This window comes from Centruroides vittatus, unplaced genomic scaffold (assembly GCF_030686945.1).
Source record: "Centruroides vittatus isolate TY-2023 unplaced genomic scaffold, ASM3068694v2 scaffold_899, whole genome shotgun sequence".
NCBI lineage: Eukaryota > Metazoa > Arthropoda > Arachnida > Scorpiones > Buthidae > Centruroides > Centruroides vittatus.
The window spans coordinates 1-288,358 of record NW_027122719.1 but is presented as its reverse complement, the minus strand read 5'-3'; the positions used below and the strand labels follow the sequence as shown (position 1 = coordinate 288,358).

General features: G+C 29.3%; 14 protein-coding genes across 15 annotated transcripts; 8 read left to right on the top strand and 6 right to left on the bottom strand.

Annotated features, from left to right (window-relative positions):
* Positions 1-1,605: 1,605 nt before the first annotated feature.
* On the top strand, positions 1,606-14,285 carry LOC136990326 (succinate dehydrogenase [ubiquinone] iron-sulfur subunit, mitochondrial-like). Its single transcript, XM_067288719.1, has 9 exons — positions 1,606-1,799; positions 6,128-6,205; positions 6,285-6,343; positions 7,740-7,825; positions 8,495-8,552; positions 8,879-8,957; positions 13,343-13,459; positions 13,701-13,925; positions 14,009-14,285. Exons 1-9 carry the CDS (start codon positions 1,734-1,736, stop codon positions 14,099-14,101), a joined length of 861 nt encoding a protein of 286 aa, XP_067144820.1. The 5' UTR covers positions 1,606-1,733; the 3' UTR covers positions 14,102-14,285.
* Positions 14,286-18,016: 3,731 nt separating this feature from the next.
* Positions 18,017-21,706, bottom strand: LOC136990297 (amiloride-sensitive sodium channel subunit beta-like). The gene is made up of 12 exons (XM_067288684.1): positions 21,645-21,706; positions 21,439-21,550; positions 21,233-21,363; positions 21,050-21,171; positions 19,430-19,602; positions 19,264-19,362; positions 18,923-19,022; positions 18,787-18,853; positions 18,669-18,729; positions 18,556-18,596; positions 18,397-18,472; positions 18,017-18,331 (listed from the first exon to the last, which is right to left on the bottom strand). Exons 1-12 carry the CDS (start codon positions 21,704-21,706, stop codon positions 18,017-18,019), a joined length of 1,359 nt encoding a protein of 452 aa, XP_067144785.1.
* Positions 21,707-26,894: 5,188 nt separating this feature from the next.
* LOC136990320 (protein O-mannosyl-transferase Tmtc3-like) lies at positions 26,895-44,836 on the bottom strand. The gene is made up of 21 exons (XM_067288713.1): positions 44,683-44,836; positions 43,585-43,770; positions 36,120-36,256; positions 35,953-36,034; positions 35,768-35,876; positions 35,550-35,665; positions 35,317-35,477; positions 33,054-33,297; positions 30,516-30,664; positions 30,354-30,437; positions 30,145-30,282; positions 29,460-29,553; positions 29,193-29,327; positions 29,037-29,119; positions 28,881-28,953; positions 28,708-28,794; positions 28,560-28,633; positions 28,366-28,486; positions 28,198-28,299; positions 27,422-27,505; positions 26,895-27,338 (listed from the first exon to the last, which is right to left on the bottom strand). The coding sequence occupies exons 1-21, from the start codon at positions 44,719-44,721 to the stop codon at positions 27,090-27,092; spliced, it is 2,547 nt and encodes an 848-aa protein (XP_067144814.1). The 5' UTR covers positions 44,722-44,836; the 3' UTR covers positions 26,895-27,089.
* A 37,663-nt stretch (positions 44,837-82,499) lies between these two features.
* Gbs-76A (Glycogen binding subunit 76A) lies at positions 82,500-86,099 on the bottom strand. The gene has a single exon (XM_067288679.1). It carries the CDS (start codon positions 85,906-85,908, stop codon positions 84,316-84,318), a length of 1,593 nt encoding a protein of 530 aa, XP_067144780.1. The 5' UTR covers positions 85,909-86,099; the 3' UTR covers positions 82,500-84,315.
* Positions 86,100-101,770: 15,671 nt separating this feature from the next.
* LOC136990328 (LYR motif-containing protein 4B-like) lies at positions 101,771-117,094 on the bottom strand. The gene is made up of 3 exons (XM_067288721.1): positions 116,975-117,094; positions 109,599-109,719; positions 101,771-102,129 (listed from the first exon to the last, which is right to left on the bottom strand). Exons 1-3 carry the CDS (start codon positions 117,055-117,057, stop codon positions 102,049-102,051), a joined length of 285 nt encoding a protein of 94 aa, XP_067144822.1. The 5' UTR covers positions 117,058-117,094; the 3' UTR covers positions 101,771-102,048.
* A 369-nt stretch (positions 117,095-117,463) lies between these two features.
* On the top strand, positions 117,464-132,378 carry PheRS-m (Phenylalanyl-tRNA synthetase, mitochondrial). Its single transcript, XM_067288649.1, has 5 exons — positions 117,464-118,270; positions 118,365-118,524; positions 122,955-123,086; positions 127,462-127,619; positions 132,047-132,378. The coding sequence occupies exons 1-5, from the start codon at positions 117,686-117,688 to the stop codon at positions 132,329-132,331; spliced, it is 1,320 nt and encodes a 439-aa protein (XP_067144750.1). The 5' UTR covers positions 117,464-117,685; the 3' UTR covers positions 132,332-132,378.
* Positions 132,379-138,619: 6,241 nt separating this feature from the next.
* On the top strand, positions 138,620-143,652 carry LOC136990296 (uncharacterized). The gene is made up of 4 exons (XM_067288683.1): positions 138,620-139,582; positions 139,729-139,797; positions 143,246-143,335; positions 143,548-143,652. The coding sequence occupies exons 1-4, from the start codon at positions 138,620-138,622 to the stop codon at positions 143,650-143,652; spliced, it is 1,227 nt and encodes a 408-aa protein (XP_067144784.1).
* Positions 143,653-144,436: 784 nt separating this feature from the next.
* RpL13 (ribosomal protein L13) lies at positions 144,437-161,044 on the bottom strand. 2 transcript variants are annotated; one of them, XM_067288644.1, is made up of 4 exons: positions 160,970-161,044; positions 149,604-149,856; positions 144,777-144,950; positions 144,437-144,706 (listed from the first exon to the last, which is right to left on the bottom strand). In XM_067288644.1, the coding sequence occupies exons 2-4, from the start codon at positions 149,847-149,849 to the stop codon at positions 144,476-144,478; spliced, it is 651 nt and encodes a 216-aa protein (XP_067144745.1). In that variant the 5' UTR covers positions 149,850-149,856; positions 160,970-161,044; the 3' UTR covers positions 144,437-144,475. The 2 variants fall into 2 exon arrangements, with proteins under 2 accessions (XP_067144745.1, XP_067144746.1); XM_067288645.1 differs by having other exon boundaries at positions 160,908-160,987.
* Positions 161,045-167,524: 6,480 nt separating this feature from the next.
* On the top strand, positions 167,525-210,039 carry LeuRS-m (Leucyl-tRNA synthetase, mitochondrial). The gene is made up of 21 exons (XM_067288712.1): positions 167,525-167,661; positions 167,794-167,921; positions 170,874-171,005; positions 178,600-178,728; positions 182,426-182,517; positions 182,633-182,693; positions 184,096-184,185; positions 188,686-188,829; positions 188,908-189,271; positions 194,458-194,564; positions 197,753-197,917; positions 198,357-198,472; positions 199,141-199,307; positions 199,910-200,083; positions 200,157-200,248; positions 200,320-200,410; positions 202,952-203,109; positions 205,084-205,161; positions 207,837-207,986; positions 208,096-208,164; positions 209,573-210,039. The coding sequence occupies exons 2-21, from the start codon at positions 167,835-167,837 to the stop codon at positions 209,792-209,794; spliced, it is 2,688 nt and encodes an 895-aa protein (XP_067144813.1). The 5' UTR covers positions 167,525-167,661; positions 167,794-167,834; the 3' UTR covers positions 209,795-210,039.
* Positions 210,040-226,021: 15,982 nt separating this feature from the next.
* Positions 226,022-229,126, bottom strand: LOC136990268 (ileal sodium/bile acid cotransporter-like). The gene is made up of 3 exons (XM_067288652.1): positions 228,383-229,126; positions 227,022-227,193; positions 226,022-226,806 (listed from the first exon to the last, which is right to left on the bottom strand). Exons 1-3 carry the CDS (start codon positions 229,085-229,087, stop codon positions 226,175-226,177), a joined length of 1,509 nt encoding a protein of 502 aa, XP_067144753.1. The 5' UTR covers positions 229,088-229,126; the 3' UTR covers positions 226,022-226,174.
* A 12,541-nt stretch (positions 229,127-241,667) lies between these two features.
* LOC136990295 (piggyBac transposable element-derived protein 4-like) lies at positions 241,668-243,479 on the top strand. Its single transcript, XM_067288682.1, has one exon. The coding sequence runs from the start codon at positions 241,668-241,670 to the stop codon at positions 243,477-243,479; it is 1,812 nt and encodes a 603-aa protein (XP_067144783.1).
* A 1,818-nt stretch (positions 243,480-245,297) lies between these two features.
* Positions 245,298-247,863, top strand: LOC136990294 (zinc finger MYM-type protein 1-like). The gene is made up of 2 exons (XM_067288681.1): positions 245,298-246,082; positions 246,204-247,863. The coding sequence occupies exons 1-2, from the start codon at positions 245,298-245,300 to the stop codon at positions 247,861-247,863; spliced, it is 2,445 nt and encodes an 814-aa protein (XP_067144782.1).
* A 5,616-nt stretch (positions 247,864-253,479) lies between these two features.
* LOC136990273 (guanylate-binding protein 2-like) lies at positions 253,480-272,748 on the top strand. The gene is made up of 22 exons (XM_067288658.1): positions 253,480-253,585; positions 256,594-256,718; positions 256,816-256,977; positions 258,796-258,856; positions 259,381-259,529; positions 262,150-262,236; positions 265,035-265,149; positions 265,243-265,319; positions 265,391-265,484; positions 265,559-265,638; positions 265,775-265,912; positions 267,922-267,980; positions 268,065-268,194; positions 268,262-268,426; positions 268,529-268,619; positions 268,692-268,789; positions 271,407-271,475; positions 271,586-271,660; positions 271,890-271,975; positions 272,050-272,149; positions 272,226-272,372; positions 272,451-272,748. The coding sequence occupies exons 1-22, from the start codon at positions 253,489-253,491 to the stop codon at positions 272,643-272,645; spliced, it is 2,400 nt and encodes a 799-aa protein (XP_067144759.1). The 5' UTR covers positions 253,480-253,488; the 3' UTR covers positions 272,646-272,748.
* Positions 272,749-277,670: 4,922 nt separating this feature from the next.
* LOC136990293 (adult-specific rigid cuticular protein 15.7-like) lies at positions 277,671-278,307 on the top strand. The gene is made up of 3 exons (XM_067288680.1): positions 277,671-277,679; positions 277,748-277,834; positions 277,906-278,307. Exons 1-3 carry the CDS (start codon positions 277,671-277,673, stop codon positions 278,305-278,307), a joined length of 498 nt encoding a protein of 165 aa, XP_067144781.1.
* Positions 278,308-288,358: the final 10,051 nt, after the last annotated feature.

The window sequence follows — 288,358 nt, the reverse complement described above, 5'->3', positions numbered from 1 at the left end:
TTGTGCGAATAGGTGTATCCGTTCTGAATAGAAACAGGTACAATAATAAGTGTCGACTGTAAAGAACACTACTATTGCTCGGTTTCCATTTGTCACAGAGTATGGCTGTCAACCATCGACCGAAGTATTTCTTGTTTTTAGGAAACCTGTCAACAAAACATCCATCGTGTGATCGTTTAACGTATAAAAAAAGATACTACATCATCGGTCGGTGATCAAAACCTTAATATTTGCTCAACTTTGAATTAAAGCATTAGTGAATAACGAAACATATTTCCCGTAATCTACAAACCTCTCGTTCCGAGTCAAATAGTTCAATACGTAAATAAAAAAAATAAACATAGGGTAATAACGGACGTTTAATGTTTCTTCAGAAGGAGTACGAGCTTTTGATCGCCAACGGACGATATAGTATCAGAGCAACTAGACCTATATCTAACTTATCGGTGAAATTTGATACCAGATCCGATTTTTATACCTTGCCGTACAATTAACTGCACGGCAAATCAGTGTCATTCCTGTTATGTTCCTGTGACAATTCCCGCACATTCGAGTTTAAATAGAAGTGACTACCAAAAGTCAGCACACAGCAATCTGTCCACGACTAATGCATTTTTTGCCTTAGACCAGAGGTCGCCAAACTATGGTCCGCGAGGTCAGTTCATCCGGCTCCCGCCGCACTGTGCCACAAATGAGCTAAAATTTATTTAAATTGAAAAATCATAGTTTGTAGATAAACTTACTGTGTATAAAAAAATTAAAATAAGTATAAGTATAAATGCCAGGAGTGGTCCAATTTGATTTTTGTATCTGACAGTAATATAATTTTTAGGAAAATCAGTGAAATAAAAATTTCGGCAACTTTTTGTCACTTTGGCTATCGGAGCGCTTTTTATGTAAGTACCAGTATCTGAAATGAAGTTTCTAAGAAAAGCGATTACGAGCTTCTGCAGCGATGGTGTTTGTGTATTGGTAAATAAATGTTGGTCATTTTTATTTCTCGTGTATTCAATGTACTGTATTGAACAAATGGTTATGCGTCCCGCATTAGTCATTTTCTCAGTTATCTGGCCCGCTGTGAAAAAAGTTTGGCGACCCCTGCCTTAGACTGTTGTGGCGGTGCCTACTTTCTTTGGCTTCAGAAGGAGGCGCTAGTTTCTACGTTAACTTTTATTCCATTCGAGGTCCATATAACTATATGTCGTTGGCCGGAGCCAGCCTACAGTTTTAGAGGACCCGGGATTGAATCCGGTTCCTCCAAAACGGTAAGCTTGAGTCTTAACCGCTTTCCAGAAATTTCTCATGAGCCATCTTGTCGGGCCTCGTTTCTTACTATCCGGCTGCGCCCAAAGTGGGCCTGGCCGGACCCAAATCGGTTATGAAAAAAAGCCCTCTTAAGTTAATGCCGACAGGGCAAAAAAAAAGCCAAAAAAAATAATAAAGTTATTTTTATAAATTTATTAAATGTTATAATATTTGTCTTTATAAAATAATTATAATTTAAAACTACACCTTTATGAAATAAAAAAATGTAAATTAAGTACTATTTTAAAATTATTTTTATAAAAATGTACTGTACATTATTGATAAAATATCCTGTTAGAGGTCGCCACAAAGGCGAAATTGATGTGGATGTCGGTTGTCGGCTGTCGTCGCCAAGAGTTTTAAATAAATGTTAAAGTAAAATAAGTAAAATTCGAATAATTATTTATAAATTTGCTCTCTCACCGGTAATGGCGGTCACAATATACGTGAAATCGTCTAATTTACCGTTATCTTTGATAACTAAGGGAATATTCGTATGTATTGCTAAGCCTAAATTTTAATTTTTTAAATGCCTTTTTTTTTTTGCTAATTTTGTATTGAAAAATAATAAGTGTCAACGTCATATGTAACATTCTACAAGTTTTAATCGTTATATACAAATTGTTGCACAGGCGCAATTAGGTCAGAATGACATGTAATTTTAAAATACTAAGATTTGAAGAGACTTCGTTTATTAGCAATTTAACACGTAAATAATAAATTTTAAAAATGATTATCAATAGCGCTTTTTTATGATAAAACCCTTTATGCAGCTAAACTTCTCTAGTTTTATATATTCAATACAAATCTATACAGTATATATAATTTGTACAATATTCTTAATCTTCAATTCCAATTTGATCACTTAATACTTATTATAAGAGATTTTTGCTATTCTCTTTACTGTGTGGTCACTAAGAGGTTTTTATTATTTAGCAAATGGGGTGGCTGATTGGCAAGGGACGAGGCACGATGTATCCGGGATGGACTCTTCAAAAATTCCTAATGTTTCTTGACCCGTCCGGATTTGTTCCCACGTCCTTGGAGTGGTAGGCTGACACCTTAACCATTTGTTTGTCCTGTTATGAGAGTTGGAAGTGGATGTAAATAAAGTGTATTTCTTTTTGAATTATGTCAAAATGATTAGTATCATAGCTGACAGACTTCACTTTCCCAATACAATAATTCATATTTTGAACCTGTATTGCCTCATAAAATAACCCGTATTTTGAAGTATGGTTGTATAAACAAGAATATTTGGTAACATTAGGAAAACTTGTGAGATGTAAATCAAAATTACCTACTCATCTAAGTTATAAAAAATAACTATCAGTTGTTTTGAGAAATTCCAATATTCTGCCAGTCAAATATTCCAGAACTATTTAGTCAGATTATCATGGCTGACCAATTATTGGAATGGTTGAGATTGTCATTTGGCAATTTTCATAAGCAAATGAGAATAATTAAATGTTAAACATAATAATTTTTTCAAATCATCATCAAATCATCATCAAATCTTCCTAATAAAAAGCTTGTAACAACATGGCTTTCAAAGTTATCAATATATTTATGTTATTAACAAGAAAAATTTATAAATTAATTGGTTCACATATCAAATGCCATTTCTCTAATTTTTATAAACATTGCACAAAGATATGCACAACAAATGATAAATAATGACCTCATGCAATGCACCGCAAGCAATATCAAAAATATTAGGACTTATCTGTCCATCATCTGTCGCTTCTATATGTACTGCATATATAATAAATGTTATTGGTGAACATAAATGCATTATTGAAGTAACAAATTTGTTTCAGTATGTTCATATCCATTAATTGATTTATTTTTGCATTTGTCATTTGATTTCTCAGTTCGTACTTTATTGTTTTAACTGTTTTTTATTAGTTGTATAGATATGATACAATGATGTCATTTCATTTTGTTGTTGTGCTATATTTTTCTTTTTCTTTCAAGTTTGCATTATTTATAAAACTGTAGCCTAAGCCTTTTTTATTATTATTATTTTTTTTAAAACTTATTTATCAATAGTTATAGTAAATAATGGAATGTTTTATGTTGTATTATATATGATCAATGATAATTTAACTACTAAAGTAAGATATATTTTCGAGTAAAGCATAAAAATATCCTTTGGTTAAGTTGTTAAAAATTGTTTATTTTAAAGTTGGTTCTTCATTTACAGGGATAGTGAATTAAACATCTAAATGATCTATTTAACATCAGGAGTCAGGGAAGTGATTCCCCACCAAGTAAAAAAGTCACTGATTACACTGATACAGGAATCAGAGTTGCTGATTTTCAGGGGTTGATTTCTCTGTACCCCAAACATCAGAAGTAATTCCAAACATTTCATTCAAAAGAAAATTGTTTTCTTAGGTAGTGTGCAAAATTTCAGGATTTTCTATAAAGCAGTTGCCGAAATATAAGCAATTGAAAGGTGCAAAAATTGCCAAAAAAAGCTGTATTTTCTTCTTCTTTTTCTTCATCTGGCACTGCAGCTGCTTCTAGAGAAAAAACTACTGGGTCTAGAAAGCTCAAATTTTAAACTTAAGCTTTTCTTGTTATCAATGAGGAGCTCATGAAACTTCCAGGTCTATAGGTCAAAATTCATGGGGTTTCCAATAGAGCTAATTTAGTTTTACACCTTAATTTTATGCTTATGAATATAAAATTGCATCACAACAAATGAATTTTATTGAAAATGTTACTCAGAATAACAAAAGCTAAAATATATGCTGATTAAAACTTTTATAAGGATTTTTCTAAATGGTGTATCAAAAGTGTCATTTGGCACCGATCAAAATGAATATTGAAAGCATTTAGTTGGCAGTGCATTATAACTCTTCTATTAACAAAACTGTATAAAACTTTAGATAAATTTTCTTGAGAAGTAATGTGATTTTATTTGAATATTATCATATTGGTAATTGTTAGATAAACTGAAAACTATATTATTTTACAAAATAGCTCAACTGAATTTTTATAATATATGGATTCTTTATAAATTTTTTAAAAAGTTATTGAATGATTAAAAAAATTAGATTAATTTAGATTATAGATTATACATCATAATCTCTACATATCTTTCAACTATCATTTGAAAAGATTTAATAAGATGTTAAAATAAGTGTGAAGATAAAATAGGACCAATTGCATTGATTCTGATGATTGAGATTTACTATAAAAATGTGAGAATAACACTGATACTAGAGTTTATGATAAAGATGGCAGGTATCCAGGTACAGGTGATTTAATAGAAATTTCTAGTTTTGCATCTTTCCCTTTAAAGGGAAAGAAGAAAAAAGTTTGGTCCAAAGAAAAGGATGGAATCAAACTTCATCCAAACACTATATCTGGTTCCAGATGTCAATGGAGAATGATGGAGATAGAAAAACAGAACAATTTTGTCAGAAGAAATAAATCTTTAATATATCTTTTCTGAAGCTTAACATTAATATTATATTATTGTATTACAACAAAGGAAATGATAGTTTTTTTTATCTACATGTGCATATTCTCTCTTCTAAAAACTCAATATTTATTCCTCCTCCGTTTTATTTTGCTGGAGAAGGTAGTGTTAATTACTCTCAACTGAAAGAGCACTAAGAGGTCAAAATTTGCTATTGAAATGATGAACTTCAATACTATTAGTATTTTCTTTTTAAAATATTTAATTAGCTAGAAAAAAAATAATCATTAACTATGAAAAATAGCTATAACAAAAGTTAATTAAAATTATAATTTTAGATAAAACTTGGACAAAGTTTAACAAAGTCAGAATAAAGCATATTTAATTCATAATTCAAGTCATTAGTTGATTATTTCATGATAACATAAGAAAAAGTTTAAATAATAAAACAGAAAAATATAGGACCTATGCTAATATTGAGAATAATAACAGAAAGCAGTATGAAATTTGTTCTGGCTTCATATCACAATAGTTAAATAATAAAATAAAGAAATTTTGTGAGCATTTATTAACTAGAGTTATACTGAATGTTAATTAATTTGATTGATTGAATTTTAGAATAGATTTTGGAAATTTCATGAGCTTTTTATAAATTGTAGACAAATGTAGACATAAATTTTATTTTGTTGTATATTTTAATAGTCCACTTTTCAGGTATTTATAATAATTGTACTGTCAGTTAGAATTATTTTTAATAATAATTACTAATTTCTACATTTAAAAATCACTATTTCTCTTTGGTATTTTTTGAGAATAATCTCACTTACAATATAAATTATACTTGAGATTTGATAATTATATTAATTTTGCTAATCAGTATAATAGAATAACCTGAATTACAAAATTAAAATACATGGTTTTTTTTTAATAGTTTAATTCCTTCACTAAAACATTAATTCTATCCCATTCAATTTCTGCATTTTTGATGATGATTTCTTCTACTCACTCTTTAACCTCAACTTTTTAATTTTTCCTTGTACTGTAGATAAATGACATTTATGCCTTATTTTAAAATTAAGAAATATGTTTATTTTTTGTATTATGATTAAAATTAGAAGTCATAAAATATGTTTAGAGTATCCTAAGTATATTTTTGTAATTTGTTTAAAATTAATAATCTTAAAATATATTTAAAAATTATTTCAAAAGTTAAGTAGTTATAAATTAATGGAAATAATATGCTTGTAAGCCTGCTATTACATATTAAATGTGTTTATCATTCTGTTGTAAATTATAAACACATTTAATATATTAATAAGTTTATTTATTACAATTAGATTATTAGTAATTCTTAATTATTTTAAGTAGGTTTTATTATTTATTTTATAGATACGATCTGTACAGACTGCTGCAGCAGCAGAAGCTCAAACTCAGAAAAGAATTAAACAGTTTTCTATATATCGCTATGTAAATAAGTTTACTTGATTTGATAAGTTTTAAAAATATTTATTCTGTAAAATTTTAATTTCTTTCTGTTTGTCTACAGGATCCAGATAAACCACATGAGAAACCAAGAATGCAGTTATATGATGTTGACTTAAACAAGTAGGATATAATATTTAGAAGATAAATTTATGATATATTAAGATTTATAAAATGAATTATTTTAAAACATTCATTTCAACAAAACACAAATATTGATATAATTGAAATATACAGTCGAACCTGTCTATCTAACCACAGGAACAAGGAAAAAAATTGGAGATAGACAGGTTTTGAGATATAAAGTAGGTACAGTATTTTATTATTACAATAGCAAGTACAGTAAAAACCTGTAATAGGTATAAATAGAACATTTTTGATATACCTTAACTGAAATACGTTCTCTGATGCTTGACTTTCTTCAACAAATAGAGTTGTTTCTCCCAACTACAGTTTATGCTATAAAAATGTAGTTGCTGAGCTTTGATTTGTAATTGACACTTCAGTCCATAATTTGAGATAGAAGTTTTGGGAGAAAATTATTTGAGATAAACATGGAAAATATATTGAATTTAGGCTGAAAATGCAGGGGAGAAAATAAATTTTGAGATCAACATGTTTGAGATAGACAGTTTCAAATGTATTATTATATTAAATTATAAGTTATTAAATTTTTATACTTATTTAACCTGTAAATATCTTGTTGTTGTTCTACATAATTTTTGAAATAAGTGTAATTTTTAGAATATTTATTAGCAGAATTTAATCATAAAATATATCATATTTGTCACAAATAAGTTACTATTAACAGAAGTTTGTTAATAGAAGGTTTCAAATCCCTGTCAATGGTGGTATACTGCAATCAATCAATATTGTTTTTAAGGGTAAAGTAAATTTGTAATTTTAAAATAATAAATACAATGATTGAATAAAATTTTCTTACATTTTGATACATGTGAGTTAGTTTTATTTAAAGTGTTAAAATTTTTGAATAATTTCTGCTTTATAGGTGCTTGCTATTTTACTTTTCTTTAAGGAGTGCACAATTAAAAAAGTTTGCTAACCAGTGGTTTCTAGACCAATTATAACAAAATTTAAAGATTATATTGATATAAGTCAGTATTGAATTGCATGTGGTATTTTTTTAAATTTGACGTAGTAAATTTTTTTATATACATAATATATTCTTTAGTAAAATAGTAAGTTTATTTTCAAAAACAGCATATGTAAGTGTAGAATTTATAAGAAATAATACAATAGAGAAATGTTTAATTTATAAATTACCCAATAACTTTAATCTTTTTTTAAACAATTTTTCATTATAATATGAATTAGTTAATTTTTTTTTGAATCAATCTTATTCAAAAGTTATCTTATTAAAAATTTTGAAATTACATTTTTAATAAAATGTAATTTCAAAATTTTTAAAATATTAACAAACATATTTTAACATTATTAATTATATATATATATAAAATCACTATCAAATTTAAATTATTATTTATTAATTATATTATAGATGTGGTCCAATGGTTTTGGATGCTTTACTTAAAATAAAAAATGAAATTGATCCTACTTTGACATTTCGTCGCTCATGTAGAGAAGGCAAGCATTTTTTCAGAAATATTTTATACATTAACTATATTATAATTTTAAAATATAATTCTCTTGCAAATTTTAAAAACACTAGTAATATACATTAAAATTTGTAGGCTGAAATGCATATATAATGACTACAAGCAAATGATGTCTATTATGTCACACTTTTTAGGTGGGAGGGAATAAAAATATGACAATAGGTGCTGCAAAGAATTTGAAAATTATAATGTCACAAATGCTTATTAGAATAAGTTTCATATAGGAAATGCAAAATTAAGTCAATTATGAATAAAATTTTATAACTCTATGTTATCTAATCAATTATTACTGAATTTATTTCTGTACATAATTGTTTAATCCGGTCACCCTCAAACATCTTGTAACCTATTTCCCTTCATCCTGTAGTTACGTAGTAATATATTTTCATTTATAGCCATGTACAAATGATGAGAAATGGGTAACTGCTCTTATTAAGTTATTAACTAATATAGATTTAGTGCCAAAATTGATAGTAACGTTTTGTTCCCAACTGATATTATGAACTCTACTAAAATTAGTCTCAGTGCAACTAGAATTTGAAAAAAATAATTGTAAACTATAAGCTCTAAACAAATTTAGTATACAAATTTTTATAATTTTGCATTCAAAAATATTAAATTAATTTTTTTTTTCTAGGCATATGTGGATCTTGTGCAATGAATATAGGAGGTTCTAATACTTTAGCATGTATTTGGTAAGTTATTTTTAAAATGTAACTAATTTCATCAAATAATTATATTTGTAATATGCAAACTGTATTTTTATATTTAAATTAAATACTCATTTCCTATGAAATGTAAGTATTTAAATATTAAAATATAAACTGTTGCTTTAATAATTAAAATTGAATTATTTTTCTTAAGAAATAGTAAATAGTTAAAAGAAGTTTGTCTATGAATTTATAAATTTTACATAAATTTTTATAAATTTATAAAATTTTTTATAAATTTTACATTTAATAAAATATTTTATGCTATTATTTTTAATGATATTTTATAGTAATAGTTTTTATTATTTTAGTAATATTGATACAAATACAAGTAAACCAACCAAAATTTATCCTTTGCCTCATATGTATGTTATTAAAGATCTTGTTCCTGTAAGTATATTTTAAAATTTAAATTTTTGAATATATAATAACAATACAAAACATTAAATAAAACTTGTTACAAAAAATTATCATTTTCTTTTCATTCATTTTATGTTAAGAGTTAATATTCGTATGTCATTTTTAGCACATTAATTAAATATTTAATATATTTTAAAAATAATTTTACATGTGATTTATATGAATCAGAAAATAGTATAAACTTTATTAATAAATAATAATACTAATTTACATATGTAAACTTTATTCAAAAATAAATTGTATTTTATGAAATATTTCAATTTATTTATTCACTTTAAAAAAAAAAAAAAAAATATAAAATAGTTTATATGCTTTGTATCTCAGCATTAATTAAATATTTTATGAAAATTGTAAATATCAAAAATAAATTAATAAAAACAATAAACACAATTTTTATCAACATGACTGATATATAAAATTATTCATCAATATTATTCTATTTTATTTGAAATAAAAAATTTGTATATTATATTTATAAGATAAATGCATAAATAAAATGTTTTCTTATTTAAATAAACAATAAATATAGCAAAATTTGATTAATTTAGTTTCACTTATAACAACACAGTGTAAGTTTCTCATGTGTTTTTATTATTTATAATAAGATGGATATGATAACCAGTACAAGATAAATTATTAAACAACATTTTGTTTTATGAAATAATAATTTATCAGTATTAATAAAAATGAGTACTTGATAGACTTATTTAGTTTTGTAACTCTTATATTTATTTATTTAAGTTTGTTTCAAATTTTAATTTTTTTAAGATTCAGTATACCAGGGGTTGGTAATGCGGACCTGTGGCACATTTTAGATGTGCCCTCTAGAACCGTAGTCACACAAGCACATGTGTATATTCTTGTAATTTTATTTTGTATAAATATACATATTTCAAATTGTACATGCCAGGAAAATAATTTTGAACAAATTTACAAAATTTTGGGCAAACTCTGAGGGTTCCCTCCTTCCTTTAGTCCCTTCCTACACCAATAGGAAATAACACATCTTGCAGCAGAGTCGACTTTTATTTGGAGGATACTTTACTGTCTCATTATGCATGGCACACTGTAGTCTCATATTTCACACTTTCCTGTCATTCTTTTCTTTTCTTCATTCTTCTAACTTCTATAACTCTTCATATTTCTCTTTCCAAGGCTATACCTATTGGTGGAGGCCTTCTAATCCTTTGGTAAATGTAAATGTCTCATTATGCAAAACATTACAAATGATCTTCTGGTGGTGGAAAAAAACACTTATGAAATTTATACATCTATCTTCTATATATATAAAAACGAATGTATGTCTGTGTGTCTGTCCTTCATGCATTACCATACCATTTATCCGATTGCCATGAAACTTCGGGAAGTTGTTTAATACACTCCCGCGAAGGTTTATGGCATATGTGAAGACCACTATTTCCCCCCTTTCAAAAATATATTTATATATGGATTAAGGCTTTTATGTCCAACAGATGGCGCTAACTTCCGACGACCTAAGTTTGCTTTTCTGTGAGGCATTATGTTTTTCTGTGAGAATGGACTAAAGCAGATCATTTTCTATCTATCTATCTAAATAAAATATAACGTTTGTTTGTTCCTACCAATTCCTTTGAAATTTTGACACAATGTTGCATTTGAATACGCATGTGTTTTTATATAATATACATGTCGAAATTCCCCCCACTGGGGAGAGATGGACAGGATTATGGCTTACCGTGAAGAACTTGGCTGCTATTATACTATTTTAGATGCGGTTTTTTGCGTTTTTAATTGCGTTTTAGTAGGTTACGTCAACAGAATATACACTAAAAAGGGATTTTTTGATATTCCCCAGCGGGGAAAGAGAGAGGATTAAGGCTTACTGTGAAGAACTCGGCTTCTATTTATACTATTTTGCATGGGGTTTTGATTGCGTTTTAATAGGTACGTCAAGAGAATGTACACTAAGGGATTTTTGAAATTCCCCTCACGGGGGAAGTGTTATACATTTATAATAGATACATTTTGAGCCACAACAACGCGTGGCTGGGTCAGCTAGTTTAAAATAAAATTTATTGCTGGGACATTCGTGTTTGAAGGGACTAAAGAAAGGAGGACACTTGCATAGTTTGTCCAAAAAAAAATTTTGTAAATTTCTCTTTTATAATTATTTTATTACAATATTGTGATATTTTTTCAAAAATTAAACAATGTGCCCTTGATGATTTTTAAAATTTTTGGTAACAAAAAGGTTGCTGACCCCTACAGTGTACTTTTCTCTTCCGTTACTGCCACTTTCTTCGTAATAAAAACTTACTTTATGGAATTTTGAATTTACATACTATGCTAATTTTATTCATATTCTGTTTAACACTAAAATCATGTCATAGAGAAAAATTATTAATTTTTACATTTGATGACATTTGGGTGACTTACTCATTAGTAGAATCCACTTTGAATTTACTTTGTAAAAGAAATTAATTAGAAATATGAATTTCATTCAAACAAAGCTTTGCTAGACTGTAATTTATTAATAAAAATTTTAATTAAAAAAATGCTGCTTTAATAAAAGTTGTTACTCATCATTTTATTGATATTAGTATTGTTTACATTGATTTCATTTTGTTGGTTGGTTTCTTTGTAGATTAAATTTTGAAATAATAATATACAATATACCTTGTTATATTATAACAGATGATGAAAATAAAACAAATTAGAAGCCTTTTTTATTTACAAATGCAACTCCTTGCCAAAAAAAAATGGAATATTCCATTCAAGTATGTGTGTTGCACTATGAAGTGGATTTTATTTAAACTTTCTCATGTATGACAGTATGTATTTTAGTGTAAAATGTATAGTAAGGAAGCTAATTGTCAACAATCAACTATTTTTGTTATTTCATTTTGCTTTCTGCCTTTTTTACAAAGTCAAGAATAACTTTCTTCTTTTCTATAGTTGAATAAACTTTTTTATCATTGTATTTGCATAAGTAAGTGATGTGGAATAATTTATTTTCTGGAAGGGATAATGAGTATATGTCTCTTGTTTATGACAATTTTCAGGTTACATTTCAATATTCTAAGTTTTCACAGTATTCTAGTATTTCACAGTATTAAGACATATTCTAAGTCACAGTCAACATGTGATGTATCTAATAAAATAAGTTTTTCTTGTAAATTTATTCTGCATTCCTTATTAAGCCTGGAATTAATATTTTTTATTACATAGTCATAACACAAAATTTTAACTTACAATCTATTTCATTCCTCAAACCATATTTGGATGGAATACTCTAATTTTTTGTAGGGAGTTGTAGTGTTAGGATAAAAGTAGGATTCTGTAGAATTTTACCTAAGTAAATTTAAGATTTAAAAAACTTCAGCACATTGAATGGAGAATGATGAAAAAGAAGTTCAATGGAACAAATGTTTGATTTTGAAATATTGGAATTGAAGGATGTAGATAGTGTTGGTTTTGAGGAAAAAGAGAGGATAGTTTTCTTCTGATAGAAGTTTTCATCAAACATAGTGGAATAAACATAAACTTCTAATATGGTTGAAACATAGTTTGTATGCACAAGCCAAATTCTAATTGGCCAAAGTATTTGTCCAAGATGGAGACGTGGTGGTAGCCTTATATGTGTATTTTGAAACTTATATGTATTTTTGTACATATAATTGTTGTGGAACTAAAATGTTTCTTTTGTGTTTTTGTCACATTAGTGACTAAGTTCGTTTCACTGATGTTCATTGAAAACACAATAGTCATACAAATGTTACTAATTATTACAAAATTTTATTTTGTACTGATTGTATTTAGATGGCAATGTTTTTGGATCTGGGAATATGTTATATATTTTTTGTTGCCACCAGGCTATTGAGAACTTGTGTGGGATCCGAGGATAGAGGGCCTATTTAGCAGGCTCCTTAATAAAAAGTAATCTAAAATATTTTATTCTCTGTTTGTGAAAAAACCTATTTTTTATAGGTGTATGAATCACTGTAGGCATCTAAGTTGTCTTTGGGCCATGGAAAAATCCCCAGGTCTCTTGATGACCTTGTTACCACTAATTGTTATTCATCTAGTTATTCATAACAATTAATGGAGACAGAGATTTCAGTTTGCAAATTTAATTTAATGGAGAAATTTTGAGGAATGAATTTTATCTCATATTGTGTTAATTGTATTTCTCACTATTTTTATTCAATATTAAAATGTAAATATTAACTATTGATGTAAAATGTATAAATGCTTTACTAATTATTTCTTGAACCTTATATTTATAATTATATGTGTAAGTTGTCATCTAGTTACTTTATTATTAATTTATATTTAAATTTTTCAATTTTAATTGTAATATATACTAATATTTCCAGGATATGAATAATTTTTTTGAACAATATAGAAGTATACAACCTTGGTTGCAAAAGAAAGAAGAAGGTGTATTAGGACAGAAACAAAATCTTCAAAGCATTGAAGATAGGAAAAAATTGGTAAGTCTAGATAAATATTTTATGTAAATACATAAAATTTTTAAATTGATATCATAAATTCATATAAATCATATTTAGGAAAAAAATAGCATTATTGTTCAGTGCCAAGTATATTATTAAATATTATCTTAAAGTAGTGTTTGTCTAATGTAAATATGGTGTAGTATAAAACAGAAAAGAAGTTTGATATCATTTTGCTGGTTTTATATTAGATATTTTTAACTTATTTTGATTCCTTTAGGACGGACTATATGAATGCATTTTATGTGCATGCTGTTCCACTTCCTGTCCTAGCTATTGGTGGAATGGTGATAAATTTTTGGGTCCTGCCATTTTGATGCAAGCATATAGATGGGTTATTGATTCTAGAGATCAGGCTACAACTGAACGACTTGGTAAAATGAAGGATGCCTATTCAGTATTTCGATGCCATACTATTATGAATTGTACAAAAACTTGTCCAAAGGTATCTATTCTATTTAGTTTGTGGCTGAATATTTAATTTTCTAATAATAGTAAAGTTTTGACTCTTATTTTTTTTTATTTTAGGGGTTAAATCCTGGAAAATATGTTGCAGAATTAAAGAAACTTGTATCAGGTGTATCGAAGAAAGATAAGCCACAAATGACCGGAAATGCATAAATACTTATTTAATTTTAATCTTTTCATCTGAGCATGCACAAAATTATTTATAAAAACAGAGAAAAAAATTTTGTTTAAGGTCATTAGGTTTTGATCAATAATAATCCAGATTTTAGTCAAATAACTAACTACACTATGTAAGCAATAGATTTTTAAGAAATAAACATAACTCAGGAATTTTGAATCATTTGCAGTATATAAAGATTTAGTTATATCAATCAGATTTAAAAATTTGAAAGAATTAAAATTTCTGACTTTCATATCATGTAAAATAGTGTTTCTATTTGAGAGCTTCAAATGTTAATCATATTAAGACATGTTAGAATTTAACCATTTAATAATTGTGAATTAAAAATAAATTGAACAGTGTTAATTACATGAAAAGAAACACTTATTTTTATTTAATATCAAAGATACATTACTAGAACATTATATAACAGTGTTGATTTTTAGTAATAATTTCTAAAATTTTTTACCAGTAAAATCTTTTATCAGAGAATATTAGTATGGTGTTTATTTTTATATAAGTTCAATTTATGTTTAGAATTTTACACATACAAATATCTTTTAAAAGCTGGAATTTCTTGATAAATTGAGCCAAAAACGTTTGTTCTATGTGTAAAGTTAGTGCTGGAAAAGTAGGAAAGATGTTTTTCTGTGCTTTTATACAATTATGAGTAAAAAATAACAGTACATATAAAAAACAGAAAATTCAAATTTTCTGTTTTTTATATGTACTTTTATTTTTTACTCATAATTGAAAAATAAATAATAAAAGAAACAACTTCTTATCAATTATGAATAAAAACTAAAGGCATCATTTAATGAGAACTTTCCTCTCCAATATCTGAAATTTTTCACTTCAGATAAAAACTGTTACATTCTTGGTTTCTGGATAATAAAAGACACACACCAGTAATTAAAAAAAAATTAATCTAAAAAATTAGTCTAAAAAATTATCTCAAAATACACCAATCACTTTAAAACTAATTAATAAAGTGATTCATTGATACATCATTTTTAAAGCATAAATTACTCGTATATTGATAAATACATTCTTCAGTATTTTTAAGTATGATATCAATATTAGTTATTTGTTGTTTAAATTCACACAAAAATTACTATTTAAATTTATTTTTTGTATTTGAATTAACAAAACACTCAACTTTCAGAAAAATTTGAAATTAGTCGTTTTTGTACATGAAAATCTATCTGTTGAAATTAGGGATTGCAATTGCTGGATCCCTCATCCAGCAATCCAGCTGGATCCAGCGCATTCTTCGGCCTGCTGGATCCAGCGCTGCGGATCCGCAAATACTCAATTAACTTTCTAAATAATTGCGCAAAAATCTACGTCGTCGCGTTGCCGCTTTGCTAACTACTAGACTGCTACTAATTACTTACTCACTACTTTACTAACACTAATAATTAAATTACTTATAAATAAACTATACCTTAATCAATTCAACAAAATTTAATAAAATAATAACGTATTCAATCGCTTTTAACGATCTTCCTCAGTTACAAAAAAATACAACATTAACTATAGAACATAAAATGTGTTTGGAATAAATGTAAAAAGAATAGTGCTTAATTACATTCCATTTTTAAACAAGATACATAGATGTACTGCCAGGTCTAATAATTTTCGTATTGTATACCGACGTAATCCCACTGTTTTCAAACTTTTAAGAAACGATAAAAAGAAAGAGGATCGGAATTCAACAACGGGTATATATTCGGTGCCTTTACACGACCAACGTTTCAATTCCAAGCTTGTTTATGTGGGTGCAACGATGCGCAGTTTAAAACAAAGGCTCAAGAGCACAAATATACAATCAGTAAGAACCTTGACAACACTGCGCTGCCATCATACGCAAGAAAGAAGGATGTTAACGTTCAATGGGATCAAGCGGCAATTATAAAAACGACGACGAATAGGCAAACGGTCAAACATCTTGAGAGATTGGAAATCTGCAAGGCGCACATGACAACTGGTTATATAAACCATAGAGATGCGGACTCATTGTCTACCATGTGGAGATCCTTTTACATTAATTAATGTTATTAACGGACAATGCTGGTTTCATTGCATCTTATATACAGGGTGTTTTTTTTAAACTGACGGTACTCAGAGACATCTGTAGAGCAATCTAACAGCCGGACTGTCGCCAAATTTGGAAGAGTGACTAAGGACGACATGGGAAAGAGATTCCGCGAAGAAAAAAGTAGTACCTAAATTTTCCGGTAGGGGTGGATTTGGCGCTGTTGTAGCAAAACAGCTAAAAATCTGCATAAAATCCAGCTGCAATTAACAAACACACGAATGAATAATCAGACAGGTTTCAGTTTAATAACGAAAGTTTAATTAATCAGCAAATAACCTTCTCCCTTCTTCAATGTGATCACCGTCCTGCTGGACAACTCATTGCATCCTGAACACCGTGTTCTCTATGGCCGAACGTAACATGTCCGCAGGAATGTTCATCACAGTTCGAGAAATGTTGTCCTTCAAAGTCATCAAGTTTGGGACACTAACAAGATAGACCTTGGACTTTAAGTAACCCCACAGGAAAAAGTAACATGGGGTTATTTCCGGGGAGCGAGGCGGCTCATGCAAGTGGAAAAAAGCGACTGATGACCCTTTCTTCAGTGAAGTGCTGGTAGCTTTTTCGCTACAACAGCGCCAAATCCTCCTCTACCGGCGAATTTAGGTACTACTTTTTTCTTCGCGGAATCTCTTTTTCATGTCATCTTTAGTCACTCTACAAAATTTGGCGACAGTCCGGCTGCTAGATTGCTCTACAGATGTTTCTGAGTACCGTCAGTTTAAAAAAAACACCCTGTATATATTTTTTCCGCTATTTATTTTGTTTATTTATCTATATTTTGTCTGTTTGGGCGTTTTTCGTTAATTTTCATATTTATTCCGAACACATTTTATGTTCTATATTTAATGTTCTATTTTTTTTTTTTTTTTTTTTTTGTAACCGAGGAAGATCGTTAAAAACGATTGAAAACGTTATTATTTTATTAAATTTTGCTGGATTGATAAAGGTGTAGTTTATTTAACTTATTCTACTTCCAGTACATAGTTTTATATACCTATAAATAACTACAGACTAATATGTAGAGCCTATATATGAAAACTGGTAAGACTGATAGCCACTTAGCCACTGATTATCCGTCCTTACATTATTATAATATATTAATATAAATTAATCAGTAGAATTACCTTTGCTATTATTTAACTTAAAGATTACATTATAATTATAATCTAACTAAACATTTAAAGTTAATTATCTCTATCTCAAATGTTAAACCGAACCAAAGTTAAGTTTACTACCTAAATGTGTAAGAAGTTTTACTGATTTATACCAGTCTAAATAATAAAAGCTTTTTAAGTATTTTTAAAAAATGTTTTATTTCATTAAAAAACATAAATTGCAGGATAGATAGATAGACAGATAACACTTTATTGCACCAAAAATACATCCATGCTGGATCCAGCTGGAATGATTTCAATCCAGCAAAAATCCAGCTGGATTCAAAACACTGCTGGATTGCAATCCCTAGTTGAAATATCTTAATTTATATTAACCACTGTTTCTAGTTTATAACTTTCTATTATCGGAGGAATATTTAAAAATTGTGAAAACTATCATTTGTGATTATATAATTCAAGAGGAAGAAAGGAAAGAAGAAAGAAAATAACGTAGTAGAAACTTGTCTCACTTGTGATTAAAGATCGTTAGAAGAGGTATGTGAGAATAACCCATCTGTTTTGATATTTATCATTGTTACAAAACAATTACTTTTGTCATTTATTAACTCTTTTGCATTAAAATAACAATAAAAATTTCTTTACAAGTAGAAATTTTTCTAGAATAAAAATAACAATTTATACAACAATTTTTATTGGAATCTTTGTATTAAGTTCATTCTTTTATTTCGAAACACACGACACTTTTTCCTTCGAAGACGATTTTTGATGGACCTGTAAGAATTCGTATTGGGCGACATTGCCATATAATTGTCATTTCTTAAATTTTTCGAATCCGCTAATTCTGTTCTGATCCAAGCAGGCAAGACGTTTCTCCTGGTCCTCCAATTGTCTAACATTTCGTACAGGTTAACCACACACCTTTCCACAAAATCGAAAACGACGAAGAGTGATATACCCAGCCACATTCCCATATAACCTCCAATATAACTGAATACTTCGATCAACTACAGAAAATCTCAATTAATAATAATTAGGGAAGAAATAAAGCGGAAGCTTTGTATGCACTTACCTCATATTTGGGAACGTATTTGTAAACGAAAAATTCGGGTCTGTCTAAAGAAAATACAACCACCGCCGCTCGTTTCCTATATTCAAAGCCATCAATTATGAACATATAAAAAAATTGCTACAAAAGTATTCTTTATGAATAATTTATATTCATAATTACCTGATGGAACTTCTTGTTTGTTTCGGATATATACATTCGTACTAGAATAGATTATTCCGTGTAAATACACTTTAATAATACAATTACAACGTGTAGAAATAAGCTGTTCTTACAATTTCTATGATGTCATTAGAGAATTCCCTACTAGATATTATCGATCGGTAGTTGATTGAACTGAAAAAATCATTTGTAAATTCAATGGCGTATCTATCAAAATAAATACAAACATACTTGCATTCCGGTTTGCAAACGGAGTAACACTCTTCTAGGTTTTGTTTCTTGACACACGCTTCGTCGTCTACGCTTGACGTAATGATTCAATTACATCTACGATGGGTAAATTAAATGGAAAAGAAAGAGCACTTACCTCGTTGACAATATGGCGAGTCGTGAGGATAAACCGTTTGTTTCAGAGCGCATTTACAATTATTTACGGTTCTGTTTAACTTGCAGTGATGCACACACATCTGAAAATTAAGCCTGTTACCTGGGTTTTTTTTTTTTTTTTTAAATCTCGTGGGCACTAAGAGCACTTTTAAATAAGCCCATTATGGGTTCGATCGGGCTCAAAATGAGGCAGCCTGTGGGTGAGGAATCATCTCTCGAAAAATTCCTGGAGTTTTTCGATTGCAGATCCCCCAGAGCGGTACACTGCCACACTGCTCGGGCATCCGGCCGCCATATTATATATTAGGTCATAGTACCTACCTCCCATGTATATGGTCCTACTCTTCCTTCTTCCTTCCATCTTTGTAAATAGTTGATGCAGTTTGTAGAATAGGGTGATGGTAACAGAGTTTTTTGAAACTAAGAAAAAACAAAGTTACGAAGACATATTCGATAAAGGAATTTACAAATAGCTTAATTATCGTACCACATTTAAATTAACGTAATTAACGTAACCAGGTTTGGCTCTAAACCCTTTTATAAAAGGATTCACTATCTCGAATGGTGAATGAACGGCTATCTCCGCTTCAACTCTCTCTGTCGGATCAATATACTCTTCCGGTTCCAGATCCAGGAATAATTTCATAATTTGGCGCGTTTCTACAGAAAATGAAACTTGTTCGTTAAATATTTTACGATTGTTATATTTTCAATCAGATTGAAATTGAGAAAATTAAGGACGGGCCAATTTATTTCTGTACTTTCTATCACGTATGCTTAAATGATGTATTCCCGAAAAACCTTGGCATCGTTGGATCAGCGCCGTAACCCGGGCGCATAAAAGGCTAGCCTTTTATGCGCCCGGTGCGAGTTTCTGTAACTACGCCCCAAAACTTGGTACAGGTCATTTCTGCGCCCCAGTGTCTGCGCCCTGTGCCTGGGCACCGCTGGCACCGCCCTAGTTACGGTACTGCGTTGGATATATAGATATAGCAGGTATCGTCCCATCCGCCCTTATCCACAGTAAGTTATGAATGTTCTTTATAAGGCAGATTATATTCATATCGAATTTAATTCGTATAAAGGTTTTGTAATATACAACTTTGCATCGCTCGGATTAGATGAGGATTATTACAGTCTCCTTGAAGATAAGGACTAAACCACTAAACCCAATTTTATTTACTGGCAAAGGAGTGACTTAATGTGGTGGGGCAGCATAATATAGTACAGTAGAGCATCGATTATCCGACTTAATTGGGGACTGGAGTTGGTCGGATAACTGAAAAGTCGGACAACCGAAAAGTATGAAAAAATACATTATTAGTATAGTGTATTAGGCCTGGTTTAAATACTAGCCTCCCTTTTATGGTCGAGCCAGTGCTGCCAGCTAAAACATGCAAAAATTTAACAAAAATAATATTAAAGTAGCCAAGACATAACCAAATATTGTAGCGCCACATCACTAGCGGACATTTGAATTTGCCGACTAGAACGCGGTCGGTTAATCGGGGGTCGGATAATCGATGCTCTACTGTAATGTATTTTTCATACTTTTCGGTTATCCGACTTTCCAGTTATCCGACCAACTCCAGTCCCCAATTAAGTCGGATAATCGATGCTCTACTGTACTCCTATTACGTGGGGTAGTATTAATATTAGATTATAAATAACACTTTATATCGGGGCTTAGGAGCCGGGTGAAATTTACGTAACTGTGTGTCAAATTCAAACGCAGTTATTGAGAGAATTGAATCCTTTGGCGCATTCTAGGCAATTTCAATATTTTATATGTGATAATTTTACGTATATTATTTATTGTGACATCGTCGCAATACCGAGCTCAATTTTTAATTGTCTTTTAACTTAAAAATCACGTGACTTTCGAACCAGACCGGAAGTTCCTATATAGTTAATCGGGCTAAGATTTCCACATCTGCTCTCGACTTCCATCTATCTAACTCCGTTCTCGAGATGAACAGACAGCGAATGACAGTGGGAATGTATAGATCTGCAATTTAAAAATTGCAGCCCAAGTATGGAGACATTGTTTACCGTAAGGAACACAAATAAAAGAGAATTTTAATATTCAAAATTAAAATTTGCAAACCTGTTTGTACAGAAGCATTTTTTAACGTGAAGTTCATTTTATCTACTACGGAATTCAATACGTAGCAATTTCTTTGACAAGTAGAACCTTGAGAGAATGTAACGTGAAGAAAATCATCCATCCTGAAAAAGTTTAATTTGTTTTAAAATATTTATCGGGAAGATAATAAAATGCAAAACTTACAGTTCGTAAGAATGGTTATCGGCTTGTATTATCTCGAGTTTTCGAACCAAAGAGTGAAAACTGTGACCATAGAGTATCAATTGAGAACGGTTACAATAAGTACAAAATTTCAAAGCAGTGTGTGTCGAAAGCTGGAAATCAAAGGTTTTTAATACGATAATTTATTCATTTTTATGGTAATTTAAAGCAAGAAATGCTAATTTTACCCGATGAGAATCCAATTTCTTGCAAATATAAGAACATTGAGAAGAGAAACTTTCGTTGATGTTCATTTGACAATTTCGTATATTTTCCGGGCAATATTTGCTCCTCTTGTATCTGAATTAATGTAACATCTTTCTGTTATATATTTATAAATAAACTACACAACAAAATCGATAGTAATTCTGCAAATGATTTATGTAACGCTAACCTGTTGTTGTTGCAGACGGTTACGCTGGGAAGTATCATGTTAGCTTCGTGTTTCATTTCCATCACGACGGAGGTGGGATACGAAAAATAAATACTTAAAAAGGACTTTGTTTGCAGAATATAACCCAGTAGACAAATTAAAAACACGATTAATCTCATACTTCTTCTACATATTTGATGTCGATTGGCTTCCGACATTCTCTTCCAATTTTGCTTTTCTGAATGGAAATATTTTCGCATCGTTACTTTTGACAAGAAAATAATTTAGAGATGAAATCATTTATGGAAAGAAAGAAAGAAAAAATATAATTATTTTTACCGAATTTAAATATATTTTGTAGCCATGTATATAAATGTCATTATTTGAAATTCTTTTCGAGAGTAGTAGTAGTTAACCCAGTTTAATCGAGTAATTATAATACTGGCAATTGTCTTTAGTGCATATAAATGGCCTTGGGGAGCATTATAGGAATTCAATTAACTACTTTCCAAATCATTTACATCCGACCATCCACAGAAAATAATCAATGGAAATTTTTTGATGCGTAACTTCTCCAATCAATCTTTGCAATTTACATTCCAAATGAAAAATTGCTACTTTTAATGTGTTTTAGAAGTTTCGTTCTATCAGAAACCAGCGAAAAATTGTTATATGCATTTTTTTCTTTCTTCCTCCAAAATAATCTGATTAATAATTGGCAAGAAATGGAACAAGTACTCACCGTTATTTCTCCGTATATCCTGTAAAAATAACTCATTTCTGATGAACCTCGCCTTTGTGATAAATAAATCAATTTTTCAGATAGTATCGGCGCCGTTTCTACGTTGTAATTTATGCATTTCTGAAGACACAAAAGGCATTTCCCGGAATGTTGTACACATGACAATAAACGACAACTTCGCTTCATACAAATACTTTTTTTTTTTTTTTCATTATATTTTACTCAATAGATGAATATAGTTAATGATGCACTTTACTATTATAACGTTCTACAAAAGAATAATGTTTACATCATCTGATTACAATTATTGTAATTTATATAGATAATATGTTGTCGATGGTTATTTTTTCTTATTTTCGGGACTTAATTCATACCATTCTGTCCATTGTTTGACCTAAATTAATAGAAATTATGTAAGAATATTTTAATCATTCGTCGACAATTTTTATTGTTAAAACATTGTTAAATGTAATATTGAGCTCTCGTTACGGATTCGGATATATTAAGAAACAATACCCTGAAGGCTTATATGAAGGCAAATCCCACTAGGCATTTGCTTTGACAATAATGTCTAGCGGACAATCTGCACTGAGGGAGCTCCCGGACCCGGGCTCACGCGCCTAGGGACCGGATCTCGGAGGTCCCAAAATTGAAAAAACAAAGCAATTTTATATCACAATTAATGGTTGTAAGTATTTCTTCACTTGTATCTATTAATTTATTGATAATTTTCGTTTATTTTTAAATAAATAAATTTCTTCGAAAAAAGTAAGCATTCAGACATTGTTAATGCCCTTATGAATGATAGAAGTAAATGATAGAAGTTTGTATTGTTGAGGCAGAATGAAGTGTTTTATGTTAGTCGATAAATAGTAGAAAACAATTGAAGATAATGAAGAAAGAAAAGTTTCGTAAGAAAAATAAGAAAAATCTTTTGTTCGATATCTCATCAGATGATAATTGATTGGCACGTTTGATATCAGATGTCCACTTCTCATCTACTCATTCCTATAGATAAACCCAAGAAATAAATACCATATCAAATGGTTTTGTACATAAAAAAGTAAAAAATCAATTATAATTTAAATGTTTAAGAGTATTTCTTCTTCAACAATTAATTAAATCCTTCAATTTATTGTTTTAAAGTATATTTTTATAGATAATGGTGCTCACAAAAGGGAATAAGAAGTACGTGGCACGTGTCATACCCCATATTGAAGGCCTTTCTTATAAACCATTCTAAGACCAAACTCAAAATTAATTTATGATTGATGTACAGGAGAATTTAATTTTAAAAAATTGCTTGAAGCCAATCAATTATGACTTTTATAACAATTATCAATTGTTATAAAAGTTTAGTATGAAACGAAACGTTTTATTGGTCTTATTTTGCTTTGTAAAAAAATGAATATTGATAAGTAAAAAAAAATATATCATAATTTATAAATAATTTTTATAGCTACTATTAGACATTATTAGTTTGTGATGTAAAATTATGTACAAGGACCAGTGGCGTAGCGAGGGGGGCAAGGGGGTGCCAATAAAGTATCCGAGCGCCACTCGCAGAGGGGCACCCAAATGGTCTCCAAGACAAACTATGTGTTTCTGGAGGGGAGGAGGCGCCAATAAAGTGTCGTGTCCCGGGCGCCAGTTATGTTCGCTACGCCACTGGCAAGGACCCAATCTTCTGTGCCTAGATGCCCCACTGGCTAATGTGTGAACTGTGTGCGATGCAAAATTTGAATATTTCATCAGTTTTAAGTGCAATAAACTAGTGATACATTGGCATAATGATTCGACTAAAAAAATCGAGATTTTTTAAGTTAGTTTTTTATTGTAATTTTAAAATTAAATCCTCATTTTTGATATAATCAATGAAATGATTTTCATTGTAAATTTCAAACTCAATTTAATTTTTACTTAATTTTTAATGAAAACATTACTTTTCTTAACTAAATATATTATGAATATGCCATACTCTTGGCGTCTATAACTTATTAATTCTATATTCTTTCCCAGAATAAAAATGAAACCCGGTATTCATGTCTACATACAAAATAGTTCCGTGTTCATTACGAAGTAAAACCAGTGGCGTAGCGTAGTGGGAGCGGCAGGGGCGGCCCGCCCGGGCGGCACTTTAAGGGGGCGGCAAAATTTCACAATAAATAATAATAATACCTACATAAGGGGGCGGCGAAACTTTCCTCCGTCCCGGGCGGCTGACACCCACGCTACGCCACTGAGTAAAACATAATGTATATTTTAAAAAATATATTAGAAAATTATAAATATGCTTAAACTGTTATAACCTATTTGAAATATTCGACACTTTTACAAGAAATTCGATATTGTAAAAGAAACAAAAAACGTCACACGACGTCGTATGACGCATTTTGAATTTTCGAGTTTTTATTGGTTGCTTAGCTACGGCGCGGAGTGATATACGTTCAAAATCAAGTACATCGGTTATACTCTTATTCTGAGTAATACAGCAGATTAAAATACGAAAATTATGTTAAATTACGTTATTTTTCTGATATTTTTATATGTATTATTTTCAGAAATGTTCAAAATTGCCGAACTGAATGAAATGAATGTTATGAAATATCTATAATTATGTATGTCTAAATACAGTACAGGACGTTTAAGATCATTTTTACGACCTATTTAATTAAATTTTCTAAATATATAATTGAATTCGAGTTAATGATGTGTCTATATTAACACGAATATATAGTTTAAAAACATTAAAAATATTCATTAAATTATATTTTGCCTGGAGGAACTTTTTTGTGTAATTGACTCTAAATTTAGTGGGTTTTTGATAATAGGTTCGCAATTAAATTTAGTAGTAGACCTATCATCAAAAGGAAGAGCTTACACTAAAGGAAATCATTTCCTGTAAAGAGAGTTGACCCGTTAATAACTGGTGCTGTATAGAGAAAATAACTTAAAGGGATAATCTCACGAGATTCTTATTATGTAATTAGTGTGTATATAGGAAGAAATGTCTTCTGTCTTCTCCTATACATATATTTAGATAAAAATTTAAAATTGCCTTTAAACATAATTATATTGGTTATATAGCTTCTAAGAATTCAAATTAATTAGTAAATGAAAATTATTTATCAGTAATTATCGCAGGATTATGTCCTGAAACGTTACCATACAAATTTGGTTGCATTTTAATTACCGTTACCTAATATAAATGAAAAGTACTACAGTTTTGAATACTTCTATTGTACTATAATTGTAGAAATATCTGTAAGAAATAAATTCTGTGTTTGTTGTATTTGCTTAATAGACGAAACAGCTTACGTTAATTAATTCTGTATTTTTGAGTAATAATAATTAGAAAAATATTCCTTAACAGAGATATAAACGAATGAAATCGTTAAAGTGTATTAATATCCACCCCTAATTAGAACTTTCACTACATTTTTTCTCAAGCAATGAGATTGAAATTGTTATTGTCCACATAATATTCTCTAAGCTTGTTTCCTCTGTAAGATATTGATAAACACACAGAGAATAACTTGAATTTAGAAACATTTTATATACAATATTTTGTTTAAATTAAAATTTGATGGATAAATTTTTTAAACTGGAAAATTAATCTTGATATCAGTAGATTTGTGAAGTTTGATATTTGCAAATACGAATCAAAATATTACAAAAATGATCTCAGATTCCTATCATTAAAATTAATTGATGAAGTTTCTTCTATTGAACTTTGTGTTTGAAGGAAATTGAACAGCTGAAAGAAAAGAAAAGGAAGAGATAACATAGCTGCACACTTCGATCAGTCGAAGGATAATTGTCTTAAGCGAATTCATACTTACCATCATCAATTTCTTCCAAAAAAAATAAAGAAAAAGTCAGTCGGAAAGCTCTTGTAATGATTTTTTTAATTGAAAACAAATGTAATAAATCCCAAAAGGATATAAAAAAACGAATATTGATGAATAAATAATTTAAAAAATCTCAGAAACTTTTAGTGATTCTGCGTAATACAGTATAAACAACCGAAGAATTATAAAAAAATAAAATGGAGAAATGTATGTATTCTATACTTTATTTCCGTCTTTAACCCTTTTAAAATAGTAAAATGTAATTAATATTTAAAAATAAACTTGGTTAAATTCTTTTCTAATCGCGATATTTAGTTGCATCTGCTGTAGACTTTCATTAGTATTTATCGGTTTCTTACGTACGAATCGTGCAATATGATTCCCATCGATTGTCTTAAATAAGAGACGTTTTCATCTTAAATTTTTAAAAGAACATTAAGAGAGTTGAAAATTACGAGCAAATTTCTTAATGGGAAGAGAATCGCCTTCATTCTAAGATAATTTGATCATAATAATAATAATTTTTCGAATTATCGCTGATGCTTCTTATTAGAAACGAATATCGATTCGGTAAATTATTGATATTTCTTAATTTAGAATTTTTCGAAGGATTTTTTTAAAGTTAAATTAGTTTTGTGAGAGTTAAACGAAAGAATATAACGAAGCACTCGACGTGAGAGAGAACAAACATTATATTTAATTTGACATGTAATTCCTGAAATCACTGCAAATGACAGGTAGATCACTGGGTTTTTTTTTCCTCAAAATGCTCCAATATAGAAAAGAAAATTCCAATTTAGTGAAAGGTGTTATTTACATAATCACCGCAGTTCACTCTGAGGCACTTTTTATATATCAAAGAAAATCTTTCGATTAACGAAACACTTCAACTCTAGATCTCAAGATATCCGCTCGATAATCTGTACCGTTCTCTTCTTTCTCCAACAGTAATCCTGCCACGTACAAATGGCGCTGAATGTAAGAAACGTGTGGTGCCAAGCGAAGGGCCTCTTGAAAGCAGTCCACAGCCTGTCTCAATTCATTTCTTTGCAGATAGACCACGCACAAATTATGAAGTCCTTGATAATTTCTAGGATCCTGACGTAGGATCATTTGGTAACACTGTAATTAAGTTTTAAAATAATTAATTTCATATCATATAACCTCTCTTCTTATTAAAACATTAGAAAATATAGACGACTCACGATCTCTCCGGCCTCTAAGTCTCCTATGTGTGTTACGTAGATGTCACCAAGGAGAAGCAATCCTTTGACGTGCCCTTCTCCATGCTGGAAATGAAAAGAAGATCGATTTAAACACGACACACAACTAACTAAAATATAAAATTTTAAAAATTATAAAGTCTTTCAATATATTTTTTATGTCATTCTTTTGTAAATTATAAACAAAGAAAAAATATGTGGTGAATTCAATAAAATTTAATTTAAAAAAATTGTAATTTTTCGGATGAAAAATGAAGGAAAATAGCAGAAACAAAACGTTGACAATTTTTAAAATATTATTTCGTAGTTATAAATAAACAGAATAAAATTATAATAAAATTCAGAAAGAAACACGAGAATTTATTTTATTACGTTATAAAAGTTAAGTATTGTACGAAGAATTAATTTACGTTAATTATTATTAATTTATGATAAATTTTATTATTTTTAACTTTTATTTAATCAAAATTTTCCATTTTTGAAATTATTTACTTAATAAAAAAACTCTTGCATCATTAATTTTATTTGATATTTTCATTTTAACACCTTTCTAGCATTTAATTATACGCTCGTAATTATTTCCAGAACCAATAAAAGCTTAAAAATTTAAATTATACAAAGAAAAATCGATTAAATTTTTATTAAATTTAAATCATTTATTGTAAAACAAGATTTGAAAAGATAGTTTTAAAGGATGGAAACAACTGTTAAATACGTTTTCGTTGGAAAATCTCGAATGTAATGTATGAAAGTTTTACCTTTAATAGCATTTGTAGATAAGTTGCGGCTTCGTTTAATCTATTATTTTGATAAAGTAGAAGAGCCATATTGAACAAAGCTTCTGGAAAGTTGAAACGTAGCTGAAAGCATTCAACACTTAAAAAAGAATTCCAGAATTTTATTAAATAAGAGAAACGTTGACCTACCTCGAGTGCTTTATTCAACCATCCTTCTGCTTTATAATGATCTCCAGATTTAATAGCTAGCATAGCTAAATGGAAGTAAACTGTTTCATCTGCTCTTCCATTTTCCACAACCTTCTGCAATCTGCAATCGAAATAGTGTTAAGAGTTATCACGTAAATTTTCTATGACTAATTTATACTGATGCGCTTTTGTACCTGTTAAATGCAACTTGGTGCAAATGGGTGAAACCTTCTTCCACTATTATCCTGGCAGAAGCTATCAGAGACGGCTTGTGTAGATAATAAATGGTGTGTTAAGTGTAAAATCATATTATCAATTTATTAATTTGGAAGTTTGACTTACCACGTGAAGAGGATCTAGATGAACTGCCCTATCGAATCGTTGCAGTGCCGGATCGTGTTTACCTTGTTTACTTAGGATAATACCTAGCTAAGTGATAGATTTCATTATTATTCACCTTATTATCATTAATATAACTCAGAAAAGTACATTATATATCTTAATTTCATACGAACATTATAAAGCATATTGGGATCTTCGCTATCTTCTTCCATCGCCTTTTGTATGAATACTTCGGCTTCTCTAGTTCTTTATTTATTTATTTTTTAAATAATTAATGTTTATATCTAACTGTATAGATATATTTACGTAAAAAAATGTATAAAATATACCTGTTTTGTTTTAGCATTAAATCGCTCCAACTGACATACGCTTCGGTATAATCACTTCTCATATTAGTGACTTGAGCATACATCTAGATTAAATAGAGTTTATGCAAATAATGTTTTATTCATAAAAATTAAATATTCTTAAATTGTATACTATACTTTATCTGCTTCTTCGATGCGAGACGAATTTTGTGATATAAGTCCTGCTAAATGAACTAAAGCCTTTAAATGGTGTCTTGTTACTCGAAGCGGAAGACCGTTACCTTCTTTATGTTGAGGCAATAAGGATTTTGCCTATAAAAATATGTAATAATGACTATTTTTAATGTTTAAATATTAGTTATAATATTTAAAAAGTAATATTATAATGATTTTTCTTCTTTATACTACATTAAATAGGGTAGAAACTTAATGGTTTTAACTCACATGTTGATAAGCTTTTTCGGCTTCTTGATACCTTTTTAATTTTGTGTAAACGTTACCCAAATTTAAATAAGCCGTAACGTCTTCTGGGCAAGTGCTGAAATTAAAAAAGAACTAGAATTAAAACTACAAAGGATAGAATAAAATAAGAGAATAAAACTACAATAGAAATTTCTAAAGTATTCTAGTCACTTTGCTTCTTCTAAAGCTAAAAACTGACATATGTGATATCAATTCAAGCCTGCATAAGAGACGTAAAGATTCAGAAACCTTTTCCATGTATAAAATTAAGCTAGAAAGCTTCTTGAATAGAAGCATGACAAGACAGATAAGTCGACTGTGCTTTGTATATTCGATCAAGAAAACAATTCCTTCCATGTATTCCATTTTCTTATCTTATGACTTGAATACAATTTTTATTTAAATTTCATTTTTTTGTATTATTTTAATGTTTTAATTGCCAGTTTTATAAAATAATTTTAGAAGTCGTTATATAAACTTGCTTAAACTTCATAAGTATAAAGCCAGATTCTTACATTATCATCATTAGGCTCATCTTTTCCATTAGCCACATCTGCTTTCCATCACATTATATTTAAGATCACATTTAGAATTTTTATACTTAATGGATTTCGATATAAAAATAATAATAATAAAAGTCTTTTTATAATAAAGAGAATAAAATTACCTTATGGCCTTAATGTAATATCCTATAGCTTCTTTATATTTTCCTAATTTTTCAACCACTTGTCCAACGTTATTCAGTAATTTAACATTTCTGGGATTCACTTGAAGTCCGGATTTATATAAGGCATAATCTGTTTCCCTAAAATAATAAGCGTATTCTTAAGTTTATTAATGAAGATTATTAAATATTTTAAATACGAATAAAATTACCAGTCGTAACATCTTCTGGCTGTTCTGAAGCAGTAGGTGAGAAGAAGGAAACAAATGGCTCCATTAAGAGCTACCTTAAATTTACTGGAAAAAATTATGTTGTAATTTTAGTTAATCCGATATAAAATATGTAATTATATGCTTAAAATAATGGCTACGAACCCATAACTCCTCAATTTATTCACTCCTAGAGCAAATATCATTCCCATTCCCATACTGGGTAGATAAAGCACTCTTTCTGCTACCACAAATCCGACGTGAAACAACAGATTAGATGCAGGTAAATAAGGTACTATCAACATCACTAACGCCTGAAACGAACCATGAAACATTCAATAACAATGATACACAATATGCATCGATATTGATCCACTAAAATGCCTATACAATACAATACAGTTTGACGCGCTTTGTTACGTGTAGGCGCCATTGTGAAAAAAAAAATACTTAAAAAAAAAAGCTTATAAAGTTTTTCTCGATTTTAACAAGTAGTTTAGAATACTTTTCAACGTTGTATACAGTTATACGCTGTTTAAAACAATGTATTTTCGTAGAAACAACTAATCTGTTTTTAATTGTCACTGCAGATATTCTGGACAGAAAAGATTCGTGCTACCGGTCGATAATTACTCTCGATTTTCTCATCCCTTCCGCAATAACAGGTAACGTTGTACAATTTTCGATATCATTAGCATATTGTTCATTCTTTAACGAGGATAAATATTGAAAATAAATATTCCTGTCATATTTTTGTAAATAAAACAAACCGATAAAAAAACCCATTCGTCCATTCTCGCCATGCAAATTTATGTATCTTCATTTATATTTATGTTATTAATAAATATGTATCAACCAAATATTTTTATTTTGTAATTTTATATTAAAAGTTTAAAATTACATAATATTAAATTAAAATTCTTATTTTTGAATATAAACATTGAGAAATAAACTTCGCTTAAATTACTAGTAAAATATTTAAAGATGAATAAGTGTTTCGTGTTTTCTCAGCGATTTCTCTCTGTTTTTTTTTTTCCAAAAAAGAAAGAAAATTATTTAAAAATTTAAAAGTTTTAAATGGGAAATTTTAGTTATGAACTTAAACTTCTTATTTAAGTAATAAAAACATTATTTTTCATTAGAGAAAGCCGAGTGAAGCGCTACTAAAGGACATACATTTGTGCTGCCATTGATATTATGAATAATTAAAGAGATGCTAATGATATCACTCTGACATAAATAATAATAAATATATTAATATAGTTATATAAATTATATTTATATTAATCTAAAGATTAGTTTAGTTTGATATAAATTGACAAAATATAATAAGGGTGATGATATTATTAGGAAAATGAAGATTCATTGTAGAGAGGTTTAAGCGTGAAGTTGCATTTATGTTGGAGACAAGATTAAAATTCATTATGTTTGTCCTAATATCGGAATCAATTGTGTTGATGTTAGTTGAATCATACACATTACATTTATGGAGGATCGCATTCATAGTGTTTACATTCATCGCCAGATTAGATCTATAACTTAGAACTTTTAAGAGCAGAAATCCGCATTAATAACTCCTACTTACAGCCTAAATAGATCTTAATTATTCGAGCTTTATAATTAGAAAACTAAAACTGTTCGTCTAATTATTACACGGAATCTCTAATTATGTGATGTATCTCTAACTGTTCATCTAATTAGAGGCGTCAATAGACGAGCTGTTTAATTTAATAGGATTTAACAATTTATCTGTGGAGATCTCATTAAAAGTAGAAACTGCCCGAAACAAGTGTAAGAAAATAATATCTGATTCGAAATTCTAGTTTAATATAAAAAGAATACTCTTTTTAAATACCGATATAAGTTTAAAGACATTAAATATCTGGTAAACATTTCAGAAGCCGAGATCGCTGGTGATGATTACAATTTTCTTCTTTTAATAGCGATATTAATGTGAATAAAAACTAAATAAATGCCATTATATTTACGCCTTTAATAAGCAAAATTATTTTACAATGGTTTAACGAATCGGAATTAAATAGAATAATTAGTAATTTAGAATTAAATCAACTGAAATCTGTTTTATCTATACGAGTTTATCTGATGCTGTGCCAAATTGACTGGGAATTTCTAATCTTTTTAAATATGTTTGCAGTAAACATCTTTTCCTTCTCCAGCCAATAATGACATCAAAACAGACATATCTTTTCTGAGACCACCGAAACTGGATAGACAATTGCTTCTTGTTGACTTATACGATCTTTTTGCTACTATATTTTGACATATAATATAATTAATAACTTTTATATCAATTTCGGCAAAAAGAAGTAACCGAAACAATCTCCATTACGGCATCCATCTCCGGAAATATTTTCATTTAAGTCAAGTCATTTAGGAGAAGTAAATAGGTTAAATTTTTTTTATATATCCGGTCACACATCCCCACATTCGTCTTTTCAAAACTAAACTGCAAAATTGAAATTCTTCCGATTCAATATATATCCGTAAGCGTGTTCAATAGACAAGTCATTTAACTATTTTTGATATTCTTCTAACATTCCAAACATTCGATGCGGCAAATCTTGCATTCCGAAACGTTAAATTCTTTTTTCTTTTTTCTTATTTATACATTTAAGGAAATATTTACAAAGACAGTTATTCGATATATTATCTAAAAGATTAAAAACAAATTTTCATTCTTACCAGCTTTAATACTTTCGAATCGAAAGAAATTCCTTGGAAGACAAGAAGAGTGATGATGATGTAAATAAATATAGTGGCAATATTTCTGGAATCCACGTAAGAATCTACCAGTGGTATCGATTCTGTAGACCAGTCACAACTCAGACTATAAGGAAATGCCATAAGCCATGCATTAAAAGCCACTAGATAATTTTGAGTTAGAGTTCGAATGATGAAATTGCAGCCGACGGCTGGATTATCTAACCTGCGAGAAGAAAATATCATTTTCATTATGGCTTACAGTCTGTAGTTAACAACAATAATAGCATACAGTAAGCCGAAACACAAAGGAGGCTCTCTCAAAAAATATCGTTGACCAAAAACAAAATAATATGAGGTCGTGCTTGTTGAACATGAGATCACTAAATCCCTGGCTTATCTATCCTTCACGTAAATCCGTCACCGTCTATAATGCACCGTATCTTAAAGGTAATATATAGCAAATCATAAAGTATGAAACATAGGCCAAACACATTGCACTTAAAGACGTATCATTCAAATCAACAATTATTAATGATATCGGTATAACTTATTATACAATCTAGTATCCTAATATCATTAATAATTATACTCGTATATTATATAATTAATTCTAATAATTATTCGTGCTTATATTAAATACTGTATTAACTATATTAATAATTATATAACCGTCTAATAGGATTTTTCGGATTGTAAGCTATTATTGAACCATCGGAAACATTTTGTTTTTAAACCTGCTATATAAGTTAACGATTATTATTAGCTTATTTAGGGTATATGCTATGCCAAGTATTTGTAAATCGCAAGCTCTTTTCTAAACCAAAATTTTTCCTTGAGAATCAGAAATTTACAGAACCTATTTCAAAGAGGTTCGAACTAGAATTGCCACCTTTCGGTTTTCAAAAGACAATAATAATAATGCATGCACGGAATCATAATTGGAGGGCCCCCTTGAACATCCAGAAAAACTCTTTTTATATGCTTCTCTATGATATAGTTGAGAAACCTATGTAATATACACTCGTACGGTATAATGTTTGTAGTTAGACTAGTTGGAAGTAACCTAAAAAAGGAGCAGTTAACTTATCGAAAAAGTTCTAATATCATTTCTACAAGAATCTGCAAGATACAATCTGCTAGGTTGGTGGATGCGGCTCGGGTAACGCAATATGCCTAAGTAACACTAGAAACATTAACCGTCAATATTGGCTTCAACATGTTTTTTGTTTTTCCTATCCATTTTGCTGTTAGGAAAGACATTTTTTCACTAAATAAGGACTGAAGCAAGACTGTCCTTAACAAATAAGGACCTGTGGCAACCCTAATTCTAGCCCAAATTACTTAGTATCTAAATAATTAATTAGCCATTTTATAGTCCAATAAGAATCCGGCCGTATCATTCGATTAAAATTATTTCCTAATTCTACACATAGAAAATATTATTATTAATAAACATTTTAAATATATATATTTATCCATCTATATTATTAAGTATGTATTTAGATTATAAAATATTAAAATAATAATTATAATCTTCAAATTCTATTACTGTATTTTAAGTTCATTAATAAATCAAATGAAGACCATTAATGACAGACTCGGTCGATTTTAATAAAATGTTTTTATGTTTTAAAACATAAAACATTTATATTATAATTAAAGATTAATGTATATTGTATAGGCCTACTGTATTAATATACAGTATGTTATCGTTGAAGTGATACACAGTCGAGTTGACAATTCCACAATGCCTCACACTTCGACAATTCTACAGTAGATGCCAATTAAAATAATGAGAAGATAGATGAAATTTAATTAGGCTTTCGCTAGTGGAAAAGTTAAAATCTTGTATTTTTCGGTATAAATTATTCTTGGATTTTAATGTATTAATTCCTTAAATTTTCTATACAATATGCAATATTTATTGCTATAACCTGTTAAAATGGAATTGAATCTTAAATTTAATAATGGAAAATACGGTTTATCGGACCATCTGCAATACAATTATCCCTCTTTAGGTGCTGTACAGTACAGTACTTCAAGATCCGCCATTGATTGGGGTGGGTCTAAAAAATTCCTTTATCTTACGCTTATAATTTTATTTAAAAAAACATACATATCTAGATATAAAATAAAACATTTATATCTATAATTATGTTGTTTATTTTTGCAAGATACGTTATAATTATGACGTATTAACGATACATAGTGACCTAATATAAGATTATTAATAATTATTTACCTATTAAAATATGGAAAATGATAATCCATCAATTTAACTCTCAAGATTAAAATGATTATAAAAGATGCAGCGACGAGATTAATTCTAACGGGTAGTAAATTCCACCAAGGAGAACTTTTCCTTCTACACATGGAGTAGAAACATTTTCTGTTTATGTGAACCTGTAATATATGTTAGAAAAACTGTTACTTTATGCGAATATGTATATGAGAAGTTATATGTTTCTTACTGACCTGATTAAAGATAAATATATCAATAGCGATGCAGACAATGAGAGACGTTAGAGCCTGTTCTTTACATAATGTTCCTACGGTGGCGTAAATGATAGCAAAACAGACACCACATCTCCCTGAAGGTAATTAAATTTAGAAACATTAAGTTACTGCAAACATTTTCGAAAACACAGCTGCAAATTGAATTAGTTTTTAATCAATAAATTAAGTATCCTTACTTTCTTTTTTATTTTTTTGATCGGGATAAATTGAACTCATGTAAGAGAGTATAGCGGCTATATAAAATATAGCCGAAAGTAATTCCGTTCTTCCAACGATGCTGGCAACCTGATACGAGTTGAGTAATTATTTTTTCATCTAATGCTATTACAGTATTAATAAAAATCGTAATAAGAGAACTTACCGCATCACTGTGAATTGGATGTACGGCGAAATATAGAGCGGCTACTAACGCATCTTGAATAGGAAGGAAACGTTGACATAATCTTTAAAGAAAAGATAAGAAAAAAAAGTTAGTTAGATAAAAAAGAAATAACATTATCAGGCGATGCTTTAAGTAAATAAACTAACCTGAGATAAAGAAGAGAGACAAGAGCATGGAGCAATAAATTAACAGCGTGGTAACCCCATGGTTGAAGACCATGCAACCAATAATTCCATCGATAAGTCAATACTGTTAATGGTCTGTAGGATTTATGGCTTTGTTCCTATATTGTTATAGATTTTGATTAGGATATTAAAATTTACAGCATTTCGGAATTTTATCTAATAAAAAATGTATATTCTACACGAGAGAAATCAATTTTGTATGAAGGATATCCATTGTTTGTTTGAGGTGATTCAATAACTTTCTCCAACTTTATTGCTTTTGAAAGAGGATAAGCATCTTTCTATGTAAATAGTGGATGGAAGGTAAAGAAACAAAAGAGAAGATAGAAATTATTTACAAGATTTATAATTCTAACCAGACACTCTGATCAATAATTAAAAGATATTTTTAGATGCAGAATGACAGTGAAGTATTTTACAAAAATTAATTATTTTCCATATAATTTTTAATACGTTCAAGGATGCATTAGTTATCTATGATAAATAATTCTACGCTTACTGTTTGTATATTTATCAAATATAGTTCGTAACCTTATGAAAAGTTACGATTATATAGATTAACCCATCATTTGAAAATGGGGAAGGAAAAAGGGGAGACATTCAATAAGTTCAAGCTCACTCGTTGTTTTTGTTTATAATCTTTTAAGGGATTAAATTGCTAATGCAACATTAGAATTTTTTCAATCATAACCTCATTAAAATTGGATTAATTTTAGAAAATTATTTCTTACAAAGTAATGACTATCTAGCTGTTGAAATCGAATTTTTAAATATAATTTCTTTTTTATCTTTCGTGCAATCAGAAAACGGAAAAAAATGGTTTCAAATTATAGAAAAGAGTTCAGAAATCTTCCATTTTATCGCCTAACATACATCACGGGGGCAGATTTCGATCACTAAACGAACAAAGGGAGAATAATCGACGTTCGGTGCCAAGATGTGATTAAGAAACTTAATCATATAGTACATATGACCTGACAAACATCTAAACCGAACAAACAATTATCTTAGAAAAATACCATTTTTCAACTATAACTCGATTCTTTTTCTATAACAAGTCGCGAATTTTCTCTCTTGTGCGATTCTTTTGAATCGAAGGAAATTTCGAATCGTGACACGAAATCTTTATTAAAATTTCGATAGAAGTTTCATCGAAGAATAGAAACTGTGAAAGTGCGTACACCTAACTATATTACGGTGGCAAAATTTTGTATTAATGATGTCCCACCCGAGAGATGCACTACAAGAAACTCGAAGCGTGTTACACGAATACGAAGCGTGTACTGACTACTAATATGGCATGAATTTGATTCTTTCATGGCTAGACATTTCGAAATCGATACTTCAACAACCAACTGTAACCTATTTGAACCGAGAAAAAATAGAATACGAAACTCACAAATGTCTAGAATACAAATGATAACTACATTTCGTATAAATCGCGGAATAAAAGTAATTTTATGAAATTTTCTGCATTCCAAGTGTTATTTTTCACCCTGTGATATATTCAAAATTATGTTTATTTATTTATATTTTTGATTCCAAGTAAATTTACAAACAAGTTATATAAATTTCGGAACTATTTTTTGCACTTTCTCAAATTTAAACCCGATGCTAATGATGCGGATTTCTTTTTTCCTGAATAATTTTACACGGAAAAAATCTTAAAATTGTGAAGAAAATATGTAAATATTTAAATATTTATTTTAAGATTCATAAATTGAAAGCCTAACCCTTGTTTAAGTTTTAAAATTTGTCATTTTTAATACATTTTTTTATCGTTTTAAATAAAGCTTTAATTAAAACATAAGAGAGAAAATATAAATAAAGAACAAATTTAATGCATATACTTAACAAAAATTATATTCAAGCAGAAGTAATATATGAATGATTGTTGGTAAATGTAAAGTCAAAATGAATATTATAGAAAGAAGAATTTTATAGAAATTCGGAAGAAAAATGATTTGGTAAAGGAATAAAGAAAGGCACAAAAGATGCTCAGCCAAGTAAGAAAATTACAAAGAAGCTTGGAAAGTTTAGAGAAAGAAAGTGTGAAGGTTACTTTAATCGGTGTAAAAAGATCTAGAATTATGTTGGAAATAAGATAAAGAATTGGATAAAGAAGAATGGAATGGAATCAAATTGTCCAGATAACTATGAAGAAAGGAGAATAGAATGAAATTCTCTTAAATATTTTCTTAAAATGATAAAAGAAAGTTTGAAAGCGTTTAAAATTCAAATAACGATTGTTTTATTGCTGGAAAGCGCCAAGATATTTTAAAGTTAATTAAGTGTTTATCAACTAGTACAAAAGGTTAAAAGTTCAACCCGACCAACTACCATAAAAGCTTAGAACTTTTCATTAAATTATACGATAATTTTCGCCGTTATTTAAAAAAAAAATTCAACGAAGAAGAAGCGCATCAATAATAAGTATTAATTTTTATATAATTTATATATTAATATTTCATATGAGTATCAGAACACATGTGATTACAGTTAGATAATCTATCAAAGAATTTTTATCTATGTAAACTGTCTCGTAAATGGATGATTCTTAGAAAATAATGAATTATAAAAATGGAAATTTATATTGATAGATATTATAAATTTATTTTTTATATCTCTAACACTGTTTAGAATAAAAATATAAGAGTTATGCTTAGTCTTTCCCTCTCTTATGAATGATATGGACGAGCTTTCATATTGAAAAGAACGAATTGAGATTGATTTATTGCTTTACGTTGTATCTTATTATTTATGTATAATATTAAAATTAAATATTATTCGAGTTTTAAAAATATTAAAATTTCTGTTGACGTATCGCACTCCAGAGAATAAATATCTTCATTTTTTTACCAGTCGCTGAGTATAATTAAAATTTTAAATCTTCTTCTTTATTTTCACTTGTTTAATTAAAATAAATTAATTTATTCTTTTAGCAAAGAATTAAAAATGAAAAAAAAAATGTTGACTTTAATTATAAAGCGTGTTTTTTTAAGATTTATTCGTGAATAATTTAAATAAATTGCTTTAAGAATTATTATAATCTATCTGTTTCTTAAAATCTTTACATATTTATATTAATATTAAATATATAATCGACAGTACTGCATGAATTTAAGAGGCGAATTAGTTACTTGACGTGACTTTAATTATATAATAGAACATCGATTATCCCAAAATTATCCAAAATCAGTAATGGCACGCACATGAGCACTCGCAAACCATCCGTTCTTGAACTGATGGCTAAAGATAAAAGGGATGAGATATGACACATCTTCCCTTTCGACACTATTAACCTGCATTTTTAATGATTCCGAAGTTTTTAGATGTATTTTTCTAATAATATAACTTTATAAATATCGAAAAAAAAAATGTAGAAATTTATAAGCGAATGGAGGTGTAACTTATCATTTTCGAATGGGTAATTTTACTTAGAAAATCATTAAAAATATCGAGTCGAAATCTATTGGTTTCTCCGAAAAACTACACACTTAAAAGTGGTAGAGAATAGAAGGTAATCAATAAAATGCAATGAAGCAAATGTCATAAATTTGCTATTTGTGAACTGGCTTCTAGTTTTAAAATTCTGTTCACATTTTAAGAGTGTTCATGATTTTTATTTATACAAATTTTCTAGACAAGTTTTCGTCTTTACACTTCTTTTAAAGCCTGTTAAAACCGGAAGATAATACTTTTAAAACCACTTCACTTTTTTAAAACAAGGTAAGGAATTCTTTATAATTTAACAAAGCCAATAGAAAGTAGAAATTTTCTTTTATTTTACGCCAGTAAAAAGTGGAAAAATAGGTAAAGAACCTGAAGTAAAATCGAAATTCTGCAACATCCCGTGCAAATGACGTTTGTATTAAACGTAATTATTATCGTAACGTCGAAAGTTTGATTGGTTACGTCCCTATGTGACCCGTTTTGTACGGAATTTATGGATGAGAAATTCGAGTTTAATGAACTGCAGCTAAGAATATCTAACACAATGGCGTTAGACAATTTCCTGCTTTACTAAAAAATAGAAAATTTATGTCTGCAGAATATTCAATTTCATTTTTTTAAATCTAAAAAAAAATTTTGCTAATGCTTTAATGTTTCCTGAATAATAATAACAATAAAAATCAAATTGGAGTTAATTTCTTATAATTCAATTAATCGCCTGATAATAATCAAGTAAAATTTTCTCTCGCATATTATCTCCATTAAATCTTTATTTGATTAGAAAAGTTGATAATTTAATATAAAAAAAAAATTAACTTAAAAATCGTCGTTTAAAGTGGAAAAAATAATAATAATTTCGATATAAATTATAAAAATATGTCGTTATATAAGCAAAAATATTTGGCAAAAAGAAAAAAAAAACCAGAAAGCTTTCCTGAACATCATTCATTTTTTGATTTATTATTTAAGCAAACATCTTTTTTTCACTCCATTTCTGTTCTTTAACACATTAAATTATTTATATTTCTGAATTTTATGCATTTACGTAGCATCTTTTTTTTTCTCTTTCTTTCTTTTTTAATAATCAATATCTAAGATGCGTTACTCAAGTAAACTTTTTCATTTTTCAAACTAAAAAATTCGCGTATTAATAATGTAAGTGGTAAATTTTACGTTTATTTTTAAGGAAAAAAAACCTTAAAATTTCATAATTTATTAAAAATTATAAATATATAACTTAAATAAATTACATAAAATTTATTTTTTCCCTTTTACTCCCCTGTCTTATCCCACTGCGATTTGCTTAGCGTAGCGTGACTACTATTAGAAGTGGACACTCGTGTAATCAAAATAAACATGGAAGAGCTCTCATATTTTGACCAAAAAAAAAAAAAACAGAAAAATATATTAAATATGTTAAATTCTATATGACAAACGAATCTCTGCTAGGCCAAGAGCACGAATATCACAAAGAATCTCGACATATCGACACGTTTATATCTACATCTAGTGGCATGTGTTTGGTGATGAATCCAGGGATTTAGATAGGAAGTAATCCTGTTTAACAAACTACATCACCCACAAAGCTATTTAATTATATTAAACCAACGAAAATAGAGAAAAAAATAAATTCGTGGTACGAAAAATTCCATCCGTTTACTAGATTATCATATTTTAACAATCAAGCAATAAGGAGAAAAAACGGCGCACTTTCTTCACAAGAATGCGATCATTTCTTTAGTAAAAACGTTCAAAATTTTAATATTGAAAGAGAAATAAAGCTAGATAGTGTTTGGTTTCCTGCTTTGATTACATTTTCTGAGCTTCTTTATAGCCTTCTCCTATTGCTAACAAATAAAACTGAGCTGGAAGCAACTTATCTATTGTTTACTCCTCGATTATCTACAGAGAAACATCTTTTTTTGTGGTTATATTATCAATAAAACAGACGTATTAAATTTATAGGTATTACATTTATTTAATATATTATAGAAATCAAAAATATAATTAGCGATAAAAAGAAATTTGAATAATTTATTTCGTTGCAAAGTGAAATTGTTGCATATGCATCTTTTCTCCTTCCTCCTTGTCAGCCTAACCCGCTTTAGATATATTAATAAAGGAGTTTGATATCTACAACAACAATCTCATTTATTTTGATTGTATTGTGTCACAGGCTCGGAATTACAATGGATAGGAATTTATTTATTTATGATGGAGGGTAATTTATTAAAGCATCCTACAGCTAAATAAATAAGAGCTACAAGTCTATGTTGGTTGCGACTATAAAGAAACATATATTGAATATCACATTTTCCATAATTTAAAACGTTATCATTCTTCATAATTTTCTACTTTTCTGGAGAGACTTGTCATATAAAAGTGAATTATCTAGAGAATTTTTATGCTTATTTTTTCTGATTTTTTTTTACACTTCACGCCAAGAAGGAACGTTTAAGTCTTCGCTTTCGATCATTTTTTTAAAGTACGTAATTAATATTTTAAGAAAAAAAGATGATTAAAACCATTTTTTGAATTTATTCTTAACGATTATTATTTTTTTTTTCATTTATAAGATGAAAATAAACTCGCTTTCTGTGCATTTATATTCATCAGTACGGTAAAATTTTATTATTTTATTCCGAAAATACTTTTTAAAATTATCGTTATAAAATTTTAGAATATTTTTAAAGTATAAACATTTCTTTTGTCGATTTTTTTTTCTTTTTTTCCGCATTAAACAATTGTAAACGTTCCTTTAGTGAACGTACAGTACAGTGCGTTATCCGAGTGAAACTAGTTTCGCGAATTGCTTTTACTTTGTGATACATTCCTTGTTTATTACTTGTAAAACGTCTTTGTTTTGTGGCATTCTCTTTTATAACATTTAAAAAAAAATCGCGTTTTCTCCCCCTAAGAAACTTTCATAAAAATTAAATATCGACGAACAAAGGAAAGTTTAAAATTAGATTGTATACCGAGTTAGAAGACATAAAATAGCTCAATGCATAAATATTTATCCGATAGAAGTTGTAGAAATCATTCATTTCGATATGACAAGCCATCAAGATGTAATAACGGAAGAAAAATGATACTAGAGTTTCTAAACAAAACTACAAACTGATACATTCGTCTTTAATCTTCGAATTGCTAGTTTTTAATAATAAAAAAAGAAGAAGAAGGCAGTTTAGAAAGGTTTATTCGAATAAAAATCGTTTATAAAATTTTATTCTTCTCCCTTCTAGTTATAAGAGAATTATTAATTGTACAAAATGGATATGATTCACTGCTGTAATTCTACAAGGAAATAAGATTACATTACGCGTAATGGATAAAAATTCTATCTACTTGATGAGTGAAGTAGCCATTATAGTAAGTACTATCATTTTATGAAAGAGGTCTTTTGATTAGTGATAATACATGCTTACATTTTCCGAACTTGCAAAAATGCTTATAGAATTTTAATAGAAATGTCTTTTAGTTCTCGATTATTATCGCTTATTTAAAGAATTGTTGGAATTTATTGAGATTAATGTATTATTAATCCGTGCCGTGGCTTATTTTAATTGATTACCAAGAGAATTTTCTTCTGTATAAGTCTATTTTAAAAAGATATTGAAAAGTTGATGAAAAATTACAGTAGAAGATAGATTTATACGAAACTCTATTCGTTAATTTCAACGGCATCAATATTATCTGCGATTCAACATCTATGTATATAAACTAATACAAAGTTTACGAAATAATTTATATGCAGATTGTATTGATTTTAAACTTTCTTCCTCCGTACTGACTGTAGATATTTCTGGATTAGCGAAACGTAAACAAATTTGTGTGTCAAAGATACCACCCCGAACGTGATGCGGATGACAACGAAGATCAGAATTCTTTAATATTTAGAAGGGGGAAAAAAGGATCCATTTGCAAAATTATAAAAAGGCATAAGCATTTTATTATTTTTGAAATTTCTTACCTTGTGAATTGGTGTCCCCCAAAAATCATGTACGAATAAATTGGATATGGGAGTGTGGCTTCTCACGTCTCGATTATCCTTGATGGCCGCAATATCGTCAAAGACCAGATCTCCTTGAAGAGATGGATAATAACAGCTAATTGCTGCTATAGCCACCGCTATGCTATGCAGTGACAGTCTTCCATCCTAGAAAAAGAACTCATTTTATTAATAATATAAGAGAATGATAGCAATTAAAATGAAAATTAATAAAGATTTTATAGTAAATTTTATCGTACAGCCAGTCAAACGTTTTACGTCTAAAGATTTATACTTTATAGCAACGAAAAAATTGTATAAAGGATGATTAATTTTTGAAAGAATCATATATTATTTTCTTAAAAAAAAAAAAAAATACGGGAAGAAAAATGGTCCGCATTATATCCTTAACAGAAACAATATTTAATGGCAATGTTATATATTTTCTCTTCTTCCATTATAAATAAAATTCAAAATCAGTTCATGATGTTGTTTCACGGAGTAGTCACTTTCGCTTACAAGAACCATGATGTTTGCTCTTTGCCGACCACTTAAGTCGATTAAGAAATGTTTCTTTACTCTTACGAATATTTTACTTTATCTTTTGCATCAATATACATTCTACGAGAAGAGGAAGAAGGGGGAAAAAATTCGCAAGAAATACAAACAATGATAAAAAACAAACTGTGAGATTTCCCAGAATTTTTCTTTTAATGTATAAAAATACGACCATTCTCGTGATTCTTCCACTTACTCATTGAATTCAACACTATTTAATCGCTTTAAAAATCGCTCTTTTTGTCAAACCACAAAAGAAAAAGATACGGCACGGCATCATTTTTAGTAATTAGAAACAGAATTACAATCGGAAAGAACGGTTAAAAAATACACCCAGAAAAAAGAAAAATCTATCAAAAAATCCCATAGCACCTACAGATAATTATGATAAAACTAAGAGAATTTAAGAGAATATTAATTTGGAGAATTTCGGGAGCGATTGTGTATTACCATATGTTAGCATCTAGGAAAGGTTAAGAGTTCGTTTTGGCAATTAAAAACGTAATAAGAAAAAGGGCTTACATTAGGAGACCTGTTCATTTTTTCCGATGATCGTTTCATACTTTCGTTTATCTGTATATAAGTAGTATATCATCCAACTCCATCGTTTAACGATCTGTTGTTGTAGCAAAGAGAAGTGCTTTATATAGCAAAGATGCGTAGCAGCGGCCTCTAGCAACTATCGATTGAAAACTAGGCACGGCATAATTGTAGGTTTGCCCGAAATTCCCCCATTGAAAAAGTTAACAATAATTAAAATTCTTTTTTCTTCATTCGCTAAATAAAAACACGTTGTATTCTAATTAAAGCGCAAATGATAATTATGACTTTTAAATTATGACTTTTAAATATATATATATATATTTTATAATAAAAAATTAATTTTAATTAAATTTAAATCATTTAATAATACTTTTTAATTTATTATAACATTTTACATCGAATTTTTTCCCCTTAAAATATGTGATTTTTTTAAGGCATTCGATAATTATTTTTCGGTTTTATTTTAACATTTTTAACAGAAAAAGTTAAATAACTTTCTCTCTCTCTCTCTCTCTGTTTTTTCCCCTTGTTTTAATAGAAAAAAAAGGAGGAGGAAGTTTTAACAGAATTTTAAAAACCGAAAAACTTCAAGAGCAAGTCGCAATAATAATAATAATGAAGGTAATTTATCACTAGAGTAAGTTGCTACCTCTATATCTAGAAAAAGACAGAATAATTACAAAACAAGAAAAAAGAAGAAGAAGAAGCGACTTTGTTTCTTACAACATTTGAATGTCGATTATAAATTCCTATTACGGTCCATAGCGAGATTCACTTCCTTCGGTTTTTTGACAGTTTAGATTATCACTTTAGTCTTGCTATAAATAACACTCAGTCGAATATTAGTCGTTTTCAAATTATCCAACTGGAAAAAAAACCGAAAAAATGCAAGATATTAATAGTTTAAATGAAGAAAAAAGAAACTATAAATTCCTCTTCATATTTTTCTTACCAGTTAGAATTATATGTAGGCATATATATACGAGTATTATTAAAATTATCGATTTCTTTCATACGAAGCCAAAAATTTTATTGCATAATTATATATAATAATTCTTTTTTTTCATAACCGGAATCGATACGATATTAAAAAATCTTGGACGAATCCCATCATCATTCATTTTTCATTGTTTCGTTTGCTAGGCAACTTATTTTTCATTTATCTTGTGAGGGAAGTCATTGTAAATCCTTAAGCATAAAAATTTCTTTTAGAGAAATAAACTTATTTGCATAGCATTAAAAGTTGTTTACAAAAATATCTTTTATCTTCCCCCTTCTTATTTTTTTTTTCCTGTACGAAAAACTATTTCCTTCTATAAATTTGCTAAGTTATGTTAAAGCCAAGAGGGCAATTGATATTCGCAGCAGGTAGTTTGAGCTAGAGGCTTATACGACGTTTGTTATTAAGTAAACAGTACCCCTTTATATCGATATGTAATCTGCAGTTACGTGGCTGCTTGTTGTTCAAAGTTGGAAATGCTGCCTTTTCCTTAAAGGCAAAACTTTAAGTACTTTCTAGCTGGCGACTCTTCCTTTAAGAACAACGTGAGTAGAATCTATACTGTTGAAAAACGTTGAGAAACAAAAGCTTAGACCCCTTTTTTTAATCTAGAAATTGCGATTTATTCACTGCTTTACTAGTCACGTATTCTTTTTAAATGGATGATTTCTTACGGTTTATTTAATATCTCCTGTTTTATGTAAATTGTCTTGGATATTACGATGAATAAAACATACTTTATAACCCTGCCATTATCGGTATTAAATATATAAATATTTTTTTTATCCGTATATAACTCGTAGATACGCGATTTCTCCCTTCGATTAACGCAACCTCGTTATAACGACGTACCCGTTACAGCGAATATCCGGCTACGAGGCGTATGCAGGAGTATTAATAAAACTTCATTACCGCTACAAACGAATATGCAATTTAAAGCGAAACTAAGTATTAGCGAGGATAGATCTTACACAATGAAAGATGAAATTAATTTCGCTATAACGAGATAAACGAAATGAATCTAATCAATATCGTTATAACGAGAGCCGCGAATAGCAACTATGAATTTAACTAAGGCTGTAACTATTATTATTAACATATTAAAAGAGTTAAATGCGTGAGACATTAGAAAATGGCAACAGATCAGTGTGCTCAGTAAGTACTTTTTCTTTGATATAATAATTTATATGAAGGTTATATGCAAGTAGCAATTAGCGAGTTGAAACTAATTAAGGTAATTACCATTGCTTCATCAATCACAAGTCCATAGCGAAGTGTCAAAGCACCTGGCCACCCTTTTCGTCAGTAATTCCTGACCCTGGTATGTCAGTACAGTTTAAACAATCTGCTAGCAGGCAACAGCCTTAATGAAACTTGTTATATTTATAAGAGTTGATTCTATAACTAGTGAAGATAACAAGCTTTTAAGACACACGTGACAAATTACGTTACTGTTGTCTTGTTCACAGGACATTTGACATTCATTCTATATTCTTAATTACAGTACTATAATAGGATTTCAAGTGGTAGAGAGAAACTTTGCTAATTAATTCTGCTCCAACAAGGCGAAAAAGTTAACCATTTGTTTTGCCAGTTTGCATTTCTGCTTAATGACAATATGGATAGCCATGAATACTAAATATTGCCCTCCTAATTTAATACAATTAAACATATTTTTCAACTTTTTTATACAGCATAAAGCATTTATTAAACCCGCAATCTTCATTTCTACTTTGATTTTAATTATAAATTAACTCACACGTACGCTTTCATATTAAAATCGATACCTTAAACAACAGCAAAAAAACCTATAATTGATTATATATACTTATAAAACGTATAAATATTTAATTTTAATACATAAATAATGAATTAAAACAAATTTATTAACTTTAACTTTTTTAAGATTTTAAATATAAATATGTTTTTTACGGTTAAATTTCAATTTAAATCAATACATTTTCATTAAAAATATATAATCGAGACATTATATTTATAAATATTTAATCATATTTTTAAAAAGACTTATTTTAATTTAATTTTTAAACATTAAAAAAAAGGGAACTTGATTAAATTTAAAATTTAATTTTTAATAACGTTTAATTTAACAGTTTTTAAAATCTATTTAAATTAAAATAATATTATTTCAATTTAAATTAACTATTTATAAAATTAAAATGATAATGTTTTTAATGAATATTTAAAATATTTTGATTCATAAAGAATTTTCAAAAGAAGAATACTTGGACGTTTTCTGAGTATTCAGATTAAAATGTATACATAAATAAGTGTATGCATTATCAGAGTGAGAGGGAATAATTTTGTTATACTTAGCAATTTTCGATAGGTGCAGTAAGTGCTAGATTTAATTGCCATTAAAGCATAGAGTCCGTGCATTAAAATCAGCAATGAATTGTGAATTATTCTCTTCTTTCGAGTGTTTTTCACTCGCCTTTTTCCTCTATTCTAATGACAGGAAAATGCACTCCAGCTATTACATTCTCGTTTGATACTAGAAAATGGGATTTTTTTTTCTACGTCCCTCGATTAAAAAAATGTATCAATATTATTTAAAAAGCATACACTCCGTTTGTTTACTTAATGGATTATAATTAATGTCGATCAATTATTTGGCCATTTGACATCAAAGTTGCCATCGGGTTTTGGAGAAAATTCGCGTGACAAACCTTAGAACCATTTCTAAAGGAAAGCAGCTGCGGAAACTCAACACCCTGTCCAGTAATGTGCAAAACGATCCAGTTTCGTAACATGTGACAAGCTGTCATGGAGTATGAAACCTCCGGAAGACGAACGTGAAATCCATAGATCCTCATTGCTCCTGCATCTTATCGGAATCGGTAATAAGTAAACTTATTGTTTGCTTATCATAAGAGTTAATATAATTAATTTCTGGTTTATTACAACCATCAAAAGCTCTAAAAAATGCCATAAAGTTTAATTAAAAAGAGAAAATTTATCGTCAATTTTTCTTTATTAATAAAAGAGAAAAAAAATTAATTTAGTTATGCTTGAATGTTTATGATAACAATAGTACAGGGGATATGTCTCTTTCTGCTTGCAGAAGAATAGTAATCATGATATGTGTCAGTTCCAATGACATTTTCCAGCTTGTCATCGCTCTAGTCCTCGATGATAAATGGTTCCAGCAAATCCCGCATGGTATCCTATAGATTGTTTTTTCCTTATATCAAACCGGGATCCGAAGAAAAAAAGGATGTGGAAATCCACAACTTTGACATTACTAAAGGTGGATCAACATTACTGACACGTCCAACACAGTATCATAAACCACATAATTGTTTGGTACTTAAAAGAGATACAATCATCGCCATTATTACTAAGTTTTAATGGTCTCTTTTAGTAGTTTTGTTTCTCTCCTCGCCTTTATAAAACGTACCACTATAGATATATATCCTTATGAATTTACTAATCACGTTGGAATTTTTAAAAAATCCTTCTTAATCCTTCATCTATGTGTCTAGCTTTTCCATGAATTTTATTCGGTTTAATGTCTAAAATCAATACGAAAGAATTCGGAATAAAAAAAATGGCGATCTACAAAAATATTCGTATATAAAACTTTATAAAAGAGGGATTTTATTCGCTAAACTTTGCTTCTCCCATTACAATAAGCCGACATAAATCAACATAACTTCAAAACTTTTGATGATATGCTAACAGAGATAATGTTATGAATAAAACTATCATTCACCGAGATTGCATTTAATTTTTCTTCTAGTGTAATCATCCAGAATTTTCCCCCATTTTTATTTTATAATAATAAGCAAAAGAGAAAATTTTCTGCTCAAAAATCTATCGGAGTAATAATAACAGTGTTTTAACCGGAGGAAATTATACATCTAAGACTTTGAAAAAGTTTTGACTCCTTCATCTGTTTATGGATGATGATGATAATAAAATTGATTGATTGCTACTTAATTGACAATGGACAAGGTGGTGGTGCGGAATGGATCGACTCGATAACTTAACATTAAAACACAATAATTGAATAAATATTGATCGACTCCGCATGGCCGAATTGGACAACAAGCTGTCTTTTTAACAAAGAAAATGTCCGCACAAGCGTGAACATTTTTACAAAAATGCCCTCTGAGTGAAATAAAGAGTATGGAAAGCTACTCCACTGCATTAACTTCTACATTATTTTTATATCTTTTACCTTATTTTTAACTTAACTTTCAATGTTTTTAAAATTGATATCAATCTTATATTTGATTCGCTCTCTTTATTTTTAGCATCGTAATTAATAGTTTCGAATGAATCGATTGATTCTAATATATATCGAGTCATTCTTAGATTATTTAGTGATGTTGATTTTAAGGTTATCTTTAAAAATAACTTCTCATTTAACTGAATTATTCTCGATATCTTTCGATTTTTATTGACTTTATACCGTAATTTATTACTTTATCTTCAACAATTTTCTTACTACATATACTTTTTATTATTACAACTTTTTTCCTGTTAAGATTATTTTTAAGTTAGGCAAACATATCGGTATCAGGCTGGGCGTACTTATTGGGGCCTTCACAGGTTTTTAAGAATAAAGTTTAAACTAAAAAAGTTTTCGTCTTAAACAGTAATCATCATCCCAAAGCAAACTCTTAATTACGCTACTGCTATCCGGAATAATTAAGTTATTCATTTTCAATACATTAAAACATTTCAAAAATCGTTTTAAACAAAATTATTTTTAGTATAATTTTATAAATATAAAAAATTTTTATTAATTTTGAAATTAATTTAATTGCCGGAAGATTAATCAATCTGGTTTGTTACGCTAGAACGGGTAAAGAGAGGAAAGAAATCGCTGCCCCTAGAACCAGATGGATTCAGACAATAAAAACAATTCCAACATACAAATCTATTGTCAATTGACTAATTTAGATTTTTTTTTAAAAAAAAGAACGTGAACTTGGTCATAAAGGCATAGTTAGCCAACCTGTCCTTAATGGAAGAGGTTCATCTTTTAGATTTTTGAAAATATTTTCTTATATATTCAATATTTCTAATTAACTACCGTATATAGCAATAGTTTTGAGTGTTAAAAATATTTAAAACGACTCACGCGAATCGTTTCTAGCACTGATCAGATGCCTTTTTAAACTTTTTCTGGCCGGTAGGCACTAAAAGGGCCTTTTCTTTTAGCAAGCCCTTTATGAGTAAGGCCAGGGACACAATGGATAGACCGGATGGGGCCAGAATATCCGGACCACCAACGAAAAATTTCTGGACCCGTCGGATTTGATTTCGGCTCCCCAAAGCGGTAAGCTGCAGCTTGACCACTCGGCCATCCGGCCTTCTACTAAAGATTGTTTTTTAGGAATTAGGTTTAAAATATTTAAAAGTCTATTAAACAGGATAAAATATTATATCAAATGAATCGATTATTAAACGTACACAAAGTCTTAATCTACTATATACACTATATATTATAATTTGCATTCCTTCACATCTGGTCGCCAACATTGTGTCCTAGTCGAATCCATGATAAATAGGTATGGAAAAGGTATTCATAGAGCGAAAAGAGCCATAAATGGGAAACACAGATATAATTTTTTTATTTAGAATTATCTTCTTTATCAATGATCTTGGATATTCTTGACCGTTCGATGAAAATATAGATTCTCTACGTTCTCATTCTTTCAAAGAGTCTTCGGATCAATCGCTTCAAAGGACTGTCAGTAGTCTATGATGTTCCTTTTTATATCCTAATTAGGCTACGTAATTAATAGCATTCTTTGATATCAAAAGAATATGTACATTTGAACTTAATTCCTAAAAGAATATTTATATAACGTACATTTAAATTAGATTACATCGATTTAAAATTGTTATTATTTTATTTATTTGGAAAAGATTCTGTGAATCGTATGAGGTAGATAGAGAGAATGCCATATTATTATGTATCAAACTATATGTTATTTAACATTTTTAAGTATATTAGCAGATATGCCCGGGTGAAAAGTAATAAGGACAAACATTAAAATGGTATTAAGTTTTCTTATTTTAGTCTACCATTGTTATGTTTATCACGAAGTATCAAGAGGAGGAGCGGGATGGCCAAGTTTTATGGTATGGTATTCTATATTTTTCACTGGATCCTAGAGAACAAATATGAAAAATTTGGTGCAGATCGGTCAAAGGGTTTCGGAATTAACAGGAAGATAAAATCAGACGTAGGAAGTCGAAGTTTTATAATAGCTTGCAGGTCCAGAGAGTAACTACGAAAAATTTAGTGCAGATCAAAGGATTTAGAAGCACCGTAAGACTAGCAGACTTTCTATTTTATATAGGGTATATAGATAGATAAACAATAGTATTGATCGAAACGGTTATTAATTGTTTACTTTGCTAATTATAGCCATATTTAATTATAAAACGAACACAACTGGCTACAAAGGAAACAATTAATAACTACTCCAATTAAATATTTATTTAAATTTATATTCTTTTCTCCAACTAGTAATGCTAATTCCTTGGAGCGCTATTTTAAACATTAATTTGAATATTTTATTGCATATAATATTCTTCTAGATTATTTTTATATTAGATTATCACTATATACATTATCACACATGCAAGATAATGTAAAATATGATACGGTGTAGTGATAATGTAACTAGTTCAGTGTATAATAATGTAAATTATCATAGTTTAAAACTTTTTATATATCATTAAATTTTCGAACAGTTTATCTTCTAGACAGTTCCTAAAATAGCATACACGAAAAATTTAATATAGGCTATAATAATTAGTTTTTAAAAGTTAAAATATGAATAAGTAATCTAATTGTTTAACTTTAAAAAATGTAAATTTTATTCAGTTCCTATTTATTTAACTTTGTTAAAATTTGCACTTTTATAAAAATAAAAATAAAAAAGGCAAAACAAAAATAATGGACGAGATTTAACATCTGTTTACTTTAAATAATTATAATTCATTTTCTTAAGCATAATAGAAATATCAAGTCATGTTTACATACAACAATATTCTCCTTCTGATGATTTGTTTCTGTTTACTTCTCTTGGGAATTGTCCATCTTTTGATAATCACCAGAACTTAAATGCTCGAAAATTTCATTTGAAAACATTGAAATTAATATTTTAAAATGCAATAGAAAATCTTAAAATATGCAATAGAAAGCTTAAAATATGTCTTACATTTTTAATAAATTTAACTTGCTGCAAAAACTTTAAATTTAATAAGGCCTTTGACACTCTTCGGTTTAACTACTTTATTATCAGAATATATAGTCGTTTAGCTTTATAAATATAATTAAAAATTCGATAAAACGTTAACGAAAGTTAATAATTTATTAAAAATCTTAATTTAATTTTTCCTATAAATTCCTTGTCTTTACTTTATTAAGTATGAAAAAAATTTCAACGTGATTGATGCTAATTGTGTAGATTTTTATCTCCAGATTGATTTTAAGATATAAAATTTAAAATTTTTTTATTATTATAATTTCTAATAAAGTGTAAATTTTATTTACAGCACAATTTACTTAATAAAATCGATTGAAAGCATTTATGTAGATTAGAAACAGGCTGACTTTTCACTACAAATAAATCCAATAAATTAAAAATTTTAGAGTAAATTTCTTAATAAAACTTATAAATATATAATTAAACTAATAAAAAAAATATCACTACACAAATTTTGACGAGTTTTTCCAATTTTCATACATAATTTTCCATTGTCTTCATTAAATGAGATTTCTCTTTCTAGTAAATTTTAACGATTGAAACTAGGAACTTTAAAAAGATATTATAATTCGAGTTAATTCGATTATCTTACGTAATAAAATAAATGAATAATAATTTAATTTATGGATATTAGAATTATTTTTGAATTTGTTAACGCCGATGCCCATGAAAGCCTTAATGAAAACATGATGAAGCAGCTTGTATGATGCAAATATATAATAATACAAGCATGTATGATGAAGCATTTAAAGTATTATTAATGTAAATTTTAGTTTTGTTACCAATTTCATAAGCGTTTATTCATAATTTCTTCATTATCATCAGAACAGTTGTTATGAATGTTCGGACATTTTCGCCTTTCCATTAAGTTTGCAAGCTTAATTGTTTCTCTCGATTCGCTTTCAAATGTTTATAAATTGCAAAATAATCATTAAAACTCGCGTAGAGTTTTAATTATTAATTCATATAAAAGAAAAATAGTAATTTAAGATACGTAGCGGTGGATAAATTTTCCAGCAATGGAGTCGGATTAAGAAAGGAAAGGTTAAAGCTTTTCTCAGTTTGTAACTTTATCTGCTAACAAACTACATCATCAGGTAAGGATTAAATCCTATGTTTCTCACTTTAATCCCATTAGCCAGTTCTGGAAAGGGATTCGTTATCTGTAAGGTTCCGTTACCGTATCTAACTGGTTGAGCTATTTATCAAGTTTTAAGTTGTAAACTAATTAAACGAAAGGCGAAATTTAAATTGGCAGCAGGAAATTAACTGCTTATGCTAGTGAAGGATCGTGTTGCTTCTATGTCCTCGGGATATTCACCCAATCCGAACTGTCATAAGGTAACCAACTATACTGGCGAGTAAATGCTGGGAATTTTTTTTTTTTATATTATTTAATTAAAATAACATTTTTTCTTTAAAAAATCTTTTAATATATTTATGGACAGACGTAATAAATAACCTAGTATATACCTTAGAATATATCCTTAGAGACTAAGCTCATAAATAAAGCAAACAGTTTATAAGTAGAATAGATAAAGTCACTCTCTAGTTATCTCTGAATAAAACTTACTACAGTTTCAACAAAGATTGATTGCTTACTTTTTCACATCAACTACTGTAATATTTATAACGCATACCCAAGAAAAACTAAATAAATATATATATATATTATTTCCCCCCTTAAAAATCCGATAAAAAAAACATTAAAAATGATTTTAGAAGATGATAGAAACTTCTAAACATTCCAAAAATGAACTGACACTGACAGCTGTTTGCAGTTGCTTTAAGTTTTAACAGCAACTGCTAATGGAATTAAGTCATTTAATTAATATCTCATCTCAATTTTTTTTTTAAATCCCCCTTCCAGTTGAATGTAAGGCTAGAAAATTTGCATTTTTATGAGTGGCTCGATGTAATTAGAGAAAGTTCTTTATTCTGTTTGTGTGAGCTTAATGGTCACTTTTCTATCGCCTAATAGTAATTAGAATAATTGTGAACATACTGAATAACCATTTCGTTTAAAACAGGTTATAAAAGTTCAAGTAGTTTTAGATTAAATAAAGGTTAAAGGTAGAAAATGTTTGCACGTGTTTTTTTCTGTTTATTATCCTTTTTTTAAAGGTTCAAAGAATGGATATCTGGGAGAAAAAAAAACACACAGTTAATGTACGTAATATATCGTGGAATTAATTACTGTTGAATGCTTAATTGTTTACAGCCAGAATCTAGCAAAGAATGCTGAATATGAATATTTAAAGTGGCTGTTAAGGCAAGAAGGGAAATAATCGATAGTTTTGGGTCCCAGAGCATCTTGTTTGTCTCTTTTTATTTAAGTTTACAGTTTGATGTAATTACGTAAAAGAGCGTTTTAACATGCTCATTTCCTAGAGGCATTGATAGTGTAATGAGACAACTACTGCGGCTTTAGAAGTTAGAAAATTTAAAATTTTACAAAGTATAAACAAAGTAAAGTTACTTTTTTTTCTTTAATTTTTTTTGTCTCCTTCATTTCCTCGGGACTATTTTTTTCTCGTAAAAACAATTAGTTAAAAAAATACAATCCGAGTTTAGAAGTTCTTTCACTTTGTAATTGAATCTCCAGAGGTTAAAGATCGTAGAAAATTGCTTGTGAATATTTGAAAGTTTTTTCTTTCTCTTTCTTTCTTTCTTCAACGTAATTTTCTACTTTTACGTATTCTCTTCATTAAATTATTTATTTCCTTTCATATGTGAATAGGTCTATACATATATAATATATAATTTTTAATAAATACACTTAAATAATGAATTTTTTATAAATATATGGAAGAAACATTTATTAAAAAATGAATTTTATATAAGAAGCAGATTAAAAATTACGCAATTAAATATAAAATAATTTTATTATATTTTTATAACTTGTTATGTTTTTATAAAGCGAGACATTCTTATTTAGTTGCAGAATTGTTTTAGTTACATTTAGACAGTGGTAACTTGAGATAAGGCCCTAGGCATAGGAGATTGGGCCCCACTACATAATTTTATATCATAAAATAATAACAGCAACAGAATATTTATAAATTTTTATATACAATTACAATGGCAAAATTGTGTTATTTTTTCAAATTTCGAGGGCCCTAGGCATGTACCTCCGTGCCTAATAGGCAACCCGTCACTGAGTTGAGATATAAACGATTTTAATTGATTGGTAAACTGTAAAAAATGGTGGAAATATCAAAATTAGTCTTGTATAGAAGGATGTAATTTACGTGTTTAGATAGGAAATATTCCTTTAATATCAATAAATACACTGTTTACAAGAGGGAAATCAATTTTTATCGAGGGCAAAATCAATTTTGTTACAAATTTCGTAAAGGTCATTCAACCAATTTGGCCTATTTTCAAGAGAATAAATTTTAGAAAGTTCCATTACAGTAAAAGAATTGTTACTCGAGTCTGAAGTCAAATGTTTTTCGCAGAAACTGACTTTACTAATGTATAAACACATACCAGTTCTTTTCTTTTTTTCTTTCCCGTTGTAACGGACCTTAATAAACATATGAAAGGAACGGCGCTAATGCATAAATGTATTTAATTAGTACAAGTAGCACTAATTAACGCATGAAACGGATGGTAGTAAAGGCATTAATGCTTTCAATTACTGTAATGCACATTAATAAACATGCGAAATGGATAATTTCCTATTTCTTCCTTGTTTTTGATTAAGATTTTCTATAATCAACATTAATTAATTAATTAATATATGAAATAATGCATTCGGTTATTGTCGGAGAACGTTAATTAACGCATGAAACAGATTGCGTTAATGCTTTCGTGTTTCAATTACTATATGAATAAATAACTGAAACGAACGATATTTATTTATAATTGTTTAATAAACGATGTAATTTAATAAACAACTCTCAATTATAATAGCGAAGAAATACTTCGTAAAGTATGTATATTGAAGAGTAGTGTCTCCAACCAGTAGTTCGCGAACGAAAAGAATAATTATAATTATATTTATACATAAAATGAATTCTCTACATATATACATATAAATAGTGTTTAATTTGCTTATCTTTATTTAACTGTTAGAAAATCTTGCAAATAAATTATCATTAAAGTACAGTCCATCCTCGATATAAAGGATCGTCCATTAGTAGTGTCCATTACATCAAAAGACCTGCTAATATATATAATGCCAAGCATGATACTATGTGTCATTAAAGTAACGGAAAATTATATATATTTATATATTCATAAATATATATAATTAATATAATAGTAGTATATATTTGAGAATTTTTTTTATTTATTCTATTTGTGTTCAATCCCGGATATCCAAGACCGCTATATCGAGGTTAGACTGTATCACAAATTTTCCTTGTGTATTTATGGTTAATAGATCGTATGACCCTTATATTCCTTGAATACGTTTACGTCAGGAAATGTATTCAGGGGTAGAGTGGTTGGAATACATCTAGGGGCAAGGAAAAGGGGGCTTGTATACGTGTAGGGATAAGAGGCAAGGAGTTTGAATATGTCTAGGAATAAAAGGAGTTTGAATACACCTTGAGGCAAGAAGAAAGGGGCTTGAATACATCTTGAGGCAGTAAGAAAGGGGCTTGAATACACCTTGAGGCAAGAAGAAAGGGGCTTGAATACACCTAGAGGCAAGAAAATTAGGTAGAGGGCTTGAATACACCTAGAGGCAAGAAGAAAGGGGCTTGAATACACTTGAGGCAAGAAGAAAGGGGCTTGAATACACCTAGAGGCAATAAGAAAGGGGCTTGAATACACCTTGAGGCAAGAAGAAAGGGGCTTGAATACATCCTAGAGGCAGAAGAAAGGGGCTTGAATACACCTAGGGCAAGAAAAGGGGGCTTGAATACACCTAGAGGCAATAAGAAGGGTTTGAATACACCTTGAGGCAAGAGAAAGGGGCTTGAATACATCTGAGGCAATAAGAAAGGGGCTTGAATACACCTAGAGGCAAGAAAAAGGGGGCTTGAATACACCTACGTCACACGACGAATTCAAAGGGCATGTGTTTTAATCGTCTACACACATAACACGTGATAAACACTTAAAGACAGTAAAGAACATTAACAGAAATAACGATTATTGTCATTAAAAGATAATACATTCCTAGATAAACAATGTTACAAATTATTTTAAGTAAATGTTATTAAAAGTATAAAGAATTAAATTATTTAATTCGTGACTTAAAACTTTTATATAATAGAAGAATACAGTGAAGAAGGAAAATAATTTTGTTTTCCATTTTAAGAAATTTATTTTTAAAATCTTCATTTATTTTACTTTACGAGTTAATTAAATTAAATTAAATTTTAAGTATTTTTTTTTTTTTTCCTTTCTTTCTTTTTACAAACTTCTGATTTAATTTTATAAACTTAATACATGTTATATTTACTGTTTATACGGTTTTAAGATTTTATTAAAATAATAATTTTTTTTATTAATAGTTATTAATGGATCTTTAATATAGAATAATTTAAGAAATTTCTATTTAAGATGTTAATGAAGGCGCGAGTGATTATTAATTAATATAATTAATTTTTGTTTAATTAAATCATACAAATGATGTGAAAATATGATTTATTTTTAATTAATTAAGCCGAATTCTTGTTATTTGATTAAAAATAAACACAATTTAATAAGGAAAATCAAAGAGAAATTCACAAATATTAATAATAATTATATAAAATACTCATTTATATTATATAAACATTATTAATATTATTATTATTATTGGATAAATATAATTACACAATACAAATTGGTATAAGTCTTTCATTAAATATTATAATATTTAGTTAAGTAGATTGAGTTTTTAATTTTAATTTAACGCAATTTTGTTTTCATAAAAATAATTAATTAATTAATTAATTTAAAAAATTGTTTATAAAATTAAGAAATTTACCGTGGAAAATTTTAAAATGACGATATAAATTCTAATATAAATTTGAATAATGATATAAATATAAGTTTTGACTTTCTTACATTGATTTACATCCTGGTAAAGATTAAACTAGACAAATGATTAATTGAGGTTCTCTCAACAGATTTTGGAAGATAATTTCTGTTTAAGTACTCACTTTATCGATTTCTACCAAGTGTTTCTATAATTTGATTATAAGAAATGCTTTAAATAAATCTATTCCGCTTATTAAATAGTATTGATGAGATTATTCGTCTTAATTAAGAACTTAATACAATGCACTATAAGAAAATACTCTAAAAAACTAATTTTTCCCCCTATTTTACTAAACTTATCAATTAGGAAAAATGAAGAAAAATTTTTTTTTTATGAAATAGCGGTTTTAATTTTAATATTTTACTCATCAACCATAAAATATTCAACGTTTTATGATAATTTATGCCAGTCGGTTATTAATTAAGATACTTCAGGTGTTAAAATTAACATATTTAAAAAAATTTAATATATCGTGTTTACTTTATAATAAATAAATAAATAAATAAATAAAAATTCCTGATATTTACACATTTTTTTTTTTTTTTGCTATAAAATTTGATTAAAATATCATTAATATTTTTTATTTATTTTGCTTGTTTACAGAGCGAGATGAATGGCGATTTAATTTTATAAATCTCAACACATTTCAACCATTCTGATACCGAATTCAACACGCGAATCTCTTCTTTTCTCTTTTATTTTTCGTCTGTCTATCGATCGCCAGATCAAAAAGTGTACTTACAGATTCTGTCAGAACTATAAACTAGACAGTAAAGTGGTTGATCGTTGTTTTTCTGAATACTTAACCGCAATAAATCTTTATATAGTTTCTCGTTTTTAGTAGAGTTTTGTTTATTAATAAAGTTCAGACGTCCTTCTTCTTTGATTTCTTCTACTTCCATTCTAATATTTTATTAAAATATAAGGATAAGAAAGAGTGAAGTTTGTTTAGGAACAAATCTCTTATTTTTTTTTCTTTTCTATAAGGTTAAAACACAATTTGGTATCAAAGACTTTTGGTTTTTATTTGATCAAAAGCTGCTGCTACTTCAGACCATAGAATGTCAGATTGACAAAACGTCCAGCTATCAAAAATATTGGATATCTTTATTTCATGGTATGACGAATATAATCACATTTACTAGAACAGAAAACTTTTAACTTATAGATTGAACGTTTATAAATTATTTAGGAAGTTTTATCATAATAGTACGACTTAAATTGCGTAAATTTACAAAAGTTATAATGATGTACTTAAAGTTTTATATATAATATCACGTGAATAAGTTGTATTCAAACGGTGTACAAGAAGAAGAAAAGGAAAAAAAAAATCCAGATGAGTTTGGGTGGAGAAATTGAATTTGAAAATGTTGCTTTGCTTCAGTTGAATGGGTTATAAATCAGTTTAACTCCACCCAAGTTAACAGGTCGAAGATATCTCGTGATAGGTTTTATGACAATATGTTAATCGGATTATGGAGAGACGATGCATTCTTTGTAGAATTCTTACATCCATTTATTATTGGGAAGACAAAATAGGTTCCACCCAAATGGAGCTTGACGCCGATATGTGATATTTTCTAATTACTCAACATTCCATGTTAGCTTGTCATCTCCTCTTGAATCAACTTTGCAAGTTATAAATCTTGCCTACCTTCTTACAAAAACTACTACTTGTAGTCTAGTAGTTTTTTATGTATAAAAATTGAGTATTCCACTGTTTTTTTTTAATATTATTTTTATCTGTTTATCGATTGGATGAAGAATAGAGGATAATTTTCATCCAAATACAAAAAAAAGTAAATAGTTTTTGTATTGAATTTGGTGATTCTGTGGATCAAAATAGAGATGAAGATACAAAATTATATATATATATACTGTATATTTTATTGTTTATCGATTGGGATACGACGGAAAAGTAATTTTTTTTCCCTTTATCAAATTTTGTGATATGATAGTGATATGAAGAGTTTCTTGAGATTGAATTTAGGAAAGATGGATCAATGTGGTAAAAGATGTTTCTTGTGTTTTATTGATTTTAAAATATTCTAAAGATAAATTTTGTATTTTTAAATAATTTATAATATACTCACTTTTAATATTTATATATTTATTAAATATAATGATCAGTTGTTGCTCTGTTTTAGTATGAAAAAATGAAATGAAATTTTATAAAGTTTTTGTTTAATATTCATTCAAATTTTAATTTTAAAAAGAATATTCATGTTTCAACAGAATAATATTTTAAATATTGATATTGAATTCATATTTATTTATTTTTAACCATGTTTATGTTTGTTGAGAGAGGGTCGTGTTTTAAAATTACGATCAGAATCGAATGTTGTAGCCTTATAAACAAGACGCTAGCCGGAAGACAATTTTAACAACTAGCTATTTGTATGAGATGTAAAGAAAAAGAAAGAAAAAATACTAAAAGAAACCAACTTCGGAGTGGAATAGTTGAAACTCTCGAAGGAGAAGTAAAATTGTCAGTAATCGTAAATCTTAGGAATTTTCTACTCTTCGATGTTATCTGAAAAATAACCACACCCTCGTTGATGCTCCAACTCTTCAGATAATAAAATCTCATCCTAAGTGCTCCCGGTTAATGCTACAACGGTTATGTACCACGTGGGTCTTTATTTAGTAATTTTATTACTTCCCATCCATCCCATCAAATAACGAGAGTGATGATAATAAAATACAAAGCTAATGATTCTAGGTAGAAAGTCGGCGCATCGAAATATTTCTCTAAATTCTACAACTTATTTATCTTTCGGATATTTAAACAGGTAATTGATTTCGATGGTCCTTTTTTTTGTTTATTCCAGCCACTAAAAACGTTTGTATTTGGTTAAACGAGGATCATTTGGTGCCATGAATGAAGGCAAATCTCATCATGATTATTTTCTCGATCGATATTTGCACATCTGTGCGGGACAAGAGTTGTCTTCACCATATCTTGTCAATATCTTCAATATTCTCCTGTCCATTCATTGTACCGAGATATTGGATCGAAGATTCTTGCGAGCGTAAAATGAGACGGCAGCTGTACCGGTGTTTGCAACTCATTGATATTTAGACATTGATAAATATAATCGGTTTTAGATAAAATGATAAACACGTAAATAAATCACTCTAATTTTCTTGCTTGCGGTAGTTTAAAATTCGTCTCTTGTCCCCTTAACGCAAGAATGCGATATTAATGACTTTGTCCGGAGTTTAGAGAATGAATAAAGGTGGAGACGCTGTTTTCGTAATTAGGAACCATTAGAGAGTCGTTGTAAACGGTTTGCGTCTCTCTTATTACTGGCATGTCCTTGTCCGTATTGTTGTCTCCTAGTTAATGATGGTGGACGAACTCCTGCCAACTCGATACCCTCTTATACTGTCTACTAGATATGTATTTCTTATCAATCAGCGCTTTTGTACATCTCCTGACGTCAACGGAGACGAACAATGCTCTTTTATATCGAAGAGATATTGTCATTCTTTTCTCTAAACGAACACATCAGACCTCGGTTTATGATCGTGTCCTCATTGTTTCATAAAGAATACCTTTTATTAAATGATTTATTACTGATTAACATAACCTTGGCTTTTGATTTCTTTCTAAACATCCGAAAAAAAACATTAAAAAAATGACCTTAAAGCTGATAAAATATGTAAATTTGTCTACGAGTTTCTACTCCAGACAATAGATTTCATGCTTCGTAAAGTTTGCTCGACATCTTTAGCTTTGTTTTTAAATTAACATGTTTAACTTACATGATTTATAAGTAGACATTAAATAACTTTAACTAAAAAATTTAAAATACTTTATATAAATAAATAAAGATTAACATGGTACACGAATTCATTTACATGAAACAAAATTTGCCATTTGTTTTAACTGATAAAATTTATTATTTCAAACAATAAATGTATATAGTTAAGAATTACTTATCAATAATTTATGATTTTTGTAAATATATAAAAGAAACGTAAATCTGCACGACACAACTCTTACGTGATGCGATTTGATTTTCAATAAATATTTAAAGAAATTTATAAATAAAAAAAATTAAAAAAATAGGCAAAAAACATCTTCCATTAAATATTTTTATTTGAATAAAATACGCTAAAAAAACGGATAAGTGCATTTTATTTTAATATTAAGCATGATCGTGTATCCTTTTTTTTTCTAAAGTAATAGCATCAGTTGATCAATATAACGGAGAAACGTGTAAAGAATGAATTATTAAATGCATTGATACTAGAAATTGTCGTTGTTTATACTCATTTTACCGATTGATTATATTTATTAATAATATTAATTATTATCTTTTCGTATTATAACTTGGATTTTATCATTAGTTGGCTCCTTTTTTCAGTTATAAAGTAAAGAAAAATTGCTGTATTTAGATAATCGAAGGAGGATGGAAAATGATGAACACGTTGTCGTCTTCTATTTTAATATAAATATCAAAATAATAATAATAATAATAATGTTTGGTGTAGTGTTAGAGCGCCTTTCTCATCTCATAAAACATACCTCGAATAAAGTTTACTGATAAACATAGGAGGAAAAAAGAAGAAAAGAATTGATCTATATTAAAAAATCAAGATGGCTACCAATGTTTGATATATTGATTTTTCTTAATCTAAATTCTAATATCACTTTTTAATAAATTTGCAAATGTTTTCTAGTTAGTTTGATAGATGAAAATCTTTTCGGTATAAGATATTAAAAAATACAAAAATTTCATATTTAAAAGATCTGATTAAACTTTTAATAAAGTTAGTCTAATATATTTTTAAATTTGTCAGTTTTGAAAGACCAAACCGAAGTAAGAATATTTATATATGTATATAAATAAAAAGAAAGGATAATTTAATCAAATTTTTCATCTGATATTAATAAAAATTTCCTTTAAAAAAAAAAAAAGAAGAAGAAGAAAGTGCTTCCTGTTTACTAAGAGAAATGTTAATTTTAATTTTAGAATATTAAATTATTTTTTAAAAGTTAAACAAATATATTGTATTTTTTTTTACAGAATGGAGATGATAGAAAAGTGTATTTTCTTCGTTAAAAAGCGTTATTTTTAACATAAAATATATAATGAAATTATTTTATAAGGAAGAAATCGATGAGTAGTTTTCTGGTCGATTCTCTGTAATCAATGAGCTGCGGGTGTTTTTCCAACTTATAAAATAGCAATTGGACGTTTTGAATTGAACATCTTGCACAATATCATCAAAATAGATGAGGCTGCTGCTAAATAAATATCTATTGCAAAATCCGAGTTAGACTATCCATCAAGTTCTTTCTTCCAACTGGTCTGAAGACTAAATGAAATTTTGGTCTCTCTGGAAACAGAATCGTCCATTGTCCCAGTAAAAGAAAACTCAATAGACCAAATTGTATGTCTAGCTAAGATTTATATCTTGTACGGAAATAGAATGGTATAAATCTCGAAATCATTAAAGAACTACACCACTCTCTTTAGATGCTTATAATTTATCTAATAGATAAATCGTGTACTTTTAGCATATAATCGTTTTAGCACATTAGATATAAAATTGCTAACGTTGCTATTGTTATATACAGGTACTACTTATATACACGATAAAGGTTCTCTCCATTAGCTTATGGCATACAATTGAGATTGATTAACTAAGTTAATGTCGTGTATTTTCGCTTAGGTCATTCGATATATTTTCATCTTTAATGTCTTTTATTTATTTCTAAATTCGATGAGATTATCTTCGGGTTTAGACGAATCCGCGTGTAACATAATCTAGCTTATTTATATAACGTATAGAATATTGATAATATGAAACAAGAATAAACCATTAGCTATTAGCTAACGTTTTTCGTGATTATCGATCGTTTGATATAAATACTGCGCTTTTAGGTTAATTTCTCTCTCTTTTTTTTAAATATTAACTCCAGAAATATACATCCAGCCACACGAATTATGTGTAAAATTAACTCTTAAATATTAAAATACATTTTTTAATATGTAAATGCATCCGTGTATGGTGCAAAGATGCAGTAACTTAGACTAAATGCAATTGTACGTAATCGCCATTTTTCTTGTGTAAGTCGATAGGTAGAAAGCATAAAATTGTTTTGTTGTGGAGAGAACATATCTAGAAAGGAGTCAAACGGTCAGGTGAGAACTTCAGACAATAGAAACAGCCAAGAGTGACAAGAGACGACAGTGATATTAATTGCTCAACGCCTCGAGGGAAATGGTGCATCGCCCATTGTCGGTGAATTATGAGAAGTACGAAACTCTTATTCACCTGGGATTCTCGACAGGATAGTTTTTACTGATCTCAGATCCATTATCCTGGTCTTGTGCGCCATTTCTCATTTTACGCCAATTCGCTCAGGAGTCAACATTTTCACGTATGGCGTGTTTTATTGATAAACTGTTGACAAGTGCAAGAAACTCACTGAATTTTTTTCGTCAGAACTATTCCTTTATATATATATATATATATATATATATTTCTTATATATATATAAAAACTAAAAGCAAAAAAAAAAAAAAATTATTCAATAAGTTTCTTTTATTTTTTATTTTCTTCTTCGCCAAATTAAACCCATTACAGTTAATTAAAAGTATTTAGTAGATAAGTTAATCCGAACTAATAAATCTCTAATGTTAATTCTTACTTTTAAAGATAAGTTTGAATGATTACTTCATAATTGATTTTGTTTCTGTAACTTCTTACTTTAGGAAACTTTTGCGAGGGGGGAAAAAGTTTCTTTTAACAGGAAATGAGCCGTTTGTATTGTTATTTCAGATTGTTTCTTCGAAAAAGGACAAAAGAGAAATCCTTCATTCTTTAATGAGTCTTCAACGAGCTTTTAGAAATCCTCTATTCCGAGTGGTATTGTAGTCTTGATCCAAGATTTTCTCTACTTCTAGCCTTGTTTATTACAAACTATACAGTTTACTTATTACAACAAGCAAAAGAAAACTAGCAAAAATTATTCTTATCTGCAATTTTTAATCATATTCTTAATTTATTTCATTTAAAATATACACTCTCCATCTCAAGTTAGTAGTGGCTCGCCCCTGTACATCATACTTTTCCTGATAACAATGGAGTCGTGCCGGTCATCTATGTAACTCCGTTCGGAGGAAATTTTTGAATTCAAATTGCATCTCAAATATATGAAAATTAATAAAAAATACGTATATATATCATCTATTTTTTACACGCGGATTATATTTTATATCTGTTCATCTCTTAAAACAGTGATTATATTGAAAGTTTAACACCCTGGGATACAAATCAGCAGTTTTTGGAAAGTTAAAGCACCTTAAATAAAGATAAATTTTACTTGTTGGGCGATGTAGCAATGAAATTTCCACAGCGTGTCTTTTCTGTGCCGAAATACTTGTTTTGAACAGAAAACGCTCGGTTAGTCACTGACGCCAGCTGGATTGACTGTTAGCAAGAGCACAACTATAAATCTAAGTTGGTGTTAGTGAAATAAAAATGGGTTGTTATGGAAGACTTCGACGATAAACATGATTAAAACTTGTACGATATCGGAGTCTAGGTACTAAATTGGCTCTTGAGCCATTAAACAATAATTGGGTTTAGGTTCTCAAATTCTTAAAAAAAAAAAAAAATTATTATTGTTTGCAACTATTAGAGCTTCTATAATTATTTATAAAGAGATAATAAAGAATTACTTTAATAGGGAAGAAAAAAAGAGATGAAGTTTATGTTGTTTTTGGGATATTAGAATTTATAATTGACGATAATTGAAGAGATATAGTTAATCCTTCGATCAATCGAAATAAATTGAATGAACTAAAACCAGTTTACATCAAAATCTAATTAAAGGAAAATGTTTTCTCCAATCGACAAGATAGAAACACGGTTGATGTCTTTGCATACAACGATAATTAACTCTTAATTCAATTTTGTCTAACCAGACATTTTGATAGTCTATTCCACAATTGGAAATCTTCGAAAAATACTGAAAAATTTCAATTTGTACTCGTCATCTAATTGGTATGCAGAAGCGATGACTGCTTAAGAAAATCCGGCCATCAAATATTCTTACTAATTAGTTTTCTGATATAACTCATGCAAAAAGGGGGATACATCTGATCTCGAGAAAAAACTCATTTCATGCAAATTTCACTTCTGAAATTTTTTTCTTCTCCTTTCTTATAATTTTCCTACTTCAAATTGTCATTTCTTTATGCCGTTTCTTTACCTTTTTTTTCTTTTTCATCGAAAGAATCTTTTAAAATGCAACAGGATTTTCATTTCCCCTCTTACTCCGCATTTACACACAAACATGCTTTAGAGTTTAATTTGAGAAAAGGTTATTTTTGTTCGAAAACTTTCCGAGCGATTCTTTTCCTTATTTTTATATATAAAAAAAACCCTTTCGAATATTAAAAATAAAAAAAAATATTCCAAAAAGGTTTCTCTTATATTTATCCGCTTCTCTCCAAAGATTCCTTTTTTTTAATACTTGTATGATTACTAATACAGTAAAGTATAGATTAAAGTACGAAGAATGGTGAGGATATAAAATATGGACTAAGCAAAGGTCTATTAAGGTAGTGTGTTCGATTATTAATGTGTCCATTGCGGGAAAAGAAACGGTAAAGCAGAATGAGATGGATTTGTCCCATCAATCTTCTCTGTACTAGCTATTGAACCTAGACAGTACTTATAGTTCCCAGAAAAAAATAATAATAATAACTTTTTAATACGTGTAACGCAAACTTCTAATTAATGTAATCCCAAATTTCAATCTTAAACGTATTAATATACAGATAATCCAATATTTAACTTGAAAATATTGAAAAAATGTATCTAATATCTAAGAAAGTAATCTAGAAAAGCGGAAATATATACAGCATATACACACAAATTTATCTTCCTTTTTATTACATCATAAAATTCTTTCTTCCTGTTTATTTCAAATCAAATTTTCTTCGGTTAAAAATATTTATTTAATTATATTTAATCTTTCAGATTTTGGTTTTTTTTTATTGTTCTAATTAATCACGTTTAAAATGTCTTTTTTTTTCTTTTAAATCCATTATTGTTTGATGGAATATAATGTAAGAGTATATTACGTATATACTACAGTACCGTTTTATATCATTACTTCATTGCTCGTCAGTTTGTCTATCGTTTAAAGCGTTATAAAACTACACACTTCGGTATAATTTTACATGATATTAAGTGTATTCCTATATTCTTCAGTTTGTTTATCCTTTATATAAGTTAAATAAATCTATTTTTATTAACGTATTTATAGGAACGAAGTAAAAATAGAATATATATAAATAGTACGATTCGTATCGAGTCTTTTAGCTTTATCTCGTGCTTCCATATCAGTATTTTTTCCGTCATATCTGTAGATAAGAAAAAAAAAAAAATACAAACTATCGATAAATTAATTAAATAAATGGTAAATCATATTATCTTTTGACATTTTCTTATTTTTTATCTCAAGGTTAAAATGTCATTGAACAAGATAAAGTGCCTCCGGCTTCTTCCATTTCCTTTCTTGGCGTTTACAACCAACAGGAAATTCCTCTTTCGTCTTTCTTTCCACAAGAAAAAAGTGATTATTCGTTGTTTGGAGCCAAACTAAGTTTAGAAAGTGTGAAAGTTTAAAATTGAATCAGACTTAAAAATGATAAAGACAAACAAACGATTTTGTCATTTATCCTCTCCTGAGAGATTTTCAGAAAATTCTTAAAAATAAAGCATTAGAAAAAAGAAAAAAAAAAGAAAGAAATGTAGTCAAATACTTTTAAGTAAGTAGTGTATATCGATTTTTATTTATTTAAATTTATATCGACATATTTACATATTTATCAATTTTAAATTTAAATACAAGGAAGAAGAAAAAATAAATAAATAATATGCATGTTTGTAGATAGATGTTAGATATTTGAGACAACTGCAAATACTTCAATAAATATTTGTTCAGACAAAATGTACAGTATTTACTTGTCAGGAAATTTCGATTTTCCACACCAGTCAATATCTGAGATATAATCGAAGCTATTTTTTGGCAGGAACAGTTTTATTTTTTCGTATCTTTTGCTATTTCTATAGAAGCGCAAAGAAGAAGGAAGGAAAAAAAAAAAATATATTGCAACTTGTAATTTTTTTCCACTCAGTCAAAGAATTGCCGATGATGCAATATTACTCACCAGAAACCACTATATATATATTATATATATAGTTCTATAAAAGTTTGACAGTTATTCTCTATAAATATTTTTTGAAGTTTTGACACGGATCCGAAAGAAAAAACAAATTCATTCTCTTTCATAATTCACTTTTATAGATTGATTATTTATTTAGAATTTTTTCTTATTGATAAATTGCCATTTAAAATATAAAGAAAAAAAACAATAGCCTAAGAATTAATGATCTAAACGGTTTTTCATCTATTGTTCTACCTTCTGTATTGATGGAAGAAACAAAAAAAATCAAGTTTGCGGTTAAAAAAAGACGAGTTGTATTTTAAATCACCTTTCTAAATTGCCCAGGGCCTATAGTCCAATCGATGTTTCACTCTTTTTCCCCTTTCTTCTTTACTATTTTAGAATATTCCATGTCATGAAATATTGCTTAAGACATTTTCTTTTGAAATACAACAAGTGACGTTGCATCTATTGAGCCAATTGAACTTTCGTGTCAAATTTAAACTTCCTTTTCATACTAAAACACTAGAGCATATCCTTTGTCAAGGCGAGTGCAATGGATAACTTTTATAGCTCTCTCTCTCTCTATATATATATATATATATATATATGAGTTGAAAAAACAGCTTTAAATAAAAAAATAATGATAATAATTTAAAAAAAAGATTAATAATAATAAAAGAGATTAATCAGACAGAAATATTATTAATTTCTTTCTTTAATCTGTCGTTTCTCTCAGAGATTTAATTTCAAAATTATGAAACTAATGATATATTAATGAGATATTTCTATATAATTAATTTTTCATTACTTTTATTTATGACATTATATGTTATTTTTAATATTCTACTTTGAAATAATAAATCTTTCTAAATGTTTTAATTGAATAAAAATTACAAATGAATTTTTTTTTTATTTTAATAAAAATATTCTGGTTTTAGCAAATTAAATATGGACAAGCTAAACTATTTTTTATTTATAGTTTCTTGTTGCATATTATTTAACATGTTCAATTTTAATTATTTTTATTTAAAAGAAATAAATAATAATAAAAAAACTATTTAATGCCAAGTAAATAAAATTTTATCTCTTAATATAATTATTATTAAAATAAAAACAAATTTCATAATTAATAATCTATTTAAATTTGTAAATGTTAATTAATATCATCATTCATTATAGATTTATATATGTAATATTAATGAAGTGTAGAAGATAAATAAGTAATTATCTGATGAATTTTTCTTTTTTTTTTCTTTTGATCAATTAGTTATAGTTAATGAGTTTGAGGAGGATAATCATTTCTCAAAAGTATGATCATTTGTACATATGAATAATTAAATTATGTCTGTGTGTTTATAAACACTTATACATTTAACTAATATTTAAATGATGTAATCAAAATATTATTTAATGTAGAAAAAGAAAACAAATTTTTTCAGTGTGTAAGAAATTTAATTAAGTTGAAGGCTATTATTATCATTATTTTTAGAACGGTGATTTAATGGCATTCAAAAACAAGGGATTCAATATAAATAGATCGAAAATTAGACATGAAGAGCTTAATTTTACATAATTTTATCCTAATTATTACTGTGATAAAGTAAAAACAACTTTATTCTTTAATACTTTTCTCATAAAATCTTACAGAAAACACTATTCAGTGCTTGTCTAAATGAGAAATTAAACAATATAGGTTCTTTATCCATACGTTAACAGACCTTAAAGATGGAGTAAGTTTTGACCCTCAACTTACTTCAATTGATCGTGCCATTAGTTAAATTTCAACAACTACATTAGTCCAAATTAATAGTTTCAGTCACGAAAATTAAACTACTAAGATACATAAGCATACGGTAATTGTCTGAAAATTAACATTGATACATAATATAAAGATATATAATTAGAATTTACTTAGTTTAATAGATAATTAAAATATGTTTATGTAAGATAAACTTCAATAATTTATAACTAATCATTAATGATAATTGTTAAACACAACAACTCAGAATCATCGAGTTACTCGTATAAATTATGTTATTTGTGCTACTGTCATCAGTTCATTTAATATATCGTCTCCCTGTACGTAGTGATATATCACATATAAGTCGATGTACCTTTAGTAATACCTAAAATATATCAATTTGTGTGAAGAAAACCACAGATGAGTTCTGTACTCGAAGAAACAGCCACTTAAAAGATGTTCAAAGCTGACTGCAATTTTTCTTAGGACAAGTTTAATGGGGCAAAACCCCAATTTATCTTCATCGGAACCCTTTTTACAAGAGAAAGAGAGACACTTGTCAACACCTAATTATTTCCTAAGATGAGAAACAAGGACTTGTTTTTCTTCTTCTTCTGAAAATTTCCTTCTCTCTTTTTGTATATCTCTTAATATTAAATTGATATAAACGAGATAGTTGCTGGCTCGTTATTTATAATTAATTTTTTTTTTCATATTATTAATTAGAACCTAATTTAAATTAAGGTAAATGTTTTGTCATTACTCAATTTCCAAATCAACTTAAAAGATTATGTAAATTAAAAGCATTAGAACAACAAATATTAAAAATTCAAATAAAATTGAATTTTTAAAACTTTAATAAAACTTTTAATATTAATATTTGGTTTAAGTAATTACGAAAATATTAAATTTTTAATTATGTAAAATTAACAATTTCCAAAATGCTACTCTATACTTACACCAAAGGAAATATGATACATATTTCACATAGAAAATATCAAAGTTACATCATTTTCATTTAAAACTACTAATGAATAATAATTAAAATTAAAAGAAAACATTATTATTATTTGATTCAGTGTAAATTAACTAATTAGTTGTATTTTGTATCTAATTAAATTTACGAATATTCCACACATTAGAAACAATTTTAATTTTATTATTTTTTTTTTAAATTGAAAGAATAACTGAATTTTAATATAACCTTTTTAAAATCTATATAAATAAATGTATGATTTATTCCAAGTTACAAATTTTGGGATTCTTGCAGGCTGATTCGTCCTCTTCATTCTTCTGAGTCTCTCCATTTGCATATTGATTACTCTTGGGTGCCACTACTCTTTCTATTTAGATAACTTCAAGATGTTTACAATCAAAGCAAACTTTCTCGATTCCTTGCGAAGAAATCCACATAAAAATTAAAAATAAATTGAAAGAAACAAGCGACGTTTAAATATTATCGCATATCCGCATCGATCTAAACACAACGATAAATTAATACTCAACAGGAAAATATTCGCTGAAGTATCGTTTATCATTTATAATCTCTCAATCAAGATCTAATTAACTTATCCGAAAGTAAATGCAGAGTTTTAACTATGTATTTGATGGCTATTAAATTCTAAAATGAAGTTTTCAAGAGTATTTTAGTCTAACCGATCGCGATGTAAATTCAACATTAGTTCGCTCAAGGGTGATAATAATGCAATATACGATTCTCCTTGGCCGTGTTAATAGCAGAATTTTGTACAGTTTGATGTATATTTTCTCGATTAAAATATAGAAATCGGGACTAAATATCGATGACGTTTAAAATTCAGCAATATTTTGATACGTTTATGAATGCCTTTTGCATAAATTTGTATTGGAATGAACGTAAAGACCTATTGTATAATGTATAAAAATTTAAAATTGAAAGCTGAACTTAGTCTTGAATTTGACTTTTGTAATGTTTTTACTATTACGCGATTTTTCATCCTGAATTTTAAATTTTTACAATGTATAATGAAGTTTATATAATGTTTCAAATTAATTAAAAAAAAACTTAATTGTAGTTAGAAAATATTAATAAAAACATATTATTTAGTTAGATGTGTTTACAAATTTTAAATTTTATGATGAATTTTTCTTCAAATAAGAAATTATTGACCATTTCTACCGTCAGGAAAACTGATTAATTACTGATTCAAATACCAATAAACCTTATTTATTTTTAAATTTATTTTCTTTGTTTCCTTTTCATAGTCTGAATGTTCTCCGTCATACGGTTTCACACATTCTAAAGACTTCATTGTGTTATTATTAAGCTTGCAGGATCCTAACAATATCAAACAAAGCTTTTACCTATTCCTATATATAAAAAGCGTAGGTTGCTCCGAAGAATAAAACAACAAATCCTCTATTTTTATCACGTTTACCGTTCATTTTTGCTTATATAAAATTAATTAAAATCAGAAAAAATACGTTTAATATCATTCACGTTAAGTAATTTTAAAGATAATATGAATTCCAGTATCAAAAAGTAGTCTTTGCAGTGATGTGAAGTCCTGGTTCGAATCCATCTCAGATCACCTGTATCTTTAATGCCTGCATGATTTATACATTAAATCATGCAGCTTATGCTACTTTCCATCTTCATATAATTCAGCATCAACGAATTTCAATTTATCAATGGTCATATAAACATTTTATCTAAGAGGTAAGTAGTACCATTTCGTAATATCAGAATAGATACAGTTTAATAATTCAAAGATAAATAATTTTAAAAATATCAATATAATTGCTATATGAAGCCTTACGGTTGAATTTATTTAATTAAAGAGCATTTTTGCTGTTTTAAAATATGCTTTTAGGAAATTTTCCTCGTGATTTACGAGCGAATCATAAGAAAAAGTCAAGCAAAAGCGCACGGTTTTGCTGTAATGATATACAAAAACAATAATTCTATTCAAAAAAAATTACTGTCAAAACAAGTTCTTTAATCATTCTAGATTAAGAAGAAACAATTCAAACAAAGCTATGTGAAACGAAATAAATATAAAAGCAATTTTTTATAAGCAATGTACAGTACATGAGTGATATTCAGCGTCGTAACTAGTCTTTTATGCGCCCGGTGCAAGCTTCTGTAACTACGCCCCAAAACTACGATATAAAACTTGGTCCAGGTCATTTCTACGGTGCGCCCCCAGGGTCCGCGCCCTGTGCCTGGGCACCACTGGCACCGCTCTAGTTACGGCACTGGTAATATTGCTCCATTTATGAGACAAAATTGCTCAGAGAGAGAAAGAGTGCACAGTCAACAAATATCAAAGTGGAACTGTCCTGTTCTTCAAAAGACATCGTTCATGCCACCAATAAAGAGCAATTTGAACATTGAATCCATTCTTTAGTGGGTTTATTACATATTTATTACATAGAGGGCAAAAAAGTCTTGAGGTAGATTGTTTGGTAATAGAAGTTTTAGGTCGTAACTTAGTTTCCATTTCTTGATGGCCGGATTGCTTAGTGTCTACAGGTATAGGAGACCCGAAATCGAATCCGGAAGAGTTGAAAAAAACTATGAATTTTTCGGGGGTGATTCGTCCGGATATGTCGGGTCCAGTTCCCCAACATTGTGGGCCTACTACTGTAAGTATGATAGTAGGCCCACAGCGTTAGCAATGGAAACGTGACGGTCATCTACGTAACTTCTTTCAGAGGAAAATTTGTAATTAAAATAACGTGACTTCCGGTTAGCATCGGAAGTTAATAAACAGTTAATCGAGGCCTCTTGCCCATAAGGTTTCCATATCTGGTCTTGACTTTCATCTATCTAACTCCGTTGTCGAGATTAAGGAAAGACAGACGGACGGACGGATGGACTACAGTGGGAATTTTTAGATCTACAATTTTTTTTTTTTTCAAATTGCAACACAATAAATTTAATTGAACTGTACTGTGTGCTCTCAGAGCCAATGATAAACCGGAAACGTTAGGGTGATGTCCGGGATTCTGACTACTATCCTTTTTATCTGCCATCTTGGACTCATTTGGATTTCTTATCAAAACATATTGGAACAAAATTTTGAGGCGCCCACCAACGGCCAAGTGGATAAAACTACTGAACACTGGTATCGAATGGCACAAAAATTTTGTTGGTTCTCGTGTCCACGTGGAAATTTCCGGTATTTCTTTACGTTAGAAACACTTAAATAGGGGTTAGTTTCCCCGGAAGAATCGCCCGTATGTCGCGTTGCCATATACAAATAAAACCAAAACCAAACCGTATTTTGAGATTCCAGGAGGTGTCGATCACGAAAGTTAAAGAATACTGCTTTAAATAAATGGGTCACGCCATCTTACCCCACTTTCCCTTATTTGTAATAAGAATAATCGGATTCGAAAATCAATTATTAAAAGCAAGGGTACCAACATTAGACTGGATTGTGGATCTTTCTTTGAAAACACGAATCGAGCTAACTTCGTAACTAAAATAAGGAGGAAAGATCGAAATTTAATGAAATTTAACACGAATATTCTCGATCTAAATTTATCTTGGTTCACATCGTATAATTAGCATCATTACTATCAGTTTTAATTAGATAACATTACGATTTTAAAACAAGCATTATCAAATTTAAAATGCTCGAGTTCAGACCATTAGCAGAGTTGATTATCTTTGTGGATAATTAAATGCATTTTTATTTCGTATACTTTCGTCAATGCTGCCGACATGTGTGAGGTGGATGCGAGATAATAGAGAATGCTTTACTTTTCTATTGTTAGCGAAAACTCCAGATTTAATTAAATAAACAGTTTTGCTAATTAAAATCTTGCAAAACTTTTCAACTTGAATACGAAATACTGTTTTAAGATTTATTTTAGTTTAATTCTTTACGATTTTTCAATAATTATTTAAAAAAAAAAATGTAGAAAAATTACAGTTTGTATTTTTATAATATGTAAAAAATATATATTTATTAATGGAAACGAATATCACGTTCTTTTTTCCGTCGATATCTTTGTTTTAACCTCGTCTGCAGCTTAGATCACTTCATTAGTCTATCATAATCATCATTACTACTTTTTCTTTCTGATAGATCGTGAGATAATTGTGTTGCAGGAGATATCTTTCTGTTATTTATCTGTATTCGATGAAATACTTCTTCATACATCTTTCCCTTGATTCGTACCGCTTTCGCCAATATTCTTCAAGCTTTCGTTCCTATTTTACTTCAACTTTTCTCGGCGCAAAATGAAAATTATCTTTTACTTTTTAGTAGAAAATATATCAATATATAAAATTAAATTGTAACCTATTTGAAATTTTAAATGTAGGCTATATATATATATATATATATATTAGATATACTTAGAATACTTTGATTATCCTATTGTTGTTTCTAGTATGTATATCCCTTAATTATACAAAGCTCTTTACTATCTCTAAGCTTTTGTCTCCAGTCAATTGAATTCGGTTTCTTCCAGAAAAACTCCCCAGTTCATCCTCCATCTTCTCCTTAGTCTTTCCTTTTCTTTATTTTTTTGTTCTCCGGGGTACTATTTATAGTAAACGTGGTCCAACGTCCTTAAAGATGTCCAGCACATTTCCATTTCGGTTCTCTTGTAGACATCAGCATATTTTTTATCTTTGTTCTTTTTTTACTTCTCTTCGCACTGTCTTTAAATCTAACTTTTCTGAATTTTCTACATTATTTTCTAGACCGAAACTATTTTATATATAGCAGTTCACCGTACACAAACTCCTCTATTCAGTCTTTAAAAAAAAAAAAAATAAAATAAAATAAAATAAAAATTGGCCTTCTCCGTAAACAAAATTATAGAAATGATTCTTTATTAACGGCGATGAATTTCAAAATATATGCGAATAATATTTGCATTTGTTATTTGTTATTTGCAAATGTATATTTTGAATAAACAAAGCGAAAGTCGTTTTGATTAAAAATTATAAATTTACATACTTAATTTAATGTTAATTTTTTATAAGGTAAATATAAAGATGCTTTTTCTGTGAATAAAATTTCATATTTTTTAAAAATAAATGTGTAAAATTCTTATAAATTTTATAAGAACGTAATATTCTAATTTTTAATATTTTTTAATATTTTTTTTTTATTTAATCGGAAATTTTTCTAATTTGTTTTATACTCTTATTAAAGAAAACCAACAGTTATACGCACTTGATTGTATTTCATCCAAAATGCTCTCTTTCCTGGAGGATCCGGGTTCGAATCTGATCCGAATTCATGACTTTTCAGTAATTAAAGTGACGATTAGGCTCATCCTTAATGGAAAAAAAACTGAAAGATATCATCTAACACGCGTTAATTCTCTTTGGGACATTATGAAAAAGAAAATTTCTCAACTCCGCCTTTAAAACAGTCGAAGACTCTATCAAGAATTCTGCTAATGATTTCCAACCGTCAGCATAGATGTCCGGAAGAACGTGAGGAAAATACCCTTATGGATCTATGGCGAATACAAATTGATATTAAAATAGTGAATAACGAAACAAGGCTGAGTAATGTGATTTACTGGATGATGACAAAGTACCTCACGCTGTCCGGGGAAATATTTAGCAGTCTATATGCGACCGAATTTGGTATGGTGACATTTCGGGACATACAGAAGACATTTCCATAAAAAAAATTTAGTATCAAAATTTGTCACTGTGGCACTTTTGGTGCTGAAATCAACAAATGCTTTATTGTAAAAACACTAGTGCTATATAGACTTTAGTGATTCAGGGAATACTGCTCAATGTAGTCTCTATTCTAAAGGCAACGAATGCTGTCTTTTAAGTTTGCTAAATTTACAACATGCCCTGGATAAATCACACTTTTAAAATGTTCCCAAACCAAAACGTCATACGGATTAAAATTAAACGGCTTACAACGCCAAAAGTGTCAACGCGATGAGATTTGGTACTAATAATATTTTACGGAAATATCTTCTGCGTGTCCTGAAATGTCAACATATCAAATTTGATTGTATTTGAATTGCTAAATAACTCCTTAAATAAACAACCAGTATATTAATAACGACTAATTTACTTCTTATATAATATTTATTACAATAGAATACCATTACGTATTCACAACTATAAATCTTTCATGTTTGGAATAGTATAGGATTACTACTAAACAATATACACCCAAACACGCCTCTCATTATAATACACATTTAAATTCAAATTATATATTGTGGGATGGTTTCGATATCATTCAATTCGGTTCAAGAGATGTTGGAATTATACAGCAGAATCCCAACAAATGATTGATTAAGAACATCGTCATACATCCATAAACTAATTGCCTCTATTGTCAAAATATAAATATTTATACACGCATTTGTTATCAATTTAGATTTTATGTTTTTCGATTATTCTTAAGGAAAAAAAAACTGCAGGAAAATCTTTATTTTAACAAAAAGAAACAAATGGACAAGATCAGTGTTGAAAATTGCGAAAATTTCGAATTTTTATGGTCTTTGAAAACAGATCTTGACCATGAAATTAGCATAGAAATTAACATAGAAAGAGAAAAATTCGCAAACGATAAAGTAACTAGAACCTGAATTAGAGGGAGGGCCCGAATTACAACGTGCAAACCTACATTCACCCCTGTAGCCGCAGTGCTGTGGCTGAAGAGTAAACTCTTAGATACTGTATTTACATTGTGTATAAGTGCGTTTGTCACGTTGAAATATTTTTTTCCCGTACTTATTTGATTTATTCTTCGTTTATTTATTTACAAATACAAGTAGGCACCTCACTGGTTACACTAAGTACCGACCGATAGTTGATTTATAATTGTTAATCAGTAAAATATATATATATATATATATATATATATATATATATATATATAATGGATCATAAGATAGAATCGATTAAAAAAGCTTAATGTGATTTATTTATGAAGAAATAAAAGATGGAGGCGTTTTTAATATAAAATTCAAAATAAAATGAATTCCATGTCGATTAATTAAATATAATTTTCCGTACACAATCTGTATTACATGAAACTTCTTACATCACTAATTGAAATACATTTTAAAATAAATATTTGAAGTGTATATTTAAAATATTTGAATATATATATTTTAAATAAATATTTAATGTTAACGTTAAACACAGAAAATCCTGTCTTTATTCGCCCCTTACGCGAACAAACGGCTGTGCTGCCCTCTGATAGATAAAAAGGAAAGTAGACGATTTTATTATTAAACATATCTAAATTAAAATTTATATTTTTTTTTTGCTTATTTTTTTAGCCATTCATATCTTAAATAATTGTCGAAAACAAAATTATTATTATTAAAAAATTATATTATTTATACAGAATTAACAAACTAACATGTCGCAAAACAATTCATAAAATAAGCACGATGACATTTAGATATAAATATAATTATGCTTATTGTATTTATATACATATACTTATAAACAAACAATATTTAGTTTTATTGTAAAAAATAAAATTCATTTCAGTGATCATAAAAACTTTTAACTTTTACCAACAGATGTCGCCACCTTACAACGACTAATTCTTTTAAAAAAATCATTTTTACTACGCTTTAACCTTTTATATTTCAAGCGTGTTTAATAAAATCTCCGCAATTATCTCAATTAAAAAATCAGTTAATAATAGAACATATCAAATTTTGAGTCGCGAAATTTTCTGAAAACATTTTAATAAAGACCAAATTTGTATAAACAAGACCAAGACTCTTAATAATTTCTTCCATTAAAAATATACTTAAGAAGACGTCATATAAGTACAGTATAACGCTCATCACGTATCTACCATAAAGAAGCTGTTTATCTTTCTGTAAATTATGTCGAAATAATGCATTTAATGTTTGGTAAACGTATTCTACTATTTTATATAACTTCTTCCGGTACTAAAGTTACCTATTTTTCTTGAATATCATATTGAAACTTCCTAGCAGAGATGAAAAATGTAGGCTAATGTATGCTAACCACTTAAAATAATTGATTTTTCGGTATAATCTGCCGAGTTTAATTATAGAAATTCCTACTTCGACCCATAAATTTGATTCTATTCGCTTAACAATACATTAATATCATTCGTGTACCTGAGTTATTTCTCCGTATAACTCATGAATCATGCTACTCCAATTACATATTTTTTTATTTTATTTTTTTTTGCATAATTTTAAACGTGTAAAAATTTAACGAGGTCAAAAAATTACGTAAACATTCAATTAAATTAATTAGATATTGTGCCAATCGATCCTCCTCTTCTTCGAATTAATGTCTATTAAATTAAATTCTTCCTAAAATACGAGTAAGAATGCTGAATAGTTCGAAAGATGCTCCAAGTATTGATTGATCGATTTAGGAGTCGAGTAGATTCTTGTTAAATTTTGATCAATCGCTGTCTCCAGCGTGTCTTGTTAACCATGGGGATTATTCATATAAAATGACACTTCGTGATTGAGCATATATTGGAAATATCAATCGTACAAACGAGCTAAAATGATTCGTCACTTCATTCTTGGTAATGTTACTTAATAGAATTTCCGCCATTTTTTCTATCCTGTTCCTATTAAATACGTTGAAAATTGTGTATAAGTTGCGAGAATAAACAGATCCTCGTAAATAGCCATTTTTATAGAAATAATTCGTGTAGTTTACTTTCATTATCTGATTTTGTTACGCCGTCTAAGCAAATTTGAATTTAATGAGAAGAGAGTAAAAGTGGGAAGTTTTTGAAGTGATTTTTAATACAGTGACAAGTGTAGAAAGATCAATAATTCATTTGTCAAGAGAGCAGGAAGTAATTTAACCAATGATCAATCGAGAAATGGCAATTAAGTGTGTCCAAGTTCTCTTATCCACCAAGTACTGTACAGTACATATGGTAACTTTTTCATGATTAGTTAATAATTCTGCGTTTAGTTCGGTGAATTTTAGGCTGGAAGCCAAGTAACTAAACGTCATCAACAGGTCGGAAACAAAATTTATTTCTGGACTTGTAATATCGATGGTGATGCATATTAAAACGCTGAGGTTGCAGCGGTTAAATCTGTACTTTAAGTAGTGGAATTTATAACGGAATTTTCTAAACAAATTATTTCTCTACACATCAATTCATGAACAAAACGCGTTATATAAAACGCTAATTGTGGAATTAAATTTACACTAAGCGCTTAAATAATATAAATCTGTTATTAAAGATTGTAACATTTGAAAGTTTTTATAAAATCCTTTTCGTGTCACAATTTATATTTTCATCATCCGGTGAGAAATTTCAAGACACAACAACGCACATATATATATATAATGGAATGGAATATAAAAATGTGCTAAAAAATAAAACAGAATTGAAATTTCTTCACTCAGTTTCGCAAATTTTACGGATAACAACTTGCAGTAATAACAGTTCATCTTACACAAGATCGGATATAAAATATTTCTAAAGAAAGGAGTTTCCATTAACCTTGGCAAGAGGCTCGAGTAACTAGAAATGACGCAAACCAATGGATAAATGGATGCCAGACTAAATATTTTGGAAAAATAAACTATTCGAAACTCTCAATGGGTTAAAATATCAAATTTTCTCTCCAACGAGACTTAAATTGCAGCATTTGCTTTATTTATTAATATCTTACGGAGGCCACACTGAAGAAATAAACATTAAATTCAATCCATTTATTCCTTGATCAAAAAAACATTGTAACACTAAGATTCGTCGTAACGCAACAGGTAAAGTGCCGTAAACCAGCATTATTTATCGTTTGTAACGAACAAATTATTACATTTTTCTCTGTAATTTCTCTGTATTCTCGCAACTTAATTGAACCAGTTGCGGGCGGGTTCGATCGTATACAATAGATCGAAACTGATATCTGAACGGAAATAGGCGACCGTAAACAAAGACGTCTAGTCTGTAACATTATAGCAAAAGCTGAGTTTACAATTTAAATGGTCGATTCTTCATATCTAATAGAGTGATAATCACGTGATTCTTGACCTTTGTAACGCTTTTTCGTTAAAAATAGCTAATCGAACTACGATAATTTCTATTAATTTACAATTTACTGATTAGACTTTAAACGATTGACAATTCGCGTCATTGGAATAATCGGTTCTTCTAGCACGAATCATTGCCATTTTATACGAAAATTAGATAATTTTTTAACGTAAAATACACCTCTACTATGCACACAATGGCGTGAATGTGTTAAAAAAACAAAGGTTCCATTTACGTAGGGGAATAAATTTATTGCTAAAGGTGACACGTTCGTATTTTTGTCAATACACTGACTAGATTAAATCAGACTGTAATGAGATTTTATAGGGGAACTCCTAACCTACCTAATATTTAATGTTTTACGCTTTACTTACGGTATTTATAACATAACTAATCTATTAAATGTATCGTTTACTGCTCATCGAAGCGAGGAAGTTGCGTATTGTATACATTGTTGCTTTTATTGTACTTGAACACATTATCGATCGTTGAACGTCTATGCCCTCCTGTATCGATTAACTGCGCTAGACTACGTCATTTACTAACTATAAATAGTCTTTAGACTCCTTAATGTCACGTTTTTTTCATTCTAAATTAATATTCATATACCACACTAGTTACGTTTGAATATTTTATTGCTAAAACTCTCAACATCTTTCAACATTAAAGCTATTTTTTTCAAATTCCACAACAAAATAATTTTGTATATTTACATTTTGAAAGACTCTTTAAGAAGTAACAGATCTTTGTGATTTTTTTCATCATTTCTGTAACATATTTTCGACTTTTTTTCTTTTAATATAACAATTACGAGTCAACAACGGAGCGAATATTCTCAGAGTATTCTGGAATTAAAAAAATACCAAAATATTTTTCAAAACAAAGTGCCATACACCTTTAAAAACTCAGAAGCAACAATTCTTAACAAAACAGCTATGAAAATAACGCCTTACATCTACGTTCAGGAAGCTAAAAATACTTTGACCTTCAAAACGCTTTGGGATATCTTTAAACTGACAGTTGCTACTTTATAATTTTATTTAATGTACAGTACATACCAACTTTCTGAACTAAATTTAATACAAAAAAATATATATATGGGAAAACAGGGAATGTTTACTTTATGGAGAGAGAGAGAGAGAGAGAGAGAGATAGAGAAGGCATTTAAGAATCAATTGCGCATTATTCCCTATCAATTATGGAAGACAGAGGTTGGTATATCTTTATCTATACAAAAAAAAAAAATGGCCGTACCAAGTTCGTTTCTCTATCACCGTTCGTCTTTCAAGATACAGTATCAAAAAACATAATTATAACTCCATAGAAATTTAAACTTCGATAGATGAAATCAATCTTATCTCACGTCCGGGCGATAACATTAAGAAATAATCAGCAAATATTAAAAAGAGCAAATACAAAAGTCGGTGTCGTTTACGTTTAATCGCCATTTCTTTCCTCCTCCTTTTTTTTCTGTTAATTTATTGTTTGATTCTGTTAACATTTTGAGGTAGTTTATAATGATTTATTTTTTTTTTTACTCTCCAGTTTATTTTAGACGTAAAATGATTGTCTACGTGTTTAAAGCTACGTTTATATAAAGATAACATCGTACTTTTTTATCTGGATTCTATTTTTGTTTGTTCAGTTTGCAGTAGGCTGAAGATAAAATTAGAAATTTGTTACTTCGTTATAAAACTTTCCTTCTTTCTTATTTTTTTTAAAAAAAACTTAATATGGTTTTGTATTAGATTATAAACAATATATTTCGTTGATCGAAATATTTTATATACACGAAAACAACCCGAAAACACCCCTACATTTCACAATTTTTTTTTTTTTTTACAAAAACTGGTTATTAGCTGCTATTAAAAAATTAGATTAAAGCTTAGTTTACTTTAGAGGAATTCCTAAACTTTGCCAATTCGAACATAACCCGAAAGTGCAAAAGTTGGAAATAACCTGTTCCATTTTCTAGTCTAGGAGCAACCGAACTAATCCAAATAGGAATTTAAATATACAAATTTCTCATAGGAACAAAAACACCACGAGGTAAAACAGTATCTTTCAGTGATGTATAATTCACTATCAAGATGGAATGACATTTATCACATGTATACTGTCTGAAAAGAATTTTGATATTCTTTGTTAAATTCCAGACCAAAGAGAATATTCCCTAGGTATGGATTAGTCATCGTTATTATTAACAACAAGTGCGAATGGTGCTCATGATTATAGTACCATCATCATCGTAAAAGCCTATGCAAATCTGTATTCCACCATTCCTCATAACGCCCAAGCAACGCAACAAAAACGGTTCTCAAGGGGCAAAATAAAGCCGTGTTAGCCTCTGTAGGACAATTGACTAGTTCTAGTAGTCTTCTAAAACTAAAAAAAAAAAGTGCCTTACCACACACTACGCGCTTGTAAGCGTTTTCAGATAAAATGATGAAGCCAATTATGTCCATCTTGGGACAATGGAAGAATCTGACTGTTGCTACAACACCTCAATACATAATTACAAGAGCGATTGTTATCCCAATATTCGAGTCCTTTAGTTAAATATCTTAAGGCGAAAACTAGTCTCTGACCGGGGGTCAAGTGGGGCACGTAAATATTAAAAGAGAACCTGTCCGAAAATCCGTCGTGGGAACCGGGAACGTATGAAGCCAAGACGTCTTCGCACGTGGCCCATTCCGTAGTCGTGTATCTGGCGTAAACTATTTTTTCGAAATTAATATTCAAAACTCTGACAACACAATGAACTGCCATGTCGTCGACGACCACATTTTCCAGGCATATTTTCTGATCACGTACGCGATTCATAAAATCTGATGACATGGCCGGTTGTTGGAACTGAGGATATAAACTATAAGACGACGTTTGACTGATGTTCTGGGGCTGAAGAGTAATCGACCATGTCTTATCTGTCGAACTGTCCTGTTCTAAATTCGAAACTTTTAAGTCTATGTATGCCGACTGTGGAACTATAGGAACATCGTCGGTAACGATATGCTTTACCGCTTCCAGATCTAAACCCAAAACATCCGCAAATCGGACGATTTTCTTCCTCCGAGGAGTACCGGGAGGAGTCTTTCCAGTTTTTAAGGACGTGCTCCTTATTAAGGGCCTTCTAACGTCATCTACATTTAAATAAAGTTGTCCCTTTTCGTGCCTTTTACTTGTCCATTCTTCCTGGTTTTGTGTTTCCGTAGACAAATCCTTACTGTCACTATCTGACACGGTATCAACAGAGGACGGACTTTCCGCGATTTTCAGAGATTCCAAAGACTCTTTTAACGAGTCGCAGGGTACCACAGTAAATCTACTTTCGGGCTGAACATTACTTTCCTCTTCGCACGGCGATATGATAGTAATTTCCTCGAGCTTTATTTCCTTATCCGGAACGGCATCTATGTGATTGACATCGTTGGCTATAAACTGCTCTTCTGTCCATTTATCCGCGTATTTCTGAAGTTTTTCACACAATATCTGGCCGTATTTCAGGTCGTTTTCGTCTAATATACAATTATCTTGCGAGCGAAGAGATAAAATTGTACTTTTATTCCCACACGCTGCTATAGCTCCGCAGTCGAGAGGGCTCTCCACGGCTTCCTCCATCGGTGGGCTGGTTTCTATGGAAGCTGGTACGGGTGGCATGGCTATAGGAGGATTAACAACGATTTCTTCGTCGGCGGGACTGGGTGGTGAGGAACAATCACCCGGTTCGTAACCCTCGTCGTCGCTAGAAAACATGGCTTCTTCACTCTGCCAGCAACTGTGCGCGTTTAAATGATTAGCTCCATACTGTCTCCTCTTGGGCGGTCTATCGATGATGGGCTCGCTAGTAGAACTAGACGCATAACGTTTGAGACAAGCAGCAGCACAAGGCCTGTCCGATAATTCGAATCTTCCCAAAGGCCACAGTTTGCTGTGTAAGTGTCTGGCTAGTGCCTCGGCTCTGAGTCGGCAACTAGCCAAGTTTAAGCTGCATGAGATCTCCAGACTCTCCTTTTCGCTGTCAAGCATATTTAGATGCTACACTACCGCCACCATATACGCTCGTTGCTATTTATAACGGCATTTTACACCCACCGGGCGATGAGTACCGCCGAATATTCATGCCTCGAGATCCGGATCGGGTTTTAAGCCCGCCACAAACAACACTAATACGTAACCGTACGGATTGTCCCCTAAACGTCCTTCAATGTCCGTCAGCGACAACAGCGCCTCGCCTGACGTCACTCTGCGCCATCGCAATACTGACTTGACGGAGGATTGACCTGTGGACGCGGTAGGCGGCAACCGCGCTTCGCGCACTTAAAAACAATCAGGAAGTGTCACTGATACTCAACACCTTTGCAACTCTTATAAAGGGAAACGCAATGATATTTTAATTCTTTTTTAAATAGATACGCAGTTATTTTAATCTAGCTAACACAGTAATGCAAATAAACAACCGCTCAATCAATACACTTACACTTTTTGTCAATACAGAAGTACTACAGAAGTACGCGGTGCTACATTCGATGACATCACCAAACAACATTTAACTGGCATTTAATAGTGTTTAAGGCGCCCGTGAAATAAAATTGGTTATGTAAACTCGAAATTAAATTAATGTTTAGCATTTGGAGATTGGCAGAGATGCAGATACCTGTCAAAATAGAATCACGTGTTCGACTAGATTTAGACTTAAGGTCAAACAATGTCTAGCGGTTGTTTTGTTCTTTATTTTCTTTACTTTAATCGATAAAAAGTGCAGTTTAGAAATGATATTTATTTTTAGAACGTAAAGTGTTTCGGACATAACGGGGAATAGAAAACAAAGGAAAAAAATTGTTGTTTAGCTGCATATTATCTTAAGGGTTTTAATCCTATCGAAGAGTTGATTGACAGACCTATTTTACGGTATATAAGTAATACCTTCAAATTAAGTAATCGTGATAAATTTTGAACTTTGAAACACGTTGACATATTTATCAACTATAATTTGAATTTTTATCTGTCAAAATAGGGGATTTAGGTTTACTAGTGTGATAAAATTTTACCTTAATGGAAGACATTCATGTTTATAAAACACATTTATATCTAACCAGATTTACATCTTTTTAAAGTGTTACGAAGTTTAAATTTCTTTAAATAAGGATGTATTAGTTAAGGGTATTAAGAAAATGTCTGGATGAACATCGATAACACAAGAGACGAGAGCAGGTTGCTGTGGCAACACATCCTGTACGGTTGTAGGTGCTTTTAGTGAAAGGAAGGAACTTCTGAAAGCTTCAATAAAACAAACAATGTCTCTCTTTACTTAAAGAAGTATAGGATATTTCTTTACGGCCTTTTATCATTGTCAATTATTCTTACATTCAACTTTTTCTCATCTTTGCATAACACAAATCACCAATTAATATTTTATTCAGCTGATTAACCATCAATTACTTTTTTGATTTTTTTTCAAATAAGATTTTAATTCATTTGCAAATGGCCTTATCCCAAAGTCTATAAATTTTCACTACCTTTTGTGAAAATAAATTAAGTTTTGGAAATTGGACTCCTCCCTCATAATTATCTTCATCAGAAATTTTATGATTAACTTCTAAAATCTTCAGAGATTTTCATTTTGATTTAAGCAGATAAACTCTAATTATAATAGTTCAAGGATGTTGTGTTAAATTTCCTTTGTAAACTTGTTTCTAGATAATTTATTATACAATAGTTTAAAATTAACAAACAATTCCTTAAATTATGTTTGTTTTAATGATGTTAATATTAAAAAACTGCAATTTATCTTTCCGCCATATGAAATGTATGATAAATGAAATTATCTATTCTATAAAAATAGTATATATGATTACATTCTTTTTATCTACATATTTTTTATATATAAACATATCTGTATATACAATCTACACACAGTAATTCTAAATTTATAAGATAATATTATGTAATTAAATATCAAATTTTAAATAATACAAAATTATATTTGATTTATATATATTAATTTCTGATTTTAAATATATTTTTTTCATAATTAAGGCATACAAAAATTTACTAATATTATCTACAAAGAATCAATGAATTGTAAGCTACATATTGAAGAAATATATAAGTTCATATCAACATTCTATCTGCTGAAGGCAATAAACATAGATATGCAGACTATATATAATATATTTATTGCAGTGTGTTTACTATTTCTTTTCTAAGATAAAAAAAATAATAATACAGTAAGGACATGAAAAAGCTTTCATTTTTTTTTCATTAAGCTATCTAACTGTTTAGATCCCAAAGTAAACATTATGGAATTAAAAAATTCTATGATAAAATTATTTATATGAGAAAATATGACATGCCATTTTCAATATTTATTTTTAAAAAGTTAACATTAAAGAGAGTATTTTAAAATATTAAAAATCATTTCAAATTTGGCTCATTATTAATTTGTTATATACTGTTTATCACATTACAATAATAAAATAAATAACTTACTGGAATATAAAAAATGAAAACAAAACACCTTGGTATTTCCAGCAACAAAGTAAATTTAATAAAATAAAAACGTTTTCGACTATTTTTAATAGTCCTCTTCAGTTAGTCTCTTTAAATTGAAAATGGAACATAAAATAGAATGCTTCTTTAAAATGAATTAGAACAAAAATAGAATGCCAGCAATAACATCATTTAAATTTAAAATAATAAAATAAAAATAACATAAAATAAAAGTAACATAAAAATAGTACAAATTGAACAGTAAAATAAATTAAAACAAAGTATTAAGAGAATTAATTGTTGTAGTAAAAAGATTTCCATGCACTAGAAAGACTATCAGCATCTCTATGGTTTATGCAACCTTTGGTATTATGCGCCTTGTAAATCTCGAGCTTTTCAATGTATTTAATAACATGTTTGTTAGTGGCAGTCTTAATTATGGAAGCTTTATCCCAATAAATATTGATATCTTGTTCTTTTGCGAAGGCTGCCAGGACAGTACTGTCCAAGTATTTAGTAATCGAATATTTATGCTCCTGCAACCTCTGTTTTAAAGACCTCATAGTAGCACCAACCTAAACTAACTCTGAATTAAAACGGCAGTCAGTTAATGGGATTGAATATACTCCTGATGTATTGTTTCGATTTAGTTTCAACTTATCGTTCCGTAGAATTCTGTAGATCGTAGGATTACGTCGATAGATCATTTTAACATTGTTCTTGCAAACTATTTTCTTAAAGATTGAATGTACGAAAGGAATATAGTTGAGAACTACCTTTCGGTCTTGGTTGGTGGTAGTAGGTTGTTTATTTGTTGGATTACAAAACTTATCAATAAGAGCGTTAATATCCCGTAAATGATATCCCTGTTGTACAGCTATTGTGCATATGTGATTTAGTTCTCTATATGTGTCATAATAACACTAGAGAGTTCCTTAACAAAATGAATAACAACCCATATGGTTTGATGCTATCATTGGAACAAAAAAGTGACCTGAATGTAAACTTCCTGGATCTATCCATCACTTGTAAATTTGGTGAAATATGGACGAACATTTATCGAAAGCCTAACTATCTTCCTATTATTATTCCAAAGAATTCTTTCGATCCCAGCAACTTTAAACATGCAGTCTTTAGATCTTGGATAAAGCGGGCCTATACCCACTGTACAAGTATTTATGACACATATAGAGAACTAAATTACGTACGCACAATAGCTGTATAACAGGGATATCATTTACGGGATATTAACGCTCTTATTGATAAGTTTTGTAATCCAACAAATAAACAACCTACTACCACCAACCAAGACCGAAAGGTAGTTCTCAACTATATTCCTTTCGTACATTCAATCTTTAAGAAAATAGTTTGCAAGAACAATGTTAAAATGATCTATCGACGTAATCCTACGATCTACAGAATTCTACGGAACGATAAGTTGAAACTAAATCGAAACAATACATCAGGAGTATATTCAATCCCATTAACTGACTGCCGTTTTAATTCAGAGTTAGTTTAGGTTGGTGCTACTATGAGGTCTTTAAAACAGAGGTTGCAGGAGCATAAATATTCGATTACTAAATACTTGGACAGTACTGTCCTGGCAGCCTTCGCAAAAGAACAAGATATCAATATTTATTGGGATAAAGCTTCCATAATTAAGACTGCCACTAACAAACATGTTATTAAATACATTGAAAAGCTCGAGATTTACAAGGCGCATAATACCAAAGGTTGCATCAACCATAGAGATGCTGATAGTCTTTCTAGTGCATGGAAATCTTTTTACTACAACAATTAATTCTCTTAATACTTTGTTTTAATTTATTTTACTGTTCAATTTGTACTATTTTTATGTTACTTTTATTTTATGTTATTTTTATTTTATTATTTTAAATTTAAATGATGTTATTGCTGGCATTCTATTTTTGTTCTAATTCATTTTAAAGAAGCATTCTATTTTATGTTCCATTTTCAATTTAAAGAGACTAACTGAAGAGGACTATTAAAAATAGTCGAAAACGTTTTTATTTTATTAAATTTACTTTGTTGCTGGAAATACCAAGGTGTTTTGTTTTCATTATCACATTACTAATATATTAATAATTATCACTTGATTATGTATCAATACTTTGAAATTTCTTATTCTTTATCATGCAAGTGTAATTCAGAATAAATAATCTAAAAATAACTTATTAGATGTAATTCAATAAAACAATTTATGAAACTTTAGAAATAAATATTTATACATTTTTTACATAAATTTTTATTTCAAAAAGTTAATATTTCATAAATAATTAAAAATAATTCCTTATTATATCTTTATTTATTTATCAAATCGATCTACAGGAATCCCCGATTATAGGTCTTTAATTAATTTATTAATTTATTACTTTAATATAAAATATTAGAACATAATCACTAACAAAAATAAATATTAATTTGTATAATTTCAATTAGAAAATTCACAACAGAAAATTCATAAATATTAAATTATTTCAAGGAAATTTATAATGTTGATTTCCTTGAATATATCTTTCTAATTTTTTATCCATAGACAAATAAAACACAAAAACTATATTACTTCGCTATAAAATATTCAATATTACAGCATATTTACTCAACTCTTTAAAATATTTAATATAAGATTCTTCTTAAATTTTAAAACAAAAAAAAAAAACCTTAAACTTTAAAAAATATTTTCAAGAAAATTTCATAAATAATATTTATTTAAAAAGTTATTTAAATATATTATTTATCATTCATTATCTACAGCCATGTTATCACTCTCATTCAACATTAAACAAAATCTATAGATTTATCTATATTTAAAAATCTTATTAACATGTCATATGTTTAATAATTATTGTTTATAAGCCTATAAATATATATTGATTTATGATAATGATATAAATTTACTTTTTAAATTTAAGTGCATAATTGTTTTGAATAAATTAATGTTCAACCTAATACAATTATAACTGTAAACAAATTACTTACAACACATTTATTTTTGTAATTCATTTACCAAAATGAATACTTGATAACATTAAATTAACTGAGATTGATTACATTCCTAAATTCAATTACATATACAAAATATATATGTCACTCTAATATAGGATTAAACTAGATTTACTATGCCCTTAATTTATACTTTTACTCATTTAATACCTTGGCACTTAAATTTTAATGAATTAAGTGGGAAAAATAATAATCCTAATGAATTAATTTCAAATGTTAGTTGTATCCTCTCTACATGTACAATGACAGAAATAAGGATATTGCATAATAGGCGCACAAAATATATTCTGTGTTAACTTTCTATAATACTGATTTTGTTTCATTTTAATTGATTTAAAAATAAAATTCATTCACTAAAACAAACAATTTAACAAGCAGAGTATTATTTAAAATGATTTTAATCTATCTAAACTTTGAATTTAGTTTCTCTTGTTCGTCTTTAAATTTAGACATGTAAACATTGCCAATTTTAAAGATAAAATTTCCTTTTGCAAAATTAAAAAAGTTCTCTCTTCTGCACAAACATTTTTGTAAACTACTAAATACAGAAAGCTAAATATGAATGATTTTTTACTAATGAAACTCTACAATAGAACACAAATGATCTAAACTTGCCAACATTCCGCACTACTGGAATGAACTAAGGCAAAGGACATTTCTACTTGGCAGGTAAACTTGACAATAAATTTACTATGCCAGAATTTTTAAAGAAAAAACTAACAACATATTGATAAGTTCAGACAGAATGTAAATTACATCAGTTTATTATTAACACTTATCCAATTCAACTTCCTCTAAATAACTTAACCACTTGTGACCTTCTTGTCTCTACATTGAAATAACCTTCCTGACTCATCCTTTGTAAAGTTCAAACAACCACTGAATCCATCAGAACATGACTGAAACTATTTTGTTGATAAAGATAACCACTATTCAGATATTGCATCAGTTCCTTACTTTTCTTTTTTTTTCCGATATATTATTCCAAGTTTTGTTTATTAGTTTATTAATTATATGAAAATTTAATTGTTAAAAATACTTAAGTAATTTTTCATTTATTCTTTATGCACATAATATATAGAAGTCTGAAGCATATGATATATAAACAATTGTAGTTTATCAAAGAAAGAATAAATAACATTTTTAATTACTAAAAATAATATAACTGTATCTCATTACCTTAAGATTAAATTTATTATTATACTCCAACAGAGTTTTTTAAAATGAAAGATATAAATAAATTATTATTATTTAAAATTTCCATACATCTTTAAACTTCAGAGGAAAAAATTTAGTCTAGATTTATTCTTAAAAATTTAATAAATGTACATAAAATATTTTCACCAACTTTTTTGCCTGCTTCCAGATATACAGAAATTCAATTAGAAAAAATAAAATAATAATTGTATACTTCAAATATAACAAACAGAATGCAAAAATCACTCTCATTATGTTTTAATTTTGATCTAATTGGACTTGTTTAATTTTTGGTTTGTCCTAAATTAATGTACATTCCAAATTTTATCATATAACTTTAGATTTATTCTAAAGTTTCCCATAAAAATTTTAAACTCAGATTATTTTAAAAAGAAAGCATTTTGTCGAAAATATTTGTTGTAATGGATAGTAAATATATGATACAATCAAAACAAATTTTAAAAAAATTCATAATGCAAGAATTTTATATATATTTAAAAAATAATATATCATAGTGTTTTTCAATAAATCAACAATTAATACACAGTCCTGAAATTAGACAATTCTGATAGTTCAACTTTTTCTTTATAATATTTATGTAAAACACTCTGACAGGATTTAATAATTACAATTTATATGCCTTTCTGTTTCTTAGTTTTTGTTGCACTACATAACATTTGTATAGAATTATAATTTTTTTTATAACACTTTGTAACTGCTATTTCTTTACAAGAGTATCGTTCCACTTGACTGTTTCCAATTTACTACTGTACGAGTAAGATGAAACAAGCGTTGTTAACGATGGACTAATAGATAATGTGGCAAAAGTAACAAATAAAAATATTTTGAACTTAACTGCCTAAGTGCAAAAAGCTATAGCTTAGGACCTCATGCTTTAGGAAATAGCTTTAGGGACCTCAGTGGCTCAATATTCCTTTTCAGAAATTAATGAAAATATAAAATATTTTTACCAATAAAAGTTTATCAACTCATAAATATATTTTATTTTAAATATAACAATTAAGTCAAATTTATAATTACAGCATTACATTAGTTGATTCAAATACTGAAATAGATTTGTTTTTGTCAATGGTATTGTTAGACTAACAATGTTATTGTATTGAATGTTTGCTGTATTTCTGGGAATCTACTTGTTCCTTCCCAATTTGTTTGTTCTAAGAAAACACCACTATCAACATGTAAGTTACATATTGATTGCAAGACCATAAATGTGAAAAGATTGTTACATTATGTAACAGTTAATTCACATTTGCAAATTTTACTCAAAGAACTAGAAACAATTTCAATATATTTGAAGAAAAGGTGGAAAAAAAAAATGGCCAATGTAGACTACAATTATAGATTATCTGCAAAATAATTTACAGAAAACAGCTATAGTTTTTAATAATAATATCAAAAATTTCTCATTTATTTTAAACATTAATTGAACTGAAGATGATATAGGAAAATATATAAATAATTAAAAAGTATCCTAAAGATGTAGATACAACTTTAGATGACAAAATAATATGCTTTTATCAAAGCATACAAAGTTTCTTTTATTTTTTTTTTAACAAAAGTAAGTACAAAACTATGCCAACATTTGGGAAAAGTGGTTCTAATTTATTTTTAAGTACTTATGTTTTATATAAGCTTTGAAAATTGATATCTTTTAGGTCAAGAATATTTTTTTGACATATTGATAGAGAAAACATTCCAGACTTAAAAAATATTAATTTTCAAGACTTATATAACATAGTAGTTTGAACATAAATTACAACCACTTTTCTCAAATGTTGGCATAGTTTTGTACTTACTTTTGTTAAAAAAAAAAAAAATAAAAGAAACTTTGTATGCTTTGATAAAAGCATATTATTTTGTCATCTAAAGTTGCATCTACATCTTTGTGTATTTTTTTGAATTTAATAATAATAAACTGTTCAGGAGAAGATTTAGTAGACTCAAAAGAATAAAAAAAAAACTTTCATTGTAATGTGCTTCAAAACAAACTCTCTTCTTTGAGTTCTCTATATATAGAAAACAACATTCTTTTAAATTATTGTAACCAACTAATCATTTCAATAATATATATAACTCATCTTTATCAAATCAGTAAAATTTTGTGTTACCCATATATATATATATATATATATATATATATATATATTGTGTGTGTGTGTGTGTGTGTGTGTGTGTGTGTGTGTGTGTGTGTCTGGCTCTGGAAGAGGCCTCAAAAAATTTTTAGCTTTAGGGCCTCATCAATCTTAAATCTGGTCCCGTCTAATTCACACAAATAGTTATTTACACTATGGTAATAATTGGCATTGATGTTATATATAAAATAGGTGTTCTTAAACTGTCATATTAAGCAATATAGATAAATATGTGCCTTAGAAAAAATTAATTTCTTCAATAGAATTTTTAATGCTCTAAACAAGTTGTTTAAATGATGTCATCATAATAAATATCAGCTGTAAATCCACATATAGTTTAGTTTCTCCCTTCTTTTGAAATATTAATGTAATGAATAATTTATAACTGTAAATATCAAATAATGGTTTGGGCATGCATTTCAATCTAAAAAGATTCAATAAGTATTTTCACAAAAATATTCATTTGAGAGATTGATCTCTTTAAAAATATAAAAAGCTTCTATAGTTTTTTTAAAAAATATAACAGCTTTCTAAAGGAAAGTGCACAGACATCATTAGATATGAGAGATTTCAAAACATAATATTGCATACTCATAACACATTAATGTACATTGAAATTTCCCCAGCAAAAAGATAAAAGTGATACGGCTGAAAAAACAAAGCCAACATGAATAATCGTGCAAATATGAAAAGTGAATCGGTCTAACTTCTATTAAAACTGAGAAGGTCTTTGGTACTTGACAAAATATTTGCATATTTCTGACTATGAGTTTTCTCCAATGTTTTGAATGAAGCAAATCAACTTTATCACAGCTCTTGAAAAAACATAATTAGAGATGCTAGGAGTTTCACAATGTTCAGTAACACAAAATTCTTGCTGAGACTAGTATATTGCAATTCTAAATTCATTTTGAACCAATTCCTAACTCCAACCACTTCCAGAATATGAAATATCGATAATTCGGTATACTTTTTATTTGCTAAGACCTTTTGTCCTGTTATTACTGTTCACACTACACATTTGAAAGATGGTTGTATGTTTTGATATCAATATATATTTTTTGTAATGGTGATGAATTAGTTACAATGAATGAATATTCATTTTACCTCTTCTGCCATTTTAAGAATGAATGACTGTCTCACTGGCTTAGGATATCATCCGAAAACAGTCAGAACAATTCATCACTCTGCCTTCCTAGCCAGTTAGATTTCTTACTTTGCATCGTGAACATGGCACTGGATCAGACTCAAACTGATCAACAGTATCCTATTTAACAAAACAAACAACTCATGAATTATGTTATATGCCCACACACATCCTATAAGTGGAAAACAGTTGAATTGCCCATTCACAGAGGTATTGTACCTCACACACTGCAATTCTATACAAGCACTAAAATTGCAATAATAAAAGCAAAATTCTTTTGACATAGTTTAACTGCCAGAAATAATATGAATTATAGTATTTACAGTGTTCAATAGAATTTTTATTGATGAGTGTTGCTAAGTGATTCAACCAAAATATCTTTCAATGTTAACATATCAAGTAAATGAATTCTTGGTCAAATGTTTGTTATAACTTACATTAAAGAGAATCATTTGAAATGAAATAAATTAACATCAAAATAACTTTTGATTGATAAATATACTATAAATTTTGAATCTTCATCTTTATATATGAATATTTTTAATCATATATTTCAATTTGATCAAATTTTGCACTTAACATTAAGTAAAAACAAAAAATTTATAAAGTAACAAATCCAGTACAAAAAAGTTTTAATACCAAAAAGTAATCAAACTAGTTAAATCCTAATGGCTAGAAAGCAATAAAATTTAAAAAATCTGGATAACATTAACATTTATAACCAAATATTTTAAATATTGTTTTCTTTAATTAAATACTAAAATTTAAAGTGAAAATTAAAATTTAACATACTGACAATTGTCAAAAATAACAAAATAAACTTTACGAGGATACTGAAAGACTGCAAACAAAATTCTCATAATTTTCTAATATTTTTCTGTGACATCTAAGTAAAGCTATTAATTTCTAATATAATCTAATATTAATAGAAATTAATATTATTATTTTATACTTAATATTATATTATAATATTAATTATCATTTATTATTATTTAGAAATAATAATACACTGAGTGGTAAAAAAATTAGATACACCCTCTAGTAACGAGTTGCTCTGATCACAGCCGATATTCTTCTTGGCATGGACTCAACAAGTTGCTGATACCGTTGCTGAGGAATGTTGGCCCATGCTGACATAATGGCAGCTCTAAGTTGGGTCAGATTGGATGGTGGCGTTTCCAAGCTTTGAAGTGATCTTTCCACTTCATCCCACAAATGCTCCATAAGATTGAGGTCAGGGGACTGAGCTGGCCATGGAAGCAGGTTAAACTCTGATTGATGTTCCTCAAACCAATTTGAAATCAATCGAGCACAGTGGCAAGGTGCATTGTCCTGCTAAAAGTGACCATTACAGCTATAAACGAGTGTACTTGATCGACAACAATATTGAGGTAAGCTGTGGTATTCAGAGATGTGTCCACAAATATCAAGGGACCCAGTGTACTCCAGGAAAACATTCCCCACACCATAATTTCACCACCATCAGCCTGAAGAGTTGTCATTTGGCAGGAGGGGTCCATGAATTTGTGCTGTTTGCACCATATTCTGATCCTGCCATCTGCATGATGGAGCAGGAAACGAGATTCATTGGACCAGGCTACTTTTTCCAGTTCTCAAGTGACCAATTTTGTCATTCCTGGATGCCTTTTTCCTATTTTTCTGTCATACCAAAAGCACTCTTGATGGTCTCCTGCTGCCAAAGCCCATCCTTTGCAAAGTTCATCTTGTGTGTTGGAATATGCTTTGTGATGCACCTGCATTGAATTCAGCTGTAATTTGTCATGTTGTTGCCCTTCTGTTGCTGCGGACTAATGCGTGCTAATTACCTTTCACATCTCTTGTTCACCAGCCTTTTTCGACCAGAATTGTCCTTATTGCTTGAAGTTTTTTTTCTCAACTGCCTCTCTCTAAACACCCAAGATACTGTTGAGTGAGAAAATCCTAAAAGAATCGTCGTTTCCGAGATGCTGGCACCAGCTCTTCTTGCACTGATGATCATCCTTTGTTCAAAGTCACTTAAATCTTTCGTCTTATCCGTTTTGACATTAACTTCCGTGATAACTACATTGTCTGAAGCTGAGTGTTCCTTATATAAGTAACTCTGCATTGTTATGTCACTCTACTCCACTGTCGGACTGGTTTACTTTCAAATAAGGAGTGTCTTTAATTTTTTGGCCCCTCAGTGTATATATTTCTAAATATTTTTAATATTGTCAATATTAAAATTCTAAGTAAACTTAACACAGTTCATATAATTTTATTGTTGCAAATGCATATGTATCAGCAAATAAAAGTTTATAAATCACAGTTATCAAATTTTATCATCAGAATGGTCTTGAAAACCACTTAAGTAAAGATTTGTGCTAAATTATTTTTGTCATTTTTAATCTTTCAAGTTTAGATGTTGGCTTATTCATCAGAGATAAGAAAATTTTCTTCATCTTTTTATTCAGAAAGTGCATTATAACAACAATGAAACAGATTTTCATAAGCTAAGTTATAACAATGCAACCATTTTTGTATTCTAAAGAACTTTTATATGTAACTAAATATTCTGCATAAAATTCTGTGTTGACATTCAATTTTATGGAAAATAAAGATAGTGGTTGGTTCCAATACTAAAACAGCATTTGCATGACTATTATATGTTGAATACTTTTTGATAATTAATCTAAATTGTCTTACTTAGCATTTATTATTACAAAGAACATTCTTTTACCTTCTTAGTTTTTTTTTTGTTTAGTTCCATAGTTTTTTTCAAAGCTGATAAAAAATAAAAAAGATAGCTTTAAAACAGTGGTCCCCAAACATTTTATGTCAACCCTTCATCTTTTATCAATCCTTTCTTCTTTTTTTGTTAATATAGTTAATAATCATAATAAGTAAATCTGGTGAGCCAATATTAATCCACACACTATTTTCCAGAAAGATCTACTTACAGTGTGCAACTGTTATATACATAACCTATTGGACTAATAATTTTTAATGAACCATTTTCAATTGATCCCTGATTAATTTTTGATCTCCAAAAATGTCTTATTGACCCATTTTATCATTCTATAAAATCTTTGTCTTATAATTTATCAATGCTTAAATAAATTAAAATAAAAACAACTTATATGCAAATTTAATTATATCTGCTTCTCAGTGGATTTGTAGTGTAAGCTATTGTAATTTTGTATTTTAATAAATTTTTTAAATTAGAAATAAAGTTTAAATTTTGGAATTATGATTTTCTTTTGATTATTTGTTATAAAGTGATACATTTAAGACTATTTAAAACATCATTATTCAATAGAATTAAAATGTTGTTAGTTTTGTCTCATTGTGAACATATTGGACAACAAGCATTTTCCATTTCATAGATTCTTTCATGGCAGAATTTTCATCTTTCCACTTATACTATTAATATTTTTGAGATCATTTTTAAATGCACTTTCTCAAGTTTTGTTTGGCCTTCCTCTCTTTCTTTTTCCATCAGACACTATCTCTTGTAATGCTATTTTAGATTTCTATAATCTGGTAAATGTAATAAATGACTATCCAAGCACATTCTACATTCTGCAACAATGTCTTGTAATCTTTTTGATCTATATCTTTGTAAAAATGATTATTTATAATATGGTCATGGTAACTGATTTTAAAGATTTTGCATTTTAAGATTCTTATGGAACATGTTTGATTTTTGCACTATTCACTTGTGATCCAAATTTTGCTAGAATAAATTACCATTAGTAAGACAATGGTGTAATGGAACCAAGTTTTCATGGTATTGTCTGTTGATATTGAGATAGAAATTGGTCATATTCATTGGAATACTGTGTTACTTTTGCCAATCCTACAGTTAATATTTGTTTTGACTCTACCACCTTCGCTAAACACTACAGCGTCGTGTTAACTTAATTAGACCAATGAACCTTTTCAACATATTAATGTCCAATGGTTATCTATGTGTCACCTGGTTGTTCCAACTTGCATAATTTTGATCTTTTTTTCCAGTTATTTTTAAGTTGAATTTATTACTGAAACATAGAATTTGTCACATTAAATTTAAATATGGATATTTATTGTCTGTTTAAATCATTACTTTTAATGAATTATTTTTAATCAATTTTTACAATATATTTAAATTTTATTTTTTAATTTGCATTGTTACATAAAAATAATAAAATATATTTGCTTTTGTAACAAATAAATATAATTTCCTAAAATTTAGGCTTCAAATGTTACCTTAATCATATAAGATTCTTCTAATGGCTCAACTTAAAAAAGTGTCTATCAAATAAGAATTAAGAAAAAGAATACAATCATAAATGCATATACTCTTTCTTTAATTTTTGTTTATGTTCTCTTCTTTCTTGATTCTTTATTGCATGTTGAGCCACTAGAATAGCCTTAAACTTTGAGGCTACTTCAAATTCTCTGTCTTTCCTTTAAATCATTGAACAAGGTCATAAATTATTAACTGGTATTTTAAAAAATGTCTATTAAAATTACAGAAAACTTTTATTAATTTTATCTAAATGTTTTAAGTGAAGAAAGACAGCTAAAATACAGGCAATATGAAATGAATTTTCAGTAACACAAAAAACCTTTCACACTTTGTTTCTAGCAATTAAATCACAAAGTACAAACGTTTTCGGCCGTTTTGAATGGCCTTCTTCAGGTACAATAAGGTCGGTTGGAACGTCGGTTAGCAGATATTATGTGACGTCCACTTGTAAGAAGAAACCTTCATAAACACTGATGTCACGTAAATATCTGCTAACCGACGTTCCAACTGACCTTATTGTACCCGAAGAAGGCCATTCAAAACAGCGAAAACGTTTGTACTTTGTGATTTAATTGCTAGAAACAAAGTGTGAAAGGTTTTTTGTGTTACTGATTTTAAGTAGTTCTAGCTTCGAGTGCAAAAAAATGAATTTTCCTAAAAATCATTATTACTTTAATAAAAGTATTTTCAAAAATTCCAATGAATAATGTTTCATATCATTACATGAAGTTATGAATTTGCAAGTTCATATAATGATAAGGAAAAATAAGGATCAAGTTAAAATATTTCAAAATTTAAAGCTGATTCTGTATAATCTAATATATATATATATTGAATAAAATATATTATTAATTTTAAATTTTTTATAAAATTACTATAAATAATAAAACAAATAACAAATATTCAAAAGTGAAAATATAAAATAAATGCTTTTATATGTATAATTATGTAAGCAGAACTGTTATTTTGTTTTCATCAATAACAATCAGAATGCACTATAGTTTAATATCTTTGCTCAATTTATCATTTTAGTTTCCTATTATCACCTGTTAAGTATTGCCTAATGAACTTTTGATGCTTAGTTTAAAGATTTGATTATTATAATAAATAAAAATGTAGATACTACATAATTGGGTTAATACTTAAATAGTTTCAATAAAATATCAATAATAAATACCGTATTTTATGGACTATAAGACGCACTTTTTTCTTCGAAAAATTGCCTCCAAAATTCAGGTGCGTCTTATAGTCCGTAGCATCTTATAGGTTTTTTTTAAAAAATTGCTTAAAAATTAAGGTGCGTCTTATAGTCCGTAGCATCTTATAGTCTGTAGCGTCTTATAGTCCGTAAAATACAGTATTTGATGTTATACAAATAAAATGATAAAATAAAAAGACATCCTCATCTTAATATCAATACTGTTGTAATTCCAAGCAGTAAAATAATATTACTATAATAATTAAATAATAAGCATTAAATTTTTGTTAATGAAATTGTTAAAAGAATTTATTATACTTCTCAATATATATTTTCTGTTCATTTAATTTAATCTGTATTGTTTATAGATCTGTTACAGTTGTTTTAATGTAAATCATGTAAACAAATTCAATTAAATAAATAAGTATTTATTTTAATACATATGCATACATTTTTAACAACAATACTGACTAATATATATTATCAAAAATACGTTTTAATAAAGACATAAAAAAAATCCTTAACTTAAGTTTACACAGCATTCAGAATATCTAAAAATGAATTACACAAATGAAAATAAATACATGGAAATGCTTGTTGTTGTTCTGTGATTTCATAAACTCCATAGGAGCAAAGTTTAATAATTTCAATATCATTGAGTACATAGATTTATATTAGCAGTTATTCATTGTTCCATACCTTTCATACTTTTGGATTTAGATTCAATTACTAATTCTGGTGATTTATATAATTTTCCAATTACAACCTGATAAAATAAAAATATTTGAATAATTATAATTTTAAGTTTTAAACAACTAAGTAAGAATAAATAAATTATATAACATGTTTGAAATAAGCCACCTGTAAATCAAAAGAATTACTCAAAGTATTCATTCAATTTCATTTTTAAATATACTTAAATTATTTTATGTTACAAAAATAAACAACATAAAATACTCATTCTACTAGATCCAGCAATCAATTATATAATCTCTTAAATATTTTAAATTATTTTTACTCATCTTAAGGATGAAAATAACTCAAATATACAGGATCTAATAATAAATTTCTATTAGATAGTGACAACATAAACTAATAACTTATATAAGTAACAGATATGTAATATCAATGGTGTGGCATCATTATATAACTTACTTTTTCATAAATTTTAATATATCATTGTTAATCATTTTTTAAAAATATTTTATTTTTATTGTAGTTATTTTAAATTATTTAATCTTTAAGCAGTAGAATTTGCTTATATAATATTAAAATGCAAAATAAAACTCATAAAAAATTGGTTATTATTTAAACTTAAAATGAGAAAAACATTTTAACATTGTATTAGAAAATAATATACTAAAAAACTCAGATGGGAAATTGATATACAATATGTAAGAAGTAAACTTTTGAGTAAGAAATTGTTGAGAAAGAAGTAAAATTTTATTTATTTAGCTAATTTATGCAACAAAAAAAAAATCAGTTCTACATTAATGTATTTTCTGAAAAAGTAAAAAAATGGTAAACTGTAAATTAAATAGTTCTTAAACTGCTTTAAATTTTCCTATTGTAATTTGCTGTCTGAGAAAGATTAATGTTTCTGAAACAATAAAATACAATATGATTAAAAATTATTTACACAAGCAACTGAAGTGGAGTAAGCTTAAACACACTTGAAATCCATACCAAGCCAAAAGAAAAATAAACTAAAATAAAAATAAATATAATATAGTCATAGGAAAAACTTGCATAAAAATTGTTTCAATTCATGTACTTTGAGTATATAAAAATACAACACGATATTACAGTTTAAGAATTTCTTCCTATACTAATTTCGAAGCACTAAAAAAAAATGAATTCAATAATGGTAGACAAGGTATATAGAGATAAGGTAGCGCAACTCGGTGTAGCGAGAAAAATGCCACTGTGCATGACGTCACTGTCGAGAAACTTGATTCACTACCGCTCTGTAACATGTGCTGTTTATGTCAGAAATGCAATTTTAGAGAAACGAATGCACTGCAAAACTCAAACAACGGTTAATAAACATGTACGATTGTTAATATGGTGCTATTCAAAATCAAATTAATTAATTTAATTACGCTTGTAAACTTATTCTACATAACCACTCCACAATTCACTCGTATGAGAAAACTAATTAGAGAAAAAGTATTCTACAAGTAATTAAATCATTACTTTACTTCATGGCTACTCCTCAGGCAAATAAGCATGAAAAAATAAATAATAAATGTTTTTCCATGATATTTCCCGAGTAAAGAAAAAAAATTTTTTGTTATAAATATGTTTCTTATACAAAACCAAAGTTTAAAAAAATAATACTAATGCTTCACAAGTAACAAAATACATTTTTGCTTTTTTATTCAATACAAAATTAATGTAGATATTACAATAGACCTAGATATTAAATAACGTGTATATTTATACTGGTTTAAGCAAAACATTGCATCAAGAGAGCTATATATATAATTATAAATTTTTTAATTTCTGGATGTGCAAGCATATGAAGCTTGCCACTTTCTTGGTGTTGTTCGGCGGATCTTTGGATTTTGCTTTCTGTATTTATATAATGTATCCTTATAAAAAGTCTTGTTCTGGCATACAATTTTATTACTTGAGGATGCAGATGTGGAAACTTCTTTGATAAAATTTCACAGAGGCCCTTAACAACATTGCTCACTTTGGAAATATTGTTTCCAATAAACAGCAAAAATGTTATTTCTGTTTGCTTTACAGTGTTCAGCCAGCTATCTGTTGGCATTATCAAGCCACCTCGAGACAATTTTTCTATCCAGTCATTGTTCAATTGAGGTGAAGAGAGTTTCATTTCTTCACTATTATGACCAAGAGAAATATCAATTTGCTTGCAACGATAAGCAATATAACCTGCTAAGTAGCGCAGTCCCTGTTCAGAACATTCAGCTGTAGGTACTGACAGACAAGATGGAGACATTTCTAAAGTCATTTCTTGCACCTCTGAGTCCTCTTCAATCATCTTAAGTGCTTCTTCCATACTAAGAATTAATCCAGTGAAAAGATGCGATGTAAGGTATTCATCAGCATCTTTGTCAATTGCTACTGGACATGAAGAGCTTAATGTAATGTCAGTAACATTTCTACTCATGATCATAAGACGTAAACGATTCTTAAATTCAACAGGGAGGGGGTGGTCATATGTTCTTCCTAATGCACGAATCTGAGAAAAAAATTTTCTAAACAGTCTTGATTAAATCTTGCAGTTAAAATGTACTTAATATTGTAATTTTTACCAAGGTCTGTGTAGCAGCAGAGGAGTGAACGAATGGACATAAGGAAGCCTTTCTGAAATGGTAATAAATGTGTTCTTTTTCCCAACTTCATATTCTTACAAATAGAATAAAATTTGCGAAGTACTTGTTCTTGGCCTTCTGTATGCATTCCAAAGGCACTAGCAATTGGACGATCATCAATTTTAGGGATTCTTGAATTGAGGATGTCAAAAGTATCGTTTACAAGTTTTACAAAATCAGAAATTTCCTGGTCATCAGGTAGAAGGAAAGATATTGCTTGAGCGACACGATTAGAAAATAACTGGCAAGCTAGATTAACTTTTTGACGTTCTCTTCCACGCACATCCACATGAGCTTGTGTCAGTTTTGGACATAGCTTTATTTCCCCATTATCCAAGGATAATATTTTCAGAAAAACATCTTTATTCACATGTTTTCCTCCTGGTAAAATAATGCCTTCATCTAATACATGATTCCTCAAAAGTTTAATCAAATGTGGCACATCTGAATAGACCCATATGTGCTTTCCTGGATGTGTAGGATTTTCAAAGCATGTATTTTCATGGTCAACTTTGAGATAGTTCCATACCTTTGAATTTTTTCCTCCCCGATCACACACAACAGCAACAACTATAAATCCTGCACTCTGAACTTTAGTTATTATTTCTTTCAATAATTCACCTGTCATAGTGGTATCAAAGTCATAATAAACAGGCTGTTTCCAATTCCCACACAGGCACGAGCCATTACTACCTGTACCTGACTGTGAGGTCCAAAAACTTTGTCCATCTCTTGGTCATAACAGAGTCTGGAGTCAACATTCATTTCATCAAAGCTTAGAATGCAGAGAGATTCTATAACTGTGAGACTTTCAGATTTCATCTTCATTATTTGCAAAACATCATGCAGTACTCCTGGATAGCAATGAAAAGATGAAGAAACCCATCTCCTTAAAGTAGAAAGTGCAGGTAAAGGAATTTCAAGGCTTTTTCTCATATACACATAACACTTCCTAGACAAAGAACGCAGGGTCAGTGCTTTTGCTATATCTTCTTTTGTCCAATGTGGCTTCATTTTTTGTGTTATAAGACAATCTATTTGTGTTTTGATAAATATGTTTTTCAAAATATTATTTATTTTCTCATTCACTTCATGTTTTTTACTTTCTAATAATTTTAATTTTTGATTTTTCTCAGTAAGAGCCAAATGTAATAATTTATTTTTTCTTTTCCAAGTAAATATTTCCCTCTTCAAGTGATCAATTTTAGCATTTGCTAAATCCAGTTTTTTTGCTAATTTCACTTCCAGAGAAGACTCACTTATAGGTTCAGTTTCAGTACCTATGTCAATTTTATTCTTTTTTGGTGAAAGATAGGACGGTCTGTTCAGTGCACGTTTCCGATTCTCTTGCTGTGTATATCTTATTGTTCTGTCATGCATTTGCTCTACTATCTCTGATGTACATGGGACATCCGAAGATCTAACAGGAGCTAGATTTAAAGATGGCACAGCATCAGGCTTTAAGCGTCTCCTGGAAGGTATATTTAAGAGTTCTGCCTTTAGATCTCTCTCATAGTCATCTTTAAGCAAGTGTGCACTGCAAACTGTTGCATTTTCAACAGTGACTTTGTCCTCTCGTTTGCAGGCATGAATCCACTTACTTCTAAGAGTAGGATGCTTTGGGAAAGAATGATAAATTACATTACTTCCTTTAGTCTTTTGATTGTAATTTTCACACACTGCCATGCAACAGTTTGGCATTATTCAACTTGATCAATGAACAATAACTAAAAAATTCACACGTCAACACACTACTATTTAACAGATACTTTAAAAATATTAAATTTCACCTTATACTTGTATTCCGAACACCCATCAAAACTTAATTTCAAATGTAAACGAACAAAGATCACCACGGTATGTCGAAAGCTCACGTGTTTCTCAATGGTGACGTCATGTGCACAACGATTAAAAGAGAAACCTACTGCGCACACAAAACGAGCACCCCCTGAATGGTAGAAGCTAATTTAAAAATGAACTACAAATAAAATAAAATAAAATTAATTTGTTATAATTGGTTTATATTTGTTGAAAAGTCTTGAACTTTTTTACGTAACTCATTGACAGTTTAAAAATTCTATTCTGAAAATGAGAGATTTGAAGCCAAAATAGTGTAAGGATTCAAATCTAGATAATAATGTTTTAAAAGAATTATTTACAGTTAATTACTAAAATATGAAATTCTTATTGGATCTGGAAATAGGTCATTGAATTATTCTTAATTATCTAAATTCAATTAGGAAAATTGAAAAAGTTTCACACACAGTTATAGCATGTAAAAATTTTGCTTTTTGCTATTTGTACATTATAAATATGAAAATATCATGATCATATTTCAACATGTAGTGAAAAATAATCATGTATAATAATCAAACACAATTTATGTAATAATTAGATCACAATAAAACTTCAAAGTAAATGATGAAACATTCTTTATTCCAAGAAACTGAAAACTATAACTATAATTTTTATACTTGGAGAAATCATTATAATGTAATAGAAAACTATTGTTCCTAATTAAAGCCACAGAGAGAAGGAGCTAGGAATTTTTCCCTTGGTCAAAAAAAAATTAGGGGCTCATAGTGGTTCCTATTCCTATAAAATTAATGTTATTTTTACTAACAGAAAAGAAAATCATTAAGAATGCTTTTATTACTAAAGAAACATTCTACATACTTCACTTGTTCAAAAAAAAAAAAAAAGGGAAAAAGAGATCCACCCTACACCCGGGCCCCATACAAGCTCTTGACAGCCCTGTTCCTAATTGGACATAACTGATGAAAAACAATCTGGATCTTAGTTAATCAAGAGACTGCTTCACAGCACAGCACAGACTTACATGATCATTCTTAAACTTAACAAATCAAATACAAAATATTGACATATTTAATGAATTTATTACTTTCATTAAATTATCATTTTTTACACACTTATATTTTTACTATGAAATAAAAAGATTCATATCCTGATCCAAAGTTAGACGATGCTAAAAAGTTCCTGATAATTAGAAAACTTTGTTGAATATCACAATACTTATTTTTAAAATATTTATCTAAATCAAATAAAAACATTCAAAATTTCAAATATAAACTGATTATTTATTTTAAGATTGATTAGAAAATAACTGACATTTTTTAGAAGCCTGGATTCCATAAAGGGCTATTATTTTCCATTAGTCTAAATAATGATAAAGCCATTAAAGTTAATCAATCATTTAACTTATCTGAAATACATTGAAAATATCTTTAACTTTATTCATAGTATTTATAAAAAACCAAAACTAATTTATTTTCTTCATTAAAAATAATTTAAATTTTGATTCAGTTGAATTCATTTCTGATAAATAATTGAAACAAGTTTCAATTTGTATCATCTAAAATATATAAGATTAGTAATACATCTGAGAATCTAAATTCACTATATGCTTAAAAGGGGAATGATTAATTATAAAGAAATTTAATATTTTATAACTGGAAAAATATGACATTTTGTAATTTTTAAAAATATGAATAATATTTTTCAATGAAGAATACTCAATTATTAAAATTTTAAACAAAAAATGCTTTCTCAATAAATAAAATTAAATACAGTAGAGACTTGTTAATCGGAATCGCCGGTAAGCGGAACGATTTTCAGTCGGACTGTGTCGTGCTGAATCGAACGTTTTTGATACTAGATTTACTTCTAAAGTATAATTTTATGTTTTATATTCTTCAATATATTTATTTTGTTTGTACAAAATGAAGAAATAATTTTTAACGATACGATAGCCTAGATTATTATTATAAAAATTTTCGTTAGGCTTAAAATCGACGAAAATTCAACACGAAGCGACACGCAACGGAGAAAAATTCAACACGAAGCGACACGCAAGGGAGAAAAATTTGAACATCAGACAGGTTAATATATTTTTTCATACATAATTGGTAATTGGAACAAATCACTAATCTGAACAACCGCAGTCCCCAATTGATTCCGATTTTCGGTTCTCTACTGTAATATGAATAAATTGATATGCCACAAAACTTTTTCCACTTTTAAATTACAAAATCATTTAACTATTTCCAAATTTTTGGATCCAATAAATAAACACATTGGATTGAATGTGTACTGTACATATTTTTATCAGATTATATTTTATAAAGTATGCCTAATAATTAGATCAGATTTTAACATCATAATTTTTAGGTAAGTATTACATATTAATATGATAGATTAAGTATTGATTAGTGATATGAGGCCCACCAGTGGCCGAACAGTTCTGTCGCTAAACACTGGGAGTTAGGTCACGGGTCAGGCCACACTCGGACAGGCTGGCAACATGGAGTTTTCTGGGTTTTCTCCACGTTTGTAACACCTGAATAGGGGCCAGTTTCCCTTACAAGAACCTCCCGGAAGGCATTTCCCCTCATGTAACATCGCGCACCAGAGAAAGCAACAGGAAACCACTCTGGTTGTAACTTCCCTCAGGATACACCTTGGCACCTTAACTAACCACTTATTAACCTGTACCAGGTGCTTGCTGACATCAGGATTTCTGATATGGCATGCTGAGAGAGTGATATGAGCCATTCACAGGCCAAATTGATTAACTTCATTTGTAAATTCTTAATATGATCTTCAATACTTTCACATTTTATCATGTAACTAAATTTATATATCGTTATATTAAGGCACAGTTTAATGTACTGTAACAATATATAAAAATACATTCTACATTGTTTACATAAATTTAAAGTTTAAAAGGAATTTTAAAAAGTAATTTATATTATCAATTTTTATACTTTTTGTTTTGTGAAGTTAATAGATTTGGCGAGTGGCTCATATAGCAAATTACTGAATTAAATCATTTTAAATATAAGTTTTAACATATTAAATTCAACTTTACCTGTCTTTTGATAATTTCTAAATTTTCTTTTCCATAACTAATAAGGTCTTTTAGTTTTTCTGGATCTGTTTCATTTTTATTTTGCCTAAATGCATCTTTTATTCTTCTTAGGGCATAACTTCTGAAATTGCAGAAGAGTTAATAAATACTGCATATAAAAATTCATATTTATATACCAAATATGGTATAAAAGTAACTGAATAAATATAATAAGAATTCTAAGTTGATTATGTGAATAAATTTTGTTAATTTATTTCATAAATATTTAAATGATTTCTATAAAAATTTAAAAGTCTGATAACAGTACTAAAGTGTAGAAATGGTGACGATTCTAGATCATAATGTAGATCAAATTGTGACTACAATTATAAATTTTAACACTGAAATTTTAAATATCTATTTTATTTTTGAAATAAGTTAGTTAATTTTTATTTTAGTGAATTTATTACTTGCATAATGCTTAATCAAAATTAGTAGCAACAATTTAGGAAAAATTCAATTTTGTTAAAAATATTATGCATAATATGCTTTAAAATTTCAGAATTAAATTTAAGGTACTGAAACTTTGTCTAAAGAATGTAAGAAAAATGTTTACTTATGAACAGATTTAGCATGACAATAGTATAGATAGCTTTATATGAATCCAAAACTGCAACAGAGCTTTAAAAAGAGAAATAATTTATTAACAAAACTTTTAAAACAAATAATTTCTTGTAGACTGTCTACAAGAAATTATTTGTTTTAAAAGTTTTGTTAATAATATTTTAAAATGAAATTATTATATAATCAAATATAGTTCATTTTCTGATCTAAATAAATTTGAATATGCTTTTAAATTATAATATATAATCTTTGATTTATTAATTTTTCCTTTAATTTCTTAGCTATTTATAAAATATCTCTTTTCACTTCTTATATTTATAAAATAATAAAAAATTTAATAGAATGCACTGGTTTCCAATCAACATAATCATTACAAATAGCTACATTTAAAATTTCTAAATTTTGCATTTTACTTTTCCAATCATTAAATTAATTCAATTTCTCACACCTAAATGCAAAATTTCCAGCAAAGAAACACCCAAATTCAATATTCGAATGTTTTTGGCCACTACTTTATTGGCCCTCTTCAGAAAATGTAAAACGAAAAAACCATTCTCTATATAGCATGTAGCCATTTGCTGGAAATTTTGCATTTAGGTGCGATTCTCTATGTGTACAGTTCCAGTTTTCTGATAAAGTAGTTGTTTAATTCAATTTCACAACCTTTTCTGTTATCAACTACAATAGATATGCTCTAATGTAAGATATTCTCTAAAAATTACAAAAATAAAACATTGTTTTACATTTGCCAGATCTGATAATACTAAATTACACACATTCAACTACACCTTACTGAGTAACTGAAAAACTTTGTAACAACCATGCTATTACTAGCATACTGAATTTATTTTCTATTTAATTATTAACATATATAGTGACCCAAATAAAGTGTTACAGCTCAATATACTGTTATTCAATCTATGATTAAAAATAATTTTTTCATCAATGTTCAAGTTAGGAAAGGTGTTATTAAATTTGCTAAAGAACTTTCATGTGATCCTTATGGGGATGGAGGTGGGAGTCAACTCTGAAATTTTAAATGAACCCTATGAAAACATTAGTATGTTTGGATTCTATACTAAAAAATCAGGAACTTTCAGTTTAGGGTGTTATTTAAGAAAACACCCTAAACTGAAAGGTGATTTTATAAAAAAAGGTGATTTTATAAATTTTAACCTGAAAGGTGATTTTATAAAAAAAAAAAAAGCATCTTGTGAAGTGAAGTAGTTATTAATAAATTAGTACAGAAATAAATTTTTAAAAACTTAAGAATTATTTATTTATATTATTCCATTTACATTCAGACATTGCATGTGATTCCAGAATGACAGAGCATCCTCACACTTTGCTAGAACATGCATTTTGTTGAATGCACAGTTTGGTCAGCAATAGATTGAATGTCGTGGATCTGTTCAATTGTCCTCCCTGTTCACCTCATATGATTAGATTATTTTTATGAGAATATGTTAAAGAACATGGACAATAACCAATAAGATAAAAAGAGAAATTACAAACAGCCTGTGCATCAATGACACATAATGTTAGCAATGTTCAAACATTATTTAATTAGACTAAATGAATGTCTGAATGTAAATAAGGTGCTATTTAAATTACAAAAAATTTATGAATTTTTATTTAATTGATTTCTGTACTAATTTGTTAATCATTATTTCTATTTTATATAATACTTTTTTAAAAAATGTGATTTAAAAAAACCTGCAAGTTGCTACTTTTTTATATGAACAGTTACATAAATAAACTTATGTGGGCTTGTTATATAAACATACTACACATATTTAAAAAACATATCTATATGCTAGTCTATTATTGACAAGTTATGTATTTTAGAAAATACTACAAAATATTTTATATTTTAATTTGTTGAATAAAATATAAAATATTTATCTCTCTAACAATGAAATAACTTCATGCAATTCAAACTTACCAAGTAAACAAAGTGTTCTTTGAATAACAGTTTGTTCTTTTGTTGGAATACATTTTATTTTAGAATATTTTATTATAAGAAACATTGGGTCATCAAAAAGTTTCTTCATTTTTCAAGACAATAATAATACCCAAATTTAAAAATGAAAAAACTATTAAATTATATAGACACTTTTGTTTTTATTACTTTAACCCATCTGTTGAATAGACCTATTATCTCACATGCAAAAAATGTCTCCAAATGGTTTTTCACATTAAGTTATTGAACCTCTGCAAACTATTCTGGAAACAAAGAAATAAATAGTATCCTGTAATCTGAAGGCACAAGGTTGGGAGAATAAAGAAATGGCACAAAACAGCCTATCCAAATTCCAATAATTTTTCTCAAGTGGTCAAAGAGACACACAGTCTAGCATTGTCATACTGAAAAGCCACATTCTTTCTGCTTACTAATGTTGGCCATTTTAATTTGATGGCTGCCTTCTAATTATTAAGTTTGGAACAGTGCTTCTCTGTATGAATGATCTGATTTGAGGTAACAGTTTGTAACAGATAATTCTCAGCCAGTCCCACCATATGTTCAGTATAATCTTTTACAATGTAACTGATTTTTCAGTGCATCACTTGAGTTTCTCCACAATCTTTTCACTGCATATTATCATAAACAATTCATTCTTCATTGTCAGAAATTAGTTGCTTTAAAAAATATATCTGGTTATGTTTCAACTGTAAATCAGGCAGATATTCCATCTATCACATTTCTTTTGTTCATTTGATATAATAACCATCAATAGCTGAAAGTTTCCAGACAGCAGTGTATCTTCTAAAGAAAAACTCCCTGTATGGAACCTCTTAAACTACTTTTGATATGTATGGACATTAACAGCAACTTCACTGTAAACAATATAAATCCTTTGTTTATGTGCAGTTGTAGCATTTTTGTTTTATGGAAGCATAAGATAACAAAATGTAAAAGATTGTAGAAAAGCATAAGATAACAAAAATGCAACTCAAGATTCTCCATTTTTAAATCCAAGAATTTGATTATAATGATATCGTTTCTGTTCATTAATTTCTGTTATCATTATAACAGAAATAAATAATTTATACTGGTAACATACATAAGATATTATATTGAAACTAATGAAAACAATTAAACGTAAATCGCCATTAACAACTGTAAATTGCTACTAGTGGCACCTTATGTAAAAAATAAACAAAATTTTTAATAAATCAAGTATTTCACAGTATTTTCTATTAAATATTTTCATTATTGAATATAGAATATAGAAACAGCAATCTTTTCAGAAAGTTCATACTAGTCTATAAATTACAATAGAAAGGTTAATATTACATTTTATATGAATATACAGTCAAACTTAGATTTTGTGTTACTATTTGTTCTTCTCTGAAACTTGCACTAAATTGAAGTACCTCAAACAATAAGAATTATAATTAATAATTAGATCTACTTACAAATCTGAGGTTATAAAACATGATGCCATTGTAATAAATTCTGCTAGCTTCAGGAATCCAACTTTTTATTACAAAGAAATAGATTAACTTTGATTTTGTTCTAATTTATATATTGTTACACTATTGTCTAAACTGTTAATTCTAAAAGTTTAAGCTGAGGATGGTCAGATTTTGACCAAAAACATTTCTTCTTAATAAAACACTGGCTTCATGAAACTAGCAGAATTTATGTTCATGCACATTTGAATTTGAGAATTTGAAGTCATGTAATTTGGTGATAATGTAGTTTGCAATGAAAATCATACAGCATATTTATTTTAATAAACTGCAACCTCTAATAAATTGCACAGCTGCAAGACAAAAAAAGTTAGACAATGCCCTCTAATAGTAAGTGCACTGTCTATTGGAGGAAGATAAGGCTTATTTTAAACTGAAAAACTGCAGTCTATTCATCATTGTCACTCTATTGTATTTTGACATAAAGTGTGTTGAGTGTTGCATTGTTGTTCAAATAATAATAATAATAATAATAATAATAAAATTACAGGATTTATTCCATTAATAGCAGCACTTAATTCCCAAAGAATAGAACAAATAGTTGCCCTTTAACAGTAAGTGCTCTTTAATAAACAGTGCAGTTGTAAGATGAAAAAAGTTATAGATACCATATCCTTTACAGGTACTCCTCACTTTATGACCTATCTGCTTAACGACCACTCGCATTTATGACCAATCGAGTTTCGACCCTGCAATTTGGGGAATTCCCTTTCTCAGCTTGAGTGTCGGCCAATGGCGAATGGTGACATGTGCACTAAGCGTACAATAATAGGCTTGCGCATACTATAATAGTCTTTTTATGAATAAATTTGAAGTTTGTTACATAATTTGTATAATTTTACAATCCTATATTCCCGGCGCAAGTTCCTCGCTTATCGATTAATTCGCTTAACAACGTAGTCATCAGAATGGAACTCGGTCATAAAGTGAGGAGTACCTGTATTAGAATAAATATGGTATTTAATAATGCACAGATACTGAAGGATTCTCTAACATTTGTGAAGATCTCGTTTATATTGACCAATATTCATTGACATTTTATGAAGATGAGTATTTAACAGGATACTATGTTGAGATTTGGCTTTGTATCATTTAATCATTTTCATTAACTCAGAAAGACAAAGATAACTATCTTTCCTGATTTTTATCATAGTTCTTATTTTTACTTTTTTATTCACAATTCCTTAAAACTCTGATAGCATTTTAATAGATTTGAGATTTTATAGAATGACTAATATTCAGATAGATGTTTAACAGATAAACAACATATAAAAAACAAAACATAAGGTTGAATTTATTTTGTTTATTTATAAAACAAAAAATGTATACATGTATATGTACAGTACATATATTCAAATTGTTATACATCTGTCCAAATATTAAATAGTGTCACTGTATGTGCGTATATTGAGATTTAAAATTGGTGTCTATTATTTAAATACATATTGTATTGATACCTGATACCAGATACCTGCTCAAGGAATTCGAACAGAGCCAGGCAGAAGGGTGAAATGTGATATATACAATGTTTAAAATCGAACAGCATTGTTCTAATACTCTGTTCGCACTGAGCATTTCAATCTACATTGTGACCAAGGACGTGCGAACATAGTATTACAGTCCAAGTAGGAAGCCAGTTTAGTTCAGCACCTGAAGCAGGCCTTGGTGAAAGCCGGAAACGTTCAGAAGTTTTGTTTAGTTCAATACTGGTAAAAAAGGTTTTGTTTGTGACAGTTCATTTCTCACTCCAGTATTTCTGATTAGAAGACTGTTATTTTATGTGTATCGTATTTAGATTCAAACATCTAATTTTGAAAATGAAAGCATTATTACAACTTAATAAATAGACAATATTTATTTATTCTTATGACTAGAAAAAAAAAAAAAAAAAAAAAAAAAGCTATTTTTAGTGTTTCTAAGGCTTTTTTTATATTCTCTGCACTCAAAGCTAGAACTACCTAAAATCAGTAACACAATAGCTAGAAACAAAGTGTGAAAGGTTTTTTTGTGTTATTGGTCCTTTTTTATAATACTGTTTTCTTAAACAGAAACTTTAAGGTTTTCATTAAAATGTTAATGACTTGATCAATAACATCTTTAGATTTTTAGATTTAATATATGATTTTTAGGATATTCAATTATGTAGATAATTCATTTCTTGTATAGTTATAATTTTATCCAAATCACAGCCATTTACTTTAAACTTATTTTTACATTTAAGTTTAATAATATTGTACATTTTGAAAAAATAATTTTTTTTACTTAAGATAAAAACTGGCCTGCAAACATAAGAGAGATATATCTGTAGAAACAAGTTTACGAAAATATCTAGAATCCACATTAGTGTTTTCGAAAGTATGTAAAACTAGAATTAACAAAAAGCAATAATTGAACAAGTTCAACAAAATTAAGAAACTACAGCCTTTGATATTTGATATCAAATTTAATTAGAACAAATAAAGAATCTTATAATTTCTTTCTGTATTCAATTGGAACCCAATAATGGCTAATTAAGTTAGCCTGGCTGATGGTTAACTTAATCAAGAGCTTGTATAGAGCCGCAAGAAAGCCCCTTTTGCAATTTTTTTGTTTTTTGATACAAATGAAATACATACCATAGAAATGATAGAATGTTTCTTTATTAACAAACAGAAGTTCTAAAAATTTTATTTTTTGTTAATAAAATAATGTTAATTTAGAGGTATAGGAACTATAGTCCCTAAGTTTTCTCCAGGACCCAGGAAAATTCCTATTTATGTTAGCCCTGCTATCAGCAAGTTCCAATTGAATGCAGAGCATTAAAGGCTTAGTTTATTTTGTATGCAAAACCAATGATCATCAATAGAAAGATGATGTGCTTGAGAACAGCATCAGTATTATCCTCAGATGTTCTAATATATTGCTTGTAAAGATAGGCAGGGAACATTTCAGGATTAGAGAAAATGGAGTCTATATCTGATTGAACTTCAATTTTCATAGATTTATTTATTTATTGATCTATAAAATTAGTGATATTATATTGACGTGTTAATAAAACTGCGCCATTTAAATATTAAAAAGAGATAAAACAGGGAATAGTACTGGAAATTGGAATGTCTGGTCACTCTACTGAAGATTAAGCTCTACCTATCAATTTAATTTTCGTTCTTATCAAAAGAAGTAAACTCTATTAGACATCCGGTCTGATAAATATTTTTCTCATTCGAAATCAAATTTTAAATATTCAAAATTAGTTTGATAATAAGATTTGTATTTCTATTTAACGTCTGTTAGCACATTTTTTAAAGAAAATTTACCTATAAATAAAATTAGAAAACTGCTGCGACTCTTTCAAAAGTTGTTTGTAAAGGCTTATTACTTCACTCCTGGCGGCAGCCATTTTTTTTACTATTCCTAAAGCGCTCTCTAGTGGTACAAGATCGTTAAAGAAAACCTTAAAATAATATTAAATAATAAATTTTACTATTTGTTTGGCTTAATATAAATTAACAAAAATTCATAGATTAGCTTAACTATCATTTTAACGTACAAGATACATTAATTAAACGTTAATTCTTAAATAATTTTATTGTTTATATTAAAAATTCTATAATAGTTAATGTCTAAACATTCATAAATTAAATGTTTACGGTTACGTAAAGTTTATAAAATGTATATGGATAATTTAAAGTGAAAATTCGATTTATGAGTCATTTTTATTCAGAGCATTTCATCTGGCAACAGTGATCTTGCTTTGACTTTCTAGTATGTCACGTGTGTTTTGTTTTGATTAATAGTATTTTGGATAAATATGTTAGAAAGTACAAATTTATAAATTGCTAATAAAATAATCTCTGAATAGTTCATAGATTTATTCGAAATTAACTCAGTTACAGTTTATATTATGATTGGCATTTAAATCTAGACTCAATATTCGGTATTTTAAGACATTAATATTATAATTAAACATTAAAATATATATTGTGCTAGATAATAATTGTAAATATAAGACTTCGTAGTTTGTTAACATGTATATAAAACTTCATAAGGTAATTAATTTTAGTACTGTTAATTTTCAATCGAAAAGGAATATTTTTAACTCTCCAAGAATTTTTTCAACATTAAAGACATCTACAAGTATTGGGGAAGATATTGTAATAGGAAATATAAGTTATAAAAAGGATAATTGGACTAATGTTACAGCTCATCTACTTTCTTTTGTTGGGAAGAATATTTTTTTACAAAAGCACCACCCATTATCTTTATTAAGACAAAGAATTGTTAATTTTATGTATAAAAGATATGTCAACCGTTCAAAAAATCCGCTGTTTTCTGTATACGATCATTTAAGCCCGGTTGTGACGTTAGAACAAAATTTTGATAGTTTGTTAGTTCCTAAAGATCATGTTAGTCGTAAGATTAGTGACAGTTATTACATAAATTCAAAATATATGTTGAGAGCGCATACTTCGGCACATCAAAGAGATTTAATTTTAAGCGGTTTAGATAATTTTTTAGTTATTGGTGATGTTTATAGACGTGATGAAATAGACTCATCTCATTATCCAGTTTTTCATCAAATAGAAGGAGTTCGCTTATTACTTCCACAAGATGTAAGTTATATATATATATATATACTGTATATGTTTAGTTTAAATTTTAAGACTTTTCTTAAATAAATTCAATTTAAATCATTTTACAATTTAGTTGTTTAAAAATCAAGAAAATCCTGACAATTTATCTCTTTTTGAAAATGGCAAAAGATGTTCAAGGAAACAAGAATGTCACACACTAGAAGCCACATTATTAATGGAACAAGAATTGAAAAATTGCCTTACTGATTTAGCAAAAGATTTATTTGGAAATGGTAAATAAAATCCTTCAGTATTATAATAATTAAAAATTATTTTATTAAATAGATTTACTTTAGAATATTTAAATATACTTTTAAATAAATAGAGAATTATATACATTTTAAGAAACAGAGTTTATATGAATGTAGCCAACTTTTAAAATGATATAATTAAACTTCTTGAAAAATGTTCAGTTAAAAAAGAATTGAAATTCTATGGAAACATATTTGTTTTTGAATTGAATGAAATAAATGTTGTTTTAGATGCCTATAAAATGTGTGCACTTTTAAAATTATAATAAATTTTAAAATAACTTAAGAAATTAAATTTTTAATAGTTAAGGTTATTTTTACACTATGCTACACTTCACTAATTATTCACAACGAGCAATTATTTATTGTGACATCATCACAATGCCGGATTGCAATTTTTAATCATAATTTTAATTTATTTAATTTAAAATTTTCATCTCAAATTAGTAGTGGCTTGCCCCTGTATATCATACTTTTCCTTTAACAATAGAGTTGTGGTCATCTATCTAACACCTTTCAGGGAAAAATTTTTGAATTCAAGTAACATGACTTCTGGTTTGCATTGGAAATTTGGGGCCTCCTGTCCCTAAGGTTTCCATATCTGGTCTTGTCTTTTATCTATCTAACTCTGTTCTTGAAATTAAGGAAAGATAGATGACAGTGAGAATTTATAGGTCTACAATTTTTTTCAGATTGCAGTCCAATTATCTTATACTAAGTTTAATTATTATTAAGTTAATGTTTTTAAATAATAATCTAAATAAAATTTAAATATTAATATGTGAATGATTAATTAAGATATACAAATAAAAATATCAATGTTTCAATATCAATTTAAAAAGTTTTAAATTTACCTTATTATACTTTTTATTATTTTAATAGATCTATGTTCTATTAATAATTCTATAAATTGTGAAAAAATTTTAGTGAAAATGGAAAAGTTTTTGGGGATTATTATCCCTATGGAATTTTGGGACCTTGAGTATATATTTGAACTAGGGACTGAGAGGAGTTCAATGATACTGCCATTTTTAGAGTTTTTCACTAAGTGGTGCTGCTTGTAGTTCAGTATACATTTTCTTTTTTTTTTTTGTCTTTTGTTCAAGAACTACCGTGAATCAATGACTAGTGACGTTAAACACTCGGCGGACTGCCAGCGGCTCCCCTCCAGGAAGAGTCCGTTGGGAGCACAAACAGTCAAATACCATCTAGTGGAAAACTCTAAAATGGCGTAGAATGCATTTTGAAAGGCAAGAAATCATAAGTATGATAACTTTCTTATTTTTGGTCTCCGGTCCAAAAGTAGGGTGTTGTTGAACTTGTCTCGGTCCCTTGAGTTCAAATATATACTCAAAGTCCCAAAATTCCATACGGAGTAATCTATAGTACAGCCAAATTTTCTAAAAATATTTTTCAATAAATCAAAATAAATTTTCAACTTTAATTTATTTGTTTATATTTAAGAAATATTGAATGTACTGGTATATACTTCTCATTACAATAGTTAGAGAGGTAAAAACCTGAAGATCATTTAAAAACCACATAGATAAAATAATAAAATCTCTTGCCATACATCAGAGTATATTTTGGCATTTAATTCTCTCTTTATCAGCAATGCTATACAATGTCCAAACATCCTTGAACAGACGTCCAGTAAATCAACAATGTATAATTGGTAAAACTGAAGCCAACAATGCCACTTGAGCAAGGAAACTTTCCTTATAAACATGCAATATGATGGAAGATTTTGAATTAAATGATATTTTTGCCTGTCACCAGACCAAATAACGTCTTCAAATTTCATTGTATGCATATTTTGAATTATTCAAACTAAAGTACAGGTAACCCCCGTATAACACGGGAGTTACGTTCCAAAAAATTGCTGTGTTATGTGAATCCAGGTTATATGAAACAAAGGACTAGTATGAAAAGGTGGGTTAGGTTCCAAAAATTAAAAAACATGCTATTATATATTTAATAGGTGGTTGTCTCTTTAATCCGAAATCATTCGGTAGACTAACTTACAGCTGAACAGGCTTAAAACTTTTTTATTGGTTCTTCATCAAATGCATTTCGGACCAGTTTTATGAGTCCTGGTCCCTCATCAGTGCTACAGGAAATCAAAGGTTTTTTATTAACATGGGTGACGCGAGTACGTACATAATAAGATTTACAAAAATTCTTTAAAAACATTTTAACTAAATACATTTTTTATACCTTTTTCGGATACTCTTTATTAACAATACATTGCTTACTGGTATCTGTTTTCATATTCGTTTTTTAATTCTTATTTTCCCTTGTATTTACAGTAGTACTGTAATTATAAAGTTTTCTTATATAAAATCTTTTACAAAGATCTGTGTAACTAATATAGAGTTTTCTAAAATTAAATACGTACTTACTATTTTTTCGGATGTATTTCAAACATTTTACAGCAAAATTTGGTCCTATAAATATACACTTAAGGTTGTTCGAAAAGCGTTGTGCTTTTTACAATACTAGAACGTTTTTGCAGTAGGGTGCCACACATAAAACTATTAGTCTGTTGCGCCCTCTATTGCTATTATATAATATTTTTCATAATTAAGATAAATATCTGTAATAAAATTTTCTTAAATGATACATATTAATATAAATTAAACAATGTTTTCTTTGACATCACTAAGCACTATTAAACAAGGGCGTTTTCTTTTTGGCAAGTTATCCTTATTTTCTGAGCATTTTTCTGCATTATCTTCAGATCGATGCTTTACCTTTTGCAAAAAGTATGTAATTTTTTAGATTGTTTGCTTTTAGTTAAAAGATCTTTATAAATTTCCTTATATGGTGCTAAGCACTTATGAAGAATAAAGCAAGTATGGAATAAGGGAAAAACATCTGGCAACACAAAAGCAGAAGCGTTGCGATCTGGCAACGTTGAAACAAGTTTCGAGAAGGACCATGTGTATTGACAGAAGGCAGGAAAAGAAAATTTACATACTGTACTTAGGTACTAATAGTTCATAAAAATAATAATTTTCGTGAACTATTAGTACTTAAGTATGTAAAAATTTATTACATTTCATGTTGTACGAGGGTTTTACCCAATTCTCGAACCTTGTCAGAGTGAATCCGTGCTATAGAAGTGCCGTGTTATACGGGGGTTATCTGTATATGCAAAATCTTATTCTGTTGGCTAGGGACTAGACTTGACTTCAAATTATCTGATATTGAAATAATGAGGTTTTTACTGTAAATTCTTAATAAACAATATAATTTTTTCATTTTTTGATTCTTAAATATTTTAATATTAATACATTTTTCTATTTTATCTTTAATGAACTATTTTGCATTGTGATCAAAAGTATTATAAGTATTTAAATGATTTAATTTCATCTACTTATAGTTCTATAAGCAATCCTCAATATTAAACTTGGCATATTGTTATTAGTTATAATATTTGTTTTGCAATTACTTAGTACACTTTTTTCACCATGCTTTTGTATCTTTTACTAATTTTGAGTTTTTATTTTGAAGAAAAAAAGGCCTTTATCATTATGCTATACATTGTTTTATTTAATGTTATCATTTTTAATATTTCTATTCATTTGTTTTATTATTGTTATTATTATTAATTATGCTATTTTATTTTAGAGTTTATATTTTTTTCTTTAGGAAAATTAGGAAAAATATTTGTAGAAATTAATGTGGAAATGTTTTGAAGAAAGAATTCCATATATACTAATGATTCAACTAGTTATTTAATTAAATAGCTAGTTGAAAAAGAAAAAGATATATATATGTTTGAAATGTTATAATTGAATTCTTGAATATATAGATATATATATATATTCAAGAATTCAATTATAACATTTCAAACATCTGTTCTAAGAAAAAGCATCTGATGTCATCTGCATCTCTTGCATGCACGTTTCTCATGCTTTTTTCTTCCTTTGTTAAGCATTCTCTAACATTATTTCTCCCATATTAGTTTTTATCTTTTTATTTTTTTTAATTAAAAAAATATTAATATTTTATATAATCACAGAAATTCATATCTTTGTTATTAGTTTTAGTTTAATTTTATCAATATCCTCTAACCTGATTACCGGTATTAATGAACACACTTGACAAACCTTTATTTCCAGTAACATTTCAATTCGGGAACAAACATTTTGTTCCTGAATTGAACATTTGTGCTGTGTTTTTTGTCATTTCAAAATGACAAAAAGCACAGCAGTTATTAAACTTCAAAAAGGGTGAACAAAATCATGCTCCACACATACTAACATCTATACATATAGAACAAACCTCCAATTTTATCACATAATTTTATTATTTAACTTTAAGTATTGTTTAATAAATAAAAATACTTTTGTGTAGATAAGTGAATCTTTAATACAAAGTTTAATAAATAAAGAATAAAATTTCAGATATACAATATCAATGGACTGAATCTTATTTTCCTTTCACACATCCTTCTTGGGAATTAGAAATATATCATAAAGATAAATGGATTGAAATTCTAGGATGCGGAATAATGGAACAAAAAATTCTCCAAAATGGTAAGTATAAATTAAATTTTTCCAATAATAATAATAATAAAATGAAAATTGAGCAATTATTTATTGTTGCAATTTTTCGTCAGTGTTCTCAATTTCAGTAGTGCCTTGCCCCTGTACTGTACATCATACTTATCCTGTTAACAAAAGAATCATGATGGTCATTTATCTAACTCTATTCAAGGGAAAATATTCAAATTGAAATAATGTAACTTCCAGTGCAAACTGGAAGTTCATATATAGTTAATTGGGACTTCCTGCCCCAAAGCTTTCCATATCTGGTCTTGACTTTCATCTATCTAACTTTGTTCTTGAGATTAAGGATTGACAGACAGACAGATGGCAGATTTCAGCAGAAATTTACAGGTTTGCAGTTTTTGAAAATTATAGCCCAATGATAAAAATCCAGCAATGAGTTGCTTAACTTTCCTGGCCACATTTAAAACTGCATGTCTGGCATCATGTTATGATATTTTACTAAAAAACTTTTTCTATTTTTAATTATATAAAATGGCAAAAATCTTAATTTTGAGGGTAGGGATAAAAAATTGCAAATGCTAATAATGAGTAAAATCATCATGAAGTCCAACCCTACTCAAGAAATGATACACAACCTCCCTTTATCTCCCCTATCCCATCAACCTTTAACCACCAAAATTTAGTAGCGTAAATCCAAAAAAAAATTTTCTGCATTGACCTTTAGATTTTTATACTTCTGGGGGCCAAAGGAGTTTTAATAATTCACTTCTGGCCAATGTTCTCTCTAGTTTTTTTTTGTAGATGAGCGGAACGTATACTTCTCTGAGCAAAAAAAATTTTTGCTGAGCAGATTCTGAGCAAAAAATTTTTCTAAACAGTCAAAACCCATTTTGTCTAGTTAAAACTAGTTTTAACTCAAATTCTTTTTTGACTAGCAGTAAATTCTAGTTTTAACTAGGCAAAATGGGTTTTAACAAAGAGATCCAGTATTAACTAGTTTCAACTAGTTAAAATGCATCCTAACTAAAAACTGGTTTTGACTGCAACATATAGAGTGATTCGGGGTAAGATGGTAAGCGGGGAAAGATGCCTACTTTTTGATATTTTCAAACGGTGACGTCAGATATTGTCATGTGTTTGTATGATGAATCGTTGGGCCAATATTGAGTGCGGAAAGCTGTAGTTGGCTACCATTACCTCATTTTCTACATCTGAGAAGAATAAAAGCAAGATAAGAACGAAGTTTTTGTTGTGAAATGTTTCTAGAATCATTTTAAAACTAAAAGTTAAAATAGAATTTATTAAAAATTGCGAAAAACAATTAATGTGTGATGTAGTTAAGGTTCTAAAGTTTCCATTGTGAGCTACCGCCGATCCCGATCGGACATACTAGAACATGTGACTCTGCTTGGCATCATACCCTGACAAATGGGAAAGGTGCCACATTTTTCTTGGGGTAACATGCCTATTTTTTGTTAATTGAATTCCAATATGCCTAATTTTTGTTTTCTCGTTTTATTGCAGGATATGCATAGAAATTATATAAGGACTTCTCAAAAAGGTTTTAGGACTGAAAAGAGCTTTCAGCTAGCTATAGAGCACGTTAGAATGGGCGGAAACTTAACAATATTTATACTGTGCTATTATACTTATATGAAGTACTTTGTACTACATATGCAATAAATTAAATTTGGTTAAGATATTCAAAAATTAATTTAATGCAATTATATTTGTTATCTTATCCTAATGGCATTTGGCATCTCACCCAGATACTTGGGGTGAGATGCCTAAAATTCCAGATAGTAAAAAAGTTGTCATTGCAAACACAATATACAATTATTTTTCATATACTCCAAAGTTTTATTTGAAAAACGTGCTCAAGAATATGATATTTTCATTAGAGGCCTCCAAAACCCAAATTATTGCTATAATTTCCTTCATAAGCAAAATATTAGGCATCTTCCCCAAAATCACTATACATAACTTTATTTATTTCCCCCAAACATATTTATGTAGCTAAAATTAGTTTTAACTAATGTTAAAAGTTAAAACTAGTTTTATCTAAAATCAAAACATGTACAGCAGTAAATTAACTAGACAAAATGGGTTTGTCTAGTTAAAACTAGAATTTACTGCTAGTCAAAAATGAATTTGAGTTAAAACTAGTTTTAACTAGACAAAACGGGTTTTAACAAAGACATCCAGTATAAACTAGTTTCAACTATATATCGCTTAAGTATTAATTTCCCTTGAAAATTTTCTTTTTTTCAATAGATTAATTGATTTAACTTCACAGTTAGTTTAACCGTAGTTATTTCGTCTGTACCGCATTTCATCAGAGACAAAGACTATTGGGTTTTATTCACTTTATTCTTTATTTCACTATGCATTTCGAGTGCAATCTTTTCCGTTTATTTTGCGCCCCTCATCAGGGGTTACATTTCTTTTTTAAGACCATTCCGTTATGCCTCGGGGATGGTGACATAAACACCTCATAACAGAATGGTCTTAAAAAAGAAATGTAACACCTGATGAGGGGCGCAAAATAAACAGAAAAGATTGCACCCGAAATGCATAGTAAAATAAAGAATAAAGTGAATAAAACCCAATAGTCTTTGTCTCTGATGAAATGCGATACAGACGAAATAACTACGGTTAAACTAACCGTGAAGTTAAATCAATTAATCTATTGAAAAAAAGAAAATTTTCAAGGGAAATTGATACTTAAGCGATATATACAAAAAACCACACCATTAACGTCTAATACTTATAGTAGTTTCAACTAGTTAAAACGTGTTCTAACTAAAAACGGGTTTTGACTGTAACATATATATATATATATATATATATATATATAAAATCTTATTGTTTCCTATAAAATTTAAAATGATTAATTATAAAGTAGGGATTAAAATTCATTTTAAAACATACTTCCATACAAAATATTATCTTTTGCCAATGATTTATTGTATTTAATCGAAATATACGTAGCAATAATCATGTTGCAGACAGAGTGAGAAATAAGTAAACAACAATTCAAATCAGTGTGCATGCTCGCCTGCAGGGCACATAAATTCTCGTGCGCGGCAACAATTTGAGCAGTGCGCGGCCGCGCAGCTTAGTGGGAACATTGCTTCTGACACCAATGTGTCATGTGCAAAGCACCCCTATGCTTCTGCACTGCTTGACAGAAGGGTTGACACCGCAGATGTGGTGTCGACCCTTCGGTCAAGCAGTGCGGAAGCATAGGGATGCTTGAAAAAAGAAGATAATTTTATACCCAAGTTTTAATAAATTAGTGAGTGATGGTGACTATAATGTGATGGGTGAAGCTGAATAATAAAGAGTAGGTTGTTTGCATAGCAAAATTTATAAGGAACACCTCTTACCACCACATAATTAAAAAACAATTTAAATTGATTTCAATAAACTATATATGGTGTTGTATAAATTTCAAATGGCAAATACTAACAGGACAAGTTTGTTTACAATTTACATTGCCATTAAATGATATCTAACATATTGTTAATGTGGATATAGGTTCTCATTAAAAAGATGAAAGTATACTGAATGCAAATTTTATTAATCAGATTTCAAAAAAAGAATTCACTTAATGTCATTGCATTGTGTTTGCAACTTCTAGCAGTTAATTCCCATCTCATAAAATCTGTTTTACTCTTTATAAAGAAAATTCAACAACAATAATTGTAAAAGATTACAAATGTACTTGTATTTTTTTCTCATCAACATTATAATGAAACTACATTAAGTGAAGACATACTGCATGCAATTTTTATTAATATTATTAATTTATTGTTTAATTCATTTACAGTATTTAATATCTATAAATGAGATATTGTCAATAGATGAAATAACATTAATTTAAGAGATATATTAAGTTACATTTATATAGCTGCAGTTTGTATTTATTTATTATTTTTGTCTCATAATCCTCTTATTATAAATGAAAATATGAAAATCATATCTCTGTAATAGTATTAAGAAATGAATTGAGACAGTTGTTTTTAATTTTTTTTTGCATGTTATAATTTGACATTCTGAAAGTATATATTGCTGTATTAAGAATATTTTTGCATATTTGTTGTTCATGTTAACAAAATATATTATTTGTCTAAAACATTAGTTTAATTATCAGGTAATTAATAAATTTAATTCAGTATATTAAATAAAATAATATATTATTGTAAGAAGAATTATGGTGTATTTTATTTATACAGATTTTTAAAATGTAAAATTTGTTATAAAATTCTAAGGATAATATTTGTAAACTCTTATTTTTTAGCAGTTTGATTTTAGAAGAAGTTTAGAAATTAAAATAAAATGTAATGTGTACTTAAATAAATATTTAATATTTAGTAATATTATTTTGTTGTTATAGCTGGTGCCAGTGAAAAAATTGGTTGGGCTTTTGGACTTGGATTAGAACGTTTGGCAATGAAATTATACAGTATTCCTGATATTCGTTTATTTTGGAGTACTGATTCTGGATTTTTATCTCAGTTTCAAGTTCCTTTTGATACCTCTGTAACATACAAGGTATTTATTTTTCATAAAATTATTTTTACATTCTACATATATTCTATGTATACTAAATATATTTTAAAGCAGAATTGTAACATTGCAAATTTATAAATTGCATTACTAATATTTACTCTTTTCTAAACTGCACTTTCTAAACTCCTTTCTATATGCAGTTACATACACTGCATTAAAAACAAAAGAACTGCAGAAAAAACAGTTAGGCATTTGTTCTTATTAGAATATTTTTCTGAAGAAGAAATTATCAAAAATTTAAAATGATCAAAAACATTAGAATAAAGTTACATACACTGCATTAAGAGATTTTTGAGTGAGTATTGCATTACTAATCTTTACTATTAAATTACAAATCAATAAGTAGGATTTCAGAACAAAATATGTAAGATAGACTACATAATTTTTTTATTTGAAATTTAATTCAATTTATAGTGTGTTCACAAAGTCCATGAAACATTACAAATGGCTATATTTTTGTAAAGAGACATAGACTTGTGCTCAAATGCTCACAAATGAAAAACGTACTCAATGAATTATGTTTTCACATCTTACAAACATTCATTGTACCTTGGGTCACACAACACACATCTATCCTATAGTCCATTTTGCTCTATACATTACAAATGTACTTATATTTTTTTATATGATCTATACCTAATCCAGCATAGGTTGGGTATGGAGCATATCACAGATGTCATTGCCACAATCACCCCAATTGTGGTAATGGCAGCTGTGATATGGTGTTTCAGATTCTGGAGGTCCTGTGGTAGGAATAGTATGCATACTCTTTCCTTCACATAACCCCACAAAAAGAAGTTGCATAGGGTCAAGTCTGATGACCTGGATGGCCAGCATGTGCTGACACATGGAAAATCTAACAATGTGACAATTCTCATAATATAGTAATGTAATATAATTTTCATGTCTCTCTCTCTCCTCAACCAATGGTTGATTGGCAAACATGGATGTGTGCAGTATCATAGCTTTTTCTTTGCTTAGTTCTGTTGGTAAGACCTTTTCCTTAATAACTCGTCATAATATTCCACTCTGGGTCTTCCATGTCACCTTCTGCCCAGTATCTTTCCTTCCAAGAAAACATTCATCCATTTTGAGTGTCGAATTAGGTGGCCAATCATATCATTTCTCCTTTTCTCTATCATTGTCAAAATCTGTTTCTTCTCTGTTGCCTCCTTTAAAACATCCTCATTCCTCTTTCTCTCCATCCACGACACTCGCATCATTCTTCGCCAACACCACATCTCAAGAGCCTTCAGTTTTCTTTTCAACTGTTCAGAGTGTCCATGTCTCTGAACCGTACAATGCTATGCTCCAGATGAAACTCTTAATGAATCGCTTCCTAACATTGAATGATATATTTTTTGATGTTAAAATGCCTGTTTTGCTTGGACTATTCTCGCTGTAACGTCTCTTCCACTCTCTCCGTCTGAGCTAATTGTGCTTCCTAGGTACGTGAACTAATTGACTTCTATTTTTTCACAATCCAAATAGATGTTCATTCCTCCTTGTTCCTGTTTTTTTTTTAACATCTCATTATCTTTGTTTTTTCCTATTTATTCTCATCCCACTTCTTCTTTTAAATTGTTCATTTAAATTTTCAAGATCTGTCTGTAGATTGTCTATATCTTCTGCTATCATTACATTGTCGTCAGCAAATCTTATTGTTCTGTACAACTTTCTGTTCACTTTTATACCTTTTATATTAGTAGTGTAGAATTCTTTCATTGCCTCTTCTACGTATATGTTGAACAATAGTGGTGATAGTCCACAACCTAGTCTTACTCCTTTCATTATACAGTAGAGCGTTGATCAACTGAAACGTCAGTTAACCAAAAGTGTTCCAGTCGGACTGTGTCATGCTGAATTGAACGTTTTGATACTAGATTAACTTCTAAAGTATAATTTTTTTGTTTTTATATTTTTCAATATATTTATTTTGTTTGTACAAAATAAAGAAATAATTTTTAACGATACAATAGCCACGATTATTATTATAAAAATTTTTGTTAGGCTTAACATTGATGAAAATTCAACGTGAAGCGATCACAATGGAGAAAAATTTCAATGTGGGATATATTAATATACTACTATTGGGATATACTAATATAATAATTACATGAGATATTAATAATGTATTTTTTCAAAGATAATTGGTTATCTGAAAAATCGATTTTCCGAACAACCCCAGTCCCCAATTGATTCAGATAATTGACGCTCTACTGTATTGGCTTCTTCTCTTCCTATAACCATGGTTTAATTCTTGTATAGCTGGTATATTATTTGACTATCCCCATAGTCTATCTTCAGGTTCCTCAGTGATCTGAACATTTTGTTCCAGTCCATATTGTAAAAGGCCTTCTCTATGTCTATAAACACTATGAGTGCCTGCTTTTTTACCCGAATAAGCTGTTCAATGAGCATCCTTAGGCTTAGTATAGCTTCTCGAGTGCCTTTGTTTCATCTGAAACCAAATTGGTCTTCTGATAGGTTTTCTTCTACTTTTCTTTCTATCCTTTGTAGATTGTTCCTCATTGAATTTTCAATATGTGTGAGACTAGACTTAGTGTCCTGTGATCTTCACATTTCTGTTCTCTTTTCTTCTTTGGAATCATAACCATTATGCTCTTTTCAAAATATTTTGTCACTTGGCCAGTTATATACATTTCGTTGATGAGTCTGTATAGGTCGTTGTTAGTGTTTTCTAGGGCCATTATAAGTTCTGCAGGTATCTGATCTACACCAGGTGCCTTGCCCTTTTTCATTCCGTCCAGTGTCTTATTGAATCCACATTTTAAGGTTGATGGTCCCAAATCATTTGTATCAATCAGTTTTTCCTCTTCAATCAGTGACTTGTCCAACTTGTCCCCTTTGTAAAATTCTTCAATGTATTCCTTCCATCATTGTGCAATTTATTTTTTCTCAATTAGGATAGTTCCCTGTTTATCTATTATTGTACCTGTATATTCTTTCCTCACCAAACTGTCTCTTTACCTGCTTGTACACCTTTTCTATATTTCCTTTTTTCATATTCTCATCAATTTCTTTACATGCTATGTTAATCCATTCTTTCTTTGCTTTTTTTGTTTCCCTGTTAATTAAGTTCCTGTTCTTCTGTAGTTTTCCTGGTTGTGTGCTATTTTGTAAAGCCTTCTCTGCTCCATCATTTTCAGTATTTCTGCTGTAATCCATGCTGTAATGGTTTGTAAACTATTCTATTTTCTTTACCAATACATTTATCTGCAGCTTTCATGGTTTCTGTTTTGATATTATCCCATTTTGAATCTATGTCATTGTTTGTTACCTTATGTAAGTTTGTCAACTCATGCATTACTGTTTGCCTGAATTCCTTCTGAGCATTGGTGTCTTTTCTTAATTTTTGTATGTTCCATCTCCTGTACGGTTTCATCATTTTGTTCTTTTTAAGGTGGCTCTTCATTAATATCAGATTGTGGTCTGAGTCAACATCTGCACCAGGGTAACTCTTGCTCACTTTCACTTGGTTCCTGTACCTCTGTCAAACAAGGATGTAACCAATTTGGAACCATTCTGTATCTCCTGGTTTAGTCCAAATATATCTTCTCTTTGGCTGCTTGAACAAGGTGTTGGATACAATGCGATCATGACTTTTGCAAAACTCTACTAGTCTGGTTCCCCTGGTGTTTCTTCCTAATTCAAAGTTACCAATGATATTGTCTTCCTTGCCTTCTCTGACAATTGCATTCCAGTCTCCCATATTCTCATATAACAATTCATAATTTGGTGAACTTATAAATTTTAATTATTGTCCTGGAGTTTAATTAATATTTTTTCTTTATCATTTTTTAAAACAGAAATATATATTACCATTTTTAATAAAATAAGCAACATTATTTTTTGCAAAAACAAAAGACTTTCAAAAAATATCTTTTTAATCCTGTGTTCATAAAAATCTTATTTTTTAAAGTTAGAAAATCACAGCAAACAAAAAATTACTAAGTATTTTAGTACATTACCTACTTCAAGAAATTCAATTACAACTAAAACTGGAAATAATTTTTTTACCAGTTTAATTTCTATTAAGATACAAAAACCTTTGTTCAGAGAAAGGATTTCTGAATGGATGATGATGATTTCATAAATTTTAGATCATTACCTGCTTAAAAAAATTTATTCTCTTTAAATTTATCAAATTATATTCACTTATATGATCATTTGTAATATTCAAGAAGTTCATTTCCAATTTAGTACATTTTAATTGTATATTTTTTCTGATTAAAACATTTTGTTCACATTTGTAGTTAGTTTCATCAAAATTCAGTTGATTCATCGATTCTTTTTCTTAGAAATAAAGAATATTAATCATAATATATATTTTAATATGTCATATTAAATGTAAAAAATTAATAATCTTATTTTTCTATCAATTTTAGCCTGTAAGTATTTTTCCCCAATGTACCAATGATATATCTTTCTGGATACCAAATGAATTTGAACCAAACGACTTTTTTGAACTTGTAAGAAGCATTGGTGGAGATTTAGTAGAACAGGTATATCTAATTGATGAGTTTTATCACAAAAAGAAGCAACAGACAAGTCATTGCTATAGGATAGTGTATAGACACATGGAAAGAACTCTTCGTCAAGATGAAGTCAATGCTGTTCATCATGAAATTGAAAACCAGGCTGAAAAATTATTAAACGTCGTTGTACGTTGAATAAATTGCTTGTAGCATTTTAATAAATAAAATAAAAAGATAACGTATTCGTGTAAAAATTAAGTCTTCATTTAAAAGTGATACTTTAATAGATATACACAGACTATTTCAAAACTTTGTGTTATCTTCAAAGAATACAAAAATGATTAACCTGGAAGTTCTAATCTCTGTATAAAGGCTAGTTCATACTTAGTGAGAATGGGAAAAAAACGTCTCTCTCCTCTTTTCTATTATTCTCTTCCTGTAAGGCTGCGTTCGTACTTTGAAAGAACGAAAAGGAATCGCCCTTGCTCTTCTTACAACTGGCTGAAACGTGGCGTCTGTTTACACGAATGTCAAGTTATAAGAATATTTTAAATCAAAAACTTTCGTTTCTGTGAATTTTTTTCCGTTTCCGAATTGGATGTACCAATTTCGGTTCTGTCCTGTCTTCCGTTTCCATGGGAATTTCACGGGAAACGGGATTCCCACGCATCCTTACCCAGAATAGTCGTGGGATACGGACTCTTACGGCAATACGTAACCACTACACCAACTACCCCAGAAAATATAAATCCAACATAAATTTTTTCAAACCGTTTCGATCGAGGATTTCTGATTATTATGTATAACTTTAATTTTGCATAAACTTTTACTTTAAACATGACACATTTAAAATTGTCATTTTGTTGACGCATTCACACATTTTCTATTCGCCTTTGGCCAAACTGTCACTTGGCGAGCACACGTGTAAACACATTCGATTATTTGCATCGGTTCGTTGCGGGAACGACGATTGTTGTCCGAAATCTAGAAAATGGATAATTCTCGAATATTCGTCACGAGTAAACCATCCACACTACTCTGCATTAGGCGAATAGAGAATGTGTGGAAGCACCATAAGATAAATAAAAAAATAAAATCGTTCTGGACATGTTTTATAATAATTTACATACGGAGGATTGCGCCATGCTATAGACGTGTAGGCTATTTTCGTGTCAAGACAGTTTAATATCTATTGTCTATAGAATTATTCAAAACTAAATATAAGTGACAATGAATAATTTCTACAATGTTACCGATTCATCATAAATAATTTTTATCATAAATTCTATAAATTATTTAATCTTTAATCTTAAAACACACTATGGCCATTGTTTTTTTTAAGTGTCAAATAAATACATGTATAAAACGCATCCAAACAACAGAGGAACAATAACAAAAAAGAAAAAACCACAACTCAAAGCTAAATACAATTCAATTATTTAACTATTAATTTAACTATATTGTAGTAATGTTGATGAGTAATATTGCATTATTACTGTTAAAGAAGCAATAGTACTTCTTTTGAAACAGTATTTTTTCCAATGATTTTAGTGAATGACCTTTTACGTTTTATGATAGCATTAGAAGATACACAGGGAAGCATTATATAGTCTTCAGGACAGTGATTTACTGGTTAGTTAACGATTAATTATTGCATTAAATTAATCAATAGATCGATAGATAGATAGATTTGCATTTCTCCTTTAATAGAGTGAGGAGAGAGATGAATAGCAGAAAGAAAATTACACAGGAAATATCTATTCGTCTTCAAGAGATTAGAGTCCAAATATCTACAGAAATAAGAAATTCGAAAGAAAAATGCACTTATTGCGTTTTAAAACCATTGATAGATTTGAATACATCGTTTGGTGTCGTTGTGATAAATCCATGTAAACATCACATCAAAGGAAATGCGTCTCATCATTATCCTTTCTTACGTTATATTGTCATTGCCATATGTTGGTCGGATGTTGGCCTTGTTACGATATCTTCATTTATGGACGACGACCCTAATTTTCATCATTTTAACAAATTTCTTTTCAGAAATAGTAATGAATCTACTTCAGTGCAAATGGCTTTAATAGGTATGCATATTTCAGTTACCTTAGCAATTACAACTGTATTTATCACTACAAAACGTATTTCTTTACCAAAAGAATTTGATAAAATATCAGGATCTATTTTAGCTATTATGTCATATTTAATCCCTTTAAACATATTTTCTTTTCTTATCACAATTATTTCAACTGCAGGATATAATATCATTAATTCTCCACCCATTTTTCTATGGAAATATCAACTTTTCGTGATTACAAAAACTGTTTTTTCCGAAACGGCGATTACTTTTTTTACGGCTTTCTTACAACTAGTAATAATTTTGATCATATTCTTGATTATAAGTTTTCGAAAGATTGGCGATGATCTCAAAAATTATATCCAAATTAAAGATAGGCCTATTTCCGATTTTCTTAACGAAATCGATCGCAGACACGAAGATCTTACTCAATTTGTCTATTGTTTGAACGACTGCTTTAAAGAGGCGTTTGGCTACGCATATTTCTTTTCTTTGGGTGAAATATCTCTATTAATATACCTTTCATTTTATGAAATATCTAATCAAATCGATAAATTGTTAGTGACAACACTCACGGTATTGTTCTTTGTCGTGTTTACGATATTTGCACTTATTGGAGGAGAAATTGAAAGTGCGGTAAGTTTTCTACTTTAATTAAATTTTTAAATTTTATCTTGGAATTTTGAATTAATTATGAATAATTTATTAAATTTAATTATTTAAGAATAATCGATTATTATTATTATTATTAAATGTATGTAGGCGAGAGCTCCGTTTCAAGCAACTTCTAGTTATATCACACAGCCATTAAAAATACTTCATAAATTAAGAGTAAGTTTAATAATGATGAAAATTCTGTTGTAAATAAAATAATAAACGGTTTTTGAATTTAATTATGTAAAATATTTGCTGTTTAATATCATTAATTCATTAATTAATTATTTTTTTTATAAAATTGCAGTTATTATGTTTGATGAAAAGATTGGGCGGTTCTCCCATTACAGTTACTTGCATGGGTTTCTTTGCTATCAATAGAACATTCATTCACAGAGTGAGTTTTGTATTATACAAATTAAGTGATAATTTTTATATTTAATAATTTGTTTATGAAATATTATGCATAAATGAGCAATGAAGAGGCAGGAATACAGTTTTGTAGAAGATAACAAATGAAGTTAAATTACAATTGTTGTTTTATTAACACAAACGTCAAAACAACAAAAAATGAAAATTTAATAAAAAACATTTATTAAAAACATTTTTTTAAAATTATTACACCTTGGAAGACTGTAACCCGTTGGCTACACTCGAAGACATGTGATAAGAATGTCTATATATTCATTCCGACCTCTTAACCTCGGAATTCTGTTGGGCTGACTAGTAGGTCATAGTGGAGATTGAAGATCGGGGATTGAAGTTTCTAATTATACACTTTAATAATTTTTCTTTATATTTTCAGGCTTATAAAGCTCTCTTTTCTACTTTCACTGCGTTGCTGGAAATTCAAGGATCAGAAAAACACTGTCTTAATTCGACCAGAGAAATGTGGATGCAATTCATATGAAGAAATTATTTTAGATATACTGTACATTTATAAAGTAGTTAATGTCTATTAAACGTAAATTTTATAACACTGCACAGAATAAGATCAAATTATTTTGTTTGAAGTGTTATTAAGTGTTATGATTTAAAAGCAGGCGTTTTTAATTATTTTTTTTTTCTATAAATAACTTTTACTTGGATTAACAGTAGTCTGAAGAGACATTTTCAAAGAGACGATGTTCCTAATAAAAATTTATATTACCAATATTAATCTAGATAATAATCTATCATTTGTATTTAAATTGCTTTGTACTTTGTTTTTCTTAACATAACACGTTAAATTGTTTATTTTTGATAAATATAAAAACAAAAAATTACAATTGTACAGTACATTTAAACTGTAACTGGCATTTTAAAAAAAATGTACATCAATGTTTACAGTGAAATATGTTCTGTTATTCATTCCCAATTTTTTTTTATTAAGAATAATAGCCTGTTGTTTTTAACTATAGACTGTAGTTACTAATGATTATCATAAAATTGCTATTTTTTTCTTGTTAAATCTATATACTATACTGTGAACGTAACTTATTGTTTAAACATTTTCTTACACTTAATCAGCAATTATTTATTGTGACATCGTCACAATGTCGAGCTGCAATTTTTAATTTATTTATTGATAATTTAAAATATATGCTCTTCACCTCAAATTATATTGTAGTGTCTCGCCCCTGTATATCATACTTTTCCTTCAACAACGGGGTCGTGCCAGTCATCTATTAACTGCTTTCAGGGGAAAATTTTTGAATTGAAATAACGTGACTTTCCTATATAGTTAATCGGGGCCTCCTGCTCCTAAACTTTTTATATCTGGTGTTGACTTTCATGTATCTAACTGCGTTCTCGAGATTAAGGAAAGACAGATGGAGGGACGACAGCGGGAATTTATAGGTCTACAATTTTTTTCTCAAATTGCAGCCGGAATAGCGACACTACGGTTCACCAAATATCTGGCAACTGCCTTCCTGTTTTATAACGGAATGAAAAACTTTACTAAGAATATATAGACTTATATATTCATATCAATAATGTTAATATTTTGAAACAAAACGTCATATAGAAATAAAATTTTGCACAGTTCTTTTTATAATTTAAAAATAAATTATTTTCGAAATGTAACTTGAAAAGCGAATCTTTTAATCTGATTAAAATAAAACCGGTGATGCAGTTATAGACAAAATGCAAAGTTAAAAATATATAATACTGTATATACTTTGATAAAATATACTGATAAAATATAATTTAAAATAAAAAGCGTTTTAAATAAATTAAATTCACACAAAAGAATTTTAGTTGTCTCTTTCTTTCTGTCCTGAGAGCACTAAGAGGCCTTTTACTAATCATATCCATCATGGATAGGAGTAGCCGAGTGATGATGGAAGAACCCGACATATTCGTGACAGGCCACCCACAAAAAATTATTGGGGGTTGGTTACTCGCCCGGATAAATTCCACTTGTACCAGAGCAGTAGGTTTATGTCTTAACCGCCTCGACCATCCGGCTGTCTATGAAAAAATTTCCATTTATACTAAGAATTGAAACAATTTACCGGTAATTTTGAAGCAAATTGAAAATGGAATTATTTTTCGTCATCTTTTGCGGTTAAAATAGTTTTATCTAACTTGAAAATATTCTCTGAACGTAATTTGTCTTCTAATTTGGAGATAAATCACGCTCGGAGGACATTTTGTACGGGTTTATTTTATTTTATTTCAACATTTTTAGGTCAAAATTTAACCGATCACCATTCATCATATTTTCCTTTGTTATATTCTATAACATCCGGGAAAGGCAAAACTAATTACACTAATATTCATGTTTAATTCGCGTAATGCGATTATATAAATTAAATAAAAGATATAGCCTATATGAGCTTAAATCGATTAAATCCCTTAATTTTCCAGAAAGTATAAAATAGCATATCCTTGGAAAAATCATTATTTTTTATGTCGTTAGATAATGTTATGCATAAATTCTACAACGTTTTCATAAATTTAAATTTTAAAAGGAATTTTAAAAAATAATGTATATTATGTTATCAATTTCTCTATTTTTTGTTTCGTGGAGTTAATCGATTTGACAAATGAGTGATCAAGCAGATTAAAGTTATTATAGAAGTGTATCGATTGCTACAGTCGATACACTTCACCTATAATACAAGGCAATCTAAATTTCGGACGTTTGCGCTCCTAAAAATGTATACAAAATTCGAGGATTGCCTACATTTTGTTTCCTAAGATATTTTTCAATTACAAAATTGTGACCAAATGTTTATATTTCTATAAATGTATTCAAAATCTGTCTGAAAGATGTGATTGTCGTAATATTTTATTTTAATTGAATATCTTACATAACTCAAAATAAATTAAATATTATGTGCAAGTCCTTCGATCATTAGCATGCAGTTAGAGTTGGGAATTTGATTCCTGCTAGGAGTTGACTTTGTCCTCTTTATATGTTTCCCTGATTGTTTTCATGCAGAAAAGACATTAATAAATACAACCTTTCGATAATAGATATTAATGTCTTTTCCCCCTGTATAAAATTTATTTAAATTAAAACTTATAAAATTCTTGTTTTAACTAATTCGATTTCGCTAAATATCCATTAGCGAAAAATCCAATAATTGTAAACATTAACATGATTAAAAATACACCAATACATTCTTCAAATATTTACCGTAGATAATTACAAAGTAGATTATTTGGTAAATGAGGTAAACGAGGGCGGTAGGACGTACCAAGTTAATAAATCTGATATTTTCTCCCTGGATAATCATTATTAGAAAAGCCGTTGACGAAGCAACATGAGAAGAATTCAAAAATTATTAATTCGTCTTCAGCAATTTAAAATAGGATTTCTGAATGAGTTAAAAAACCCAGAAGAACGCTGTACTTATTGCGTTCTAAAACCATTGCTGGACTTCCAAACACCACTTGGATTTTGCGCTATAAATCCTTGTCACCATTACATTGATAATCTATTTCGAAATCGTTTTCATAAGATATGCTATTATTTGATCATTGTAATATGTTGGGCTGTAGCCGGACTGGTGACATTTTCTCCATTTTTAGATGAAGATCCCGATTTTCATTTATTCAATATATATATGCACGGAAACGTAAATGAATCTGCAAGAATAGCATGCATAGCAGGGTTGTACATTTTCTTAACAGTCGAATTAACGTATTTTTCAACTATGCGTATTACTTTGCCGAAAGAATTTGATAAAATGGCGGGAATTCTGATCTATATTATGCCAATTGCGATTTATATAACGTTAATAATTTTGTCTACAATGCCACCAATATGGTTATATTATAGTTGTTATACTACTTCGACTAAATTTATGTGGAAATATGAACTGGCAAAAACGTTAGCGAGCGCATTTTACGTTTATGTCGTAAGCTATTTCTTAATATTTGTGGAAATAATAATCATAAGTATCGTTTTCTTAATCCTAAGTTTTCGTAAGATTGTCGATGATCTTTATAGCCATATTCAGAACGAAAATACGTATAATTTTCTTAGAGAAATCGATCAAAGACACGAAGATCTTTCTCGATTTATTTACCATTTAAATCATTGCTCTAAAAATGCAATTGGGATAGGATACTTCTTTTCCTTGGGAGAAATACCTTTGTTGCTATATGTGTCCGCATTCCAATCTGATATACTGGAAGTAGAACCTGATATAACCTTTATACTAATTATTTTCCTCTTTGTATTTTCATTGTTTGCATTTATAGGTGGAGAAATAGAAAATGCGGTAAGTGTTCTCAATGTCCTTTCAAGATAAAATACATTATCTTTTTCTGAGTGTTTTAATAACCATTATAAAAATAAGTTATTTTATTTTTTGAATTTTATAATATTTATTTGTTAGAGAATTAATTGACTTTAAAATATTTTCAGGCCAGAACGCCATTCCATATTATTTCTTTGTATATTCGAAGTCCATTAACTTTAGTTCAAAAAATGAAGGTAAGAAATAGTTTTATGATAAACTTCTATTTTATGAATGCAAAACATGTTTTTAGATATATTTTAGTTCTTTTCAATCGTGTATTTGCATATTTTTAAAATTTTACGTTTAAATCTTAAAACTAAATTCACATATAATAAGAGCATGGCAAGTATTATAAAGGAAGTAGCGAGTTACAAGAACATATGGTTACTAAACAAAAGAGCAGCGACAGTAAATAACCTTTTGAGGAATGATAAGGATGGGATTAAGGTTAGAGAGCAATCTGAGATATACAGAATACCGTATAGGAATTGTCAGTTAGCCTTGAACGAAGAATACACGGAAGTCACCAACAAGAATCTTAAAATACGACTTGCCCACCAGTGAGTGGCCAAACGGTCTTCGTTCCCTGAACATTGGGAGTTCGGTCGTGAGTTCGCGCCTCGATCGTGATCGGACGGGCTGGCCACGTGGAGTTTTTCGGATTTTCTCCATGTGTATGGGGGCCAGTTTCCTTTAAAAAGACCTCCCGGGAGGTATCCCCCTAGGCAGATCGCCATAGTGTTGCGTTGCGTTAACTGTAAGCGTTAGTGTTGGAAGTGTTGCGTTACCATAACTAAACAAACAAAATACGACTTAAGGAACATGATTTGAATATAAGGTGTAGTGATCGGTCACTATTATTATTTTTATGTTTTTTTTTTTTTTTTTGTACATAGGCCTACATATATGCATTCCGTTTCGTCCCGTGTCGGAATTCGAATTTTCGTCTCGCGGGTTATAGATTTAGATTTGTAGTTTTAGTCTGATATAATTGTCGGTTATATACATGTTATAAGGTCTCAACGGCATATTTCATGTCGCGAGACGGGTTAATTGTAGTTGTTAAAAGCGTAGATATCGTGTATCAATGGTCCTAATTATTATAAAAGATAATATAGATATTGACAAGATTTCGAAGTGTGCATATTAGTAAGATCCTTTACACTCTTGCCTTAACACAACGTCGGGAATATTTCGTTTGCTCCTCGACACTACAAAGGAAAGGACTAGGTTGAATTGGTTGGTTCGGTAGCTGTGATAACACTAAGCAAAATATTGATTTTTAGGAACGCATTAAAGCGCCTGTCGTTATCGTTACCAAAGTGGTAGGCGTTTAAAATCACAATAAAAAGGCTCGCAAGAGCTCATTGGGTTCAGATTTTCATATACTTGTCGCCACACGTCTGTTCGATAGTCAGTCATTAAGCACAGCTGACAGAATTTGATAATCATAGGGCCATCATCGTGTTGAGAGAAGAAGAATGGCCGAATTTCCGCCATCTGCGCTATCTCCGTTGTGAGGAGGTGGATATTTCAGGACATACGTACACAGTGGACAGGATCCGTGGCCGTCCCAGCCACACACACACACACAAGCCGTTCGGGTTTGTCCACCATTCCGAGACAGGTGCGAAACTCGCTAAAATCCTGTCTCTTCCCGTACAATTGGCTGGCGACTAGAAGAGGTAAATTTGCATGCGCAGTAATCTCTACGCGTCTTGCCATTAGCATCCCAACATCGTCAGCTTTGTTTACAGTGGTATCCTCGAAAACCACTTAAAACATATTTTGTGCAGGCTGGTAACCTTGATTATGTAATTTTAATATTCGAATGCCACCATACCGGTGGGTTCGATAGGAAGAAGGAACTTTTTTTAAACTCCGCCCTGTGGACATTAAGAGGACCTCTTTTAGCATGCCCATTACGGATTCTGCCAGGCCCACAATGGGGCGGCCGGGTGATGAGGAACGGGGCTCGACATATCCAGACGGACTACCCCCGAAAAATTCATGGGATTTTTCGACCCGTTTGGATTCGAGTGGTAGGCTACCACTTTGACCGCTCGGCCATCCGGCCGTAGGAACAGACAAGAGACTGTTGCAGATGGAGATTGAAATAATTTGGCCAATAGTAGTCATTGAACTCTCTTCCTGGAAGAGAGGATGATCAACTACTAATTAATACTGGTCTACTAGTATTAATATTTGAGAAATGACCGTGACAGGGCCGGCGTGACCTTTTGCGGGGCTCGGTTCAAAAATTTTGCGGAACCAGAATACATTCAAATCCTATACTTAAATTTCACAATAAGGAATTATTTATTATAAGTACAAAGGATGTTACATATAATTTTTGTAAGATAAATATTACATAATTTTTCTCGCTATTTTCGCCGCAAAATCTTTGATTACATCATCAAAATTGATTGAGTTTGCTACTTCGCTTTCTATTGAAAGAATAGACAGAGATGTAAATCGGTCTTGGCTTATCGATTATCGAAGATAATTTTTATTAGTCCAACGTTGAACACGGTAACAATGGGATAGCCTGATGCGTCTTTGTTTAACCCATCCACGCCCAAAATAAGACTACATGTGAAAATTATTTTTAAATATTATTTATTACCACATACTAGACTAAATAAAAAGTAAAAATTAAAAAAAAAAATGTTTGCCTTTGGATTTTAGTTTCCAGGATATAAAGACTTTATGGATTTACACTGAACTTTGATAATTTTCGTCACGCCTTCAAACTGAATCATCGCTACTAAAAAAGCGTTTTCCATCTGTTTATGGTATTATAATTCTGTTAAAAGTTAATCAAAATTGTGTTTTCTAATTGGGTAATTACCTTAACACCTAATGTCCTCCGCACCCGTGTTGTAGTCGTGCCAACATTTGATGACGACATTTAATAGCGAAGTTGAGACCGAAGTTTTAAACGCGAAAACGTGTACGTCGGACGTTCAGCGCCGCTTTCCTGTAAGTCTAGAAGTTTGACAATGGCGTTTGGAAAGTCAGTGGAATCGTGCTCGACATTCAAAACACCATTGTCAAACTTCTAGGCTTACAGGAAAGCGGCGCTGAACGTCCGACGTACACGTTTTCGCGTTTAAAACTTCGGCCTCAACCTCGCTAATGTCAACGTCTGCAACACCCTGCAACGAAATATTTCAATGCAGACGAGAGAGAAAATCTTGCACTCATGTCAGTGTGCAGAAAGTTGTCATCGATTAGTGGATTATGCGATTGCATTTTCCACACACACCCGAATATTCAATCTACTATACAGGGGGTCCTGCAAAATGATGAGTTTTCGTACACCGCGGGGCCGGGTTCCAGCGAACGCGCTGAACCTGCCTCGCGCCGGCCCTGATTGGATAGGTTGTGATGATCCCGCATATGATGGAAATTGCTAATCTTAATTAACATCCGAAAGACTTCACACTTGTTTAATTACAATCTTGTAAAAATGGAGAATTGCTTTTGTGATAAGTGTTTATATTTTTACAACAGATTATATAAACTACGTAAAAAGTATGTTCTCGTAAATATTGTTTATAGAAAAATTAGAAAATTAAATCAAATTTGAAAAAACTGTAAAATTGTAGGTTAAACTTAAAATATGTTTTATTTTTTTAGATACTGTGTTTGATGAAAAGATTAGGTGGTTCTCCCATTACCGTTACATGTATGGGATTTTTTACTATTAATAAAACATTCATGTATAGGGTAAGGTTTTCTTTAATGATTTTTTAAAATAAACTTAGTTTAAGTCTAATTCCTTAATTATTTCAAGGTTTTTTAAAAAGTAGTTTTTACATTTAAAAACCAAAATTTGCTCGATCTTGCGTAATTTCGTTATAATTAGTCTTTTTCCACGATTTTATTTCACTTAAACTCAAAAGCTTTATATTTAACTTCGTTTATATATAATTTTTCAGGCATATAAAGCTCTTTCCTCGGCATTCACTACATTATTAGAAATCCAGACGTCAGAAAAGCAGTGTGTTAATTCAACCAAGGAAATTTGGAAAAAGTTATTTTGAATATTCATACATTTCTTGTGTTACAGTAAAATCATTCTATTTAATTAAGTATTTTGCAAATAGATTTAAAGTGTAACTTTGTGGAATATTCACAATGCAGCATACTGTATAAAAATGTGATGCAAAATTTTCAAATTTAAATTTAGAAGGTAGTAAAACTATTTTTCAAATTTTAAATTCTATTTGTATATTTTGATAATTATCTTATTAATGTGTAAAATTTAACCAAACTTTGTAAAATATGATCAATGTGACTGTCTTAACACATTTTATGAAACTGCTATGATTAATGTGAAGATTTTTGAATGGATTGTGGTGTTGACTTGTAATTAAGGTTGTATAATTTTATAAAATTATACAACCTTAATAACAAACTACAATCCAGTTTTAAAATAGGTTTCATTTTGCATTTTGTGTTGTACCATAATCTCGTGAAATTGTCTTCAAACAAATAATAGACATAAAATTCATAAATTTAAAGGAAGCCTGAATCTAAAAAGTTGTCACTTAGTTTTTTAAATAGATTTTTTTGACAAAATTTAATAGCACTTTAAAACTTTCATATTTGTGTTATATTTTATAAAGAAAATTACAGTATTTGATAAATGTAAAAACCTTTTTTTTTCTTTGAGAAACTGAGAAACTATCAAGTTGTAATTTAAAATGAAGGAAATCTTATGTTAATATATATATGTTTTTCAGCAGGATTAATTATTTCTAAAGAAATATGGAATTATTTTCAACAAGTTTGTAAAGCTAAAATAAAAACTTAAAACAAATGGTGTACACTTCAATATTCCGTCTTTATTTTTGAAATTGTACATTATTCAGCACTCTTTTTTGGTGGAGGAGGTTCCAAACTCTCCGCTGCCTCCTTTGCTTTCTTCTGTCGTTTACCCCACAAGCGAGAATGAGCTCTACCTTGCCTTAATGCAATGAATGCATTGAAGTTCTTTTCTTCTTCACTTGGAACTCTTGCTTTCTCTTTCCTAATTGGCTGATGAATAGGCATTATAACTCCTTGCAACTGAGTAGCCATTTTTATTTCTTCAGCCTAAATTTAAATTTGTTATTAATATAAAATACTAATTTAAATACTGTTTAATTAATAAAACATTTCTTACACTGGCATCATTCTTTCCAGGCTTAGACATATTTCTTGGGAAAAGTATTAATTTGGATTTATACTCCTTTAATCGCTGAACGTTTTGTTGTAATGATTCAACACTCTTATTTCTTCTTCTATAATCAATAGAAATACCAATTGTTCTAGCTTCTCTTTTATGAATTCCAGCAGCCTATTAAATATCAAATTTTCTAATCAGATAACAATTATACAAAGCTATTGATACAAATATTGTATAATCAAGCTTTAAAGAAAAATTCTCTTTAAAATATTTTACTAAAACTTCCTAAAACAAATTTTTTGTGAATGAAAATGTTTACCATCTTCATTATAACTACTAGGTAGCCCAATAGTTCATTTAATGTTAACTCACTTAAAATGAAAATTTTAAAACTTTTTTAAAAAGCAGGCAAGTTTATAAAACAAAAATTAATGAAATTACTAAAAACTTAAAATAAATTTAAATTTGATTATCTTTGTGCAAAACAATGCTAAACAATTTCTATAGTTATGTCGAAAAGAAAGAGTTTCAATTAATGAAAAAAATTGTAATAAAGGGTTCAGAAAATGCAAGCAAAATTAATGCAAAACGAAATAAATTAAAATTATTAAAAATAAAACTAAGCTAGTGCAAAATAAATTAAAACTAAAAATAATAATACTAAAACCAAAACCAGAATTTAAAATCAAATCAATCGAAAATTAAAACAATGTTTTAAAAAACCTTTTAATTGTTGTTTAAATTTTCAAATTATATTATTTGTGTTGCGGTGACAGATCATTTTACTTTTAATATATACAGATCAAACTTAAAGAATAATGGCTATGGGAACAAACAAACAGCCATCTCCTCAACTCCAAGTCAAAAATAGTCTTTTTGTGTCTCCTATCCGTGCACAAAGACCTTCCTTCCTTCTTAATCCTTTCTGGAAATTTATGTGGAGTCTACAGCAAAAGTGAACAGTTCTTTTGAGAAATAAATTGTAGACCCCCATGCAATCTAGTGTGACCTTCTTAAATGCTGCTTCTTTGTAGTGTTGGATAGTTTCAGTGGGGACAGAACATTTTTTAAAATATAAAAATCTTTTTCTTGTAATGTTAACATAATGACTTCAGAATAACCACATATTGTTAAATGTTTGGATTTTCAATGTACTTTGTAGAATACATTAATGTTCATTTACCAGCTTGCTACTGCTTAGTAGCAGGAGTTTCAAATGCAGTTTTTTTTCCATTTAACATACAGTAGACCCCCATAATACAGGTTCATATAACATGGCAAAAAAATTGCGATCGCATAACACGGTAAAAGAATGACACACAGATTGTCATGGCCGACTCGTGTCTTGACAGGACTGGTCGAATCTGGACCAATAGCGGACATTGCACAAACCATTAAATTTAAACAAACAGTGGACCTACTAAAAAAACATTTATTATTCAACAGCCATAAAAATTATATTTCTATTTATTATGTCTCCAAAGTTCGGTGAATTTTTCGTGGAAAGAATAACTTATCAGAAAACATGTCCACCATTCAATGAGCTGCTCCATGACGAAAACAAACTTAAGTAATGGCGTCTTCGAATGGTGCGCACTCGGTAAGTATTCCTACAATTTTTTGTTTATAGCATAGTTTATATGGATTATTCCCAAAAAATTATACGTGTTTTGGAAATGTTTGAGTCAAATTAGTCTAGAATTGATTAATTTTATGGAAGAAAACCTTTCAAACAGCCGTATCCCCTAAACTGCACAAGTGCTGGGCTGTGAACGGTTCATGTATTTGTAAAATCTAAGTGACTCGTACAACATGGAACGTATCTACCGTGTTATAGGGGGGTCCTACTGTACTTAGTTTTTGGTGAAGTTTAGCTTCCATGGTAATAGAGTGATACTTCTTGCATTTATCTCCACTGCTAGATTTACTATGCTTTTTTGGATGACTCTTTGAATCACTAACTGTAAAAGTTTATAATAATTGCATACAATAGTGGAAAATGCCACTACTCGAATGTTACTGACTTCGATGCCACTTCACCAGCAACAATGAAACCTCAGAATTTGCATAAAAATAAAAAATGGCAATGTGTGATAGAAATAAATCTACATTAATTATTCATTATGGGCCAAAGACCAACTTCAATGCCGCTCCAAGACAGATAAGAGAATTTCAGAATCTGTGCAAAATTTAAATTGTAGACCTGTAATCAAATTGTTCTTAAGTCTGAAAGTTTGCAAGTAAGGTAACCCCTGTATTTTGTTGTAACTTTATAAAGCCATAACATTAATAAGAATAATCAGTCTTCTCTTATAAGCATACATTATATAGCATCAGCAATTATATTAATCAATATGTTGATTAATAGAAATAAAATTGAAGTTGTTACTGACACCACAAATAACCTATTTTTAGCACTGGAGGATAATTAACACTTTTTGAAGTCTAAAGACACACAATTTATTTACAATGATGATTGTCACAATTGTTTCCCAAAAAATATGAAAAATAAAGGAAAATAGTGTTTATAAAATGATGACAAAATGTCTATTTAGCTATCTAATTGAGAGAATTCAGAAAAATTTTTTAAATGCAGTTTATTAATTTGTAAATTTTTCATGCAAGGAACAAGTGAATATTTCATTTTAATTCAAGCAAACAAAATTTTTTCCATTAAATATTGCCACAGAGTTTTAAAATAAAACACTTTCCTTTTTCAGTTCTTCTTTAAAGCTCTTGTTTTGGTTTTGATTTATCATAAAATTGAAACTGTGGTTTAGTGAGACTGACATCTTTACTGCAAGTGCATAACCATGTAAGTAGGCAGCAATGTTAACAAATGACTGAACTGATCTGAAACAAAGTAAACAATATTCAAATTTCACTTTAAAAACACAAGATCCCAGAATTTTGGTAAATTTCCTCAATCAATGCCTACACGGTTAGTTGATATGCAGTTCTATGTCTTTGTCATATTTTTCAACTGTTAATTTACCCTCAAACCTCAATTGATCATATTCTGCACTTCTGCTATATATACATTTGCTGTTATGCAGTATCCCCTCATTATATTGCACATGTCAGGAGACAAACTGAAGTTGACACAATATACCAATGTATCTATCTACCCATCTATTTTGTCTATTTTCATTCTTCTTGCTTTTTTGTGGGTTGTATTTCATACAATTGTAGTTTCAAGGTCAATGATGGGAACATAGAAATATTTCTTTGCTAATAAAACTTTCAGGCAATCAATATTTTAAAAAAATTATTGGCTGAAACACATACATTTGGAAGAAATAAGCCTGACATACGAATGATTCAATTCTAGTGAACCAAGTCCAAATTAAAATCTCTCTTATTACATTGCATTTAAGTTATTTGTAATTTTTCTGTATTTTATGTTTAGAAAGATGATGCAGTATATACTGCATTAAGTATATATAGTACCATTAGTGTATTTTGATTCCTTTTTAATAAGATAAATTAAAATACAGTAGAGACTCGTTAATCGGAACCCCGGTAATTGGAACGATTTTCAGTCGGACTGTGTCGTGCTGAATCAAACGTTTTTGATACTAAATTTACTTCTAAAGTATAATTTTCATGTTTTTATATTTTTCAATATATTTATTTTGTTTGTACAAAATGCAGAAATAATTTTTAATGATACGATAGCCTCGATTATTATTATAAAAATTTTCGTTAGACTTAAAATCGATGAAAATTCAACACGAAGCGACATGCAATGGAGAAAAATTTGAACATCGGACAGGTTAATATATTTATTCGTACATAATCGGTAATTGGAACAAATCACTAATCTGAACAACCCCAGTCCCCAATTGATTCCGATTTTCGGTTCTCTACTGTACTTCCTAAATAATTTTCTATCTCTAAAATGGTTTGTATGAACTTAGCTCATTTTAAAGTTGAACTCTCCAAATCTGAACGAGCAATATAATGAGAAGTTACTGTATTTGCATTTTTGCATGCACAAATTTTTATATACAATTATTATATAACTATAAAACTAAAGGAGAAATTACATCCTTCCCTCATTTACTTTCTAACTCAGTGATTCCCAAACTTTTTCGATCCACCACTCTCTTTGTTCCATAAAGTTATACCCAACGGCCCCTAACCCATTTTCTCTTGTGTGAAAAAGGATTGGAAATATTCTTAGGAAAACCTTTCTATGAATCTCACACTTTGTGCCCTTACCATACATTGTTCTCAACATCTGGAAACCATTAAATGCAATGTTTCCTCTTATCCATTTAAGAGAGGAAAGGGAACGGCTGTCAGTGACCCCAACTTTTGCCTTTGGTCACCATTCAGTATCCTGCCTTCAGCGCTTCCCTAGATTTACTCACCGCCCAAGGGGAGCGGTAGCACCCACTTTGAGAACCACTGTTCTAACTCTAAAATATTTCTAATGTCAAACAGATGTTACTTATGATTTAAAGCAATGTTAATGTATTAAAAACATCTTCCTGAAAGATCACTATCAAATGGTCATTAAGTAAATTTTTTAAATATCCATTCAGAAAATCCAATAATAATAAACAAAATTATGAAGAAAGTTTGAAAATAAAAATCATTCAAATGTTATATTTACAATCAAGTGGTTCTGAGACAAATACTGCTTAAAAGTATAAATTAAAAAAATAATTTTTGATTTGATTTGTACAGGAAAGCCCAAAAGAATTTTTGATAAAAAAGAAGAAAGTTTTCAAAATATTAATATTTTTTACAAAATCCTACATATACATACTTTTTATCACATATATGATAAAATTTTTTACATAAAAATAAACATACCTTTAATTCTTCAAGGCTAAAACCTCTTCCCAAACGAAGTTTAGAATTGTATCTAAATGTTGGACATCTCACTATAGGACGAATTGGACCTGCAGCTGGTCTGGGTGCAATTCGACGTGCTTTCTTTACTCTATTTAAATGACGCCTCTTCTTACGCATTGGTTGATTAAACCAAGTTTTGACATATCTTTGCCAATCCTTATGGAAATGGCCATTGGGAATCATATTATTTCGTTTTGGTGCCATGATGTACCTAGAGTAAGAAACTTTATTAATTTTTTTGTCCATCTTGAATAACATTAAAACTTTGTCTATACATTTTATATTTATTAATAAAATTATTAGTAAATTCATAAAATCAAAGGAAAATTTAATGGATTTTTAAATTTAGGTATTCTTGAAACCGTGTTTTCTTATATGTTGAGCATCAAACACAAGACCGTGTTATTTATTAAACACTTGGCACATCAACTAATAGAAGTGGAAAAGTGCCAAGTGTTTAATAAATAACACGGTCTTGTGTTTGATGCTCAGGATTTTTAAATGTCGGTACGACAATATTCACGCTAAACACCGTATAAACGTTGCGAAAAGTTCACCGAGTTCAGCGTTATATCCACATTTGCTTGTCGCAAGTACTTTCGACAAACCTTACTGTCGTCGTCTTCAGGCGAGTGCATAAATTTGCCGAAAAACTTTAAAAAGAATAAATCCGATGCAGAATAGAATGCATAAAGCTTTACCAAAGCCGTTAATTAATACCATTAGGAAACATAAAATAGACAAAAAGTTTATAAAAAATGTTAATCTAAATTCACTGAATAGTAATAGAAATAATATAAAGTAAATATTTTTGTTTGATTTAAGATAATTCAACACAAACTCTAAATTAATGAAACCAATATCTAAATATATGAGGCTATCATATTAAATCTTATGTTAAAGGATTCCAAGTTACAGCCATGAAGTACATTTAGCTGGCTCATGTAGCTTGTTTTTGTTGATGTTTTATCACCAACATTTGAACTAGTTCAAAACATTTTTTTGAAACTTTTCTTGCTCTTAAAAGAACTGCATTTTTCAAAAGCTACAAACCATGAACATGCTTTCCAACAAAACAATTTGCAATCTTTATTTCATCTTTGTTGGACCATTTTATTGGATGACACCACTAAAAAATTCAGCCAGTTTTTGATCAAAAAATGACTCTAGTCACTGTTGGCAAATTTCAATAACTGACTAACATTGCACCATGAAAACTTTCTGCTGGCTTTTGCCATAGAACCTATACTAACAAAGATAAATTTTGAGAAAACTTTTGTGGCATTTAAGAAAGCTTCAAAATCAGTCTATGCAAAGATATAGATTGCGAATACCCTCAATAGACCTTGCTATAAATGATTTTCATAAAAACCTATTTAAAGGAGGCAGTTTGTTAAATTTTTAAAAATCTCTTCCAGAAGAGAATTTTAAGTCTTATGAGGTTTTCACAGGAAATCTTTCCTATTTTTGCTTTTTTTTGTAGCTTCATGAACAAACCTCTTTAAAAATAAAATACACTAAAACAACCACTGTTAAATAAATATCAAAAGCTTGGCACAAAGGTGATATCAAAACAAGAGACAAAAGCAATTCTGCTCAGTCATAATGATCTCATCTTTGTTGTTAACATCACACAATTCTACCAGGTTGTTTATACACGTTTGGGTTATCTGCACATGCAACAAAGTATAGAATTTTAACCAATGAAATTGTAAAATATTTGAAAGAATAGAGTACAAAATTATAGAGAATGTAATAAGGAAAATACAAATTTGAATAAAGCACACAGTTTTGACAAACAGAAGTTTTTGTTCTATAACATTTTCATGGATTGTAATATCAAAGATAATGTCTCTTTAACAAATAAAAACTTTAATAACTTAAGTTAGAAGAGTGTGTGTATTTAGTTAAAGGAAAATTAAATGGCAATGAGCAATTATTTATTGTGGCATCATCAAAATGCCAGGATGCAAATCTTCATCACTTTCTACTAAATCATTCTCTGTAGATGTTCCTGTTCTTTTTTGTTTGAATATGCCACATTCCAATAGAAATAGAAATAGTAGCACGCAGCTAAAGACTAGAATATCACACATTATAAAGTCATTCCTTTCAATGAAACATAGGTAGTCTGTTTGACAAAGATCATGTTCAACTTTGTTGGATATTTTCATTTGGTGTCCAGGGAATCTATTGAGTTGTATTATAACTGTTATAAGCTAATGAATACAATAAAAACCAGTTTCTATCAGAACCACATAATTTGCATTTAATCAACTGTGAAAATGCTATTCTGAGCCATACAGTTTGTTTTCGGTTCCAACAGCCATGTGCAATAACTAAACTTTTCTTATAAAAAGTACCACCTTTTTTAACTATCCAGCAAACTATTTAATACTGTAAAGATGTTTTTAACGTTATTTACGACAGGCACACTTATTATTTTCTTAATTTAATTTCAGTATGTTCTATTTTTAATGTTCTTTTTGTTAAGATACGTTTAACTGACAAAGGCCATTAAAAACGTTTTTACAGTATTAAATAGTTTGCTGGATAGTTAAAAAGGTGGTACTTTTTATATTTATTCTAATTCCAGTATAATTTATTATATTTAATAAGCTTTTCTTAATCTCTGCACACAAAGCTAGAACTAATTCAAAATATTTTCCAAGGTCAATTTCGTTTAAACCTTCTCTGCTAAGGCGTCACTTGTAAGAGGAAACCCCTCATAAACAATGACGTCACGTAAACATTGGTTATCCGACTTTCCAACCGTCCTCAGTGCACCTGAAGAAGGCCTTTTAAAACAGCCGAAAACGTTTGTGCTCATTAATTTGTCTGCTAGAAATAGTGTGTGAAAGGTTTTTTGTGCCTATAAAGCTTTTCTTATCGTTCATTCTCAAGGTGCTGTTAGAAACATAACAAAACTAAAAAGAACATGACAACTTTAGGTGTAAGAATAATATTACTTCACCAACAATTGGTGAGAGAAAATTAGGGCCTCGAGTTTGAAGGGAGCTCAAAATTTTCTACAAAAAAAAAATCAAATTTTGTAACAAAATTTTTTTTTACAAATTAACAAACTATACTTTACTTTTTATTTTTTGTAGTATTTAATTACATTTCTAGTGATTTCTTCTTTTTACTATAAAATTCATTTGATTTTCATAAGTAGCTTTTAGTAGCTTTTTTGCAATCAAAAAATGAAACAAAATTTTGTGTTTCCCTCTTTAAATTGTACTTTATTTTATAATATGCTGCAAATACTTTTTAACAACAAAACATTTATTATTAAAATTAATGTGTTTTATGTTAATTCTCTTTTTTACAGTGGCGTGCCGTGACATTTGATGATAGGGAAGCTGTGTTTCTGTAAGAAGCCGACTTCCAGGGGCAATCAGTTAATTGCGCGTCAGTGATGGCCTAGGGTCCATTTGTACGTGCGTGGTGGCGGAAGAGACGTACCTGACAAAAACCGACAAAAAGGAACATAAAATAAACATATACTATGTACAAAATAGTTTACTTTAGGACAATCAGCCGTTCGGACATCCCGGGCGTCGATGTGGTTCTTCGATGGTCGATCGAAGGTGGCCCCGGGACAGTGGCGTTGACAAGTCTGTAGGGCACGGGGAGACTTCCTCTGTTGGAGTCGGGGACACGGTCTAAGTCCGAAGCGGCACGGGTTACAGGTTGGCACAATAGACGAGAAATTGTATTTTTTTTTTTTTTTGCGCGTTGACACACGGCGTTTTGGTTATTCGGAACGTTAACCGAGTGCCAGGTGTCCTCGATTGTCGGAGATTATATCAATCTCCGTTCTTTCTTTCGTCCATTTTGATTGATCGTTCTCCCTCAAATACGCTTCCCTGAGCGGTTGGTCCCTGGTTACTAAACGCAACGAGACTCTTACCTGGAGTGGGAGAAAAGTCAAAATCGAAGACGAATTCGAGCTTCCATCGATCATAGGACGACTTTCTTCCGCGATTTATGGTTTCTGTCTGGCAGTTTGATATAAACAATGGGTGTCCGACTACAAACGACTTTTACCAATGTTTTTTTAGAAAAAAATTTCCGGACAGGTCTGACCCGTGACGGGTCAGACCTGTCCGGAATCTCACATTTCCATAAAAGTTTTAAACAAATACTGGAAATGACAAAAATAAACAATTTATGTATTTTAGTTGTAAAATACAAATAATACATACATAACACAAATTGATACGATACAAACAATGATAGAAAAACTTGTTTTTTTTTTTTAAATTTTTTATAAACTAATTCTATTCGGCGATTTTTTTCCGCAAAGTCGTTAATTACTTTATCATAAAAGTTGCTGGTCGTCGACTCCATCAACGTATTTAAAAGCAACGCTAGCGACGACAATTTTCCCTCCGACCGAGTGTTCTTGGCTAATGTATGAATTTGCTTCGTAGTCGAAAAACTGCACTCAGCAGACCCACCGGTAGATGGTACCTTAAATATTAATGATATTAAATCATATAATTCTTTTAGTACGTCTTTGTTCGGATTGACATTAATTATAATATGTTTTATGTTTAAGAGTTACTTGTCAATGTAGTCTGGACGCGAGTATAAATATTACGATTTGCTACGTAATTTAGATAAATCAAAAAATTTCCCATAAAATTTACTTAATTTAAAGAATTAAAACACGCTTGGAAAAATTGTTTTTCGTAATATTAAAATTATTAACATCTAAAAGTGATAAAAATTCTTAAGATTTTGTCTGAAAATCTATCAATATAATTATAGGTTAATGTTACCTTTGGTAGCCAAGATTGCGGCTTGTCTCTAATTCCAGCAAGGAAACAGTGGGACGCATGTTCTAACCTTAGGTTAGGTTAGGTTAGGTTAGAACGTGCGTCCCCACTGTTTCCTTGCTGGAATTAGAGACAACTGCCATCTTGGCTACCTAAGGTAACATTAAGAAAGCAAGAAGACTTTTTAAACATTTATTAATCTAAATTTCAGCAGTAACATTTCTTTTTGTCACTAATGACGAACTTTTCAGTTAACACCGACAAATTGCCGTACCAGATATTTTCAGCCAAACTTTTCGATACTGATTGATGTTTGAGATTCTGGAAGAACTCTTTCAGACGCTACATACTGCTGTGATCAAAACGTATCAGGAATGGTTCAATAAACGCAAGATTTGAATTTATTCATCAAAATTAATTTCGTTCTCTTCAAAGTAATTCCCTCCCACTGCAACAATGTTTTTCTAATCCTCGAAATAGTCGTTTACATGAAACCCTTCAGGACTCTCAGCGAATTTTGTTTCCGTGGCATCAATCGGCTCAAAACAATGACCACGAAGCGAAATTTTAGTCGAAGAAACAGGAAAAAGTCACATGGTGTCAGTGGTGTGCCGTGACATTTGATGATAGGGAAGCTGTGTTTCTGTAAGAAGCTGACTTTCAGGGGCAATCAATTAATTGCGCGTCAGGGCCCGTTCGTATTCGTTTGTTCGATAAGCCAGTAAAAACCGTATACTTCTTTAAATGTATTTTTAATAGTGATGTAACGAATAGTATATTCGGCCTCAGCCGAATACCGAATATTCGGCTAGGAGCATTGCCGAATGGCCAAATATTCAGCAAAACTATTCGGCTTGATTAACGCACGTACAAAAATTGGCGCGCAAACCGCATTATGGCAAAGATCACGCACCGTGCTCTCTATTGGCCCGCTGTCACTATGATTTTTTTTTCCATTAGGTCTAAATTATTTAAATTAATTAATTAAATTATAATTATTAAAAAGTTAATATGAGATGGAGCCTAACGTCTACCTCTAGTGCCAAATTGGTTTATAATTTATGTAATAGCCGTAAATAGCCTGCTATGATTCGGCAGTTGTTGGTATTTAGATGTAAGTTATAACTTATAAGTTATTTTATTTGCAATCGATTATTTTAACTCTTTAATTAAACACTAAAATTTTGTTTTTACTACATATTTGTAGACTGAATGGTACCCTAAGGATATACTTTAGTGGTGACATAATATGGTCTAGTTTCTCCCCAGTTGTGGAAAAGTTCAAATATATCGTATAAATATTAAAATATACGCGAATACGAATATAACATAATTAACTAAACAATAACGTTAATGCCCGATACATTCTAACCTACACGCCATCAATGCCATAAGATATCGAACTAGATAAAGGCTATAATATTATTTAATTACGAAATAATTTAATACTAGAGTTAGATGCTATTTCTTATTAACTTTAATAATTATAGTTTAATGTTCAGCATTAATAAAAGTAACAAAAATGATTAATTTACTGTGTTTTTGTTATTTCTTACTCCTGTTTTTAGGTATTCGGTATTCGGCCGAATAGTGATTTAAATATTTGGTATTCGGCCGAATAGTGAAAAATAGGCCGAATACCGGGTAGTAACCGAATATTCGTTACATCACTAATTTTTAATAGATTATCTGACGTACTTAATAAATAAAAAAGTTCAATATAATTACCTCCGTTATTAGATTCAATTCCCTGCGCCCTCTAAATGCCAATTCTCGTTTTGAGAAAAAACATATAACATCTATTAATTTAGATATATCTATTAATCGTAATTATCTAGTTATAATTTTCAATATTTATTTTATATTGTCTACCAATGTTAAATTCTATTCCGCTTTGATTTTCAAATTGCTTCAATTTTACGAAAGAATCGTCATTCGTCATAAATTTTATCGTCAAAATGTCGAAATTTTTTTGTTGACGTATTTATATTTAATTTAGGTATTGGTCTTTCTCTTTTAATAATGTTTTTTTTTTCATTATATGGTCTTGAGCCAAAACTTTTTTAAAATAAATTTTTGAATCACTAGCCACGATATAAGGGCTAAAATTAAAATTATCAGAAAAACTTACTTGGTAAAACAAAATGTGTGACGAATATACATACCTAGTACAAAAAATTCTTCAATTGTATGAATATACTTTTAATGAAACATATAATTAAATATAACTTTGTCAAGAAACGTACATAAAAATAACAAAATATTCTTTACTTTTTAAATCTTAAAACAATCCACTTAGTGAAATACTGTAGCTCCCTACGAGTGGCTAATGAATGGAATCAGAGACGGTCCAGGTAGGTGTGTCCGTGCCAAATCCCGAGGGTGCCGATACCGGTCGATGTCAAATGCCTCTTTTGTCGCGTCACTAGTATATATCAAAGGACGCGACGGGGTTGTTGTAGATTTTAAATGTTTCTCGCCATAGCCGTAAAAATCTAACTATGTTAAACTTAACAGATTGTCCGTCGTTCGTTTTCTAATTCGTTTTAGGATCAAGTGTTCATGAAAATTTCCAAAATTTACAACTTTTCGGTCACTCTCCTTGAACTAGAGAAATTTCTGTCTTTATTACATCTAATATTACGAAGAGATCAGACCCCTCTGTACTCGGCAAGAGATCGGTTCGGTTAAGCTTCTGTTTAAGTAAAATTTTGGCTCTTTCATCAGGGTTTTATTTATGTTTTTAATTCCCTAATCGCTTAATTATTTAACTACTTCTTAAATAGAAATAAGTCGAAACCGGTTACTTTGTACTCGAATATCTGTAGTCTTGGGAAAGAAGTGGAAAGAAATTTTTATGACAACCGATACATAAATCGTAAATTTAAGGAAAATAAATTCTAGAGCTTTTTTTGTACCATTGTACGTCTCATTCATTAAATTTGGTTGTAAATGATGCAGCCAAAGTAACAGTTAATTTTTTATCACTGTACTAGAATTGTACACGTTTTTTCTGCATCCCCTTACAGATGGGACATACTAAATCGTAATATCACCGGTTTAACATTGAAATCCGTAAGTAATATAAGATGGGAGAGCGGAATAAACGCAGAATAAATATATCAAATATTTTAATGGATTTTTTTAAAACTCCTGTCAACTATACAGAACTATCATAAAAACATACCAGTAAATTCCTATCGGTTGGGTTAAGTTATAAATCTAGTCTACGGTGGGCAACCTTTTTTATAACGTGGGCCAGAATAAATTTTACGTTTTTTTTCTGCGGGTCGTAGTAGTTAATTGATGCTTTCTTGTGACTCGTAATTTTTTTAGTCTCAAATATGAAATAAATAAGTTAATTACTACATTTATTTCTCTTATCGTTTTCGAAAATTACAAAGAATTGGAAAAATAAGTATTAATTAGTTATTTTTCCAATTTAATAATCTATTAAAGATCTCGCGGGCCGGATAGAAACTTTTCGCCAGCCGTAGCTGGCCTGCGGGCCGGGGTTGTCCGCCGTTGATCTAGTCTGCTCATGATTCACATAATCGGGCGAGGGTGGCCGAATATCTAGCAGGCGGCTAACAGCCCACAACCGCTTTGGGATATAAAGTCGGACTCTTTACGCGTGTGTCGCTTCTACCAGCTAAACCGGGTGAGGTTGGTGCTCTGTAAACCGCATGTGACAATGCCTATATAATCTGGCTGATTGGAAACTGACCCGGTTTCGACACTCCTTCCGCCACCGAATCATTCGAATATACAATAGCAATCTTATCGTTTTTTTCACATGTAGTATAGAAATTTGTAAAAGATACATAATGCAGTTATAATAAAATATTAATTTTAATTAATGCAAAGTACGTTAAAATATGAAAATTTATATTTTATAAAATACAAGGGAAGGACATTGGAAGGTGGAATCGGCGCTTCCATCGCTTCCAATGACGGCACGCCACTGCTTTTTTATATGATTGACTTCTAGAATTGTAGAGTTGGTAAGGGGCCTCACACAGTGTGTGGCTTAGGACCTCGAAATGCGTAAATTCAGCCCTGGCTAGAACCAAAGTGTTTTAATTAATATCTTGAACTGACAAGTTATAGTTCATTGGCTGCATTGTCCCTTCTTTGATGATATTTAACACAACTATTTGACTAGAACTGGTACACGACAATACTAAAATATGTGCTTCACTTATAAAATGCCAGATTGCAGTCACATGACAAAAATATAATATTAACTAAACTGTGATTGGTTAAAGCGTAACAGCTATTGATAGCATGGAACCCAGACGAATCTCGACCAACTACCCATAGCAAAACCCACTTAACGTGGAGAACAGAATAGCAATTTGTCTAAGGTTTATCAAATAGCTTATACGACAATAGTGGAAACTCTCGTGAATTAGCATGTACTGTAGTGGCAATAGCACAAACTAGTGACATCTAGCAGCTCGAGGAGAACACTAACACCGCAGACTATGTAAAGTCTAACTTGCAAAAATGCAACAAAATAAATATTTTATCATCTTTTTGTCTATATTTTATTATCTTAAAACATGAATTATAAATTTATTTAGTAGGAAACGTGGATGGATAGTGATTTAAAGGAAGGAATAAAACAAATGAAATGCAATAAGAGTCAGATATTTTAAATTAAAACCTGAGGTTTTAATTTAATTTTATTAAATTGAAACAATTTTTTAAAATAAAACACATCAAATGCCAAAATGTATTATGTCACAGTTTGATCATACCGGTCATGGATAATACAGTTATTACATATGTGATATTCTTAATTTAGCATTTTTTGTTTTCCGAAAACTTTCAGATGAATCATTATTTTTTGTCACATATGCTTTAATAAGGACTTTCAAATATTTATCTGCCAATAATTTAATACAATTGTCACAAACACCTTTGATATTTGCATTCTTTAAGAAATAATTAATTAACTTAGTTTTAATTCCATATGGGCACTGAAACAAAAATATATTAAAACTGTTTCGAAATATTGCTGATATTTCTGAAGATAATATTTTTCCATAAAATGGTCGAAACACACGACATAATCTCAGTTTAAATATTCTGGCCCTTTCGTTTTCAAAATCTTTTCTAAATCGGACCTACTGCTCTTAATAACCGAGTACATTTGAAAATCAATATAAACACATACATTGAATGATAACAATATTTTAAAGGAAGAATGTTGATATAAATGAAAACAATCTAATTGCTTATTAATTTACTTACACTTGTTTGTTTTTAGGGAATCTGTAAAACAACTTGCAATCACTTTGTATCTTATAATTAAAGCAGCCATACATAGCGCAAATAACCCTCTTCTGGCCATTCTAATTATTGTGAGATATAAAAATGTTTAAAACTTTATATTAACACCCAAAAATGTCTCGTTATACATGCGGTACAAATGGAGTGAAGTGTAGTTATCTCCTCAAACCACTAGATGGCGGGCAGAAGCTTGTCACCAGTTTTCAGCTTAAGTTTCCACTATTGTCGTAATAAACTATTTGGGTTCGTTAACTGCCTTTCACTAAGGGGACTTATTGAATGTCTGGTGTATTGCTCTCGTTGAGTTATCGGAAAAGCTCAGAATAGGTCCCCAGCTGTATTCATGTAGAGTTGGTCATCAATCTATGGTAGTCATTGGCAATAGACAAAAGCAAAACCACAAGATAAAAACCTGAAATAGGTTTTTATCTCATGATTGTCTATACGTTGAAGCAACCACACAGACTCTTTTGTGTTGGATTTAAATTGATTTTAACATTGAGTGCTCAAAATTATTCCCCATTTTTGATGACATTCCTTCATAAAAGCAGGGTTGCAAATTTCACATTGATTTATGACCATCGTTATTCAAAATTTAAAAAAAATCTTGATCTATTACTATATTTTTCATACCTGGCCCTAGACTTGTCCTGTTTTAGATCAAGTGCTTTTTTGACTTTGCTGCAAAACTGCCTTTTACAGTTCACATGGCCCTTTTTAGAAAAAAACAGATCATCTCTGTCTTGTGTATTGACTTCAACATAGGTTTCAACTTTTTGAATATAAACACCTACAAATATTCTTTAGTTGATATATATACAACTACATAGAAACGTAATTTACTTAGTTCCAAATATTTGAAAACATCTCCGAATCAGCACATTGGATAACATTAACCGAAATCTGTAGTCCGAGTTTTTCATTTATCTGTACTTTCACATTAATCCTTGTAATTAAATCGAAATTTTTTGTTATAGCTCATTGTCTTCTGATAAAGACGTAACTAATATCACTAACAACAAATATTGAAAGTCTTATGTTAAGATGCAAATAAAATTTACAGAATTACGAGTTGATAATCATGTGCAGTTTGCAAACAGTAATAATGAATTTTAAATATTAAATAACACATTAATAATAGTACCATTCTCTAATTCGATAACATACGAATATATCTTACTTTTTAAAAATATTAGATGACCTTTATTACTTCTGAACAAAACGGATTAAAATTACACTTACCAAAATGGCGAATACACGAGCACACGAAAGAAAATTACACTTAAGCGCCCTCTCTCGTAAACAGTATTTTCTTGAATTGACGATTAATAAAGTTTAAAAATCTATTAGTAAATATTTATGCTAAATATCGAATTATGTTAAATTATATAATAAAAAATTATAGCTACAAAATTTTAAAAAATAATTTCAGTATAAAAATTGTTTGTTACAATAGTTTTTAAGACTACCGTATTTCTTTCTTTCGTACGTTATGGGAGTTTTTTAATATTTCATTTAAAGAATTTTCTGTTTTATGGGCACCGAGAGTGCCTTTTCTCGATATCCATTGTTGATTCGGCTAGGATCCACAAAGGAAGCTACCGGATGGTGAGGGACGGAGCATAGCCATCTATAAAAATATTTGGGAAGTTGTTCACATATTTTGATGCCAGGTTTTCCAAAGTGACGTAAGAACGCCTTTACCACTTAGGCGTTCTTACTATGTGAAAACAATTTGATAATCCATCATGTCGTAATAAACATACTCTTAAAAATCTCTGAGAATATCCGGATACGAAACCACATCCTCCTGAGCGGCAGGTTAATAGCGAGGTTGAGGCCGAAGTTTTAAACGCGAAAACGTGTACGTCGGACGTTCAGCGCCGCTTTCCTGTAAGCCTAGAAGTTTGACAACGGTGTTTTGAATGTCGAGCACGATTCCACTGACTTTCCAAACGCCATTGTCAAACTTCTAGGCTTACGGGAAAGCGGCGCTGAACGTCTGACGTATACGTTTTCGCGTTTAAAACTTCGGCCTCAACTTCACTATTATCTTTATTAACAATCACGTTGTTTCCCAGACGCCGATGGATAGATGCGTGCCAGTCCGCGAAAAAATTTCACCGGTCAGCAAAAAATATTTGACCGTACTGACTTTACAGTTGATTACGAATGACATTTAAATATATAAGCATATAGAAGTGTAATAGATAAGAATAATTCATAGTCTCATATAATCACTGGCCCGGGATATAAAAAGGTTGAGAAACAGTGGTCTATAACACATTAAAAAATAGTTTAATTTTAATCTAAGCCCACCAGTGGCTAAGCAGTTTCGTTCCCTGGAACACTGGTTTTCTGGACATCTGTAACTCCTTAATAAAAACCAGTTACCCTTAAAAAAGCATCCCCCTAGGCAGATTGCCCATGTGTAGTGTTGACATGACTTAATAAAACAAACAGACACTTAAGACGTCAGCCCGAACATAGATTGAAAAATTACGAAAGCGTATTGCATTGTCAAATAAACGAAATAAAGAGAACTGCTTTAATCTCGGTCAGTTTTAATTTGCATAAATTTGAACTTTCGTAACATTTACGGCTTCATTTTATGCTTATAAAATGAAGCCGTAAAACTGAATTAGCTCAATGGGAAACTCCCGTGAACTTTGACCTATAGACTCGGAAGTTTCGCTGAAGACGAGAAAGGCTTAATTTAAAATTTGAGCTTTCTGGATCCAGTGGTTTTTCTCTACGATCGTCTGCAGTGCCGGATGAAGAAAATACCGCTTTTTTGCAGATTTTTGCACTTTTCGATTGCTTATATTTCGGCAACCGCTTTATACAAAATCTTGAAATTTTGCACACTACCTAAGATAACAATTTTCCTTCGAACGACAAAATTACTATAAGTGTTTGAGGGACGGAGAAACGACCTCCGAAAATCGGCAACTCTGATTCCTGTATATGTAGTCAATCAGTGACTTGTTTACTTGCCGAGGAGTCACTAGTCACTACCATGACTCCTGACATAAGACACTAGATTATTGGATCAAATTTCATCCGTTATTATTAAATACAGAACGTCCTCAATATACGTCATACTTAAGTTTCTAAAATGCGTCGTGAAAGAAATGGTGTACATCGAAGATCAATTTCTCACCGAAATAATATATTATGGTACATTGTCGACAAACTAAAAACAATTTATGTGTAAGTGTCTAGTGTAAAATAAGAAACTGTTTATATGGAAGTGTCGCTACTTGTTATACCTAGTATAACAAGGTGACGGCCGGATGTTTGAGCGGTTAAGACTTCGGTCTACCGTTCCGACATCGAATTCGGGCTCTTGAAGAACCCAGGGCGGTCTGTCAAGTCCCGTTCCATATCAAGTTCGGCTGCCCACATCGTGGATCTTTACTTACCACACTAAATTTAACAGAAAAATTCATCACAAAACAATTATTGTTGCCAATGTGTGAAATTCTATTTAATCCATGCAAGATGTGTGATTACCAGAGCCCCTTCGGCCGCCAATTTAAAGTCTTTTAATCTTTAAAATTGGCGTTTCCACTTCCCGAGACGAGGACCCAGGGGTTGGATTTGTGGGAAGCGAGTGTTCGGGTTGTTTCATTGTGTGGAGTTACACAGAACGAGGCGCTTGGCATATAAGTGCGTCAGTGCGAGGATTCGAGTAAAGGTTAAACGGTGTATATCTTCGTGTACAGTGATGTTATGTCCGTGCGTGTGTGTGTATGTGTGTGATCGAAGAACATCTTCGGCATGTCTATAAACAGAAAAATAGTAAATTACGATACGAGAATAAGATGTGTTAAAAAATGAAACGAAAGAGTTCTTACCATCGGAGATTTCGGAAAATATTCACTTGTCCACTTGTTCCTCTTCGTGGTAAAGTTGGGGAGGGAGATTCTTCTCCCCTCCCAAATGTTCTCAGAAAACACAAAAACTGTGAGAAAACGAGAAGTTCATTCATTTATTACCTAAGGTTAATATTTATTACCCATTTATTACCTACCTTTATCAGACAGTCTTTCTTCCCGAACAGTGTTATGAGAAGAGCGAAGGACCTGACCTAGCCTAGCCTAACCTAACCTAACCTACCCTAACCGGAAGCTCAATCCTCATAACAGCTGTTTGTAAAGAAATGTGGGCCGAATGTCGCGTCCGGAGTAAACGTGTGAGTCGGGTAGTCACAATCGGGAGTCAAATCCGTTATCGTCGACCGAGTGTCACGTTCGGGAGACAAGTTCGTGGGTCACGACCGGGTAAGAAAAGTCACGTCCGGAAAAAGGTGTCGAGTCCGGGTGAAAAGTGTCGAATCCGGTAAGAAAGTCGCATCCGGGTGAAAAAGAGGAAATCGAAGAGGATCACCGCCTAAGCCAAGGGAACCGCAGCCGTCCGCAGCGACAAAACGGACATGGACAGCACGGTCCCTCAACTTCGGCGGCTCTCTCCTCTGATTCCTCCCCGTTCCGACTTCGGCAAGGCGGTGGCGTCGCAGTCGCGGACGAACGGGCAGAACGCGACCAACCAGAAAATGTCAACTCGGACGAGCTGTCATTTTCTATATCCTCCACAGCAAGGTCTGTGACCGGATGACCCCCGCAAGACCTTGGCCAAGTGCACTGGACCCAGGGTGTAGCGTCGCATGATCCCGACTTCGGGAGGATGCCACGCCACGCGCACTTGGGAAAGGTCTTCTTCACCCGCTGCCTCTCGCTCGTCGAGCCTCCGCTCCTCCAACGGCACGGAACGACAGACTCGTTCCGCGTCGTCCGAGGAACCCCCTCCCTCCGGCGCCACCGCCTGCCTCCGCCGGAACCGCCTCCAAAGCCGCACCAACGTCTTCATTCTGTAAAAAAAGAAAATTTGCAATTAGTCCAGTGAAAACAAAAGCTTAAATTAATGCTTAAATTCTTCCGAGAAAAGCAAAATGCTGACTGCAGCTGCCTTTTTAAATCTAAAAGATTCGAATCCGAAGCGCAAACGGCCGACCATCGATGTGCCGAGATGTCTTCTGGGACCGATCCTCCAAGTAATATTAAATAAATTCTTACGTCTAGGATCAATACGGACTAAGACTTACCTGAAAAATCTTTAATCTTCTCTGCAAAAGTCTTCAAACCGCAAAAAAACAGCACACAATCAAAGAGAACAACAAAAGCACATCCAACCACAACCAGAATCGAACTGCGAATCGTCATGCGTGACGAATTTCGAACAAACGTTAAAAGACGCGTCAACAATGTTCGAATTACGTAAAAATTCGAATTAAAAAAATTAATTTTATTTTTTTTAATTAATTTATATATTTTTTTTCTTTTTTAAATTTTGCTTCAATCATTTTCTTGTGTTCGGAATTTGATAAATAAATTATCTTCTGCATTTACATGATGCAGAATGGCCACCGGGGAGCGGTAAAAGACGATCTTTTTAAATTCTACGTCTTGAGGCTTGACCATCTCCGAAAATTGCCCGAATTTGTTTGAATAAGTTGATAAATATCTTTTTCTTCTGTTTTCGGCTATCGGAGGAAATCAACCAAATTCTTAGAATTTCGATTTATTTCGCCCAATATTATTTCGCTTTACGGAAAGATTCATCGGGGTTACGGGTTTAGCGTGTTAATGCAACGTCAAACTGGATAAAATTAATATTAAAAATACCGAAAAACCTTATAATGCGGCCGAACGAAAATGAAGTCCGAGACAACGGGGAAACCGACACGGAGGAAAACAGACTGAGCCGGGGAGAAGCCACCATTCTTTCTTTTTGAATTTCTGGCTTTTTAAAGGATCTGTCCTTTAAATCCTTATTTTGATCGGTTAATCAATCTCACACTTCCGCTCGACTTAGTCCGCAAGTGTTGATCCAACTTTGAAACTTTCGCTCGCCATGATATTTTATTTATTGACGGCTAAGATTTTTATTTATTTATTTATTTTTTGCCTTCATTACTTACAACGCGACAATTTTGCTTTCGAAGGAATCTACATTTATTTCCAAATTTTGTCATGTCTACGAGACTCAGAGTCAAAGCTGGACTTTTCCCATCGGCATTGCAATCCGTTAGTTCGCTTCGACCCGTGACCTCCAGGGGACTGAAATTGGAAAAAAATTGTAGACCTCTAAATTCCCACTGTCTGTCTTAATCTCGAGAACGGAGTTAGATGAAATCCAAGACCAGATATGGAAACCTTGGGAACGGGAGGTCCAATTAACTATATAAGAACTTCCGATGCAAACCGGAAGTTACGTTTTTTCAATTCAAAACTCCCCTCCCCGAAAGCAGTTAATAGATAACCGGCACGACTCTATTGTTAAAGAAAAAGTATATATGTACAGGGCCAAGCCACTATTAATTTGAGGTGGAGAGCACATGTTTTAAATTAAATGATTTTAAAATATGATTAAAAATTGCATCCCCAGCGTTGTGACGGTGTCACAATAAACAATTGCTCGCAGTTATAGTTTGTCTGTGAAAACTTTGGTTTCAACCTGTGAAAATATTTACGATGACAAACTACATTTTGTATTATGAACCACAATATTGAAGTTAAAATCCTTCTAAGAGGTGATAAGGAGTTAATTGTGTAGTTTCTACGTATCAATCTCTTGCACTTACTGGTTGTTTTCTTTGTCTATTAAATACTATAAAATAATGTTAATTCCCGCGCTTATTTAAAAAAATCATAATTAATAATTAAAATTCAATTAAAAATATTAAAAACGAAAAAAACGAAAGAAATGTGTTAATTTTGAAGAAAAAGCTTCGAAGTACAATTTCCTTTTTCTCGCCTTAGCGCGAAACTTGACACCAATGAGTCATTGTTTACACAGCTGGATGACCTTGAGAACAGCTGGTGTCGTCTTTCGCGGGACATTCTCATGAAACTCTCAGGAGGAGAAGGGTAAAAAGTAGGGTGGATACTAGATGACGGGATATTTCAACATTTTTTTTTAATTACGATTTTAATTGAAATTTCCGACCCCCCGACTTAATTAAACGTAATTATAAAAAAATCTATTAATTAAAAAAATTAAAAAACTATTGGATGTTGTTTTTGACATCAGAAAATAGCTTTAAATAACTTTACCGAAGTAAAATCGGCGCGCTAGAACTTTAGAACGATGAATGAAGTTCCATAAAAAAATCCCATAAAAAAACAATTAAGCGTTAATCGCAGGTCATTAAAGGTTAATTAAAATCGCAATAAAATTTTTTCGCGCGGGTAAAAAATTTTCAAAAAATTTGGAGACAAAACATTTCAAAGATCAAAAAAAAATTTTTCGGGTCCCAAAGTACCGTTTTTTTGTAACGCTATGGAATTTGCCCGAGTTATCTCGGGTCTGGACGTCTATGCACGTCAATGGGCGTTAAGGCGTTAATATACTTTTGTGTTTATTAAATTTAAATAGTATTTTATACAGTAATTCAGTAGTAAATTAAATAGCATACAGAAATTTTTCATAATTTAAAAAATTACACCTTTTAAGCTTTTATTATTTAAATTTTATATATTTGAAAATTATCGGCCTTTATAATAGTTTCCTTAACTTTTCGTGCCGGGAAAGTGGAGCAAGCGTCCTTGCCTGCTTTTTTATTCAAAGAAATAATATATTATTATTATTATAATTTATTACAATTATTACTATTACTGTTTTTTCTATAGTAGAATACATATTGTTAAGTTTACAACTGGTTTTTTTCGATTTTAGTAAAAAAATGTATAATATCTTTTTATTGTTATATCAATATAATCCGCAAGACGTCGCTAGTGTTTCTACAATAATTTGTCACATGGTAAATTTAAGTAAAGCATGTATCGTATTTATACGTGTTTTGAAAGTATAATTTCTAAATTTTAAAATACTTTGTAACATGATAAAGATAAAATATCGGATACATAAAGGTAAGAATTATAATTTAAAAGTTTAATGAAAAAAACATCTTGTATATTTAACAAAATTTCATAAATATCTTTATAAACAGAATTTCGTATTATCTGACTCAGTTTAATTTCCATTATTAATATATATTTTAGGTTTATTCTAAGAGAAGAGGATAATGCAATTTAGCTGAAAAATGAATCATTTTAAGTTTTGGCAAAAACAGATATTAAGAAAAAACATAGTTTTGGTTAATAGATTATTTAGTTCGATAAGAAATATAGTAAGTTTAACTTTTTAAAATATTCTAAATGAAATCAGTGTTCAAATATATATATATATATTTTTATATACATAATTTTCTGCGGGTGTACTATAGATTACCACCTATGGAATTTCAGGACTTTGATTATATATTTGAACTCGGGACCGAGACGAGTTCAACGGTACCCTATTTTTGGACCGGAGACGAAAAATAAAAAAGTTACCATACTTTTTAATGCTCTCACGAAGATGGCACCATAGTTGCTAGTACTGTCATCTTGCAGTAAAGTCTGCAAACCATGACATCGGACTACGGTCATCTCCAGTAGGGTTAAACACGCGATACGAGAGTGGAGAGAGCGACGCAACTTCCGATCATCGCGCGATTGCCATTTCGGTTAATGTTACTTATGGCAGCGAACATGGTGGCCGTTCTCACTGTTTGTGCTCCCGACTGACCTCCCGGAGGGGAGCCGCCGGCAGGCCGCCATGTGCTAAATGTCACTAGTTATTGATTCACGGTAGTTCTTGAACAAAGTAAAAAAGGGGGAAAACGTCTACTAAAGGCAATTTTAATGGCAAGCGACGCGATTCCCGATTGCGATAGCGAAGCCGACTTAGCGGAGAGAGCGACGCAACCCCCTATCATCGCGCGATCGCTGGAAAAAAGTATAACGTTTTTATTTTTTGTCTCCGGTCCAAAAGTAGAGTATCGTTGAACTCGTCTTGGTCTCCTGAGTTCAGATATATACCCAAAGATCCGAAATTCCATAGGTGGTAATCTATAGTATACCCTTTTCTGCTAGCAAACCCTTTGTTAAATATTTCGAATATCACCACTGTATATATACATATGTAGGTTAAAGTGTACCTAGGTAACCCCAATGGTGATGCTTTGATTAGGTTAACTACATATTTTGTAGATGTTTCCTTTTTTTTTCTTTTGTTTAAGAACTACCATGAATCAATAACTAGTGACAAACACTGGGTGCCCTGCCGGCAGCTCCCCTCTGGGAGGAGTTTGTCGTGAGCATGAACAGTAGGAAGCGTTGCCATTAGGGTTACCTAGGTACACTTTATACTAAATACAATAATTTTAAATAGGATGAAAGATTATATATTTCAATTTTTTGTATTACATATACTAGTTCTGTTTGAATAAAAACTACCTCAAGCAACAACCACATCTCACCCTTAAAGCTTGAAAAAATAACTGCTCTTTTTAATAGTAAACAGATTTACTATTTGAGAATTGAAAACTTAAAAGAAACAATGTAAAATTAATAAATACTGTGAACTATGTAGGTAGATATGTAACATATTTATGTTATAAACAAACTTTTTAATAGAAAATGGAATATGTAAAGTTTACAATATATAGTGGGTGTATTTTTTAATTATTTCCTTATTATTGATATTTAAAAAGTAAGACTCATTGTACAGAATGATACCAGTTTCCAATTCAAGTATAGTTTGATTTCACGCATACTCTAAATACTCTAACTTCTTAATAAAATATTTAGAGTATTCGTGTCCTCAAATATTAACCACAGAAATATACAATTTAAAATAATAGCCATGACTATTATTTAATAAAGCTGGTCCACTACAAGAATACTATCAGTTATATGGAATAAACTGATAAATCATATTCCTTTAAAAACCTTACACTGAAAAAACAATACTTTTATGAGAACTAAAGATAATTTAGACAAGTATTTATAGTATATTTTGTAATTACAGATATATTTCTATGTGTTTTTTTTATCAAAAAATACACTGGTTTGAAATGTTTTATGTAAAATAAAATATTAGTAAATTTTCCAAAATATTGATAATGCTGCATAAGTTTTTTATTTTTCGCATATTTTACTGTTAGCTTAAGGTCATCCTTATTATATTTAGTTGCCATTTTCTTGATATATTTTGGTGGTATCTGAAATGAAAAGCATCAACTTCGAGTAATTCTAAATGGTCATAATTAATCCAATTAGAATTGTTTGCAATTATCTCAAATGAACAAATGACAATGAAATGACATTTAAAACAAAAACTGTTTGATCCATTAGAATTTGAAGTTAATTAATGAAATCTTCATTAGATGCACTTTTTGAAACTAAACACCTAACACAACGTTTTAGGTGTTAGGTGTACAAGAAACTAGGAAACCATCAATTCTCCAAACCAACAAAACTTACATCAAATTAAGCAAAATATTTTAATGCTTTTTACAGTGCACACACTTCATATGACAATATTTAACAACGTAACAACACTAACCATAGGGATAGCTATTCTAAGAGTGTAGGTATGCAGGATTCAGAGGAACGAAACATGGAGAAATGGCATTGTTCAGATTTACCCTGCATTCTCAATTACCCCACCTTCTCCTATATAAGTAAAATAGCAAACAATTATTTCGTTGACTTTTTGAAAGTACAGTTGTCTTGATGATTATTAGACCAGGAAATAGAAATATGAAATAAAAATTGAAACCATATAATAGGACAGAAATATGTTTTAATATTTGTTATATCATAGTATTTGATTTATATAACTACAAAGGTTAATTTACGTAACTTTATCACATTGAGTGACCAATCTAACACATTTTAAAAATTCTTTATTTCTCTACTGTACACAATTTAAAGAATTTTTAAAATGTGTTAGATTGGGCAGTTAATGTGATAAACCCTTACATAAAATAACCTTTGAAGTCAGATAAAACAAATAATATAAGTGTTAGAAGTATGAAAGAATCTAATAATAATAATCTTTGCTGTTATTTTTTGCCTGAGCAATGCCAGGCTCATCTGCTAGTAGATACATTTATATATATATATATATAATGTATTATTATTATTAAAACTACTCATTTATTATTATTAAATTTATGGAATAAACTTAAAAATGAATAGTTTTTGATAAGAAAAAAACCTAATAAGAAGAATAATAAAATATTTCTTTATAGGAAAAACCTGCAGAAAATTTAAATTCACATTTCAAACCAGTTCAGGAAAAACTTAGCATTGAAATAAGGAAAAATATTGAACACAAATGGAAAAACAAAATAAGTTATCCACTTTGTGTATCTAATGAAGTGGTAAGTAAAAATATTAATATAAAATCAATCTTATATGCAAACATGAAATGATGTGAATAAAATTTATTTTATTAAAGTATTAAAATTAATCTTGAAATGCTTGTTTTTTTTAATTTTTAATGTCTTGTGAAATGTTTCACTATACAAAAAAATACTGTACATTAAAATCAGATATTATTTAATATTTAGATATACTGTAATAATTTTGCATTGAATTTAAGTATTTTAAAATGTAGATAGTATATTATGAAGATTTAAAAGTAATAATTCAACAACAAAATTTTAACAAAGTAATAATTTATTGTTTTCATTAATGTTGTTTATTCCAAGATTTCATAACTACTTTAATTTCAGATAGCATTAAAGTTAGTTTTTTATAAGTATCAAGTTAAAAGTCTTAACACTTGAAAGAAATTAAACCATTAAACCACAATCATTATAAAAATCTAAAATATATAAAGAATTGTCTAGAAATAAGAATAGAATTTAACAATAGCCTAAGATATAAAGGTTATGAAAGAGGAAGAGAAAAGAGAACTAGGTTTGTATGAAAGTCACTATAAAAGTTTTGAGATGTGCTTGCCTAAAAATTTGTTGAGATAAAAAAATGTTGGGGTTAATGCATTGTGGATAAAATGTTTTATTGTACAATTTTAATGCAGTTTAACTGCAGAAGACATTTGTTAGAAAAGAGAAAAAGTGTTTCATGATAATTTTCCAATTTTTGTAACTATCTTTCAATGATATAAAGAATTTGAAAGAAGAGAGTTTCTTAGTAATGATTCATAATAAGGATGTTGAGTGTATGCTGTTAATAAAGAAAATATTACTGAAATTCAAAAATTGCTGAATGTAGATTGCAGAATTACATACAATCAAATAGAGGCAACAATGAAGATGGTGCATGAACGATTTGTGGAATTCTGCTTGAATGAGAAAAGTTTGTGCATTCTGAATCTCATACTGACTGTCAAGTGAACTGTGCAATTTTAAAATAAAATGTTATCAGGAAACATTAAAAATTATGAAAATAGGTGATCAAAGCTGGTAAATTCCATTTTCACAGAGATGAAACCTAGTTTTATTATTACAGTGTTCTATTGAAATCATGTGATAAATTATGGATTATAGATGATGATGATGATGAAACACTAACAACAATAAACAGTTGCATCCAGTTGAAAAAAGATGATGATAACTTTTTTTTTGGAAAATGAGTAATTATACAATGATAGTACTTAAAAAATAGAAAAATGTGTCTGCAGAACTTATCAACTGATTAAAGGAGCTTTTTCTTATTTACAATTGGAAACATGGCATATCATGACAATGCTTCAGTATAATAAACTCAACTAACACATACATTTTAGTAAATTTAGATCTATCTTTTTTGAACAATCACCTAGGTTTGATCATGCTTCTGTGACATTGATCTCTTTCCACTTACAAAGGTACAGTTGAAGTGAAAAAGCAAAGTGTCTTCAGAGATGATGAGCTCATCGAAGCATGGGATCTTATCTAATTAAATATACTTTTAGAAAGTTTGAAGATATACAATGGAATTTGGTTATGATAATTGATCCATCCCAAAACACACTGCATAAAATTAGTTAAAAATAATTTGACTATTGTAATCAAACTTTGGCTATTGTTATCAATTGTGATAATTACATTTGGGAACAAACAATAAGAAGTCTTAGAAATTTATAAATGGACTTTTTTCTTCAAAACTTACTTTTAATCAAAGCATACCTTTTATCTTTTACGTATCATGTGCAGGATAAGAATTTTAAGAAAATACATAAATTAGATCTTTTCCTGAAACATATCTTTTTTTTTAAACATGTTGCTGTGAGTGAGGATAAACACATGCTTCCAAAGAAACTGGTCTTACAGCTGAAAGTTGTGAAGAATTCCAGATGGTATGTCTAAAGACAAATTTGAAAATGGGTAGATGTAGATAGCAATATTGAAATGGTGACTACAATGACTCCAAATATGTCAAAATATTGCCAATGATAACTCCAAATTATCAGAAGAAAATGGCTTAACTTATTTACAGAATAAATTTCAGAAAGTCCTCCAAGTTATGCCTAAATGCAAGAAATGCTACAAATTCTTCATTATGGTGTGCAATATAAAGCAAAAAGCTTCAAAAAGCATTATGATTATGATAATTATATTCAGGAGCTAATAAACACAAACAACACATGACACTTGATAAGTTTTTCAAATGAATTTTGTTCTTTTCAAAAACAGTTGTTTGTAAGAAATGTAGCATATATAAATGTGTAATGTTATATTAAGTGTATAGATTGTGATAAAAATAAATTATACAAATGTCATAATTGTTTGTAATAAATTGAGTTCAATAATGAAAATTTTTTTATCCTCTGTTTAATGTTACCAGCTAGTTACTGCTATCAAAAATTGCAAGTCCAAAGTGATCATAATAAGCAGATTCTATTGTATGTAATGGTTTGAACATATGCATAAGTGTATACAATGTAATGCAAAATATTTTGAAAAATTTAACAAGTAGTTATTTATTTGACATCATAATGCCAGGCTGAAATTTTTAATAATCATTTAATTTAAAAAAAAAATTATGTGACTTCCATTCCAAAGCAGAAATTCATATACAGTTAGAGTCTCTGGCTTCTAAGCTTTCCATATCTGGTCTCTGGCTTCTAAGCTTTCCATATCTGGTCTCAATTTTCATCTATCTAACTCTGTTCTCAAGACTAATGAAGGACTGACGGACAACAATAGGAATGTATAGGTGTGCAATTTGAAAATTGCAGCCCAATAAATAAAGCTGTACTTCAAAACTTTCATAGTGACCTCCATATTGATGGATATTTATTAACAAGATTACAAAATTGCTTTGATAACAAAAGATATAGTAGTAAAAAAATTAATAGATTATAAAAGTTGATGTTTGTACATAAAAACATATATTAGTTTATTTTCTTTGATTTTATATTATATAGAAAACACAAAACAAAATTTAAGAGAATAGCCAAGTGTATTTATGATGACTACACTAGGTAAACTGTGTTTTATAACAAGTGGCAAATGAATTGGTTAAAGTTTACCTAGGGAACCCCAATGGCCGCGCTTCCGGTAATCTCGACGGCAGGTGATGTTAGAAATTCGATGTAGGTGGCGCAATTTTTAAATAACACTATCGTATGCAAATTTTTTGTTTTTCGTGACGGCTCGACTGCTGCGAGTGGTTTTTTTTCCACCAGTTAAACATTTTTGAAGAAAAAATGCTACTTTCTGCTCTTTTTAATAGTAAATAGGTAAGTTTTTATTCCGTCTACTTTTTGTGATGCAACGTGCAGCAAATTTAATAATTCTATCGTATTCGTAATTGTTGTAAGACGTTTTTTTCTTTTTTTTTGCGACAAAATGGAAACTGCATACATTAATTCTGAAAATTTTTGGATTAATTGTACCTCCGGTCGTTTCTTTAGATTAATGTACTCTGGTTTTGATGATTTAGCAATAGATAAGAAAATGCCTAGTGATGTGAAATTTGCAATATTCTCGAATTTGCAACATGTAGAAGAGGTATGCGACAAATGTGGGAAACGTCGTAAATTAATGTATAGAGCAGATAAAAACTCTGTATCGATGCGATGTAATGTTTGCAAGACGAATTATTCAGCTTTCCAAGGAACCTTTAAAGGGAAATGTGGTCGTTTGTCGTGGGAGAGTATTTTGTCATTTATCTGGCACCTACTGTGTTTAGAGTGTTCGCTAACTGTTGCTGCTGGAGCTTCGGGAATCTCCAAAAAAACAGCAGTCGACTAGGCAAACTTTTTACGTTTTGTTATGATGGTTTCCATTAATAACCTATGTACTTTTAAGATTGGCGGGATAAATAAAGTTGTGGAAATAGACGAAACAGCAATTGCAAAGAGAAAATACGAGAAAGGTAGAAAATTGAAGGGGACGAGGTGGGTTGTAGGAGGTGTGTGCAGAGAAGGATCCGGAATCGAGCCGAAATGGAAAAGAACCGGAGTCCAAACCAGCTGCTCCATAAAGCGACGAGTGTAAGAAGGGGGAAAAAAGTAAGGTACATTCGTGTGGCGAAACTAAAAAACTTGTAAAAATATCAAGTAAAAATAGAAACATCAGCGATAGGGATCGCAAATCAAGGAAAAGCGAGAAGAAACGGAAAGGAAATGTATGACAGAGCGTCAAACACGTGAGTAACAGTTTGTTTTATATTTCATAGCTAGCTGAACTTGCAAAATAATCTTAAAACATTTATTTTTTACTAATGTAATTATTATTTTTTCAAAAAAATTATACATACTAATTTGCATAATTTTTTGAACGTAGTACGCGTGCTTAGTACAGCAAACAAAATGGCGACCGGAAGTGGGGCAATTGGGGTTTCCTAGGTAAACTTTAACCAATGAATTATAATCATAAATTCTATCAAATTTAAATTTCTTTATATTTAGGAATTTTACTATGAACATTTTATCTAAATAAAAGTAAATAGGCACACCTTTTTATGAGTATTCATTAATTATGAAATGTAAAATTTTAATATTTATGATGTAAGTAAAATTATAGTACTAAAACTGCTTAATGGCGATCCACTTATTAAATTTTCAACTAACTGCTTTTATATTTCATTTGTCCATCTTCAGAGTTGATTTCTGGTTTGAATGTTTTGAATTTCTCCATAGATGTTTTAGATTATTTTGAATTTAGAACATCTTTGGAGGAATTTGAAATATTCAAACCAGAAATCAACTCTGAAGATGGACAAATGAAATCTGAAAGCACGTGGATGAAAATTTAATAATTGAATCTCCATTAAGCAATTTTGATGTGTATGTTTATTGTGATGGAATGTAAAAATAAAAATAGATTTTATTTTTTGAGGCAAAATGTTTTGTAAAACTTCTTGGCAAATTTCTTTTTTAATGTCAAATCTTTCATTACATATGAAGTTAGAATTTTTAAGATCACTGAAATTGAAATACGTTAATGTACTCTGAGAACCTATAACTGGCGTGACCAAAAAACAAAAGAAAAAGTTCTCCACAAACGTTTTCAAATTGCTGTGAGTTCTTCCTCAAGTGTAAAATAGAGTTTCTGGAAGAACTCACAGCAGTTTGAAAATGTTTGTGGTGAACTTTTTCTTTTGTTTTTTTTGTCATACCGGATAAAGGTACTCGGAGTACGTTATTTAATACAACCTGCTGTTTTGTGTTGTTGTTGTTGTATTGAAATATGTTTTCCAGAATATAAACTCATATTTGTAAAAACTACAACACCATGAAGGAATCATCAGAAATGAATGATATTTATTCCTCATTTAACCTGTAGTGATACAAAGAAATGATTAAATTTGCAAAGCAATCAAATAATATTACATGCCAAAAATCAGTATTTGGTGTGCTGCAATGAGAACTTCTACATGTCATGGCATCATATCAAACAGGTTTTGAATGTCTGCCTAAGGAATAGCATTCCAGATTACTTCTATCTGAACCCAAAGTTCATCCATATTGGCTGCAAGATGAGCATCACCATGAGTTTCTGACCCACGAAATCCTAGACATGTTCAATAGACAACATGTCTGGTGAATGGACAGGCCAAGGAAGAAGTGATATCTGTTGTGCTGAAAAGAAGTCTAGAACATTCCTAGCAACATAGATGGGCATTGTCCTGTTGAAATACAGCCCCAGGGATGTGTTGAAGGAAAGGTACAACTTCCCTGATGTAGCTGTTGTTGTTGAGAGTACCATAAAGAGAAAAAACAACACCTTTCTTAAATTCCAGCAAAAGTTTAACTATATAAGAACGTTTTCAACTGATTTCATCAGTCTTCTTCAGTTACTCGAACAAAAAAAACAAAAAGAAGAAAGAACCAAATTCAAATTTACAAAATCACGAGAATGGAAAGAATTCTCGTGATTGCGCAGACTATGCAAAAACGATGTACCGATAAACGGTAAAAAAATGCAAATTCTTGACAAAAAATGCAGATTCTTGACAAACTATATATAATATCACAATCTTACGTTATCCAATGAATGATTTCCAAGCAGACGATAGCCCATCTGTGTCCCTGTGGTTGATGCAATGGGATGTTAATTGTGCCCTATATATTTCTAATTTCTCCAAATGTCTAACGGCCTGTTTAGATCTAGTGGCTTTTATGATGGAAGCACTATCCCTGTGTACCGTGATCTCCTGTTGCTTAGCAAATGCTGCTAGCACTGGGACGCAGATGGGCTATCGTCTGCTTGGAAATCATTCATTGGATAACGTAAGATTGTGATATTATATATAGTTTGTCAAGAATCTGCATTTTTTTGTCAAGAATTTGCATTTTTTACCGTTTATCGGTACATCGTTTTTGCATAGTCTGCGCAATCACGAGAATTCTTTCCATTCTCGTGATTTTGTAAATTTGAATTTGGTTCTTTCTTCTTTTTGTTTTTTTTGTTCGAGTAACTGAAGAAGACTGATGAAATCAGTTGAAAACGTTCTTATATAGTTAAACTTTTGCTGGAATTTAAGAAAGGTGTTGTTTTTTCTCTTTATTATACCAGTTCCAGTAGGTTCGTTATTCATTTTTAGTTGAGAGTACCTGCAATTTTGAGCAGCTGAGATTGCCCCTGATATCTGATAGTGTTCCAGACCATCACACCTTGTGATCACCCAGTAAGATGCTGCATAATGCACTGTGGAAGATGGCTAATATATACTCTGCCATCATACTCTAAATTGAAACTGGATTCATCAGGAAAGACAAATAATTGCCAGTCAGTGCACCAGTTGTTGTGTTGATGAGCCTCAGGTGTTGTGGTTTTATATTAGGAATCCTGCACAAAGGAATGCTTGCACGTAATCCCTGTGCAGCAGACATCAACAAACTGTGGACACAGACAATGGGACACCTGTAGCCATGCTCCAATGTTGTGTCAACTATTGAGATGAGGCTGTATGATCTGCAATTGTCATATGGATGAGGTGTCTGTTGGCCTGTGCTGACATTTCCTCTTCCACTGCCGGATTTGCAACTTGTCTGGTACTCTTCAATCCACTGCTTCTACACTTGTATAACTGTCGTGGCATTATTCTGCACACAAGCTGCAATTTTGTGATAAGAAAATCCCCCCTTTATGTAGTTTGATCATTTGCCCCCTGTTCAAACTCTGTAACCTGCTTATATGGTGCCCTTTGTCATTGACAAGGCATATGACTTTTTGACTTTTCATGAAACGTTTACCATGTCGGCAGATGGCTGTCTGCCACTGGTAAATGTTTTTGCAGTACACTACTACCAACTTTCTGCTACTACCCTCTATTTATACAACTAACACACTGTTCAGAGGGTGCATCTCAGTCCACACATGCACTATCACTCTGATATTTTAATCATTTGTATGTCATACCCTGCTTTTCATTTCCTGTAAGTTTCAGTTTATTTGCATGATCCCTTCATGGTGGTGAAATTTTTACAAACATGAGTGTATATGCAAATCCAAATTAATATCTATTTTCTATCTAAAATATTGATTTAAGAAAATATATTTTTTACCTTTGTATTAGGAAAGAAATGAAAAATTTTATTTATTATCCATGTTTCCATATCCATCTGGTGATTTACATCTGGGACATGTTAGAGTATATACAGTTGGTGATGCCTTAGCAAGATTTCACAGCATGAATGGTAAACAGGTACAGAAATCAAATTATTTGAAATAGTTTAACAAATTAAATGATTTTTAATGTAAATTAATTTTTAACTATCATAAATCATTAATGATTTAATGGAATCAATTATTAATTATGTAATTTAACTAGGACATTGTGTGACTTTGTTATGTTGCGATAGAATTGAAACAGAGCTGGAAGGAAAGAAGTGATTCCTGCACCTGTTAGGCACAGAAAGAGGCAATCCTTGTACAGTACCTGATGGACACGGACAGGTGAACTTTGCACTCGCTGCCACAAAAGAGGCTATCCTCGTACCTGCAGGCCATGGGGGAGACAACCCTTGCACTGGCCAGGTACAGAGAGATGATCCAAGAACAAAGCAATCTATGGAGAGTGCTTTGTTTTTGTGTTTTGTTAACTTTTTGTGCCTATTTTCCATTAGGTGCACTTGTCGTATCAGAGAGCAGGGACATTATCACTATAATACCTTTGTATATTGAGAATGAAGTCATGGACTCCTATTTTTACTTTTCTAGATAAGAGAGGGAAAGTATGGCAATCAGTCAAAAATGACTCCTCCAAGATTTTTACATTTTTGGATTTAGGGGATCTTGAAGTGCCAAGAAATGCAAAAACATTCGAGGGGGTGTCTGTATGTATGGATATTAATGTGTGTGTGTAGCATGATTTTGTTTACCCTCTTTAAAAAACTTAATAACTCTTGTGCTTTTGAAATTTTGCAAGGAGGTTTGTGTATTAGAAAGATTCATGCTGTTAAATTTTGGTGGTTTATGATCGATGGGATGGGGAGAATAATGGGTGATCATGTGGCATATCTTGAGTAGGGTTGGACTTAATGACGATTTCACTTGTTATTAGCATTTACAATTTTTTATAAAATCCATCTTTACTTTCAAAATTAAGCTTTTTGCCATTTTATAATAATTAAAAATGTAAACAGTTTTTTATAAATGAAATATTGTAACAGATAACACCACCAGAATTTTAAATGTTGCCAGGAAAGTTAAGTGATTTTTGCTGGGTCTTTTATATTTAAATGGACCCATGTTACATTTCTGAATGCCGCATCTCAATTAATGGAAAATGGCAAAGTTTTATCAAAATTGACCCATCAAATTTTGAGAATAAACTCAGTTCTATAAGCTCATACAAGACATGTTAGAGACCATGAAACACTGCATGACACACGTTGTGCGATATTGCTTTGTCGTGCACACTTGTGAAACGACCTTATATTTCAAAAATGAAGTCACGGACTCCCATTTTTTATTGCATTCTGCATTGCAATTAATGGAAAATGGCAAAATTTAATCAAAATCTATCAAACGGATTTTGAAAATGAACACAATTCTATAAGCCTCACAGAAGAAGCTTCACTAATGCTCTGCTTCAATAAAAGAGAAATACAGCCAAACCTTGTTATGACTAGGGTTGCCACATTTGGAAACTGGCTTTGCTGGCCAACATGATAACCAGGAAAGAGGGAAGATAAATGAGAAAATACACTTGTTTTTTTTATGCTTTTCACAATCAGCATGCCTTGTAAGTGCTTTAATTCCATTGTATTTAACACTAAATTATGATCAGCAAATGATGCAATGAGCTAAACAAATATCATCATCATGATTTAACCAATTTTCGAATGCATTCATACGAAGCCAGATTTTCTTAACTCTACAATTGCATGAATATTTTCTTCTAAGGAGGAAAAGATTTGGACAAAAATCATCTTAAAAAAATCAGTTTTTAAAACTCAAAACAGCAATTGACTTAGTGCAAAAAAGTACTGAGTTTTTACTTAGAATCGCATTTGAATATTTAACATATTACAACACCACCTGTAAATCTTAACAAAAACTTTCATAATGAGAAAGGTGTTTTATCATTACAAGTCAATTTATTAAATATTAAAAATAATTTTATGTAATATTTTTTTAATTGAAATAGAATTTTGTTTATATTTTAAACTGTTATACCGACACTTAAATAAGTAAGACAAAAACTTACACACTTTGTTTCTAGCAGTTTTAATCCGCAAGAACAAATGTTTTCGGCCATTTTGAATGGCCTTCTTCAAGTTATTAAGGTCAGTTGGAATGTCGGTTAGCAAATATTCAGACAATGTCACTGTTTACAAAGGTTTCTTCTTACTAGTGACGTCATTACTGATTACAAAGTTTAAAAGATATCGACATTATTAATTTTCTTTTAATTTTATCCAAGATGTGCGAACGACTATTGATGATAAGATAATTATTTAAAATTGGAAAATAAAATAAGATAAACTTAGAAAATGTTTGAAAGATTGCTGAGGGTGGATTGGCCTATTTAATTTAAGGGGTTATTGAGGAGTGATTGCCATGCGGTGGAGATTGAGTCTGCATCTCTGCTGTTAATACAATTGTCCTTGAGGGAGTTTGCAAAGATTTCTAGTGTTTCGATTGTTCTAAGTTTGTTACTATCAAGCAAAGGAATAATAATCTTAGCCTCTTTCCATTTGGCTGTTATATTTAGTTCACTTGCAAATTGGGCTAGGGTGGAATTAAACATTTTGTCGTGTGTGTCATAAATATGCTCAGCTATCCTTTTTGTAAGTGATCTGTTGGTTGAGCCTATGTATGTTAATTTTTTTTTTTTACACGTATAAAAAGGATAGCTGAGCATAAATATGACACACACACAACAACAAAAAGTTTAATTCCACCCTAGCCCAATTTGCAAGCGAACCGAATATAACGGCCAAATGGGAAGAGGCTAAGATCATTATTCCTTTGCTTGATAGTAACAAACTTAGAACAATTGAAACACTAGAAATCTTTGCAAACTCCCTCAAGGAAAATTGTATTAACAGCAGAGATGCAGACTCAATCTCCACCGCATGGCAATCACTCCTCAATAACCCCTTAAATTAAATAGGCCAATCCACCCTCAGCAATCTTTTAAACATTTTCTAAATTTATCTTGTTATTTTATTTTCCAATTTTAAACAATTATCTTATCATCAATAGTCGTTCACACATCTTGGATAAAATTAAAAGAAAATTAACAATGTCGATATCTTTTAAACTTTGTAATCAGCAATGACGTCACTAGTAAGAAGAAACCTTTGTAAATAGTGACGTCGTCTGAATATTTGCTAACTGATGTTCCAACCGACCTTATTATATCTGAAGAAGGCTTTAATCATTGTTTTATCAACTCTAATTGATGTTGAAAAATGAACATTGATTCTTTCTTCAAGCCATTGTACCTCAATGAAATGTTTATTCAGAGAAATACATATCCAAATAAAGTAAAATACTAAATCAACTGGGAGAAAATTTGGTTTCTGTCTTTTGATGATATGATCATTGATTGTTTTTTGTAAAGTTGGCTTAATACAAAGTGTGAACTCTTAAGTCCTTTCAACTTTGTATTAACAGGGTTTGACTTTAATACAAAAAATTGCTTATAACTTTGTCATAGAAAATAAAATTTATTGATTAGTAGAGTTTGGAAATAACTGAATAAAATAACCAAATTCAGATCCTGTTATAATTGAAAATTTTTTCTATTAATTTGAAATTAGTAAACTATAATAAGAAAAAAACATTCTTATTTTTAATTTATTTTAAGTTTATGAAATAGAATTATTTTAGTTGGTTCAATTTATTTTGATAAATTATCTATACTTTGCTAACATCTATTTTACTTTTAGGTAATTCATCCTATGGGATGGGATGCATTTGGTTTACCAGCAGAAAATGCTGCTAAAGATAGAAATCAGCAACCAGAAATTTGGACAAGAAAGTACATATTTCTTTATTTAGAAATTTAATAATAATTATATTTTAATGTTTCTTTGAAGAAATAAATTTTAGTTATTAAGAAATTTTTATTAATTTTTTAAAATTTTTATATTTAGAAATATTGCAAATATGAAAAAACAGGTTCAACAGCTGGGTATTACATATGATTGGAATAGGGTAAGTAATTTTTATAAATAAATAGCTTAATAAATTGAGGAGGAGCCACCTAGTGAACACACTAATGTTGATCCAAGTGTAGTTCCAAAATTTAGAAAGGCCATTGAGTCTTTCCAATTTGTGAAGACTTTTATGATGAGTTTTAGCATAAACGACAGGCTATAATGTACATGACATTACTAATATCAAATGATTGTCATATTCAATAGGTAAAAAAGTGGCATTGAAACAAACCAAGATGGATGAGTTCTTTTTTAATAAATTGTGAAGTCAGGTGAAATGTTACCGAACAGATGTAATTTGCCACGTTTTGTGCTTACAATGTATACAGTTTCTGTCAGCTTTGTTGTAAACATGTACTGCATAATATACAATCTTGTTACATATGTGTTTCTGTAGAATAAAGAATAGAGATCTCAAGAGACTGAATAATTTCAAGTACAGGTATTTCTTATGCATAGGGGGTTAAAAATGGAATTTCTTTTAATTGATGGATATTTTTTGGGTGTTTGGGTAATCTATTCTTCTTGATATAATGGATTCTTGGAAAAATGTAAATTTTCAGTGGCCTAAGTGATCCGTTAAAATGAGATTCTACTGTATTTCTATTAGTTTTTGTAATTTACTGATTGTAAATTAAATTATGTAGGTTTTTTATATTTATGCAAATTACCAATTTTATGGATAATAAAGTAATACTGTAACATATTATACTCTTTTATTATTAAAGTCATTATTGCATCTTTACAAATCATGAAACAAAGTTTGCAGCATTTTTATATATTTGTGAACAGTTTCCAGAATTTTATATCTATCGTTATTTTGATTTAAATTTAAGTAGTGTTATTAGAATATATGTGATTTATTAAAATTAACAGCATTTAAATCAAATAAGACTATTGCTAATATTATAAAGTGATGAAAATGTTTTTCATAAATAGCAAACTTATCTCTTAAAACTGTCTTTGTGTGATTTCATGAATAAGAATTGGAATAACAATTAGAATTGTCTAAGTGTATTACACTCCAAATTAAAGTTATATAAAGTTTTAGTGTAAAATATTTTTGAAGATTTATTTTCCATTATCAATAGATTTTTAAACATTTTATTATACAGTTCAAATATTTTTTTTAATATTAATTATGAACAAAATTTCTAAATTTAGTTTTTAATTAGCAAAATTTTAGTTTTTTATTGTTTTCAAGTAGTTTAAATGTAAAGTTTATAATATGAAATATTTTTTATTTGCTCGTTAAGATAAAATAAATTTTACAGAATATTATTCTCAAACTTAATGATACATATTTCTAATATCAAAGTTAAAGTAAACTAATTTATATATAGTATTCTAAAATTAATAAAATGATTTTTCATTTTGTATAATTTCAATTATTTTACCAGGAATTTGCAACTTGTGACCCATCATATTATAAGTGGACTCAGTATTTATTTCTGAAAATGTTTGATAAAGGAATGGCATATAGACAAAAGGCTTGTAAATTATTTTATTATTAATTAATTTAATTTTAAAAATTAAAAATAATGATTTCACTTTTATTAATGTTTTGAATTGTAAAATATTTTAATAAAAGTTTCAGTGTTTATTACATATGGAATTGAGTCATTAATATTTTAGGTCTTATGCACTTAGGTTTATAAATAAAATATTTATAAATAATCTTATTAAAACAGATTGATTTATCAGCAAAAGTGGTTAGAGTTATTTATATACTATTCACTAGATTTGATGTATTGGGTTGTTCGGAAAGTTCGTAGCGATTTTTGATAGCCGACAGTTGAGACACCAATTGACGCAAAAATGATTAGAATTGTACAAACCAATGAATATTACGATAAATGACCTTGAGACGCGTCCATTACAAAAAAAACCGTTAAGATTATTCAAATAGCATTTAATTTGTCTCATTGCAAAAAATGGATGCGAACAACGTGCATTATTGACACTTGTTTCTTTTCTTTTTTCGTAAAGGCAAAAATGCTGTACAGACAGCAAAAAAAGTTTAATTTAAGACTAATTTAAGACTGATGTTTATGGTGGGAGTGCTGTATCAGAATCAACTGTTTGAAAGTGGTTTGCAAAATTTAAAACGGGTAATTTCAGCCTTGAAGATGCTCCTTGCTAAGGAAGACCTCCTGTTATTGAAGAGGACCAGATCAAAGCATTATTGGATGAAAACCCTCATTACACAACCCGAGAGATTGCAGACATAGTGAAGTCATCAAACAGTACTGTATTTCAACATCTAAAGAAGCTCGGATACGTGAATCGTTATGACATTTGGATACCTCACAACTTAACGGAAAAAAACTTACTGGATTGCATCTCCATTTGTGATTCTCTTGAAAGACAAAATGAAAATGACCCTTTTCTGAAGCGTTTAGTGACAGGTGATGAAAAGTGGATCATTTATAACAACATCAGCCAAAACGATCATGGGGTAAGAAAAATGAATCACCATTAAAAACTCCAAAGGCCGGTCTTCATCCAAAGAAGGTCATGCTCACTTTCTGGTGGGATTGGAAAGGAATCCTGTACTACGAGCTGCTTCCACAGAATCAAACAATTGATTCTGATAAGTATTGTTCCCAATTGGATAAGCTGAACATGGAAATGAAAGAAAAATGTCCAGAACTGGCCAATAGAAAAGGCATTGTGTTTCACCAAGATAATGCCAGACCTCACACGTCTTTACGAACAGGCCAAAAATTATTGGAACTAGGCTGGGATGTTTTACCCCACCCCCCTTACTCACCCGACCTTGCCCCGTCAAACTACCATTTGTTCCATTCTCTACAAAATTCCCTTCATGATAAAAACTTTGATACTTTGGAAGCTTGCAAAAACCATGTGGATCAGTTTTTCGCGGAAAAAACTGGAAAGTTCTACGAAGAGGGTATCATGAAGCTGCCCCATAGATGGCAACACGTCATTAAAAACAATGGCGCATACATAATGGAATAAAAGTATATTTTTAGTTTTAAAACAATTTCTTTTATTTTTCTTAAAAATCGCTACAAACTTTCCGAACAACCCAATAGTTATACAATGTTGTGAAAGTACTGATTCATTTAGTTTTTTGTTATCTGCCTCAGGACAACCTGTCAAGCCAATATTTGTTTATATTGTATAATTCTGATTTACATAAATGCTTTTTGGAAATGGAATTGGATAGTACTAATATTGGTCCTTTCTCTCTGAGTTTCTTGATCTATGCAGATGACATAAAACTAATTTATGGAAGATTAACATATTTTCTGAATATTGCAGAAAGAAAGATCTAAGATTGAATATCAATAAATCAAAAATAATGGTCTTCTGTTGACATGATTTTCTTTGAGGAACAAACAAATGGTTTTTGGAGGGCTTTTAAACTGATGTTTTGGATAAATATCAAATAAATACTTCTAAATATTTATATGTCTAGCACATTTAAAAATTATATGGATAGAGTTCTTCCTCAGGCTATACAGATTAATAAGAACTTAATATCACTGAGTGTTAAAATGAAAGTCGTTAACAATATTAATATTGCTTACCAATTATTCACTGTGCACAGTTATATATATGTATTGCCAATTTGGTCCTTAAATTTTTTAGATAAAATAGAGAAGATTCAACTTAATTTTCTGAGTATATTCAATTAGGCTAAATCTGTTACAAATTATGTCATTAAAGGAAATCTTCCAAACTCAATATGAAAGTAGAAAGTGTTTAATACTATCCATAGCTTTGTTATGTGTAAAAACTTACTTAAAGCCTGTTACCAGTGCGCTTCACTTAAAAAACCGTTATGAACATTTTCGAACTATTAAGTTCTTCCTCAGGTAACTAACGACCGTTAATTCGAATGCAATTCGAATAAAATCCTACTGGAATAGTTACCTGAGGAAGAACTTAATAGTTCGAAAACGTTCATAACGGTTTTTTAAGTGAAGCGCACCGGTAACAGGCTTTAAGTAAGTTTTTAGTTCAATCCGGTGTAGTAGCATCCGACCTTTGTTATGTGTATATTCCATAACCCACAATCTTTGGAATATCTTTTTTAATAGAAGTTACATGTTGAAGCTAATCTTAAAAAAAAAAGGTAAACAAATTGGTTTAAAGAGTTAGCAGGGATTGTGACTTATGCGGGATTTAAGTTTTCTTTCATAATGGATGGATGAGATTCCTGTTTTTATTTGCCATTAATTATTAACTGGAGGAAGGACTACTACTTCCAGCAAGAAATTAAATAAATATTATTTGCAATTACAGTAGGTACAAGTTCTTTTTTAGTTTGCAATGAAAAACAAAATATTCACTTCCATTAAATTGTATGGCATTAATTAGAATAAGGCATAAATATCTGCCCATAATTTCAAATAATTGCTGTTACTTGCCTTTGTCTAAATTTTAAATTTTTTGAATGATTCAAATACAGTATACTCCTGATTATCCTGGCTAATCACCAGTAATGGAGGCATGGATAACACAGAAACTAGATAAATCCACAAGTCTGTTTTAATGGAAGCTAATTCATTTTATATAAGAAAATAAATGTTGGAATTACAGTAGAGCATCGATTATCCAACTCAATGGGGACTGGGATTGGTCGGATAACTGAAAAAAACAGATAACCGAAAAGTATGAAAAAATACATTATTAGTATATCCCATGTAATTAGTATATTAGTATATAGCTATTAACCTACTTCGCCTTGAATTTTCATCGATGTTAAGCTTAACAAAATTTTTTTTTAAATAATAATTGTTGCTATTGTATCATTAAAAATTATTTATTTTGCACAAAATAAATACAGTACTGTATTGTATATTGAAAAATATATATATATATATATATATTCAGGTTACATATTTTACATAAAATAGGCCTATACATTAGAAAAAGAGGTCCAAAATTATCTTTTGCTTCACAGCTGACACTCGTTTTTTTGCCGCTAAATCTCGCACACATTTTAAAAACAGCAGTTGAATAGCGTCATTAAATAAAATTAAGCCTGGTTTAAATACTGGCCTCCCTTTCATGGCCGAGCCAGTGTTGCCAGCTTAAACACGCAAAAATTTAACAAAAATAATATTAAAGCAGCCAAGACATAGCCAAATATTGTAGCGCCACATCGCTAGTGGACATTTGAATTTGCTCACTAGAATGCGATCGGTTAACCGATGTGACGGTTGATCAGGGGTCGGATAATCGATGCTCTACTGTATTTATAGAGAAACTTACTTTCTTGTTATAATTAACTTTAGTAAAGATACTTCAGAAATTTAAATAAATTATTATTGTTTGCAATTATTTTTACTATCTTGTCTTAAATAAACATTTTATTTCCGTAACTGAAAAATATTTAAATATTAATAATTTAAGATTTATTCACTATATTAATTTGTTGCAAGATTAATTAATAATCATTTTGTCTTGAATTTTTTAATGATTGCATCTTATTAAGTTATCAAATAAATTTGATTTGATAAGTTGCAATTTTTTTTTCAAATAATGTAGAAGAAAAATTTATATTGTTTTGCTTGATCTTCTAATAAATAATTTTTAAATAGCTATTTCTTTTATTTTTTATAATTTATTTTTCTTTTATGTTTTCATAATGACTGTGGAAAAATACTAATAATGATATTTTTATTTTACTTTATCAATTTTATTTATTTTTAGAAAAAACAAAGAAATAATTCTAAATCTAAATAAATATTAATGATTAAAAATAATAATCTTACAAGAATGGTTGCAATTTTTAAACTGTTTATTTATAGGAACTTAGCCTATATTTTAATTTAAAAATATCAAATATATATTAAAGACATTTTAGCTTATATTTATTATTGATTTGATACTTTTGATAATAAAGTTAGACAATATTTAGATAATAGCAATGCAACAAAATATATATTAAATATTAAATTGGAGTTTCTGTTAAAATTTTATTTGTAAATTGTAATGTTATTTTTTAAAAATAGGCATTAGTAAACTGGGATCCATTAGATCAAACTGTCCTAGCTGATGAGCAGATTGATGAAAATGGTTTATCATGGCGATCTGGAGCAAAAGTCGAAAAAAAATATCTTAGGCAATGGTTTCTTCGAACTACTGCATTTTCTAAAGTATAGTAAATTTTAATTAATTTATAATAATATATGTATTTGAAAAAAGTAAATTACATATTTAGAATTTTTTCTTAGGCTCTCTATGATAATTTAGATTGTCTTGATCCTCTACATTGGAACCGTTTGAAAAAAATTCAAAGAAATTGGATTGGTGAATGTAAAGGGTTTATATTTGATTTTGCAGTGACATTTAAAGAAAAAAAGTTAAATGATTTCTTGACTGTTTGGACAGAAAGGCCAGAATTATTATATGGAGTAAGTTATATAACAGTTTCCTCAGAACATCATCTTAATTCCAAAGAATATATTGATAAATCAGCAAAAACTTCATCTGAATATCAACTTTTAATCAATGCAATTCATCCTTTTACTGGAGAAAGTTTACCAGTATTTGTATCTAATAAGTCTGAATATCCACTTGCAGGGAATTGTCAAATTGGTGAGTTACAATAAAATTTTAATTTTGATTAATCTTATCATAGTTACATACTAAGATAGGGAAGAATCAGTGTTTTGAAACTTGATGAGGGCAAGGCTGAATCAGCCTTGCATTCATCAAGTTTCATCATTTATAAAGCAAAGTTCAAATCCAAAACAATCACAAAAATTATTTTATTCGATGAACTAAGAATATTTTTTATATAAGATAGTTTAAACATTAATAATTTGCTTTTGTAAATCAATGTTAATTTGTGAAAATTTAATTTATACTCTGTTTTATTTAATTCTACTCTCTTTTATTTGATCATACTTATTTAAAAATATATAAATAAAAATTAACATTTTAGTTAAATGCTACCAGAAAAATTCAAACCAAAAACATTGGATTATCCTGGGTTCAAATAATTTGTTTCTTGGAAATGTTTAACATATCTCTTAACATATTTTCTTTGACATGAAAAACTGTTTAAACACTCGATCAAAATATCAAATTGTAACATACAATAATAAAATAAGATAATTTATGAAATTTTATTTAAATAATTTTTAATAGTTGTGATTAATAACCACTTAATTTTAAAAAAATTATCTAAGGACCTTAATTACTTGATCTAAAATAGCAGACAATATATTTACAAAATATAGCAAATACAAAATATATTTAAAAATTATACAAAAACTACCAGAAACTAACAAACCTTATTTGTTAATTTCTGGTGGTTGAAAAGGGTGGAAGTGAAGACGTTTTGTATTTTCTACATTAATTACTGTTTATAAAGAATGTAGAATCAAATCAAAGGTCTTAGTTTTTGACTTCAGTCTATTTAAAAATTTATTATTTTCTTTTGCTTATTGAAAAATGAATTTAGTTTTCAAAGAGAAAATTCTAGTTTCTACTTGTGGAAAACTACTATAATCAGGAAGTTGTTGAAGAAATTGAAAACAGAAAAATTGCAGAAAATTGAATTGAGAAATGTTTATTTTTTCTGTTATCGGATGCAGAAAAAAGTGAGAATCATCATGTTATTATTTTGGCATACTATTCTCAATTTCTATTTAGCAATATGTTGTCAGATTAAATGCATTCAAAATCAAGATGTATTAGTTACATCAAAATGTAAGTTATCTTGATATATTAGAGCTTTTATTAATCGTCGTATTAATCAGACAAAAAATTTTATTTTATTGCTGAAAGGTTTTTATTTTTGGTGTTATTTTATTATAAATAAATATTATAGCTTGTTCTTATAACATTTTATTCCTAAAAAATAAAAATTAAATTGATATTTGGAAAATGTAAAGTGGAAGAATAAAGTTAATGGCCAAAAACTACTATCCATCACATATGTGACATACAGTATTATGTGCACACATGAATATGCAATATATATGTATATATAAATTTGTATTTGTTAATTTTTATTTTAGTTGTCAAGAAAATTGATAAATTTTTATTAACTAAATTTTAGTCCTTTATGGCATGTTTTAAAGTATGTTGACTTCATATAAGATTAGAAGAAAACAAAACTACTAAGATTAATAGGAGTCAAGTGTTATTTTAGAACTTCTTCATCCTATTACCAGACCAAAATTTTCAAATGAGAAAACCCATAAATTTCCATTGAGCATTCTGGAGGAATTAGAATTTTTGAACAGTTTTTTAAAGATGAAACAGAATTTTTGTTTGATTTAAAAACATTGAATGACCTTACAACATTTAAAATTTAATGTTTTTGTAACAGCAATATAGAATGAAAGAATAAATATAAAAATAAAATAAAAATCACATAAAATAAAATAAGCAATAATAATGATACAGAATAAACTAAAATACAATAAAAACATAGAACAAGCAAAAAAGAGGTTGAATAAACCAAAATAATTCAATACATCATCATACAGTATGCTTAAGAGTATTTTTAGTCTTTATTAAAGATTTATAAAAGGATGAAAGTATATTATGGCTAGTAGTCAAATTTGATACTGTGGATGAAGTGATGAAAGTAATCACACCCTCTTATCCTTCCTTTTCATCATCTTAGCAGAGCAAGGATGGACATCACTATAGAAAGTTCTTCTGCCTCTCTGATAGGGAGAAGCCTTGTGTTCAATATGAGGATATCAGCTTGGCATACCAGGTGGTCAGTAGCTTCTTTGCTAGGGTTGTTGATACTTTTCCTTTCTTTAAGTCTTTCTCATGTTCTTTTAATCTGTTTGCAAGAATACATTAAGTGTTCCCTAGGTCAGGGGTGAGCAACCTTTTTAATCAACGGGCCAATTTGAATTTTAAAATTTTTTGGCGTGCCGCACATAAAGTAACACTTATTAATAATTTACAAAACTTTATTTATAATAAACATTAGAAAAAAAAATTATAAAATTTAAGAAAAAGTAAAGATTTCGTATACAAATTTTAATGCACAATAAAAACAAACAAGAAAAGAACAGAAAGACGAATTTACTTGAAATTTTTAATGAGAAATTTGGCGCTGTTTTTTCAATACAAGCTGATCAATATCAGCCGGAATTGATGTGGTAGCTACACGTATGCAGCTTTTTAATCGTGCATCACTCAGTCTTGATTGGCGGTCATTTTTGATTAATTTCATGGTTGAAAATAATTGTTCGCAAACATACGTACTTCCGAACAGAGACATCATTTGCTTTGCATTTTTTGTCAAAAGCGGAAATTTCTCAGGGCTCACATAAGATTTATAAAAATTTTCGATGTTTACTGAGAAAAATGCATTTTTTAAATCGGTATTGTTCTGCATGTCAATCACTTCCATTTGAAAGTCTTCGGGAACTGTATCCACATCGATATTAAATGGCGAGGAAAACATTTTCATGGAAACTGTTGTCTTCTCAGCTTCGAACATTTGGAATCGTAATTGAAATTCGTTGATTAAAATGTCTATATATTGTGCGCATTTTCGAGAAGTAGTAACGTTTTTCTAAGTGTGGAAAGTGAAACACATTATTCTGCAAAAGATGCTGTTTCCACAATTTTAATTTGCGCTCAAAGCCCTGAATTTTATCGTACAAATTGTGAATAAACTGTCCTTTGCCTTGAAGTTCCACATTAAGATCATTCAGATGCTGAGTCATGTCGATAAGAAACTGAAAATCGCACATTCATTCTTTATTACCAAAATGAGGAAAGGCATATCCCTTCATATCCAAGAACAATTGAATTTCGCTTTTTAAGTTGTATACTCTTTTTAGCATTGCCCCTCTACTAAGCCAACGTACTTCGGTATTAAAAACCACGTCGCCATGTTCAGTTTATAAATCTTTCAGGAATTCTTTAAATTCACGGTGATTTAACACGCGTGACTTTATAAAATTGATCAGTTTAATTATCGGTACTGTGACATTTGGCAAACTCAATCTTTTTGCACACAAATTTTCCTGGTGAATGATGCAGTGGTTAACAAATATTTCCTTTCCTGTGACCTTCTTAATGTCTTGAAATAGCCTTCCCGATACTCCTACCTCCATGCTTGACATTGCTCGTGCTCCATCTGTCGATATACCAATAATCTTTTCTAATGAAATTGAAAAATTTTCCAACACAGACTTTAGTTCATCGTACAGGTCTTTGCCGGTTGTAGTCCCTTGCATTGGAATCAGTGAACAGAATTCTTCAGTAATATTAAATTTGGTGTCAATACCACATAAAAATATAGCCAGTTGTGCTGTATCGCTAATATCGCAACTCCCATCAAGTGCCAAAGAACAGTATTCGAATTTTGCAATGCGTTCACGAAGCGTTGTTGCTATGTTCTCGGACAAGTCTTCAATTCTCCTTGCAATGGTGAATCTTGATAAACTAATGTTTGAAATAATATTTATTTTATCAGAAAATGCTATTTCTGTAACAGCAGTCAGACATTCTTTTATCATCTCTCCATCCGCAAAGGGTTTCATTTTTTTGCCAGTATTTGACTGACAACAAAACTAGCCTTTACTGCCGTATTTGATAAAATAGCTTGATTTTTAAAAATAGCCTGTTGGTTTCTCAAGTTTTTCTCCATTTGATTAAACTTATCTATCCGGAGTTGTCCTGTTAAGTTTTTATATTGTTGTTCATGTTTTGTATCGTAATGCCTTTTTATGTTATATTCTTTTAATGTCGACACAGTCTCTGAGCATATTAAGCATACAGCTTTATATTTGACGAAAGTGAAAAAATAATCAAATTTCCACTTTTCTTGGAAATGCCTGTGCTCATCCGCAACCTTCCGTTTTTTTGTTTGTTTGTTTGTTTTTTTGTTTTCCAACATGCTATTATGGATTAAAAATTTGAAAGTTAAAAAAATTTATAGGAAAACTTAATTTTGAATAAAAAAACTCTAATATTACCTTTCTGACAATAATATTGCACTCACGCCTTTCAAGAAACACAAGAATTGCTAAAATTGCTAGTTAACAGCTTACCAGACTGACTGATTGTGTGACAGAAGCAAACACAAACAAGCACAGACGCGGCGCGTTTGTATTGCATGTTTAAACAAGTCGCCGACAAGTGAGTAACTCATCACAAAAAATTGTTTCGGTTTAGTATGTACTACCATTTTATTATAATTAATTGTATAACATTATATTGATGGGAGAAAGTCGATAAAATAAATTCAATTTTAGAAATGCTTGCGGGCTGCATAAACATGTTTAATGGGCCGCGTGTTGCTCATCCCTGCCCTAGGTAAAAGACTATTGTTGTTACCCTTGTCCATGACAGGTATCCTATATATTCTACTTTGAAGCTCTTTATGGAAGTGTTCTTTATCATTTTTAATGAAATCATATATATTGGGTGCCAGGTCATTGACATCTTGATCCTCTTTAAAATGCTTGAACACAAACTTAAGTGCCTCTAACTCTGTAACGTTTAAATTTGCTGCTTGCCTGTCCTTGTGCATGTTCTCTGTGGTGAGGAAACTTCAGCACCTGACATTATTGGATTTTTTTCTTTTTTTTTCTTAGTTTTTAACAAAGAAATGTTTAAATTATTAGTCAACATAAGACATTAAAATAAGTGTTTAATATTACATGAAATAAATATGATGTATAAATCTAACACAATTGTTTACACTTAATCTTAAATTGTACTAATTTTTTTTTGTGCATTTTACAGTATAGTGATTGTTAATATTAGAATTTTTAATTAATAAAATGTTTTAGGTATTCCTGGTGAAGTTATGGAAGATCAATTGTTTGCAGATCAGTTTACTTTAAAAAAGATTAAAGTTGTTGATATAACATCTGGCACATTAATAAACTCTGGAGAGGTAATACTGAATAAAACCTTATTTTATTATTTATCTTTGAATTCAATTTGAACTCATATAAAGAAATAATAATACAATATTTCAGTTTTGTATTATAAAATTAAATAAGTTCCTTTGTCAAATTTGTGAATTTAATTTAAATGTTTTTATTTATATAATATATATAAAATAATAATATGAAAACTATTATTTCATTCACAGTATCATAAGACATTTTTACATCTACACAATATTTCTATAAACTGAATAAAGAGAATTAAAATATGTAAAACAAAAAGCATAACATACTTTTTCATTTTCAAAACATGTAATTTACATTTATTTTTTATTTATTTTAATTACTGGTTTTATTTGAATAATAACTAACAACAACACTAAAACCCAATACATTATAAAACTACAAGCCAGCCAATGCAGTATGTCATCAGGCTAGATACTGGCTATAATACAAATAAATTATGAAACAATTGGTACTAAACAATAATAACTGCCTTCAAATAGTTAACCATATCTCATCCTTAAAGCTTAAGGAATATATAAAAGCAAAATTATGTCAAGTTTTATTTCATTCCTAGTTTTCAGAGATCCTTGAATAGAGCCACAGCTACTATTCAAGGATCTCTGAAAACTAGGAAAATATTGTAAAATTAATAAATACCATAAATTATGGTAGCTAAGCACTATAGTTTATGCAGAAAGATATTAGTTGCTATTTCAATTATAATTTATATATTTTAAAAATCAAATTTTCATAAATAAATATTTAAACACTTTATTAATAATGGGCATCAAATAGTTCCTGTATTTCATTATAATTATATATATATATTAAATTATTTACAACTGTATTAAAATGTTACAAAAATTGTTATAAAAAAGTTTATTTTAATTTAATGAAATTAATTAAAATAATGAGCAATTATTTATTGTGACATCGTCATAATGCCAGATTGCAATTGCTACCTCAAATTAGTACTGTGGTGTCTTGCCCCTGTATAACATACTTTTCATTTAGCATATTTTTAAAGGAAAAGTATGATGAACAGGTTTGTGCTTGTCATCTATTAATTACTTTCAGGGGAAAATTTTTGAATTGAATTAATGACTTCCAGATTGCATCGGAAGTTTGTACATAGTTAATCAGGGCCTCCTGCTCCTAAGGTTTTCATATCTAGTCTCATCTTTCATCTATCTAACTCCATTCTCAAGGTTAAGGAAAGATGGAGTGATGACAGTGGGAATTTATAGGTCTGCAATTTTTGAAATTGCAGCTCAAAAACTTAAGAGATTGCATTTTCAGTCATTATATGAGGAGTTTTATATGGAGTCATTATATGAGAAATAAGGAACTACAGTAGAAAGAATATATATCCATTTGTAAACAAACATGAATTAAAGGCTATTTTTCCTATTGTATATGGCCCTATATGACACAAAAACTTATTACATAAAGAGTACAGCTTGCAATAAGTAATATTATGACATAAGTTCAAATATCATGATTTAGTGTTCATGTCCATTTGGAAATAATGCTAAATTTGTGATATATTCATGAAAATAATGTATTTTTATTTTATTGTTATCATTTATGTTTTCATTAATTTTCTTTATGCTACTATTTAGTATCATTCAAATAATTCCAAAGCTTGGTAGGTAATCTTATTCAATATAAAAAATACTTTAATGGAAGTTCATAAATTATATCTATACAGAGTGTCCCAAAAGTCTCCATACATTGACACAAATTAAGCCCATCAGTGGCCGAATAAATAAAACCATTGGTGGTCATGTGTTTGTGCCTGACCAATGGGGTGGCCACCATGCAGTGTTCTGGGTTTTCTTCATGTGTCTAACACCTAAACAGAATCCAGTTTCCACATAGGAAGTCCTGCTAGAAGTTACCCTTGACAGATCACCCATATGTTCTGTTGTCTTACTTTGTCAATCCACTGATACAAATCTTAAATCTGACATTTTAATGTTTTGTGAATAAAGTTACATTTCACCTTTTGAATGTATGGAAACTTTGGGACACCCTGTATATAATAAAATTATATCTGTATATTATGAAATTTCTTTTATAATCACATTTCTTATTGTAAAAATATTAGCAATAATTGAATAACATAATTGAATGTAACAAAAATGTTTTCTACAGAATTACAAATTCAGTTAATGTTGTTAGATTTGGGTTTGTATATGATGTAAATTTTTAAATTAAGAATGTTAGTTGAAATAAAGTCTAAATTTATTGACTTGTTTTTTTTCCTATTTAAAAAGAAAAAAAAAACAGTTTATTTAACTTTTAGTAAAATGAGCATCACATCCAGTATTTCTAACATTTGTAAGATTCTAATCTGGATTAATCCCATTATTAGGATAACATTATTTTTAGTTTAATAAAAATTCTAACTAGATTTATATGTAGCAAAGATTTGCTGATAAAAGTTTTATTTTAGTGATAAGGTATAATAGCTTTCAGTTCAATTTTTAATGGAAATGTTTTGTTTAAAAATTATAAACAGAATATACATTTGAAGTTCTTTTTTAATATTGAATATAGTATTTTAATTCTTCATATTTGCTTCAGTTTCTTTCTCCTTTCATCCAGAGGTTTGGTCAGAGAGATCAACAATTGCCATCTTTTTCTTTCTTATCTTTTTTCTCAGTATTATCTGGGGCAACTCTCCTTTTTACTTTAGTTAAAAACAAGTTTTAATTTAAGAATTTGAAATTTTTAATTGCCAAAATTCTAAGGTTAGATTATTCACAGACTATAATTGTACTAATTATCAACAATCCAAATATGTAATTTGATATAAAGGTAGGTAGTTAGGCCACTACAATCTTTTGCTGTAGATTAATACAGTAAAATTTGTGTAAACTGGAATTGCATGGTCTGGAATATTTTTTTTTGTTTGGCAGATTTCTGTTTTGAACAGGTTTTTTGACATAAGAAAGTTGCTCCATTCCAAAGAACTTTTTCTGTTTGGGCAGGTTTCCATTTTATTCAGGTTCTGTTTTGGACAGGTTTTATGGTAATTAAAAATTTAATTTGTTTTAAAATTATTGAATGAAAGTTTTGCAGTCAAGCAATAGGTATATTGTTAATTATGCTGATATAATTGATTAATATTTAATCATTAATGTTATTTTGTTTTTACAAAACATAACTAAATTTTTTACAGTTCACTGGTATGGATTTGGAACATGCAAGGAAAAAAATTTGCCAGACAGCTCAAGAAAAGGGAATAGGTGGTTATCAGTCCAGTGCAAAATTAAGAGACTGGTTGATTTCCAGGCAGCGATATTGGGGTACTCCAATTCCTATCATTCATTGTTCAACATGCAATGTAAGTATGAAATATATTTCACTTCATTTGTGTTGTGTACTACTGAAATTATTTAAGAAAAATTATCATCTATTGCAAATTTCTATAAAAAATATAAAATTTTTTAAAATACAAAAATACTAATAAAAACTACAATAAAAATACAAAATTTCTATAAAAAATAAAGTTTTCATGAATATTATGGTGTAAGGAGTTAATCTAATATCAGCATTAAAAGAATAGGTTTAAATTTATTAGTTTTATATTTTTATTTATTTAATGAATTTTTATAAATTATAATTATTTTAATTAATAAAATATATGAAATAACACAATTGAATGCAATTTAATGGAGTGAAATATATTTCTTTCATAGCATTTATGATAACAGCTAAATCATATATAAATATAATTGTTTTCAGTATATTTTTATATCTGTATTAAACAACTGATTTTTCAGATTGTTCCTGTTCCATATGATGATTTACCTGTTTCACTTCCATTTTTGGAAACTCTACAAACAAATATTTCTCCACTTGCAGCTGTTGAAGATTGGGTTAATGTTGAATGTCCCAAGTAAATTAATATATTACAATACATACACATTTAGATATTGAAATTTTGTATTTTTCATATGCATTGATATATTCATATTTTTTTAATCAAAATATAACTTATTTAAATTATCAAAATATATTATCAATGTGTTATGATTATAAGTTTTGGAGTGTAATTTATAATATGTTTTGGACTGTGACTGGTGTGTGAAATGACAGAAAAGGAAAATGAAAACATAGTTTTTTGTATATTTCTGTTACTTTTATATTTTTTTAAATGTATTATGATCTCAAACATCATATATACCAGGGGTGGCCAACAAGTCGATCGCGATCGACCGGTCGATCGCCAAGCCAATTTTGGTCGATCGCTAGTGATGTCTTGACTTAATGTATTATATTTGTAACCGAACGCAACTGTGTGCATGCAGTTATGACTCGAGTCACAAGCAGTGAGTGCACTTCGTACTGAAACAGGGTATAAACATAGTATGTATTTCACACTTCCCCCTCCCCACTTAGACTATGCCTATGATAACAAGTCGATCGCGACACATTTTTACGATAAAAAGTAGATCTTATGTGCACAAAAGTTGGCCACCCCTGATATATACAATAAAATTCATTAGCTAAAATTCTTACTCTATTGCCATCTCTCATTTGTTTCAACTAACTTTTTTTACTTAGATGTGGAAAACCAGCAAAAAGGGAAACTGATACAATGGATACCTTTGTGGACAGTGCATGGTACTTTTTAAGATTTCTTGATCCTCAGAATAATAAAGAACCTTTTAATAGTGAAATTGTTAATTCCCTGTTACCTATAGATTTATATATTGGTGGAATTGAACATGGTAAGAAATATATATATCTAAGTTTAATTTTATAACATTAACTATAAAATACAAAGTAATAAAATATGTGATTGTAAAATATATACAGTAGAGCGTCGATAAGTGGAACGTCGGTAAGTGGAATGGCCGGAAAGTGGAACGATTTTCAGTCGGACTGTGTCGTGCTGAATCGAATGTTTTTGATACTAAATTTACTTCTAAAGTATAATTTTCATGTTTTTTATATTCTTTAATATATTTATTTTGTTTGTACAAAATGCAGAAATAATTTTTAACGATACGATAGTCTCGATGATTATTATAAAAATTTTCATTAGGCTTAAAATCGACGAAAATTCAACACGAAGCGACACGCAACGGAGAAAAATTCAACAGGAAGCGATACGCAACGGAGAAAAATTTGAACATCGGACAGGTTAATGTCTTTTTTCGTACAAAGTCGGAAACTGGAACAAATCATTAACTGGAAGGACCCCAGTCCCCAATTGGTTCCACTTATCAACGCTCTACTGTATTCGAATGTATATCATAGAGCTGGATATTATTTTATAAATTTTATATTTTTATAAAATTAAGTTGTATAAAAGTTAATATATTTTCAGCTGATGTTCATCTCTATTATGCAAGATTTTTTAGTCATTTTCTTCATAGTTTGGGGTTGTTAAAAGAGAAAGAACCATTTTGTCGTGTTTTATGTCAAGGTTATGTAAAGGGTAAAACATATTTTGTTAAAGAAACTGGAAAGTACCTAAAACCAGATGAGGTTGATATTGCAGGTATAAAAAAATTTCCTGTTTTTATTATATAGTTTTTTTTATTATATTTTAAAATTTATGATAAATTTAATAGATTCAGTTGTGAGAGAAAAAGCAACTGGAAATCTTGTACAAATTGAATGGGAAAAAATGAGCAAATCAAAATTTAATGGTGTTTCACCAAATGTAAGTTTAATTTTTTTATTTTTTCTTCCTTCTTATTGTAATGAAAAATGAAATTAAAATTTTTATTTTAGGATGTTATAGAACACCACAGTGTTGATACAACTCGACTATGCATGTTGTCATTTGTAGCCCCTGAGACTAATCGTAAATGGGATGATAAAGGCAGGCAAAAAATTTTTAAAAACTTTATTATTAGATAACGAGAGAGGAAGCGAACAAATTTTTTCTTTTTAAAATATAAATATTTAATGTATATTGATATTGTACTGATTATTTTTTTATCTTTAGTTTTTAAATTTCATTTTATAGTTTTTGAAAATATTTTCTCTATTAAATGACATCTAAAATTATGCTATAAAATGAAATATTTAAATTTGAAAGAAATCATAATGAGTTTGACATAAAGTTTTTGAATGTAGTTCATTATACATTTTTACAGAATGAAAATTTATATTAAAATAATAATGAAAATCCTTAGTGCTAAATACTGTATGAATACTGAATTTAAATCAATTTATTTTTTGTTGTTTTAATAAGAAAATTTTATAATAATATGATGATTTTAATGTCAGCTGTCTAAACTTGAACTAAGGATAATTCAAAACATAATATTATTATCATAAACGAACATCACTAAACCCGATATATAAAGCTATACACCAATCAATGCCAAATATTATCGGGCTAGAAACGGCTATAATATTAATAATTTATAAGACAATTTGGCACTAGAGTTAGGTGTTAGGTCCCATCTCTTGATAAATTTAATAATTATAATTTTAATTAAATAATTTAAATAATTTTGAACTGCTGGAAGAAAAGAATCGGACACTTTGGCACTAGATTGGCAATGCATCTGCACGGTAAGTAGGAGTTGTGGGTTCGAGTCCGGCTCCAGGCCGATTCTTTTCTTCTAGCAGTTCTAAATTATTTTAATTATTTAATTAAAATTATAATTATTAAATTTATCAAGAGATGGTGCCTAACGCCTAACTCTAGTGCCAAATTGTCTTATAAGTTATTAATATTATAGCCGTTTCTAGCCCGATAATATTCTGTATTGGTTGGTGTATAATATTATCATAACTTTTTCATTTTTATTTCAGTAGTTCGGATTTAAAACTAACAGTTAATTTTGAGGATGTTTTTAACTTAGTTTTAGAGTATGCTTTAAAATTTAATTTATTAAATGATATAATTTCTCCATATATTAATATAGAAGAATGTGATTCATTTTCTTTCCAGCAAAGTATTTATATAATTAAACTTTCAAATATAATAATATAATTTCCTCAAAAACAAAATATTTAATAGACAATGATAACTTTTTAAATTTTTAATTGAAAAATTGAGCAATTATTATGCCATAAATTTTAATACAAGTTTTTACTTATATTAATAAAACTGAAATTAGCTAAAAGATAGAAGGCAAAAATCAAATTATCAAAATTAATTAGTTTAATTCAATGTTTATTCAATATTTGTTATAAAAGTATTGTATTAATGATGTCTGACCATTTTCAACTTTCGTATTTTAGCATTTTTATATCAATTTTTAGTTTGTTGAATTTTTATTTAGGTTACGAAATTTGAATAAATTTAATCTGTATTTTTGGAGCATAAAAGTTTTTGTGCTTTAGTAAAAATTTTAAGTTATTATTTTTATATATTAACCCTGTTGTATAAACCTAATTCGTTCCAAAAAATTATTTTAATATCAGGAATTTAGATATTTGGAAAGTTTTTTTCACTATTTCTTATGGGAGAAATTCAAACTGTTTCCTAGCCCATGTGAATAAGCCCATCCGATTTCTCCAAATAACCGTAAAACACTGCAAAAAAATCTCTATCTGCCAATTCATGATTTTAGCATGATATTAAACATTTCAAACTCCAATTACCTTACATAACAAACACTTAATGAGATTTTGAAAGAATGTGTTGGTAAACAGTAATGTAATGAACATGTTTCTGTAGTATCTCACGTTAGGAATTGTATAGGGTCTGCATTATTTTAATGTAAAACAGATCACAATGAAAATCTTGTAACGATACTGTGCATTTTACATTAAAATATTATTGTATAAAGATAGAACAAATAACAAAAACAAACAATTGAGGTAGTTAATTTACTGTAATGAACTGCTAAGAATAAGATTGTAAAATTGCACTGCAATTTTATAATAAAAATTACTTAACTAAAAAATCATACATAATACATATACATGCAATACTACTAAACAAATGAAAACAGACACTGAATGGTGTTGCTGTCTATTTGCCATTTATAGTAGTGCAATTTTCAAATTTTTTACAAACAAATCTGTTATGGTGGGATTATTTAATTTGGATATTGTGATGATTACTAAAGAACATCATTTATTATAGTAGAAATTTGGTTATAAGAAGTTTGAATACTGCAGTAGAGCTATAATTTTTATTGTTGATATATTTCTTTAATATTCTTTATTTAATACATTAAACTAAATTTATCATGTTAAAGTCATAAAATGTATGCAGAAATGTTTAGTAAAATGTAATTTTTAATTTTTTTTTTAATTCTATTTTTAAAAATCAATAAGAATAAATATCAAATAATGTTTTTTTATTTCATGAAATGGCATTTTCCTTTACATTATAATGTCTTAGCTTTCTAAATTATGTTCCATCATTTATTACTAAAAATACATATATGTGTTATAGGTCTCAGAGATGCATTAAGTTGGCAACGAAGACTTTGGTTAACTCTTGAAACATTTGAAAAAATTAAAAATAATACAAATCCTAAAGAATTACCAGAAAATGAATGGAAAAAATGGGAAAACATTTTATATAAAGCCAGAAATAGCTGTATTAAAAAGGTAATTTTTTTAAAACTATTGTTTGACAATTATTACTGGTGAATTGTTTTCATTTCATACTATATTTCTGGGATTTAATAATAATTCAAAATATTCTTACAGGTATATGTATAAACCTAGTTTCAGTTTGGTGCATTTTAGTTATTACTAATAATATATTATCATGTAACTTACACATTTTAGAAAGTAATTTCAGAAAACTAAAAATTGCATCTGTTTGTCTTATTTTCTTTTCATAAATATATGTCATTTGGTTTAATTATGCAGAATATTTTAATTAAGCCTGATTAATACTATCAGCCTAAAAAATAATTCTATTAGTTAATTAGCATGGCATTTTATAGATACAATTAAAATTGTAATTGCATTTAATTTTAATCCTTGCTTTAGTCTCTAATATTTCATGCCAAATGATTAATAATGTAAATTTTGCTATGATACATCAGTTAATAATATTAGTTAGGTTTAGATTCTGTACTGTCTTGGACTTAATTTGGTACTTTTTATTCATGAATATATCTTTTTCTGATATCAAAATTTTTCAGCATAATTCAGGGTATGACAATATCACATGGTACAGTACATTATCCATATTACACAAAATTTGTTTATATTATTATATAATCCAATTGTGTGACTATTTTCACATATTTTATATTATTATCATAACTTTGATATTGTGCAGTGCACAAACTATGTTTTTAGATTTCAAATTTTTTGGTTTTTCAATTTTTGATATTCTTTTTCAACTGTACCATTTTGTTTTTTCATAAGTCTGCTTTTCCTTAAACATTTCATATTAGTGAATCAGTGAATATGAGCTCCAATATAGCTTTATTATATTGGATTTTATTTTTATTTTAAATTTATTGTTAATGTTAACAGGCAAGTGGGAATCAGTTCATAGGTAATAAAGGACAAATTTAAAGTGAAAAGTTCTCAAAGATAATTAATGTTGGAAATAATTGCAAGTTGTATCCAATTCAGCTCATATGGAATTATTGAAAACTGAGCATAGATTTCAAACATAACAGAATTCTTCATAAGGTCAAAAATTGGTACTGTATGGGTGTAAAAATAGGCTTAAAACAGGTCAAAAATATTTTTTTTATGAAATAAAAGGTTTTGGCTACCTGAAAAACCAGTGTGGATTTTTGTTTCTTACAGTATTGTGCCAAGATTTATTTAATTTGAAGATTAAGAAGGATGTTTTTTGATGCATTAACTATGTATGTCACTGGACTATGAAAAGATTATTAATGTATCAAAATGCCAATATTCGAGTTTTGGTGGATTTTGTAGAAAAAGTATAAACGTAATCAATTCCGGGTATCTAGTTATAATTATTATAATGCAATTTTTACCTAATTATGAAAAATAACAAAAATGAAAGAATTAAGAAGTGAACAAGAGTGAAACAGAGAGATCTCAATTCTTCAACAAAAGAAAATTAAGGTTGTATTTTTTATAGAAAAAAGTTATGACAATATAGTGGAAAGAGTATCACAAATCACTCAAATTTGACCTGATGTATATAAACTCAAAAATGTCTTTTTTGCACATTAACCACTTTTTCTTATTCAAAGTTTGAATTTAATTGTCAATAGATATAGACTAATTTAGAAGGAAAATGGCAAGATTGCATATGTATAAAAGTTGTATTGTAAAAGATTCAAATATATATGATGACTAACAAAGCAAGATGCATTTGGAATGAGTCATATTGGAAAATGGCTATCTCGATATCAAAAGATATATCAATTAATCTTAATCTAAAATAATAATTTATAATTTTAGTATTTAAACTTTAAGCCTTAAGTATAAATTTTATAGTAATATTTTCATTCAAACAAGAACTGTAATATTTTGAGCACTGATATTTATTTATTCAATAGTATTGTAAATGAAAAATACTAAAAAAAATATTTTAACTTATTATTTTTGTCTTAAAAAATTTTGTATTTTTTAAAATAGGTTACTTTTCATTTTAATACAACATGTCAAATAAGTGTTGGAATATCTAAATTACAAGAATTAACATCGGTGCTTCGGGTAAGTCTTAAAGCTTCAAATAAGTTATTTTAATTTATTTTTCTTGCATGATATATAGTTTCATTCTAAAAAACAAAATTACTTAAATCTACAAAGCTGATTGTTTTTATTAATATTTAATAAATGATATTCATTCACTTGAAGTCAAACTTTTAATTTTAGAAAAAATAATGTATAAAATTATTTATTTTCAGAGTAAAAAACATTTAAAAATCTGCACTAAAGAAAATTGAACAATAATTGTAACAAAATGCTTTCTCATTTTATTTAAAAATAATACAGTATACTTGCAATTTATGTGGTTTTATGTGTTCTTATAACATAAATCATTGTAATAAATCTTACTTATTACTATGATTTGTTATACTTGATAAGAAATAAATAAGATTTATGTTATTATTTTATCAAGTAAAAGTTAAAATAAAATAGGTGCGGCAAGTAGGATATTTAAATTTAACTCATTATCTGCAAAAGTGAAAACGAAATTAGTAGCAGGTTAATGGCTTTCCTTATAATATGACAGTTCTAATCAAATAAAAATGAAATTTTATAAGATGGTAATTAGGCTAACTATGATATATTGATTAGAATGTTGGGGATATGTTAATATGTAGATACCTTAGATGACTAAATAGGGTAATATTGAAAGATAGATTCAGAACCAGTTTAATTAGAGTTAGTATAGATGTAATGAATGTGGATGATATACTGATGGGAAACAGGTGTATGATCCACATTCAGATGGTTTAGATCAGAGGTCCCCAAACTTTTTTGTCTCATAGACCACGTGCCAATTTTTTCTGTTTTGGGTAGACCCCCCCGCCTTTCTAATATTGAATTGTTACAAATTCATCAACTTCAAATGTGTTTTTGACAGCTGACACAGTGCTACTCACTTTGACAGGCTTAACTGTAGAGTGAAAAAGTTTTAAAAAAACACGTTAAGTTTTATACATTTATTAATTAAGACAACATAAAATGCAAATCTAGTACAATAACTACACAAAAAAATAAATGCTTTTAATGGGAGGGATGAACCTGATGCTTTAATAGCAAATTTTCAATATTTGGCTTCAATTTAGTTAGGTTTAACCTTAAATCTCCTCGATCGGTGATTTCTAATTTGTTTCTTCCTTTTGTAAGAAGATTAGCAACTGCACTGAAACCCCTTTTCACGCAGTATGAAGATGGAAAAGCTTTCTCGCGATAGTCCATAATGCAGGATAAGTAATAGCTGTCTCTCTGAAGCCAAAATTGCTGATATTCCTTTCTGAACTGTACCTTAAGTTCTTCATTAGTGCTTATTCTGATCAGTTCTTCTTGTAATGTGATATCCATTTCTTCAATGTCACAGTATGGATCGATAATCCATTGTGGTATTTCCATAGTCAAAACATCAACAAACTTAGTTTCAAAGTCTGTGTGAAGCATATTTAAATGTTAAACATAAGTTGAAATATCATCATCCTGGCAGTTTGTGTGACAAATTGGGAAAATTTGCATCGTCCAATATTTTGCTTCATTAGTTTATTTTTGACAAGAAAAGCTGAAATAATGGACTTTGTTTTTATCAGATTTAGACTGTCACTTTGTAACTACAAGTTAACCTCCTTAAATTTAGTGAACAAATCTGTTAAATAAGCAATGTCTGGTTTCTGCTTAATTAAATTTTCTTTTAAAATTGGATCTTTATCATCCAAAAACTCTAAAACTGTCTCAAAAAGGTTAGATTAGTTGATTGAACTCAAGAGAATGTTCTAACAATTAGCATTAATTAAAATTCAAAGCAATTAAGTTGTTGGTTTGACCTGTCGACAGAGAATGATCCTATCATCGATCTCAAATTTTCCCATGATTAAAGCATGGAGTCATAAAGTTCCCCAAATCTAGCTCCAAATCTTTATCATGTTTCATAAACATTTGTTTTAAAAATTTTTACTTCATAGGTAATTTATGTCTATTATAAGAAAGTATTATGTTACATAGATACTATCTGTGTTATGTGAATTATTCCATTTATGGAAAGCCAAAATTTCGGTCACGACTTGCTTAAATGGGATCCATTCTTGTGGACTCCCATTTACATCTCATGCACCTCCAATTTTTGTTTTTGCTGACATGGACTCCTTGCAGTTCGAAGTCAATCCCTAGGGGTCGATATAGACCACTTTGGGAATCATTGGTGTAGATGGTTAAATGATACTGTGGAATGAGTGACTGAGAGAGGTGGGATAAAGTGAACAAGGAGAATCAGAAACTTAGAGCTAAAGTTTATAAATATTTATTATTAAACTTTTCTTGTTTTTATACTGAAAAAAGTATTTTAAATTCTGAAGTTTGGTTACTTTTTCAGTTCTCGATTATCAATCATTAAAATGTTAGAACTCAAATTGATTGTCATTTGGCAATTATTTTGTGTTCTGTTCTAAAGTACATGCTTAAAAATGCATATATAACAATGACATAAATTATTATAAATATATTTTCATACTTGTTTAATTTCTATTTAAATCTTTGAATAAAAAATTAAAAAATAATAGGTTTAGAATTTCAGAAAATAAATAATATAATTACTATGATTTTATTAATAAATGATTTCTTTCACAAAATTATCTTTAAGTTTAAATTTTTAATCCATATCATTTATATTAAATAATTATTTAAATATTGTTTAGCAATCACCATTTGAAATTCAGTATGGTAGTGATTTTCAAGATACTCTTGCATCACTTATTATTATGTTGACGCCAATTACTCCACATTACAGCTCAGAACTTTGGGATATATTTAGATCTGTAGCCAAAGAAAGCAAAATTTATAAAATAGTAAGTTTATTTAAAAATAAAATAAATTTTCCAAAAATTCATTTTTGAAGTTTGATTTTTTTTTCTCTTTAATAATTAAAAATAATAATTGAATTTTTCCTGTTTTTAGGAAAAACCAGTTGTGGAACAACAATGGCCAGACTTAGATAAAGATTTTTTACTAGATTTTAATGTTAATGTAAGTGTAATTATATTAATTTAAATTTATTAATACAGTCAAACCTGTTTTTATGCGGTGGATAGGAACCGCATAAAAAAAACGCATAAAAAAATCACACGAAACTTCACGAGTGGCTATAAAAAATAGTTTTCGCAACACAATTAAAAAAATATTTTTTTATGTGGTCAATAGGGACCGCATAAAAAAAGTCTCACATAGAAAATAACTCAAAACCGTACGAAATAGAATTTATTGACAACAGATGTCAGCACTTGACTGCATCGTCTCATCGATCGTCTGTTTTACATATTTTTGTCCAGGTGGTGTTTTGTTGACTTAAAAAATAAATTATTTCATTTTGCGCGTATTCGTGCAATAATATTACTATAATAAGTTTATTTAGCTATAATAAGTCAACGTGAGACATGACAAATTGCACGAGACTAGTCGCCGACTATACCGCACAAATAAAAAATCGCACAAAAAAGGACCGCATAAAAACAGGTTTGACTGTACATAAGAACTTATTTATTAAAAGTAACAAATTTCTGTATATGTTTTGATCTTATAAACTAAAAGATAATTAAATTGTTTTTTCTTAAGTTTATCATTTTAATACATTATTGAATCCTATTTTAAATTGGATTGAATAGATAAATAATTTTTATCTTAAAAAAACTATGCAATATTTAATTTATACTGTAGAATAATATGTACCAATCTAGTTACTATTAATAAATTAACTTATAAATTAGAATTAATATTATTAGAAGGAAATGTGTGTAATATGTTAAATTTATCCTTCTTTGAATAATACATTTTAATTTAATTTTCATTCTGAAGAAAGTCTAAAAACTGGAAAGTTGTATGAATGCTTTCAACAATACTTTTTTAATATAATAAACTCATACTTGTGTGTCTTAATAAATTCTATGTCTATCCAAATCATTAAATAATTTAACTAAATATTAGTCTGTTCGTTTTTGGTGGACTTATTAAATTTTCTGTATTGACTAATTTGTTTTAGTAGCAATTTTAATTCATGACAAAATAACAACTTAAAAAACACATCAAGACAAAAATAAAAAAAAAAGACACTTGCAATATGAAATGAAATGATTTCTTTTAGACATAGAAATGATTATCCAAAATATTCTGTTTTTCACCCTTTGTACTGGAAACAAAATGCTAAAATACGTTAAATAAACAAAACAATGTAAAAAAACCATTAACGACTTACCAAACTGTGACCTGGCGCCATAATAATCATTACTTTTCAATTAAAATTTTATTTTATTATTATAAAACTATGCTTTTCAAAATTACTAGTTCTTTAATTATCAGAATTTTTAGAAAATTAAGAAATTACATTGCTTAACAAGCAAATATTTTTAAACTTTATAAATTTTTAATGCTTTTTTCCCAGATAAATAATAAATGTGTTCATAGAAGTCCAATAACTCAAGAGGAAATGAAGAATTTTACTAAAGAAAAAGCACTGGATATTGCATATAATACAGCAGAGGTAAAGAATGCCATTAAAGATCATGTTATAAGAGAAACATTATATAATGTTATACCAAAATACCAAGTATCCTTATACATTAATACAAAAGTTTTTAAGAAGAAAGAAGAGACAGATGAATAAGTAATGACTTTTTACCAGAAATATTTGTACATAAGATTAATGTATATAATTTTTGATATAAAATGGATAGAAAATAAAAACAGTATCTAAGTGTATTTAAGGAGACAAATTCAGATTAGACAAATAGAATTAAAATGTTAATTTTAATTTGATGATGATTTTACCAGCTATGAAATTATATTGATATCTTTAAATTGAATATTTGATCAGTAAAATGTATTTTGTTGTTTAAAAAATGTTTGTTAAAATTATAAACATTTAGATATGCCAGTTAAAATAAACGGTTATTTATTTACAAACAAAATTAACTGTAGTTTTATTTATGTATAAAATAGTAATACAGTATTTACAATATTTGAAATATTTTTTACTTTATTATTATAAATGATAAATTAGAATGGCAATCCGATTATAACTGATATTTTCATTAGTTTAAAATATGTTTTCTCCATCTCAAATTAGCAGTTTCTTTCCCCCTGTATATCATACTTGATAACATAGTCATGCCAGTTATCTATGTAATTCCATTCAGGAAAAAGACTTTGAATTGAATCTACATGACTTTCGATCTAAACTGGAAGTTCGTATGTAGTTAATCTGGGTCTCCTGCCCCTAAGCTTTCCATATCTGGTCTTGACGTTCATCTATCTAACATCGTTCTGGAGATTAAGGAAGGACAGACAGATGGACGACAGTGAAAATTTACTGATTTACAATTTTTTCAAATTGCAACTCAATGAATATGAATAAAGTTTAATTAGTGATGTAAAATTTATTAGTAGGATTAATGAACTGAACACTTTCTAAATTTGAAGAACAACTAACAAATATCATTCTTCATTTTAAATTTAATTCCTAGAATACTTTTTGTCTGTAACTTCGATTTTCCCGGTAAAGTTAATTAAAGCAATTCGATATACACTTGTGCTAGTGCTTATGCACGATTCACATAAAACAATGCATAGTCTTTATAAAGTATGATTTATTTTAATGTTTTTAAGTATTAATAAAGTAATTAATACTTAAAAACATTAAAATCATACCTTAATGCGAAAATACCAGATTACTTATTAAACGGAATCGAATTACAGGAGACAAATAATTGAAACTGAAATATTACCCAAAACTTTATAATTCAGCATTTATTTGAACTCGTCATTATAAAAAATATATTGTGAAATTATGATTACATTTGAAAGTAACTTTTAATGTTAAATATAATAATGAATCTTAAAAGTTCAAAAAAACTTCATTTTACTTAAATAGATTCAGGGCTGAAGATTATTAAGTTGCCTTCCGTCATTCATAAATAAATATAACTTAAGAATGTTTAAATTTTAAAACTATTTTATACGTTAATCCCCAAATTGATGATGAAATTCAATAAGTATATATACTTTCCTGGCTGTTATCCAATGTATTGATAACATGGAGAAAGTATTGTGATCAGTCGAATTTTGACCTTTTCCCTGTTTCTTGCATTTCCTGCTCGACGTTTTGACCCTTCGGGCGCTCAAAAATGTAAAAAACCCTTATAAAATTCTCTCTGGAGGCATCTGTTTTGCATTAGGTCTATATCTCAGGACTGGATGAACCAAAGATTTTGAAACTGAAAAGGATTATTTTTGTGTGGAACATTGATACTATTAAATTTTGATATTTAAAGATCAAGGTGGAGAGAGAGAGGTTGGATCATTTGTCATTTTGAGTTGGGCCATATTAGGGTTTCTCAAATGGGATCCCGGTTGTTTTTTTAACCCAGGGAATTCTCATCCCGGGAAATCCCGCAAATTTCTTAAAAATTTACTTTTTTCTTATTTTGTGTTAAGGTTGAGAAAATTTTGCAAATAGAAAGTATATTTAACTCATAGACTGTCAGAATTCATTTAATTTTCTACTTAGTTTTTAAATTTTTGCTCGTCATGGCATGTCACAAATGGTCAATAGCTTATTTGTGACAGGACTGTAAAAATTATTTACTTGTCCTACCTGTAATATCTGGAGTAATTGTGCTTATGCTGTCTTAATTTTTAATGTCCAATAGCTTCAATAACTGCGTAACGCCAGGTTGTGCAAATCGGGCAAGGAGACAAACGAACTGCCGAATTATTTGGCTATAAGCAGTTGAGGTAGACAAATGAAGAATACTAGAGAGCAAAGAAGTACTACAATCTCGAAAACGAACTAGAAATATTCCAGGTTACGGGTGAAAAAACACACATCTGTCTTCTCTTAAATGCATTAATTAATTAAAGACGATTCCACCCACATCAATTGAATCGAAAAGGGCATTCTCGGTACAGGTTTCATTAGTTAAATAAGAACCAGATCGAGTGATTGGAGTATTGATCATCATTGCTTTTTAAAATCTTATTATAAAAATTTACAATAATATTTTGTATTATGTTTTATTTAAAAATAAAAATTACTTTTAAAGTTAGAAGTTTGATCTAAGTTCATTTTATTCTTTAAATTTTCAACTCGATCCAAAGGCATTTTTGTTGTTGTTGTATGCAGTTTCCAGCAAACTTTAATAAATTGTTTCTATTTGTGAAAATTTCCACGTAAATCAAAGGTAATTTTTAATATATATCTTACACAGCATTATTAATATGATTTTGGAGGTTGCAGAACGTATTAAATTGCTCTAAAAATTGTAAAAGAATTATATCATTTGATTTCAAGATATTTTGTATATCTTAAAAATAATTAATTAGGCCTATATCCCGGGAAACAGTTCAGTTTTATCCCGGAATCCCGGGACAAGCAAAATATCGGGAAATGAGAAACCCTAGCCCATATGTAATAAAAGTTTTACTCGTTATTAGTATTTACAATTAAAAAAAAACTCCTACCCCAAAATAATCGTTTGAATTTGAAATAGGGAGCTTTATAAGAAAATATTGGTTTGGGGCCCAAGCAATTGCTCATTTTGCCCATGGGATAACGCGCCACAGAAAAACATTTAAAAAATTAAATATAAAATTAATAAAATTATTACAATATTACGAAATAGAAAAAATAAACTGAAATTCATACAAATTTTGTACGAAATATGTTTTATTCTCGTCATTTATAACTAGTTAATGATAGCGCGTGGTGTCATTTAGAAATTTCGTTATCAAATTTATTTTACATTAATCTTATCATAAGGTAATTGTGTATTGGTATAGATCAATAACTTCATTTTATAGGAATTTGCACTGGATCCTGTTATCGGTCCGTTAAATCCGGTTCTATAACATCAAATAGTCTAAATGCATTCGTAAATTACTTCATACCTGTGGGAAATCTAGTGATTCAGTTTCTGGGTAAATAAATCACGATGATATTCCCTGTAATTATTTCGGGAGAAGGTGGCAAAATGTTCTTCGAAATCTTGATGTTGATGAAGTTAATGTCTCGTTTATATGTGGATTTAATATTCTTAAACAAATCAAACATAAGGCGTATTCGTTTTTTTCAGAATAGTGCACTTTACGTCAAAATTACGTCATTCTTGCATTTTTCTTATGAGAAGATATAATAATAACGTCGTTTTGACGTAAAAATTACACTATTCTGACCACGAATGCACGTAGTATATTAAATCGCCTTCTTATACAGTTCAGTTAGGAAATAGACTATATAAAACTTCTCGAATTTTACAATTTATTACACGTGAAGGAGGATTTATACTGATATACAAAAAACTATTCATTCCTGATCATGCAAATTTGTCTTCCATGCAGTTGTTTCCGTAATGGGGCTAAATGGTACAGATTCATCTGTAATTGTGCAAATTATAAGCGCAAATTGACCGTAAGAGCGAATTAAGGACATTTATATAGCTCACATTGTGAGCTAATGGTGGCACCAGAAAATTATTCTTTCATGACGTAATTAATATACGATATAACCTGCTTATATCTAATAAAACTATTCAGGTTATATTTCCCAGCGTAATTATTTAGATAGTTATTTGCTAATGAATTAATTTTTGATTTACACGTCGGTAAAATAGCTAAACGTTTTTATTTTTATTTTTCTCGGCGAAGAATATGGTAAAATAGAGTTTCTAGTTTTTTCTCCTGTCTTTCTCTATCTAAGGCAGGTAATGCAATATGCTGTGAATTATTAGGCCTCTTGTATAACTGTTAACTGTTTAAGTTGAACTTTTACGAGCGTTAATTTTTACTTATTGGCAACGGTTACTTTGGTGTGTTGCGTTGGCATCTTCTATTCCTCCATTTAATTTTTAGTTCTTTCCTATGTGTGGGTACTGAGCGGATTTTTTCATGCTCATCGTAGATTTCAGTAAGGCCCACAATGGGGCGGCTGGATAGTGAGAGAAGGGCAGGACATATCCTCCCATGAAAAATTCCTTGTCGCCCCGATTCGATGTTGAGTCCCCAGACAATTTCGATCTCGTTTGCACTTCTTTTTCTTATAAAACATACTGCTTTTCACATATTATTTTAAAAAATATATGAGAAACAGTTCAGCATGTTCAATTTCAAAATGTAAACAATATTAAAAAACGTGTTAAAATTCCTATCGTTTTTTTTTTTATTTTTATAATTGTTAAGTCATTGAGAGTGGTAGTCACGTAATCTGTTTGCTTTGTTATCATAGCTGAATTTCAAGGTTGCTTAAGGCTTTACCATTTTACACTCATTAAAATACAAAAAGCGAATTTCCTAAACCCGTGATAAATTTGTCAAGAAATAAAATTATACTGATAAATGGAAAAAAATAATATATCCTAGACGCCATAGTGAAGAGAGGAAGAATGACCCCGAAATAAAAAAGCTGGTGTGCTTTGATGCTGGTGTTCTTCTTACAGAAATAATTCTCAAAATATATTTAATTAATAAATCACTAAATAGTTAATTGTATTTTCTTTTTATGGCTTTTATTATTCAGTTTTGACGCTTATTAATTAAATATGATTTATAATTTTATTTGTGACTTTTGCATAATCGAGTGTATATTATGTATTTATATCGTTTAGAATAAATTCTATAAAATCGGTTGTATTTAATCATTTTTTACAGCAATTAACAGTAATTTTAAGCTTCGAAACCAGCAATAGGATATTCACATTTCCATTGGTAAACATCAAAGATCAATATTTTTTAATTTAATTTTTATTTGTTTATTATATTCATTTTTATTTTTGTAATAATTGTAATATTATTATAAAATTATTTATTGCATTTTAATATTTTCCAACTGTAATCAAATAGTAATTTTTTCGAAACAGAAATATTTAAAATATTTCTGTTTCGAAAAATCTCTTTCTCTTGTTTCAAGTCTGTCGAAATTGGAATTAAAGAGTGTTTTCACTTGTAATTCTCGAGATTTTTAAACGAAAAATTTCTTAGAATTGATTAATTTTTAAGAAATATTTTATGTTGGCCTAGGAATAGGCGATTCCGTGATTTTGCAATCACAGAAGTAATTCGTTACTATTATTTTCTATTAGTGATTTTAATTCACTGAATAGAGGTCACTAAGTAAAATAATTTTGCATGTTTTCGGAATTAAATACAAAAGTATAAAGAAGTAAGGGGTGAGAGGAGGCCAACCTTCTTGTCTGGACTTTGTGTAAACTGTCGGTATCAGTCGGAAAAATCAGTTTTCACGCCCCAATGATAAATATCTAAAAATGACCTTCGTTGATATATTTATGAAATAATTTATTTACAAGTTAGTTCAACTGTTCAATGCAAATTTAGTATCTGATGATTATTTTGGACCGAAGGATATACCATTGAATTCTTATATATATGGTCAGATCTTTTTTTTCTTCTTCTTCTTTCCGCCCTGTGGGTACTAAGAGGATAATTTTAATCATATCCATCGTGTGTTCGGCCAGGCTCACAATGGGATGATCGAATAGTGAGGAGCCCGACATATTAGGGAAAGACTGCCTTAAAAAATTCTTGGGAATTGCTTGATATAGGTTATATTATGAATATGCCAAAAACTTACACACACAGACCAAAAGTTTGAGACCTTTCATTTGGTTCGTGTGTTGTTTTTGTTAGTCTTATTTATTATTGGGGATATTCAGTATGCATTTATTATTTAACTTAGGTATTTTATTTTCTAGAGTGTATTAGTAAATATTATGTCTAACTCTTCTCTGCAAGTTTAATTTAAATATGAGAAAATGCTTTCAGTTGTGCTAAGTAGTGTATGATTATGTAGTCCAGCGGTGCCTAAACTATAGCACCCGAGCCAAATCAGGTCCACTAGTATTTATATATATAATCGAGACGAGTTGATGATGATAATAATCAGCGCAGAGTCCAAACGGTTAAGAGTTGAAAGTTGAAATTTGGTACACAGTTAGGGTACGTCACGAGAACGCACACTAAGAAGGGATTTTTCGAAATTCCTCCCCACGGGGAGAGGGACAGGATTAAGTCTTAACACTTCCATCAACAATGGAAGTGTTAAGAGAAAGCGACGTGCAAGACGCAGATGCAGTGTTTTTTCGTTTTTGCGGAAAATCGAACATATTTTTAGACCCATCTAAAAATTCTCTAATTAGTCTGGAAAAGGGGGGACCCAATTCTTGCATTCTGTGAAAAGGGTAAGGTTGACTATAACGTAATAATCTTAATCTTTGCTATCGTTACTTTTGCCCGAGCAACGCCGGGCCTATCTGCTAGTATTTGATATATCACTTATAAATGACAGAAATATACCACTTTTCATATACGAAAATATGTGGAATATAGAAAATATTTGTGTCCCGCCTCTCTACGACTTAAGCACAATTTAGCCCTCCCCATCGACAAGTTTGAACACTGCTGATGTAGTCAATGCAATGTGTATCGTTACTCAAAATTATAACTGCTTTCGTGAAAATAAATATTTTATTTTCAGGAATTTCATTCAATGAATCACTGTCAGATTACAAAATATTTTATATTATTTCAAAATAATTTTAAACAATGAAGATATTTTATTACCTGGTGAGATTTGAGAACATGTTTACAATATCACGTAATTACGGCGGCCGGATCGTCGGCAGTAAAAGTGTTTTATAATTTACCATTCTGGAAAACCCAGTTCGTGTTCGGATCGGGTTCCGCTTTTTCGATAAATATACAGTTTATCAAAACAGCCAGAGCAATAATATAGAATAAATATATGTTTTAGTTAAATATAAATTGCCACAAACAGTCAGTGTAATTTAATTTATCTGATTTTCAAGTAGTTTTAACCTTGCTCCTGTTTATGAAAGTTTAAATCGGATTTCATCAGTTTGTTGGAAATTTACGTCTAAAGTCCTTGATAAGGTTAAATTGCAGGTTATAGTTATCCTAATCACAAATAATTAAATAATAAAGTTCATTAACGATGGACCGGAGGCCACCATAGTTCTTATGGTTTTAGAGAAGTCTAAAGCCAAAAACACTTATCAAATTTACAAGAAATTTTCGGTATATATTATTGAAACTATAAAAAGCATGTTTATAGAAAAAAATTAGTTTCAAAAGTTGCCATTAGGGGAAAATTGGCGCTTTAAGCTGAAATAAATCGTATAGAAATGGCTAAACATTTTTATTATTCAATAAATAATTTGTTTGGTATGCCCGCCTCCACTTTCTGACACTGAAGCTGCATGATAGCATATCGTTGTTGGCAAAGTTTCATATCAAATGTTAAAAATGCTAAGGACATGTGCAATATTTTTTGTTTTGGCTCCACTAATGTTTTTATGTTTTCCAGATAGACAACATCCTTTAAATGGCCCATATTTTAAGATTTCCATATCTGATCTCGACTCTCATATATCTAACTCCGTTCTCGAGATTAAGGAAGGGCAGACAGACAGACATGCGGATGGACGACAGTGGGAATTTATAGGTCTACAATTTTTTCAAATTGCAGCCCAATAAGTACCTTCCAGTAACTGAATGGATAAAACCACCGAACACCGGTAGTCGGTCTTGGGTTCGCGCATGGCCACGTGGAGTTTTCTGTGTTTTCTTCACGCTAGTAACACTCAAATAGGGACCAACTTTACATAAGTCTTCCCGGGATGCATCCTCTTTGCAGATCGCTCACGTGTCGCGTTGCCGTAACCAAATAAACCAAACTAATTTTAGTAATTTTCTATAAACGCGATATTTACGAGGACATACTTAACTACCACGAAACCTGGACACCCCCTCCCCCGATTTCATCTCTCTTATTAACTCATAAACCCATTGGCCCAAACTTCTTTCACTGATACTGCTTAAGATGTTCTAACGTTCAGCCAAATCAATGTACTGTACATATAAGGAATTTAAGGTACAAAGTAGAACTCGAAGTTTATTTTGCCGATGTTTATTTTTCCTATTTATTATCATGATGACATTGCTTCATTCAAAATTTCTTGAAGCTCAGCAAAAGCATCTGCTTTTGCTGAGCTTCACTTTTTCAACCTGGTTTCACCAGTCTTTTACGGGATAACAAAATTATTCTCGCATTTTTGCAAGATTTATTTATTTAAACAAGTCTTATATGTTAAATATTTGATCTGTTTTTCGAAAAATTTGATTGATTGGCAGATCACCACTTGATATTCGGCTGTGAACAAAACAGTTTGTTAGAGCCAACATTAGAAAAAAATACCATATCTTAAATGTTTTAAGATAGCGTATTTTCAATTTCTGTCTACTTGGCCAATGAAACTGTGCCATTTCGTACCATCCGAGTGTCGCGATAAACGTGACAATGGTAGGCTAAAATAACCAAACCGTTTATATGGTTTTCATTATAATAATTGTTATATCATAGTATTTGATTATAAACTACAAAGGTTAACTTAAGTAAGGGTTTATCACACGAGGGACCAATCTAACACATTTTAAAAATTCTTTATTTCTCTACTGCTCCGGGCTTGCCTGCTAGTATTTCATAAATGAATTGAAAATTTATCAAATCGTCATTGATTAGGTTCGAATCTTTAACTGTATTGTATTAATTTGGACTTAATGTCAATAAATAAATAAACAAGATAGAAACATCGTTTGAATACAGTCAATTGGACTAGCGAAATTTTTACTCTGTGGACTCGTAGTTCTCAATCGATGCGTTCCAAGAGATTGCTAAATGAGCCACGAACATTATGAAAGTAGATCTATATATTTGAAAAATGAGAAGAAATCGATTTGTACAAAGATTTATTACATCCGTGATAAACTAATAGCCCCTACAGGGTCACTTAATACAGTATAACTTTCAGTTATTGACGGCTGAATAGCCGAGTGGTTAAGGTGTACAGTTCTGGAGAGCCCAGAAACGTATCTGGACGGGTCAAAAAATTCCAGGAATTTTTCGGAGATGGTCCGTCCCGAATATATAGGATCCCTCATCACCCGGCCGTCCCTTGTGGGTCTAGTCGATCCTACGATGAGTTCGATTAAAAAAGAAAACACACACACAGCTTTTATATTTTAAAATATATTAATATATTTTTAATTTTCTACACGAAATGCACCAGGGAAAGTTTTTACATTTTACAATGCGCCTCGAGACAAAACTACTATTATAAACTATCTGTGAAATAAAAAGGAGTCAAGCTTTTTCAACTTATTATATATTAATTACACAATTAAACATCGATTATAGACTTTTTCATATACTTCCTGATTAATTATTTATTTAGTGAATTTCAAAATATGTTTATGTAAGTTTTTATGAATAATAAGATCATGTTTACTTTGATTAATATTGTGTCTCCTATTTCATATCAGAGCAAATAAACAGCATAAAATCACTCTTGATAAACAGGATGATTTTCACCTCTTAAATACAGAAATAATAATACATTTTTATCTGAATTTATTAATAATTATATAAATTTATATGATAAGAATATCAATGGTGTACACTTTGTTAACTAATACTACAGGCTACTTTAATAAGTTAACAGCATTTTCTTTTAAGCTTACAAATTTCTACTTGTAACAATAATTTTTCCAACAAATTAGATTTATTATGCAAATGATTACATCGCGAGCTATGGTACTGCAAGATAAGTTATATACATAACTTGTCACATATAATCGGTTTTAAATTTGTTCCTCTTAAACTCATTAAGTCAATAAATCTTGTAATATAATTGGAAACACAAGTTTTTAAATACTGTTAAAGAAAATCATTTTTAAAATGATTTCTTCTTCAGTTTATCAAGTAATGACGGAGATTTAAGACTTTATACATCTCGAAAACATTAAAAACAACAGAATATGTTGGCTTTTTTAATTTGTTAGAATCGTTTAGAGTATTTAATTTTACTTTTTATTCCTGTTTACTTCTCAATGTGTGTTAATATTAACTGATACATTATAGATCTGGATATAGTTCAATTTCGGAATATTCCAACTAAAAGTAATAACGTGACTTCCAGAAAAGAGAATGAGGATGGTGAGATGCAAGATGAAAATGAAAGAAAAAAGCCAAAAAAACAGAAGAATGGGCGATAAATAAACGTGTGGTCATTAAATAACGTTATTTGCATCAGTTAAGATTATTGAATAACATTATGTGTAAGAAAAGTGGAGCGACTTTGGTGTAGCGCCGAAGTCGACAAACGAGTCCTGCTGTTACAGTAGTACCAGAATGGACAGTGTTAAGTTGCCAAAATACAACGACTTAATGAAGTCTTTGTCTTTTGTTCCTCCTATTTGTCATGATTTTAATAGAAACCTTCCCACTGTTGATCACTCAAATGAATTAAATAATGAAGTTGAACGGATGAACGTATTCGATATGAGCAATGTTGATTTAAGGGACCATTTGTTGAAACTATTTGTTTAATAATAAATTAATATTTAGATAAATATTTCAAGTATAGTTATTTCAAAATAACTTTAATTTCAGCTTCCTAAAAATTGTGTTGAGTTGGGATATGCCCTTTTTTCCACGGAGCCCCTCAATTATAATAGCTTCTATTTTTATAAAACACTTCAATAAATAAGGTATTTTTGAGTCTAAGAGGGAAAAAACACACTAAATATCTCTTAATTATTAAGTGTTGTGATATTGCATAACGTAGTTTTCTAATGGCCACGCTATAAATAAAAATAAATAATTCTGAAACCTTTTTTATACAAAAATAAATTATAAGATTATTATACGACTTTTTGTAATGTTTATTATTGTTTATTATTTTTCTACATGATAGCGAAATAACAATAAACAGATAAAATATTTTTTAAAAAATTACTCATTCTTATAACGTTCAAACGTTTTCGTGTTCGAAATAAAAGATACAATAAATAAGGGTTTCACTTGTTATTAATTAAAACTCCAGGACGACAATTATAATTAAAATTTACAAGTTCAGAAGAAACGCTAACAAGTCAGAATTTGTTTTCTTTTACACATTGACACGACGAGAGCCTCGAAATAAAGATCGATACCATAGTATCGTTGATATAGTCTGAGGAGGATCGATCCTTATCGATCCTCCTCAGACTATATTATGAAAAGGGACGAATCGTGAAGACATTTTCATTTACTCAGGACATCGGTCCTACTTCGGCAATTAATTGAATGCCGACTGCAAACGACACCGGTTCATCATTGTATCCATCATTTGTTCCCAAATTCGCCTAATTCCTCTTGGATCCAAGAGGAAGGCTACAGGCTACAGAGATTTAAACGCTCTCCATTGAAACATACGCAAATAAATAAATAAATTAAATAATAAATAAATTTTTCGAACTTCAAGACCGGAACATTTTTGATGGAAAATGTGCTTTATCGGATCATTCGCGATACAATCGTCTTACACCTGTTAATAAAACGTACTTTTTATTTATTCAAATATTTTTAATTTTTGAATTAGGCTTCTTTGGCCTCTGGATCCACTTCTGATTGTAAGACGTAAGAACGTTCCCACCGTGCCAAATATCATTGCTGATGTCGGGTCATCGTTTTTTCATTAAGATCCATCGGTAAAAATGTTTTGCGTTTATTATTACCGTATTATTGTTTATTAACTCGAACAAAAGAACGCTCGGTACTATATGGAAAAGTAGTTATTTAAAATTATGAAACAGTCACGAAAAACACTGCGACTTCTGAATCTAAAAGTCTTTATATTTAAAAGATGTAAGAGGGTTTTTAATCATATCCACATGGGTTCGGCCAGAATCGTAATTGGGATTCCGATATATCCGGGCGAACGTTCATTATATTATTAATTATATGCAGTTTATTATGTCACACTTCATAAACAAAAATGAATCATTTAGTTACCCAAGGGTTGAGACTCTAGCATTAGGTAACGTTTTTATAAACATCCCACCCCGTTGTAAGGCATCATAATGATTACCGGAATATCCACCTATCCATATCTGCATCACGTGATTTATGGATTGTCCCTTAGATAACTTTTTCAACATTATGCAGTTAACCTACACCCATTTTATTTTTCGTATCGTTTTTTATATTGTATTCTTTAAACTTATTATTATATATTAATTTCGACATATTTTCTAAAGAAATAAAATTGCAATTTTTATTGATTCTTTAACACGAATCACTTACAGATTAAAGACTAACGCACACCAGCGGCAAAATTAAGGCGACAATGAATCAACGAAAGGCGCGACCAGTCACTTCTGTCGACTGTCAAGCTGAAAAGAGAATTTGTAGAACCAGACATTGATGCTGATCGGTCTTCAAACTATATTAATGCCAGTAACAATTACGCTTATTGCGCAATTATTAAGATCAGAAATAAAAATTTGAAAGTAACGTATCACTGATATTTCATTAGATAAGCAATACAACTTTCTGTTGTTGGATTGATGTAAATTAGGTATCAGCTTTACGTGGAAAAACACAGTATGTCAAGGACAACTACTGTGTTTTTCTAGTAATGTAGACTAATTTCGTTAATACAGACGTCTGTATTACAGACACTAGCGAAATGGATTCTACATACTAGCCTATATATCGGCTGCACAGTATGTCATTTACAAATACTGCAGCAGATAGATATACGATATTGTTAGTGATATTCGTACTGTGTATTCAGTAATTGCGTCCTCTTCAAAACCGCCTGTAGCCTGTATTCTTATTAACTTCCTTAGCATTGAAACCATATCCTTCGAAACTTAAACAATACAAATTTACCATGAAGAGAAAATTTAGTTGAAGACATTTGTATGAAATTTAAATTAATTTTATAGGCTTAGTTATCTGCATCTTGATTTATCTGGGAGAGGCAGCCATTGTACTGTACATAATGTTAATTCAATATCCATGTTTTCTTAATTAATCTTTTATCGAGACTCATATGTGAAGTTTTGCGGCTTTGTGTATTGGCATGGTAATTCATTAAAATATAGGCCTATATATAGAATTAAATATAAGAGATATTCGAAGTGAAATATTTGATTTCAAATGAGCGTCTAAACATGACCGATATTAAGTTAATTTAAATAAAGCATTTGTTTCCTGTTATGAATAATATATTTATATCATAAAACATAAATATTATATGGGCTAGTTATTATATTATTATTCGTAATTTTTAAAACAGAGTAATAAAATCTCTAGAGATAATTTTATTAACTATTTTACTCGCAAATCTATATAGAAACAAATTGGATTGATGGGATGAGGCAACGGAACCCGGGCGATTTGCCAAGGGAAGAGTGCGTCACGGAAGACTTTTCATGAGAAACTGGGCACTGTTTAGGTGTTAGACACGTGAATAAAACTCGGTAAATTCCACGTGGTTAACTACGACACGTGGAATTTACCGTGTTTTACCCACGTGTCATTTACACGTGTTCAGTTCTTTTATCCACTCGGTAACTGATGAACTTCTCAGGTACGTTTGCAATTCATGACATAAAATAAAAATAGTTTTTCTTTCTTTTCATTTTCATCAACTTAATTTTCTTTTATATCTTAATATTTTCATATTAATTATTATAATTATAATAATTTCTAATAGTAATCTTTTCAAGTGAATCATTTAGTATAATTTTAAACTAATAATACATTAAAACATAATTTAAATGAAATATTGCCATAAAACAATGCATAAAATAAAGATTTGATATTTAAAATATTTTTCTTTGCATATTAATTGTTTTAAACGGTATTTAATGATTAAAATACATTTTTTTAAATCTAAAATATGATTTGTTTTTTATTTTATTTATTTTTTCCATTTATAACAGAATATATTACATATATACAATTATACACAATATAAAAAATTATAGTGAAAAATAGTTTAAAGCATTTCCTCTCTTATTTTTTAAATCTATTCAGATTTCACATAATTACTATATTTATAAACCTTTTCATTGCATACTTTTGTTAATAATTAAATGTATTAATTACTTAAGGCTTACTGTGATTCTTATATATTTTTTTGTAAAGGAATAATCAATTTTTAAAGTTATTAAACCTATAATAATTAATTTTGAAAGGATTAATGTGAAAATTTTTAAATATAATTTCGAAATTGGAATTATATTGCATGATTACTTAATTTATAATTTTTAAAAATGTGTAAATTAGAACGAAAAATAAAATTTCTAAATGAAATTTAATAACTTTAATATATTTTTTTATTAAAAAAGTATAAAATTTCTCTAAAAATAGGCTATTTATCAAATATTTTACAGTTGTCAATATTAAATATATTATTTATTTTTAATATTGATAATATTACACTAACAATCTTATTTTTATATTTCGAAATTCATTGAAAGTTCCTCATTTCAGTATATACAAATAAATGTATTTTTTTACAATAACTTTCAATGATTAAAAAAATAAGATTTCGATGCTCAATTCAACAATTCTGAACAGAATTTGATTAAATTATCATCATTTAACACAGAAAATTAATACAATTGAGAAAATAATTTTTCTAATTGCATTAATAAATAAAATTCTTAATCGAAATTACATTATGTAGCTTCTAAAAGCATCATTTAGTTCGATCTTTCATCAAAAAAATTAATTCTATTACTTATTTATTACGTGTTAGCAGTTAATTTAATTCATTAACTAGTCTTTCAAGGTAACTTTAGTTATCAAAATACTTAAAATATAATGTCGCTTCTTAGAAATTCAGGGAATAAACAACTTTGGCTAATTCTTACTTTGATGAATCACTTAGTTTTGGAATAGCGAGTAAACTCTGATATGGGATTGAACGGTACGTATATAAATAGTTAACAAACGCAATCCACGAAATTTAAAAATAGAATTCATTAGAAAATCGTACACGGGTTAACTGCTAAAGTTTTTTTTTTAAACCAGTTTTTCTAATCTACTTCAATTCTACTTGACTCTGTATCAAATGGAACTATACTTCCTACGCTTTTTCATGCATAAAAATATGTTTATTGAATAATGTGTTCAATATTATATGATGCGAATAATAGAAAACCCGTTTAGCTTTCATTCCAAACCATATTTAAGGTGAAAATATTGCTAGAGTTCGAAGGATTACTCATTATAGCAGATGGGCAGTTCATAAATGGTTATAATGAAGAAAACTACCCACAAATAAGCATTACCTCGCACCTCTGTGGACAGTTTTCTTTATTATAATAACTTATTAAGTGTACTTTCTCCTCTTAATAGAAATAGAAAGAAATAAATGTTAAAAACTAATTTAAATTTTAATATTCGAATTTAATTTGTGAATATACCCCCTAAGCTTGTAGAAGTTTACGTAAACTTTACGTCATACATCCTTTAAAGTCAAATTGTGTAACGATTGTTATTGATTTGTTTTAATTTTACGAAAGATATGTGACTTGAGCGTTTGTTTCGAAAGACAAAAATAAACAAACGTCACAGAGGAAGTGAAGAAATACGTATATACATATATAAATAAATACATGAATACAAACACTATATACATATATATGTATGTATATTTGTATATATGTATAATGTTTGAAGCCAATGATGCCATTTAGCTACATATCAATAATTAAATCAAAACTTTAACCAATTTTTTGAATTAATTCTATTTCGAATTTCGTTGGTGCAGCTTGTTTATCAAAACGCAATTATTTTTTTATTTTTTTATTTTTTGCAAAATATAGGCTATTTTATATATTTGTGAAAGTATAAAATTGTGTTAATTTCTACGAAAAATATGTAAAAATCCATTTTTTATATACAAGATTTGATGTAGATTTATAATTCTTTGAATCTAAAAAGATACGAAATTTTTACATAAAATCACTTTTACGAAAACTTTACTCCTGTCGTACCATTTTACAGATCTCAATTTTCACCGATTAAATTTCTACAGCTGTGACGAATAAATATTAGTCATCACCTGTTTAAACATTAGATCTATTGGTAAAACCTCCAGTGAATTCTATTGACGAACTACATTTTTGTCTCTATACTAAGTTTTTCGGGAGTCTTAATATCTTCACTATCCTCGACGGGTTTCTTTTCTACGTTGTTATTTTTGTCTGAACATTTTCTACAACAAGTAACCAACTTGGTAACAAGTAATATAAACCACATAGGTAAACCAGTTACTATTAACTGAGCTACAACTGGTACAGCCGTTAACGCAGCATCCGGTTGAGGTAGAGATAAAAGTAATAAAACGAATGCCACTCCTCCATTTTGAAACGCTGTTTCTATTGCCACGGCAATGATTTGTTTTCGTTCGAGTCTGCTCATCCAAGCTGCCAGAGCACCGAAAGTATAACCACCCCACGCCACTGCCAAACCTGCTAAAACGATTTTCCACGTAAACATTAATAAAATATAAAGACTAACGTAACAACCTACTCCGATTCCAAGCAAGATGCAAACAATAGTAAAAGGGCGTATTATTTTATCGGAAAAATTAGCCCATTTTGTTTTGTATCTCCGAATTAGCATCCCTATTCCAATGGGTAACGTCAATAGAACGAGTGAACCAAATAAATTCAGATATGGTAACGTTACTTTTCCGTTTCTAAATAAACTCGATCCTAACGTAAATATCCATAGAGGCATCATACCTGCAAAACAAAACGTAAATTTAAATGTGAACTTTTATAACACATTTCTCCTATTGTAGACTGCTACTTTTTTCATGCTCACTACTTGAAAAATGTAACAAATATTCATCAAGTTTTTGCAAGTTGGCCTGCAATGTGAGATGAATAAGTACCGGTCCAAATATTAGCGTGTTAAATACCTTAATTATCTGTATTATAAGTAAAAATACAATTACCTAGAGCTGCTACCGTACTAATAAAAGTCATGGTAACGCTTAAATTCAGATCTCCATTAAATAAAAGTGTCCAGAAATTGCTCATGCTTCCTCCTGGAGAACAACCAAGCGTGAAAAGTCCAAGACGAAGATTTGTATCTTCAAATAATAAATATCCTATCCCGTAAGATGCCTATGGACAAGATGTACAGTACATTAGTCTTTTTTAATATAATATATTCGAGTGAATTACAAGTTTTAAGGATTACAAATATAGATTTTTCTACTTAATAAGTCCTTGTGCTAGAAACGGAACTATATTTTGCTTATCGACTTAGAAGAGAATTATAGAATATACAGGTGCACTTATTATAATTCATCTAAATAAAGATGTAAAACGTTTACAGTGTATTAATGTTGGGCATAATTAATCATTATCGACGATTTATAATTTATTTATCGCTTCAATTTAGGACATGGAAATTTTCCTCAACATTGTTAATTACAATGACACGTTTCGATTTTAATTATTTGAACAATATAAATCTTAAAAAAGTCAACTTTCCTCCTGCACAAAACAAGAACGGAACAATAAATACAACTTCCGAAGGTGGTACCGTAGTCCTATTTTCATTTTTCCTGAAGTAAAAACACTTTCACTGCGTTCTGATCTAAAAATATTTCCTGTTTTTTCGTAAAACGTGGACTAAATTTTTCATTTTCTTTTGAAAAAACAGTATTTTGGGCGATTATAAAAATTTATAAACTGTTTTAAAATAATCTAAAGATTAATTAAGGTAATGTAAATAAGGAAATTAAGTAGTGTATATATCCTAATACAGGATAAAAGTTAACTTCTGTAATTTACTTTAAAATATGTAATTAAAGCTTGCTTTTAAAATTTGATTTTTTTTTCAAATTGTAAATTAATAAAGGAAAAAAATATTACTTAATTTGAACTGTTACTGCTCATGTTTAACAGTCAATAGGGGAAGTAGCATAGCTCAAACAATTGAACTGAAAAAAGAACAATAGGAAAGTTTTAACGAACGGGATGATTTTTCCTGTAATTATTAATTTTATTACATAAAAATATCATGCAGCTCCTTGACAATTTAGCAGTAAATCACTGAAATAAATTAATCTATCAAATGCGTCAAGATACTATTGTCAATGTAAAATATATCATCTTGACTTTAAACAATAGATAATTTAAAATTATTTAAATTCCACAATTTCGTTCGGATAGAGCATCAAATTATTAAATGATTTAAAGTAATTGGTTAATAATTTGACCATAATTTTAAATCAATGAAATATTTAGATCGATAACTTCCTCAATTTTAAATAAAATAATAATACAAAATTAGGAAATCACTTACCAAAGGCATGAAGATGAACTGGCAACAGAATCCTATAATTGGTCCCACCGGCTTCTTTAACACTTCCCAAATAGATTTTAAATCTAGTTGACATCCCATATTTATGTAATTAATTGATATAATTAAAGCCATAAGTCCCGTAAATAGGTCAGCTAAGAGGGAAGGACGAGGAGAAACACTCACCAAATAATCATATTTATATATAGTGGTAGGAACCACTTCAACCGCATCGTCTTTTCCGTACCAATCTCTGTTATTTTGATAATTTTTTGTTGTCGCGTTGTCGATACAATCGCCACCGAAAGGAAACAAAGTAATGTAAACTTTAGAGTAACCTAAAAAGATTCCATTAACAGTAAACGAGTGATTTTTTTCCTCGCCGGAATGCAAACACATCGTCCACGTTGTATTCCCTACAATTTCTATAATGTTTGTTTTTTCGGGAACGGCAGTTATTCTAACGCCGAGTACCACTTTTTCCATTAATTCGGACGAAGATGTAGACGTAATGTTACCTTCCTTGATCACAAACGTAACTTTAGCACTCTCTCCCTCGACGATGGAGAGTTTATCCGACGGATCGAAAGTAATCGCGGGTCGTTGTAATTGCCAATTATCAACAGCACTCGTTGTATCCTCTACAACGTAGCACCACAGAAAAGTCAAATTGATTAACAAAATGAGTAGAGACGAGAGTGAAAACATCTTCCGATGCCAACAGTTGAGATCAGTCTGCCAACTTTCGTCACCATCGTACAAGTTTTGATAACGGAACCAATCAACTTTCTGCACGCTGTTGACGCCACGACTCGTTTACTCCGCCTTTTTACAGATTATTTTAATTAACGTAAAACATGTTTAAACTTTATTTTATAAAATTAACGCTACTCGATTATATTAAAATTTATTTAAAAATTTAAATACACGTTGTATTCGTGGTAAAGACCCTCGTGTTACGTAATAAGTTTAACCTTGTTGATAATTAACTGGATTGCAGATAATATTGATTGCTGAGGTATCGCAATTTTAATAAATAACTAATAAAATACTTTTTCTGATAAAAATGATGTAAAAAATACGCATAATAAAATTATTTCATAATATAAGAAGAATTGCTGTAAACTATTATCTATTTTATTAAAATAATGGGAATTGCAGACCAGATGGACGAGGCTACTCATGCGTTAACCTACCACTCTGGGGGGGACCCGGAATCGAATTCGAACAGTCGAAAAAGCCCACGAATTTTTCGGGAATGATCTGTCCAGGATATGTCGTGCCTCGTCCTTCAATACTAAACCTAACCCATTGTGGCTGACCTAACCCACAATGGACTTGAAAAGGGTATTTTTTAGTACCCAAAGGGTACTAAAAAGGCTCTTTTCAAGCCCATTGTGGACGAAAAATTCAAAAAATAACGAATATATAATTATAATTTTAATATTTTTTTTTATTTAATGATATTTATGTAAAATAACTAAAATATTTATAAAATACGAAAATTATTTAGTCTAGTTTTATTATATATTTTTAGAATGTACTTTAAACGAAATTTATTTACATTCTACTCGATACATGTGTATAAATACATATTTAACGAATGAAAACTGGTTAAGATAGAATTAAAATGCAATTTAAAATCAAACACTTCTGATGTAGCTGATCTAAGCAGATGACAAAAAAAAAATAATAATAAAAATCAAAGGAGATGTTAGCAGAAATAAAAAGATATTTAAGTATATTTTAAATTTTTTAAAAATCATTTTCACTATGTTAATGACGTCGTATAATGTATAGAAAGTTTGGCAAACGAGAGCTTTCGAAGATAAGGTGCGTGACCTACTTGGAGCGATCTCCATCTTGGGTCAATGGACGACCCTCAAGCTGCATTTTGAAAGTGAATGTGGTTTTTTGAAGGATGAAAAGAATCATTTACTCGTTTCCATTTTTTTCTTCCGTTAAAAAAAATACATTTTTCCTCGTTTGACAGCAGTTCTATACTTATACATTCCGGTATTGATATTACAGATTAAATTCTCGCTTTATCGTTGTTACGCCTGTATATATAGGTGTGTATATGTATATATATATTAGCAGGTACTACATTAACATAAATGCCAGGCTAGGCTTTATACATTTAGAATGAAATTGCTGAGATTGTGATAAGAATGGAATTTATCGATTTTTAAACCATTGCTTCGTATAAAATCTTTATTGTAGTTTAAAAACAGCTGTGATTAGCAACGATTATCATAAATCCAACATCGAATAGAGCTGGTTTTTTAATGCGGCAATTAATATAATAAACGGAACAAAACTGTGTTGCGTTATTTATCTCTGCCGCCATCTTTCGTAGCAAAATATCTGAAACGAAAATATATTTTAAGGAATTTATCAAAATATCTACAGTTTGATAAATGTTTATAATGCGAGTACTAAAATTAGAACACGCACGATTATATCCGAATGAAAATTTAAAATATATTTCATTTTTATGAAAATCTTTCTAAATATGGAAGAAGGAAATTTTGATTAAAATGTTAAATATATTTTATCCGGTTTTATTTATCTATAGGCCTAGTTATACGCGATTGATCAACGCTTATGTAGGTAGAGATTATTTTAACACACGTTTTCTAATTAGTAATAATAATTTTAATTTTAATTTATTTATGAATAAATTCTTGTCCACATATGCCAAATATCGTCTTTTTTAATGCTAAATTGACGATGTTTGTAAATTAATTTTATAGTATAATAATACTTTTTTACTTTGTACACATGAAGGGGTGTTAAACAAAAGAAATGATAATAATTTTCCACTTCTTTTATGGATTTTTTAGTTACATTTCATCATTTAATTATTGAGAAACCGTATATTTGTGCTTCACAATGGAGTGCATCATCATGATGTTTTCTCAATATAGTATTATGTATAAGAAATAATTTTTTTAAGTTTATGTTTGAATGATTGTCAAATAAAACAGGTGTAACTTATCTGACACCCACGTTGATTTGATTGTTTAAACAGGAAATATACTCAATTTCCCCGTGTACGAGTATGTCCATTGGATCAATCAGATAAGTGTAGAATATTTTACTACAGAATATATTTAATGTTAAATCATGTTCAAAATTGCAAATGCAGATATCGCTCGTAAACTTACCGTCTTTGAGTTTTCCTCGTTCTTTAACATTTCAATTGATTTCTATTGTTGTATAAAAATAAACCTTTATACAATCCAAGCAGAACGACGAAAATTATTGAAACTAGAAAACAGTAATTTTAAAACCTTTATCTTCCTTTATTAGTTATGCAATTAGATAAAGTTGCATACTTCCGGCGTATTTATCTCTGTACTCTGTTCGTCCTTCAGAAATCCGAAACAAATAAAATACAGTCGAAAATTTGGATTCGGCCGTCGAAGAATGGATATTAATTCCTTTCAATAGTAACTTCGTTGTTGATGTTCTTTCGGGCTTCCATTGTTCATATTCTAACATTCATTCAGAATTCGTATTTCCTTTTTATTTTTCTATTTTAAAATTATAATACTTACAAATTATTTGTATTTATTCCTACATTTCTTGTGAAATACTGTCTTGAACTTAGAACGCCTATACTTGATTTACAGTGTGTTTGGAGTTACGGGGTACACAATATTGAATAAATTTATAAACGAAATCCATAGTCTTGGAGATTGCGAATGCTTTGTGTGGTGAATACTGACTGACAGATGGAACAAGACTAAGACTAAGAAAGGGCTTGCGTCCAGCTCTCCCCGCCTTGAGATGGAGAGCTGCTCGTAAGTCCAAGCGGTCGTTAAGTGAGGATTGACTTTATAGTATCCCAAATTATCTCCCTATCAATAGTTTTTTAATCTAAAACATATTGTAGACGAATAGATTTTCTAACGTTTCTATTTGGAACAGGTAAAAATTAAATTTTTAAAAAGAATTTTTTATAAAAGTCAAATGTAATTTTTATTTTGTAGACCTGATTTATTCTATCATCGAAACATACCAAATAAAATAAAATAACAGCAAAATAATTGAAATTAAATTAAAATACACAATACATTTTTGTAAATGTAAGTTACGCATATCCGTGCCTGCTGTACCAATATGTATTGTACTTAAGCCTCATTCATAACCAGAAGTTCATCAGTAATAAAAATGTCTATTTATTTAAAATATTTATTTTCAACAAGTTCTTACCAAAATTTCATCAATATGTTTTTGGATTATAATTTTCGACCTTAACATATCAGTCAGACTGATATGTACTGTACTTAGATACTTAGTCCACTCTACTATAATTGAATAAACTGGCATATTGAAAGAGTTTTGTAATCATAAAACTATGTGTGATATAACTATTTATCAGAATCTTCTCCATTAAAAATGAATTGTTCGAAAATTTGATGTTAATATTATTATATGAATTGGTTTTGATTACATACTCGTATAGCACATAAACTATTCAAATGTCCTCGTGCCTATCGTGCTGCAAAGTTAGTAGGGCTGTGCTAAACGAAGAACGGATCCATGGGGTGAGTTTAAGGCTTTTTTAAAACATTTATGACAAATATGGTTTATATGACCGTCCGTTTATATCACTGAGCTAATGCCGACAGAGAGACTATGAAGTATTTTTAAAAAATACCAACAGCACAGTTGTCTGCTCTTACTAGAAGTACGTAGGTTATTGGCGATTACAGCATTAGCCAAAAACGAGAAAAGGAAAGGCAAAAGTTTTTATTTACTATTTTGTTACTACCTTGCGCGTACCGATAAGCAAACTATAATTGCAACTATTTTTACTCTCTTAGTTTTACAATATACTTCATAGTTTTAATAAATTTTACATTGATTCTCTTTGAATAGTGCTGTGCCAATATAACAAACCTAAACCGAAAAATACAATATCGATATCGATATTTTAAATGTTAGAATGTCAATATACCGAAACTGATAAAATACCGACTTCAATTAACAACGTTGCATATCATTATTTACTGTTATTCAAATTACGAGGAGAGAACCAAAGGTTTTTGTCATTTTATGAGCAGTAAATACCTAGAGGCAAGTTTTTGGCATGAAAATTTGATTCCATCCGCAAAAGATGGTAAAATTCCAAATTCTTCCGCTTTAAAATTGCCTGTAAGTCAGATAGAACCCTCTGATTTTCATCTCGAGAAATATCAACTCTACTTTCAACATAACTATTGTCTCAAGATGTCAGATTGTACTAGTGTTAAAAATTCTAGAGGAAATGTTGCAACTCTCGATGGTCATAAACTTGCGTTTAGTCCTCAGTTACATAGCTGATAAAGTGTAAACAGGTTGCACTAATGGAGGTATGTGTAAATACATCACTGAGAACGTAATTAAATATACCAAAATTGTCCAAAAACAAGGAGTAAAATTTGCAATTTGATACTTATCGTTTATTAATATATTATCGATATTTATCATTGTCAACAGATATCGATATTCAACAATGTTGGTAAAAATCGGTATTTTTATTCGGTAAATCGACATTGAAAAATTTAAAATATGTACACATATTGTAAACATTTATGATTTCTGTTTGATATATCGGTTATCGGTACGGGACGAAAATATTAAGCAGTTTAGGCTTTCGTGATTCTGTTAAGCAGTTTGCCATATCTAAATAATTCGTTCTTGTCAGTCAAATAAAGTTATGAGTCAACGTTATTTTATAATTAGCAAAATTTAAGCTTAAGATGTAGCATACAAAGCCTTGCAAGACAGTTCAATCCGATTCAATTATAATGTAAAGGCTCGTTTCACACTCGTTTTTACGTTACTATGAACACAGTCATTTCGAAATAATAATGAAATTACCAAGCAAAACGTAAAATATTTCAATGAACTAACCCAAAACTGAAGTAAATTAATGTGTATGAATGCAACAGATCCAATTATAGATTTATACAGGACCGAATTAAGGAAATTTTTAGCCCTAAGCAAAAATTGCGATCTGGAAGAAGAGTTAATAATTTCGTTTGTTCTAGCCTATTTACTAGTGAATTCTTTCGGAGAAGCTGTAAATTTACTGTCATATTATTCACTATAGGCCTACACTTTTTCTTTTATTTATATGCAGTTTTACAAATCGATTTAAAGCTCTAGGCAATTTCGTAATTTGCCTAGGCCTTAAATCCTACCTTGGATTTTTATACACCAACATAATGGGCCGATTACAGAGGCAAGGGTTGTGTTCTGTAACGCAGCGCTTGTTTCTATAATATATAAATATAAATAAATAAATAATATATAACTTGTGATAGACTTAATTGCATGTGTATTATAAAACTAAAAAGCTAATTTGTTTGCAGTTATTATTTAAAGAAATATCATATAAATTGAAAACTTTAGAGATGGTGCAGGAAAAAAGTAATAACAATCCTTCCAAATAAAAACTTCTTATGAGATTGTGTAATTTGGAAAATCAAAAGTTTTAGGTAAATATTAAGTTATTATTACTTACATTTTTTTCTTATTTCAATAACTATAATATATTTCTGATATTCTCAAGAAAATTGCAGATCGATTTGGTTTGTGGAAATGTAGCACACACTATGAGATTTAGCCACAATTGTTACTATTTGTTAATTGAAAGACTTTATTCAATGGCCACCAAATCATCAATATCCTAAAATTTCAGGAGCTTTTGAAGCAAAGCAGCACTTTCTAAGAATTGTAGGAGCTATTGATGAAACATATATCTTGTGTAAACCTCCGAAACATAGTCTATAGAGATCCATTTATTCAGGGAGATTCATCTGTGATTCTACAAGCTGTCTGCATTTGTGATAATATATTTATAGATGTGTTTGCAGATTGTGCAGAATACCCGTGTGCTTTGAGTCAGTCCTCTTCGATGAAAATTAATAGAAGATTTTTCATTTATAACATCAGAGTAGCCTACTATTTTTTTGGTGATTCTGCTTATCTTTATTAACTCCATTTAGAGATAACGAGCATTTATCTCCAGAGCAAAAATATTATAATTTCTCCCATAGTTCTACTCTTGCGGCTATTGAACATTCATTTGATATTTTGATGTCAAAACTTAGCTGCCTTAAATGTTGATAAAACACGCGTAGCTATAGTTCCAAATGTCATTATTCCTTGCTACTGTTTGCATAACCATGTTAGGAAGACTGATTGGAAATCGTGTAATTATGATAATGGTAATGATGACGGAAATGAAAACAGAGTAAATTACTGCTCAAGCTATAAACGAAAATAGCATTACCTTCAAGGGAAAAAAGAAAATGATTACGAAAGAGTTATTACATAAATTTATCCTTATTTGTTTATTTCAAATGAAAATTAAGCGTAAAGTATTGTAATAAGTAGCCTACTACAAATACGAAACTTTCATAATGATATTAAAATTTCTATCTCGTTAATAGCATCTAAAAATACGAATTTCATTCATTCTTAATCAAATTTTACGCGACGACAAAGGAAAATTAAAAAGCGATTTTCATTTTCGATAGAGAAAATCACTATCTAAACCTACCACAGACCAGTTTTAGGAAGTTGTTTAAAAACCAGTTTCTAACCGCTATGTAAATCGCGATCTTCAAGAAACGTCGTTCTTGCAATACGTTTTTTCGTGATTTTAACGAAATCACGAATCACAAAAAAAAATGTAGTCGATATCTAAAACCCGTCTCTGCAATCCACCAATCTTCCTATTTACATTCATAAGTATAGATCTGTAACCAAATTTAAAGATAGATTTGAACATAATGCATACTCCATTTATATTCTGAACTAAATTTTTTACATAAAAATCTATCAGGAAATTAAGCTTTCAGAATTTTGCTCATATACATTAGTATACATAAAGTCTGACATCTTGTACGAAATTTGTTATATATTTTTGTAACAGAAAAAGTTAGTTAAGACAATAAATAAGCAAAAAAGAAGTAAAGAAGTAATTAATGAAATTTTAATCACCGACAGAAGAGTTTGTAGTTAATGTTGAGATAAAATTTACTAAAGTGTACAACAATGTTTGAACGAATAATACTGCCCCTAGTGAACGAGTACACAGTATTGTGTTATTTGGTAAAGCGGCTTTAATCTATGTTTTACTGTTTTTATGATTTCCATTAGTTTGTCAAACATTATATCATGATTTCGGTTGGTTTCGTTACCGAGAAATCGCTCCCCACTGTATACCTGTATATAAAACTATAAATAACTTTAGGGCGTGTATGGTCTCGGATCGAATGATCGTATCGTCATTCGATCCGCGACTAGAACAATTACACCTCACATTCCAAATCTGCATTGGCACATTCATACATCACTGGACTCAATGGATTTTTATTGTGGAAAATCAAATTTTTATTGGCGGAACACAAATTGGGAACCGCTGGTATAAATTAAACAAAGAAAATAGAGGCCGAAACGTACGAACCAGCTAATCGGAGAGTAAAATAATTTAAATTTCGTCATATTAGTAATTAGAATATTCTGTGAAATATCGGAATAAGAGGAATAAAAGAAAATAACTAGTTGAATTGAATTCTCGTGTAATACTCGTAAATTGAGATCACATTATAATTTTTATAAACAAAAATTCCAGGTCCGTAAGCTTTTTAATAACATTATTATTTCAATTTTAAAAACTCTGCTAAAAATTGTGAAAATACTAATTATAAAATTGCAATAATTTACAAGAAATATAATAATCTAATTTATTGTTTACTGATTTCACAAGTTTGTTGTTTATGAAAATGAGAAATTATTACGTAATTTTTATCAAAATTATCAAATAAATTAGCACTAGATTTTGTTTTACTGCTAGTTTTTAAAACCAATCTTATATAATACACAATAAAACGAAAGATATTTTACAAATATCATCAATAACTTTACATCAAAATAAATAAGTCAAATCTAAGGCAAAATACACAAAGCAAAGTCCTCTGTGTATTCTATTGACGATCGAAGCCATATAACCACATTAGTTATAGTCTTAGCGTTTCTAATCTTTTCTCAAATAGCTTTTGCCACAGTAGTAGTTTTCTGCTCTACAGTATAATTGGGCGATTTCGTATGGCCTGTATGTGATAACAAGGCATACAACATAACAACTGTTCAATTTCATTAATCATAAATTTTATTGTAAAAAATACAGTCTATTGGGCAATAACGTAACATACTGTATTTTTTTTATTTTAAAGTTTTATTAGTTGGTATTATACTAAGCTGACACAGAACTTCCTTGACATGTGGATTTTCTGTAGAAGATTTAATGACTATTTTAGCAGGACACGAGTATGTTTCACGTTCTGTTTTTAACGTTTGATGGCTGTTTGTGTGTGTATTACGTTGACATCTATAGCCTACCTACTTAAAGACAAATAAAAATGTTGATTCTATTGAAACCGTGTTGTAATTTTTTTCCATCTTTTATTCAGTTAGAAGAATATAAGATGGAAAACTAGCCTAACTGAATAAAAGATGGAATGAAAGTCACTTCATTGTGCCATTATACCATAACACAAATAAAAATATTTCATAGATTGTAAATAAGATAATTTACTGAACAAGATTTCAAAAGTAAATAATATTAAAATATGTTTTAAATGTAAACTACTTGGCGTCATAAACTTAACTTATTATGAAACAGAAAACTATACGGTAAGAAAAGAATATTAGTTTAGTTACTATTCAAAAGATGTCAGCATATGTCTTTAGCATCGCCAACTGTGACTGTATTTTTCGATAAACGACACTCATCTTCCTGTAGAGAGGAAGATGCGTATCGTTTTAAAAATATATTACAGTTAACATTTTTGATATAAGAATAGTTTATTTGATAAGTTATTCTCCCAAAATGTACATTATAATATATGTGATAAAAACCATAGCTTTTGTTTATTTTAATTCACACTAATTAAATTAGTTACAATAGTCTGCAAATCTGTTAAACTTCAGCGGTAAATGAATTTTACAATAGTGAATTAACACAGTATAATCTACACAACAAAAAACTCTGTTGAAGTTTATCTAGTGTATCAATTTTCAAGGTGTTTTCATAGAAATATTTAATTAAATTCTATATAATCTGTTGGAGATATGTTGAATAGTAATGACTTTAAAAAAATCTTGAAAAGTTCCTCTATTTATCCCAATGGCAGAAGAAAATACATTTTTATTTTTTAAGTATACTTATTCTACAAAATAGATTTAATTCTACTGTATTTATAAATTGATAAGACAAATCCAATAACTACTAAAAACCTAATTACCTTATATATATATATATATATATTTATTATTATTGTAAAAAGTTCTTTGACCCAGGGCCGGATCATCGAATAGACAAATGAGGCAAATGTCTAGGGCCCGGTGTTTTGAAGGGCCCGGTCGAACTGTCTACTGTATTTTGAAAAGATTTGTAAATAAGATAGTTTACTTTTCTGTTGGACAACTGTATATAATAAACAAATAAATAAAAACATATTGCTTTTTATATCGTTATTATGAATTCTAAAATCTAAAGAAAATATGTTCTTATGTTTCTTCTTATTGAAAGTAATTCTTCCGATAATTTCGAATTTTTTTATAGCGATAAGAATAATATTAACTATACGTTTTCTAACATCCTGCGAAATATTGTTAAACTAGCTGCCCGGGACGCCCCCTAGTGGGCATTTATAAATAATAAATTCCTATTGCAAATAAAAATAATAATATACTGAATTATACTGAATAAAAGCTGAAAATCATCGCTGGGGTGACCTTGTGGACGATTTTGGCAATGTCTGTAAATCTAGTAGCAGCAGAGTCATTCTGTAACAATAATATTTATATTGTTAATTTAAATAGTAGCTAGGAGCGCCCCTAGTATTGAACAGTGTGAAGTTCGTTGCAAGTGTGAATTTTGAATTCTTTACTTTTCTACTGTAGTTGAGGTTCAGAGGTAGGTCATTTACCATTATTATAATACAGTAGACAACCGTATAACACGGTAGATACGTTCCGTGTTATATGAATTCAGTGTTGTACGAGTCACTTAGATTTTACAAATTTATGAGCTGGGCACTCGTGCAGTTTAGTGGGTACGGCTGTTTGAAAGGTTTTCTTCCATAAAATTAATCGATTCTAGACTAATTTGACTCGAACATTTCCAAACCACGTATAATTTTTTGGAAATAATCCATATAAACTATTTTATAAACAAAAAATTGTAGGAATACTTACCGAGTGCGCACCGTTTGAACACGCCCATGCTTAAGCTTGTTTTCGTCGCGGAGCGGCTCATCGAACGGCGGACGCGTGTTTCCCGATAAGTTATTCTGCGAAAAATTCACTGAACTTTGGAGACGTCATTAATAGAAATATAATTTTTATGACTGTTGAATAATAAATGTTTTTTAGTAGGTCCGCCGCTTGTTTAACCCTTCGTCACGTGCCTAGTGCCGATTCGGCACCAATCGATTTTTAATTAGTTCGTGTAAAAATTCTAATTGTCCGAAAAATCTGAAAAAATTATTACCTGTCTAATTTTTCTTCAATTTTATGATGCGCTATTCATTTTTTGCTTAAAGCGTTCCGTTATTTTTAATTAATTATTGGTGCCAAATCGGCACTATGGCGCGCGTTATCTCGGATTTCAATTTTCAAATTTCCCGCCAGTTGTTGTTACTAAAAATAGCCGCAGCGGTGGCGCGCGCGCGCGCTTCTTTGTTTATAATGGCGTTATTTTAAAGTGAATTACTTCTAATAAACTGAAATTTGATCAGAAATAATTTAAATTTTTCCATTGGTATTTTTAAATGTTTTTATAAAGTTTTATGACATCATCACATTTTTCTAAGTGAAAGTAAACAATTTGTTAGCCATTTTACTATCAGCTGATAGAAAGGGGAGTTTTTGAAAACAAAGTAATAAAGCGATTAGTAGTTTCTTCTTTTTGACAGTTGAGGACTAGCGAGTCTATTATTTTTGCTAGAAAAAACAAGCTTTACTACTCTGAGGTTAAAAATAATACAATTTCGTGAAATTTAATAAATCTGATGTCAATAAATAAAATTATTTATAGTGAGTTGATGTTTTTTAAGTTTAATTTTTGCATTTACAAATCAAATTACAGAAAATATAATAAAAATTTCATTTTTTATTACACCAACGAGTATTTTATTCTGTTAGATAGTAGAGAAATCGAGGATGTAATGACATTTTTATGACCATCACGCGATTGTTTTTTCTTCTCCCCGGCCATGCTGTTTTTGCGTTTTATATAAATTTTGTCGTTGATACAAGCGTCCAAGTCGAAGTTCAATCTTTCTGTTTGACATTTAACACCTATGATCAAGTCACACCTGCGACTTACGTTGTTTATTTCGTACCTTCACGACATATTGATGTTACACAGTCCTTTTTCTAGAGAAATTTTTCTATTTCTCTTACGTTTTGCGAGGTATTTGGACCCTGTCTGGAATCTCACATGTACAATAGTACACATTTCAATAGACGATATAAAAAATCGCTTGTAAAATACATATGAACTATGCACATAAAAATGTAGCATCGAAAATGTTAAGTTTTATAAAATACATTTTTTCCCCTATATTTTGTCTTTCATGAATTGGAATATTCTTTTATTGCTGTTGGTTTAATACTTATAGATCATATGGGTTTTATGAGGGTTTTTTTTTTGTTTGCCGTCTTTTCAAATATGTATTATTGTTCTAAGAATGTAAATAAACTTTCAAATAAATGGTATAACTCTAGTACCTGTCTTCAGATGAATCCAGAAATGGAATGTTTTAAAATTTTCAATTTTTGCCGTAAAAACACTGAATGATAGGTAAAATAATAATTATAATTACTTAAATAAATAAAAATTTTATTGGAACTACTGTCATAAAACTTCGTAAGATGATACCAAACTACAAATAAATAAAATAAATCAATCTCCTGTCAAATTGTATTTTTTTGAATTAAAACTTCGATTCCCAAACAAGGTTAGGCTTGGTCTAGGGCAGTAATTATTGAGTCACGTGACAGAAAAGGGAGCTTACAAAAAATTTACCAAATAAGGAACCCTATTCACATATTTCCATATTTGGTAAATTTTAGTCCTCTCCCTTCTCTGTCACGTGACTTTTTACTCTGATACTATATAAGTGCAGTTTTTTCGCATTAGCTCGTCATTGTTTTTGTTGCTGTTGTTGGTTTCGAGTATAGTTCTTCTTTTTTACGATTGTGTTAAAACAGCGCTATGGATAAAAGTAATTTTTACTTGCTTTCATCTTCGGAGATAACAGAGATGATTGAAGATGATGATGATGTTTTTTCTTCGGAGGAAGAGGATGATATTTTGGAGCAGCGAAAATCGGACTCTGAATCTGAACAATCTTGTTCAGACCTAGACGAGGTTAGTACTTCTGGTTCATTTTTTATGGGTAAAGACCGTGTAACTAGGTGGAATAAGGAAATGCCCCTTCAAACTCAGAGGAGAGAGAAAGAAAATATTATAACTCATTTGCCTGGCCCAAATGGAAGAGCAAAGTTCGTCAAAACACCTTCGGAATGCTGGAAGTTATTTTTTGATGACGATATATTAAATCATATTGTCGAAAATACAAATAAGTATATAGAGAGAATAAAAGAAAAATTTAGCCGCGAGCGTGATGCCATCTCAACAAATATTTGTGAAATAAAAGCTTTTATAGGAATATTGTTTGCATGTGCGGTGATGAAATTAAATACAGTAAATTTACGAGATATTTGGACCTCCGATGGTTTCGGAATAGAAATTATAAAACCTGTGATGTCAGAGAAAAGATTTAGTTTTCTAATAAGAGCGTTAAGATTTGACGATAAAGCTACTAGAAATGATCGTCGTAATACTGACAAACTCGCTGCGGTGCGAGATTTTTTTGAGAAATTTGTTACTAATTGCCAAAAGAATTATTGCCCATCGGAATATTTAACTATAGACGAGATGTTGGAGGCATTTAAGGGCAGATGCCAATTCCGGCAATATATTCCAAGCAAGCCGTCAAAATATGGGATAAAAATTTTTGCCTTGACAGATTCAAGGACTTTTTATAGTAGCAACTTAGAAGTATATGCGGGAATGCAACCGCAGGGCCAATATTTCACAAGTAATTCTCCTAAAGATGTTGTGTTAAGATTATGTAAACCCGTAGCAGGCTCTGGAAGGAATATAACATTTGATAATTGGTTTACGAGTTACGAACTTGCATTAAAATTATTAGACATAAAGCTGACGTCAGTCGGTACTTTAAAAAAAAATAAAAGAGAAATACCGCCAGAGTTCATTACTTCGAGAAACAGAACTGTATTCAGTAGCATGTTTGGATTCCAAAAAAAGTGTACTTTAGTTTCATATTCTCCCAAAAGAAATAAAGTAACTCTCTTACTATCAACTTTACACCACAACAATAGCATTGATTCTTCAACCGAGGAAAAAAACAAACCCGAAATCGTAACGTTTTACAATCTTACAAAGGGAGGCGTCGACGTTGTTGATAAACTGGCGTCACGTTATAATTGCGCAAGATACTGCCGACGCTGGCCCCTTGTTATTTTTTATAGTTTGCTAAATATTTCGGCCGTAAATTCTCATGTCATTTATTATCTGAATAATAAACTTCCACAAAATCAACGCAGAAGACACTTCATGAAACTGCTATCGATCGAACTAATGACTCCGCAATTAAAATTACGTGCACAAAAAGAAAATTTACCCAGAAACATTAGAACGGCAGCCCTTCAATTCTCTAAATTGCAACATGAAACATCAGAATCGGAATCAGAATCAACAACAGCATCAACAGGGACATCACCGGCATCAACATCAGTAGCATCCACATCTGCGGCATCCACATCTGCAGCATCAACATCACGGAAGCGATCATCCTGTTCTGATTGCGGTTATAAAAAGGGCAGAAAGACGACAAATAAATGTTTTCGATGTAATAAATACATTTGTGGTGAGCACTCACATAATTTATGTAAGTCATGTATAGAAAGTTCAGAAAGAACAATAGAATTAGAAAGTTAATACTATATGAACGTATTCATTTTTTATATTACCTATTTTTCTGTATTTCTTTTATTTTCTGGGTTAGGCATAAGGGGTTGCTTTCAGTGACTTGCAAACAGGACCTTTTGAATAGTGTCCAACAAATGAACGATATTTATAGATATATATATCAATAAAAATTGTTTATTTGTTGAATACTGCATCTAAAAAATCCTGTTTGCAAGTCACTGAAAGCAACCCCTTATGCCTAACCCAGAAAATAAAAAATTAACTTTTTTTGCATACGTTAATTATAATTCTTGCAATACAAGATGTACATAAAATTTTAGCATTGTATAATGTAAAATGTATAAACGAATAATAGAAATGAATATTTAAATGTATAAATAAATAATATATAATATAATTTTATCTGTATTACCAATTTATGCTGTTTATCTTAATTATTATTTATATAACTCTTGTATTGAAAGTAGAATAGATGTAAGCAAGAGACGAGATAATTGACATCTAGGCGTTAAGTGTCGCCTGGATGTCAATTTTCTCGTCTCTTGCTTATTCAGAGATCGGCGTGAAGTCCACCATCGTTAGGATTATTATAGATCTAATAGAATAGATGTAAAAAACATTTTGGTATAGTATAAACATTTTTTTTCTATTATATTTTTGTTCCGTTTTTTTTATTTTTTAAATACACTCAGTAATTAATATATATTATTCCTATATAGATTTATTAATTATAATAAACATACACTATTTAATATTATATGAAAATAACACTTTTTAATTAACATCTGAAATGAAGAAGTAATTGAATCGAGTCCCATCGCCATCTTTAATAACGCGCGACAGTAATTAATTGATTCTGAGCGCTTCGCGTTGCATCAATTTAAATAATTTATAAAAATTAAAATTATAAATATGTTTATAAAATAATTGACGATATCTGTTCGTAATAGTATTGTAAAACACACTGTACTTATAGTTTAGCATTTCTGATAAATTTTAATAAATATCTGAATTTTCGTATATTTTATATATAAAAATCGAAGAAAAAAACATAAATTTGTAAAACTTAATAAAAAAAATATCTACAACTTCATAACACATATAAGTATGAGAATCCATCAAAAAAAGATAGTTAATAATAATTAAAATCGAGAAAAAAAATAAAACTTTCAAGGTAAGGTAATTTCTGTGGTAAAATGTGAGGTAAGCGATCACGTGACGCCCGTCTCACCATCTTCTGTAACCAAAACGGACGAGGTTGAAATAAAAGCCTAATCACCAGTAGAACTAAAAACAAACATCGGCGCGTGCCTAGAGCAATAAACTTGAACGGGAGCGAAGATGAAACACGACACTTTGTAATTTATGCTAATTACCTTCTAATATTAAAAAATTAAAATCATCAATAAATTATGATGGAATTAAAACTTTTTTGATTGAATTCGATTACAAACATATTAATAAACTGGATTAAAGTAAAAATACCCGTTTTCCGATGTTAAATTTTTATTAATTAATTTTTTAAATTGGTGCCGAATTGACCGAGCGCGCGTGATTTCGATTTGACTGAGCGCGCGCGTGACGAAGGGTTAAACTCAACGGTTTGTACAATGCCCACTATTGGTCCAGATTCGACCAATCTTGTTGAGACAGGAGTCGGCCATGACAATCTGACTCATTCTTTTACCGTGTTATCTGGTACGAGCCTCTTTTAGCGTGTTATACGAATCCGTCTTATATGAACCCGTGTTATAGGGGGTCTACTGTAATTTTATAATTTTTATTATTTGAGCTTGTTAAATTATAAATTTTAATATATTAGAGAAAATGAATTATCATCACGCTTCGGGTTCTGAGAAAAGAAAGTGTAAGAAGAAGTTGGAGGAAGAAGCAAATAAACATAGAAACGCTCTGCTAAAATATTTTATTCATACAAAAGTAGACAATATCAATGTGGAAGTTGAGCCTGAAGAAAAGGACGTTGGTGAATATTCTGGAAACAGTGAAAATCAAGAAGTACAAATAGAAAAGATAGAAAACAATGAAAATATAATTGAAGTAGTTGAAATGAAAAATATAGAAGCCAAAAACATACCAGAGGTTGAGAAGAAAAACGAAAATGCAATTAATGAAGTAGAAATACAAAATATAGAAGGTAGATCAAATACCGTTAATGATATTTTAGTTTTTGACAATTTGGACATTTCATTATGGCCTTTAAATTTAACAACAGACATGCAACATTATTTGCTTAAAAATAAACCATCGTCAAATATTTCTCTTGTACACACCGCTAAAAAAGTAGTGACAGAAGGTGGAAAAACTGTAACTCGGACATTAAAGAAAAATATTTTTACTCGTAACAAGGCAAACGGTGAAAAAATTGAGCGAGAATGGTTAGTGTATAGCCCAAGAAGTAAAGCAATTTACTGCTATGTTTGCAAGATATTTGCGATCAAAAGAACCGTTTTTACAGAAGGCTTCTCGGACTGGAAAAATGTAAGTGTAAGAGTAAAAAAACATGAACGTTCTACTGATCATAGGCATTCTATTGAAATTTTGATAGGAAGAAATTCAGTTGAGGGACGTGTAGATACTATAGTTGAAAAAAGGTATTTAGAAAAAAAAATACTGGAGAAAAGTACTGCTGCGGGTGGTAGCAACAATAAAATTTTTAGCTAAAAATTCTCTGGCATTTCGTGGCTCTAATGAACTTTTTTCTGAATGTCAAAGCGGGAATTACATTGGAGCTCTAGAATATTTGGCAGAATTTGATGAGTTTTTAGCATCGCATATAAAACAATATGGATCAGCTGGAAAAGGCAACGTGAGTTATCTTTCTTCGACTATTTGTGATGAATTTATTGAAATATTGAACAAGAAAATGTTAGAAACATTTGTGACAGAAGTTAAAGCTGCCAAATATTTTTCTATAATAATTGACTCTACTCCTGATATAACACATGTAGACCAATTAACTTTTATATTGCGCTATTTATTAGAAGATGGAACCCCAATCGAGAGATTTTTTGGATTTATTCCCATTTATTCTCACTCGGGGGAATCATTAGAAAATGAACTTTTACAGAATATTGCAAAATTAGGACTTGATATTAGCAATTGTAAAGGACAAAGCTACGATAATGCAGCAAATATGTCCGGCAAATACAATGGGCTCCAAAACCGCATTAAAAGACATAGTGAAACAGCCCATTACGTTCCTTGTGCTTCGCATTCATTAAATCTAGTAATAAATAGTGCTAGTGAATCATGCTTGCAGGCAATAACATATTTTAATTTACTGGAAATCATTTATACCTTTTTTTCGGCTTCTACGTATAGGTGGAACATTTTAGAAAAAGCTTTTGCCACAAATAATAAACATTTCACAGTAAAAAAGTTATGTATTACGAGATGGTCTTGTAGAGCTGATGCAGTTAAGGCAATTCGCTTTGGGTTCGACCAAATAAAAAGGGCTCTTCTTGAAATATCTTTAGAGGAATCTCAGAAATGTTCTGTTAAAGAAGAATCACGAAAAATAGCAAACAAAATGAATACTTTAGAATTCATTTTGTTAACAGTTATTTGGGATAAAATTCTTTCCAGAATAAATGCAAGCAGTCAATCCTTACAAAATCCTACTTTGCCACTATCTTTTGCAGTAAATATTTTTGACAATTTATATGATTACGTTAATAGTTTAAGAAGTTCATTTCTGGAAATAGAAGCAGAGGCATTAAGCACGTCAGAAATAAAAGTGTATTGTGATTTTGGAAAAAGGTCCCAAAAAAGAAAACGTTTCTTTGATGATGCTTATAATGATGAGGGAAATGTAAGTTTTTGTCAGAACCAAGAAATGTTTAAGCGAAATTGTTTCTACGTAATTTGTGATAAAATATCTCTTGAATTAAAAGTTAGAAGCAAAAGTTACAAAGATATTGATGAAATTTTTAAAACTCTTCATACAAACATAGCTGACGACGAAGACGTATCAATTAATACCGCATTGCTAAAAAAATGGTACAGTGGCGACATTGATACTGAAGAATTGGACGAGGAATTGTTGCAATTTAAATTAATTTGCAAAAGCCAAAATTTAACGTTGCCATCTGATATGCTGCAATTTATAAAGAGCACAAAAATAGTGTCAACATTTCCAAATACAGAGATATTATTACGAATATATTTAACTTTGCCTATATCAAATGCATCTGGTGAAAGGTCATTCTCAGTATTAAAACGTGTAAAAAATTATTTACGAAACTCACTGAATGAATCAAAATTAAATTCTTTAGCTGTTTTATACATCGAACAAAATGCTTTGGATAATATTAATTATGATGAAATAATTGATAATTTTGCTGAATTAAAGACTAGAAAACAGAATTTTTAAATAAAGTTTATTTAAACAGTAATACCTCGGTTTTTGTTGACTTCGGTTATCGTCGATTTTTTCGCGAAAAATTTCTGTTTTCGTCGATTGCCTCGGATTTCGTCAGCGTGCTCAAGTGACCTCGCTGCTAATTTTGCGAATACAAAGGGCGACCCACGCGTTTTCCGGCGCAGTGTGGCGTTATTTCTCGTGTGAATATTACCCCGCGACGGCCCACCATTGGCCAACGGTTCCGTCTGCTGAACACTGGGAGTTCAGTCATGGGTTCGCGCTTTGCCAGGGCGGGCTGGCCACGTGAAGTTTTCCGGGTTTTCTCCACGTCTGTAACGCCTGAATAGGGGCCAGTAACCCTTAAACGGAATTCCCGGAAGGCATTATTTCCTCGATAAGATCATCATAAGCGCATACAACTACTATTACATGACAATTACGTCACACTTTACTACAGGGCGATGTAGGCTAGAAGCTCGTGTCCAACTAGCTTCTACAAGATAAGACCACGCGTGTCTAGCCGAACAATTCCATTGCTTTTATCTTTATGCTAATTATCTTATCTTTAATCTTAATGCTTTTATACAATAACAATATTACCTTAACATATCAATTGTTTAATTTAACCTTTTTTGTTAATATTTAAATAATATAATATTTTACCCATGAGAGGTAAATTGAATAATGAAAAAAATAATTTAAATAAAAGCCAAGATAGTTTAAAAAAGTAAGTATATAAATACAGTGATACCTCAGTTTTCGTCGATAATCCGTCAGAAAACAATCGGCGAAATTCGAAACCAATGAAAACCGAGGCAATTATTTCCATATGAATCAATGTAAATCCAATTAATTCGTTCTAGACACTCCAAAATACATACCAAAAACACATTTTATAAAGAATTAATATAGCGTTAAATACTAAAAGCAATAAGAAATTAATATAAAAGACTAATTAGCATAAAGATAACTTTTGTTAGACATTTAATAAAATAAATTTCAATTTTTTTAAATTTATAAACAAACTGTTCAAACTTTTCTAGAAAACTAAAATTTTTTGCTGTATATTAAATACTTTTTATTAATAAAAATTTTAATATTTGTTTTAGTTTTTCACATTACAGTAGTACCTCAGAATACGAAATTAATCCGTTCCTAAACTATCATGAAAATGTCATAAGGTGAATCATTTTTCCTCATATGATTACATGTAAAACCAAATAATCCGTTCCAACACGAAAAAAAACACTCAAATTAATGCTAAGTAGTACATTGAAAAAATAACTTTAGTAAAGAAAACACTGAAAAATGCGTTTTGTAGTTGTAAATGTATAAATAACCATAATGGAATAACAATTGATTAAAAAAAAATGTAGCTTTATTCGCACTTTACCTTTGAGGATAGACGACGATGGAGGTGTAAACTGGTGGCGGAAAAGAGGGAGAAGGGAAATGATACTAAAACTTAACTTACATAACATAATGTATCAATAACTAAAAATAACTTAACACTAATTTTTTTTAATATTTTCTGTTTTATATATTTTTTAAATTTTTTATTCACCTCTTTTTGCTTTCTTTCCTTCACTAGATAGAGGTCGCTTGGTAAAATATCTATCCAAAGAGGTTTGGCTTTGCCTACTTTTTAAAATGTTTCTAAAATGACTTAGGCAAATGTCATTAAACTGAGCAGCAATGCGGCCAGTGTGAACCTTTTCGGGATGTTTCTTTTCAATAAAATCAGTCACAGTCACAATCAGAAAGAACACGTGATCATGACAGTGGCGCTGCGAACTAATGTAACGTCGTATGGTGAGCTTTTGTTCGTACCGTGGAGCAAAAATATGTTCGAATTTCATGTCGTATACTGAAAATTTCGTATGCTGAAGCGTTCGTATGTGAGGTATTACTGTATTTAGTTTTGTTTTATATTTTTTGTGTGCATTATTTCTTGTGGGAGAGGGAGGGGGCCCGGTAGGAAAAAATGTCTTAGGCCCCAAAGTGGGTTAATCCGGCCCTGCTTTGACCCAATGTTTCAATGCCGTATTTTAATTATTTTCGGAAAACGCCTTTCAGCAATTCCCAAAAGCTTAATCCGCTAACACCCAAATTACTTAACTTCGATCATTGACCTTTACAAAGATAATCACAAACTTTTGTTTATTTTAATTCTCCCGTCTTACTTAATAAATTCAAAGCTCGTGGAACCAAAGCTCCCCACTGAATTTCGGTAGAAGCCTACTGTCAATAAAAATGACGGCCGGAAAATCGAAGTTGTTTTAAGGTGTCAACTATTATATTCGAGGAATGAGACATTCGAAATTCTAGGCTATTGGACTGTTTTCTTCGTCTTTGCTAACTCGCAACTACCAACATTCAGCTCAAATAGTTATAACAAACCAAAAGATTATTTTGGAATTATTTATATTAAAATTAATATTACTTGTTAATTATTAGGTAGATTATCCTGAATATTTTTCTAATATTTTCTTTCTCTTGGTTAAAATATTGCCCAGAAAACTTGAGTATTTCGAAAATACTTTTTTAAATTAATTAAATTACTAAGTAAGTTATAGGCTATTGTGGGATAAATAAAGATATTTCAGTATGATTAACAGTACAGGTGCGAGCAGAATTACGTCACAGTAACCATTCGATGATAGACGTTCGATCACGATCTCACGATTGCTTGCCAGCGATCGTGAGATCGTGATCGAACGTCTATCATGGAACTGTATTTTTTGACCCGGAAACTGCTAATTTAGCATATTTTCTCCAGCATCCGATGTTTTGGTCATTTCGCCAAGTCAAATACTTTTTAAAGGAAAGGCTTTCACAGTTCCCACAGGGCGGAAAGAGTAAAAAGCTTTTTCTATAATCCCTACAGTATAAAGTAATTTTTCCTTCACATAAAATCAGTTCTAGAGAGAGATTGGAAAAAACAGTAGTAAAATGTTTTGGATTTATTCAAAATTCATTTTTCAGAAATAAAGATGTCGCAGAATCGGTATTAATTAGCCTAATAGACAGAAACTTTACATCACGATCAGTCGTGATTGAGCGGAGTTCTGTACAAATCAGAAAGTGTTTTGTCTATGATCGAAGTTTAAAGCAAACGCACGACCATTAAACATGACTTTTTTTTGTTACGTACAACTCGGCAAGGCCGAAGTCATGCCGACCGAAACCGGAATTTTAAAATTCGATCTATGGGCTGATATTCGAGGTCAAGGTTCATCATATAAAGCCTATGGGCCGATTGCCGGTTTTACGCTGGTGGTGCGCTACATATCAGCCGAGTTTCCGATTTCTGTTAATATACATTGATCTCTACAAGAATTTTTATTTTTACTTTTACGATGGGCGTTTAACATGCACAACCTACGACCGCACACGTCCCTATTTTAACCTGTTTCTGGAGTTGATAGGCCGCTGGCTGCACATATGGGTGTTTAAACGTTTTTTGATGTTTTTTCGTTTATGACGTTCAGACGTTGAACATCCATGTCCTCCCGAACTTGCGTGTTTTAAACTGCTTTAGACAGAACGATAGAAGCATATCACCACATTTGTGTTTTCGGGTGAAGCCAAAACAGAAAACCCAGCGATTCCGGCGACTTTGACCCCGAATTTTACTGTTGTAAAATGTAAAGTACAGAAAAATACTTTTTAAGTAGTATTTAAAGAAATTTCTTAGAAAATGGACACTTCAATAAATTTAGATATCAAAATATATTCATCAATAAAGGCCATTTCACACCAAAATTTTATACCTATTGCTATTATGCAATTATGCATAATTTGTTATAACGTTTCGAAATTATGCAAAAAACAAAAAACTTGAAATTGAGTAGGTACGAATTACTGAAAAAGCAAATAATTTTCTTAATGTGCGAGTGTATCGATTGAGTGGTTTTAGATACTGGCGGGCAACACGATCTGCGATCGAGGAAATGTGCTTTCCGACTGGTGTTTTAAGGAAAAATGGCCCCTATTCGAGCGTTATCGATACGAAGTAAACCCGGAAAAGACATCAGCCAGCCCGTCGGCTCAAGCGCAAACCCGAGCCGAATACCATTGTTTAGGGATGGAATCAGCTTAGCCACTGGTGCAGTATGGATGTTGGATGGAGAAGGTGTCTTCTCCATCCAAGGGTAGTTCTAGGTGAAAAATTTTTTGCAGCAATCTCGACCGGGATTTGGTCCCGGATCCTTTACTGCGACATCTGTGTTGCTCAATCGTCAATGTATGAGAAAAACAATTTTACTAATAAAAGATAACAGAATCTCTAGATCATTTTAAGGAAAAAAGGAGAAATTCTAGTCTTGTATAAAATAAAATAAACTGTTAAAGAGGAAAAAAAATGATTTTCTAAAATTAAAAATTTCCTATTATAAAATTAAAACAGCCAAACATCTAATATATTTTTAGAAATTGTCTCAGATAAAATCCATAAAAGGGAGAATGTGATAAAAATAAGAAAAAAAATGTATTTTAATGTATAGTGTTCAGTGAATTTGTAAAAGAACTTGTAACCCGAAAAGTATCTGCTTTAAACTAAATATGAACATATGTAAATGAAATGCATACTTAATAAAATAGAAAAGCCAAAAAAAAAAGAATTCTTGGTGTCCAAATAAAAACATTTCAAAAGATAGTGATGTCTTCTTCAGACTAGAAGCTGATATAAAAGCTTAATCACCATTAAATTTTAAAACAAAGGCGAGTTATTATTTATTGTGACATCGTCACAATGCTGCGCTGCAATATTTTCCACCTCAAATTGGTAGCGACTGTGTTTCTTTATGTACTCAAAAGTTTTATCGAGGTAAATTCGTTATATACATTTCTTGATTGTCGCCATCAATTTTAGTACAACTTTTTATAGATAAATTTTAGATAGAAATATTCGGATACTTAGTGGTGTACCTTTTTTTTAAAAAAAAAAAAAAAAAAACTCCTTTCGCCATGTGAACATTAAAATGGCCTCTTTTAGCAAGCCCATTATGGGTTCGGCCAGGTCCACAATGGAGCGGTCGGGTGGTGAGGGTCAAGGGCCGACATATCCGGACGGACCATCCGCCGAAAAATTCCTGGGGATGTTTTGACCCGTCCGAATTCGAGCTGCCACCTTGACCGCTCGGCCATCCGCCCGTCCCTAATGATATACCTATCACAGTAGGATTCTTTATAAACGGAATCGTGTGAGTGAAAGGTCGGAATCGGAGTCGTGCTATTTGTGTTTGCCGACTTCACCACACTGGTGTTCTTCAAAAATAGCGAGGTCGCGGCCGAAGTTTATTTCTTTAAAGTAACTATTTAATTGAATATTTCATCTTAATCATTGATAAATTTCGAATTCTTTTTTCTACTAATGTTTCATATTATTACACAGGAATATTCGCTATGTATTCTTTATATTATAATCAAAAAACTGGATTTCAATCTAAAAATTTATTAGCTTTTCAATTTTTTTCAAACTAATTTTGATTAATTTTGTTAAGTTTAATATTTCTGAAAAATTTGGATTATTTTAGAAAATTGTTCTTAACATTTTACAGATATTTTAATATTTCAATTGATTAAAACCATATTTTTAAAATCAATGAAACTGGCAACACTTAACATAAAAGCATGGTCGTGACCGGTAAGAGGGAAGTTTGTTTACTTTCAAGAATGCTTAAATGCCTACTGTTAATTCTGGCCGTTTCTAGTCCATACACTGATGGAAGTATGTATTTTTATTATATATTTAGGTAGAAGTTTACTTATTGTGAATCACTATTTTGAATCTGTAATTACAAGTTGTATTTTGTTAACTAAGTAGAATTTAACCGAATGTATAAATAGATTAAAATGGAAACGTAGTTTGAAAGAATGAAACAGATCTATGGAGATTTTGCTATCGTCATAAAATATAAGGTGAAAATCACGAAGAGTGACAATAATTTAGAAGTTTTGTTTTCTTTTGAATATATAAGAATATATATTTCTTCCTTAATACCTAAAGCTGGTACAAAATAGAAATGATATTTAAGGAATGCAAATTTTATGAAATTCATGTCTATTTGCTTTTTTCAATAAATTATGGATGTTACTTCATTTTTTCAAAATACATGTAGAAGTGACTATTTGCAACTTTGCTTTACGTTGCAATTTCAAATCATCTTTGAGAGAAACGGTCGTTTTAAATGAATAAAATGTTGTTTGTTTGAATTTTTATTTGGTAATAAATAATCAAAATTGAATCAAATCATAAAAATAATCAAATTATTAAAATAAGGTTATTATTCAGCAAATAAAACAAAATATATATAACAATTTAAATTTGTTCACTATTTTAAATTTTGTATGTTCTATTTTGTGTTGTTCTTTTTTGTTTGAATTCTTGTATATTTGATTGTTCAACAACCAGAGACCTATCAATTTAGGTCAAAAATGTTGTTTTATTAAATACTCGTATAAATCATTCTTCAAACAGATAAGAGCCTTGATAAAGGTCTGTGCATAACCATCCTCACAGTCTTCACCTTTCATAACGATATTAGTGTATCACTTGATGGTTCTTGTCTTCTGTACTGATTCTCTAATACAGACCATCTCGAGCATTTAGAAAGAATTAAATACTTGTTGTTGGAATTTATATAAGGGTGCTTCCACACATTCACTATTTGTCAAACACCAATTACATGCCTTTTGTAACTATTTGCTGAACTGTTTGTCACTTGATGAGCATACACATACACATATTTGATTATTTGCCAAGCATTGGTTTGTTGCAGGAACAATGAATTTTGCCTAAGATCTAGAAAATGGACAATTCTCAAACAATAATTTGTACCACTGGTTTTATAGTTATGAATAGTTCATATCTGTTAATGAAAAAAAGCCTAAAAGGATAAAATGTGGGTGGAATCACTTCACCAAAGTAGAAAAATGGGAATGTGAAAAAGAAAGTTAAATTCCTTTCTTCACAACAAAACTGTATTTGCAAAAAAAAAAGGACCAGGAAAAACTATATAGAAAAAAATAAAATAAACATTTAAACTATAGACCAAATAAAAAAAAATTAATTAAATTCAAAAATAAAAGATTAGATCTAGTTTAAAAATGACTAACAAAGCAATATTGATGACAAAAAACAAGAAAATACACAAATGTGTGAATGGACAACACAAATGCATGGAGGCAAATATTTATCTTCTTTGATTCGACACAATTTACCAACAGTAAACCGTTCACACTACTCAGTATTCACTGAATGTTTGCTCAGAATTTGGCAAATTGCAAATGTATGGATGTGCTCTAAGGGGTGAATTTTATTTTATTGTAATGGTTGAGAAGAAACAGGCATGGATCTTAGATGTGACAAGATCTTACAGTGTTAGTCAAGTTGAGGAAAAACAGTTGAGAAAATAACAAAATACAAAGATCTACAGATTGAGATAGATTGACTCTGATAAAGATGAGCTTAGTAGTTGATATTCATAGTGGAATCCAAATGATGCTTCTCAGACTTGGTGTGGTGGACCAGGAATATGTTTTCCCAATTTGTCAGGGACCAGTACTATATTAAACTGAATTTAAAAGAAATAAAAACATCCAGTATTTTTATAACTATTGAATAAACTATGAGTATATATAAACATCTAAAGAACTCAATATATTATTTGGCTGATAATGGGATGATTAAACTATGAGCATGCATATAAAATTTTAAATTTAAAAAAAATATGAGAGATTATTGTTTTGATTATATCATTTCTGATATAATCAAAATTGAAAAAATTTTATAAGATTTTCATGTATAATTAACCATATTCAAATCAAAACAATCCCATTTTTACTTAATAATCTCTGTTTTTAATTTTGATTGTCTAATTTTGTTCTGTCTAATGATAAACCTTATCTCCTTATATATGTTTAAATATTAATTTTCACACTATTTTAGTCAATCTTACTACAGTTGGTTGATTTTAATACTTAAATTATACATCAAGTTAAAACGGTTGAACTTTTTTCATTCGGATATTGTTTTTTGCTTTTTAGTCTTTCGTGTAAATTCCATTTACTCTGCTTTTTTAAGTATAAGATTTACTATTATTTAAAATTTAGTATGCAAAAATATTATCATCTATAATTACAAAAATGTATTCACAAAATTACTGCAATTTTTATTTTGACTAAAATGAATGAACACTTTACAGTATTGTGTCTTTCTCATCTGCATATATAATACTTTTTTCATTATATAATGTTTTTAAAGACATTTCAAATGGCAAATAAGTCCAAATTTTAGTTGCATGTAATACTTATAGTATTAATGCATATAACTGAAGTAAGAACATGATATAATGAAGATTGTTTATGTTCATTTTGTTGACAATTTTCTTATAATTTTCTCTTCCATAGTTGTCAAACTGACAAATGTGTAGTGCCATAGATTGTGTTTCACAATCTTCTTTTGTTTATTATGGAAGTATTGGCTGTCTTTTTCTCCACATTAGATAGCATCAATGATCTATCTGAATCAGCATGTTCTGGTCACATGCTTCTTGAGTCAATGAATACATTAGTTTGAAAAATATTAAAATTTAGCTTTTACAATTGAGGAAATGTGATAAAGCTATTTATAAAATCTTAATGTCTATAAGTAATTCCTGCTTTGATCTTGAATATTTATTTATTTCTTGTTTTAATTTAATTAAATTTTTAATTTTTATTTATTTTTTTTAATAGGAAATGAACCAACTTGTGATCTTTATGAACATTCAGATATTTCAATTTTTCCTGATAAACCACTACAGTTAGTTAAACCAGATAAACAACATAAGAATTTAATAATTATTAAAGAAAATGTTGCTGTAAGAATAATTTTTTAAGTGAAATATAATTTTAATATTAAAATTTATTTTTAAATATGTTCATTGAAATAAAATTTATTTAATATGTTTTAATTAGTTTTTGCAGAAAATACTAGGACCTGTTGCAATTGTTTCTGTAGTTGGGAAGTTTCATTCAGGAAAATCATTCTTAATGAACCAACTAATGGGAAAGTCAAATGGATTTGGCATAGGTCCTTCTGTTCAACCAGAGACTATGGGAATATGGATGTGGGGAAGAGTAATAAAATATTTATAATTATTAAAACTGCTTTAGTTTGTAAATCAATTCAATATATTATTTATAGCCCTAAGTTTGTTGATTTTATCACATTTATAATTTACCAACTAAAAAATTCATAGATTTTCACTTTTTCCATTCTTTATATGTATTTATATTATTAACCATATAAATTTAGAATATTTCACAAGCAACTTTATATAATAAAATTAGTTCTTGTTGGCCATTTAATCCAAAAAATTTAGACTTAGAGTTTTGAAGCAACTGATTTCATTGCTAAGTGAATAAAGATATTTAATAATCACTATTATAATTAATTACTTTATGATAAGGCTTTTAAAAATATATTCATTTTAAAATTTACATTAAGGAATATTACAAATTTGTATTTGTAAAAAATATAAATTTACAGTTTCTTTACTGTTTTTATTTCTATATGTCATTTTATTGATGTAATTTCATTGCTCTTGTTAAAGTAAAACATCATTCCAGTTTGCTTACTATTGAAATACAGCTCTGTTTAGAAATTAAATTTTTGAATGCAGCAGTCATTTTAGGAATTTTAAAATTCTTAAAATTACTTTTTTGCAGTAGAAATTGAGTTTAAACTTGAATTTACAAAGAAAATGACACTTAAAATATATATTTAATGCATGAAAACATACAATACACCCAGATTCTTATAGGTCAAGCTTAAAGAACACAAAACTAACTAAAGCTGAAAAGTATCCAATGAAGTTTGTTTTGTTATTCAGTTAGGAAGTGAAGTAGAATGAAGGTCATAAACAGAATTGGTCACTATTAAAGCTTTTGTTGTTTCAGAAATATAATTTTGTTTTTTAAATATTCAAATATTCTTTTGATCAAACTTATGAATCAATACATGTGTAATGTTATAGATTAAGCATATTGAACTCATTTTATATTTTAATGCTCACTGCTGTTTTATTCAAAAAATATTTCATACCATACAATATGAAAGAAAATAATAATTTAACTAAGTTTACCATGATTATTGTGAATAATGCAGTAGTTAAACTCTAATTTTATATATTGTTATTTCTGAATGAAATTAGCTTCCCTCTTGTACTGTACATGTAGTTTTAATCTCAATGGACTGTCAAGTGGTGCTTAATGCTTATCTGTTCTTTAAATTAGTTAATCTAAATCATTTTATTAGATAAATTATAAAGTTTTAGTGACAAAAGTTATTTCAAACATTTTAATTTAAATATCGAACTATTTCAAATTCACTGTTTAACATTGGTAACTGTAAAATTGTATTAACAAAGAAGATTTTATAAATGAAATTTTAAAATATTGATTACATTTATATACATTTTTGCTGCATATTTTAATAGTAATCACTTATCTGCATGAATATTAATTATTTTGAAGTATAATTGCTGAATGCAATTGAATATATGGTATAATGAAATATATGCTAAATAGTTATTTATGTAAAAATTTAATTAATGAATTTTATTATATAAATTTAACTTTAACATTATTATTTAATTATTTAACATATTGCAGTTTAAATTCTACCATATAGATAAATTAACATAACTCATTAAGAATACAATTTATTTTCCATGATCTTAAGTTAAATAATAATTCTTTTAATAAGTTAAATCAGAAATCAGAGTATTCATTAATCTTAGAAATTAATAATGGTCTTATCTGTAATGTTCTTTCTAAATTTTTATATCAACTCATGTTATGTATTAGAATGATATAAAAATTCAATTATATTATATTAATAATAATTCTAGAATTGGAGAATATTTCAATGTTTAAAAAAATGTACATTTTTAGCCATGGCTTATGAGAAGAACAAATGGTGAAAGACTGTCGGTGGTATTTCTGGATACTGAAGGTAAATTACTTTTATATATAGATTTTTAAATTTAAAAATAATTAATGTAATTTTAATGTAAAATTGCAACTATTATTTTAAAGCATAAAGTAATTTAATAGATTAAAGACTTTTTCTTTCTCTGAATAGTCTGAATTTGAAATTTCAAATTCCTTAGATTCCATTTAGATTTACAATTCTGAAATTTTATGAGTTATTACCAGGTGATCAGACAAAAGGGGAACTTGCTAGAAGTAACATAAAATATTTGACAGTATTGCAGGTTAGACTAGTAATGCCATGAGCTGATGGTGCAACAAATATAACTGGCTCATGGAATCACTAGTGTAACCCAGAGCATTGCAAAACTCCTTAACCTACGTCTTGTGAGTTCTACTTTTGCTTGATCATTCAGTAAAAAATATTTATTTGGTTTGAAAATGCGTTGTAAAAGTACCACGTTGTAGGAGGCCTACCTGTATTTTCATTTGAATTTAATGAGTGAACAATTCTTCTAATTATAATTTTAAAAATTTTGTTTACAGGATTTGCTGCTAATAATGTATCTGAAAATTATGATGCAAAAATATTTTCTGTTGCAACATTATTAAGTTCCTACCTTCTTTACAATTCTGTGAAAATTATTGATCAAGCCGACATTGATTATTTAGAACTGTTAGCTCGAAGAACACAGGTAAAAAATTAAAAATAAATTTGTCTTAGTAATTTAAAGGAGCTTTCTCAGACTTCGTAAAATTGCAATTTTTAAGTTCTATACTAGATTATAATGCAACTGTTACTATAAGATTAAATAAACAAATTAGGTTCAAATTTAAAAGTCAAAAGTATTTTGACTTCTAAATTTGAGCATTTTATTTACTTAATCCTACAATTTTTATTAAATACTCTTTTTTTATTTAGTATGAAAGCCATAAAATAATGAAATCAATTTTAAATTTATCCTTATTACATGTTTAAATTTTTAACATTAAATATCTATTTTGAGATAGAGAAGTATTTTATCAAATATAGAAGTAAAATTTATTTGCAAATCTATAAAACTAAATTTACTTATAAAATAAATACTGATATTACACAACATAGGATATTTTTATTGAATCTGAATAAAAATTTTATGTAATAATTTCTTGAATAATATGTTAGAATACAATATGAAGGATTACAGTTATATATATTCATTATACACATTTATCTTCAAAATTATGTAATTCTGTTGTTCTATAATTGACTTTACTAAACTTCCTTTTTTAGTATTTGTGAAACTAGAATGTCTTAGTAGCTAATATTGGTTTAGATTATCCAAGAAACTGCAAAACTTTTAAACTCCCACCTCTTTCAGTATTTTGCTATTTTCAGTAACTGGTTAATACCTAGAAACAATAATTCTATATAGATTTATTGTCAGTAAAAAATGCAAGTTTATTGTTTTTATAACAGTGTATATAAAATATGTAATAATGTAGATAATTTCCTAGAATAAATTAAATTTGTTCATACTTTTTTATTTAGTATTACTGAATATAAAAATTGCAATACTTATTTATAATAAGTACCTACAAAAAACATAACAGAAATTTATAAAAACAACAAAAAAAAGTCTGTTATTACTTGTATTATGATAGTTACATACATGAAATAGAAATAATTACAAAGAACTGCCTTTCTTATTTTGATTTTCAAATGATATTAGTTATTTATAGAGTTATAAAGTAAGTATAACTTATAAAAATTGCACATTGCAATTATTTTATAATACAAAAAAATATTATCTCAACAGAATGATTTGTGTGTAGCAATTAGCAATATAAGAAACAATTCAATAACAGTTACAAATAGCAATCAAATAGTTAATAATATAGTTAGTATAAATATATCTAATTTTGTTTAAAAATTAGTACTTTAAAAAATAGCAAAACATCCAAAATTTTAAATGACATTAAAGCTTCAAATTTTAATGCTAACATTATTTTCACTGAAAGTGTATCATTTGACATTAATGTTTATTGAATAGTAGATAGTGCAGCAAAACTTTCTAAATTTGATGATCTGATGTCAATACATTCAAAAATGTTTGAATTGTAACTCTAATTATAAGAATCATTTAAAGCAGGGGTCGATATAACATTATTAGGGGGTCAATTATCAAGCTTAGGCTAAGGATAAGGGGAAGCCAAGGATCAAGCTTATCCGTCTCACTGATTGTCAGTTACAAAAATTATTATTAACAAATATACAATAAATGAAAAACAAATGCAAAATTAAAAGAAATGTATTCAAATAGTATGTGCTTTATTTTGCTTGCAACAAACTTTTTGGTGGGGGTCGATGTGATGTTTCGAAAACTTGTAGGGGGTCAACGATCAAAAAAGTTTGGCGACCCTTGATTTAAAGGCACTTCTCAGTTTTTTTAACATGATGACATATTTTCATGCATTTCTTGAATTAAACATTTTTTGATGATGATGATGATGATGATGATTTTAGTTATGATTTCTTCATTAAATTTTTTATCTAACTTAAACTATTTTTGAATTTATCTCTGCATTATACTGTTGCCAATCTTGAAATCATAATTTTGAAGAAAAGAAAGTTCTGAATTTTGATTATTATTTATTTTAGGAAATAGTCAAATTTTTTGTTTTAACAGGACTCTAATATTTTGTTTCTGTACTCTGAAATTCTGTGCTTTAATGATTCATATACATTTAAACTTAGATTACCATCAATTTGTTAAAACTTTCAGAGATTCATCATCTACACTTATCTCACTTATTATGAATTCTAAAGTGTTTCAGATTTTAAATATAGTTTCCAATGTAGTAAAATTATTCTCACAGTACAAAGCTTCTTTACTCTATATTGCTTCCACTTTATAAAAAATAAATTCAGCCAGTTTGAAGTTTGTTTGTATTACTTTCATTAAACATGCAATGAATTCACTCTAAAACAGAAAATAACTATAGAAGTTTTCCATAAGGAAGATTATTCAAATAGCTGGATTGCAGGAATTGTCGAGGATGCCACATCCACAGTTATTTTATATATAGGATAATTCATTTTTCAAATTATTATTATATTTTGATAATCATTCTTCAGTACATAATTTATTGATTACTACGAAATATTTTCTTCTGTTGTAAGGCAAATACTATGAAATAAATAAATTTTAAATTAATAATTTAAAATATGAAGCAATACTATCTTTTAATTAGAATATACTTCAATCATTAAAATTTCATTAATTGCTTTCAATAATAATTCTAAATGAAAATCTAGTTAATTAAATCTTTCAGCTGTTTGCTCTCCGATCACAAATGTCAAGATCTAAATGGACTGGAGAATTTATTCATGATTTATTGAGCTTTCCACCTCTCCTCTGGGTAAGTAAATTTATTAAAAATGTGCAAAATATTCAATATTTTATTTTATATAAATATACTAAAATACAGTAAGACCCCACTTAATGCTGCCTTGCTTAACGCTGATTCAAAATAACACGGTCTGCTCAAAGCCTGAAAAAAAGCTCAAAATTTACGCCAATTTAAATTATTGCGGCATTTCATTGATCTGTATATAATATGATTATTTACGAACACAAACCAATCAGAAAAAGGTGGCAAAAAGGTGTACTTTCTTTAATTAAATCTATGTTTGTTTAGTGCAATTTTGGAAAAAAATATACATCATGGATGCCATAGGCAATATCGGCTTCGCTTGGCAAAAATTAACTGATAAATGCATGAACGGAGTGTGGAAGAAGTTATGGCTGAAGGTATCGAAGAATTCTCAACGAGAAGAGCCTATTGCTGTATCGTTAGTTTGACCAAATTGTCAACCTAATTGATACAGCAGGACTAGGAGATGTAGACAATCAGGATATTGAGGAGTTACTGCAGGTTTCTGGCGAGAGCCTTACTAACGACAACCTTCGAGAAACTGGCAGAACAAGGAATTCACGTAGAACTGGAAAATAGAGATTCTGAAAACGAAGAACCCAAAAAATTTCTCTACAGATTTCCTTAGTAAAAGTTTGGTAACAATAACTGAAATCGTTGATCAAACTGTAGTGAATGATCCAGATTTTGAAAGGAGTGCAAAAGCAAAACCAGGCATTTTGGATGCAATCTTTTGCTACTGACATTTGCTTAAGGTAAGAAAAAAAGCAACAAATGAAACTTCACGACTTTATTGCAAAAAAAAAAAAAAAAAACAGAAATTTCAGAAAAGTCAGGACCTTCGTCACAAAAAATGAACTTTACAGTTCTGTATGCATGTTTATGTGTTATTTAACATATTTTTATATTAATTTGTATAGTAATATAACTTAAAATTAAAGTGAAATTTGTTTATTTTTGGTCGCATGTTCCCCTATCCCTATTTACTCTATGTTAAAATGACCTCATTTAATGCTGTTTCGTTTAGCGCTTTGTTGTCTAGGAATGTATTCCCCATGTTAAGCGGGGTCTTACTGTATCTATTTTTAGAACATGTTTTCAAATTATAAAACAAATCCTTCTGTATTTGCAAAAGTTATACACTTGAATGTATCATAAATACCAGTAGTTATGAATCCTGAACTTATATGAAAAATAACAATAATTCTTCACATTTTGTTATTATTTATATGAACAAATATCTCACTTGAAAAATTCAAATATAATACCAAATCTAAAGAAATTTTAAAACTTTTCTCTCCCTTCACTAAAAGTAAATGATAATTACTTACTTGCTTGAAAACATATTAGAAAATTCAGTTTTTGAAATTAATTTATGCAAAAATCTAGAGAAGAATTTATAAAATAGATTGTTCTGTCTTAGCTTTTAGCCAATTATTATGAAATAATTAAAAAAACAAAAACTATTGCCTTTGTATCATTAGTTTTGAATAAATTAAAGAATTAAGACGTTTCTGTTATAAGTTGCATTGACACAGGAATGAAGTTTATTGATGTGTCAATGCAATTTAAACAAATATTTTTTCTCCCCAAAAATATCAACAGGTTGAAAATGATCGGACACCTTGACTGTAATTGTGAATAACAAATTTTGGCATTTTATATCTGTTTTTCTTTTGAAAAAATTATATATATTCTAATATATAAAGAGTGACTTTCCTACATTGTATCTCTGCAATTCTATGCAATTTAAACTGGCAAAATATTTAAGCAATTGTATATATATATATATATATATTTTTTTTTTTTTTTTCTTTCTTTCCTTTTTTATTTTTATTTTCTTTTTCACAAAACTTAACAAAGGTTTAATGACTAAACATATTACTTTTACAGTTACAAATTTTATTTTAATTGGCATCTTAATAACCTGTTTAAAATATTCAGTATTGATATATGATTTCTGGAAATAAGTTGCTAGCTTCCAAGTTTGTTTTAAATATGAAATAAAGTACTGGTAATTAAATCCAATACAATTACATTTTCCAATGCTTTTATTTTAAATTTTCAGGACCAAATAAATGGGCCTTATGAATATTCACATGAAAAATTTAAATTCTTTCATTTATTGAATATATTTAATAAATTAAGAAAAATGTAAATAAAAAGAGTTTATTTGAAAGGAAAAAAATTGTAATTTTGAGTGAAATTTTTTCTTCTCTGCATATTATAGTGTTTGAATAAAACACAGGTAATGTATAGCTTTAATGCAGGTATCTTTTGACATTTCAGCTATGAAGAGAAATTTTCAGTTAAAACAAGACAAAATTTATCAGAGATTTTAGGAGAAGCACATAGGACTAGTAACAATGCTTAAAATAACATCTCAAACTGAAATTACATCATGTTTATTGAACTTAGAATACATTGACACTAAAAAGGCTAAAATTGAATTAGCGATATATTATTACAAATATTGATTTGATTTAGTTGAATAATTTCTGTTATTTGTAAAGGAGAAATTGTATTTTCTTTTAATTTTTATATTTTTTACTTTTATATATTACTAATTTAAAATTTTAAAAACTTAAGAATACAAATTGAAAAAATTGAATTTGTTTATTACATAATTTTTAAATAAAATATATTTTATTTTAACTGAATTTAGCATACAATGATGGCTTCTATAAAACTATTTTTAATTATATAAATTTAAACTATTATGTTCATTAAATGATTATAGTTTAAAAAATATTTATATTTTTAATTGATAAAATAAATATTAGATTGTGCAAGACTTTGTTCAAACAACAGTTGATAAAGAAACATCAAAAGAATGGCTTCATCGTCTCATGGAAACACACACAAGAGAAAATGAAGATTATGAAATTAGATTAATGGGTAAGGTTATTCATAGTAAAATATTATTTTTAAAATCCTACATTGTACCAATACAAAACTATCAAAACATCTGTTTAAATTTCTTCCAAATAGATATCTTTAAATCAGTAGATTGTCATACTTTATTTTTGCCTGCCACAAGAAAACGGATTTTAAATGATTTGTCTCTGGTGAGACTTTTTATAAATTTTCTTTTATTATAACTATTAAAAATTGGTAAATAATATATTATTTTGAATAGGCTACAGACGATGATCTAACCTTTGAGTATAAAGAAGAAAGAGATGATTTAATATACAAGTTAAAACAGTCATTAGTTCCAAAAGAAAAAAATCGTTAGTAAATTTGAAACGTGAATTGATTAGAGGAAAATACAATTTAAAAAAAAATTTAAATACTGTTGTTTTAGATAAACCTATAACTGGAGCAGAATTAGCTACTCTTTTCGAAATTTTGGTCAATGCTGCTAATGAAGGTTCATTAGCTGAGGTAAAATAATTATTAAATATTTAATAATAATAAATATCAATAAAATACATTCAATATAAATGCGTGATACATTAAATATAATAATTTATAAATACATACATAAAAGTTAGGTAAAACATTTCTTTATTCAATGTAGATACCAAGCAGATGGAATGCTTTCATTGAAAGAATTAAACAAACAGCCACTGAAGATTGTTTTAAATTTTATGTTGCTGAAATGGCGGCATTCGGTGATAAACATAACAATAAACCTGTGAAAGCAAAAGATTTACAGGTATATCTTTACCAATTTTAAATTTTTTGTATAAATAATGCGAAACTTTCATAAGTATACTCTAAATTGAATTCTTTGAATTGAAACTGGAAAATATCTATAATATAACAAACTTATTATATTCTTGGACACTCTTTTTTGACATAAGTTGGTCAGGCACATGCATGCCATCTTTACATTATAGAGAAAGTGTTAATGGATTGTTTCTATTAATGAGACAATATAAGCTTTAATATCTTTTCTGGTGAATCAGCTTCTATTGGATTTTCAACTGCTAAAAGTTGGAAATTTAATCTTCAAGCATTTGGAAAAAATTCAACATATTTGTTGTTGAGCAGATAATATTCCTAATGCAGATGAAAGTAGAGTATTTTACTGCCATTTTTCAATTCTTAATTGAAAAAGGAGTGATATGTTCAGGGGAAAATGAATTTTAGGAATAAATTACTGTTTTTTCCAGTATGTAATGAAGCAAATAAAAGCCATTAGTTATTGGAAATACTTCGTCCTAGAATTTTTACAACTAACAAACAAACTTCACATAATTTGATGGTATAATAAGAGGATTTGAATCATTTCTAATATTTTCAAGTGACTGAACAAGAGTAATATCTTTTGATTGAATTACTTGATTTAAAAGTTCATTACCAAAAATACAAGTATGTTAATGCATATTGCTCAAATGTGACTATTCACTTTCAACTGCTACCAAATCCAACTAAAGTTACACTATATAAGGGCATTATTTAGTCAGTTAAGTTGCCAAACAGTAGGTAAATAATATAGTTATTAATCAATACTGCATATAAATGCAAGAATATAATTGAATTTCTAAAAAATGCTGCAATGTTGGGTGTTGTTCAGTGAACTTGTGTCTGGTCAGATGTTTTAATTCAAATCATCACAAAAGGTTTTATGTATGCAGGATTTAAAGCAGATAATTGATGAAGAGAAAGGCAGAGAAAAATAAACAATTGCAAAAAGAAATGATCTTTGAAGTATCACAATTGACTTACTGATGTAATCTTTGACAATACTTTAGAGCAGTGCTTCCCAAAGCGGGTAATACTGCCTCCTGGGAGCATTTGAATTATCCAAGAGGGCATTAGGCATGATATGGGCAATAGGCTCTGTCGCCTCCTATCCTTGTTCTGTGTACACAGAACAGGGCATTACTACCTACAGTCATGTTTGTTGAATACTTAATGTGCTAGACAAAGTAATGAATTCAAGTAATGCTACAACTAAAGAATTTTCAGAGGAAGAAACACTACATCCATACAAAAACCATTTATCCATCAAAAGGCTGTTTAAATTTACCATGAAAGAAAAGAACGTTTTCATCTTGTTGTAGGAAAACTTCAGCTTCCTAATGAATATAAGTCACTATTCAAACCAAATTTAAATTTTTATTCTATCTTTTACAGATTGAACAATATTTAAAACCTAGTTTTAAATATTGACTAGGTTTTAAATATTGAAGTTGTTCTAAAACAGGACAAAAATATTCCGTTGTGGCAAATTTAAATAGTAAGCTACCTGAAATTAGAATTTAGTACAGATAATAATATGGAGCCAGAAATGCATGAGATAATATTTGATAATCTGCTTTTACTCATAATAACTTAGAGATTAGGAAAATTATAAAGAAAAAACAAAAAAGTAGTGTATTACAATGAATTTTTAAATAAAAATGATGAAATTTAGCACTAACTTTTATTTAGATTTTTATGTGGTAAAGTAAAACAGTGTTTTAAATGATCATATCAAGTATATTTATCATTAATATGTAATTAAAATTATTTAAAGAAGTTTGGTTTATATTATAATTTATATATTGTTTATTTTATCATTTTACATTTTATTAAATTTAGAGGTGTTCCAGATAGATAGGAAGAGAGAACAATTTTCCTTCCTCTGTCTGGACATCTAAATTAGTCACATTGTGAAACCATTAATGCCTAATGTAAGAAGTTTTACTGTATTAATATTTATTTATTTTTTGACAGGAATGTCATAATCAGTCATTTGCAAAGGCTACAAAATTAATAATTCAACTGCTTAAAGGGTAATTTCACAAACTAACATGAAATTATTTTTTTTTTAATAAAAATGTAAAATATAGACTATAAATGACTGTTCATTATGTTAGTCTTGAAGATGCTTTAGGAGATGCAAAGCTTAAACTTACCGAAGATGTTTCACGTTATTTTGAAAAAACATATGAATTAAATGAAAAGAAAATTAAACTAAGGTGTGCAGAGCTTCAAAATCAAATGGAGGTAAATTATATTGTAACTTTTTTGGTTTCTTTTATAGAAAAAAAAAAATCACAAAGTTTATTTTCAGTTATATGCAGAAGAAATTATAGGAAATATTCAGATGCCTTGTCCTTTGACAGAGCTTCAAGAACATGTTAATTCTGTTATAGTGAAAGTAAAAACAAAATTCATATTAGAATTACAAGATTTGATAGAACCAGAAATTAGAGATAAATATATTACATCATTAAATGTAAGAAAAAATTTTATATATTTTTAATATATGATTATTATATTTAAATTTCCAATAGTTTTTATTTTTATGTAATTTATTATTTGTAATTATATCTTGTAGAATATGATATTAAATATGGCTGATGGTCTAAAATTAAAAAACACTCAGTTAATTGAAACAACTTTCCAAAATGAAGCAAATATTGCATTAGGTAAGTTGTTAACACTCACTCATTTTATTTTAATATTTATCAATTTAATTTGTTATTTGCTTTAATCTTTAGAAAAATTTAAGGAACTTACAAATAGTGGTGATAATATACCTAGAAAACCTATTCAACTGAAAAAAATAGTTGATGAAAACAGTATTAAAGCAATCAATGTGAGTAAAATTATTGTTGTTTTATTTCCTCCTTTTTAACTATATAAATCATTAATTTTCAAAAATTATGACCGTTATTTATATTTGAAAATTGAATATAGTTAGTCTTGTATAATCATAAATTTTGCACGTAACAATATATTGTTTTGTTTAAATTACAATGTTTCTTCTTTCTAAAACACTTGAAAAGAATTTAAAAAATTACACTGTATACACATATACAAATAATATGGTCTGAAGTATAAAACTCGATTTTCACAAAAACACATATTTCTTATAAGAATCAAAGATCATTATGTAATCAAACATCAAATTATATTATATTACAAAAAAATTTGATTTAATATTTTCATTTTTACACATTACTTAATAATGTAGATGACATTTGTTTACATTACATTGGGAGATTTTTATGTTAATTGAAAATTTGCATAAATCAAAAGCTTTTTGTCAATGAGTTTTAGAATGTTTAAGTTAACTTATAAAATGGATAAATTTATATTATTAACTTGTATCATTATATAATTATTTATCATACAGGTATACATTTTCAAAAAAATAGACATAAATTATTCTAATTTTATACCAGCCTGATGAAAAAGCTTAATGAATATTTATCTGTTTGCATATGATGTCAATATAAATTGCATTAAGGAGAAAGCATATAAATAGCAAACAAAGTTTACTTGCAAGGAGTAGACCTGGTAATGCTGTTAGTCGGTTTTGCTTGTTATCACTTTGCTAATCATCATGAGAAACCATAAAATCTTGAACATTTATACACTGCAAACTCAAGAACAAATCTTGCCATCAATGCCAAGTTTACTTGCAAGTAAGCTTTTCATTTGATCATCTCTAGAATTTATATAAATCATACAAGAGTTTTCTTTAATTAAAGGTATAAATTTATAATTTTAATTAAAGAAACATTGTAAAGTTTACTTAGTCAAATTTGTTCACTGTTGCTTTAAAATACATAATTTAATTTTAATTCAACTTAAAATTTAACTTATCTCAGAAGAAGATTGTGTGTATGCTAAATACAATATACTCTTTTATATTTTTGTTTCTCTCTTTTTGTCTACTTTTTATTATTGTAATATCAGTAATGTGAAAATGAACACGACAAACACTGAATGTTAAAACATTTTACAACAAAATTGCTAATTTTATATTTAATATTTTACAGAAAATAAATTAATCATATACTATTACGGTAAGAAAACTGTTAATATTACAAAAAAATGATGTTAATTTACTTTTTCCCAATATACATTTTGTTAAAGTATTCTAAGAATAATTATGTTTGCATAAAACTAATACATTGTTAGTTAATCTTAAACTAAATTTAAACTGGATGTCAAGTTTTTTCTCTGTTAAAATACATCATTTACTGACAATTTTATATTATTATTTGTTATATATTAGCTTAATGTGATGACAATATTGACAGATAATTAAAATCTATACTATAAAATTTCATTAATCTGATACTGGATGATTCAGAATGTCTGGTAGCTCAGAATCCTCTGAAAAGTAGCTGATAACAATAGCTTATTATTATAGGTCTATTTACAGTAATTTTTATTTTTCATTTAATTAACATGTAAAATTTATTTCACACAAATAATCTATCAACTTATGAAAGCATGTATTCGAATGAAACTATTAGAAACAGTTTGTTATTAAAAATATATTTTATAATTTAATCTAATTTATATAATTATTTCAAACATCGGTTATTATATTTGCTATTTATTATAATATCAAATTTTCATTCTTTTACACACTAATTAATAATATAATATATGCCTAATATATTGTAAGGTTTCTGACGGGAATGTCGAACGGATTGAAGGGTTGCTAAGAGGGTATGTGGGTGTGATGGTCACTGAGATAGACTACAGTTACAAGTAGCTATTTATTTGACACAAAATGAGCTTACAAGATTTCAGCAATCTTGGAAGTTCTAAGTCGGCAGCAGCCTCTGGGTCTTCCTCTCCTTTCCAAGATAGTCCCAAGTGATGGAATGTCCTGGTTCATGAATGACAGTTCCTTCAACATCTCAGTGACTCCAGGACAATGAGGTCGACTTCTGGTAATGGGAAGATGTGAATCCGAGGACAGGAGATAGAGATGAAGATGAGCATAAGAGACACACACACACAATTGGTCTGACACTTGGAACTTTTGGAGAAGAAGCCACCACATCCTTGAATTTCTGGGTTTTTATTCATTTCTGTTCTTGATTGCCCATTTTGATTGATTGCTTTTCCTTGTTTGCACTTTCTAAGAGGTTGATCACTCATTACTAAATGTAATGAAATATCAGCTTAGATTGCAGGAGAGGTCAAAATCAATGTTTAATTCAGTCCCCCAACTGGAGATAGTCAATCTTAGTACTTACATTCTTCCATTGTTTAAAAGTTTGTGTTGTGTTTTCATACAAGAAAAATTTATTTCTAGTTTCTATTTTTTTTATTTAAAAAATTGTTTTAATGCAAATTTCAGTGATGGTTTGGACCTGTCCAGAGCCTCACAATATATGTATAATATCAAAAATATGAATTTGAATTTTTTTACAATTCTATAATAAATTTTAATAATATATTTGCAGTTATTTGAAAGACATTGTATTAAGTTAAAAGAAGAAAGTTTATATACAACATTCTTAGACCTACTGAAGGTATTACCATGTTACTTTTTACATGTACTCAAACTTTTGTTACCAACTTTTAAATATGTGTAATTTATTAAATTTATTTTAACTAATTATGATAAAATTAATGTTTTTAGGGTAAAATAACAATTTATGCAAAACAACTTAATGAAAGGAATGAAGAATTAGTTAAAGATTACATCGATAGAAAAGTATATATTTTATTTTACTAATTCTACATTACAAAATGCAGAATTACATTAGCATATTAAAAAATACTGTTTTTTTTCAAGTTAAAACTTAATATCTAATATTTAACATATTAGAAATTAATTTTTATTAATGTAATTTTGAATTAAATGAATATTCATTAATAGTTTATAAACAGAATTAGAATCTGTGATTTAAAGACTATATTTATTTTTAATTAACTTATTTCAGTCTCAAGAATTGCTTAAAAAATTTGAAAAATCAACTTCACCAAACCACATTCAATTGCCTATTAATGCATCAGATTTAGAAACAAGGCAAGTGATTTCTAAATAAATTAACTTTTTAATAAAATTATAAATTTTTCATGGAATGTTATTTATAATAATAGATTAAGAAATGAAATATATAGAATAGAAAGAGAATATAAAGATTTTCTAGATGACTTTATTGTTTATGATTCATATCATTCAGGACTAAAAGATTTATTGGTAAGAAAACCATTGAAATTTTATATAATTATATTTTTTAATAATTTATTTTTTAAATTAAATGTATTGCTTTTAGAAATTAATAGATACTGTGTGCATGAGAAGAGAACAAGAAAATGTTGATGCTTTCACTCAAGTGGTAGAAAAACCTCTTTTGCAATCCAAACAGATTATTTTATTATCTGCGGATAAATATTCGACTAAATTTAAGCTGAAAAATTTCGTAAGATCTCCACGATTTTAAATTATTAACAAATTATGCTTAACTGCTAAATAATAATTAATTAATGATTAATTACAGATGATAGAAGTTTGTAAAGTTAATTTAAATGATGGGAAAGTTCAATACTGGTCATCAGAATTAAAGATAAGTATTATAGAACACTTTATACAAAAAGATAAAGAACTTCAGAAGCTTCTAGAAAGTAAATCGGGGCTTTGGTCGAGCATAATAGGTTTCTTTCAATGGTTGTTATGGCTTATATACTTAGGATGAAAGGTATTCTTATATTTGTAATTATTGTTTATTTTCAATTTGTTAAATTTTTAATTTAACTAATCGGAAAGTTTAAAAAATGGAATTGTTTGGAATTTGACAGAATAGGATTGTTCGGAAAATAGCAGATTTACATTAATAATAATAATTATTATTATGGAAGTGTATTCATTGTTGTTTACAAAATGATTGTTTTCTTTATATACTATATAATCTTAATCATCTATATTATTTTGAGTCATAATAAGTAATTAGTTAGACACAGTCCTTTAAAAAATATCACATTAATTTTACAATCAATTGTTGTTGTTATTCTTGATTAATTTGTAAAAAATTCACATTTTTTTCATAATTTCCTTAATTAAATTGTTTGTTAAAAGTAGAAGAAAGAAATGTTTCTTGTGGAAAAAGATGTTTTTTAAAATGATTTCTAGTCGTTTCCTTAAAGTTGCTTTAATTATTTTCCTAAATATTATATTTCAAATTTTATCTAGAATTCATCTTTGAAAATGTACATAGAAGTTATAATGTATATATCATTTCATAAAAGTATGAATTAACAATGCAAAAATTTCTTTTTTTTTTTATATAAAAAATTGTTACTTATTTATTGATTATGTATAAAGTTTTATCTGTATATTATGTAAATATAACAGTGTTAATAAAAATTTGTTTATTAAATTACTATATTTAAAGTTTATCTCAATGATTTATTGATTTTCTAGATTTTATTGTTTGTGTGTTAATGAAAAACAACTAATTTGTATGAATTTTTATTAGAAATATATAAGAATTTTAAAATTTTTCCGTGATTTTTATTACTCTACAAACAGCTTTAGGTACACACATAACATTGCATATGTATATATATTTCTATATTTACATAGTACAATAGAATCTGTTTATTGTAATCATGAATTGTATCAGTTAGTTATTGTTATCAGAACTGTCAAGTCCCAAAGTGATTACATTAAGTGAATTCTACTGTAACAAACCTGTCAAGTATACTAGTTATTTTACTTCAATACCATTGTTATTTCAGAAGATAAAGCATTTTATGCTTAAATATAAGAAGTTATTCATTTTAATATTAATCTCATCTTCAGAATATTTAAAATTACAATTACGGTGTTAAAAGGATTAACACACTTGATAGAATTCACAAATTATGCTTTATAACAAAGTTACATTAGAAAGATAAATCAAATAGTTCCGAAGGTGCAAAAATGTAAATACAAGTGGTATCTCTTACTTCGAACTCTAAATTCGACAAAAATTTGATTCGAAGTTCGAACTGCACATGCAGTGAAGAAATGCATTCGAAGCATACCATTGAGCCTAACTCATCTCTCGTGATACGCTGGAATGTTTTCAGTGCTTTTCCTGCTTTACTTTTGGTGTGTTGAGTTATATATATAATGTGTTGTTCACAATTTTTAACAAGTTCTTCCTTCAATTTTTCTTCGTCCACAGCTTTTGGCGCCTCGTACATTTTGCATCCTTTAGTTAAAAATTTCCCGAAACGAACTTTTTAAACTAAAGTGAAAAGTTCAAAATTAGCCTATAAACAAGGAATATAATCTCACGTTAGCAATAATGTGTTAAATTTCACAAATGTTATAATTAAATCGCATATCAATGTTAACTAACGACGCCTCCAAAAGAAAAACTCTATTCAACGCAATATAACTTTACTTGTTACCCATGGTATCCGAGAAGTGTGTGGAAGCAACGAACTCGAAGAGAAAGGTTGTAATATCAATGAATGAGACGAAAAAGAAAGTTATCACAAAGCACGAAAGAGATAAACGTGATCTGGCGACATATTTAAGATGCCAAAGTCGACGATGTGCGACTATGTTAGTTAATGCTATTTACGTGTTTTATTTATTGCTTTTGTGTTTTAATTTATTATTAGGCCATTTAATTGTGTTATTTTTACCTTAAATTATGTGTATTTGCTGCTGTTATTCGAAATGCGTATTATTTAGAGTCTGGGAATGGATTAATTCACTCCGTTATTTCTAATGGGAACATTTGATTCGGAGTTCGAACGACCTCTTGGAAGGAACTGAATTCGAAATACGAGACCCCACTATATGTTTTTACATTTATCAGATAATAAAAAACTTTGATTAAATAAACATTGTGAACTTAAATGGAGTTGATTAAACAAAACGTAAGACGACCAGGTGGATAAGTGGTGAAGATGGCGACCTACCGCTCTGGGGGACCCGGAATCGAATCCAGATGGTCGAAAAACTCCAGAGATTTTTTAAGGGTCTGCCCGTCAGGATTTGTCGGTCCCAATCCCTGCTGAACCCATAATGGGCTTGCTAAAAAGGCCTTCTTAGTGTCCACAGAGTGGAAAGAGTTTAAAAATATTAAAAAGCATACATTAACATAAAAATCCATATCTCTACGACACAAGTTTTAAAAGTAAACTGAAATATTGTTAAATATCTTTATCAGATCTGTTTCCAGCTTACATAAATTTTTACTCTGATTATTTCTATAAAGTAGAGATTTTCACAAGTTTGAGATATTACAAAAGAAACAGCTTGACATTTACAGTAAAATTTTGAGTAGTCCATTTTTATAAAAGTTTTTGAAATGAGTTGCAAATGCAAAAGTTGAGTTTGTGTTTTTTAAAATAAATCATAAAAAATAAAAAAATATACAGTTTTTAATGAATATCTTATTTATTTACATAAATTTAATTTTGTCACATAAATATGTCAGTGTAGATTGCCTAAACTTTTATGAAAATGTTGTTTTTCTTAAAATGAAAGTTTTATTTTCAAAAAAATTCAATTCCTCTATTATTATTATTATTATATTTGTATAATTATTGATTTAGCTGAATAATAAAGAAAATTAAAGATACGCCGGTTACCATATCTGAATTTCTTGTATTATTAGCAATAAATGAATCTTGGAGACCATTCAAAAAATTCCAACTTTAGAAACTTTGTATATTATAATAAAGGAGCTATGATTTCTGTTACAATTAAAAAAAAATTGTTTTTATATTTATAAATTTCATTAAATTATGAAAAATTATCATATTGTACTTAAACTGATCTATTTATTGTTCTATTCTTTCTTTACATAAATTTTGAATCGCTTCATACTGCTTAAAAACACAATATATCCAAAAATACAAAAGAGAATAATGATTTCATTGTATCTCTATCTCTTGTTTGATTGCAGCTACTAATTGTTTTATCTGTTATTCTAGTCTAGTTGTTATAATAAAAACAGTGTAGGTTATTGTCGTGACAAATATTCTTTCCACTGATTTGTTTGCACTTGACTTTTCCTAGTAATTATTCTGCACAACTTAATTGAAGTGTGTAATTAATAGCTATTGATACTTCTCCCAAAAAAGTATTTTTATACCTCAATGTCATACAAAAAAATACCCAAATATATTATTATCTACAAAATACATTTTTATACATTAATCGTATCATTCAAATACTATACATTTTAGCTTGCAGGCTATTTTTAACGGTATTTATTTGCTTAATATTCATTTAATAGCTTATAAAAAAATTTTATATTCTAATTTTGAAACTGTTCTGCTTTTAATTAAACAAAAAGTAGAAGTCTTATAAAAACTTGTTTTTAAAAATAAAAAAATAAATAAAAAATGCAGCGTAATTTATTTTTAAACATTTCTAATAAAATCCTAGAAATGTTATTATAAAATAACTTTATAATTTTTAAAACAAGGAAAAAACAAATATGATGTAAGATTTATTTAAATGCATTTCGAATTCAGTTATATGAGAAATCGACTTAATATCTTTTTAATTACCTTTAGAAAAAATTGTAATTAAAGTAAGTTTACAATTAACAGGGCAAATGGCCTCGTTCAAACAACTCTAGCTGATTTTTATCATTTATACAAGAACAATATTCAAAATATAAAAACAGAGTTTATTTTAAATGATAATTATTCAATTAAGACATTGGAACAATATGGAAAAGCAGAAAACGATACTAAACTTACCGGTTTTTAGAAAGTGACTAAGCTTTAATGTCACAAAAAAATGGTATTTTTTTAAATAAACAAGGACAAAATAAGCTTAATAAACATTAATAATCATTTAAAGTTGAAGATAGTTAATTAATGACGAAGCGCTGTATCGTAGGGCTCGTTTAATGAGGATTGTTCTAATCGTAGGATTACATTCGTTTAAGAAATTAAACATTATATAACACAGCCTCATTAATGAATTACAATTATTAATCACGAAAAATAAGTTAAATTATTAGAAACCAATTAATTGGAGCCGTAACTCCTGCGATGCATCTCTGTTTAAATGTACTTTTGATCGTTTATAGCCTTCTAAATTCAAATACCTAATCTTTTAAATATAAGGAAATTCGCTACACAATTATAGCAGACAATAGATAAGGCATAGAATAGATTGTTTATGGTGCTATTGATCCCTCATGCAGAACGTCCTTGCTTTACTCTGTATCTACTCCTTACTCCAGTTTATTACTTCGAGCAATTCGAAATTACCTTGTATATCGATTCGCCGAGCTAGTTACAACCCAATACGAACGAGAGAAATCTCATAGAGAAACAAATTAATTAAATTAAAGACATTCGAATGAAGTGTTTTTGACAATCTCATCCGTTAACCAGGTTGAAAACACTAGTCGAGTGGTTAAAGAGAGCGAAAGTAATTGATATTAATGAATGAGTTTGTATAGTAAGGTTAAGAAGCTTTAATTGAAAAGTAAGATCATTGTCACAAACGTAATTACGTGAAAGAATTTAGGTGAAGGACGTCCATAACGTTCTTTCCCGATCCGACCTTCAAATACTGTGACCGTGTGTCACTCTAGCGGTATATTTCACCGGTTTGAATGTGGCACCAAGTACCATTCGGACAGAGGTCAAATGTCACCTTTTCTCTACCTCTCCACCACTATATAAGCTTCAATTACAAAGCATTCAGCATCAGTTCTCGCTTACTAGCAGCTCAATAAGCAGAATAAGCAATAATGTATAAGGTAAGTTGACTACAATCTACCGATTGATATCTACTATTGGATATATTAAAAACTTCATATGCCCACAGGCAACCATCCTTTGTGCTCTCCTCGCTTGCGCCTATGCAGGTTTCGCTGGACACGGTGGAGTGAGCCATTCTTCCAGGAAGCAAGATGTAAGTATCACAACAAAATCGGCGAATTTAGTAATAAAATTGATACTAATATTGCCACTGTTGATGTTTAGGATCACGGAAACTACGCTTTCGGTTACCAAATTGTCGATGGACACGGTGCCACCAACGGACGCCAAGAAGCCGGCGATGGATGGGGTCACGTTGTAGGATCTTACAATTTGGGTGACATCGATGGCAGAAAACGTGTTGTCCATTACGTAGCTGACGGACATGGTTTCCGTGCTGCCGTCAAGACCAACGAACCCGGCACTGCTCACAGCTTGCCCGCTGCTGCTGTCATTGCTTCTCCATACCACGGTGCCCCATCCGGTGGCGTTGTAGTCCACAAAGCCGTTGTTCCCGTCCATGGCGGTTACGGTTATGGAGGTTATGGTGGCTACGGAGGATACGGTGGATACGGTGGTTACGGAGGATACGGAGGATACGGATTCGGAAAGGGTTTCCATGGTTAAAAAGTAATCTTCTGTATAATCCTCTAGGTAATTATCGCTTCAGAATATTTATATTCTATAGTGAAATATATACACGTATAAAAACTTATTTATATCTTTACAGTTTTGCCACGATAATTGCTGTTGTGTACCACTAGCAGGGGGTACTCGGGTATTTATGCTTGTAATCCAACCAAAGGTTTTCATATCGTCGTACTTCTTCTTCACGTCGAAGTCTGAAGTATGGACTATTCCTGTATGCATTATACATGTGTATCGTACTTAATTCTAATACTGGTGTGCTTGTAAATATCGCTACCTCTTCACTTCGAAATACGTGTTTCTTTTTATAAAATAAATAATAAAAATTTATTTTGCAAAATATATCTTTGTTACTTCTGTTTTTTTTATTTATCAGCAATTAATTTCTTATTCGTTTTATAATGGTACAAAAACTGATAATTAATGAAACCAATGTTTTTTAAACGGTTAAAAAATAACAAAATGACATTCACAGATATCACAGAACAGATATTTACATAAAATGACTTGAATCTGAACTTTTCTGTTATTTTGCAATTAGTAATGTAGCTGGTAGCATTTTGCAAATAGTAGTAATGGACTTTCGGAACTTTTCCAGATCTAGAAAAATTCTAGATCTGTCAAACTGGATAACCTCTCAGGCTAACCGTTCTGAGAGACTCGGGAATTAGGTTATCATATTTCAGGTTCAAAACCAGAAATCAGGACATTGTAAATGAAGTAGCAAGGTGGTAAAATTTGATGGGTATCAAGCATTAGATAGACAGTATTTATTCTGGAAAATTATGAACACTTTTAATTAAATTTTATTGAATCTTCAGTTCCATTATTATTATTATTATTATTTGTTCAACCAATCGTATTTATTTGACTTACATATTTGTAAGTTTTTATTAGAAAACCCGGCTGCTCTCATGGCCGAACCCACGATGGACACGATTAAAAATAAAAATCCTCTTAGTGCCCAGAGGTGGAAAAAGTAAAAAAAATGAAAGATTGCATGAAACCATCGATAATTTTGATGTAATCGTACACAGGACTCACTAAAAAATATATGCATGGAGGGCAGGTAGTGTAGCATGTAAGCACCTGCAAACACCTGAGGCCAACGATTCTTATTTGACTGTTTTTAATACAACATTTTCGGATGAAAATGGACAAATCAGGAAATTCCGGGAAAATTTTCTCTATCGGAACGAAATGTTTCAAATAGGAAAAATCCCGAAAAATCGGGACATATGGCAACTCTACCCGGGAACAAATCTAGACGAGTCGAAAAATCTTAGAAATTTTTCGGGAAGTGGTCTGTCCCGAATATGTCAGGCCGACGGCCGGAAGGCCAAGTGGTCAAGGTGGCAGTTTATCACCCTGGGGTACTCGAGATCGAATCCAGACGGGTCGAAAAATCCCCAGGAATTTTTCGGGGGATGGTCCGTCCGGATATATGTTGGGCCCCATCCCTCACACCCGGCCGCCCCATTGTGGCCTGGGCCTGGCCAACCGTCCCTCACCACCCAACCACTCTGTTGTGAGCCAAATCCATGTTGCGCTTGAATTAAATGGCCTTCTTAGTGCCAGGGAAAAGAGCCCATCTAGTAAAAGTTCTAGTAATTACTAAGAATATTGGTTCTGGCCCTATAAAGGAATGTTTTTATTCAATTAGCAAAACTATATCGGGCTGACTGCAAACATCGGTTGGCCGGTGGCACATTATCCTACGGGCAAAAAGGGCAATTACCTGAAGTTCCCACCAACGGGCCCCAAGCCAATCTTTCATAAACTCATTAATGTAGTAAGAATATCAAAATTTAAATACAGTGCTATATCAGGGATCTCTAGATTGTCGGTGTTGTGCAGATGAAGCACAGAACTTTAAAAAAACGGGAGATTGGATTCCGGAGATTCCCTCAAGGAAAATGCCTAAAGTCAACATCTACATAAGGCCCCTAATTCAAATCTGCCTAGGTTCCATGAAGCTATAACGCGCCACTGCGGTTGTTATCAAAGGTAGGACATAAGTTCCTGCCACTTCAAGTATCACACCCTTTTTTGACTCTTTCCTTCGTGGGTAAATTAGTTTTAATTAGTTTATAATTTTTTATAGTGCTTCAGGCTGTTGAATAGTTGTCACAACATTTCTGTTTTTGGGCCCTACACCACGTGTGCACTAAAAGGGCCTTTTTTCCATACTCATCCTGGGTTCGGCCAAGACCAAACTGGGGCAGCTGGGTGGCGACAGACTGCGCACGAAAAATTCCTCAAGTTGCTCGCCCGGTTTCGATCCCGGACCCCTAAACAAATAGTTTAATGTCTTAGCTGTCTGGACCATCCAGTAGTTCCATCTCCCGTTACCGATATTATTGTGCGTTTATAGTTATTTTCATAATTAATTTACCACATCTTTTAATTTCATTGGCTTCATCTGTGTTTTTGTTGTTATTATTATTAGGAACAGCCGGTATCATTAAACAAAAATAAACTAATTTCAATCAACAAGATAAAATGAATCTGTGAAAATTGTTAAATGAATAATAGCGTTTTATCCAATCTCTCTTGTAAAATTTTTATACTCGAAATTTCTATTATGAATTAAGAGAAATAATAAATGATAAACTTAAAATTCATAAAAAATTCTTTTAAAATTAAATAAATAAATGTTTCCAATTAATTACTTGAAATGAGGATTATACTGTAATTGATATTTTCATAAAACTATTTGTATATTCAAAACTTGTTATAATTGGGGTCAATTTCAAGTATGAGTGATGGTGACTCGCGAGTCAGAGCTACTCAAACCTCTCAAATTGTGGTCCGCGAACAATTTATTACTGGGTGGCAATGAATTTGACTTAAAATTTCATTTTACATTTTAAACTATTTTAAAACATATTTTGTAACTTTCGTTTTTTATTATTATTTAAACACTTAATGTCAGGAGTGAACTGACGACCCGGCAGAATTTTCTGCCGGGTCGTTTTCAAGTTGGTACACTCAGCCGGCAGAATTTTCTGCCGGGCTGACAACGAAGGCAATAACAACCATTTTTATTTGAACTATGCATCTTAGAAGTATGCAGTTTTCGCGATTATATTCTTCTGATCTTATTTTACATAGTAATATTTTTTTTGGATTTTATTTTTAAATAAATTTGTCATTTTTGATTTTTTAAATAAACTTACCACTTAGTCTATTCAAGGTCATGATAGTACTGAGGTAAATGATCGTTTTTCTCTCTGTTTCTTTAATTTTTTTGCTAGTTTTTGTGATATCACAAATTTATTGAGTTCATTACATATTTCTGTTATAGTTTTCATGATTTCTGATTCAAGTTTTTTTTTAATCGTATGTATGCGATGTATAGAAGTCACTTTTGTGGATTTTATAATAATTTTCTTAGTTTTTATACTAATTTATGCTCTTATATATTTGTTATACATCGCTTCTTGTAATTCTATACATTTTTATTCAATTCTGTTAATTAATTTACAAAATATAATATTGAAAACAAAAACACGTGTTTCTGAAGGCCACGTCACAGGTCACGTGACCGTAGACACACCTGCAACAGATAAGGTGACGCCATTCTATTTCCTGTGACGATCCTATGACGTAGAAGCTAGCTAACAAATTGAAATAATTTAAATGTTTTCCATTATTTAAAAGCATTATTTTAGTAAATAAATTCATTTCTGATTGTTTAGTTATTTACCATTAATTTAAATTTAAATATATTAAAATAATGAAAGTATATTTACTATTATTATTATTATAAAATTTATCAAAGTTATCGTAATAAAAATTATAGATAATACTGTCTAATTATTTTGGGTAATATTGAAGAAGTTAAATGTTTAATTTGTGTAATACCGTATATTAAATATAAAATATTATTTTTGTATGTAGATAGTTAGTATTGTGAAATCCAGATGGCGCCAATGTAAAAGTTTGAAAACAGAGTATTTTTACGTCGGGGTTTTTAATTTTTTTTCCTGAGACCAATCATCCTACACATAAGCAGATAACACCATCGTTTTCTTCTGTTTGTATTCTACATAGAAGTATATATTTTGGATTTTATTTTTAAATAAATTTGTCATTTTCGATTTTTTAACGTTTTTGTTCTCATTTTTTAAAAAAATATTAAATGTTTTCCATTATTTAAAAGCATTATTTCAGTAAATAAATTCATTTCTCACTGTTTAGTTATTTATCATTAATTAAATTTAAATATATTAAAATAATGAAATTATATTTACTATTATTATTTTTATAAAATTTATCAAAGTTATTGTAATAAAAAATATAGATAATACATTCTAATTATTTTGTTTAATATTTAATAAGTTAAATGTTTTATTTTTGTAATACTGTATATTAAATATAAAATATTACTTTTGTATGTAGATAGTTAGTATTGTGAAATCCAGATGGCGTTAATGTAAGCTTGAAAACTCTCCTAGGCGTATTTTTTACGCCGGGGTTTTTAATTGTTGTAATTTCCAATTTTAATATAAAAATGGTTTTGGTAATAAAATAATTAAGACTTTCAAAAAGTTTATAATTTATAGTGATCATATCTACAATTCAGATTAATTTAAATATTTTATTTATGAAAATAAGCAATATACACACACATATATATATATATATATTTTAATGGGTATTTGGAAGACACTTTGTTACACAGTAACAACTTCAGTTTTTTTTTTCTCAATTTCATGTCTTTTTTTACAAAAAGAAGGTCCCAAGACAAGAGGTTATTTTCCCTCTTCAATTTGATGCTCTCATCAATATGTAGATTTAAAACATCAATTAAACTAATAATTAAATTTCTATAATAAAATTAAATTAAATAAATAAAAAATTAAATAAAATTCTTTAATAAAATTTAAAAAAAATGAAATCAATATGACAAATTTCTATGACTAGGTCATGTTAAGTCCATTAACGAGTTTTAAACGTATTTTTGCTTCGAGAAGTAAATGTTAAACACTATAAATATTTTTAAAACGAATATTACAATATTCAAATATAATTAGCGATGAATTAATTTTTTCCAGAGAATAGGCAACATCCGGAAGTAATGAGTAAATTTTTCGACTGGAAGCTTCTGATATGTAATCTTCTGGTCTAAATAAAGTCAAATAACATGAAAACTAGTAAAATTACAGCAATAATATGAAAAAATAGCTATTTCTCAACGTTTGTTTAGGTCTGACTCCGATCACGTGACTACGGAAGACATTGGTTCTTCGAGGGAAAATCCTGAATAGACGGTTCTGAGAGAACGCTCATTTGTTAATATAGATTCAATCATGATAGAAATGACTAATTAGAGAGTAAAAGGCGCATAAACAAGAAATTTAAAGCCAATTAACGGCAAGAAAGTCTCCCATAGACTTAATATAGGAAGGTGGTTTCCCGGGAATATTTGACTAGAGATGAACTGATTTGTTGGTGTACAGTCAGACAACCTGAACAAAAGCCAATCCAAGTAATTCTATTGCGAACATTTATTAAATCTTACATATTTGGAAATAATAAAAAATAAGTATCGCTTGTCACAGCGGGGGGCCGCCGCCATGACAGCGTGTGTAACTCCCCTGTCATAAATCACAACTTTGAACGTAAACATCTGGCCTTCTACTGCAGCTAGAATGACGTGGTTTGTTTTGATAGACGTAAAAACACTTCAAGTTTGTAATCAGTATGTTAAACAATACAATTTTTTAAATTAATTTTTTTAAATGAAAATACGTCGAACTTTTGACTTTTTAAAAAACTTTTTCTTGTCAATTATGTAAAAAGATACGATAATCGGAGAGACTGAAGTGTTTGTAGACAAAATAAAAAGAGAGCGCGTGTCTAGCGCAAAAATTACGAAAAATATGGCAATTTTAAATTATTTTACAAAAAATCCAAGCCTCAAGGCATGTTAATTAAAAATAAATTCTGTCGTCATCGGGTTAAACGATTATGCTTACAACCCCGTCTTAATAAATATTTCTTACTGGTTAATAATACATATATAAACTTTTCCAATCAAAACTGCTATTGGTGCAAATCAAACAACTTTTCTATACTTCATCTGCTGAAAGACTGTACAGTTATTAAAAAATATCGTCAAAAATACCAAATAATAGAAATACTTGGCATGAACCAAAACTTAAATTATAAATCAAGAATTGGAGACTTATCAAAGAATAAAATATATAAACTAAATAATTTTTTTACCCAAATTACCGATATATTTAACAACGATGTTAGTAATCATGACTCAGAGAATGATAGTCAACAATAACTTATTATATGTATAAATAAACTTTTCTTTAATAATCTTTTTTTATTCAATTTATGTGTAATAACTAAACTAACATATGATGTACAATAACTTATTACGGGTCTATTTCACGTTTAAATAACCCCCCTTAACAAGGATTTTTTCCTTAGTACAATAAAGAATTGATTGATTGATTGATTGATATTTGCTACAATTTCTTTAAAAAAATGGTTAAACCGAATTGAATTTTTTGTTTTAATCCTATCAAAAAAATACGAAATTTCAATAAAATAAACGAATGAACGAAATGTGTTACTACATATTTGTTGGATTATAGAACGATTGCAAACGTTCTAGAAAATTGATCAAATTGAAAACGTTCGATTGCATTAGAAGATTCTCAATAATAAGGGGTATGTGTAACGTGTGTATATGTGTTTCTGAGTATTGCCTTTATGTATGCCGATATTTAGGTGAAGCAGTACAGTAGGGCTCCCGTGAGGCTTGTGACTTCATTAACGCTTGACATTTTAAAAGTTGCTATGAACCTACTATCTCTTTTAGTGTTCTTAGCTGTAGGCATATTCTATATATTTAGGGGTCGGTGATAATGGTGTTTATGTGAATACCTCTTTTGTTCGAATTACTAGTGTATCACTTGCTGTCATTATTTTTCTAAGGAATTCTTTTTAGGACAAGAAATTTTAGCTGTCCACAGGAATTTCCAAGATATACAATTTTTTAAATTAATTTTTTTAAATGAAAATACGTCAAACTTTTGTATTTTAAAAAATTTGTTCTTATCAATTATAAAAACAATTACGATGGAAAGCACAATTTTTCCCTCTCTAGGCAGGAAGATCTCTCCCGCATTCTGAAGTCTATAGTTACACAACACACCTGACATGTGTGACGTAGCTGTGGACTGTACATCAACACTACGTAACATAAACACACGTGTTACAATTTTGTTAAATTGAATATCGAATTTAACACACATCTTCAATATTTCAAAACTGAATTCAGTTTTCATCCAGAAGATAAACTACACAAAAAAAAACTTAAAAAACTGAAATATATTAATATGAGTGAAGTCATCAATTAGAAAATTTCTATGTGGCATTTCTAACAATTTAGTTAACGAGAACAAGAGAGATAAAGTTTAAAGAAAGTGCACCTTTTGCCACCTTTTTCTGATTGCTTCGTGTTCGTAAATGATCGTATTATATACAAATCAATGAAATGCTGCGATAATTTAAATCAGCGTAAATTCTGAGCTTTTTTTAGGTTTTAGCAGACCACGTTATATCGAATCAGTGTTAAGCGAGGCAGTGTTAAGCAGTAATAAATTATCATCTCTAAATGATGAGTACATTATAATATCTTAAACGAGGAAATTATAAAAACTAAGTTGATATTATCATAACCCAGGACGAAAAATGAATGAAAGGTGAATTTCGGAAAGAATAATAATTAAATAGATTAAAAAGATGTCAGCGTTTAAAGCGCTTATTAAAAGGGCGTACGTATATTGCACCGACATACGAGATCAAATTAAGGAGATTAACAGAATTAAAAAGGTGGCAAAGCAGTTAGGTTATAAAGCGAACGTAATGGAAGGATTGCTTAAGAGTTACAAACAGCATAGACACAGAGGATTTCATAGAGGGGATCGGATCAGCAAGTTCACGTACGACAGAAAAATGGAAGGGGTGATAGAAGAGTTATGTAGATATAAAGACACAAACATGATTTATAAAAGAGCACCAAGCATATACAGATTACTTAGAAATGATAAGGACGCAATGAGAATGCAGGATAAGGCGGGAGTGTATAAGATTCCCTTTGAGAATGAGCAATTAGAGATAACAAAAGATTATATTGGGGTAACTAGACGTAATTTGGCAACACGTATAAAAGAACACAAATATGATGTAAAAAAAGGGCACAATAACACCATTTTGGCGATCATGGGTCAAGAGGAAGGAGCGAACGTAAAATGGGATGAAGCGAGAATAGTAAAAGCAGTCCATTCCCCGACGATTGCGTTAGGGATGGAAAAAGTAGAAATATATAGGAGTAAGGTGGAAGACAAATGTTTAAATGCAAAAGACGCAAATAATCTTCCAACGGCATGGAAGTACGTAATAGAAAAAGAAATGGGATTAAAAAAACCCGTAGAAAGGACATGGCAGCTGTAACTAGTTTAATCTACTTTTGATACAATATTTATTTATTTATTTATTTTATGTTTGTTAATTAGTAATTGTAGTTGGTTTAATCTGTTATTATTTAAACCGTTAAAAAATTTTTAAAGATTCGAAAAGTTTTGAATGTCGCGAGCATTCGAAAGCTTTATATTCGAATGTGAAAATGTAATAAAAAATTTTTCCTGAGGATGACCTATAAAGATTAGGTTGAAAACGTTTGAAATTAAAAATAGCAGTAAGCTCAGCAAGTGTTTTGGTGTTTGAGTATTATTGTATTGTTATTGTAATAATTAAATAGCTCTCTCGATACTTGAAAGATTTACTATTGCAGAGGAATGTTGAGAATTACATCCTGTTACTGTTTAGGAAAGATGACACCGATTTATTGGACTATTGACGAAAAACCCTTTTCACAGAGATAACACATGACGAAAGGGATTAACGTTTTCAATGCTTCTGGGACTAAATTTTTTATACTGTCGGTATTTTCTCAATGTATAAAATTAGTGCAATGTGATTATGTACTAAACTAGCTGACCCGGCCACGCGTTGTTGTGGCTCAAAATGTATCTATTATAAATGTATAACACTTCCCCCGTGGGAAGAATTTTAAAAAATCCCTTCTTAGTGTACATTCTGTTGACGTACCCTATTAAAACGCAATCAAAAACGCATCTAAAATAGTATAATAAAAGCCGAGTTCTTCACAGTAAGCCTTAATCCTGTCCCTCTCCCCCGCGGGGAATATCGAAAAATCCCTTTTTAGTGTATATTCTGTTGACGTAACCTATTACAAACCATATCAAAAGACCGATTAATGCTTTTATGGTCTGGAGTAAGATCCATCGAAGAAATTTCTGCAAGCAACGGCCAGACATGCACAATTAGGAGATCAGTAAATGGTTGGGTTGCAGGTGGAAGCTTCTATCCGAAGACGAGCGTCAACCTTTCATAGAGGAGGATTACTTGATTATTTTTTATGGGATATTATTATCAAATTAATTTAATTAACAGATTTTATTACATATACGTTTAATAAAATATAAGGGACAGAAATAGCAATAAAAATTGGAAATTTTGTAAAACATTTAGAAATATACTGTTAGCTAGTCACACCCTGCATTCATTGTCTTATTTTGAATGTTTTTCAATTATAAATTTACAAGAATTAAATTTGTTTTACAGTTTTAGAAAAGCTTTTTTTAAAAGCAATATTTAAATATTTCATTTTCAAGAAAAAGCGTTATAAAAAGAATTAAAATGATCGTGAATATTTCCTGACTTTAAAACATAGAGTAATGTTTTCTTTCTTTTCTTACAAAGTTCACCTCTGCGGGGCCTCAGGGCGTAAAGTTACTGCCTTGTTTACGATTTACTCTTTGTCCCTTCCTGAGTAAGTGCGGGAGGGGGGATTTCGTATGTGTATCATCATACACATACGAAAAAATCTCACGTGTATACGTTACTTTTCGTTTTTTACAGTAGTCAAGTTTCGCTAGCATAAAAAATTTCTCCCAAAAAATATGTTATGTGATAGGCT

What these genes read in the sequence shown, in the direction of transcription:
- LOC136990273 (XM_067288658.1), top strand. Translation starts at nt 253,489, where the DNA reads ATGGTCGTGACCGGTAAGAGGGAAGTTTGTTTACTTTCAAGAATGCTT. An exon ending in GGTATTTCTGGATACTGAAG is followed by an intron (nt 258,857 to 259,380) that starts GTAAATTACTTT and finishes TTTTGTTTACAG; the next exon opens with GATTTGCTGCTAATAATGTA. An exon ending in ACAGTATTAAAGCAATCAAT is followed by an intron (nt 268,790 to 271,406) that starts GTGAGTAAAATT and finishes ATATATTTGCAG; the next exon opens with TTATTTGAAAGACATTGTAT.
- LOC136990268 (XM_067288652.1), bottom strand. Translation starts at nt 229,087, where the DNA reads ATGTTTTCACTCTCGTCTCTACTCATTTTGTTAATCAATTTGACTTTT. An exon ending in AGTTCATCTTCATGCCTTTG is followed by an intron (nt 227,194 to 228,382) that starts GTAAGTGATTTC and finishes TCTTGTCCATAG; the next exon opens with GCATCTTACGGGATAGGATA. An exon ending in TAGTACGGTAGCAGCTCTAG is followed by an intron (nt 226,807 to 227,021) that starts GTAATTGTATTT and finishes TTTGTTTTGCAG; the next exon opens with GTATGATGCCTCTATGGATA.
- LOC136990293 (XM_067288680.1), top strand. An exon ending in ATTCTTCCAGGAAGCAAGAT is followed by an intron (nt 277,835 to 277,905) that starts GTAAGTATCACA and finishes GTTGATGTTTAG; the next exon opens with GATCACGGAAACTACGCTTT.
- LOC136990320 (XM_067288713.1), bottom strand. Translation starts at nt 44,721, where the DNA reads ATGAAACGATCATCGGAAAAAATGAACAGGTCTCCTAAT. An exon ending in GCCAGAAGATGTTACGACTG is followed by an intron (nt 30,283 to 30,353) that starts GTAATTTTATTC and finishes TTATTATTTTAG; the next exon opens with GGAAACAGATTATGCCTTAT. An exon ending in GGTTGAATAAAGCACTCGAG is followed by an intron (nt 28,300 to 28,365) that starts GTAGGTCAACGT and finishes GAATGCTTTCAG; the next exon opens with CTACGTTTCAACTTTCCAGA.
- Gbs-76A (XM_067288679.1), bottom strand. Translation starts at nt 85,908, where the DNA reads ATGCTTGACAGCGAAAAGGAGAGTCTGGAGATCTCATGCAGCTTAAAC.
- RpL13 (XM_067288644.1), bottom strand. Translation starts at nt 149,849, where the DNA reads ATGGCACCAAAACGAAATAATATGATTCCCAATGGCCATTTCCATAAG. An exon ending in TTAGCCTTGAAGAATTAAAG is followed by an intron (nt 144,951 to 149,603) that starts GTATGTTTATTT and finishes GATATTTAATAG; the next exon opens with GCTGCTGGAATTCATAAAAG. An exon ending in CTGGAAAGAATGATGCCAGT is followed by an intron (nt 144,707 to 144,776) that starts GTAAGAAATGTT and finishes ATTTAAATTTAG; the next exon opens with GCTGAAGAAATAAAAATGGC.
- PheRS-m (XM_067288649.1), top strand. Translation starts at nt 117,686, where the DNA reads ATGTATATAAAACTTCATAAGGTAATTAATTTTAGTACTGTTAATTTT. An exon ending in AAAAGATTTATTTGGAAATG is followed by an intron (nt 118,525 to 122,954) that starts GTAAATAAAATC and finishes ATAAAATTTCAG; the next exon opens with ATATACAATATCAATGGACT. An exon ending in ACAAAAAATTCTCCAAAATG is followed by an intron (nt 123,087 to 127,461) that starts GTAAGTATAAAT and finishes TTGTTGTTATAG; the next exon opens with CTGGTGCCAGTGAAAAAATT.
- LOC136990297 (XM_067288684.1), bottom strand. Translation starts at nt 21,706, where the DNA reads ATGGAAATGAAACACGAAGCTAACATGATACTTCCCAGCGTAACCGTC. An exon ending in AAATGCTTCTGTACAAACAG is followed by an intron (nt 19,603 to 21,049) that starts GTTTGCAAATTT and finishes CATTTTCTGTAG; the next exon opens with AAACGCGCCAAATTATGAAA. An exon ending in AATACGTTCCCAAATATGAG is followed by an intron (nt 18,332 to 18,396) that starts GTAAGTGCATAC and finishes GATTTTCTGTAG; the next exon opens with TTGATCGAAGTATTCAGTTA.
- LOC136990295 (XM_067288682.1), top strand. Translation starts at nt 241,668, where the DNA reads ATGGATAAAAGTAATTTTTACTTGCTTTCATCTTCGGAGATAACAGAG.
- LeuRS-m (XM_067288712.1), top strand. Translation starts at nt 167,835, where the DNA reads ATGAATCATTTTAAGTTTTGGCAAAAACAGATATTAAGAAAAAACATA. An exon ending in TTCATTGTTCAACATGCAAT is followed by an intron (nt 197,918 to 198,356) that starts GTAAGTATGAAA and finishes CTGATTTTTCAG; the next exon opens with ATTGTTCCTGTTCCATATGA. An exon ending in GAAATAGCTGTATTAAAAAG is followed by an intron (nt 203,110 to 205,083) that starts GTAATTTTTTTA and finishes TTTTTAAAATAG; the next exon opens with GTTACTTTTCATTTTAATAC.
- LOC136990296 (XM_067288683.1), top strand. Translation starts at nt 138,620, where the DNA reads ATGAGAAGAATTCAAAAATTATTAATTCGTCTTCAGCAATTTAAAATA. An exon ending in GTGGAGAAATAGAAAATGCG is followed by an intron (nt 139,583 to 139,728) that starts GTAAGTGTTCTC and finishes AAATATTTTCAG; the next exon opens with GCCAGAACGCCATTCCATAT. An exon ending in CTTTAGTTCAAAAAATGAAG is followed by an intron (nt 139,798 to 143,245) that starts GTAAGAAATAGT and finishes TTATTTTTTTAG; the next exon opens with ATACTGTGTTTGATGAAAAG.
- LOC136990328 (XM_067288721.1), bottom strand. Translation starts at nt 117,057, where the DNA reads ATGGCTGCCGCCAGGAGTGAAGTAATAAGCCTTTACAAACAACTTTTG. An exon ending in TTTTCTAATTTTATTTATAG is followed by an intron (nt 109,720 to 116,974) that starts GTAAATTTTCTT and finishes CTGCAATTTCAG; the next exon opens with AAGTTATGCCCTAAGAAGAA. An exon ending in TAGAAATTATCAAAAGACAG is followed by an intron (nt 102,130 to 109,598) that starts GTAAAGTTGAAT and finishes TTATTTTATCAG; the next exon opens with GTTGTAATTGGAAAATTATA.
- LOC136990326 (XM_067288719.1), top strand. Translation starts at nt 1,734, where the DNA reads ATGGCGGTCACAATATACGTGAAATCGTCTAATTTACCGTTATCTTTG. An exon ending in TGATAACTAAGGGAATATTC is followed by an intron (nt 1,800 to 6,127) that starts GTATGTATTGCT and finishes TTTATTTTATAG; the next exon opens with ATACGATCTGTACAGACTGC. An exon ending in TTGAAGATAGGAAAAAATTG is followed by an intron (nt 13,460 to 13,700) that starts GTAAGTCTAGAT and finishes TGATTCCTTTAG; the next exon opens with GACGGACTATATGAATGCAT.
- LOC136990294 (XM_067288681.1), top strand. Translation starts at nt 245,298, where the DNA reads ATGAATTATCATCACGCTTCGGGTTCTGAGAAAAGAAAGTGTAAGAAG. An exon ending in GATACTATAGTTGAAAAAAG is followed by an intron (nt 246,083 to 246,203) that starts GTATTTAGAAAA and finishes TGAATGTCAAAG; the next exon opens with CGGGAATTACATTGGAGCTC.